A 288,358-nucleotide genomic window follows, 5' to 3' on the forward strand; every position below is an offset into this window, starting at 1 on the left:
CAGGAAGTGCACTAAAACATCAGTCAGTAAGGTTTTTAGAGCTTTATAAATGAAAACCTTTTTTACGGTCACCATTAAATGGGTTAGTGTAAATAGAATCCATCGCTATTTGCACTTAGTGTAAATAGTAGCCTATCTATCGTTAAGAAAATATGCTATTTGCACTTAGTGTAAATGGAATCTAATTGCTAGTTGGGGACACTTAATTTCTAGCGATTATCGCCGATTTGATTGCACAGATACTATTTAAACTAAACTGAGCTGGACAATGACATCTCTGAATTCAATAATGAAAATTGAAAATTGAGTGTTTAATCTTATCATTATACATTACTGACACTCTATCCTCCAATCTGATACTGTTAAGTGCTTTGACACAATCTGTATTGTTAAAAGCGCTATATAAATAAAGGTGACTTGACTATTTACTCTTAGTGCAAATAGCCGCTGCCTAAAAAAAACGTCCTGTTCTAAAGCGTTTTTGGTTCATATGTCATTTGCCCTTCAAAATCATCAAGTACAGTTAATCTATTAGTTAATATTAAATGAATATGCATAGAAATACAAATGTGCCATTGAATGTATAAAAGTGGATTTAGTACATTAATGGCTAAACTGTCCAGAAATGCTTATTACAGCAGTTTCCTAAATAAGAAATCACTAACGACTCATTTGACAATAAACTTATATTTCCATAGATATTATTCAACTACTTTAAATGAATAGTTTTATATTTCTCCACCATTTTTAATTTGCAATGCTTCATGGGATTGTAGTTCCTTCCCCCATTAAAGCCATTCAGTTCTCAGTCTTGCACCTTTATCTTTCGTCTATTTTTAAAATGCCTTTTTGCTTCAAATAGAAGTTTGCAGAGTCGTGGTTTGGTTCATGCCTTATAACTCTTTTTATTTGTGTATTATTTGTGGACCCAAAGGTGCTGAAAAAAGTGGGTAAGAACTAATGCACTTTTAATAACTGCATTACCATGACTTCACAAAAGAGAATAAATAAATAAATAAATAGAGAGAGAGATTGATTACAGCTGTCAGATGAGAGAAAGATGTCAAATTTACAGTGACTCCCCCTGAAGCTGCATTAGAAACACCCTCACGGCAGCGCAGACTTTAATATAACATTAACAGAACGCAGTAAAATGAAAAGATTGATTAACAGAAAGCATTTTTTACGGACTGCAACAATTAAGATGTCCCAGACTGAACTGTTCTTTTCAGTTTCTCATTGCAGTTTTGAAATGTGAAGGCACTGCACTCATCAGAGCCTCATGGACTGCATCATCTGTATCTGCTTCTGATCAACACCGTAAACAAGGAAACCCTCTTTAAACAGTTCTTTGTAATGTAGCCTTTCAGGACAATCTTTCCTGTGAACAGCTTTAATTGTCTGAACTCAGTCGCTTTCCATCTGTCAGTTTCATTCAGTCCCCTGAGGCTTTTGGCAAATTCTGCTTCTGAGATTTTCATGTTTGTTGCTTAAAACAGCTGTGTGTCCTGCAGACATCCTTGTCTCTTTCGGTCCTCGCATCCATATTAGGATCCATAATACCCTAGGAAGCGGTTTATTGATTTGATGAAGGCCTTGGCAGGTTTGGCATCACAGATGATTCCACTAAATTGAACTGGCATGTGTCTTGCTTGGCACCACAGACCCTCTCTCTCCAATTTCATCATTTCCTTAACTATGGCCTATCCACACGTTTTGACAAATACATCTCTAAGTCTCAGATGTTCAGGTTTTCAGACCACAGAACGTTTCAACTGCGAGAGACTACCAAGATCTCAATTCTGACACATGCATTCTCTCATTCCTGACTTCTGCTTAATTTTACATCTTTTTTTTTTTTTTTTTTTGGAGTATCAAACAATCTTCTAGAAGCTGATGGAAGGCCTTTTTGGCCCATTTCCGCAACAATTTCAGAAAGCTGTCTACAGCATTATTTGCAATTCCATTTTCCAGACTGGGATTTGAATTAGCCGTCATCAGGATCTGAAAATGTGAATCTCTTCAGTTTCCAAATTTAGTTTTTCATTATTCTCCATTATGCCATGGTTTCTGTGTTTTCTTTCCATGACCTCTGCCATAAATGTTCCAGCAGTCTTTCATTCTCTGTTCTCTTCATTCCCTTTTTTCTTTTCACAGCGACTCCTCTCTGTCCCATTATTACTCTTCCTGTTTGTGGCTTAGATTTACAGATTCGAGAGAAACTGCAAGAGAAGTATTTGCAGGGTTAGATCACTCACACGTTTGCTGATTTCAATGGAAGTTGATACTGATGCACTTTGAAGCTTAAAAATCACCCAAAAGTGTAAAAGTATGCAACTTTCTCATGCATCATATTCCAAGTCTTCTGATGCCATATGACAACCTTGCATTTTTTTTACTTATTGCCCAATTACAGTTTTTTTCATCTGCTTACACACAAAATCTTTACTTGTCACACAATTTCTGAAAGCTGTCACTCAAACAGCAGAAGCACACACCAAATCTGCAAAACCAGACACTGATTCTCAGCCTTTGACTCAGTTTTCAATTTCATAAAACACTTTTTGCAAAACACAACACACAAAAATCTAACAGGAATTAATATTATGGCAAAGGTGTTTGCAAATGTTTGCTTTTGAGATGTGTTTGTGGTATTTTGAATGCAGTGCTTTATTTTGCAAGAGATGTGAGGCATTTTGCACTTGTGTGTGTGATTCTTGGATTTGTGTGTAAAGTTTTGAAAAAAAAAAAAGAGGCAAAGTTTTGAAAATGTGTGTAAGGAGCTGAAAAAAAAACTGTAGTATCAAAAACAGGACTTCTATTTTGAAACGGCAGAAAAGACACACACACACACAAGCGCACACACACACACACACACACACACAAGCGCGCGCACACACACACACACACACACACACACACACAAGCTCAGGTTGTTTGAATCATAAATAGGCTACTTACTCTTAAATGTTTTAGCTGTTAGTGACATGCACTATTATTATCATGCAGGCAGCAGCAGACCTCATATGCCCCACCCACCCTAACATTACCTCTGTAACATTTTACTTCCAGTTAAAGAAAATTAATATTAAATAGAGTTTAATACACATTTTCATAGTTTACATGGCGGTCAACACCAATACTGTCTGGCAAAACTCTTTCTTGCTGGTGTATCTGATATTTAACATACTCTGATGGTTCCTCTTAATATCATTGCCATGATTGTCGTAGGTCTTCTGCCATACCCTATTTGTGACCCTGCACCACAAAACCAGTCTTAAGTCGCTGGGGTATATTTGTTGCAATAGCCAACAATACATTGTATGGGTCAAAATGATCCATTTTTCTTTTATGCCAAAAATCATTAGGACATTAAGTAAAAATCATGTTCCATGAAGATATTTTGTAAATTTCCTACCGTAAATACACCAAAACTTAATTTTGGTAACACTTTAGAATAGGGAACACTTATTCACTATATAGTAACAACAACTTTTCCCTCAGTAAACTCCTAATTTGCTGCTTATTAATAGTTAGTAATGTAGTTGTTAAGTTTAGGTATTGGGTAGGATTAGGGATGTGGAATAAGGCATTGATATGTGCTTAATTACTACTAATAAATGGCTAATATTCTATTAATATGCATGCTAGTAAGCAACTAGTTAAGAGACCCTAAAATAAAGTGTTACCTTAATTTTTGATTAGTACTATGCATTGCTAAGAACTTAATTTGGACAACTTTAAAGGTGATTTTCTCAATATTTTGATTTTTTTGCACCCTCAGATTCCAGATTTTCTAATAGTTGTATCTCGACCAAATATTGTCCGATCCTAACAAACCATACATCAATGGAAAGATTATTCATTCAGCTTTCAGATGATTTATAAATCTCAATTTATAAATTTATAAATTGACCCTTATGACTGGTTTTGTGGTCCAGGGTACAAATACTTCTGAAGCAACCTAACACTGATCTAGAGCAACTGGTTGTGTTCGCAGAGTTTATTATGGCTACTCACACTAGGACACCTGACCATTACTCAAACAGCGACTTGACACTGTGTTTTAAATACAGAGACATTAATACGGAGTCAGTCCCTCTTTGCAGCTATAACAGCTTCCACTCTTGTGGGAGTATTTCTGTGGGGCTTAGAGCATCAGTTCCAGTTCATCTCTAAGGTGTTGGATGGTGTTGAGTTCAGGGCTCTGTGTTCTTCCACACCAAACTCATCCAACCTTGTTTTTATGGACTTTGCTTTGTACACTGGGACACAGTCACGCTGGACTAGAAAAGGGGCTTCACAGAACAGGTTTCCACCGCTCCAGAGTCCAGTATCTGCGGATGTGAGGCTTGCATGCAGCTGCTCGGCCGTGGAAACCCATTTTATGAAGCTCCCGCTGCACAGTCATCTAATCACAGTCACACACTTGAATTTACTGAGCTCCTCAGAACATCCCTTTTTTCACAAATGTTTGTAATTGTTGACTGCATGGCCAGGTGCTAGATTTTATACACCTGGGATAATGTGTCTGATTGAAACAGCTGAGTTCAGTAATTAACAGGTGTGTCCCAATACTTTTTTCCATATGGTGTATATACACTGTGTTACCTTCGTTTTTGGATCTGTTTGTATCCGTTTAATATCTGTTGTTTCTCTCTCTGGACTACCCCGCTTCATGTTACGACAACACCTTACAGACATGACATAAACATACACAGAAGCAGATTCCTGTGAAATCCATCCAGACCTTTCTAAAATATAAATCATCATTGTAGGCTCCTAGTGCATCTGTCCGGAATACAGATTTATAATCCACTTAACTGCTGAACCAGAAAAAGATTGAATTTGATGTCATGTGTCATGTGTGTAGTGATTACTTGAGTTATTAGTCCCAATTTTAAGGCAGGTTAATTAAGTTTGCCAATATAATGTTTCTTAAAGGTTAGATTTTTTGTGAATATTTTGAGCAAAATATGTTTTGCTCATATTTACCAAGGATGCCAATGTTAGAATTTTTAAGATTATAATAGCTAGGAAACTAATATTTAAAGAAAATAATAATTCATAGGCTATTAGCATGGTAAATAATTTTCATTAAGTATTAAATGCTCCTTGAGAAAAGCAGCAAAGACATCTCAGCCAAAGCAAAATATTTATTCTTCACACAGTGCAATTAAAAGGGCTCTAAATCCCAATAAAATTGAATATTAAATACTATCAAGTCTCCCTTTTTTCTTAACTTGCTCAAAACCATATTTCAACATGTTCACTTTCCTCATTTAGTCCCATGGAAGCTACAATACTTTATTTGGTACACATTTGCCCTACATAAATTAATCTAGTAGACTGCACATTTGAGAGAATTGCACTAATTAAAAGCAAATAAATCACAAGAGAAACACAATTTAGTTGTGTAGATGATAAATGTTATGATTGAGTAAACTGGTTTTCAGTGAGTGCAGGACCTACAGCTTGTCTTTATCAGCATTTTATGAGCACCAGACACACCAAACAACAAAAAAAAAGAGTATTTATTTCATAAACATGAATGTGCAATAGGTCTGCTTTGTGCAAATAAATAAATATTGTTAACAAAGAACATGTTATCTGTTTATATCCTTCTGATCATCCTCTTCTTCCTTCTCTAACATGGTTGCATGATGGCATTTACAAGTTGACATTGCTTAGACATCATACCAGATCATGCACATAAAAGGATATTTCCATTGTAAATAAATAAATACAAATTTAATGTAAGACGATGTTGAGAGAATGTGACTTTCACCCCATTTCTGACATTATTTGCCTATCACTGTGATCGTTGCTGCAACTTTAACATTTATGTTTGTGACCAGCAGAGGGCTCCAAGTATTCGCCTAATGGATACAAATGCTCTATATTCAATAACAGCTCTTCTATAATAATGAGTTGGCTTGAGCAGGAGCTAATGATTGACAGCAGATCACGTGCTAGAGTTTCTCTCTCGTGTCATTCGGCGTGATGATGATGGTGATGGTGATGATGATGATGATGGTGATGTGGAGTCTGAAGCTCACGCGCATGAAACAGTGATAGAAGTGATGGAGTTGTTTCCTGGAGGGATGTGAGATCCTTCTTCACCTTTGCTCTGAACTTTTATTCTCGCTGGAAACGAAGTCAGTCCGGATGTTTAAGGACTTAAGCGCTCTTAGGAACTTCTTCTGCGTCTGGAATATTTCCTTAAATACAACAGAAGGACGCGATTCTGGATTCATGAAGCAGGATTGACTCGCAGCGCAAAATGTGCGAAAAAAGCGACAACCACTTCGGAAAAGGCGTTCTTCAGACAGAACAGACAAAACACACAGATGGAAACTTTGATCACGTTGAAATCTCCGAATGCAGAGACACAAACTCTGTAAGCAACACTCGTTTATACCGGAGGAGATGGCTCATTCTGTTTCTCTTTAGCTCTTATTCGCTGTGCAACGCGTTCCAGTGGATCCAGTACGGAATCATCAACAACATCTTCATGAAATTCTACAACGTCTCTTCATTCGCCATCGACTGGCTGTCAATGATCTATATGCTGACTTATATCCCCTTCATATTTCCAGTGGCATGGCTGTTGGAGAGGAAGGGGCTGCGGGTGATCGCTCTGTTCGCAGCCTCGATCAACTGCGTGGGAACGTGGATCAAAGTGGCCAGCGTTCAGCCCAGCCTGTTCTGGGTCACTATGCTCGGACAGTTCGCCTGTTCCTTTGCGCAGGTGTTCATTTTGGGAATGCCGTCTCAGGTGGCGTCCGTGTGGTTCGGATCTGATCAAGTGTCCACCGCCTGCGCCATCGGCGTGTTTGGAAACCAGGTGCGTAAAAGCGCACGGAGCGCATCGTGCACTGCCACAGAAACACCGAGCTCGTGAAAACTGACCGCCTTCATTTGAGTTAAATTAATCAGCTGGACTAGATTACTCCAAAAGCTCAGGTTTTCCCCGAAACTAGCAAAGGTCGAGGGGTTTTGCTCATAGAAAGGGGAGCGTGAATAAAATTTCAACAAATGGCACATTATCCAGCAAGTTGTCGAAGTGTTAAACGTAACATTGTATATTCATTAGCTAGGCTATAGTACGTTTCAACAGCGTTTTTATTCCAGCAACCAGAAAGTTTGATGACAAGTTTGACACACTAAATAGAAAAAAAAAAAAGAAGAAGAAAAAAAAAAAGAAAAGTCATTAAATAATCATTTGTCTATAGGGCGCAATACATCTATAGCAAACCAGTGAACATCGAAACAGTGTTTCAAGGATATATGAAACTATAACATTATATGATTGCTTGGCAATAAATGACTGTACTTGACAGTTTGACTTTAGATGTAGCCTACAGTGCAGTATGTAAGGGACCATTCACACAGAACGCCTTTTTTGCGTTTAAAGCGGGACAGGCGCGTTTTTAACAGCTGGACTCCGCCTCTAGCGCATGTTTACGCACAAAAAAGCGTTCCATTTTTTGTGTTCTAACAACATATGTGTTTGAATGTGATTGTAAATGAATATCTGTACCCTGTAGTTTACTCTTATTTATTACAAATTATTCAAACCTATTCAGGAACATTTATCAGTCAAATTGTTTTTAAACAGTGAAAAGTGCACTGTAAAAAGTGATAAGTTGACTTAACTTAAAAAAATTTGAGGAAACCCGTTGCCTTAAAATTTTTAAGTAAATGATAATTAAAAAAATATGTTAATTGAATCGTCAAGTTCACTTAACTTTTTTAAATTATTATGTACTAATTTTAAGGCAACGGGTTTCCTCAGTTTTTTTAAGCTAAGTCAATTTATCACTTTTTACAGTGTGTTGGACTTTAAATTTCACTTTAACACTGAAATTTTGCATGTGGATGTTTATTGTTTTCTCTAGCAGCTCCTTGTGGTGCCTTTGATTGGCCTAAATGTCATTAGTATACACCACATGATTCATATAACTAACCCTGATAAAGTCATACTAAATTACTGTAACAATGATATTGGGGAAACGCTATTAGCATCATCGATATATATCATCGATAGACCAGATAAGATGAATATCAGCGCGTGTGATCTCTCCACTCATCTAACCTGAAGAGCTGCAGCACAGAAATACTCTACTCGAAGATATACTTTAAGACAATTTACCTTTCCAAATGAACACAAGGACATTTTAAAATTATAATTATTATTAGATTTGGTTTGCTCTGTTATTGTTTCTCACTTTTTGAACTGCTGTGTGATCACTTTGACTAATACCAAGTACACTAATCATGATCTTCTCTCAGGCTCTGTATTACAGGTCTGTTCTGGTTTTAGAGGGGTTTTGGGTGCTGTCTGAGACCAGCTAAACCAGCCTGGTCATCAAACTAGCTTAGACTGCTGGTTTCTGTGTAATATAGGCCTATATTAATATAATTTAACTTGCATTATGGAAAGTAATGCCGGTGCCATATTTGAATTTTACACACATCACGTGAAAGCTGTTTACTATTGTAGTGTTGCAGTGGTATATCTAAAATTGTTTTTATGGCTGGTTGTTAAAACAAATAGGCTTTTTTTATATAACAAATGTTAATGTGCTAAAAAATTCAAATAATAACAAATTCATAAAACATAAACTAGCAAATTAAATTTCAAAGACTAGGGGGCGGGGCCTGGACGAGAGACTGACAGAAGAGCGCAGGACACACAGAACCAATCAAAAGCCATGTGCTCACACAAACACTGAGCAAGGCAAGGCAAGGCAAGTTTATTTATATAGCACATTTCATACACACTGGTAATTCAAAGTGCTTTACATAAAAGGAAGTGAAATAGTCATTATTAAAAATAATAAAAATCACAACAATAAAAACAAAGTGATTTAAAAATTGATTTTAAAAGAATTTAAAACATTTAAGAATAGAAAGTGATTATACATAGTGCAATCAGTTCGGACGTGGCACAGTGCTCATTCAACAAATGCACAGCTAAACAGATGAGTTTTGAGTCTGGATTTAAAAGAGGCTAATGTTTTAGCACATCTGATCTCTTCTGGAAGCTGGTTCCAACTGCGGGCGGCATAATAGCTAAAAGCAGACTCCCCTTGTTTTGTGTGAACCCTTGGTATTTCTAACTGACTCGATCCTAATGATCTGAGTGGTCTGTTAGGTTTATATTCAGTGAGCATATCTCCAATGTATTTAGGTCCTAGGCCATTGAGTGATTTATAAACGAGTAAAAGTAGTTTAAAATCAATCCTAAATGTAACTGGAAGCCAGTGTAAGGACCTGAGGACTGGTGTAATATGCTCAGATTTTCTGGTTCTAGTCAGAATCCTGGCAGCAGCGTTCTGGATGAGCTGCAGCTGTCTAATGGTCTTCTTTGGAAGGAGACCATTACAATAATCCACCCTGCTGGTGATAAAGGCATGAACCAGTTTCTCCAAGTCTTGACTGGAAACAAAACATCTAATTCTTGCAATGTTTTTGAGATGATAGTATGCTGATTTAGTTACTGCTTTGACATGACTACTAAAACTAAGGTCTGTCTCCAGAAACACCCCAAGATTTTTGACTTGGTTTTTAGTTGATTGACCCCTAGAGTCAAGGTATGCTTTCACCTTGAGAACTTCATCTTTGTTTCCAAATGCAATGACTTCAGTTTTCTCCTTATTTAACTGAAGAAAGTTCTGGGACATCCAACAGTTTATTTCATCAATGCATTGGCAGAGGGAGTCAATGGGGCTGTAGTCATTTGGAGATAAGGCTGGGTAAATCTGGGTATCATCAGCATAGCTATGAGTGGCAATTTGGTTCTTTCTCATTATTTGACTTAGTGGGAGCATATACAGGCTAAACAAGAGCGGTGCAAGTATTGAGCCTTGTGGGACTCCGCATGTCATGGACGTCCACTTAGACTTATGCTCTCCTATACTCACATAATAACCTCTCCCTTCTAAGTATGACCTGAACCATTTGAGTACCATCCCAGAGAGCCCGACCCAGTTTTCCAGTCTCTCTAGAAGTATGTTATGATCAACAGTGTCAAACGCAGCACTAAGATCTAGTAGTACCAGCACTGATATTTTGCCTGAATCAGAATTGAAGCGAATATCATTTATTATCTTAATGAGTGCTGTCTCTGTGCTATGATGTGCTCGGAAACCAGATTGAAAATTGTCCAGGTATCCATTTAAGTTTAAGTGGTTGTTCAGCTGATTAAAAACTACCTTTTCAATAATCTTACCTATGAACGGAAGATTTGATATTGGTCTATAGGACAAAGCAGGACAAAGAATAAATAATTTCTTTAAATAAATCATACTTAAATAATACTTGTATATACTGTTATAAAGTAGATACAGCCACTACATACTAGGTTCTTCATTAATCTAGTTTCATCAAATTGACTTTTTTTTTTACAAACCGTCGTTTTATACATGCCACAAACAATTTCAATTTCAGTCTTACCTGTGTTAAGCATACACAGTAGTACTTTTGGTTCATTCATATATATTTTTTAATGAGTTAACTGTGCTTGTGTTTTGGCTGTGTTTTGTATGATTTTGAAGTCTACAATTTCAACAAGTTTAATGGCAACATCAACCTTTCCTGGTGCTCTGAGTTTGCTTGTAAAGTGCACCAACTTCACTTTTTCACATTTCAAACATGTTTGTAGGAAGAAATCGTGTATATTGAGAAGCATATTCAAAACCATCATGGTCAATTAGGAAATGCATGGACCGATAGAAATATATAGATCTGCTATTGAATGCAACGTAGGTTGCTTCAGATAAACTGCCAAATGCATTAATTCAAATGTAATGCCAACCTTCTCCATTAGAAATTTCATGAATTCTACTTGTTATTGGCTGTGATGTCATTCAGAAAGCAGTCACGTTAGGTCACAATATGATAAACACTGACTGTAAGACATTGAGATGTGAGTATAGAGCACAACACGGGGTGTGTATGATTGTAGTTTTATAGTAGAGCTGATTGGGGATATCATACAAACGACATAATTACAAATCACTCACATGATCAATGGCAGCACAGCACACTCAGCTTATGGATGGGAGTGAAGAAGTGGATATTAGTTTAGCACTGAGATGTTAGACTGGCTCACTATATCCTAAGACAGATTTCTCAATAACCAGCTCTGAAATGAAATATGACTCCCGTGACCCCGTGGCACAATAGTATATAAAAGAAATAGTATTTCTCATCATCACTCTGAGCACTTTCATCAGTGGTTCTGTTTCAGCTGGATTCAACTGAGCTTACAGTAATGTTGATCGTTTAGAAAAATGTGTGCCTGTAGTTACCAGTACAGTTTTCTGCTGAATTTGGACTGTTGTGTTGCATAAAGTCTGGAACACAATTCTAATTAGTCTGCAAATCAGAATATTTAGTTCTGCATGAATTACTTAGTTTACTTGCTAAGTGCCTTGAGTGAAGATTTGATGCTGTTAACCTTGCAAACTTTAGTAAATCCAGTGATCATTTCCTTGTTTTGCATATTCACTTATTTGTACATGAAATCTGCATACAAACGATTTCACCAATAACCTCTGTTCTAAAATGTATTCTAAACTTAAAACAGGAACAAAAATAACATACTCTTTGTGTCAAGATTACATTTTAAACATAGAAGTTCTATCTCAAATATATTTCATCATAAACATTGAATGAGTAAGAAAAGCTGCATAATTACCTTTGCATACATAATTGCTTGTGAGGTATCTCTGTGTAATAACACAGATATACACATATGTACAGCTGGCTATTAAGAGGCTGTAATCTGGGTCTGCATTAAAGGAAATTGAGATGTTTGGGTGTGTTTTATGCAAATGGCTAACCTTGGGCATGCAGTCGCTAATTTAGAATCCTCCAAACTCATTAATGTGAGAACAAGGTTAAGAACGAATTAATGTGAGTATGCATGTGTTGTGACTTGGTTAGAAAAGTTGTGAAAAGTTCTCTTGTGCATGTAAATTCAAAATTATTCAGGCAGACTGTTAAAATGACTGGAAGTTGCACAAAACCACACAATCATTTTTTTTTTCCAGTTTAATGTGAGTTTTAGGTCAGTGAGACTGAAAATATGATGCAGTTGATTCTTTATGTCTTTCCCCTTCAGCTTGGCATTGCTATTGGTTTCTTGATCCCGCCGATTCTTGTGCCCAACGTGGATGACATGAATGAACTGGCTCAACACATCAGCATCATGTTCTACATCACAGCCGCTGTGGCCACCCTCATCTTTCTGCTGGTCGTGTTTGGTAAGAACATCCACTCCAGCAGCTAACAGGACTGATATAGTGACAAATGTTTTTAATCAGCATGTAAAATCTGTTCATAAAACCTCCTCTGCGCTTTAACATAAAAATGTGAGTTCTTTAATTATGAATGCAAAAACTTGCTTAAATACATACATACATACATACATACATAGTAGGTATTTGACTGCTTCATCATTTATTCTTTAATTCTCTTGTTTGTTTGTTGAACTTGTTTGGTTCTCTGTATCGGTTGCTATAATTCTTAGATAATTTAGATCCGTTTTGAGTTTTGCTTTTACAAAGACATTTGTGTCATTACTGAAGTAGTGAAATATATGGCAATGGATTATATGATTTGGTTTTGACTTCTTGGAGGAAACACAAGCAGAACCAATTTCTGTGGAAATCATTCAATAAATCCAATTTTATGTCTGAATGCAATAATTTATATAAGTGGTGTTTACAAGCAATTAACTGCTCATGTTTCATGAACAAGGCTAAATGCTTTGCCCTATGATGATATCCTTGATTGCAATTATTTTGTAAACAGGGTCATGTTGATTGACATAATGTCCATTTCTGGTTTAACCAATTACTGTTTAGAGTTGTGTTTTTCAGTTTCTTTTCTGGTAATCAAGTTTTTGAATGTGCCATTCAGTTTTTCAGGAAAAGCCTGAAATCCCTCCGTCTCTGGCTCAGGTGGCGCTCAGACACATGCCCACCACACAGAACTCGTACCTGGCTTCAATCGTAAGACTTTTCTGCAACAAGCCCTTCATCCTCCTCCTCATTAGCTACGGTACACACCACTAATTCTTATTCATATACTTATTAACTTAAAGCACATTCTACCTTTGCATGTTTAGCACAGTATGTCTGCAGTATTGTACTTTTATTATCTAATAGTAGTATCTTCTATAATCTATAATTTTCTTGTATTCATTTTCTTTGTTATTTAAAGTATGAGTCCAAGGTAGTGATAGTGTACATACAGTGTAACTGACTAAAATAAAAACCATGAACACATGCTCACTTAATGGCTCTGCTCCATTTAAATGAGTTGCCTTTATAGTCAGCATATTTAAACCCCCCATATAGGCTAAAGTGTCCTGTTCATGTATTTTAGCATTTTTAATTAGTCACCTTTATTTATATAGAACTGTATACTATGGAGATTGTATCAAAGCAACTTTACAGTGGTAAACAGGAAAATAATGTTTCAATAATGCAAACAAAATTCAATTCTGCTGTAAAGCAGCTCTAGAAAGAGCACAGTAGTTAACAGTAAATTTTTCAGTTAAAGTGACAGAAATGGAGAAAAAAAACTATTTTAATATATTAACACATTTTTATACTGTTTTAAAAGGTAACTGCCTGTATAGAAGATAGAAAGCACGGCAGCTCACTTTGAACCAGAATACAGAGATAAATAAATAACTGTCGGTCAAACTAAGTTTTTTGTTCCATTTACTTCCACTTACTTGATGTTCACATCTTTTGTATCGAAATAATATGAAATAAATATGATAAATGTGTTGTTCTGGTTCTTCTGGGTCTTAGTGCAGCCTTCACTGTAAAAACAATTTGTTGAGTCAACTTAAAATAATTTGTTACCCCGCTGGCTTAAAATTTTAAGTTCACTCTACTCAAATAAGTTTAGTCAAATGTTAAGGGAAAACTTAAAATTTTAAGCCAGTGGGGATAGCAAATTCTTTTAAGTTGACTCAACATATTGTTTTTTACAGTGTTCAACACAGTCAATCACTCAATTTTACTGCATTGTCTTAAGCTGTATGTTGCTTATACTGTATATGTGGTGTGCTGCAGGGTTCAGTCTTAGGCCCTATTTTGTTATCCCTGTATTCGTATCCATTAGCCATAATTATTTTTCATACTTTTCATAAGTGTCAGATTTTATATCATATCCAGCTTTATCTTTCCATAAAATCAGATGAGAAAATGTCCCCCAGTCTTTGTTTGACTGTTTTAGTGATGGCAGAAAATCCATCCAGCTTGTGTTTAGTTTAGGGTTATTTACTAGTTACCTATTATGCAAACTTTATTGTTTGCTGTTTAAAATAATAAGGACATGTAACATGTAACTCTGTCATGTTACAATAAAGGGCTTATTGGTGCGATGGTAAGACAGAAAGAAGTTCAGATAAATAGTGTGGTGGCAAACCATTCAGTTTGACAGTTTAAACAAACAAAAATACCTTAACTGCACTCAATGGGGAGCCAGTGAATGCTAGCCAAAACAGGTCTAATACTTTCCCTCTTTCTAATCCCCCTTAAAAGTCTGGCTGCAGCATTTTGGACCTGGAACTGGAGATGAGACAGAAAAATTCAGAGATCCCTAAATACAATGAGTTGCAATAGTCCAAGTTCGATCAAATAAATGCATGAATAACGTAGTTTGAGTGGGAGGACAGATTTAATTTTGGCAATCATCCTAAGCTGAAAGAATGCTGATTTGTTTAGCAAATTTCAGTGTTGGGTCAAAAATGACAAAAAAAAAAATTCTTGCTTGTTGGTTATACGACCTAACGTTTTAGAGAGGATATTGACATAGATAGACCAATAACTAAGCCTAACTATAATTATAATATAGTTAATTAATATTATTCAGTACTTATTTGTGTAATTACATTGTATCAACATGGCCTTAAAATAAAGGGTAAAACACAAACAAACAGAAAACCTCTTACAGGTTCTGAATGAGTCCTGTACACATGTTCAGAGTGACTGTCCTACAGGGGAATGTTATTGTCAGATTTGAAAACTGATGCCAAAGTTTATGAGCGTTTAGCTTCTGATTAACCCAGTTTCCATCTGGTTACTGAAATGTTTAGCTGTTTGCTGCATCATATATGTGATATCAGACTCCGTCTCCCAGAAAACTCCACCTGCACCAGTGTCTTTGAGATACTTTTAGAGTTTTCATTAATAGTTTGATTTAGTTTTTGTTTTTATGTTTTCTGTTTTCCCTTTAGTTAAAGTTTTAGTAATTTTGTTGTGTGTATTTGTCATTTTTAATAGTTATGTGTCTATATAGTTTTTATTAATTGTTATTTCAGTTTTAGTTCTTTAAGTACTTAAAATGAAACTAAATGAATGTTTTAAATTGTTTTAGTTTTAGTTAACTAAAATAACCATGACCTGCACAAAAAGTGTGCTAATATTCCTAATATTTGACTCTGGTTGGATGCTGCTTATACTGAATGCAAAATCAGTTTAGACAAAATATATAAGTTGTGCAGGATGTGTGAAACTTTCTGCATGATTGGTGCTCCAATTTTACAGAAATCTGCGTAATTTAAGTTCTTTGATGCATGTAAAATGTGCAGGACTGTCCCAAAAAATGAAATTGAAATTGTGCTTTCTTAACATGGTCCACTTTCACAATTGAAATGTTACTTTGTCTTTAAAACTGAAGTGTCAGTTCTGTGACACTAGAATCGCCAAAATTAAACCTACCCGATAGTGTTAACAAATGCAAAACTGATATAAAAACGTATTAGTTGATGCAACTGTGACATTTTAACTTCTTTTATGCAGATTTTAACTGCTTTGTTGAACCGTAGTTACACAGGATTTGAACCAGAGCTCCTCAGCTCTCAAGTTCAACTCCGTACTCCGTGAGCCACTGAACAAACCTACCGTCTATGAAAACACATAGATATGAAGCTGGATATGTGTGATGCTAACGTTCAAAAGCATCAGTTTTCAAATCTCCCAGCATATTAATATTGTTTTGAAGTCATAACATTATAAGTAATTGTGCGAAAATTACGTTTTATTAATCGAAACTCTGTAAATTTGTGTGAAAAGGAATAAAAGGTGTAGGAGCTTTGCTGCCTCTAGTGTTCATTTCTTTTGGAAACTGCAGTGATATGTACTTATTGGTACGTATTTCATGTCACGCTAAAAAGTGCCCCCAGGTACGTAAATATGCCATGAGACCAGGTAGCTTTTCAAACAGGCCTCCCAGTTGGGCTGCTTAAACAACCAGATTGCAATCTTTTTTCAATTCTGCCCTTAGTAATCTATACCTTCTCTAACTATCAATTTGTCATTTTACCCATTTTGAATCCTTTGATTCATATTTATGTGACAGCACGATTCTCCCTGTGTTTGTGTTTCCCAGGACTGAACGTGGGATGTTTCTATGCTGTTTCCACTCTGTTGAACAGGATGATAATAGAGCATTATCCTGTGAGTCCTGCTGTCAACAACCTCGAGTTCTTATCATCCTCATCCACTCTACAGACACAGGATAGCAGTAGCTGAACCTCGAAATAATGCATGTGCACTAAAAAAAAGTATCACAGTATTATCTTTTTTTTTTTTTTTTTGGAAATGGTACGATTGTAATAGCATGGCATTTTTTGAAGTACCTTGAAGTACCTTGTACATATCATGGTCAATGATTATGATAACTGTTCAGTACTATAGAAACATCAAATTTTTTATTTGTTGAAAACATATGTGTCATGCTATAAGTTCACTGTGAATCTCTGAATCACATTCTTAGCAAATGCTCCATGAAAGTCTGGCAGTAGTACATAATTTCAACTCAGACTCAGTGTATTGGGTTATCTAAACACCGTGGACTGAAGTGCATGAGAACATGGTCTTACAGGGTTATATATTAAAGATATCTCAGATGTCATTATTGTCTGAAGCACAGGGTGAAGAGGTGAATGCTGGGAGAATTGGCTTGACTCTCGTCATCGCTGGCGTGGTCGGCTCTCTGATCTGTGGAATTTGGCTAGACAAGACCAAGACTTATAAGTAAGTCATGCATTTTCTATTGTTCCATTTCCCCCTGAGGTCCTCCGCATATCATGATAGCAAAGCGTTTTATTTTATTATTATTTTAAAGTTTATATTGCGTTCTGGTCATTTTGACCTGGAATATCAGACTAAAACTTACTTTGCTTCCACCCACCACACAAAAATGTATATTTTTGTAACTTTTTGGAATTTATTTTCTCCACATAATGATCGGCCTACAAAAAAATTGCTTATAAATTAATCATGCTTTTTTTAGTCTTTTTAATTTTTGTTTAGTTAGCATAGGATTTGTACTGATTGATAGTTAGCCTCACAGATTGTAGGCCAAACTGACCGTTTTTTCTTTTCCTTTTTTCCTTTTCACAACATTATTTGTGTATGATTTTGGCAATGTTCACTCAAATATTGAGGTGCATAAACTCACATCAATGAGGCCTATGATTAAGGTTTTTTTTTCTTAAGTACAAAATCAAATTGACAGAAGATTTGGTTATAATATAGCATAATGAGAGATTTGACTTCAAGCAGTGGCGAAGCTTTGCCCACCCACTTTTAGCTGTGGCCCACCCAATGAAAAGTTGGTAATTTTCTAAATGGATGTTATTTATTAAACTATAATAATAATAAACGTCTTATTTCACTATAACTTTATATATTTAGTCTAAATATAAGTTAAGTTACAGGTCAATTACAGGCAGTTTCTTAATTTTCCCTCATCCTATAGGTTCATACCATATGCTTGTCAAATCGATGATTCATCAGTTTCTGTTAGTCCCACCCATAATTATGTTTAGATTTAAGGACATGCGCACATTTGAAAATGGTGTTGAATTGGAAATTTTTTATTGAAAATAGTGAAACAAACATCATCCAGTCTTTAAAAAGTATATATTGGATAACCCAAATGAAAGTCTTAGCACTGTATCTGGACCGTCTACAAATGAAGTCAGACCACCTGCGGGTGATGGATTTATTGATTGGAAACTTCTGAGCCAAGCATGTTTGAGGCAACATATTATCCACTAAATAGATGCGTCCTTTGTGGAAAGAAACACACAAACGTTGTGCTAGATACTGTTCTGAATATTTGCAGTTTTCTACTGTCTTCGATGTTTACTCTCATTTGAACTCGAACTGACAAAGACGCTGATTATGAGATCACCTGCGAAGCCTCGTTGTCTCAGACTGAGGTAATGCTTTACAATAAACTTATTTTGTTAACGTTAGTGAATGCATTAACACTGACCAACATTTTTTACAGCATTAATTAATATTTGTTAACGTTAGTTAGCCTAATAAAAATACAACTGTTCAGAGTAATTTTTTTTAGCTCAGGTACGAATTTGAGATAGCCTACTTTTAATTTTAAAAATGTAAACTTGAAATTAAAATTAATGTTATTCAATGGGAAGTATGATCACGCAATAGCCTATTGACTGATGGATCGGCAGAGAATCGTTTTTCTGTGAGAAATTGTGGTTCTGTTCTGTTTAAAGAAATATGAGGTAAACGTGTGAATACATAATGTGCACACTTTTGGAGTAAAAGTTTGCATGTTGTGTAGCTGTTACGTGTTAGTTCCTGTTTTTCCTTATTTGGTATTTCCTGTTCTAGTTTAGTTAATCTTCGTTCATTCGTATCACCTGTGTTAATTAATCATCTTGTTTGTTCCTTTGTTCCCTGCCTTTATAAGTCCTCAGTTTCTTCCCTTGTCTTTGTCCTGGTTCAATGGTTAAGTGTGTTACTTAAATGTGTTTCTTACTTCTACAACCACGTACTGTGACAGAATCCAGGACCAAATACAGAAGACAGAATATGGAGTTCGCTGAACGTTTGTCCGTCCTGGCTCTTAAGGATCTCCCCTGCTATGAGTATGCCAGGGAATTCTGCGGGCTCGCCTCAGGGCGGCGCTGGATGACACAGCCATCAATAATCTGTTCTGGCTTGGGGCCAATTACCATCGCCCCGTGGACCTCCCAGCCCGCCGTTCAGTCCGTCGGCCGTTTCAGTCGCCGCCGCTTGTGGCTCTCTCAAGCCCGCCATCCGTGGGAAATCAGCGCCACCATCCGTGGCTCCCTCAAGCCCACCGTCCGCGGGGGAATCAACACCGCCGTCCGCGGGGAAATCAACACCACCATCCGCGGCTCTCTCAAGCCTGCCGTCCGCGGGCAAATCAACACTGCCGTCCACTGTCTCCCTCGTCTCCTCTGGTCCCGTCCAGCCTTTCTCCGTCTCCTGAGTCTCCTGAGTTTCCCTCGCCTCCGCTGGTCCCGTCCAGCTCCCCATCGTCTCCTGTACCTCCTTCGTCTCCTGTGGCCGTCAGCGCCGACTCTCCAGAGTGACCTCCACAAAAATTTTTTTGAGGGGGGGCGGCATATAGGCCACGGAGCCAAATCCGCCATGGCCCCCCGAGTCTCCTGATCCGCCATGGCCCCCCGAGTCTCCTGATCCGCCATTGGCCCCCCGAGTCTCCTGATCCGCCATTGGCCCCCCGAGTCTCCTGATCCGCCATTGGCCCCCCGAGTCTCCTGATCCGCCATTGGCCCCCCGAGTCTCCTGATCCGCCATGGCCCCCCGAGTCTCCTGATCCGCCATGGCCCCCCGAGTCTCCTGATCCGCCATGGCCCCCCGAGTCTCCTGATCCGCCATGGCCCCCCGAGTCTCCTGATCCGCCATTGGCCCCCCGAGTCTCCTGATCCGCCATTGGCCCCCCGAGTCTCCTGATCCGCCATGGCCTCCGAGTCTCCTGATCTGCCATGGCCTCCCGAGTCTCCTGATCCACCGAGTCTCCTGATCCGCCATGAGCTCCCGAGTCTCCTGATCCGCCATGACCTCCCGAGTCTCCTGATCCGCCATGGCCTCCCGAGTCTCCTGATCCACTGAGTCTCCTCATCCGCCATGGCCTCCTGAGTCTCCTGATCCACCGAGTCTCCTGATCCGCCATGGCCTCCTGAGTCTCCTGATCCGCCATGTGTCGGCCTCCCCAGTGTCCCTGTCCTGCACCGGCCTCCAGGGCGCCCACCCTCCCTCCCTGGTGGAACTGTTACGGCACGGGACGTGCCTTCCGGGCGGGGAGTAACTGTTACGTGTTAGTTCCTGTTTTTCCTTATTTGGTATTTCCTGTTGCAGTTAATCTTCGTTCATTCGTATCACCTGTGTTAATTAATCATCTTGTTTGTTCCTTTGTTCCCTGCCTTTATAAGTCCTCAGTTCTCCCCTTGTCTTTGTCCTGGATTAATGTTATTTTCAATGGTTAAGTGTGTTGATGCTTATTAAAGACTCCTTTGTGTACTCCTGCGTTGGGCGCTTACTTCTACAACCACGTACCGTGACAGTAGCGAAGCACTGGTCAAAAATAAATGGAAGCAAACGCGATTGAATATGTACAGGTTTGTGTCTCTTTATTCTATTCAAAATATCCTTACTCCGGTGAAGTTGTTTCAAATTAAACCCTACACTCTTTTCTTTTTTTTTACAGTGTAGGTCTTTGATAGACTGACTTTTCTCCCCAAGACTTTTCCTACAGTAAATTGTTAAAACTCTTAACTTTGACTCATGTTGAGCAGCAGAATGCCTGTAATGCGCTTTCCTCTATAACAGCGCCTCTGTTTCTCCTAATCTCGTCATGTGTGAGAGGATTTACCAGAACAGATCAGCGGTTTATTACTCACACTGACCTTGATTCAAGAATGGGTTTATGGAGAACACTCTCTGGTCTTTACTCTCAATCCTAAATATCTGCTTTCACCCTTGTAGAGTAGCCTACCAATAATTAATCATTGTAACTAACGTTATTTCAGTCTTTCACAGTAAGCTTGGACTTAATTTACTTGTAATTTGAGTAGCAGCAGAGTAAATTCTGGTTGCAACAGTGTACCGTGTGTACAAATCACACACTGTAATCTAAATAAATATTTTGATAAACTATTTTGTCAACCCCACTAAATTCAAAATGTTTCAAGGTTGATCATGTTGAAGGTTGAAGAGCATTGCAAAAATGTCTAAATGCCTTATTCTAAGTGTCTAAATATCAGTCCACCACACTCATCATTTAGAGTCAATATTTTTGTGCTTTGTGCCAAGAACATTATTTTTCAGTAATCAATTAATCAATGTTTTTTTTTTCTTTCTCCATTACAGAGTAAAACAATTGAGCTCTCTAAGGCCAATAGAAATGCAATATAATGAAACTGCAACATAGGCTCATTGGAAAAACACACTTTATTTGTTAGTACATGTACTTATTTGTACTTACAGTGTACCTACAGTGTACTTACCTAAGAAAGCTCTGGTAAGGTAACTACATGGGTTAAGGTTAGGTTTAGGGTTAGTACCTATTACCTAGTTATTGTAATTACTATAATAAGTACATAGTATGTACATGAGAAACAGGACTGTAAAATAAAGTGCTACCAACATGCCTCTACCAAGATTTTTGCAAAACTCCAAAAACATACCAATAAATACAATACACTTCAGTTTCCAGCTGAAATGAACACTACAGGCAGTAAAACACCTACAATTTTTATTCCTTTTCACACAAATTATGATTACGAAAGCAGATTATCAGTTAATAAAGACTTATTTTTGCACAGCTCCTTGCACATTACTATGCTATGACCTCAAAACCACATATTGCATGATTTTTAAACTTGCTCGGTAGCTCACCTGGTACAGCATTGCACTTGTGATTGTGCTCGGGAACTCGAGTCCCGTGAAACTTGAGACGTGATAGAAGAGCTCAAAGACTTGTAGAAACAAACTAAAATGGCAAGGCTGATTTGTTAACACTATTAGGTTTAGTTGGTATGTTATTTTAATATGTGATAGGGAAGTAACCTTTTGGCATCACTCACTGGACATTTCACTTTCATCTTGCAGAAATGTGCCACAGTCACGTTTTTTTCAATGAGCTTGGGTTAATACTGAAGGCTTCAAGAGAAACTTGCATCAGTTTGTATTATACGCACTAAACTGAACTCAGGCTCAGATTCATGCCAAGACCCTTACTGCATACACATATTGAGTTGACTAAACTTAAAAAAAAACAAAAAAACAAATGGGATTAGTTTGAACTTGAAGCATGTAACATTTTAAGTCAAAATGGCCATTTACATATTGCTGTTTATTACCTCTCTCTCTCTCTCTATATATATATATATATATATTTTTTAACTTGTTGTAAATAATATGTTTGTTCAGTGATGTCATTTTTTTCAGAGTAGGAAGAAAATGTACCTTTAAAATGAAAAGGGCCCGAGACCTCTAATTACCATCACTGCATGAACAAAACACATGTATTTAATTAACTAAACAACATAAACAAGATTAAATGGAGCTAAAACCTCTATTAATTCTAAATGACAGCTATTTACACAGTCCCATACATATTTAATGTATTCAGGAGCAAGGGATTATGGGTTTCCCTCAGCCACAATGCTTGGTAGAAGATTTATGAAGGTCTTTTCAACTCAACTGTACGTTACACCAATCAGTGCACTATAGAAATCAGTGCTGCGTTTGTCTTATTGCTGGGCAAATTGGATTGAAGAGTTGGTTTGTTTTTAAAATGTAAACTGTTTCTATCAATGAAAGCACGAGTTTAATTAAAGAAAGCATGAATAACCTGCTTAAACAACACGTGTTTTACACTGTCAGATTATACGGCACTAAAACTGAACAAGTGAAGGCAATTTGAATATCATTTGAGACACGAGCAGCATTGGCTTCATGTAGAAACTTTCCTGTTTGTAGAATATTGATTAGCAAATGTGTTCTCTGTTTCCAGAGTTATCATCCACCTCCTGATATTAATAGATGGTGATTGTTATGTAACACAGTTGCTCATATATTTGTCTGTGAATGCATTATTTCCGTATCCATCACGAAGGCTCTTCATTGTAGTGGTCTCTCTTATCTCTTGTGAAGCGCTGGTTTGAAAACTGCCTGTTCAATGAGCACACATCATCCTGGTGCTTATAATCGGCTCAGAGTCGTTTGAGTCAGAATTGCCCCCGGCGGATCCCAACAGCAGCGGTGAAGTGGGGCATTTTCTTACGCGTGGTTGTACTGAACGGCTTTATAATACACTGTTTATTTAGAGGGAGCTAAAGACACAAAAGACCTACTTACATGTACAGGAATTTTGTTTTTCTACTGAGGCTGGTTATGATTAAGAAATACATGCTTTTCCTAGCAATATGTATGGATGTGTGCCACAGCGGTCTGTCGGATTCTTCAGACATGAGACAAATCGTGTCCCATAACTTAACATTTCCACTTCAATATTCATCACAGATGATCACTACAATGTTCTCAACACAAATCTACCATTTAGTTTGATTTTCTCTTTATTTGATAAAAATTGACATTACGTCATCATGCATTCCTGCAGAACGAGGCTGTTCTCAATAACTCAATACCTATAGTCAATTTAGATGAAAATCCATATTTAACTAAGTGATATACTATGTGTGTATTTTAAAAGTAATATAGCTACCATACTCTGACAGAAATAAAAGGTTCATTTTGAAAATTACCTTTTTTACTGTAAGGTTTTACATCTGTGACTGTGTCCCTACGTCTTGTAAACACTGTCAAATTTTATTCAATTCATTTCTGAAATCAGGCAATATCAAAACCACTCTTCATCTTGCCTTGATATTGGCTATTTTGTTTTTTTTCTCGGATTTCACCTCAATTGTGCTACAAAGGACAGACAAGGATGATGAGATGCAGATCTAGTTGTAGCTTAAAACTTTATTAACAAAATAAAAGGGAATACAAAAATGGCAAGAAACAAACACAACAGCTTTACACATGACATGCAAAGACAATACCGGACAAGGAACTAAGGAAACTGAGGGCATGTAAATGCACAGAAATATAAGAAACTTAACAAGACACTAGGGATGTAACAGTATGAAAATTTCCTATATCATGATTATAGTGACCAAAATTATCACGGTTATCAGTATTATCACAGTATTGTTAAAACGTGATGGAAATGTCCAAAAAGTACTGACACATAAATCACTTCAAGTGTTATATTTAAAATCAACAAACAACAAATAAAATGACTTTTTGTTTGCATAATCACTAAAACAATAACATTACAAATGATGTCCGCATTTTAAATGACAACATGTCTGACAATAGTTTATCTAGTAGCATGTTCAAATATCTAATGTAAATGTTCAAATAAAGCTTTGAAAAATTTCATAAAAAAGTAAACCTCACATTTCAGCCTTTAAATAAAGAAAAGGGTTAAGTCAAAATGATAATTGATTAATAAATGATTATATGTATTTTATCTGCTCCTTAAATAATTCTAGATAACTTATCTTAACTGTTTAATTGTGTAAAATCCACATAAGCTTGTTTTTCATCAACCGGTCAAAATTTACAGCAGGGCAAACAAATTCAGTCCGTTTTTTGGCCAGCCAGAAACTACTGCACACAAGCTGAATGTGAATGTAAGTCTCTGTAAATCCACTCTCTGACACTAGGTGGTGCTGATGGAACAGCAGAATTACAGCTGTTTCCCGTAATCTCCATGGACTAAGCAGCATTGCGATTAAAACACTACTTTATTAGGTATTACATGGAGCGAAGTGGAAATCAAAATGACATGGAATCTTTTCTGAAGACAGTCAGAATCTTCAGAGGTACATTCATATAATTAATTCATTCATGTATTCATTTGTATAATTCCCTCAGCACTCTTTTAAAACCCTCCCAGCTTTTCCACTGTGTTTTCACTCAAAACGAAACTACTCTGCATGCTGTGCGCACGTGAGACTGTTACTTAAAACTGCTTTATGCTGGAGAGCATTTATTTATCCTCAGTTGTTCAAATCGTGGTCAGGGGCAGACTTAACCAATTAGTGAGGTAAGTGGCCGCTTAGGGCCCCGGGGAATCAGGGGGCCCCATAATTTTATTTGTCTTGATGTTTCAAAATGACTCTCTTGTGTGCTCTTCCTTGGCACGCCGGCACAAACTGCAGCACACTCTTTATACGTTTATGCACGAATGCGATGACTGGAGATTTTTGCTTAATAATACATTAAATATTCGATTTGTTTCTCGGCAAACCCTAAAGTATGCCTTCAGAACACTTGGACTATGGAATGAGTTGCATGGGATAATTTCATGTTTGTAAAAAGATTGAAGAAGTTTACAATTTATTAAATGGACAAGTGCAAGCCCTTTTTATCTTTTGTGATCCGAAAAAAAGGTAGCCTAATATTTAGAACAGCATCAGGTTGACTAATTACTGGTTGTGAAGGGTTAAATAAACTATGAGATTGAGAGAGCAAAATCAGGGTTAGGCGTAAAAGAGCACATAGTTATTGTGTTGGTGTCACGATGCACACAGCAGTGAGGAACGAGGACCACCGAGACAAGGATAAACTCAAATATACAGTCTTGAAATCCAACAGTGCAAGACAAGGCAGGGCTGAGACACACAGGAACACAAGGAACGTAATGAGTAGACCAGACGAAAACTAACTGAACAGGCAGGAACTAATATACACAGGATAATTAACTATACACAGCTGGAACATAATCTAAACAATAAAACTAAACTAGGACAAGAACAGGAAGGACCAAATAAGGGCATAGAGGGGGAAACACACAAGACACGACTGACAGTTGGGGCCCCATACCTGGAATTTACTTAGGGCCCCCAAATCACTAAGTCTGCCCCTGATTGCAGTAATAGAATATGGTTATAATGATAATTAAAATTCGAAGCGGTAATACTAACCGTGGGGAATTTTATCAGGATTCATCGTCAAACCAGTAATCGTTACATCCCTACAAGACACAGATGAACATAATCAATCAACCAGCGAGGACAACAGGGCTTTGGATGACCTCCATGGTGGGAATGAACTAACTTAGGGAGGCTTCCATGGCCGGGATGCTGCATCTTGGAACCTGGACTGGCAGAAATTACAGACCTTGGAAGCTGGACGAGACCAGTGGGGGAGGAAAGATTCTTGAAGGCACCAGGATCTTACACTAGCCAGACGGGCCTGACAGAGTAAGAGCTTTGAGGCTGGGGAAACAGGTGGGACTCCACTCCAGGATGTTGAACTGGATTAGTGCTCCTTCTGGAACTGACATGGTGGCTGCCTCTAGCTTTGGAATAGACATGGTAACAGGCTCAGGCTCCAGGACGAACATGGCTTCTGGCTGTAGCTGAATGATGAATATCTCTACTGGCAGAAGGTCCGTGGCAAGCATGGGCTCAGGCTCTGGGTATGTGGTGGGTGCATGGTGGTCAATGTCGTTCTCCACCTCATCCATGGTGAAATAGGAGCTGTTTGTTGCAAGCATCAGCTCAAAGTCAATACATTTCCCTTGAGGATCACATACTGAAATAGGAAATTGGTGTTTTAAATTGTCATTAGTCTAAACAAATGGAGAACCAAAAAAGTCTAAACAAACTGATAACGTTTAACAGAGCCCTCAACTTAAGAAGCAGGGGAAGGGATGGAGGGCCAGGCCTGTGTGGTGGAAGAGTGACTGGTGACTGAAGCCAAGCCAGCAGAACAAGAAGCCATGGCAAAGCAGGGAGCCAGCAGAGCAGGAGGCCACAGCGGAGCAGACGGGACTGAAGATCCCCATGGTGGAGATGGAGTTAAAAGACCACCACAGCAGAGGAGGTGGAGTTGATGACCACCAATGCAGAGCAGGCAGAACTGGAGACCACCATAGCAGTGCAGATGGAGCTGAGAACCTCCAAAGACCAAAGACCATCAAGCTGATGGAACAGGAGACAACTAAAACGGAGCAGATGGAGCTAAGGACCACCAAGGCAGAGCAGATGAAGCAGGAGTCCACCAAGGTGGAGTTGATGGAGCTGAAGACCACCAAGGCAGAGAAGATGAAGCAGAAGACTACCACGGTGGATCAGCCAGAGCTAGAGATGACCAATAGAAGACCATCAAAGAGGAACAGGTTGGACTAAAACTGACAGCACAAAGGGGTTAGGAATGGACTCTGTGGTCGTGACAGTACAGGCACAGAGTTCGAGAACACCCTCCTTGGCTGTGACAGGACAGGCAACGGGTCCAAGGTTGGCCTTCATGGCTGTGACAGGACAGGCAGGGAGTTCTGGGTCCCTCACACTGGAATTCAGCCTCCCAACAACAGCTTATCAACAACCAAAGACAATGGCTGACAAAGACTGACTGAAACACTGGGCTATATATATACACACGGCAGCTAACAAGGAAACTAGACACACCTGGTAATACAATCATGGGGACCTATGAAACAAGAGGGCTACAAAGGAACTACAAAAACAGGACACTGGAAGTACAGTTTAAAAGTCAAAACAAACTGAGAACGCATAATAAGCACGCATACGAAACGCAATAAACTCTGTCATGTTTTCTTGCGCTCGGATGCCTGAAGTTTCACAAGCTCATCTGCCCAATCAGTCCTGCTTGATAATGGTAACGAACTTAGATAGTTGTACTTGAGGGAACCTCAAACCCGAGGCTCGATTCAAGGTCTGAGTAAGAACCCCCCTCTATGGATGTACGCTGTGGAGGAGGAAAAATAAAAGAGAAAGAAAAGAAATGGAGGAAGAGAAGGGGAGGTGGAGGGATGTCGGAAGTATATTGTCGCTGGGACGGAGCAGCGACTGCTGCTTATATACGCTCGCAGCGATCACTGACAGGACTGAAAGACTAGGCTCCTCGAACCTACATTTGGAACTTCATTTAGTAACATTATCATGTGAGACAGTTCTGAGAAATAATTATACAAAATCAATTTGTTCAGGTAAAGTCAGCAAACTGTCATCCTGTGTGAGAAGGAAGAGATGTTAGGTCCATTGTATTTCTTGGTCTACTATTCTGTCATGGTGCAATCAGGCAAAGATAAGTAGATGTGGATCTAGTTAAAACTTAACACTTAGTTAACAAAATACAACAAAGAAAGAGAACCCACAAATGGTGAGAAACCACGAACTTAAAAGATTTACACACAACATGCAAAGACAATATCAGACAAATAACTAAGGAAACTGAGGGCATGTAAATACACAGGAAAACAAGGAGCTTGATAAGACACAGGTGAACATAATTAACCAACTGATGAGCAACTATAGAAACCAAGAGGAAATGGACGTAGGGACTACACATAGGACCAGAAACCAAAACAGAACACAACAGATTGTATATGCATATATTCTGATATACTGATAGAGCTGACACCTGTTGAGTGCAATCAGAAACATACATTTTTTGAGAAAATGCCAAATGGAAAAAGCAGAAGATGTAGGCCTACCCAAACCTAAATTGTTGATTAATGATTCCTTGACACATGCTTTTATTTCTGCACTTCTGTACCTTGTCCCATTGAATGTATGAAGATGTTTAAAGATTAAACCATCCAGTGAACATGTTCTGTGAATTACACTATTACTATTAGAGTGAATGACATATATTTTGGCAGTTTAACTTGTTAATTTTTGTCTTGCCAGGCAGACGACGCTCTCAGTGTATCTGCTGTCGTTTGTGGGGATGGTGATCTATGCTTTCACCCTGAACTTGGGTCATCTGTGGGTTGTGTTCCTCACATCAGGAGTGCTCGGGTAAGAGCTGCTGTGACAAAAAACCTGCAGTGGACACAGAAGTGTTGTGACATTTAAGACACACTGATAAAAAGAAAAGAAAAAAAGATTGTCTTAGTTTTTGTCTTGTTTTCCACTACAAATATCTAAACATTTTTAAATCTGGTTACATTTATACATTTATACATAAGATACATTTACACGAGAAGCAAAATTACATACAGTCTTGTTTTCTGGAAAATGTATCAATATTTAGTGAGTTTATGTTTAAAACAAAAACAAATATCTCACGGTCAGACAAATAAACTTAATTCAAAAGGAAAACATTTATTTTTCTTAAACTACTTTTAGTTTTACTTTAGTTGTTTTAAGCGTAAACACTACATTTTGACTTTTGACATGTTTTCAGAAAACAAGACTTAATATTGTAAGGTCTGTTTTGGGTTTTGTTTCATGTTCTTGTTTTCATGTCTTTTATTTTGTAATTTGATTTATGCTGTTAAGTGTCATGCTTCCCTTGCCCTCTTGTATTTCTGCCTTGTGTATGTATGTGTCAGGTTGTGATTGGTAATTGTCCTGTCATGTGGTTCTCAGGTCTGTTTGCTCATTGGTTGGTTTGTGTCATATGACACTTATTGTTTGCTATAAGTAGCCCTCTTATTGCCTTTGTCTCTTGTTGTGTATTGAATGTATTTAACCCTGCCGTTGGTGAGTGTTAAGGTCAAGTCTGTTCGTGTCAAGTCAAGTCTTCGTTTGTTCGTATTTAGGATATCACTTTTGTTTAATAAAATCTGAACTTGGATTCTTCAACTTGTCGTTCAGTGGACTGATCATGACAAATATTTTACTTCTCAAGTAAATAAGTACTGAGTATTGTTAATTAACATGTACTTACTATAAGGTTATGGTTAGTTGCTTGTAATTCTGCATAGTTTACAGTTTTCACTCTAGCAAGGACATGTAACAAGTGTAACTATGTCACATTAAAATAATATGTTACCAAAATGTAACATTCTGGAAGGGAAAGAGTTTATGTCTGTTTAGAGAAAAGTTAAAACTTTTCTCAGCTTTGTCACAGTATACGCTTGCATCGCATTTCTTCTACTCTATGGTAGTTACAGCGTCAACTAACTGAACCATGCTAGCAAACCAAATCTTTACCTCAGGATTTCTACACAGACTGACCATAAATACATTTTGTGGATCAACATCTAATTGTAGTTCAATCACTACAACTTTTGGAATAGTTTCACCATGTTAACTGATATGACAATGTTGTTAATGTATGCTGCAGAGCCAGTATGGACTTGCTACTGCCAATAGATACACAGACATGCTGCTGTTAGCATGTAAGATATGCTGCTGCATGGATATGCATACATAAATCCCGTTGCAGATCTAGACAGGTGGTACTGGGGGAGGTGGAGGGTTTCAGAGGAACTCTAGTGTCCTAAAGGTCCAGCATACAGCCAACACTGAACTTAACTATTGAAATATTGAGAATCAGCAGAGGCCAAGCAACTTGTGTTATTTAGTGAACAATGTGATTATTTATATAGCATATAGCAGATTGCATGTAAAAGACCTATTAGCTTGCAACATCTAGAGTTTCATGAATGAACTAGATGTCGGTTTTTTATGTTTATGCATGCTAATAGCTGACCGATGAACTATTTCCACTATCGATGCATACAGTGCATTAGTTTGGACCGGCTGATTCTTCAGTCTCTTCTGTCTTTGACCACAGGTTCTTTATGACGGGTTATCTGCCGCTGGGCTTTGAGTTTGCAGTGGAGCTCACGTACCCAGAGTCAGAGGGAACATCTTCAGGACTGCTCAACTGCTCAGCACAGGTCATGCACCTGCTCTACACTTTAAGATACGAGGATGAGTCAAATCTAAAAAGACATTCAGGGGACCTGTTTCCATAACTTACTGTAAATAAATGCATGGTTGCAAGTTTACATTTCTAACATATTGATTTAATTCAAATGTCTATTGACAAAATGCGTGTTGATCAATACATCAACTTAATATTTTCACTTATTCATTAAATATACATGCTAAATAAGTTATATTTAGCATGTGCTATACTTGCTGTTAATTTGAACTAAAATTCAAATTCCCTAATCTAAAGTGATACCTAAAAATGTGTTTATACTACAAATTATTATGTTTCTCCAACTCAGTGTAGTTTGTTGGTTGAACATAATTTCATTAGCGCTTAAGATGCGGAGGTGTACAAAGATAACAGCATGTTTATGGTACATGACATACATGCTCAGGATCTTTCTGTTGTATGCAGATGTTTGGAATTGCATTCACCATCATTCAAGGCAAAATCATCGATCACTTCAGCACACTGGCCGGAAACATCTTCCTCTGTGTGTTCCTCTTCATCGGCTCCATCATGACAGGTAGAAGCTCATCACATGACACTCATCATGTGACCACTAGACAACCGCTCCACTCATCTTCTGCACATGTGATGAAAAGAGCATAACTTCAGCATATTGTGTCACAGTGGCACATGCACACACGCAGGGTTTTATATGAACGTACCATGACAGTTCAGACAGTAGAGCAGTGGTGCTTGCAACATCAAGGTCATGGGTTCGATTCCCAGGGAATGCATGAACTGATGAAGTGTATACCTTGAATTAAAGCATGTATCAAATGTATAAATGTAAATGAAATTTAAAAAGTATGTTGCACTTAACAACTTCAGACTATCAGTTTATGTCTCTCTGCCTCACAGCGCTTATAAAATCTGACCTGCGGCGACAGAAGGCCAACAGTCAATCTCAGACAGAGGTGATCGCTGTAAGTATGTTTTAGTTTGACCTCTCTCTCCTCACCAGGTCTGGATCACACGGGTCTAGAGTATTTTGCTGGACAGTCCTGAAATTAGAAGCTTTGTCCCATGTTAAGCAAGTCATGAGAAGCGTCCTGCATATCAATTTTGTCTGTACTGTTTTATTTTCCCCTGAAATTACAATTCCTCCAAAAATGAACAACAAATTTAGGGCTGTTGATTTGCATGTTAGTTGCATATTAATTTGGTGTGATTAATTACACGATGAAGGACAACAACTGTCATGTAACCTAAGGCCAATTCACATCACTCCGACAGACACAGACAAACAGCAACAGACACGTTCATCAGGTTTGGTCTGATCAGTGTGTTACCCCTGTCTAATTCTGTTGGTGTTGTTTGGCACGTTTTCACAGATTAAATATGTTGAATTGGCGTTTACTGGATCTTGGAACGTCTGAGAAGTGAATAATTCAGTCAGTGCATCATTTTGGAAATGTTCACTCAAAAACTGATCTGTGAGGCCAGTGACCAATCAGTACAAAACCTGTGCCAACTGAAAGAAAACAAGCTGATAAATTGAATCCAATATTTGGTAACTAATATATACCATAACAAGAAAAGCAAAAAATCAAAGTCAGTAAGTTTCAATCCAATGAGATAGCGTTAACTAGAAAATCTTCTCTGGGTCAAAATGACCGATGAACATAAGATGAGGATCTGCTGGTTTTCTTCTATTGAGAGATTTAAATGTTGGTTGGTTTTGTTCTGAAAAAGGTTCAGTTAGCAGTCATTTAAGCAATGATGTTAAGAAATGGCTTTTATTTCATTTCATAGCATTTCTGATTTCTGGCAGAATTACTATATCATGATATGCTGTTCCTTACTGTGGTTGAAAAGGACTCATGTTGTGGTAAAGAATAGCACACGGTTAAATCATTCTGTCCGGCCAAAGCTAGCCAATTGCTTTAAAGGTGACACACAGGTCACTGGGTCTGGAATAGAGTGTCAAATACAGAAAACTGGGTAGAAATTCAAGAAGAAAAGAGAAGAACAAGAACTGATGAGTGCAAACAGCAAACAAAAAGTGCCCCTATTGTGGGTTATGAAAGGTAATTTTGGTTTTGGGAGTCCCCAACAACAGGCTGGCATGCATGCAATGTCAAAAAACACTTTAATTGTCTTATAATATGGATTTATGTTTTACCTTACTTGCTCAACGACTCCCAAATGATTCGCCCAACGATGCATTTTTCCAAACCCCTCCTTTGCGTGACGCTAATCTGCGGTGATTGGTCGATTGGTCTCATATTAATTTCATCTGGTGATGCCTGATAAAGCAGTATTTGTTAGCACACTGCTGCTTTGTGTTACCAGGGAAACCGCTATGTTTAATGCTCCAAAAGCAGCACCTAGTGGCAAAGAATGAATTTGCATTTTCATTCAGACCAAGGCCAAAATCAAGTTTTCCCAGGTCTGTGCGCGCAACAAGTGGGCGGCAATATGCTAATGTTTCATGTTGACGTCAGCATGAAACGGCTCGGGATTCATTTTAAAAACGACTCGTTTCAATGATTCAGAGTCAACTCTTTCTTTCGAGAGACAATGACTTTATACACGGAGCACTTTCAGATTTAAATCTTTGCAGGATGTTTTCATTCACTTAGATCTGTGTTACACACTGCATGAAAGCTCATTTTCAAAAATCCATACTAGGGGCACTTTAACAAAAACAAAAACAAACAAACAAACAAAAAAAAATCAATGGGGCCATCTAGTGGTAAGAGCTCAAGGCTGGTGACAAGAATACGAATGTCCCATGATCATTTGTGTAAATGTTTCAGTCGCCCAGTTATTGTAGTTGTCCTTCAGCCCAGTGAAGTTGTGGTCAGGCTGAGCGTTATGACGGGACAATTAGGTCTGACAGCGGAGCAGAAAGAGCTGGAGGCCACAGGCGAGAGGCACTTCATAGAACAGGGAGACCTTAACCAGTGCAGGATAAACTCAGGATCAAACTACATGAGAGAGCTTCAGGTGTGAGAGTCTGACAGCTAATGCACTCAAAGAAAAGAGCCTGTTGTGTCTGGGGAGAAATAGTAAAAACATCCATAAACCTCAGGTTTTTGTCATCTTAATAGACATATGTGCAGTTATTACTATTTTATATGCATCTATTTTTATATTTCATTTAAAAAAAAGCATTACCTGATTTACACTGGCTACACAGCTTTGTTGGTGTGTTTGTAACTTATATTCACATCTAGATTCTAGACAGATATGAACATTATTCACATGCATACAGTAGAGTTGCATAAAATGATAAACAATACTCGTCTGCCTGTTTTTTTGTTTTGTTTTTTTTGTCACGAAATGTGGTTATGTACATTGATTGTATATACGCACAGTATATCAAATCTCAAAATATAAACTATATTATTTCCCAGGTCTAAAATGCTAACTGTGACTATAAGGCATAAAGATATTAAGATATTATGAACATTAACATCATGATTTTCTGTAAAGAAAAAAAAAAAAAAAGTATTGTGACAAGCACTTTACAAATAAATTTGACTTGACTATTTCTATCTATTACTTTTCTTGGTTCATTTGTACAGTTTTAGATTTCTACAGTCAATTTCTCTCTGCATTAGGTGCATTTTTTATGTTAGTTTATGTCGAAATTATTATAGTTCCTTATACTGAGATACCTACCGTACCTCAGTAAGGAACTATAATAATTTTGATTGTGAACGGATGCTTAATTTACCCTGTTTGTTTCTTCTGTTCAGGACTCATCTGTATATTCCCAAGATGGAAAATCGTTACCGGTAAAAGAGGTGAAGATGTAAAGACGGAAACCATCGGAATCATTACAACTCCATATGAACCATCATACGCATAAATCCTCCTGAACTTTACACAGCCAATATCCTGAACTATGACAGCTCAGTTTACATACTCAAGTTTTCTAACTTTACATTGTAATATCCTGTTGTTGTTCCTTCAGTATTTAAACTAACCAATAGTTAGTGCTCATAACAAAGCATCCACGTCACAACATTCAGTGGGAATCATTCATGAAACACGCACAAAAAAATTGCAGGCCGTTGCATTCAGTTCCCACAAGTATGGATTTATGAACAATTCACATGAACTGCTCGTGTTTCATGTTGTAATGTGTAATTTCTTATGCCTTATTATGTGTATCATGATGTTTGCATGATGGTTCGTTAGAGCTGACCTAAACTTTAGTTATGAGAAGCAAATGTTTTTATTACTAGAAGTCTAGTCTACTAGTATAAAGTGTCTCTGTAACAGACGCATCTAGATCTGATTCAGGAGATCTCGCTCTGTGTTCAGGCGAGGTGGATGTTGATGCTGGACATCATCACTCTCTTATTATGGAAGGTCAAAGTCCTTCAATGAAACCATCAACTCACAGCTTTACGTTTGCAACAATATATAGCGCTTTAAATGTGTGAGCGCCTTGTGAAAGAGCATCAGTGATCAACGGAGATGTGTGATGATACTCACGTCTTATTTAACACAACAACAGTGCACAACACAGGGAATTAGAGAACATCTGCAATGGTTTATGTGTGTTGTAGTGCGTGATTGATTACACCGCCCTGCAGCATATTTGCTGAATGAAATCCAAGATGTTCTCTTACTCATTTTGAACGGCTGATTCCAAAAATAGTATCTGTTTTGCTGAAGAAAAGAAGTTGAAGAAGTCTCGCATTATTTGTTAATTGCAAGAGAAACTGCAACAAACACATAATTCCTGTCTTCATCTGAGCCGCATTGCAACTTTTTGTTCATTTCTCAGCCCATTTTCATGTGTATTTGATGCCTAATCCTGAGTTAGGGACAGAAGAAAATGCAATGTTTTTTTTTTGCTTTTACTGCATCCACAGAGCATTACGGATTTTGAAGTGACTCAAATGATAAAAAGGAACATTTACCATTTAAATTACACAAAAAGAGAAAAACAAAGATGCCCAACACTAACTACTAATACCCCGCTTAAAACTGTAACGGTTCAGAATGTGTAGTTTTACTTGTTTACTAGCTGATAAAAAACCTTAAATTGTAATCGTTCAAAAATGCGTACGTTTTCAAAAATGTAATGTATTTAAAAAGTTATTTACATTTTAATACTATATTATGCGTTTATATTATTTTACGAACAAATCTAAATGAACATATATGAAATGTATTTTTTGCTGAGATTTGATGCAGTGACACAATTTTGCATCGTGATTACGTAATGATGTCATTTAGCAACAAATCAACCTTCCTTTAGCAACTTCCCCTGAAAAATAATTGCCAACACTGTTTTTGGGCAAATCAGCAGTATTTATTTTTGAGATGCCATGGGTTCTGTGTAATCAATCAGAACACAGTCACATATGGAATCCAGTCCAATATCTGTACAGAAAAGTGGCTTTTGACACTGATTTTGAGCATAATATAGATGATCAGTCACAACTCAGACTTCTGTGTGTAGAGATGTATTTAGTTTCTATGTACAGCCGTGTTCTGATCAGATTATTGTTCATGTTAGAAAAGTGTGTGGATGTAGTTTGTATATAATCTAAGAATTCTTGGTGTTGTAAATTAAATCTGACATCCAGTAATAAAGAGTGATAACTAGTGGCTTAACTGCAAATTGTGCACATCTTGTATGTCAGCGAGTTATTATTTAACATGCAAATGAGTCATGTAAACTATTCCACATGCATTCTAGAGAAACCACTGTGACATGACCAGAAATAAACATTCACGAACAGCTCCTACTAAAACCCTTTCATTTAAAGGCTTTTGCTTGAATGCTTGACATTCATTATGTAAACAAATATAAATGTAAATACAAAATTTTCCTCAGGAGCCCAGAGCTATAATCCAGACAAAGAAGCAGCTCAAATGTGTCAGGTTTTCAGACTTACAATTGTGTTATTTCACAGTTTCCATCACTGCACTATCATTCAAAAACAGTAGTGCCCAGACTTTTTAATACAAAGGGCCAAAAATCAACATTGATTGATATTCTTTTTAAAATGTAAATACACAAAAATCTAAACATCAATATATATTTTTAGATTAAGAAAAAAATAACAATATTTCCATTTAGAAACAAAACAAGAAGTTAAAACAAAAATATCAAGTAGAAATGAAGATATTCTTCAATGGCAGGTTTCAGTGGACCTGCAGGCTCTGGTTTGTGCATCTCAGCTAAAAATAACACAAAAGTACCGGTACTGTAATTGCTTTTGGACAACAAAACCATATAAAATTATTATTATTTTAATATTACACTGATTCTAAAGCGGTAAAAAGGTCGTTTGGACCTCATATGTTCTGCCAAGCAGTTGATATGAGGACAGACATGTAAAGCAGTGAGCCATCAGAAAACACTGTGACGGTGCTCTTCCCATCGACTTCCGTCCCGCGCCGAAGGCATCAGCCGTGATGCTGTGAGTATCACTCAGTTCCTCTTCTTCTGACGAGCTCCCACAACTTCCTGAGGCTCAACGATACACTGGAAGCCAATTAACATGCCCACGATAGAGAAACCTACAAACACAAACACTGTTATAGGCCAGTATGAAGATGATACAGACTCTTCAAATGCTGATCAACCAACAACAGAATTGATGATAAATATTTTTTTTCACATTACATTTCTTTCAAATATGGAGTATGTATTTGAAATCAGTGTTTGTACAGACACAAAGTACTTCAAGGTTTCGGATAAAATCTGCCTCCATGCTGTATATTTTTGTATGCAGGTGTACACTACTGTTCAAAAAGTTTGCAATAACTGATTCTTTACATTTTTCAAAGAAGTCTCTTCTGCTCACTGAGGCTGCATTTATTTGATCAAAAAGACAGAATTATTTTTGAAATATTATAATTTAAAATAAATGTCTGATTATCTGTTAAACTGTAATTTATTTCTGTGATGCAGCGCTGTATTTTCAGCATCATTACTCCAGTCTTCAGTGTCACATGATCTTCAGAAATTATTCTAATATGTTGATTTACTGCTCAAGAAACATTTCTGATTATTATCAATGTTGAAAACAGTTGTGCTGCACAATATTTTTGTGGAAACCGTGATATATTTTATTTTTATGAATAGAATGTTCAAAAGAACAGCATTTATTTGAAATCTCTTGCAACATTATAAATGTCTTTACTGTCACTTTGGATCATTTTAATGCGTCTTTGCTGGATAAAAGTATTATTTTCTTTCTTACCCCAAAAGTTTGAATGGTAGTGTATCATGGTTTCCAAAACATATGACATGGAACGACAGTTTTTAACTGATAATAAGAAATATTTCTTGAGCAGCAAATCATTTCACAATATTACTGTTTTTACAATATTGTTAGTGTAATTTTATGTTCACTTGTCACCCAATAGATGTTACAAAAATAGGAGTAGATCACTCACTGGCTACAATCAGAGGTGCCATGACTCCAATGGTCAGAGGAGCGGTTTTATAGATAAATGCTTCAGACAGGAAGTGGCCAAGCGCCAGAACAAATGTCCACAGGGTGATATGATAAAGCCTGGAATGAGGGCAAGAAAGAGACGTCTGCTTCATTCCAGCAGAGTTCAGTCCACACACACACACACACACACACACACACTTGTTTCACTATCCTTGTGGGGACATTCATAGGCGTAATGGTTTTTATACTGTACTTACTGTATGTGCTATTGCCCTACACCAACCCTACACCTAAACCTACCCCTTACAGGAGACTACAGGCATTTTTAGATTTTTTAAAAAACTTAATTCTGTGTGATTTATTAGCTTGTTTGCCCATGGGGACCTCAATTTAGGTCCCCACCGTGACACGAGTCCCCACGAGTCTGTGTGTATTCAGGTTTAAGTCCCCACCTGAATAGAAAAACAAGTACACTCACACACACACACGCCACTCTCTCACTCACACACACACACACACGCCACTCTCTCACTCACACACACACACACACACACACACACACACACACACACACACACACTCTCTCACTCACACACACACACACACACACACACGCCACTCTCTCACACACACACACACACACACGCCACTCTCACTCACTCACACACACACACACACACTCTCACTCACACACACACACACACACACACACACGCCACTCTCTCACTCACACACACACACACACACACACACGCCACTCTCTCACTCACACACACACACACACACACACACACACACACGCCACTCTCTCACTCACACACACACACACACACACACACACACACACGCAGGAGGATCCTTACGTTCTGTTCTGAATGTCTATGGCACAGGCGCAGCGGATGATGGAGGACAGGAGGGTCCATATGCCAAAAGTTCTCGCCTGAAGACCGTTTACTAAAGAATAACACATCAGGGCGTTTAGCACATACAATGACTTAACTCTGCTGAAAATGTGTACAATTTCTAATGTTTATATATCTGCTTATATTCTTGTTTGTTACACTATTAAAGAAATGTCAAAATGATGGCGTTGAAATATAATTGTCTCTAAATGCTTTCTGTGTTCATGGACAGTACACGCAATAATTGAAATAACGGTAATGCTTATCTGTTAAGTGATAATGTTAGTTAATGAGTCAGTAATGAATAAAGGTGATGATTATGAAGGGCAGGTCTCGACCATAATCAGGTGTTCCTGTGTAGAGCTTCTCGGACAGGAAGCTGTGATCTCTGAAGCTCTGCACCGTGTTTCCCACCGCGATCACTGACACCATGAGCAGCCAGCTCCTCAACACATTCAGAAAGCGACTCATCCTTCAGCGCACACCTGCTGGAGATCAACACCAGGGTTAGAAGATCAGCGCAATGGTCAGCTGATGGCAGAACATGCTATTACCGTGGTACTCTGAGATATACCATACTGAATGACTGCTATGCTCGTGTAGCATGGTATTACTCTATGGTACTACCATATGCAAAGAACATGGTACTATGGTACTTCTCTGTCTGGGTTGTTAGGCTATCATAAACTCGTCTGGATCATCATTACACATACGTGTGTGACCCTGGACCACAAAACCAGTCCCCCCCCCCCCATTGATGTATGGTTTGTTAGGATAGAACAATATTTGGCTGAGATACAACCATTTAAAAATCTGGAATCTGAGGGTGCAAAAAAAAATATATATTAATAATAAAAAAAAAATTATATATATTTAGAAAATCGCCTTTAAAGTTATCCAAATTAAGTCCTTAGCAATGCATATTACTAATCAATAAATTAAGCTTGGATATATTTACGGCAGGGAATTTAAAAAAATATCTTCATGGAACATGAGCTTTACTTAATATCCTAATTATATTTGGCATAAAAGTAAAATCGATCATTTTGACCCATACAATGTATTGTTGCCTTTTTCTACAAATATAACGTTACCCGTGCTACTAGATAAGACTGGTTTTGTGCTCCAGGGTCACATGTGATAATATACGACACTGTTTATTAGTAACTTTATTCTTACCTTATGTATGTGTTCCAATACGTACATGTACTGTATATCTATGTACTCACAAACATCAGCCGCGTGATTGATTTCTGTTTATCAAACCGCTTCAAGTTCACAACATTGAGCAGTCATGGACATGAATGCGGTCCAATCAGAAACTGCAGAAGACTGCTGCGTCACGTCGTACCACCACCCCATTGGGTAGTTTGGGACCGGTCTTTTAAAAGACCGCCCACTTCTAGGAGTTCGGACCAATCACTGGCCGCTAAGCATCTGACGATTTCTAAAGGAGTGCCAGGATTGCAATGAACAATATATTATGCATTTCTTTATTTTAATATACATAAGAAGAAGTGGGCTCAGTGTAAACCAGATTTTTTTCACATTTTATAAATGACTTTAAATGAAATGTAAATCTCTTGGAACAAACCAAAAACAAAATCATGTAATGCCCTGAAAGCATTGAAATGTATGTAATTTTCTTCCTTTCTTTTCCTCTTCTTCTTTTTTTTTTTTTCTCTGACAGCTTAAACTGACAGCTAATATGATAATGTGAATATGTAATATGTTCTTGTGGCATTGGATTAATAAAGAATTTAAAAAATAATTTTAACGTGATAATTATTTATTAAGCACCGTACATGTTTATAATAAAACATTCGTTATTTTTATGGTTAGCATTGTCATATATTATTAGGCAAAATCAAATAAACAAACAAATAAAAACCCTTAAACTCTAAGGTCTGAGCTCTATAGATTTAACGTTAGTTGCTAGAGATCGAAAACGTTTTTCAGTCTTTCAGAGCTTTACAAGTAAAAATCATTGTATTTTATTATGAGTGAGTGAAATAATTAAGCGGGTGGATGAAAGGGAATACACATAGCGCTGTTTTTACACTAAAACATTTCGCCTCTTTGGTAATATATTGCTCGTTACCACTCTATTATCTACATATATATGTTCTCTATCGGTGCTCGTTACTCAAAATGTTCAAACGCTAAACAAACGCGACGCATGCGCACTCGGCGGCCGCCCGTTGGTTGTTGTAATTTTGCACGCATGCGCACATCGGTAGCTGTCAGCTGGTTGTTATAGTAACAGGCGTCCGGAGTGGGTTATGGAGCTAACAGTTAATAATTGCACGTAAGAGCACTCACTCAACACAAACAGGTATGTTACTAATTACATTTAGCAGCAAACTAACTGTCTAATGTGGTGTGTTAGACATTCAAACGTTTACTTCTTATATCACAGTCTGGTTAGCTCGGTTAGCTAACAGCTAGTGAACTCTCTTCAGTCACACAACTAGTAAGAATCCTCTTTGCGATATTATATTTATATTACTAACATTGTTAGAAGGCATTTTCAGTCGTAGTAGACTGTAGTAATTGACAAATAGTAGACGAAGTAGTAATTCATAAAAAAAGACTAATAAACGTCTCAGAAATATGAAATTATAAACCAAATATTATTCAGACACCTTCAAGATTTCATTACAGTTTACTCGCTATAGTTTAGAAAATGGTAATAAAATATGAGGAACTCAGAGTTAAACTGCGTCAGAACAAATTAATCTTGATAATGTCAGATAAGTTTGATAGAAAGGTATGTAATGAATTCGGCTGAATAGCTGTCAGCTCTTAAATTTAAGTACACAGTTAGATAATACCAATTTAGCTCAACCAATTACCAAGCAATGCTTCATTTTGTTCAGTCTGTGTGTAAAAAGGTCGCATTAGCAATTAAAGAAAAAACACTTGAGCAAAACATGCTCAGGTCAAAGTGTCTGAATCATTTTTGGTCTCAGTTTTACTGGTAGTCCACTGTATGAAGAATTTTTGGGATTAATATGTCACAGTTTACTTTATTTGCTGTCCTCACTTACATTTATGAACTATAGTGTCCTGCACCCACTAGTAAAACAAATATCAAAAATTATATCTGGTGTCTGAGTAATTTTTGGTTTGACAGTATATGTTATTGTATTATAAAAGTTTTATGGTTTAACCTTTTTAATTACATATTTAGGTAACTTATTATTTGTTACATTCATTGATTAATATCTTTGTAAACTACCATCCTTTTAATTCACTTAATTTTGTTATTTTCATTCTATTTTGCACTACTGATAATTTTTGCATAAATGTTGTTTTACTTTATTTTTACTGATTCTGCATGATTCCTCATCCCACACAGAGCAATGTAAAATGTATATTGTTTGATATTCATAAATCACAGTAAAGCTGTAATTGTATGACAGCTCTTCTCATGAAGATCTCATTGTTTTCCAGATGAGTTAAGTAGATTGGAGATGAGCGCTGTCACACACACATTGAGCTGACACACACACACACACACACACACACACAGACGGAGATGCCAGCCGTGAGAGGACAGAAGGACGAATCCGAGTCATCGTCTGAAGATGAGCTGGAGTAAGTGTCTTTACTAAAGCAGAATGCTTAAGAGTATTGATCATGGAGATTACATTCAGTTAATCAGTGAGCAGGACTAGTCACGTTACCATCATTACACACAAAACTACAGCAAACATCAGGCACTGCTTACAGACTGATTTCATGATTTCACAGAGCTTATCGTGACTAAATATAGACGAGTTAGTTCTTAAATAGTAGCAGCCGCTCCTCAAATAGTCTAGATGTTCTGTACGTCTGTTTTCAGCAGCACAGCTAAATTCAGCCTCCCTGTGAAGTTTTTAAGAGACAACCATGACTATTTTACAGAGTGACAAAAATGACAAAGGTCAGTGGTCTGTTGCGATCTAAACCCAAAACTTGTTTAATTATTTTGGAGGTTAAAATGCTTTTTTCTATCCCAGCTGCTGGGTGTCAATCTAATGACCCACATTCTCAAGACATTATAGTGCCATTAAGAAGATTGCAAAGATGATCATTTGATCACATTAGAATTATGGGCTGTTTTTCAAAAGCTGCTAAATCGCTGTAGATCTACAAGTGCTCTGGAGTATTTGTATAGTGACCAGTGCATTGTAAAGAGACAGTCACTTGCAGGACAAAATTAGTATAAACTTAATAAAACCTACTATACTTAATACTATGCAGTTTATATTATGACTTTAATATCAGGAATCAGGATAATTTTTGTAATAGTTTTAAATTGAGCAAAAACTCACAGATGTCATGAGTGAACTTGAATGAACAAAATAATAATATCAAATTGTACAGTTACTGTAAATACGGTATATCCAACCTTACTTGAATGTACTAAATAGCGAATTTCAATTGCTTGGTTGCTTGTATTGTTGCAAAATGTAACTATATTATTGCACAGTTCTACTCTGTTTTAATCTCTTTGTCAGAGCTGTGTAATGCAGTTAGTTGTGCATGTGCATTGTTTTACTAACTACCACTTGCCTTCAGGGTTGTATGATACCAAAGACTGCCAAAGATTACCAAGATGGTTCACTCACAGTATTATGAACGGGAGAAAATGCAAAAGCAAAATATATTAAATTGTGCAATATAGCGGCTCTAGTAAAAGGAAGTCCTGCCTTCTAAATTAAAGCCACTCACCAATTGGCAAAGTCATTGTGTCACCACAGCTGCCATTAGAACTGAAATAAATTTGAGTGTTAGAAACTGGATAATGAGATGCTGTTTAAATGCGAGTTTGGCATGCAGATTTTTTTTTTTGAGATTTTGCCAGTATTGCCGACGAGTGAACTGACTTTCCTTGAAAGGGACTTTGGTAATCTCTCAAATTCATCTGACAGAGGAAATAGCAGATCTCTCTTTGCGTTAACACTTGTTGTGATAGGAAACTTCCGTGCATTGCCTGGAGTGGTGTCAGCAAACGGATTCCCGTGCTGCTCTTCTGTGCAGAAGCCATTGTGTCCAAAGATGTGGCCATCCACTCTGTTGGAGGTACAGACACAGATAAATCTTGTGTGCTTGATACAGAATTTTAAATTGCAAATCAAACAAATTCTGCACAGGTACACAAAAGAGAAATCTAATCAGTAATTACATCAGTACTTTCATTACTGTGTTTTCTGTATGTAGAATACATTATTTCAGTACTGTCAAAATCATAAAACACACATACACACACACACGTACATTTTATTTCATAAATATATTGTTTATATGGACGAGATTATAATTTTTTTTACATTATTCTTGTATAGTAATTCCTATGTTGTTGTACTCACAACATATATTAAAATATTTACTTCTTTCTAGTAACAAATAATTATATATATATACAGTATATAAAAATAGCATGTCTTGTATTTAATATCTAGAGTCTGCTTTTATAAATTTGCTGTTAGCTATGTGGCATTGTAGTGTGACCTCAATTCTTGAAGTGGTAATTCTGATGGAAATTTCTTACTTTTTTTTTTAATAGAAAAATATAACTTGGCCTTCAAGATTGTGCGTACGGAGAGCCGTCTTGTTCGTGGCATACTGGTCAATCACGGATTCCACGAGGTAGAGCATAGACATTGTTTGAAATGACATGCAAGCACACACCGTTTGCTGCCAAAATTAATGCAATGAAGGAGTTTCATCTTGTGTATAGAAATTATTAGTTCGCATTTAATATAGTTTTATAATAGTTAAATAAATAAAAAAATCATGAAAAGATGTTTAAAATAACATCTTATATGACTTATGGTTTATTTGGCCCACTGGAAATTGAAGTCGAGTGCATTGCATTATGGGATTCCACACACTTGTACATTGGCACAGTTCAGTTCATTTTAGAAACACAAATATTAAGCCTTCAAGCTACAGTTCAGCTGCTTCAGAAGCTGTAATACAATGGTTAGTGTTTATGAACGGGGCTCAATACAATAATGTAATAGCATTGAAAATGACTGTAGAACAGCTTTGGGACTCTACAGTATCTTTTTCATTTCTGACATTGCCCTGGCCTAAAATAAGATTTTTTCTATGTTTAGGTGCACCCAAATAGCAACGATTTTAACCTGATGTGGACCGGCTCGCACCTGAAGCCCTACCTTCTGCGCTCTCTGCAGGATTTCCAGAAAGTCAACCACTTTCCCAGGTGAGTCTGTCATTAGAGAGCTGTCTTAGTGTCTGCATATGCAGCTTCCTTCTGAGGCTGGATCCTACATGAAACGGGCAAGTCTGCATGTTATATGATTCACAGTTTATTTCAATGAGACAGACAATAGCATGTTAATAAGCTTTATGCTGATAAGCATAAAAATAATCAGCACTAGGGCTGGTTAGCTGTTAAATTGGACATAAGGTGGTTTTTTAATATCAACATTCTTTGTTGAAATATTTTAAATTATGGCTGTAATAAAAACCTTTTTCCATGGATTTATTCAAACATGCATTAAATGAGACATCTTTAACAGGTTAAAGACCAATATAATATAGAACATCTATTTAGTTGACAGACAAGTTTATGGTCACTGAATGCTTTCCTGAGGTAAATGTAACATTAGATTACATTGTTTACAATTGTTTTATTGACGTCTTTCTGCGTTTGAAGGACTGATTGATGATTACATAAAACGTGATACATTTCAGTAAGTCGTACTGTTTCTTTCAACACCTTCTGATGTTTATTCATGTTTATTTGGTGCTGTAACTAGTAGTAGAGGAAGAGATGAGCAGTTCACGCGCTGCTAAAACTGATGCCACTCCGATCTGTGACACCAATTTAAAGAGCCACAAAAACATTTGTTGTTTGGATTTTTTGATAAGAAAAAAAGACAATTTGAAAGTTATTGGATGGTTGACATACTTAAAATAATGTTCAGTGACATCTCACACATCGGTAGAACACACCATAGACTGAAAGGTCAGTTCTTGGGATTTAAGAATCTGTGTGTCATTGTTCATCAAAATGAAGATAGATTAAAATTGATTAATCATTTTTGTCAGCCCAGTCCTAGACAGCACACACAAATGTTGGATATATCAGCATTTTCTTTCTCACGTTGTCACCCATCTTGGATGGACTTTCAAGGAGCAGTGCATTCTGGGATCGCCTCAGTGTTGGGCGCACATGTGATTTATGGAACATTTCTTTCACCTGAATGTTGTTGGTTCAACCAAACACTAGTTTGTGGTGTGCCGGGTTTATCCCACAATGATAATAAGTTACCAAAGTCACACACATTCTCACTCAGCAACAACAACGTCCACACATCCAGCCTTCCAAGTGGGCAGACAGCATGTGTTCATTGGCAGTTTGAGCCGAGTACATTTCGTTTGGACGCCTGCCTCTCTGAAACGGCGCAATAGATCAAACTGACCATGTGCTGTCGCTGCGGTGTTATTTCAAGGGTTTATGTTCCCCTCGCTATCTCAGATGCTAACCTCATCCTAGGCACTTACGGTCAACACTCCCGTCGCTTTCCAGGTCGTACGAGCTCACGCGGAAAGACCGGCTCTACAAAAACATCCAGAGGATGCAGCAAACCCATGGCTTTCAAAACTTCCACATCGTACCCCAGACCTTTGTGCTTCCTGCCGAGTACCAGGAATTCAGCAGTGAGTGGGCACCCCTGTCCAATCAGCACTCGGGCGTGTGTTTGGCTATTAACATAAACAACATCAATTAGAAAAATGTGTCTGCTTCTCTGCTGGGCTTTAATAACACTCTCTCTGTACTCACGCAAACCTCAGGCTCCTTCAGCAAAGACAAGGGCGCGTGGATCATCAAACCAGTGGCGTCCTCCAGGGGCAGAGGCATCTACCTGGTCAGCAGTGTAAGTGATCAAGGGAACGTGACGTGATAAAGCTCATCTGGAGCATGCACAAGTGCCTCTGTTTCAAAGATTGCCTATGTAGGCAGCATAACATATCATTCACAGGCAAGACGTGAGCCGATGACATGAACTTGACAGCGTCTTAAGGCCCGTTCTGACCAGATATTGAGTCTGTGACCATGAATATATAGACCAGAAATGATTAAAATGCCACAGATGGAATATATGAATGTGAACATTTTTCTTCTCTTGTTTCTCTGGTTTACTTAGAAACAATTTTTATTTAGAAATTGCTGGTACATTTTGTAAAAAATGGAAAAGAAACTGAAAGTAACATCGAAATAAATGTGAAAGTAGAAAGACTTGTAAAACATAATCCATAAATCTTTGTTCCTATCCACAAACTTTACTACACAGTGATAACCACAAAAACTAAATATCCAACATAACTGAACATTAAACACTAACAAGTATTTTCCTTTACTCAGAAGTACATAAAATAACACTTAATTTCAATATTTGCTCTCCTGCTTCAGTCCTTTGCGAATCTTGCAGGGAGCTACAAATTTAATGCAAAAATGTAGTCCCAATACAAATGAATTACATAAACTTTGATTTTCATATGCAGCGGACAGGGAGCATTTTTAAGCATGCTTTTCCGATGTTCACGTCAATGTGCCTCTGATGCCCAAAAATGCTGTCTGGATAGACACCTGACCTAAATATGAGTCTATATTGACTATGAGTGTTTATCATGTTTCTGTAATCTGACAGTTTTTGTTGGTGCTGCTTGATAACACATGTTTGGTCTTTCAGCCGAGTCAGATCCCACTGGAGGAGAATATTCTGGCATCGCGCTACATCAGCAATCCTCTACTAATTGACGGTGAGTCTACAACACTAACACCAGCAGATTTAACACAGTCTGCATAGCGCATGTTTTTAAATTGAGTTTCTTTTGCATATCTGCAGGTTTTAAGTTTGACGTGCGTCTGTACGTGCTGGTGACCTCATACGACCCTCTCCTGATCTATCTCTATGAGGAAGGGCTGGCCAGGTAATTCATTCATCATCCAGAGTATGAAATGAACGCCCGCTATCTAAAAGTAACCGTCACACATCTAAAACGTGATGAGAAATGCCGTTGCTTACATAGAAAGATGCATGCTTGAACAGACAGAAGGATTGAAGGCTTTCATATGAACCGCTGTTTGTTCTGATGCTCTGCATCTCATGCACTGAGAGATTCAAGTTTACTATATATTTGAATTCTATAATATAAAAAAGTCTGGTAAAATTGGGCATCACCTGCAGCTGTTGCTGTTAGTGATGTCTGATTATTGAACAGAATGTTCTTTTAAGCAAGTGACTGGTTGAGACAATTCTCAAAATCAAGCTGTATGTGGCTCTTACAAGTTACTACACCATTTTTAGCCAAAGAACGGGTTCGAAATAAACAAATCATGTCAAACTCAAAAAGAACCACATTTTAACAGATTGAAGTCTTCTGAGGAGACTTCTGTCAAGAGATGTGAATGAATTTAACTACAGTTTATTATGCATGTACATTATATTTTATGTGTAAAGCTTAATCATGGAGTTTATTAGACTATTTTATTGTTTTTATATACTTCCGAAAGGTAGAACGCCGAATGCAAAACTTTAATGTAGGAAACTTGTCCAAGATGTAGACTACTATTTGTCAGTCATATGCTATTCCACAGAATGAAACTGTGAAAACAAATGCCATTGACTGAAGTGAATTAAAGGTAATGATATGGCCTTATTCAAAGGAATCATTCTATAGACCCTTTTTGTGCCGACGTCACGATTACGTCACTGCGCTAGCTGGAGGCAAAACAAAAGGAAAACTGGAGGCGGCTAATTCAAACCAGCACAGATACAGCTACATAAGGAGCTTAAAATATCATCTTGTTGTGATGTTGGATGCAAGAATTGATGTTGTACAGGCTCCAATTTGAAATTTTAACGCATACCTGCTGCCACTCCCAGACAAAAAGCTTGACAGCTGTGGTTAAACGCGATAAAACGAGCGGACTGGACAGAAACGATCGTCAAAAATTTGCGTTTGCAGCTCACACTTCTTATCAGAAAAGGTTAAATAAAGTGTTGTCTTTTGTTGTTATGGATTATGGTTTGTGTTACGCGTCTAAAGATTTCTTATGCATCTCACAACTATGAAATAATGTCTGTGTGCATGTGTGTAAAACAACAAACTGACGATGTATATGCTTAATCACCTGTAATTGTTGTGATTGATAGTGGCTGGACTTTCTAAGAACTTAGTAAGAAAGAATAATCAAACAGAAAGTTCAAAATTCATTTCTGGAATTTTTATTTCTAGAAACTATTCACATCTTCCTTTAAATGTACTGTATGTAAAGTATTGTAAACTTAACTTACATAATTTACAGGATGTATATGCTTTAAAATAACTATTTGGCCATGATACATACATCTTCAAATAATATCACATTGAATGTTTAACTTACTTTTTTTTGTATTTTGGCCCAGTTCACTCTCACGTCTCAACATTAGCTGTAAAAATTGAAATATATGTACATCTTCATGACTAGATAGACACTGGTGAGTTTCTCTTTACTACTCGTTAGGTTTCTCTATATGCGACTTGAGTCACTCAGTCGGAGGTAACGTTAATCCCGTCAGATTGTCCATCCATGAGCACAGGGTCGGCCAATCTGACTTTGTCCATTAAAGTTAACTTATTTAAATAACAATCTTGGTCCTGCACAGTGAGTTACTTATGCAGGTAAAATTGGATTTTCTCCAGCCATTGTTAAAAAAACAAGGTAACAAACTTGCTTTATCTTTCTGCCTCCACCTAAGCCCCGCCCACAGAAAAACGTCACAATGTTTACTATCAGAAAAAGGATCTATAAGAACCCTCCTCTAAATGATCAATATGATTCAAACTTTGCTGTTAAATCTGTTTCACACACAATCTACCACATGCCTTCCATCACCTGATTGACAGTTTAGACTTTTCTTTCGCAAGTAAAAGGCCTTGTAGAATAATTTGGTTCAGTGTCTTTTTGCTGTGAAATGATATGTGAATTTTATTATTATTTGTAAGTATGTGTAAGAACTACTTTCACACGGTTAGGAATATTTAAAGATGAATACTTTCTGGACTGAAGCAACGTAGGCTAGTGGTCAAAAGTTTCTTTTGCTCACCAAGGCTGCATGTATTTAATCAAATATACAGTAGTACTGTACAGTAATAATGTGAATTATCAATTTAAAATATATAGTATATTTATAGATTTAAAATATATAGAGAAAATATAGTAAAATGTAATTTATTCCTGTGATGGCAAAGCTGTATTTTCAGCATCATTACTCCAGTCTTCAGTGTCACATGATCTTCAGAAATCATTCTAATATGCATTATCCAGGCACCTGTATTTTTTTAGAAAAATCAAATGTATCAAATGTGATCATCAGTTTTTTAAAGAGTGTTTATTTCTTCATCTCTCAATCATAATTAGATTGCATTGCATTATATGTAAATTTCATCTTACGAAGACTTATTATTGGCGTTATAGAGTGACAACTGATATTTACATCATTTTATGTCTGTATCTTATAAAGATCTCGTTTATTTACATCACAAGCATCAGAATTTCATCATTTAAATATCAGCAACTGCAACTTCTACATAACCAGAAATATTTCTTTCAGACACTGAAATAGCACAGACACTAGATGGCAGCAGAAATGTTTCCAGTAAAGTTGGACTGGCTCAACTAGGCCTCAAACAAAGCTTTCCATTGTCTCATTGCTGGAAGGACATTGACAAGAGTTTTTTTTTTTTTGAATAGTGTGTTTTTTTTAAAGATTTAAAGCACCAAGAAAATGTGATCGTTTTAAAAACATTTTTAAGGCAGGTTCTCAGGCTCACATAATTGTGTTTTTAAATGTCTTCTACCTGAAGAGAATCCTTTTTATGATATTTTTACATAAGCCACAAATAGCAGTGGGAAAGATTTCTGACTGCTCAGCAGCCGGGGAAAGTCTCACACTCGCTCCGACAGTCGTAACCCTCCGTTGAGCGCCTGTGAAACGCATTCAATCTAGATATACACACTGTGTCCTGCTTTTGGCACAGCGAGGAGAGTGTTTTCTCAGACAAGCGAGTGAGAAGCTCAAACAAATCCTCTGATTTTTTGGATGCCGTGCGGAGTGAAACTGTGTGAAGTGGATGTGCGATGTATTGTGGGCCGCTGTGGTCTGGTGTGTGTAAAACACTTGGCCTACCTCTATTAGGCTTGGCGCTGACGCCGCCTTTACAGAGTGACACTCGGGTTTGTTTTCTGCACACTCTCTTATGAACTGCTGGCGGTACATCCTGGCGTTTTTCCTGACTCAACTTTTATCTAGGAGATCCCAGAAGCTTTGGAGGCATTCAGGTGCTCTCTGTGTGCCAGGAAATTCTTCCTCCACATGTGGCGTCCACTCCTCTCAAGCCCAGCGGCGGTGTATTCTGGGAATACCCGTGAGCTTTAGGACAAATCACTCCGATTACGGTTATAAAACTGTTTGTGATTATGCAGTATTGTCACTGTACCATCATGTGCAGTTGATGAGGAGAATAAACAGATTAGTTATTGGACTTCATGATGGAAACATTATATGCAGCATCAGTATAGAGCGCTGCAGTGATGATGTGTTCTGTAGGCCAAGCTTTTCAACAAAACTTTTTGTTGGTTCTGTCAACATAAACCCAATATTGGCTTTTGGATTACTGCAGAAAATGACTAGCAGAAGTGTGATTCTTAAACATTTTGTTCATCATATGACTAGCGATTAAATGAGTTTGCCTTTTGTGTGAGGACATTTATAATCCCGACAACCTCTGTACTCTCATTAAGACACTTGTTAGCAATGCTTTCTTCAAGACAAGAAAAAGCTTTAAAGCAAAAGTTCACCCAAAAATGAAAATTAGCTTAAAATATGCTCACCCTCAGGCCATCCGAGTGCACCATTGCATCACTTCCTCTGCAGTGAATGGGTGCCGTCAGAATGAGAGTCCAAACAGCTGATAAAAACATCACAATAATCCACAGCACTCCAGTCCATCAGTTAACATATGGAGAAGACAAAAGCTGAAACAAATCATCCTTTTTAACTAAAATACGAGTCCATAATCCATAATATTATATTCTTCTGTTGTCTTGTCTGAATCAGGAGAGAAATCTACACTGATCAAGCTCCGTTTACAAGCCAAGACAGTTCAAAACAGCTCTTAACAAATCTGTGGGTGGATTTTGACATGAGAGGAAGCATTATTATTAATTATGAACTTGTATTTTAGCCGGAAGCAACAGTTTAAAGTTAAAAACATCTTACTGATAGATTTGTTTCTTACAAACATGCAGCTTTTGCCTTCACAAGACTGCTCCTTTATAAAATATCACAAGGGGGTATAATGTAGTTGTTGTAAAGTAAAACATAAAAATATCTTGAGCTTGTTTTCAGTCTTATTTCAGCCATTTAACCAAAAAACCCACTGACTTCAGGACGATGCAACTGGTAAAGGTGGTAAAATGTTTGTTTCCAGGTTTTGGCCTACAAAATACGTCATCCCATTACAGCGCTGCTGTTGTAGTTGTGTGATTTGCTAGTTTTAGTTGGATGGCTGTTGCAAAACCTCTCTGTTTATGTGTCACATTAATATTAAAAGATTTGTGGCTGGAGTTTAAGGTCGTCCTGTGTTTGCACAAGGCTGCTTGCTTTGGTACTGTACCTATTTATTCTTTTCAGCAGGTCAGTTCAATGTCATGCTCCCTATTAAGCTCATTTATTCCTTCTTGCTTGTGTGTGTTGTAGGTTTGCCACAGTGAAGTATGAACACGCCACGGCAAACATCAAGAACCAGTTCATGCATCTGACCAACTACAGTGTCAACAAGAAGAGCAGTGACTACGTCAGGTGAGCTCTCTCGGGGTCTTCCAGTGTGGATACGAGTATAAATACTGAGGATATTGTCTTAGTATTAAGCAGAACATTTATGTGGCAATAGGTCTGCTGGTATTTTAATGACATAATTTGAACAGCACACCCTGTCTGCATATAAGCACTGATGGATTATAAGGCGATACGAAGAATAGTGGCTGTGCTTTGAAAATGTATAGTAAAGGGTGATTTCTCTTGCCACTGTATTACACAGTAGCTGTTTTGCCTTACAGTATATTAGTGCTGTCAAAATTATTGCGTTAAAACAGGCGATTCATTTTTCTAGTTTAACGCGTTAAAATATTGAGTTTAATATATTTACATGGAATTAATATAGAAACCTTTTTCCGCATACACGGCAGGCGCAAATGCTCGTATCCGATTCACATCTGATTTATTTCCACATATGAATGAGGCCTGAAACCGATCTGAGAATATTGGAATCCATGTGATTTTGTTCCTGCTTACATGGTTGTGGGCCATTTCTGATCTGTGCCACATGGGAGGAAAAAATCGGAATTGGGTCACTTGAACCATGCAGTGTAAATGCAGCCTTAAAGGGGTCATCGGATGCCCTTTTTCCACAAGTTGATATGATTCTTTAGGGTCTTATTGAAAAGTCTGTAACATACTTTGGTTAAAATTTCTCAATGGTAGTGTAAAACGACACCCTTTTTACCCTGTCTACCCAGAAACAATGGCGGAATGATGACAGCTCACTCAGGGCGGAGCTGTGATAAAACACACATCATCATTATTATTATTAGTTTGTTTATGTTAAACTGTGTAATCCAAGTGGATGACAATTGTTTATGCAATTCAAATACATAAATTGACAATTTAGGCATGACAGTGCCTTTTAAATTTCAGTTCAATTGTTGAATTTGAATTGAGGTAGCAAAAAGAATGCAGAATTTAATTTAAGTAGAATTAAACTGAGAATGAAGATTAATTCAAATTCAAAGGAAATCCATTTGACTTTTTAACCAGAAAAGCAAAGTTCGTCAAGACTTTAAATGTTGACTTTATGAAGCCTTGTTTAAAAGTTTTGAAATGAGAAAAAAAAGCATTTTAAAGTGTAAAAGATACAATGTCTCAAATTTCAAAATTAAATTTAAACACAATTTCCACCAATACTAACACAGGAAATGTGAGAAAAGTCTTTCCATCTGAATCTGTACAAGGTTATGTAGCAATAATCCTTAATAGCTCTTTATAAATGCCTGATGATATTAGAGTAGCTTGTGTTTGTCTTGTGGAAGCCCATGCCATAAAGCATCATGCGTGTTACAGTAATGAGAACAGATCTAAGCTGTCAGAAATAATAGTTAAATAATCACTTCTCATTGTTCATCACTCCTAAACGGGAATGTGTTTTCAAATACGAGCTAATCCTTGTGTTTGCTAATCATGTCAACATTGTTACGTTGTGCCCATTTCTCTGCATTGTTTTGGCAGTGCTGACAGTCAGGGTTTCTCTTGTTTTCAGCTGCGATGACCCTGAAGTAGAGGATTATGGGAACAAATGGAGCATGAGCGCAATGCTGAGATATTTGAGGCAAGAAGGCAAAGACACCACATGTGAGTAGAGCTAAGATATGCCTTATGCAATCATATACACTGAACAAAATTATAAACGCAACACTTTTGTTTTTGCCCCCATTTTTCATGAGCTGAACTCAAAGATCCAAGACTTTTTCTATGTACACAAAAGGCCTATTTCTCTCAAATATCGCTCACAAATCTGTCTAAATCTGTGTTAGAGAGCACTTCTCCTTTGCCGAGATACTCCGTCCACCTCACAGGTGTGGCATATCAAGATGCTGATTAGACAGCATGATTATTGCACAGGTGTGCCTTAAGCTGGCCACAATAAAAGGCCACTCTAAAATGTGCAGTTTTACTGTATTGGGGGGGTCCGAAAACCAGTCAGTATCCGGTGTGACCACCATTTGCCTCACGCAGTGCAACACATCTCCTTCGCATAGAGTTGATCAGGTTGTTGATTGTGGCCTGTGGAATGTTGGTCCACTCCTCTTCACGCTGTAGTATACGCCGATCCAGAGCATCCCAAACATGCTCAATGGGTAACATGTCTGGTGAGTATGCTGGCCATGCAAGAACTGGGATGTTTTCAGCTTCCAGGAATTGTGTACAGATCCTTGCAACATGGGGCCGTGCATTATCATGCTGCAACATGAGGTGATGGTCGTGGATGAATGGCACAACAATGGGCCTCAGGATCTCGTCACGGTATCTCTGTGCATTCAAAATGCCATCAATAAAATGCACCTGTGTTCGTTGTCCATAACATACGCCTGCCCATACCATAACCCCACCGCCACCATGGGCCACTTGATCCACAACGTTGACATCAGCAAACCGCTCACCCACACGACGCCATACACGCTGTCTGCCATCTGCCCTGTACAGGGAAAACCGGGATTCATCCGTGAAGAGAACACCTCTCCAAAGTGCCAGACGCCATCGAATGTGAGCATTTGCCCACTCAAGTCGGTTACGACGACGAACCGCAGTCAGGTCGAGACCCCGATGAGGACGACGAGCATGCAGATGAGCTTCCCTGAGGCGGTTTCTGACAGTTTGTGCAGAAATTCTTTGGTTATGCAAACCGATTGTTGCAGCAGCTGTCCGGGTGGCTGGTCTCAGACGATCTTGGAGGTGAAGATGCTGGATGTGGAGGTCCTGGGCTGGTGTGGTTACACGTGGTCTGCGGTCGTGAGGCCGGTTGGATGTACTGCCAAATTCTCTGAAACGCCTTTGGAGACGACTTATGGTAGAGAAATGAACATTCAATTGACGGGCAACAGCTCTGGTGGACATTCCTGCAGTCAGCATGCCAATTGCACGCTCCCTCAAAACTTGTGACATCTGTGGCATTGTGCTGTGTGATAAAACTGCACATTTTAGAGTGGCCTTTTATTGTGGCCAGCTGAAGGCACACCTGTGCAATAATCATGCTGTCTAATCAGCATCTTGATATGCCACACCTGTGAGGTGGACAGAGTATCTCGGCAAAGGAGAAGTGCTCACTAACACAGATTTAGACAGATTTGTGAGCGATATTTGAGAGAAGTGGGTGTTTTGTGTACATAGAAAAAGTCTTAGATCTTTGAGTTCAGCTCATGAAAAATGGTGGCAAAAAAAAAAAAATTTTGCGTTTATAATTTTGTTCAGTGTACTTTCATGTTTAACACTCCGTGATGTTTGACATTCATAACCACTAATCTGCAGATACTCTCAAGCACAAAGCACTGCAGAGTCATTTGTATATTGACACGCTTGTTACTCCTGATGAACAGCAGCTGCTAGATTGTTGTCTCACATTATGACCCCCTAGGTGGGGTTCATTTTGAGGATATTTGAAACATTTTATGATGAGTTATGTTTGAATGATGTATTGTTGTAAAGAAAATGTATTTCATTTAACTAATTTCCTATGAAATTGTACTATATATCTACCGTTGGCCATTGTCCTTTTCCATTTACTGATCATAGCCAATGATCTGTGTTCTCCAAAAGAAAAAAAAACATACAGCTTGAACACTTGGTCCTCTGTGTGAATTCTGCTAAGGGCACACGGTTGAGATATGAGATGGGAGGAAAAATTATATCGTGCATTGGCTGGCAAAACTTTTATTTCACTCAGACAAGTTTTGTGTTCCCCTGAGAAACTTTGCATTTGCTTTCAAAAGATTTTGCTCACGTTCTCTCACGATATATAAACTTTTCCTACAAACCTTTTTGTTCTTTTTTGCCAGCCCTCAACAAGCACTGTGTTTGCTAGCAAACCTTTACATTCTCTTGAAAAAGCTTTTTGTTTGCTTGCATAATATTGGTAATAATATTAGCTGTAAAGAAAATGGTATTTAATTGCTTATGTTTTCACTCACAAAGCTTTTTTTTTCTCTCAAAAATGTTTTGTTCCACCTGGAAACTTTTGTGTTCTTTTATGAAAGTTTTGCGTTCCTCTGAAAAACTTCACATTTGAGTGCAAAACATTTTGCGGTTGTATGCAAAACTGGTGATGGAAATAATATAAGATAGGAGGAACAACTATATTTCAGTGCTTTTGCAAGTGGTTGTGTTGCATGATAAAAACACTATTGCTGTTCCAAAAAAATGTATATACATTTCTCTGTGTTTGTCAGTGCTCATGGGCCAGATCGAGGATCTGATCATTAAAGCTCTTCTAAGCGCTGAGATCCACATCGCCACAGCTTGCAAGATGTTTGTCCCTCATCGCTGCAACTGCTTCGGTAAGACAGAATACATGGTCTATGATGTTGATGTCTATGATGTATCTGTGCTGTTTTTCATACTTCTTTAAAAAAAGCAGGTGAAATTAGGCATCAAAATATTACTGTATGTGATAGTAAAGAAAAACTGCTTGGTACTTTTGAAACATGGTAAAAAAAAAAGCATGTTGTTTCAATTGGTAAGCAATCGCTCTGAAATGATGTGCTAAATCGACATGCTCGCTGATATACTGAGCATCCCTCAACAAACAGTACATTATTTTATTATGGGATTATTGTAACCCAAGGTAAGGGTTTACAATATATAAAGTCTATTTTCTCTGTGTTGCGTCCTGTAACGACCTCAGCAGTGTGTTTAACCAGAAGAATGCAGACTTTACTGTATGATAGACTGTTTATGGAGGTGAAAACAGAACAATATCTGCTGCCAGACCAGAACTGCAGAGATGCCCGTTTACAGTCCAACTGTTTCTCATTCTGAGCTGTTATGGGGTGTTAACTACCTGCATAAGGTCAAACACATTATCCTCCAGAGTAATCATCGACATATTCGCTTCATCAGCGCTCTGATTTATGTTCTTTAAGTTGATTAGTTAATTAGTGTATTAGTTTATTGAATTTGGAAAATAAATAAATCAAATAAAACAGACATGTTCAGTAGTTCTCCTTGTGTGCCAAATCACCCTCCCAAAGCTGAACACAAATGTGTGTCATGTGAAGTAACAAAGCAAGAATTTTACTTCTGTCAAAACTTTGAATTCCGGTCCAAAATAAACACTTGCCAAGAGGGCAAAAATAAGGCATGGTTTATGTTCTTTGTTCTTATTGAGCAAAACATTTTGAGCGTTTTTATCAGTCGGACCCTTTGGCCACTATACAAAGAGATGATTTAACAATATGGGCAATTTAAACATAAATAAATAAATGTAATATCTATTAAATCCAATTAAATGAATAGTTAAGAAAATTTGTGAAAATGTACTCACCATCAGGCCATCCAAGATTAGGATGAGTTTGTTTCTTCATCAGATTTGGAGAAATGTATCATTGCATCAGTGTCTCAGCAATGGATGCTCTGCAGTGAATGGGTGCCGTCAGAATGAGAGTCCAAACAGCTGATAAAAACATCACAATAATCCACAGCACTCCAGTCCATCAGTTAACGTCTTGAGAGGACAAAATAAATAAATCCACCATTAAGATGTTTTTAACAAAGAGTTGCTTCCAGCCGAAATAAAAATAACATTTGTTATGGAGTCCAAAATCCATAACAAAACACTTCCTCCAGTGAAGTATTTAAAACGTTTTAATGATTGACGGCACCCATTCACTGCAGAGGATCCACTGGTGAGCAAGTAATGGAATACTACGTTTCTTCAAATGTATCCTTTCATTTTTAACAAATTATATAATCAGCATAGCAGTTTTAAATATTATTGTGAATTTAACAAAGTTTATTTATGTTCTGAAGATCATCCTGAGCTTCAGTGGAAGCAAGAGTACAAAGGGTCTCATGATCAGTGACTCATATGTATAGGACATTTGATTAGTCATCTAGAAACAAGAGATTTGTGTTTGTCTGTTTTTCTATTTTGTTCAGTTTGAACAGTGGCAGACAGGCTAATGTTTAGGTAACTTTAGCGATCATTGTTTTTGCAGTTCCATTTGGTAAAGCTGGTGGCACAGATTGTATGGTCTTGATTACATGACATGACGTGATGTATAGAGGTAGGGGTGCTCCGATCGGGATTTTTGAGGCCGATCACAGAAAGCAGTATCTGCCGATTCGATCACCGATACCGATCTTTTTAAAGCCTTCTTTTTATCATGTAGAATTATTTATAGTGATGATCCGATCAAGATTTTTAGACATTTATTCAGGGCCTGAATTTCATTTTTGAAAATTAATTCCCCTCCTAGGTGACTTTTGTGAGAGGGGATTTTTTTTATTTGAAGGGTGGAGGGGGGCATTTTTAGACATTTTTCAAAAATATATGTTTATCTTACCTAAATGTTTGATCATGCACTGCATTTTTGTTTTGACAATCGTGCAATTGTTGCACAATAGCTTACACACAGCACAAGCCTGATTTCATGAGCTGTATGTGAGGCGGCCTTTTACACCTGATTCACACATACTCTGTTTGCAGTGCGTATGCAGTCCATGTGCAGTACGTAAGCGGTGCAGAAGCAGCACTGACTGTGCTTTCACACAGAAGTCGGCAACTGATCCATGGCTGTTTACTACAAATACCATTTATCCATTATTTTGATTTCAAATCCAAACTTTGTTAATTTAGGCTTTTATTGACTCATAAACATTGATTAATGCACATACATAGAGCACATTAAATATGGCAAATGGAAGATCAGACATGCTCGCTTGATGCTCAAGAGTGGAGCTCACTGGTTCTGGAACATCAAGCACGCATGTCTGATCTTCTGTTTACCGAAAATTGATGAGATAATAACAGAAATACATTTCTGTTCCGAAGATGAACACATTTCCAAAGAAGGCAGTGACTGAAATGTTGTCTATGCTGAGGCCTGTGAAGATTCGAACACGTTTATCCTCATTTGTCATCCTTTTCTTTCTCCGCTCCAGTGTTCTGTCATCTCCACTGTAACGTGTTTGGAGACATAATATTTTCTCCAGGAGGTGTTGCTTGTTTAGGCTGTGATAACACAGTCCCTGTGGACTGCTCTGTTATCGGACAATCACCTGCATGAAAAGGATATCTTTACCCTGCACCCAGTCTATGCCCTCATCTCGCGGTGAATGATGGGATTCTGGAAGCAGGCAGGGCCAGGCCAGGTTCACTTCACTGTGTCACGTGACTGAATATGAGCCACCCATGCAGGTGCATCAGTGGAATGTGATGGATACAATGTGATACGGATAAAGTGCTCGTACTGTGAATACACAGGGCCTGTTTAATATGGTAAAATCAGTCTGTACACCAGGGGTGTCCAGTCCTGCTCTTGCAGGCCATTTTAAACCCATATTCTGCTTTAACTAGTTACTATACCTTACTAAAATATATTGGATGTTAGTCATGCACCAAAATGATTTTTTAACCAAAATTCAGAGTGATATTTTTTTTTTACGAAAATAGTTTATTTAGCTGAAAACCGAAACTGAAAATGAAGCTTATTTAATAACCAGCACTTAAATTAAAACTGACTTGAATATAAGCATTTAAATGGCTTTTTTTTTTTTTTTTTTAAGTCTGATTTTAATGATATATAGTTATGTTTTTACTCCAATTCATTTTTGAAATTGTCATTTAAAAAGTGGCTGTGATAACTTGTTTTCATGGATTTTTTCAAACATGCATTAAATGAGACATCACTAACAGGTTAATTACAAATAAAATGAATATGTAATATATTGCATGTATTTATCAAAAATGCTCTCTGGAGTTATTTTTCTCGCTGCGTTTCTAACGAGTTTATGAACATTGAATGTCTCTCCTGAGGTAAATGTGATGTTTTGTGACATTATTGATCACAAGCTGATTTACTGATGTCTTCTGGTGGTTGAAACACTGACTGATCGATTACATGAGACATGAATATTTTAGTAAGTTGTTTTGTTTCTTCTGATGTTCATTCATGTTTATTTTGTGCTATAACTAGTAGTAAAGAGGAAGGGATGATGATTGGTTTATGTGCCACTTGAACTGAGGCTACAGCAATCTGTCACGACACATTAAAAAAGCCACATTTAGCTATTGTTAGAACTTTGTTAACAGAATTTGAAAGCTGAGACTTTTTCATATCACATTGCAATTATTGGATGGGAGTCACACTACAAAAATGTTTAGTTATTTTGTTCACGCATCAACTGAAAACAGTTGTTCTTCAAAACAGAAGATCTCGGTTCATCAAAATTAAGATGGACTGAAATCCAAAAGTCTAAATTATCAACCCACCTGTGCCTCTGGGATTACTTGTGGAGTATGATGGGATGTCTTGGAGCCCAGTGTCGGCTCCAGCCCCTGAGTCCGCTCCAGGATGCTCTCAGGTCACAGAGCTCAACAGAGAGCCCCGTTCTTCTTGGTCTCCGCTGGTTCTGTCTAGCCCTCCTTCGTCTCCTGAGTCTCCTCCACTATATATCCATGGCCAAAGTGGCCTGGCCGATGACCAAGACCAAGGCCACGGAGAACTCATGGTAACGTGAACTCCCTGATCCGCCCCGGTGGAACTGTAACGGCGCGGGACGCGCCTTCCGGGAGGGTGGAGTACTGTCACATGTATGTTCCCGTTTAGTTCCTGTTTGTCCTTATTTGGTTTAGTTCCTGTTCCCATTAGTTAATCATTGTTCATTCTGTTCGCCTTTTATGTTTCATTATCCCTTGTGTCTCCACTACATTTTTAGGCCCTGTTTTCTCCTGGTTTCCTTTGTCTTGGATTAATGTTATTTAGAATGGTCTAAGTGTGTTGATGTTCATTAAAGTCTCTCTACGTTTACTCCTTCGTTGTGCGCCTTTACTACAACCACGACCGGGTGACAATGTGACTTTGCCTCAGCAGATGATGTGATTGGATAACTGGACTAACCTGAGTACTAGTGTTATTTTAATCATTTTGAAATGCCTGAACATCGTCTCACATGACTGCGTTCCCAAACATCAGGCATTCAAATGACAACACGACAGTGTTATTGTGTTTCGTCTGGTGCAAGTCATTTTTTATGAAGGAAAATAGAGCCACAGACTTCCCTGGTAGCGACAACTTAAATTTTTTATTATTAATACTTTGCACCAGTTTCCCAGGAAATTACGATTTTATTCTCTTGAACACACAGGATAGAAAATGGTGCTATATTCGCGTATGTTTTGTGCAATGTTCTAATTTTATGCAGAAGTTAAATTTGTATCTTTGGATGGAAAAACAACTAATGACACAATCAAAACGTGTCATCATAGAAACACTATAATTAAATGTCACAGTTTCGTCAGTGATTACATTCCTCCAAATCTGGGTCGGTTGAAAATGAATTTGGATGAACAATGAATGTTCAGTTGCTGAAAACTATATGATTTATCTATTTTTTTTTCCCTCAAATAATCCTTTCTTCATATCTACACCCGCTCTGCATGTCTCGTCTTTATTGTCTTACCACAATGAGAAATCTCCATGTCATACCAATAAATAAAGCAATAAAACAAGGAAGCAGAAGCAGGAAGTGATGCGGAGGCTAATAAATGAGAAAGTGTTGAAAAAGCTCTTTAGCATTGTCTCCAGGAGAACAGCCCCATTGTTTTCCAAGTTTACATCTCATCTCACTTAAATCTGGATCAGAGCCACACGGCTGATTCGCTCTTTAATATACTCCTGATTGTTCGCATGTGAATTAGCGTCGGGTTTGTCTTTGTCCAGCTGCTGTCTAAATGAACTCCTGTAACATGATGCTTCATTGGTCACTCTTCACCTCTGACATGGAAAGCAGAAACGTTCCCTTACTAGTGCATAAATGAGCCTCTTTGTGTGTGATTCGCGCAATGGCAGTTCATGTCTTTATGTCCAGTTGAATGCTTCTTTATATGAGTGCATGCTCAGTTTTGTGGACTGAGACAAATTTCATAAATTGTAAAAGATTTCTTTTGTCTTTTTTTGATGGCTTAGTACACTCTCAAGAAAAAAGAAGTGCAAAAAGTTGTCACTGGGACATTTTCAAAAGGTACTAAAATGTACCATTTAGACACTAGTATGTTTACTTTAGGCACTGATATGTACTTTTAAGATACTAATATGCACTCTTTAAGGGCAAATAAGGCAAAACTGTACTGCTTCAGCGACAGCTTTTGTGATGCATCGCAATTATTTCTTCAGTGATACTGAATTGATTCTTACGAATTGAGTTTTTTCTGTGTTTAATTTTTAACTGCAGGGAGGGTACTTATGTGTGTGTTTGAGCTATTTTCTGTTTGATGCCAATTCCACACAAACAAAACTAAAATTATTAAACTTCTCTAAAGTTCAAAGTGAATTACCATGGCATTCACAGGCTTTAATGTGCATGATATGCACTGTGAGTATCCCAGGGTTTTGCTTGCTGTTGCAGCGCTTACAATGTGTGGACAGATTGCAGTATTGATGCCATTACTATTTACAAAATAAATTATTTTAAAAAAGTACGATCTTATGATCATGTTGTTTAAAAAGTACCTTTTTATGAGTAAATTGTACAATAAAGATTTAATGTGGTTTACCAGTTAGAAATAAGTGTTTAATTTCCATTTTTTCATCTTTGCTTTTGTAATTGGTACCGAGAATTATTGCATTTTATTGCTATTGAAAATGGCTTTTGGTAATTTCAAAATTTTGGTATCGACAACACTTAACACTTAACTTGTCCTTAGTGTGGACAAGATGCATTGAGGATCATTTTATAATTGAATTGTTATCATTTGAATCACATTTGAATCAAATCGTGAGGACTGTGAAGATTCACACCCCATTGTGATGAACCTTCAAGGGAGAATTCATTAATTAGATATTTATGTTGTGTGTCATATAGACATAAACCAATATCCAGTCACGAGTCACGACAGACTTCAGACAATGCAATTTCTTTTCTTTTCCAAGCAAAACATTGCTAACTGTTGATCAAAGACTCATAATACTCGAGTTTGTGTAGATGCCTGTTTATGCAGGCTGGCCGCTGTGTGAAGGAGTTTGCTGTTTCTTCTGTTCGTCGTCACACTGCTTCTGTGAGTGATTAACAGCATGCATTGCTGTTGAAGGATGTTAATTTTTTTTATTTTTGATTAGCCGAGCCAAAATGCTTCACCAGCTATGTCACATAATTTCAGAGTTTAGACAAACATTGTTTTAAAATAGAGCTGTGAGCAGTGGTTTCACACTAGTGGCACATGCTTTCTAGAGCTGCATAGATTTGTGTGGTCGCAAGTCTCAGTGCAGTGTTTTTAATAAACACAATTGGTTTAAATGCTAGAAGAGCATTGGTCGGTCTGCATGCAGTTCACTAGAGTAGTGGCTAAATATAAAGGCCGGTCTGTGCTTACCCTGCATCAACAGAACAATGCAAATGGTCAAGAGCCATTAGCAGAAGTGGACGTCTAGAAAATCATTCGGTTCCTGTAGTTTTGGAACTCTGTCAATTCATAACCATATTCTGCTTATTTTCCTTGAATTTTGAGACCTGAATTTTTATATCCTGAATTTATCCATGTGACCGCAGAACCACTGAAATGTTTTTTTTCCCCCTGCAATTATTGTAATAACCAAAGATATTTGTTTTCTAAGACTTTGTTCCAAAACTTAGTGAGCTGCCTAAGTAGACAGTAAGTCGAGGTGTGCTCGAAACACAGTTGTTTCCACCCTGTTTTGGTCAAAATGCAGAAGGATCTCACGTATTCTTCATGCATAAGTCAATCCTATATTGCACTGCAACAAGCTCAAAAGAAGAGAAAAATCCACCAAGTCACATACATTGCTTTTATGATATTATTATATATATATTTAAAGGGGTCATCGTGCCCATTTCCCACAAGTTGACGTGATTCTTTAGGGTCTTAATGAAAAGTCTATAACATTCTTTAGTTACAATTTCTCAATGGTAGTTTAAAAGGAGGTGAAGCTGGATCACGGATGATTCGCCCGGACATAAACACATTTAGGCAGATCGGAGGATGCATTCCCTTCAAAAACAAAAGTAATCCACTGCGTCTTCAGCAGCTCAGATGTTGGCAGTAAATGACGACTTCTTTGTTCATTATTACATCAACAACAAAACACCTCAATCACTTAGGAGCCATTCTTGTCTACATCTGCTCCGGCGTCGAAACAATGGGGGACTGATGACAGCTCACTGAGGGCGGAGCTGTGATAAAACACCAGTGTCGATCAACAATCGTGGGAGGGGCCTGGGTCTGTGTGACGTCACACAACCAAGAATCTGAGAATGGCTTGATATGAGAAAGGGTGAATGGATGGATCTTTATCATTATAGGGTGGTTGTGTACACACACTGCCAACACACATTTCAGTTCAAACTACTTGTAAAAGTGCATGTCACACCCTTTAAGGAATCCCTACGAACTCTCGTCACATGGAAAAGAGCTGCATGAAGATCCTTCAAATTATTTTTTTGTGAAAAAAAAACAGCATGTATGGATTTGCAGTGTGATTTTCATATTTTTATTCCTTTAATATTGGAACATTAACTGAGATAAAAATATGGTGAAAATCTTCCAGTTTCCATGGCTGAAGTGACGTGTGGTTCTCTGCTGTGATCATGTGTAAATTGTCTCTAACTTGAGCTTAGGAGTGAAGTTCTATTTCATCAGTGAGTTCGTGCGAACCGCTCCACCCTCTGTTATATTGTTTATGAAAAGACACCCAAAACCAGCAGGAATACGATTCATTTCTGCAGTGATGCAACGCTGTCAAGTGACACAGCAGACGCAGGAGACACCCAGTGAGATGATACGTTACGGCCTTGTTATTGTTGTTGTGGTGAGTTTGGTTTGGGCTTGTTTTCTTGATTCCAGAGCCCAACAGCTCATAATAAGGCCCGGCTTTGATCTTCCCTTGTTGGTGCTTATTTATTCTCCTCACAGTGAATATTTTGCGGTGATGTTAATGGGCCCTCCCAGCACACATTAAAGAGCCACAAACACCGTGAGCAGAGAGACCGAGAGAGCGGGCGGCCTGTGAGGGCTGAGGTGCGGGCAGGACCGGTGTCTGCTCCTAATTGGGGTAAAATGCGTTGCACATGGGCTGTTGGCTGCTCGCTGTGTGAAGCACGGTGTAAAAGCGTATGGAGCGTGCTGTTTGTGTTTGTATGTGTGTTCACGATGCAAAAGGGTGCTTTTGCACATCTTGAGTAATTAGTATGGGCCGCTCGCCCTGTCTTTCAGCTCTTGTTGTATGTTTAGAGCTGATTAAAAAAGATGTACTCGTCTGTAGCTCAGTTCAAGCACTTCTGCTGCTTACACAGACAGTTGCTGGAATTATTAGTCAGCCTCTTAGGCAGGGGCAAAAACTAATGGGTGCTTGGGGCAAAAATGCCACCAAAGTGAACAAAACGCCCTGCAAATTCAAGATACAAAAAATGAAACTAAAATTATGAATGTTGCAATTAGGACTGCCCACTAATAGTTAACTAAACATTTAGTTTTGTTTTGTTTTTTTTGTGAATGTTACTCTGACTTAGACAAATGCATTTATTATGCAGCAATTCTCACTGCAAGGAACCTGTAATTTTTTTGTTATCAACATTTTTTTATTTTCCATACATAACATCCAAAATAAAATTAAATAAAAAAACAAAAACAAACAACAGACACATACTCAATATCTCAAAGTCCAGTCAAAGGGAGGGAGAGAGGGAAGGACAAGAAAAACACAAAAGTCACTCCTTTATACAGTCACGTATATCAAAGAGAAAGCACTGCCAAGCATCGATGGTACAAGGCTTGGCCCCATTGATTCGTGCTGTTGTACAACATTAGTCACTTTATTCGTTTTATCAGTTGGTTAGTCGCAGAAAATAAAAAAAAGGTTGTGAAGGACAGATTATTTAGGGCCCTAGGAGATCCGTTTTGTTTTTTTCCAATTTAATTTGGTAACACTTTATTTCGATAGTCCATTTTAGACATTCTACTAACAGTAAGTAACTTTGCAACTACATGTCAACTAGCAGTCATTAGAGTATTAGTAGACCGTCTGCTTAATATCTTCTAACACTTTATTTTGACGGGTCCACAACATACAACATACTGACTATCAGAAACTTTACAAGTATGTCAACTTATTCTACTAACCCTAAACCTACCCTACTGAGAGTTAGTAGACATGTTGTTGCTAATTAATGAGAATTAGTTGACATGTAGTTGACACTTAGTTACAAAGTTACTTATAGTTAGTAGAATGTCTAAACTGGACTATCAAAATAAAGTGTAACCTTTAATTTTTCTGGATTCCTTTTTATTTTTTTCTGGACTTTTTTTAATGGTTAAATTAAATTGTGTTAACCAAAAGCATGTCTAATTAATTAAAATCATGAAACTTGTACAATTCAACTTTCATTTATCAAAAAGTTTAACACAAATTACATGTTTAGGGCCCTATGAAATGTTCTATTTTTTTCTTTCTCACCTTATGTTTTATTGTTACCAAATTCTGGGTTTGAGCATGTCTAATTGTCTAAATGCATAATAACAACTTTTATTTATTTATTATTAATAGCCTTATTATTTTTTTCTTTAGAAATTCTGTGAAAGTCAGGCATACTACATTAATTTATCTTTTAATTAATGAAAATTAAACATTTTATTTTTTTGGTAAACATGAAAGAATTATTGTGTAGTTATTCCTTAAAAAAATAAAGTTGTAATAATTTTAGTGTAGTAGTATTAGTACTATTACATACATTCTACAGAACAATAGTAATGTATTTCTGGCACAAAGTCTTCAAGTTTAACTTTTATTTTGACGGGTTGCCGCCATGAATATCTTTAAATTTCTGTGTGTATATGATATGACGCTAGCTGTTAGTTTTACTCAAATAAAACAGTAAACTGCTCATGAAGTACTCTCAGAGCAGTTCTTGGGATGTTGTTCGTGTATTTATGTCCTCATTTAGTGAGACACCAGATGCTGAAATCATCGCGAGTGTCACTCACGCTTCAGTATGTGTGTAGTAAACAAATCCACGTGTCTGCACCATTTATTAACACAGAGACACACAGAACATGCAGGATTCATATTTAAATAGTAATTTTGCGGCTTAATATTTCAGTCCAATATTCTAAACTAATATTTAAGTCCATTCGTCTAAACGTTGACAAATTCCGTGACATTACACGTTATACAGTAAATTCCGACCGTTTCTATGACTGGATTTTGCGATTCCGTCCACGTTTTCCGCATCACTGAAATCATAGGGCCCTAATTATTACTGGCTGGTGCTTGAGGTAATTCAAATGTTTGCCAATCATTCATCAACCTCATATATGGCTTATCATTGCAATATGTAAGTAATAGCACCTTTGCACGGCTGTTTGCTCTAATGTTAACCTAAACAAATTTGCATCATTGGCTGCATATCTGAGTGTTTGTGTGGAGTGTGGAAGCTGTTAGTGTGGGACTGTCTACTGCATGACATGGAGGCATCAGTGTCATCACTGTCTCTTTTTTACCTGATAAAACTGGAAACAAAATACCATCATTTTTGCTCATACAGATGGATTAATCCATCATTCAAAACTGTTAAGGGTCTTCTTTTCTTTGTGCACACTCACAATATCAACAAAACATTGTGCTTTTGTAAAATAAATAAAAAACAAACTGGACACACTTTCTGCCATCTCTGTCTCTGTGAACTGGAGTGCATCACAAAAATGAAGCAGAACTGTGTAGAGGATATTTGACTCGCAGACATGAGAAATATATCCACAGAGAGCTTGAAGCCAACACTGACACAAGCTTGTCTGACACGTGCCTATGATCCAGGTCATTTTCACATTTTAATGTAGAAGCAGATAAAATCTTATTCTAGATCATCTGGACGTGGTTATTCTGAATCCAGTCAGCTGATAAATGAGTGAATAAGTGACTTCTAAAGTGATTGGATAACCAGGTCCAGATGTTCTTAGTTGCAAATTCTACCTGTTTACAAATAAATGGATTGCAGTATACCATGCATAACAGGTTTACAAAATACTCATACAGAACGTGACACAATCTGGTCTGGAATCTGTCTTAAATAATTACACAGGATCAGTGGTGAACTGGCAGATGGTTTATGAAGGGAAAAAAAAAACATTAATAAAGCAAATGCTTAGAATCAGTGGTTGTCTGAAAATGGTTGTTAGAGTAAAGAAGTATGTCACAGTTAAGATGGTTGGAAACGACCCAACACAACCTTCAGTAGAGCACAACAGTAGATTTTTAAAACTTTAAAGACTCAAAGTGCTCTTAAACGGATAGTTCACGCAAAAACAGCAAAAATAGTGTTATCATTAATCGGGGCAAAATAAAGATATGCCATAATTGGATACAGGTGACATTGAATAGTAGGATCAATTGTTGATCCCTTTGGGAACCAGATCAGTGATGCTGTGAAGTTTAGTATAAAGGCAGACACAGGCTTATAGTCCTGATGTCAGCACAGCGTGGCCTCGCTCTCTAAAACAGCTCTGTTTACTCAAGAGCACACAGCAAAAACATTCAGACACTCTCTCTCTTGTGTCAGGGTTTGGAGGTGGTGAGGTAAGCGTAGAATGGCCACAAGAAACCGCTTGATAAAGACCCGCTTTAAGCCAGAGGGCATTTAGAGCCACATGTAGGCTGTCTTCCAAAACACAGTGAACTGCCTACGTAGGCAACCTTTAAAGCATGTTCCCAAATAGAAAGCTGGGCTGGGCAAAACACTGAATATTAGCTATGTAGTTGTAATATGTGTATATGTGTGACGACGATATACAATTAGGGAATGTTGTGTATATTATGGAGATGTATTACTCATAAAGACAGTAAGCCAATTTCACTCCCCTTTTTCATTTCATGCCAGCTGGTAGGCGTTGCTTTCAAACGTCTCCATGTGTGTTTATGTGACTGCTCTCTGAAGAGTATCAAACGTTTCTATTTACAACATGCAAACCAGTGTCAAACATTGTTAGTTTGTGTGTGTGTGTGTGTGTGTGTGTGTGTGTGTGTGTGTGAATCCATTCATTATAACCAACAAAGTATAATCAAAAAAGAGTTTGATTGCACAGTAAAGACAACTTTATTGATAACAGGTGTTTTTGCAAGAGTGAAAAAATACTGTCCCAGTGACAGTTTTTGTACCCTTTTTTTCGAGAGTGTAGAACACTGCAAATTTTTTGAATCGATAACCATATTTAAATACAGGTTTGAATCCAAAAATACAGTGATTGACAGTGATGACCATGGAAATGGATGGGATTAAAAAAAAAGAAAGAAAATAAAGGGATACTGTATGTGAGAATAGATCTGTGCATTAAGTGGAGTTTAAATGCAAACTAATAAACCTGCCACTTGTTTAATGTGTTTATGTTTTCTTTAAACAACTCGCTTCGTTGTTGCAATACCCACTTTTTTGTCTAGAGCAAATATATGCACAGCCCTACCACATTCTTTTGGCCATAAGAAAAAAGTAAGATGTCAATTTGGGAGCATTGTTTATTACAAGTACACTTAAATTCTATTCAGTACAAAAAAAAGAAAACAGTCTAGTCTAATTAAATTTTGTCTTCTTTTTGTGTGTGCTATGCATTTATTTATTTATTTATTTTTTTCGTATTGAAAACAATTATATGTCAAGCCAGTGCATTTGAGGAGCACTATGTGTCTATGTGTAGTGTTATAAATCAGTCCCTTATTTGGGTTACATCTGAGTTGAGGATGCTTATGTAGACTGTAGATAGGAACGCAGCTCACTGAGTTTTGGAACAGAACTAATAATTGAGGTAGAAATGTCCTTTTTAATAATTCATAAAACAGATGTGCCTCTCGGAATCATATGATGGTGTGCTTCTTCCTAGTATTCAACTTCATCTGTTTCTTAAATCACAGAACTACAATATAGTTAAATGTGGCTGTAAAAATCTCTCATATTCTGAGTGTTTATGCTTACAGAGCTCAGTTATTTGCAGAAGTCACAACCACATTATATCAGGTAGTGACCACTAGCTGCTAATGCAGTGACAGATAATGTATATCTCATGATTTAATACTGTACATTGCTATAGATCACAGTATCCATAATTGGATACGGTAATATTTGGAAATATCCGGTCAGGTTCAGGAGAGTGAAGGATAGGGCAGCTCGGCATCCACTCCTTCCTTCTGTATTTTGAGGAGGTTGTCACTCCCAAAAACTGTCAGTGTGTTTGCAGCCTGTTTCTTCTTCCATTACTGCTGTAATCTGTTCATTTACATTCACAGACAGCCCTCAGTAACGCTGGCCATCTCTGTGTGGTGTGTGTCCTCCCGTTCACCCGTCTCACTCTGTGTGTGTGTCTCAATTCGCAGAACTGTATGGTTTCGACGTTCTCATTGATTCCAACCTCAAACCGTGGCTCTTGGAAGTGAACCTCTCTCCTTCATTGGCATGGTGAGCGACGCACACACACTAATCCATTGATTTTTCCTTTTTTTTTGTGTTTATGGTGATGTGTACAAAAACAACTTTTTACCAGGTTTTGGGTGTTTGTGTTGTGCCCGTCTTATACCGACAAATTGCACACTTTATATTCCCATCACATACTGCCATCCATACATGGAATTTTAGGCAAATAATACAGTGTAGAAATGCAATTAAATGTGCAATTTTAAGTCTCTCTTTTGGCAGAGTGAAAGGAGTTGATATGGAGTTTTACATCAGGCCTGAAAATTGCTAAATGAACAAGTATGACCTGTTAATATGGCCCTAGTCAAGATCTGACTCTGCGCCACTTTTAGTTTTGACAGGAATAAAAATGGTGCTATGAGGGTTCAAAGTACAGACTTTTCAATGAATTGTACAGTTGTTTAACAACATGCCAATTGTTCAGCCGATAAAACACCTTTCCTAAAAACTTTTACTTGACGACACATTCCATAAACCAGTACTGAAACTTGTGAGTTTTGAAAGTTACATGCGATCCAGGACTTTCACACAGTGCATGCCATTGTAAAGACTGTAAGTCTATCCCTCAAGGCCTCTATTTTTATCCACGTAAAATTCAATACGGTGTGCTGAACATCTCTTTTCTCTAGTATGAGTAGAGCTGAAGTGGCTGATCTACACCATGGCATCTGAAAAGCCTATTTCAAAGCGTAACACCAGATGAGTGAAAGGATTTCCCGTTACAGGTGATTTGGAGGATCTAATCAACTGGAAGTTGTCAGGTCTGGACTTGTCCAAACTACTGGATCTGAAGCTTTGATGCACTGCGTTAAGATCTTGCAAGGGCTCTAAGTGAGGCAACCAGTGATTAGAGTATGTTCCCAGACTGGTTTACGCAGGAATTGCATACAAAAGATGTGTGCTACTATCTGAAATGTGCAAAATTAAACACACCTGGGCCCGTATTCACAAAACATTTTATCTTACCACTCAGAGTTCTCCTTAATGGGAGTAAATGTTTTTAGCTAAGAGTTTTCTCTTAAAACCTATTCACAAAGCTGCTGAGACAAATCTTACTGAGGAATAGAGAGAAGTCTTAAGCTCAGAGTAAGGGGGCGGGGTTTACCTCGTTGCTATGGATGATGCCAGCATGCTTATTAACTACCCACACAGTGATTGGCTGATGGTCTCAGTCAGAGATTTATTCATAGAAATATTGTAGATTAAAGATAAAGGTTCAAAAATAAAAATGTTGCCACATTCAAATAAAGATTTTAAAATGCAGGCTAAGTGTCACTAATTAAACAAGTATATGTTCAGCTAATTGTCAGCCTCTTACATGTGTGCTTCTCGTGAACAATTAGCGGATATGCATATAAACAGCCTTATTATTAACAGAGTAGAATAATCACGGCTAATAGTAAGACATGCAAACGTAAAAGAACACCAAACTGGATGCAAGAACAGCTGTGACTTCTTGCCCAACTTGTTAATGACAAGGATATAATCTAAGGAAAATTCGGAGTTAGGATATCCTCCAAAACCAAAAAAGATGCATGGGAAAACATATGTGTGCAAATAAATGCAGCGTGTTGCTAAAATGTTGACGTTCCGAGGCAGATTGACGACAACAGCCATTTCGGGAATAGTTTGTGATTTATTCTTGGTGACTTAGGAGTCCTCTTCACTACTCCTAATGTTTCACAGATTTAGGAGCTAGTCTTAGTGCTAAAACGCTTTGTGAAATACTACTCTTAGAGCAAAAATGTAAGAGTCTTACATTTAGGATTGACACGCCCATTATTTTTAAGATTTCCTCCTAAATCGGCAAGTTATGAGCTACTTTTAGCCTTAATATGTTTTGTGAATACGGGCCCTGATCTCAGGGGTAGGAAAGTAGGGCTGTAGGAGGAAAAAGAGGAGGATGCAAAGACCAGCTTCTCATGGACAAGGCAATCATCTTAAACGACATAAAGAAGAAGAAGAACATTCAGTATGGCATACATCAACAAAGCATTTGACAGCATTTCCCTCAGTCTGTGAACATACCGAACAGACCCAGTCATCATCGGCTTCTTGGAAGGTGAAGCATTGGAAAACCAACCTGCGGTTCCATGCCAGTGGTTGCATAAAGGCTGGTAAAAGCCATTAAGTGAAGAGTTTTCCAAGGCAACTCTTTCTCACAACTGACAAACTACTAATGAACATCCTAAATAGTGGGAGCCCATGTTATAAGATAAAGAACAGCATCCATCTTGTCAAGTTGCTCAGAAGTGACGTTCAGAAGCTCCAAAAGTGATAAACTGAAGATCTTAATAGCCAGTGGCCCAACAAGAAGTTCAACAAGATGATAAAGGAATTTAAAAAAGCCAAATACCCTCTATTCTAGATCAGAGATAAAGTGCAGAAATAAAAATAAATGCTTCCTTTAAAAAAATAAATAAATAAAATTTACTCCCCAAATGTTTTTCAATACAAGACAACAAACAATACTCACAAAAATGGACAATTCAGATTCAATTGTTTTTGTGTCAAACAATCCTAGAGGGAAGTTCTTAAGGAATACTTGAGTCAAACTCAAGCCTGCCATTAAGTGTAATTGTCAGCATGCTCATAAACATTTGTGTGGTGTGGTGCTTCTAAAAACAGCACATACTGCACTGGTTTGGGTTCAAGAATGGAAAAGCTGAAATATCTTCACATTTGTGTTCACTATCAAGTGGAAGTGTCATTTAATGCTTTCGGCAGAGGTGAATCATCTAGTTGTGAAGATCCTTTGACCCCATTGATTTTCACTGTGTGGACAAAACATTTTTCAGAGTATCAGAATTTTAATTTATGGGTGAACTAGCCCTTTAAAAAGAGATGCATTTTGTAGGCAGTGACCGTGTTCACTGTATAGGATGTAGGTTGCATTGTATTGAAAACTTCAATGTGCTCCAAAATATGACTCTTGAATGACTTGAAATGTAGTGCATTAGTGAAGTTGTTATGATGGTTTTTGCAGCTTGACAGTATAAATCACCTTTAATTAGGTGGAAATGAGCAGCTTGGACATTCTGCCCAATTTATGTTTCATGGAAGAAAGAAAATAATCATGTTACAGTGCACGGTACACTGTATTGTGTTTCTTTTAAAGGCTTATAAATCAGAAGAATGTATTGGTCCACAACGTTAATATAACAGTGCACTAATGCTTTTTTGTCTTTTTATATTTCTAGTGATGCTCCTCTTGATTTAAAGATAAAGGCCAGCATGATCTCCGATATGTTTTCTCTTGTGGGTAAGTTTCCTTTTTCCCAGGCTCAGAGTCTCAGTCGTAACCCTGACCAGTCCTTAACCACTTCACCTCAGTCTCATGTTGTGGATGTGCATGTATGGTCATATTCTCAAACCACAGAACAGCCATAACTGCAGGTTACTGTGGCCGTGGCTTTTGTCATGTGGGTCACATTTGTTTGGTCTGCAGTAATGACCGGTTAAGAAGATGGAGTGTTGTGCTTTCCTGCCATACATGAGGGTTTGTGGAAAACGCAGACGAAATCATGAAATATGTCAAAATTTAGATGAACAAATACAAAGTAGGGCTTTACACTTAATGCAATGGCAATATGGACTAGTATCTGTGAATAGTCATGTGCAAGAAGACTACTGTTGAAATATAAGGTCTGCATGTTCTGCATGACTCTACTGCACATGCTGAGGCTCATCTGTGTCTCACTGTATAAACTCATCAACTTCATCTCCAGCGCTGCTCTGAGAGTCACTTCACCAGCATTTCACCATTTCTTTTGAGGAAATGAACATCAAATACACAGAAACTTCACAACAACCTGCCAAAAGCTTGGTTAGTTAATAAAGCTCAATATGGCGAATGGGGCAAACATCTCAAGCATTTATTATGAAATTCTGAGTAAAACATGAAGAAATTATGACAGAAATATGTTACTGTTGTACAATAGAATGTATTTATGTAAGTAAGTAATAATGACAATAATAATAGTACAGTTGTTAAAAGATAAAAATGGGTATTTCATAGGGATGTAACAATCAAAATCTCATGATACGATATTATTGAGATATTTAAAAAGACAATGAAGAATTGGGGAAAAATGAAAATTTAACATTTTAAAGTTAAATTATTCTATCTAATGCAGTTTGAGAGTTCAAAATTAAGAGCTCCAACCCATGTTTCTTAAAGGGGTCATCGGATGCAAAATTCACTTTTAAAGTTGTTTGAACAAAAATCCACCCAGTGTTTTTTTTTTTTTTAATCCCTATTTTAAAATCCCCTTTCTCAAATCAGGCTGTTCTGAGATTCCTGTCAGAATGACGTAGTTCTGTACAGGCCCCTCCCACGATAGTTGATTGACAAGACCTTAGACCCGCCCTGAGTGAGCTGAGAGCTGTCCGCCACTGTGTCGACTCCGGTGCAGGGGAAGACAAGAATGTCTCCGATTAAGCGATTGAGGTGCTTTGTTGTTGGATGTGATAGGGTTGCACGATATACCGGTACTAGGGTAGTATCGTGATACTAAAACTTAAAAATACCTGCAGTGCCATTGCATTTTTTAAATGGTAGTATCGTCCATGTGGTAGTACCGTAAGATATGTTGTATGCACGGAAGGAACACCATTTAAAACATTCATTTGAACATGCATGCCAGCAGAAGCATTACAAGTTTATTGCCAAATGTCTTGATCAAAATTTATATTAGGTGGCCTTAACTACTATGTACTTGCATCAAAAAATAAGTACAGTGTACTTATTGTGTTCATATTGTATTTCAAAACACTTTTGCTGCTATTAAGGTTAGGGACAGGTTAAGTGGTATGGGTAGGTTTAAGGGTGGTGTAAGGGATGGGTCAACAGTGTAATTATAAATATAATTACAGAAATTAAAAGGTATTATTAACAATATAAGTACAATGTAAGAACATGTATGTACACAATAAGTGCATTGTACCAAATGATTAATTTAAATGTAAGTACATAGTAGTTAAGGCCACCTAATATAAAGTGGGAACGTCTTTCTGCTGTGCTCTGTGTAGTACAGGCTGTGTATACGCTTTGTATGGTATTGAGAGTTTCCCGATGCTTCAGTTCAGTTTGCAATGAGAAGTACTTCGTACTACGCCGTTGTTCATGCTGCAGTTTATCAGAAGAAAGGGTCTGATTCAGACCGTCTAAATGTTATTTAAAAAAATAGCAGCTCAAGCATCACTTATTCAACATCATAATATCTTACAAGAAAGTATTCTCTCAGTTTTATTCATTTGACCACTTCTAGAAAAGGTGTAATAGTTAGTTTCTGCAAGCATCTTTGCGATCATGAATGCAATTCCATTCATCAGCATAGTGGCTTTGCACTTGGTTCTTATCAATCATATCAATCATCGTTATATATATATATATATATATATATATATATATATATATACAGTGAGGAAAATAAGTATTTGAACACCCTGCTATTCAGAAAATCAATGTTAATATTTGGTACAGTAGCCTTTGTTTGCAATTACAGAGGTCAAACGTTTCCTGTAGTTTTTCACCAGGTTTGCACACACTGCAGGAGGGATTTTGGCCCACTCCTCCACACAGATCTTCTCTAGATCAGTCAGGTTTCTGGCCTGTCGCTGAGAAACACGGAGTTTGAGCTCCTCCAAAGATTCTCTATTGGGTTTAGGTCTGAGACTGGCTAGGCCACGCCAGAACCTTGATATGCTTCTTACAGAGCCACTCCTTGGTTATCCTGGCTGTGTGCTTCGGTCATTGTCATGTTGGAAGACCCAGCCTCGACCCATCTTCAATGCTCTAACTGAGGGAAGGAGGTTGTTCCCCAAAATCTCGCAATACATGGCCCCGGTCATCCTCTCCTTAATACAGTGCAGTCGCCTGTCCCATGTGCAGAAAAACACCCCAAAGATGATGCTACCACCCCATGCTTCACAGTAGGGATGGTGTTCTTGGGATGGTACTCATCATTCTTCTTCCTCCAAACACGTTTAGTGGAATTATGACCAAAAGTTCTATTTTGGTCTCATCTGACCACATGACTTTCTCCCATGACTCCTCTGGATCATCCAAATGGTCATTGGCAAACTTAAGTCGGGCCTGGACATGTGCTGGTTTAAGCAGGGGAACCTTCCGTGCCATGCATGATTTCAAACCATGACGCCTTAGTGTATTACCAACAGTAACCTTGGAAACGGTGGTCCCAGCTCTTTTCAGGTCATTGACCAGCTCCTCCCGTGTAGTTCTGGGCTGATTTCTCACCTTTCTTAGGATCATTGAGACCCCACGAGGTGAGATCTTGCATGGAGCCCCAGTCCGAGGGAGATTGACAGTCATGTTTAGCTTCTTCCATTTTCTAATGATTGCTCCAACAGTGGACCTTTTTCACCAAGCTGCTTGGCAATTTCCGTAGCCCTTTCCAGCCTTGTGGAGGTGTACAATTTTGTCTCTAGTGTCTTTGGACAGCTCTTGGTCTTGGCCATGTTAGTAGTTGGATTCTTACTGATTGTATGGGGTGGACAGGTGTCTTTATGCAGCTAACGACCTCAAACAGGTGCATCTAATTTAGGATAATAAATGGAGTGGAGGTGGACATTTTAAAGGCAGACTAACAGGTCTTTGAGGGTCAGAATTCTAGCTGATAGACAGGTGTTCAAATACTTATTTGCAGCTGTATCATACAAATAAATAGTTAAAAATCATACATTGTGATTTCTGGATTTTTTTTTAGATTATGTCTCTCACAGTGGACATGCACCCACGATGACAATTTCAGACCCTCCATGATTTCTAAGTGGGAGAACTTGCAAAATAGCAGGGTGTTCAAATACTTATTTTCCTCACTGTATATATATCTATCTATCTATCTATCTATCTATCTATATATATATATATATATATATATATATATATATATATATATATATATAATATATATTTAACATTTTAAATGCATGTTTTTTAATATACATGCTGCTAAAGAAGAAGTGAGTATAAGGGTTTTTAATGAATCTTTGCAAATCACCTTTCCTAATAATGTGCTAGTTAGCCAGTTTCGCGGCTGAAGTTCACAGTCTGCTCGTCACCGCACGGAAGAGAGGGGCGGGGTCAGCAGAGCTCATTAGCATTTAAAGCGAAATGGACTAAAATGGCTTGATAAAAACAGAGCTGGTTTTGACAGGTTTAAAAAGGTGTTTTTTTACACTACCATTGAGAAATTTTTACCAAAGTATGTTATAGACTTTTAATTAAGACCCTAAAGAATCATATCAACTCGTGCAAAATGGGCATCCGATGACCCCTTTAGCTAAGAAAATTTAAGTCAGAAAAAAGTCAGTGAATTGACTTATACCTGAACTTTAAAGGGGACTCAACCCTCTTTTTTTATTTGTGATATACTGTCTCAGTCTAAATTACATTCACACTGGTGTTTTAGGAAGCCAAACAAATTAGAATATAATAATAATAACAACAACAATGACAGTAGTAGCCATATGTTGTTAATATTTTAATATTTTAATAGGTATATTTACATTTACACTACAGTAGGGAAATTACAATACTTCTTTCCTAATTATTACACTTGAAAGAGAGATTTTGAATTTGGACAGCATTTAAACCGCTAGCTGTCAGCAATTCATACTGCACTTTAAGCTTTTATTGTGACGTAAACGGCAGTAGAGCTTTTATTTTGAAGGAAAACTCTAGCTTCAGTGAAAACATGGTTACAAAAACACGTCTCACTACAAATCTAGTGAAACGCTGTGAAAATAAAGCCTAACTGGTGACCGTTGCATTCCCAAACGCACGCTAAACTCACAGCACGAGCAATAAACGAGTTCACTGCATTCCTTCACTGTGAAAGGAGTTGTTCTGAGACGCGGAAAACACCGGATCACGAGCTGATTGTGTGAACGAAGTGTGCGCTTCGCTTTGAAACGCGCAGTGAAAACAGACTTGATGAAGGGATTTAGCCATATCGTGCTTTTGGTTTTATTTTGTTTGACAGATAAGTTACTGTGCCAAAGCATAATGGCCCAAAACAAATGTATTTTAAAAACGACACTTTTTGCCCAGAAGACCTATCGTTTCATATCGTCATATGACCACGATAATATTGAGACAGTATTGCTATCGCAATATTGATAATATCGTTACATCCCTAGGAGGTCACGCTGCGTCTCCTGTCTCTCACTAAATCCATATTGCTCACAGACCACTAATAGGGCATTGTTGCCTGCTGGTGGTTTTGCGTCACATTCTTCCAACCCTTCAAACTGTGTGATGATCAAATGTGATGTGTGTGAAAAGAAATGAATTACCCTGCATCAGAAGCACAGTGTTAAAGAGTTACCCGCAGGCGCTGTTCATTAGCATAAGATGACTTACATGAAGGAACTGTCAGCAGAACGTTAGACGCTTGCATGAGTCATTGAACTGTCACAGTTTGGCTGAAGAAAATACCTCTGCAGCGCTCATGAAAATAATGATTGCTCAAGGCAAAGTTTTGTTCTGCTTACGCAATGGGCTGTCCCCACTCCAAAAGCTCGCAAATCTGACACCAGAGAAAGGAACGCTCACTGTAATGATTGATCTCTGTACAATGACGGTTGTTGATCGCATGCAGTATTTTATCTTGTTCGTTTTTATGGCAGCGTCTGTAATCCACATTTCTGATGATTACTTGACATCATTTTTGGATGTCTTGCCTCAGTAGAACTGAGCAACTCAAGACTATTGGTTCATTATTTGTAAAAGTTGAGGATTTTGATTCTGGCGACAGATTCTTTTGCTATACTTTTGTCTATGAATGTTTAAACATTTGTGTGGTGAATTTGTTTATTTAAAATTGTGGTGTTGTTTTTGCATATGGTGTTTTTTAATGGCTTTAATATGATGTTCTGAGTAATAAATCAAGTAATAAAAAGCAGCTAAACAATTATTTAGGCGGTATTTATGCAAGGCAGCTCAAAAAGTTTCGGAACAGAGGTGTCGTGACAAATTGTGAATATTAATTGACGCTCATGACCACATACACTACTGTTCAAAAGTTTGGGGTTGGTAAGATTTTAAAAATATTTTAGAAAGAAGTCTCTTCTGCTCACCAAGGGCAAAAAAAAAAAAAAAACAGTAATATTGTGAAATATTTTTTACAATATAAATAGCTGTTTTCTGTGTGAATATATTGAAAAATGTAATTTATAGCATTACATGATGTTACATGATCCTTCAGAAATCATTCTAATATGCTGATTTGCTGCTCAAAAACATTTGTTATCAGAGTTTAAATGTTTGCGCTGCTGAATGAAAGTGTGGGAACCATAATACAGTGTCTTTATTCTGAATTCTTTGATAAAAGGAAAATTTAAAGAGCAGCATTTATTTGAAATATAAATCTTTTGTAACATTATAAATGTTTTTATTGCTATTTTTGTTCAATTTAATGCATCCTTGCTGAAGAGATGTATTTAAAAAAACGAACACATTTTTGAACAGTAATATATAACATGTATTATTGCAGAAATTCTAACATCAAACAGAACATATGATTTGATTTGTTATCAACTTTTTCTGATTGTCTGATCAGTATTGGTCTGCTGTTATTTACACACATTCCATTACACATCTGAATGGATAGAACTAAGCTAATTATGAATAGATTGTATTAATCTTCATCAAAGGACACTTTTGTCTGAACAGCAGCTGTTTCTTGTGCTTAGGTTTTGTGTGTCAGGATCCATTATTACGACAGCCGCGTCCCGACAGAGCTGCGATTGATTCAAGAATGAAGAATTCTACGCAGAAACTTCAGGTAAAAACACCCACACTTTGACCTTATTTACATAGTTTTTCCGTGTGTAGATACACAGGATAAACAATTGAGTTGTTAGGACAATCTTAATGATCATTAGACAACCTTATAGTGTTTTTTTAATAAGAATAATGAGAGGAAAACTCTTGATGTTTCATCTTGCAGGTGTGTCAGTGTCAGGGGTATAACTTAATTAGGACAGGATGTGCTAATGTAATTAGAATATTCTCTATCACTGTGTGCTTTATGATTATTACTGTCTAAAGATGCTGAAAACTTGATGGCACTCTGAGCCCAGACAGACTTAATCGATTATAGAGAACAGTTTTTTCTCTTGGACCCAGATGAATGTGTTTTGCACCTATTTGATAAAATCTTTAACCAACTTACTTACATTTGTTAAGTGATTTGTTAAAAGATTTGGTAAAAGAAAAATATAATTTTTCATCATAAAAATATAATTTTTAACATCATAATCACTTTCAGGATGATTTTTTATTATTTGTTTCTAGCTGATGAACGATAAAACCATTGACAGCCAATCAGAATCCACCCTGCTTTAAAGAGCTTGAGCATTTAAAGCGGCGAACGACAAAACTGTGGACACTAGTTATTGTTACAATTATATTTATAAAGATTAAAAAGATTATTTTATGATTTATTCAGTCTTCATTTGAACATAACCTTTATAGTCGATATGGTGTTCAGGAACATAAATTCCAGTTGACGGCTATTTAATCTCAGTATTGGATACAGTAGATGACTGGAAATAACCATAGCACATTAAACCAATCATCACGTTTGGTCCACGGAGGTCATTCATACTCTGTTCTCTACTTTTATATTCTAGCGCATTGATTATGTGTTTTAAAGACACACGTGAGCCAAATAACTAAAATATTTAGATCTTGAGTTACATGTGCTAAGTGATTTAACGTGTTGAGAAGAACTGCTTCTAAAATAATAACCAAAACATAAGCAGAAAAGGAAAATGGTCAAAAGTCAAGAAAGTTCAACAAAGACAGACGGCTGTTCCACAGGACAGCCATTTAACCACAGAAATGAGTGTTCATTTGAATACCAGTGGATCTGATGATTGCTGAACTCCATGCACATCCAACACATTCAGGACTTCTTTAGTGATGTTTCTAGCTGATCTTTGAAGCACTTTGAGCAACCAAGTGGCATTTATCAAATCTCTTGATTTCATTTGTTGTGTGGTGATCAAGCATGTGCGAAGTTGGCCCAGAAGAATAAGACTGAGACTCAGAGCAACCAGCAACCGGTGCACAACCAACCAGCTGAGGCACATGAGTTTCACGCTGGTCACTAGATCATGTTATTGGTTCCAAATGCTTATAATGGACTAAATGGAATTTTTGGCCCACAGTCGGTTCTCAAGAGGGTGGGACTCCTCAGCAACCCATCAAACTGGCTGGCAGAGTCTGGAGCAGCTGTTTCATATCAATCTGATGAAAAGGATTTAGGGAATTCCATGGTGGATTTGGGACACAGCTCTCCTCAGTTAACAAACTAGATGTTAAGGAGCTGATTTCCCTGTCGATTTGCTGAGGTTTTTTTAGACCCAGGGTAGACCGATGTGATCCAGCTTGATACCTTAAACTCTGTGTTTCGAGTGCTACTGAGCGGTAGAGGCTTACGTGGCAATAATGAGAATGCTGCTGATTGAAATCTTTGAGTGCTGTTGTTTGATACCCTGTTTTTATAGTATGACATCATTTTCTAGTTGTAATAATTTAGTGAATCTGACTGAAGAGTCCAGCTGTGAGATCTGCCCCATGGCCAACAGAGTTTAATCTACAAACTAGTCTCCATTTCTTCTGACTTCAGAATTGAATAATGTTAATACACGGCATAGAAGAAAGTCTTATTCCTAGTTATGTGAACATATTTTAACATCCAAAATGATTAGTCAGGTATTCTTACTACTAATGATGCTGAAAATTCAGCTCTGATCATAGAAATACTGTAAATTTACATTTTAAAATATTACAATACAAACCATTATTTTAATTGCAATAATATTCACAATATTTATGTTTTTATTAAATTTTTGAGCACATAAATGCAGCCTTGATGAACAGACAACAACATTTAATGAACATTCGACAAGTATTGTAGCCCTTACAGAATATGCAAGATGTTAATCATTTTGACAAAATAAGAGAGATTATAAAAATGTCATGCTATTTTTAGTATTGTCCTGAATTAATTTACTAATAATAACTAAATTTACATAAATTACCTTTTAAAATGTTTGCATACCCTTGTGTGACGGGTGTCTGAGGCTGGAATTGAACTCGGGTCTTCTAGTTCAGTGGTTCCCAATCCTGTTTTTCATGGGCCCCTCCTACGTACACATATGGTAATCTGAGCCCCAACCCTCCATATTATGTTTATATACATATATATATATATATATATATATATATATATATATATATATATATATATATATATATATATATATATATGCAATAATAATAATATTAATTTTTGTCTCTTAGAAATGCACATTTGACATCGAGTTGACAGTAGTAGTTTGAGTTAGGATGCAGATGTAAATTTATGTTCATTATCAAAATCAGTAACATCTGTAAAAAATGGCAACAACCTCCTTTTTTATATGGTGAAATTTTATCGTGAGCTTAAGTTGATCGTAGCTCCATTGGTTTCAATCGGTCTACGATGTACTGTATGTACTTAAGCTTATGATGCTTTTGGGAAACGCAGCCCTGAACAGTTAAACTGCCTGCTGTTCTTCAGAAAAATCCTCCACATCCTTCACTTTTCCAGCATCTTCTGCATATTTGAACCTTTTGCAAAAGTGACTGTATGAACTCTATGAGCTGTAATAACACTGATGATGCCACTACAGTATTTTTGTAATAATTCACTCTTTTCCTCAGCGCCAGAGACCGCCATCCGCCAACAGTGCTGACCCAGAAGCTCAGAGAGAGAAACCCAGCACTAAGCTAGCGGAGAGTACACTGAGTCTGACGACAGAAGAGGTCAGTGATTTGGAGTCCACGGCCGATGGGGTTTCCATGACTTTAGCCAAACGCTAAGGAATTTATTTGAAGATAGCAGGCTGATGTATGCTCGTTCTTCTTGGCTGCTCCTGACATATTTGATATTGAACAGCATGTTTTATTGTCTCCCCTGGACAGATGAAAGTGCTGAGGAGGGTACAGGAGGAGTATGACAGGAGGGGTGGGTTTGTTCGGATCTTTCCTACTCCAGACACCTGGGAACTGTACAGGTGAGAGAATGAAAGGACAGAATGATGATTTGTAGATCAGAAAATGTTGAATTGATTTATATTTTTTGAAAGAAGTCTCTTCTGTTAACCCATGGCTGCTATTATATAATACAGATAATAAATTACTTCAGTCTTCAGTATCACATGATGTTTGAGGGAAGAAAGATAAAATAAAGATTAATACTTTTATTCAGCAAGGGTGCATTAAATTGATCAAAAGTGACAGTAAAGACATTTATAATGTTTCTATTCATCTGTCAATCCTGGAAAATAAAATGTATCACAGCTTCCACAAAAATATTGGGCAGCACAACTGTTTTCAACATTGCTAATAATCAGAAATGTTTGACAGAAATATTGACAGAAAAACACAGAATTGTTGACATTTTTGCAGATTTATTAAAAAAGACAAACGGAAATATCACATGGTCCTAAATATTCAGACCCTTTGCTGTGACACTCCTATATTTAACTCAGGTGCTGTCCATTTCTTCTGATCATCCTTGAGATGGTTCTACACCTTCATTTGAGTCCAGCTGTGTTTGATTATACTGATTGGACTTGATTAGGAAAGCCACACACCTGTCTATATAAGACCTTACAGCTCACAGTCACAGTGCATGTCAGAGCAAATGAGAATCATGAGGTTAAAGGAACTGCCTGAAGAGCTCAGAGACAGAATTGTGGCAAGGCACAGATCTGGCCAAGGTTACAAAAAATTTCTGCTGCACTTAAGGTTCCTAAGAGCACAGTGGCCTCCATAATCCTTAAATGGAAGACGTTTGGGACGACCAGAACCCTTCCTAGAGCTGGCCGTCTGGCCAAACTGAGCTATCGGGGGAGAAGAGCCTTGGTGAGAGAGGTAAAGAAGAACCCAAAGATCACTGTGGCTGAGCTCCAGAGATGCAGTCGGGAGATGGGAGAAAGTTGTAGAAAGTCAACCATCACTGCAGCCCTCCACCAGTCGGGGCTTTATGGCAGAGTGGCCCGACGGAAGCCTCTCCTCAGTGCAAGACACATGAAAGCCCGCATGGAGGACTCCAAGATGGTGAGAAATAAGATTCTCTGGTCTGATGAGACCAAGATAGAACATATTGGCCTTAATTCTAAGCGGTATGTGTGGAGAAAACCAGGCACTGCTCATCACCTGTCCAATACAGTCCCAACAGTGAAGCATGGTGGTGGCAGCATCATGCTGTGGGGGTGTTTTTCAGCTGCAGGGACAGGACGACTGGTTACAATCGAGGGAAAGATGAATGCGGCCAAGTACAGGGATATCCTGGACGAAAACCTTCTCCAGAGTGCTCAGGACCTCAGACTGGGCCGAAGGTTTACCTTCCAACAAGACAATGACCCTAAGCACACAGCTAAAATAACGAAGGAGTGACTTCACAACAACTCCGTGACTGTTCTTGAATGGCCCAGCCAGAGCCCTGACTTAAACCCAATTGAGCATCTCTGGAGAGACCTAAAAATGGCTGTCCACCAACGTTTACCATCCAACCTGACAGAACTGGAGAGGATCTGCAAGGAGGAATGGCAGAGGATCCCCAAATCCAGGTGTGAACAACTTGTTGTATCTTTCCCAAAAAGACTCATGGCTGTATTAGATCAAAAGGGTGCTTCTACTAAATACTGAGCAAAGGGTCTGAATACTTAGGACCATGTGATATTTCAGTTTTTCTTTTTTAATAAATCTGCAAAAATGTCAACAATTCTGTGTTTTTCTGTCAATATGGGGTGCTGTGTGTACATTAATGAGGAAAAAAAATTAACTTAAATGATTTTAGCAAATGGCTGCAATATAACAAAGAGTGAAAAATTTAAGGGGGTCTGAATACTTTCCGTACCCACTGTATGTTCTCGTACTGTATGTGTAATATTATTTACAGCTATATAATTGTTGCAGCAATTTGCAAATTTGCTGATTTAATTCTGCAGTCCACACTGCAGCTCAATACAGTCGTCTCTCATTTACTTTTGTATACTGACAGATTGTTTGAGAAATGTGCTTTGACTCATGCTCAGACTCTGATACGGTCTTTCTCCGCTTCAGTTTCTCCCATCAGTCCTTGCTTTAGCAGCAGTTGAGAGAGCATGCGGTTTAATGAGCAGAAATAAAACAGTGCTTCTGCTGACGGTGGTTTACCAAAACATTTGTGCATGTAAATGTCTCTGATTGGTAATGTTATTTTTGTGAAAAAATCGCTAACAGGTTTAAACTTAATTAGATGGTTTAACCAGAGTATAACAATGTCAGCCATCTGTACACACATTGAGTTGTAATTTAGGACATTGGACTTCTGTGTTTAAATGATGGCCAAAATTGTGGTGTGTGCATCTTGCCAGAGTCAGTTTAAGATTGGACTCTTGTGTTTTTCTAAAACCCTGAGATCATACTGACTTCACCTATAAGGCCAAATCACCTGGAACTCAACATGAGCTGCAAAACTCTGCTGCACTGTAAAATAAAAAAATTGAGCCAACTTAAAATTTTAAGGCAAAAATTTGAGAATTTCCCACAAAAATAAATTGAGCAAACTCAAAAATCTGCTGAAGCTGGTTGCCTGAAAATTTTAAGTCGGCTCAACTTTTTTTTTTTATTACAGTGTGGTTGCCAAGCTTGAGCTGCCGGCCACTAAATCATACACTGCAATCATGCCTAACTAGTGAAAGCAAACAGTGGTGTGTGAAGATGACCAGCTGCTGTCTGCACAGATCTCCTCAACGGGAATGAGCTCAGAAAGGGTCGCTTTCTGATCACCACACTCAGGGTTATTATAGTAAACTAAAACTAAACCATAAATCACCTTTCATTACTTGAAGTAAACTAAACTTTAACTGAAATAAATGAAATATCTGAAAATATATACAGTGGTGTGAAAAAGTGTTGGCCCCCTTCCTGATTTTTAAATCTTTTACATATTTGTCACACTTAAAAGATTCAGATCATCAAACAAATTTTAATATTACACAAAGATAATGCAAGTAAATACAAAATGCCGTTTTTAAATGATGATTTCATTTATTAAGGGAAAAAAGCTGTCCAAACCTACCTGGCCCTACGTGAAAAATGAATTGCCCCCTCCTATTAAATCATGAAAGAACTGTGATTAACCACATTATTTTAGAAAGCTGAGTTAAATTTCAGTAGCCAAACCCAGGCCTGATTACTGCCAGACCTGTTGAATCAAGAAATCACTTAAATAGAACAAGAAATCACTTAAATAGAACCTGTCTGACAAAGTGAAGCATGTTTAAAGAGCAACACATCACGCTGCAATCTTAAGAAATTCATAAACAGATGAGAAACAAAATAGTTTACATGTATCAGTCTGGAAAGGGTTATAAAGCCATTTCTAAGGCTTTGGGACTCCAGCAAACCATGGTCAGAGCCATTATCTACAAATGGAAAAAACTTGGAACAGTGGTGAACCTTCCCAGGAGTGGCCGGCCTACCAAAATTACTCCAAGAGAACAAAGACGACTCATCCAGGAGGTCATAAAAGAACCCAGAACAACATCTAAAGAACTGCAGGCCTCACTTGCCTCAATTAAGGTCAGTGTTCATGATTCAACAATAAGAAAGAGACTGGGCAAAAACAGCATCCATGGGAGAGTTCCAAGGCAAAAGCCATTGCTGACCAAAAAGAACACAAAGGCTTATCTCACATTTGCCAAAAAATATCTTGATTATCCCCAAGACTTTTGGGCAAATATTCTGTGGACTGATGCGACAAAAGTTGAACATTTTGGAGGCTGCTTTACAGCTTCAGAACCTGGATGATTTGCCATAATTGATGGAACCATGAATTCTGCACTCTATCAGAAAATCCTGAAGGAGAATGTCCGGCCATCAGTTTGTGACCTCAAGCTCAAGTGCACTTGGGTTCTGCAGCAGGACAATGATCCCAAACACAGTAGCAAGTCCACCTCTGAATGTCTCAAGAAAAGCTAAATTAAGGTTTTGGAGTGGCCAAATCAAAGTCTGGACTTAAATCCTATTGAAATGCTGTGGCATGACCTTAAACAGTCCATTCATGCTCGAAAACCCTCCAATGTGGCTGAATTAAAACAATTCTGCAAAGAAGAGTGGGCCAAAATTCCTCCACAGCGATGTGAAAGACTCATTGCCAGTTATCACAAATGCTTGATTGCAGTTGTTGCTGTAAAGGGCGGCACAACCAGTTATTAGATTTAGGGGGCAAAAAAATTTAAAATCAGGAAGGGGGCCAACACTTTTTCACACCACTGTGTATATATATATATATATTAGGGGTGTCAATGTTAACACATGCGATTAATCAAAAAATTTTAACCCGTTAATATTTTTTTAACGCAGATTAATCGTTTGATAAGGTTTGACCCCAACTTCTTCCCGTCATCGCAGCCCGGAAGGTGATCTATCATTGTGTGATGAGGGTACAGCACAGTGTTGCCAGGGTAACGGCACAAGTGGGCTATTTTGAAAATACAGTCACGGGAAAAATTACAGAGCCGTGGCGGGTTGCGGTATTTTGGGCTACTTTTATAATGTACCGCGGCTGCCCAAAGTGTATATAGACAAATAAAAATTAAAATAGATCCTTTTACTAATGTGTATTATACTTGGAATGTATCCCTGACAGCTTAAGAACAGAGAGGCGGTTAATATCACAAACAACGTGAGTTTCAGCAGAGCACATGTTAAAGCTTTTACACAGCAGAAATAAACATGACAACAGCCACTATAGATTATATAAGATAATAAGCACACGATTACGATAGATATGGTCTGTATGTGATTTTCTTGAGAATGTGTACGTCTGAAATGCTAATTTGTGCAGCGATATAGAAGGCTATAAATAGCATATTTTAACAACAGTAAACGATCAAATTCCACATGTGATCGCAAAAGGAAGTTATTACAAACAGTCGATGGTGGTTTGAAGTGAGTTCTGAGTAAAAGTGCACTATTAATCTCATAAATTGTCTTATGAAGCATGATGCTAATATTAGCTCTAATGCAGCTGCAGAACAGGTCCAATTCTTCTTCATAATGCATTTTGTCATAATACTTCATGTAAGGTCGCAAGAAATGTTTTGTTGTATTTATTTAGAAATACTTTTTGATAATAGTTGGGTAAATGTATACTGGGATTGAAGCGATGTGGCTTGGTAAACGTTTTATCGCCAGTTTAAAGGTTGATTTATGGCTGAATAAAAACAAAAGAATAATGATAAAAGAATAATAAGGATTATGTCTCATACCTGGCGGAAGTGTGAAAGGTTCTGTTTCCTTAAACTAGTTTGTCATGCATTTCTTTTTCAACAGATTTACAGGTAAATCCTAGTATTTAAAATTTGCGATTTAATCATGATTAATCACAGTCCATGACTGTGATTAACGCGATTACATTTTTTAATCGATTGACAGCACTAATGTGTATATATATATATATATATATTTCCGCAACATTTATCATTTCCATTGCTAAACGTGATGTACTAAAATAGCTAGAACCAAAACTGGAATAAAAATGTATTAAAAACTATAGAAACAAAAAGAGAAACTTACTATTACTAAAAAAATTACAAAAAATTACTAAAACTTTAACTAATATTAAAATGATAACAAAATATAAAAATAAAATCTAATTCAAAATATTAATAAAAGCTAAAAATCTCTCAATGATTGTGTAATAACACTGATCACTCTTCACAAGTTCATCTAAGCAAATAATCGAGTGCTGGCATCATCTGAAGTCTTTATTTTGTCCATGTTACAGCACAAGGCAGAAGTTTGACCTCGGTGAGACTGTGTTGAGGTAGAAAAATAAAAATAAAATGCTCAAATTTAGTGTTAGACCCTAGTGGTAAACCCAATGGTTTAGCTAAAGAGGTCATGAACTGCGTTTTTTAAAATGATTTTATAATGTTCTTTGAGGTCCACTTATAAAGTAAGCAAGTGTTTCTCCTGCAGAGGCGGTCTTTTGTCGCACTATGACATCATAATGTGACAACAAAATTACAAAACGAGTCGTTTTCTTAGCTTGGATTCAATCAAATGAGAACTAATGAGAAAGTTTAGAGTTCTGAAATGTACTTGAGGTTTTTATAGTACATTGACCTGTTATGAAGATCAGTTGAATTTGATTTCTCAGTTCATGACTCCTTTAAGAGACAAAGATGATCTAATATGGTTTGTTCAGCATCGTTCACTGATTTATTTGAGAAATAAACTTAAAGGCTAAAATAACCATTGACTCATAATGCTCTACTCTGTTTTTTGGGAGTTTATTGGAGTATGTTTGACAAGAGAATACTAGTTCAGTCTTTCTAATTCAAAATGTAATGTTGCTGTTTCCTTATAAGTGGTACAAATTCTTTGTAAAATGCTATTATTGAGGGAAGATTGTTTCAAAGTAAATCCTGCACCATTTTTCAGTGTAGTAAGGATGTTAACATAAACACAATTGAAGCCTAGAATGAAATAATGTTCAGGTGCAGTATTACACCACTTACTTGTGATAGGAAACATCTGTGAGCAGGTTACAGGGATCACCCTCCGTTAGATCAAATACCTCCAAAAACCAGATGTGCTTAGACCAGGGCAATCAGTGCCAGCCTCAGTCTTTCTTCTTTCTGCTTTATACATGAGTATGTTTGATGGGCAATAAAAAATGAGATTCCAGCAATGCCAAGTCACGCGGATATCATTTCCATCACTCATGCATGTGCTCTCAATCCTGATTGGGACAGTGTGCTCTGCCTCTGAATACAGACGGGTTACCCTCCACAAGCACGAGTGGGTATCATTACCGAACATGATGAATTTCAGAAAATATGTGCAGGCCAGGCTAAGAAGTTTGTGCATGTAAAATATGGATAAAAACAGGTCAGTGGAGTCACACTTTTTTGGCATCCAGATCTACAGCAGGGTTATTATTGCTAGATAAAACTAGGACTATTAAAATAAAATAAAATATTAATATTAGATGAAAACTTTAAAGGAAAAAGAGAAAAGTTGCCTTGGCAACTAACTAAAGCCTTAAAATTGGAAATATAAAAAGAACTAAAACTGAATAAATAAAAATAAATTAAATCTGAATATAATATATATTAGGAAAATACATAAAAAAATAAACTGCAATTTTAAATTAAAACTGAAAATATTAAAATAAAACTTAGAGGCCCATTCACACCAAGGATGATAACAATAACAATGAAGATATAGTTATAAGAATCTTTCTAAATTAAAAATAAAATAAAAATATCAGAGTCACACCATATAAGTATAAGATTATAAGCACAAAGACAGACTTTAATGAGCTCGAGCATTTAAAGTGGCAGACGTCAACACTGCAGCGTGTGCTTATAATAAACAGAATATTAGTGTGCGAGGGAGTGGACGCTAATATAGTTATCGTTACAGTTACTGTATCATTCTTGTTGTGAACAAGCCAAAATATTCAAAATATTACTTAAAAGTGTAATAGTAAAAGTAATACTAAAATAACCCTGATCTATAGATTTTATTTAATTACAAAAAATAAATAAATAAATACATACATACATACATAAATCAAACTCCTTTGTTGTTTATATATGTATCTATTTGTATCTATTCTAGTTACAGGAAATGATTGTTTTCAAATAATTCAAATAATACTTGAAGCAGTAATGTTTGAAGCAGACCGTTCTTTACTCACTTTATTAATGAATTGGTCCCACATTATATGTCTTTTTTTATATCTTTACTATTTACTTATATGAAAACAAAATGCTAATAGTAATAATAATATATAATAATTGCTGCTACCGGAGTGGGATATAGGTAAGGTTGGTGCTGTGGTTAGGTTTAAGGGTGGGTTAAGGGGTAGAGGTAGCAACAACAGTCTAATTGTGGATGTAACTACATAAATGAATTACAGATGTAATGCAAATATAAGTACAATGCAAAACATATGTACACAATATGCATTGCATTAAATGATTCATTTAATTGTAAGTTGTTAAATTAAATGCAGTAGTTAAATACACTTAATAGTGGGTCCACATAATTAAAAAGCATGAATGCACTTCAAAATAATAATGATTTGCATGAAACACTTGCATGTATTCAAGGGAAAACATTTTCATATTATTCTGCTGAAAATGATTGAAGCAAACATGAATGCAGAAATTACTAGCGCAGGTTTAAGATTACTAGCGCTGTAAGTTGTAAACCAGGTTTTTGAATGTTTTTATTTTTATTTTTACATTTTTTAAATGATCTTTATTTAGCATTGGCCCAAGTGCTTGCTTAATTACTACCCCATCCCTGTGTGAACATTTCATTCTCATTGCCTAAAGACGTGTTGACTATGTGCTCAGATGCAGGCGTTGTCCCATAACGGGATAGTGTTGAAACAGCTTGACTGAAAGAGACATTCATGTCTTAAATAAACATTTACTTAACTTAAAATATATTGTTATTGACACAGGAAAATAGCTAAAGCTTTTCAAATGCTTGTTTAAGCTCGGTCTGGAAAAAAATCGTGCAGTCATTTAATGTTCAGCACCTCATAATTTTGTAATTCACACCGCGGTCGCACCATTAGACAGTTAGTGATGTAGCAGCTAATTCTAGCTGCTTGAAGGCAGAGCAAAGTAATATTGCTCAAGCATGACCGATGCAGTCTTGTGGAGAGCCAAACGGTCAACCAAACCACCATAAAGCATCTAACCCATCGTTACGTGTGTTTTGTCATAAACATGCAGGGCAGTTGTTGAGGAAAGCTAACGGACATTGTTTTCTCATTTCAGCAGTACGCAGTTTTTACACAATTGAAAAGTGCAAGAAACATCATGTTCTCATTCAGCTTGTGTCTTTCTCGTTTGCATAAGAGTCACTGCTGAAACCAACAGGACTGATTGTTTACCACATAATTTCTTTGGAATTGTTATGTAATTAATCTGTCTGTAATTATTTCTCTCTCTCTCTGTATTTCAGTGGTTATCTGGAATACAAGACGTCTATGAACGCCATGTTGGCTAATAAACTTTTCCATGGAAGGTAAGTCTTTCCACCGTGGTTGGAAAGATCTTAATCTATTTAAGGAATCTTCAGCCTGAGGGCTTTTTGTTGATATTTAGTGCGAGTATGTCATACAAAGGCTTATGTGCACTGATAAAATGACTGTTATTCTTGGAGCCCTTAACGGAATAGTTCGCCCAAAAATCAAAATGAGCTAAAAATGTACTCACGCTCAGGCCATCCAAGATGTAGATGAGTTTGTTTCTTCATCAGGTTTGTAGAAATGTAGCATTGCATCAGTGTCTCAGCAATGGATGCTCTGCAGTGAATGGGTGCCGTCAGAATGAGAGTCCAAACAGCTGATAAAAAACATCACAATAATCCACACCACTCCAGTCCATCAGTTAACATCTGGAGAAGACAAAAGCTGCGTGTTTGTAATAAATCCATCATTAAGGCATTTTTAATCATTGTTCCCTATCAGTCAGTCACGTTCGATGTAACGTCAGTGTGATGGACTAATGGTATCTCGCCCGAGAGCCCAATCAACTTCGAGTGTTAACAAAACAAGCCGATGACAGTTGGCGTGCGTGTGCAAACGCACATCAGCTTTTCGCTTCGGAGCCGAGCCATTCAGCGCGAATCTCCGAGAGTGTCTGTAAGACAGCTACGAAGCAGTTGGTGTTACGGCGCGTCAGCGAAGGTTGCTGTTTCCAGTGCTGCTGCTTCTGACGGCGTGCTGCAGCTCGTCATTCTGCGGTCGCGCCGCAACCTCCCCTGGGCGCTTCAGCGTTTCTCTAAAAGAGTGTTTTCTTTTTTTTCTAAAAGAGCAAAATATCTAAAAGAGCTCCACGAGCGACGGGCGTCTTTTTAAAGATGGCTTCCCGCTCGTGTGTTTCTGGATGTGGTCGTTTCCTGGCTTCATCTGACGGTCACGATCGCTGTGTCTCGTGCTTGGGCTTTCAGCACGCTGAAGCAGCGCTCGTGGATGAGTCATGTTCTCATTGTGGGAACATGACCATCGCGATGCTGCGCTCCAGATACCTCCTAGTCAAACGGGGGGGGTATCCCCCTTGCCATGCCCCGTTCTAGCTCCTCCGGTTCTCGGAGGGCTACTTCGGCTCATGGTCAGGGTGACCTGAGGATTACAGTGAGAGCTTCCCCGTCGAGTGCATCTCCGCGGGCCTCTCACTCCTCCAGCGCATCGCGCCATCTGGTGTTCCCGGACGAGCCCTCGGGATCCCAGGTCAGGACGGGGCCCAGCATCTCGTTCGGAGCACCGGCGGATGACAGGATGTCGATCGCTGCATCGGAGGGCGAGCTAGGCTCTGGAGATGATGATTCGGCTGCGCTTCCTGTCAGGAAGAGTGGCGTTGTCTGAGTCAGATCCAGAGCTGACTGCTATGCTTTCCAGGGCCGCTGAGAGCGTCGGGCTGCACTGGAGGCCGCCTCCTTCTCCCGAACGCTCGAGGCTGGACGATTGGTTCCTGGGGGCGCAGGCCGGGCGCTGGCAGCCGCCTCCGGTTCCATTCTTCCCGGAGGTGCATCAGGAGGTGACTAGGTCTTGGAGGGCACCTTTTTCTGCCCGAAACAGACCTGGCCCCTCCTCCGCCCACACCACTCTCAACGGTGGGGCGGCCCAAGGGTATGTGGAGATCCCCCCAGTCGAGCACGCTATTGCCATGCAGCTCTGCCCGTCTGACAAGTATCGTTTCTTGGACTCCCCGTTCTCCCAGGCCGGCCTATTCGGCGAAGCGGTGGAGGGCTTCGCCCAACAGTTCTCCGCCGCACAGAAGCAGACGGAGGCGTTTCGTCATATCCTGCCCCGGCGGTCTGCTGCTGTCTCCACCCAGCCGCTGGCTGCAGCCCCTCCGTCTGCTCGTCGCCGAGGGCGCCCTCCTGCGGCCTCCACCTCTGCTCCAGCTCGGTCCCAGCAGCAGCCTTCACAATGGCCGCAGCGTGGAGCTGGCCGTGGGAAAGCCAGGGCAAGCGGCGTCCCTGAGACGGGCGACCCGGAGTCTCTGGATCCTGCTCTTCAGGAGATGGTGACCGCACCACTCCTTCCCCCGGAGGAGGGCCGGGTGGAGAATCTTTTGTTCCCTTTTTATTTTGTTCCCAAAGCCTCAAAAAAAGAGCAGTTTCCTTTTTCTCTGGGTCCCAAGAGGGCCAGGTTGGCGGTGCATGAGACACAGTCTCTAAACCCCCGTCCCCCTCTCCTTTCGCCAGTGGGCAGCAGGGTCCGGTCCGAGGACGCAATGCCTTCTCCCGCGCCCCCTGCCCATCCATGGAGCCAGGTAAATGTTGCACCGCGCACTCAGACCCCACTCTGGGACGCACTGCCTTCCGAATCGGGTCCCTGTGCTCCACTTCGCTGCCCCACTGCGGGTACGTCGGTGGCTCCCCTGGTCCTACTTGTACGGTCTCTGGGGGCCTGGTTAGCGCTCCCCAGGCCGTCTCGCTGGCTCCTGAGAACCATCAGACTCGGCTACGCGATTCAGTTCGCCCGGAGTCCTCCCAAGTTCAGAGGCGTTCGGTTCACCTCTGTGTTGAACAAAGATGCTCCTGTCTTGCGTGCAGAAGTCGCGGTCCTGCTGGCGAAGGACGCGATAGAGCCGGTCCCTCCAGCCGAGATGAAGTCAGGGTTCTACAGCCCCTACTTCATCGTACCCAAGAAAGGCGGTGGGTTACGACCAATCTTGGACCTGCGTGTTCTGAACCGGGCCCTTCACAAGCTTCCGTTCAGGATGTTGACGCAGAAACGCATTTTTCAGTGCATCCGTCCGCTCGATTGGTTTGCAGCGATCGACCTGAAGGACGCGTACTTTCATGTCTCGATCCTCCCTCGACACAGACCGTTTCTCCGTTTTGCGTTCGAAGGGCGAGCATATCAGTCCTCCCCTTTGGGCTATCCCTGTCGCCTCGTGTCTTTACCAAGGTCGTGGAGGCAGCCCTTGTTCCATTAAGGGAAGCAGGCATTCGCGTTCTCAACTACCTCGACGACTGGCTCATACTGGCCCAGTCTCGAGCGCTGTTGTGCGAACACAGGGACAAGGTGCTCAGTCACCTCAGCCGGTTGGGGCTTCGGGTCAACTGGGAAAAGAGCAAACTCTCCCCTGTGCAGAGGATCTCTTTTCTCGGCATGGAGTTGGACTCGGTCAACCTCATAGCACGTCTCTCAGTAGAGCGTGCTCAGTCGATGCTTAATTGCCTGGAGTCTTTCCAGCGCAAGAGGGCGGTTCGGGGACGCTCAGGTAGACCTGTTTGCCTCCCCAGACACGTACCATTGCCAGCTGTTTTACTCCCTGTCCGAGGGGACCCTCGGCACGGTTGCGCTGGCATACAGCTGGCCTCGGGGCCTACGCAAATATGCGTTTCCCCCAGTGAGCCTTCTCACACAGACACTGTGCAAGGTCAGGGAGGACGAGGAGCAGGTCCTCTTAGTGGCACCTTACTGGCCCAATCGGACTTGGTTCCCCGAACTGATGCTCCTCGCGACAGCCCCTCCTTGGCAAATTCCTCTGAGGAGGGATCTCCTTTCTCAGAGAGGGGGCACCCTCTGGCACCCGCATCCAGACTTGTGGAATCTCCACGTGTGGTCCCTGGACGGGACGCGGAGGTTCTAGGTGAGTTACCTCCAGCGGTAGTAAACACCATCACTTCAGCTAGAGCCCTGTCTACAAGACACGCTTACAGGCTGAAGTGGAACCTGTTCATCGATTGGTGCTCTTCCCACCGGGAAGACCCCCGGAGATGCCCAATCAGGGTTGTGCTATCCTTCCTGCAAGATGGGTTGGAACGAAGGCTGTCTCCCTCCACCCTCAAAGTGTATGTTGCCGCTATTGCCGCACATCACGATGCAGTAGACGGTAAGTCTGTCGGGAAGCACGACTTGGTCATCAGGTTCCTCAGAGGGGCAAGGAGGTTAAATCCTCCGCGCCCTCATCTGGTACCCTCTTGGGATCTCCCCTCGGTCCTGACGGCCTTGAAGGAGGAGCCCTTCGAGCCTCTGCAGTCAGTAGAGCTTAAGTTTCTGTCATTGAAGACAGTGCTCCTCACAGCATTGGCCTCGGTCAAGAGGGTAGGGGACCTGCAGGCATTTTCAGTCGGCGATTCGTGCCTAGAATTCGGGCCGGGTAACTCTCGTGTTGTCCTGAGACCCCGGCCTGGATATGTGCCCAAAGTTCCTACCATGCCCTTTAGGGATCAGGTGGTGAACTTGCAAGCGCTGCATCAGGAGGAGGAAGACCCAGCAATTGCTCTGCTCTGTCCCGTCCGCGCCTTGCGCGTTTACGTGGACCGCACGCAGAGCTTCAGGACCTCAGACCAGCTCTTTGTCTGCTTCGGAGGACAGCAGAAGGGAAAGGCTGTCTCCAAACAAAGACTCGCCCACTGGATAGTGGAGGCTATAGTCTTAGCTTACCAGGCCCGACGCTTGCCGTGCCCCTTCGGAGTAAGAGCACACTCTACGAGAGGTGTTGCTTCTTCCTGGGCATTGGCGCGGGGCGCCTCGATAGCAGACATCTGTAGAGCTGCTGGCTGGGCGACACCTAACACGTTTGCGAGGTTCTATAATCTCTGTGTAGAGCCCGTGTCCTCCTGTACTCACCTCAGGTGGCCAGTAACACAGGACCCGCTCGGTGTCGATTACGCTTGCTGCGCCATTCCCCTCTACGGACCGGATACGTGCGCTTTTACTGCTTCCCAGTTCAGTTCCCCTTGGCGAACCCTGTTGAAGTTCCTCCTGCACCCTCGGCAGTCAGGCGTGGCGGAGCGCCAGACGCCAGGTCCAGCACTCGTGTGTTTGCCCAAGGTCAGCCCTTGTGCTGGGCTAGGTGCCCATGTGTAGTGATTCCCCTTTGGGTGATCCCACATGTGTATTTTCCACGGTACCGTGTCTTCCCTGGCAGAGACCTTCTGCCGTCTCTGCTGTGTATTGATCTCACCCCAGGCTGGCTGAGTCTACCTCAGAGACTTCCATATGTAGTACTGCCTAGCCCAGTCCATATGTGTAATCTCCACATGGCACCTCCTTTACGCAGGATGTGGCTTCCGTAGCGTTCCCCTACTTGGAGTACGCTTTCCCAGTGTTATCCATATCCACTGTAGGGAACAGCAGTGGCTGTCATCCCTGCCTAAGCCCTATCCTATCTTCCATCCCAACTGGTGTGGGGGGACTTGCCGGCTTCTGCAGGGCACTGGAAGGGGTCAGCAAAAGTGGCGTTTTCCAAGGGATCCCATTAGTCAGTCACACTGACGTTACGTCGAACGTGACTGACTGATAGGGAACGTCTCGGTTACGTATGTAACCCTCGTTCCCTGAAGGAGGGAACGGAGACGTAACGTCCCGTCGCCACAGTTGCTGTACCACCGCTGTACGGCCGGGGCACACAGTCTCGGCTCCTCAGCGAAAAACTGATGTGCGTTTGCACGCGCTCTACCTTTATACCCGCACTGCGGGGCGGGGTGCGCGTGGCGAAACACGCACGCCAACTGTCATTGGCTTGTTTTGTTAACACTCGAAGGTGATTGGGCTCTCGGGCGAGATCCCATTAGTCAGTCACACTGACGTTACGTCTCCGTTCCCTCCTTCAGGGAACGAGGGTTACATACGTAACCGAGACGTTTCTGGCCAAAATGAATCCATAATAACACTTCCTCCAGTAAAAAAGTGTTCTGGTCTGAATCAGGAGAGAAATCTGCACAGATCAAGCAGCGTTTACAAGCCAAAACAGCTCTAAACAAATATGTGGCTGGATTTTGATTTGAGAGACAACAGGAGATGCACTTTTTCACTGGAGGAAGCGTTAATGTGGATTAAAAACTGATTTTTTAAATATTTTTTACAAACACAACTTTTGTCATCTCAAGATGTTAACTGATGGACTGGAGTGGTGTGGATTATTGTGATGTTTTTATCAGCTGTTTGGACTCTCATTCTGACGGCACCCATTCACTGCAGAGCATCCATTGCTGAGACACTGATGCAGCGACACATTTCTACAAACCTGATGAAGAAACAAACTCATCCTAATCTTTAATGGCCTGAGGGTGAGCAAATTTTCAGCAAATTTCAATTTTTTGGATCAACTGTTCCTTTAAAGTTTATGTGAGCTTTTCTTTAAAATGTTTCAGAATAGCTTTCCCAGAATTACATTTGTTTAAAATAGTCTGTTGCTCTTTGTTTCTCAGATCTGTGATCTCCCGATCGAGGTTAGTGCCTGTAATTTCAACCTCTGAATGCAAACAAACACAAAAGGTTATAAATGTCTGTTTTGCCATGTTTTATTCCCCAGGAGCAGGGTGAATGATAATATATCTCTGGTTGTGGGGTCCTTCTACACGCACCATGTGGTCCAATATGAAAGGAAGCTTCTTAGTCTGGAGGTGCGCAAACAGAGGCGCAGACCCGGACGAGCCTCCGCCGGAAGAAGACGAGCAGGTGCGTTTGCATGATATGTGTGCTGGGGCGTGATTCGTTGAGAGACAGCTCATATCCGGTAACAAGCATTTACTAAAAATCGTCTGCAATGTTTGACACTGTCCAGTTAATAAATTGAAATTTTATTTATTTGTTTACACTAATGTCCTGCGGTTGATACACATAGATCACAGGAGAGTTTATAGTTTTTTTTTTCTTTTTCTTTTTTTCTAACTTGTCATGCAGAAAGTGCATCCACAACATCTCAAATCTATTCATTATGTAGCAGAAATTGTCCAGTTCTATAGCTAGCATTTTACTTATCCTAAATACACACAATTAAATCATATTTTCTCACTTTTTGCATAAATTGACAAATTATAGCTCAGAAATGATGTTCAGTAAAATATTAATCTCAAGCTCTGACACTAATGTAACAAACTTTTCTGAAATTTGAAATTTTGCTCTTGAAGGTAATGATTCCACAATTAGTTTGAGTGAAAACTGATATAAATAATTTTCACTTAATAAATATTGAAATAGTTTAAAGTTATTTTGCTCTTTATTTAGATTATATTAGCTTTATTTTATGATTGAAAGTCTGTATTTGAGACAAAGGTGAACTTTTAAAAAAGTTTGGAATAATTAAGATTGTTTTAAATATTATTGAAATAAGTCTCTTCTGCTCACCAAGGCTGCATTTATTTGATCAAAAATACAGGAAAAACTAATATTGTGAAATATTACAATTTAAAATACCTGTTTCTATGCAAATATATATTTTAATGTAATTTATTCCTTTGATGCAAAGCAGAATCTTGAGTCTTCAGTGTCACATGATCCTTCAGAAATCATTCTAATATGCTGATTTTATGCTCAAGAAACATTTCTGATTATTATCACTGTTGGAAACAATTTGAAACAGTTTAAAAACATATTTTGTGGAAACAGTGATATACTACCATTCAGAAGTTTGAGGTAAGTAAGAGTAAATTAAATTAAATGAATGACATTATTTAATTTGGATGCATTACATTTATCAATAGTAACCATGGAAGAGAAAAGAAAAAGGAAAAAGTTTTATTATGACTTTGAAATAAAAACGTACTTTTATAAACCCCTTATTACATAAAAGTGATTGAATTGTGAAGATCTTACCTGATGCTGTTTTTACATGCCCCATACATTTCCACGATTAGACTCTTCTTGTTGATTGAGATGCTATTGAATGAGATGCCAACCAGCAGCACTTGAACACTTCTTACACAAAGTTTAAATCCATAATGAAGGTGCATCATACAGCACAACTGGAAAAGCTTTAGTTGTGGTATATGACAGAAGTTAAATGACACATCACCTCCTCAAAACTAAAAACTAGTCCTGTAGTATTTTAAAATGATACATTCTGATGTGTGTTTTTAGGTCTGAAAGCGTCTCAGTCCCCTCACATGAGTGAGAATGAGGACGGGGTGGAGGGAGAGATGGAGCTGAAATCACCTCGCCTCCACACAAACACTGCGCTGGAACAAACCTCACAACCCAAAGTCAACCTGCTCCACATTCTTCAGCAAGGATGGGACCTCAGGTCAGTGTGGACACTCAGAATCATGGGTAACGAGCTGGCCCTTACACTTCCCTGCGGGGGAGATTAGTGGTTTCTGTAGAGAGGATAAGAGTTTGATCAGATATCTGAGTCAGCTCGCACCATCTTACCATCTTGACTGCATATCTGCAACCTGTTTTTGACTTTTACTGCATTTCTCAGTGCTTTTCTGACGTTAAAGAGATCAAGTTCGCCTAAAAGTGAACATCATGTCATCATTTATTCACGCTCATGTCATTCTGTCATTTCTTCATTATTTCTTTAGTGGAAAACAAAAGAAGATATTTTGAAGAATGTTAGTAACCACACAATTTTGGTGATTAATGCATGGGGAAAAAAACAGATACTTCTCAAAATATCTTCTTTTAGGTTCCAGAGTATAAAAAAAGTCATGCAGGTTTTACAGATGTGTTTATTTACATAGACTGAACGGCACAAAATAACACTTTCTCATCGCATTTCTGCCTGCGCTGCGGATTCAGTAGCCATGCAGGAGTATTTCCTTTCAGTATCATTCAGTGTGTTTACATGCACCCTCTTAATTCCATTATAATGAGATTTTGGCAATATTAAACTTTACCTCATGTAAACGCAATACTTCGATCTAAATAATGCAATTAAGCTCATAAATGCAGCAAGCATAATCATATTAACATAAGTGGCGTATGCCGATTTTAATTGAAATATACAGACATGTAAACACCTTAATCGCAGTATTGCCACTCTGACCAAAGTGCACTTGAGCTTGTGACGTACATGAATGACGTGACACGCACCTGTAATAATACGCAGATTAGAAACGATGGCGAGGAGGAAAGCATCGCATTTCTGGGGAGCCGAGGAAACAGAGTTCATGTTGTCGACGCTGCGTCACACGGTGTTCACGAAAACACCGAATCAAAAATGTCAGCGCATGGAATACAACCATACAAAAGTGTTTTTCATCAGACGTAAATAAACAGCGGCCAGTAACACCTACTCTTTCTGAGTCCATCATTTGTGCTGTGCAGTGGGGTATGTCAATAGTAAAAAAATAAATAAATAACCACAATTCTTAGCGAATAATACTAATAATGGAAATTGCATGTAAACAGGAGTGAAGAGCTTTACTGTTGACATGTAAGCATCATAATGTGATTAAGTCCTTACTCTGATTATTGGAAATAATCGTAGTATTCGTGCGCGTGCAAACGTAGTCATTGATGAGATGGAAGCAGTTCTGACAAGAATCAGTTCTTGATTCCCAACCACACACACACACACACACACACACACACTTGGATCTGCTTAAAGAAGCTTGGGGATTGAGAGAGTCTGAGACTCTTGCTGCGCCATGGTGTCCTTTTCATCCAGCGCCTTCACATGTTTTCATTGCTACTTTCACAGTCTCATTCACACAGGAAGTGGATTCCTCCCGCACTGGCCAATCGGCTCATCAGCCCTGACCTCGATGTAGAACGGCTCGCTCTTATTGGCCGCCTAATTGCTGGAGTCAGACTGTCTTTCCTTTGTTTAACATTTTGCAGGAGTCCTGGAAGCAGTTGAAACATATTCCCTCCCCCTGCACGTTATGCAATAGCCCTACAAAAATATTTAGACCTGCTCTTTTATACGCTGACATTAATGAATATTACATACTCCTGTCCAAAGTGCAATAAAGATTCCAGTTTCCTCTGGACTCGCAGTCCAAGAGGCTGAATTGTAATTTGAGCGAGGAATTATAATGACATGTCTGAGTTTGTAGAAATTCCTTTGCGCCTGCCAGGGCCGAGAAGGGACCGGGGCCGTTACAGTACAGTATATCTTTGTTTTTGTGTGACGGCTTTTTCCGAAACATTTCTTTTCCGTTTCGTCGTACTTTCCTTGCTTATCTTCTCATCATTCAGTGCATGTAAATAGCTCACGGTTGTTGGAGCAGCGTGGAGGGCATTTCTTACTCTCAGATCTACCTCTTGTGTTGTTATGTTTGCAGTAACACGTACGGCATGGCGGTAGTGGTGAGGTGCACATGTGCGTCATCCGTCCGCCAAAACAACCTGCCATGAGTGTATATGCGCAATTTGTGTTCATAAAAAGCCTTTCTGTGTGTGTTTGCCATGGTGCCAGTGTTTATCTGGGCTGTGCATCACTCAGAGCGATTGGGAATGCCTTTGAATTCACATCCAGTTTGAATTGAAGCAGCAAACAGGATGCAGAATTTAATTCGAATTTTAAGTTTTTAAGGATTTTAAGAAATTTAAGGAAGTAGATTTAAAATGGAATGAAACGGTGATGCACCAAAATTAAAATGCCCACTGCCTGAAAGATGAACCCTTGATTAGATTAGATTAGATTCAACTTTATTGTCATTGTGCAGAATACAAGTACAGAGCCAATGAAACACAGGATTACTTTGTTTGGATTACTGATTTGAATTATGATGCATATTTCTGATAACACCAAAATGACATATAAGCTTCAACAATATTTTGTCAGGTGTGTTATGAATATGACAGTGTTGATCAGTGTAATACTTGTTTTTGGCACATGCTTACACTACCGTTCAAAAGTTAGGGATCAGTAAGTTTTTCATTTTTCTTTTTACTTTTTTTCTTTTTATTTTTTTTTAAGAAGTATGTTATGCTCATCAAGGCCACATTTTTTAAATAAAAAATACAGTAAAACAGTTATATTGTGAAATATTATTACCATTTAAAATAGCATTTTTCTTTTTTAATATACTTTGAAATACATTATACTTTAAAAAACTTTAAAAATCTTACTGATCCAAAACCTTTGAACTGTAGTATATATACAGATTATGATTACATAACAAATTGTCATACAAACACAATCTTTACAGAGCAAAAGTGTTTTATTGTGTATAATATAAAATGGTGTTTTGTGTTTTCAACCAAAAATCCTTGGAGGATGAAATTTCACTGCAATTAATTCCTACAAATAGATTTATTGAACTGCTTTAAGTGTAGTTCTAAGAATTTTTTTTTTTTTTTTTTTCCATTTATGACTGACCTATAAACATGTTGGCATACATTTATGCACATAAACATGCACGTCATTAAACTTAATCAATTCAACTGTAAGTGAATAAACACTTAATTTCCCAGAATGCTGTAGTTTATATAAACATCTTCAAAGTGGAGCCAAACAACATGAAGCAGGTTTACAAGATGGAGACATTAAAGCTTAAGTATGTAATTTCAGCTTTGTAACAGAAATAACTAAAAATAATGAAACGTTTCCTGAACACTCCCCTCATCTGATACTGGTCAAACAGCATCACAGTGTTTATATTATCAATGTAATCAACCTACAAAGGGCTGAATTCTAGTTGATTCTGCATATTAAACTGGAAATAGGTTGTATTTTGCATCCTCTTAGTTTCTTCTGCTCTTTTCTGCTGTCTTATTTCATGGCTTTTTGTTCTCATGCTTCCCTCCTGCAGTAAAGTTCAAGCACGCATGGCCTTCTCCTCTTACCTGCACCGTGTGCAGCTGCGCCTGCTGGCCGAGAGCAGAGCCAACATGGGCCCGGCCTGGACACAGAAGGAGTATGATCAGATGGTAAACAGTGTCTGCTTTTATTGAAATATCTGCTTCACGTAGGATCTGACGAATATAAGTCTCTAAAAATTTAAAAAAAAAAAGTTAGTTCACCCCATAAATGCCATCATTTTATGTTGTGGGTCAATTTGACCCGCATTGATTGTTGGGTTTTTGGAAATGCTGGTTTACCCCATGATGTTTTTTTGTTTTTTTATATATTTTGTGACTCTTTCTCATTTAGAGTCATGGATATGCATGCAAAGTGTCAATACTTTGATATGTTGTGGAATATGCATATGAATTTTGTCTCAGTTTTATGATTATGACATTTCATGGACATTTCACAAAATAGTTTCTCAAGTATCCTCCGAGGGAATTTACACTCATTTACATTTTATGCATTTTACAGATGACCCCCCCCCCCCCAAAAAAATGCATTCAACGCGCACATTTTTATTGGTTCATGTTTATTCACTAAACATGCATGTTTGGTCTTGGCTACTGCTTGAGTTTCAGAAAACGTGCTTTTCCACACTTCTTTCACTCAAAATTATAAAATGGTCTAAATTTTACAAATAATTAAAATAAACAGTAATGTTTGTAAAAAAAACAAAAGTAGTTTTATGGCATTTTTAAAATATATTCTAAATTTTTTTATTTATGTTTTAATGTGTGCAAAGTATTGATATTACATTAATGTTTACTACTATTTGTTAGGTTTTTTCCATAGTGTGTTTTATTTTATTTATTTATTTTTTGTGTGTGTGATTTTTGGCATATACAGGTGCATCTCAATAAATTAGAATGTCGTGTATTAAATAAATTCAGTGCACACAGACTGAAGTAGTTTAAGTCTTTGGTTCTTTTAATTGTGATGATTTAGGCTCACATTTAACAAAAACCCACCAATTCACTATCTCAACAAATTAGAATACTTCATAAGACCAATAAAAAAAAACATTTTTAGTGAATTGTTGGCCTTCTGGAAAGTATGTTCATTTACTGTATATGTACTCAATACTTGGTAGGGGCTCCTTTTGCTTTAATTACTGCCTCAATTCGACGTGGCATGGAGGTGATCAGTTTGTGGCACTGCTGAGGTGGTATGGAAGCCCAGGTTTCTTTGACAGTGGTCTTCAGCTCATCTGCATTGTTGGGTCTGGTGTCTCTCATCTTCCTCTTGACAATAATCACAAAAGAGAATCTATGGGGTTCAGGTCAGGCGAGTTTGCTGGCCAATCAAGCACAGTAACACTATGGTCATTAAACCAGCTTTTGGTACTTTTGGCAGTGTGGGCAGGTGCCAAGTCCTGCTGGAAAATGAAATCAGCATCTCCATAAAGCTTGTCAGCAGAAGGAAGCATGAAGTGCTCTAAAATCTCCTGGTAGATGGCTGCGTTGACTGTGGACTTCAGAAAACACAGTGAACCAACACCAGCAGATGACATGGCAGCCCAAATCATCACATACTGTGTAAACTTCACACTGGACTTCAAGCAACATGGATTCTGTGCCTCTCCACTCTTCCTTCAGACTCTGGGACCTTGATTTCCAAATGAAATGCAAAATTTACTTTCATCTGAAAAGAGGACTTTGGACCACTGAGCAACAGTCCAGTTCTTTTTCTCCACAGCCCAGGTAAGACGCTTCTGACGTTGTCTCTGCTTCAGAAGTGGCTTGGTTGCTCTTTTCCTGAAGACGTCTGAGCGTGGTGACTCTTGATGCACTGACTCCAGCTTCAGTTCACTCCTTGTGAAGCTTTCACAAGTGTTTGAATCAGCTTTGCTTGACAGTATTCTCAAGCTTGCGGCCATCCCTGTTGCTTGTGCACCTTTTCCTACCCAAATTCTTCCTTCCAGTCAACTTTGCATTTAATATGCTTTGATACAGCACTCTGTAAACAGCCACACCTTTCAGAAATGACCTTCTGTGACTTACCCTCTTTGTGGAGGGTGTCAATGTTCGTCTTCTGGATCATTGCCAAGTCAGCAGTCTTCCCCATTATTGTGGTTTCAAAGAACAAGAGATACCCAGAATTTATACTGTAGGGATGGTCATTAATTGAAACTCAAATGTAAATATTCTAATATTTTGAGATACTGATTTTTGACTTTCATGAGCTGTAAGCTCTAATCATCAAAATTAAAACAAAAAACTTTTGAAATGTTTTACTTTACATGCAATGAATCTAAAATATATGAAAGTTTCACTTTTTGAAATAACTTACAAGAAAAAATGAACTTTTTCATGACATTCTAATTTATTGAGATGCACCTGTATACATTATCTGGCACATATGTACAACCAACAATTAAGAAACAGCACAAGCACCTCGTGAAGGTGTCTTGTTCAGAGGAACAGTGGTGATGGGGAACCTTCATGTTTACTAGCCCATATCTTTACCAGCTTATCTAAAACAACCCCATGATGCACATTTGTCTTTTACAAGTCTTTTGTAAGTCGATTTGGACTAAATGCAATGTAAATGTGCACTTCATAATAGCACCACACAGTTGTATATCAAAGCAAGCTTTTCATCTGTAGCAAACATGATTTATTTGATGTTTGTTGTGGGGTTACAGAAACGCTGAACGTCTGTGCGCCTTTGATGGTGGTCTAATATGTCTATTTTATAGCTACGTTATTAATGTGAGTGCTAAAGACTGTATGGGACGGTGCTGTTGACCGTGTGATTCTGCAGGAGCTGGTGGTTCGCTTTCTGAAGAGAGCCAGCAGTAACCTGCATCAGGACATGTGTCTGGAGGAGCCCAGCCGTCAGCTGTGTCTGTCAGACCGCCAGCGCATCCTCTCCCATCAGCTCGGAAACTTCATACAGCTCTATAACCAGGTTTGTGGATCAGCAGGCCGATAATCAATAGCATCAGCAAACAGCAGTTCGTCAATACAGACTTTGAGTGTGCTGGCATGACCAAAGCTGAAATAGTTTGAATGTTCGTTTGAAGCTTTTATAGGCCCTGTGCAGTTTGCTCTGGCATTTTGGCAGAGGCTTGATGGTTATATAAGCCTTGAGTAGTTTGAAAACCGTTAGAAATGCCTTGCTGTCTGGTTGCTACGGTGTTTTGGACGGTTGCTAGGGTGCTGCTAAATGATTGCTAAGGTGTTCTAAGTCATCGGTGAGTTAGTCTTTTCTAATTCACTGTTTGCTACATTTTGCTGTGGATTCTTTTGTAATGCAGATACAGTTCGACACAGGCTTTGTAAAGAGACTTTTATTTAATCATGATGCAGTGCCAACAACTCTATCAGACCCGAGACTAATGCCGCAACACACAAGCACGAGTTAACATGTTAATTCTAATGCCTCACCTGTTACAGATTTATATGTATTGAGTATTTCATTTTTCACCAAAATGATCAGGCCTTATATTGGAAGTGTTCAGGAAAACTGTTTTATTGTCTGTTGTTAAGTTTTCTGTTGAGGTGATTTTATTCTGCTGATTTCATTTCAACCTGTGAAGTGGCTTTAACGCAGTGTTTTGTCTCATTCAGCTTGCTGTGATAAGTGCCCGATAATCTCTTGTGTTTTCATAGAAACATGACTCGTAATTGATACAGGGACTGGAGAAAATAATGTGAACACCATAAATAATAGGAGTTAATATCATTTGCTACAGTGAAAAAACAAACACTTTTATTTATCTTTTCTTTGTCTGTAAGGTTTTATATAAGTATAGGATAGGTTTTCAGTACAAGCTGTGGGTGAAATCAGTGACTTCCAGGAGAAAGTCTGTAAACGTAATTGTAATCTTTACGATTAGGACTGCATTCACAAAGAATGTGTCCAAAAAACACAGAACTGCTGCAGCAAAGTGACAGCAAACCTCAGTATTCACCTTGAAGACCCTGTTTCTACTAAAATGACCTCAGAGAACTTCACAAAACCAACACCCATGAAAAGCTGCAATTGTTAACACTTTAATCACAGACACTGCACAATGCTAAAATGTGAAAAAGATGGGCCGCTGGAGCATCAAGATGAACTTCAACATCTGCCTTGATCAGACAAATCACATGACCTGAATATTAACAGATCAATGTGGGCAGTTTTGCGTTGTTCACATTGATTTGTCCAGCCCCTGCATGCATTTGATACTATACTGCAAAACTATACATTGCATTGTTTACTTTGATAGTTATAACTGTGCAAGCATTTGTAATTAAAACATCAAGAAAACATGACCCTAAAACTGAGTGTTGAAATCAGAGGGCCAAAAACAGGATAGAAAATGACCAGCTATTTCCAAATTATGACAGTGTTTGTAACATTATAAGTGGACCTCAGGGATCATTATAAAAGAACACAAATGCAATGCATGACCTCTTTAAGTCAACTTTGTTTAATAACCCTCAGGAAACCAAGCAAATGGTGGAGAGTTTGGACAAGATTCCAGACGAGGATCACTGCATCAACTCCAGTGTTTTCCAGGAGTTTATTCTGGAGGCGAGGTTGGTGTGATGCATCTAGAGTACATCGCTTTACTAGGACAGATGCAATAGGCATGTTTTTCAGCGGTCATTTTGCTTGTTCTTCCAGTGAAAATGACTTGGAGGAAGTCCTTACATTCTACACACAGAAGAATAAGTCTGCCAGCGTGTTTCTGGGCACAAAGTGTGACAGCAGCAGAGTCAAGAGGAACAGCGATGAAAACAGAGAGAGTGAGTGACATTTCCTCATGTTTTATATGGCACATGCCATCTCATCAGCCACGCATGGAATATGACACAGTACACGTCATAAAAGTGTGTTTCAATAACAGATGGTGGTCTGAATGGAATAGTTCACCCAAAAATCAAAAGTCTGTTATCATTTACTCTCCTCCATGCCATTCCAAACCCATAAAACGAAACACAAATTAAGATATTTTTATGACTTTTTGGATCTTTTAAGTTCTGGTTACATGGACTTTCATTGGAGGGACAGAAATTTAATTTAATTTACTCTCCCTCATGTTGTTCCAAACCTGGATTACTTACTTGCTTCTGTGTAACATAAAAGAAGAAATTTTGATTTGAAAAATGTTTTTCGTCCATATAGTTAAAGTCACTGGGCTCCAATGCTCTTTGGACCCCAAGGTTCTTTAAAATACCTTCTTTTGTGTTCTGCAGAAGAATCAAGTGCATATGTACTACTGTTACATGGTTCTTTTATGGCGTTTTTTTTTTTTTTTTGTGCCTTGACAGCCCATGTCGCTGGATGTGGAAAGACTTTCATATCAATTTAGAAGAGTTTGTAACATTTAGACCCTCTTTTGGTGAGGTGCACTAGTGCTGTGTAAATTTGCTGGTCAGATTTCTCCAAACTTGATTGTTGATACACAGCAGATGAAACATGTTTGCTTAAACTTGCATCTCCAGTTTCCAGCATTCACACTTGGGAAAGAAAGAAAAAAAAATTGTTTGTATATATATATATATATATATATATATATACATACAGGGTTCCTACGGGGTTTGGAAAAGTATGGAATTTGATTTAAGTATTTTCCAGGTCTAGAAATGTATGGAAAAAAGAAAGCAGAGTATGGAAAAATATTTGTTTTTCCAGACTTTTGCTCCTATTTAGTTTTTCTCTTTTTATATAATAGAAAATTAAGAATTTAATGAAAATAAATTTATCGTACAATAAGTGAGGTTTCATGGCAACTGTTTAGTGATTGCCAAATATAACTGAATGAATTTAAGGTGCACTTTTTCATTATGCAAAATGCAAGTTATATAAGAGTGTTGGATTTCTTCACTTAGCACCATATTACATAACCTCAAGGACCTTTGCAAAAAAAAAAAAATAATATACAGACTTTTATGTGCGCACAAGAAACCATTAAATTTAGCATATAGGATAATGCACACTATGCCACCTGTTGTGCCATTAGACCATTTTGCAGTGTGGTTTCTTGCCCGCCACAGAATATGCATTAAAGAGACCTAAGTCCATGAAATATGGCATACTGCCCCAATGAAAGCCAAATCTTAAACACTTTTTTACAGTACCGGTCTTTTTTATAAACCCTTGAACTTGGCAAATTTTATGCCATTTCGTGTCATGGTTTCTCCACACACCACAGAGGATGTGTTAAATTGGACATTAGGCCTTGATATTAGAGGTACTACCGTAAGAAAAGCTAAATTTTGAAGATAGATCTCTGTTAATTTATGTGCATCCATGCTGTCATTTTATTCATAGTAAGATGGCAGTGATGCACAAAGGAAATAGGTTAAAACTAGAAATTGTAATGTGTTAGCATGCAAAACATTCCCATGCACATGTGAATAGTTTCTCAAGGGCACAAAAAAGTTTATTGTGTGCATGTAGAAGTCTGTATTTATTTATTTATTTTAAGGAGTCTATGTTGTCATTTTGAGAAAATCAATGAAAAAAACCCCTGAGAAAATAACAATATTTACAGATGACTGTACTATATAGGCGGAGTTTGCAGGGAGGGCTCATATTTATATTTTGTCTATATACCAAATATAAAGCTGAAAATAATACTCTATGAACCATTTATGTTAAATATGGTCTGAAAATCTACCGAGAGATTTGGAAATTTGAGTCTGGAAAAGTATGGAATTTTGAAATGGAATAGGTGTAGGAACCCTGTATGTATATGTGTGTGTGTGTGTGTATATATATATATATATATATATATAAATAAATATATATATATATATATATATATATATATATATATATATATATATATATATATATATATATATATATATATATATATATATATATATATATATATATATATATATATATACACATTCACACTTGAAAAAAAATATATTATATGTGTGTGTACTCTGTATATTTATTATGTATATATAAATACACACACATGCATATATATATAAGAAAAAATGTTATCTTTATATATTAAATATATTTATAATATATATAATAATATGAATATAAATATATAGGGATGGGTATCGTTTACATTTTATCAATACCGATACTGATACTGCTTATTGATACCGGTACTTATCGATACTATTTGGTGCGAAATTTCAAGTTATTTTATTACTGCTGAACTGTAGCAACTGTATTAAAGTTCTTCAGTCAGGAGCAGCGAGTTATTTTTCTCTTTGTGTTTTATTTTATTAACATTAAAGGAATAGTTCACCCATAAATGAAAATTGTGTCATCATTTACTCACTTCTTAAGTTGTTTTAAACCTGAATGAGTTTCTTTCTTCTGTTAAGCATAAAGGTTATTTTGAATAATGTGGGAAACAGTTGCTGGTCCCCAGTGACTTCCATATATATATATATATATATATATATATATATATATATATATATATATATATATATATATATATATATATATATATATATATATATATATAATTTTATTTTATTTTATTATTTTATTTTATTTTTCCCTACTATCAAAGTCAGTGGGGACCAGCAACTGTTTGGTTACCCACATTCTTCAAAATATCTTCTTTTGTGTTCAGCACAAGAATAAAAATTAATACAGGTTTGGTACAACACGACTTTTTGGGTGAACTATCCCTTTAATGACAATCGGCACAGCAGCATGTTTAGTTCTGTCCCTTTAAGACCTGCACACGTCTGTTTCTCTCTCAACTGTTTACTTTCACTTTAGAAATAGCTGTGTCTATATGTGTTTTTGACAATATTAGCGCAATCAGACGATAACTAAGTAATCTGCTGTTTGACCGGCCTTTTAGTGTACACACGCTTCAGTGTAGGCGCTCTGAATAAGAGCACGTCAGAACAGCACACGAATGAAATGTTTAACCGGCAGGGCTTTAAAGCATGCACAAATAATTTACTTTTGTGATTGCGAATAAGTGCTATGTCTCGTGAATGTAACTCCACCGCTGAATTAACATTTGATGTGAATCTCTCGCGAGTTGCAGTTGGAGCTGGAGCCGGGAGACATAGTAAATACAGCGCATTGCTTGAGGTAGATGTGTTTTGTTAGTAAATGTTTCATTATATTACTAGTGTTGCCTCCTTTGTTCACTATTACACTACTGCATATATTGCATCTGACAATGGTGTGGCTTAATTTTGTAACGTGAGCCCACACTTTCGAACGTTTCACTCTTGCCGCGATGACTGATTGCACGCAAACACACACCGCACATGCGCATGGATATCACACGCTCGTCTAAGCAAACGTCAACCACATCATTCAGTGAAGAAGCAGCAGCTTCTAATTCATCATTAACATTGAAGTATACGGAGATCAAACAACACAAGTATCGATAACAGTATCGTTTGTCCTGAGGCTAACCAGTAGTCCGGTATTGACCCAATCACGTACAAAAAATACTGGTTCTTGGTACACATCCCTAGAAATATATACATCTAAATACATGTATTTTCAAAATATATACTGTGTGTGTCTCTTTATATATACACACGTGGTCAGAATTGTTGATACCCTTGGTAAATATGATTAAAGAAGGCTGTGAAAATAAATCTGCATTGTTAATCCTTTTGATCTTTTATTTAAAAAAATCACAAAAATCTAACCTTTCATTGGAGCATAAGAATTTAAAATGGGGGGGAAGTATCATTATGAAATAAATGTTTTTGTCTAATACACGTTGGCCACAATTAACGGCACCCTTTATTCAATACTTTTTGAAACCTCCAATTGCCAGTTTAACAGCTCTGAGTTTTCTCCTATAATGCCTGATGAGGTTAGAAAACACCTGATGAGATCAGAGACCATTCCTTCATCCAGAATCACTCCAGACCCTTTAGATTCCCAGCTCCATGTTGGTGCTTCTTCTCTTCAGTTCACCCCACTCATTTTCTATAGGGTTCATGTCAGAGGACTGGAATGGCCAGCAGAAGCTTGGTTTTGTGCTCAGTGACCCATTTTTGTGTTGTTTTTGAGGTTTGGATTATTGTTCGGTTGGAAGATCCAAACATGGCCCATTATAAGATCTGTTGGTATTTGATAGAATCCATGATACCATGTGTCTAAACAAGATGTCCAGGACCTCCTGCAGAAATATATTTTGCTAGAGTTTGTTTTTGGATGACAGCATTTTCTTTTCTTGAAACCCTCCCAAACAACATGTGGTGTAGATGCTGTTTGATATATATTTTTAAGGTTTTCTGACCCTGAGACTATAAACTATTTTCTGCAATTCTCCAGCAGTGATCCTTGGAGAGTCTTTAGCCACTCAAACTCTCCTTATGACTGTGTATTAGAACGATATAGACACACTTTCTCTTCCAGGCAGTTTTGTAAAATTTTCTGTTGATTGGAAATTCTTAACTATTGCTCTGATGGTGGAAATGGGAATTTTCACAGCTCTAGCTCTTTTCTTAAAGTGACTTTCTAATTTGTGAAGCTCAATTATCTTTTGCTGCACATCAGAAAAATATTAGTTTTTTCTCATTGTGATGGATGATTAAGGGAATTTGGCCTTTGTTTTCCCTCCTATTTATAATCCTGTGAAACAGGAAGCCATGGCTGGATAATTTCATGTTCATAATCACCCTGGAGTGCTCAAAATTGTGAATATGAATGGGAATATACCCAACAGATATTTTACTCATAAGAATTTCTAGGGTTACCAATAATTGTGCCCAACGTGTATTTGAGAAAAACATTTATTTAAAAATGAGATTTTCCCCCATTTTCAATTGCTTTAGTTCAATGAAAGGTTAGTTCCCTGTCGATACTCCACTCGTACTGCGTCTTGATAAAGACACATATGGGAAAAAGCCTTTTTTTCTCCTGAACTGAAGCCTTATTCAATCACGCAGTGAAACTGCACGACTATTGGTTCGTGCAGTGTGTAAAAAACGAACCAATGGGTCGGCAGCGGAGCTGCACGAGCCTATGGCAACGAAGCCCGGCAGAATGGGTGGAGCCATCTGGCTATATAAGCGGCTGTTTCGCCATAGGATTCTCAGATTTCTTCTCCTTCAGCGACGACGACTTCGTCTCTACTTATCTCAGAAGCCTTACTTGCTGTTGACACACCTCGCAGCTGGACCCAGCGACCTCGATCTGCTCTGCTGATCCGCCACCTTTTCCTCGCGCCATCCGGCGATCTACACTCTATCTAAAAGAGCCGGCGTTGTTCCAATTGCCGCGGCATTACTGCCATAGCGAGTGCGTTTCCTGCTTGGGGAAATCCCATGCGGAAACCGCGCTCACGGGAACTGATTGTTCTCGTTGCGAGAACATCAGTCTCACTTCTCTGCGCTCGCGGATAGCTTTCTTTTCAGAGAGTGACTCTGCCCCTCGCGCCCTCTCGTTTTCTTCCTCCCAGGGACCTGTGAGGAAAAAACAGCAGGGTAGAGGATCTCAGCGCCCGGTTGAGAGCGAACTCACTTCGGCACAGACCCCGTGTGCCTCGCTCTCGCCACACAGAGAGGTTTCTCCCATCCTCTTTTCCCAGCCTAACCAGCGTCCCTCTGCCAGCGCAAGTGATCTGGTCTTGTTCGGTGGGAGCGACGAAGAGCTGGCCGATGACAGCATTTCTTTGGCAGCTTCGGACGCAGAGGAGCTCTCGGGCTCGGTAACTGACCCCGCCCTCTGGCCTTCGTCCGCACCCAGCACCGCCAAAGCCGGGATGGATGCCAAACTTCTCCGTGTCCTCTCAAAAGCGGTTGAAGAGCTGGGATTGGAGTGGTCTCCACCAGAGGAGCCCTCTCGCAGCCGTCTGTACGAGTGGTTCCTGCCGGGGTGCCATCAGGTCCCTCGCCAGCGATCCTCGCCGTTCTTCCCCAAAGTTCACGACGAGCTCACGAGATCATGGCGCTCCCTCTACTCCACTCGCCTCCGTACTTCTGCTTCGTCCGCCCTCACTACGGTTGACGCCGCTGAAGAAAAGGGGTAAGAGAAGATGCCTCCTCTGGATGAATCACTGCTATCGGCTGGAAGGTGCTCGCTGGATGCTCCTATGCTTCAGCTGGACAGGCGTCTTCGGCGCTCCACGCTATGGCGGTCCTCCAGGTGTATCAGGCCAAACTCCTCTCTGCCATGGACGAGTCAGAGCCTGATCCTGCGACTCTCAAGGAGCTGAGAAATGCAGACAAGGTCCCCTTCCTTGATGCCCCCGATTTTCCCCAACGGCCTCTTTGGACCTGCGGTCGAAGGGTTTGCTGAACACTTCATGGAGGCACAGAAGTCATCACAGGCCATGCGACACTTCCTGCCAAAGTGTGGGAGTGGTCTCAGTTTAACCTGCACTCGCTGAGAGCAGCACATTTACCGGGCAAATTGAACCAGGGAGTGGATATGTTATCTCGGAGCAATGTCCCCTCAGAGGAGTGGATGCTCCATCTGCAGACTGTTCAGATGATTTGAAAGATCTTTGGCAAAGCCAAAGTAGATCTCTTCGCCTCGAAAGACAACTCTCACTGTCCAACCTATTATTCGAAGGTCAGAGACACGTTGGCCCACGACTGGCCCAACCTTCTCCTTTATGCATTCCCCCCGATCACCCTGATCCCACAGGTCATCAGGCGAATCAGGGAACAAGGTTTTCTCCACCTGGTGCCTAGACCGCGGTGAAAACCCGTCTACCTCTGAGTTATCAGTGGTTCTGTCCTTCCTGCAGGAGCTGCTGAATAAGGGATGTTCACCATCCACACTCAAGGTGTTCGTAGCAGCTATAGCGGCCTCCCATACCCCTATAGCAGGCCAGTCGGTGGGCAGGAACAACTCAGTTGTCCGCTTTCTGAGGGGAGCCAAGAGGCTGAATCTGCCTCGGCCCCTCACCGTCCCTACATGGGATTTGCCCACTGTGTTGAGGGCACTGAAGAGCCCTCCCTTTGAGCCGCTACAGTCTACGAACCTTCGGCCACTGTCGGTAAAGACTGTAGAGACATACAGGTGCTCTCCATTAGCCCTGCCTGCCTGGAATTTGAGCCCAATGACTCCAAGATCGTCCTGAAACCAAGGCATGGCAACATGCCCAAGGTGCTTTCCACTCCATTCAGAGCACAGGTCATCACGCTCTCTCTTCTTCTTTCTGAAGAGGACCGGGAGTTATCCTTGCTCTTCCCTGTCAGAGCTTTGAGGATTTACTTTGAGCGTTCTGCCTCTTTTAGGCAGACGGAACAGCTCTTTGTTAGCTTTGGTAACTGCGCCAAAGGGCAATGCAATGCCCCAGTGGAGTACGAGCCCATTCCACTAGAGGCATCGCCTCATCGTGGGTGTGGTCTGGCGGTGTGTCTATTGCAGAGATCTGTGTGGCGGCCGGCTGGGCCTCGCTGTCCACATTTGCTAGGTTTTATAACCTGGACGACAGGGAACGTACTCGGTAGGGCTGGGCGATATATCTCATGCGATGTGCATGCGCATCTTGTCAGTAAAGCCGGTTCCTTGATTGGTGGTAAATCTCCATCACCTGTTTTCAAATGGAGCGGCATTTAATACACGGAGCCGTAGATCACTGACAAGCTACGCAATATCACATTCATTATCGCCTTCGATAATGAACGCGATATTGCCTAGCTTGTGTATTAAATGCCGCTCCATTTGAAAACAGGTGATGGAGATTTACCGCTAATCAAGGAACCGGCTTTACCGACGAGATGCGCATGCATATGGCATGTGATATATCGCCCAGCCCTAGTACTCGGTTACTGTCGTAACCTCAGTTCCCTGAGATATGGAACGAGTACTGTGTACTTTCCCATGCTAGGTAGCTGCACGACTTAGTCGTCGCTTCAGTCGAAGTAACTTGAGGATCCTATGGCGAAATGGCCTCTTATATAGCCAGATGGCTCCGCCCATTCTGGCGGGCTTCGTCGCCATAGGCTCGACGCATTGGTTCGTTTTTTACACACTGCATGAACCAATAGTCGTGCAGTTTCACTGCGTGATTGAATAAGGCTTCAGAAAAAAGGCTTTTTCCCATATGCGTCTTTACGACAGTAACCTAGTACGATTTTTGTGATTCGTTTTAAGTAAAAGATCAAAAGGATTAATAATGCAGGTTTATTTTCACAGCCTTCTTTGATCATATTTACCATGGGTACCAAAAATTCTGACCACGTGTGTACATAATAAATATACAGAGTACACACACACATATTCTGTAAACAAAAACTTTTATTTTAGATGCAATTAATCGTTTGACAGCACTTAAATATATATTAGGGGTGGAACGGTTCAACTTTTTCACGGTTCGGTTTGTATCACGGTTTTAGAGTCACGGTTTCGGTATGGTTCGGTATGTTTAGGGAAAAACTATACTGTCAAATAAAAATAAAGAAAATAAGAATAATCTATCTAACCACAAGCAACAGCACAAATAAATACAATAGAGTAAAGATACAAATAAAATAAACAGTGATTTTCAGGGTTTTTTTAGGTAGGTCTATAGCATTAGTTTTTAGGTACAGAAATTGAATAAAGTAGTGCAGTGAGTGATTTCTTTGTTGTTGCTGTTTGATTAAGATTAAGAAAGTGCTGTCACTTTAAGAGAATGCACTGATCCAGTACATTGATACTGTACATTCAGCCGGCTATGTCTGCTATAGGATACTTACCAAGACGGGCATTTTGACTATTTTTGTGTGAATTTGTCCATTCAAACACAATACTTCAGAGAGATCTTAATATTTGCGCGATCTTAATATATATATATATATATACAGTGCTGCTTGAAAGTTTGTGAACCCTTTAGAATTTTCTATTTTTCTGCATAAGTATTTTTTCGCAAGTCCTGAAAGTAGACAAAGAGAACCCAAATGAACATCAAACAAATGAGACAAAAATATTTTGTTTGTCATTTATTTATTCAGGAAAATGATCCAATATCTGTGAGTGGCAAAAGTATGTGAATCTCTAGGATTAGTAGTTAATTTAAAGGTGAAATTAGAGTCCATCTGTGCAGAGGTGTTTTCAATCACTGAGATGACTATCAGGTGTCATTGCCTGCCCTGTTTAATTTAAAGAACCGGGATCTATCAAAGTCTGATCATGTTTGTGGAAGTGAATCATGCCATGAACAAGGGAGATTACTGAGGACCTCGGAAAAAGAGTTGATGTTGCTCATCAGGATGGAAAAGGTTACAAAGCCATCTCTCGGAAATTCAAGACCACGGTTACCTTCCCGAGAAGTGGTCGACCAACAAAGATCACTCTAAAAGCAAGACTTGTAATAGTCCACGAGGTTGCAAAGGACCCCAGGGTAACTTCTAAGCAAAAAAAGGCCTTGGCTAATGTTAATGTTCATGAGCCCACCATCAAGAGAACACTGAGCAACCACAGTTGCAAGAAGAAAGCCACTGCTCTCAAAAAAAATTGCTGCCCGTCTGCAGTTTGCTAAAGATCATGTGGACATTTATGAGACCAAAATAGAACTTTTTAGTTTAAATCAGAAGTGTTATGTTTGGAGAAAAGAACACACTGCATTCCAGCTTAAGAATCTCATCCCATCTGTGAAACATGGTGGTGGTAGTATCATGGCTTGGGCCTGTTTTGCTGCATCTTGGCCAGGACAGCCTGCCATCATTGATGGAACAATGAATTCTGAATTATACCAGCAATTTCTAAAGGAAAATGTCACTGAGTCTCAAGAAAAGTGGATCATGCAGCAAGACAACAACCCCAAGCACAAGTCATTCTACCAAAGAATGGTTAAAGAAGAACAAAGTTAATGTTTTGGAATGGCTGAGTCAAAGTCCAGAAGGACTTGTGGAAGGACTTAAGCAAGCAGTTCATAGGAAACCCACCAACATCACAGAGTTTAAGTGGTTCTGCACTAAGGAATGGGCTAAAACTCCTACATGTTATTGTGCAGGACTGATCAGCATTTGAAATGTTTACCTGCAGTTATTGCTGCAAAAGGGGGTCACAGCAGATACTGAAAGCAAAGATTCACATACTTTTATTTAAATAAATGATAAAGTATATATTTTTGTCTCATTAGTTTGATTGGGTTCTCTTTGTCTACTTTCAGGACTTGTGTGAAAATCTGATGATGTTTTGGGTCATATTTATGCAGAAATATAGAAAATTCTAAAGGGTTCACAAACTTTCAAGCAGCACTGTATATAAATATGTGTTGTGGAAGGACTATTTGTGTGTGTGCGTATGTATATTACTGGAGTATGTTTTACGAGAAAGTACTGGGTTTTTTTACCATTACTTGCTGCTTCTTTGTAATTGTTTGTGAAATTTACTAACCATTTCTATGTGAAAATTATTTCTACAATTTTTTTTCTGAGCATCAAATATAAATGAAAGTGAACAGAGCCCAAAGTTAATTTTACCTTAATACCAACATAATTTAGTTGTCAAGTCAAGTACTGTAAACATATACTAACTTTGTGAGTGTTAGATTTTTATGATTACTTAAATGATAATTAATATTACTAATAATTAATACTAATTACTGATAATAAAATACTATTACTGATAATTAATATACTCATATAATAAGCTAGTAATTGTAAACATGCATGTTAAAATCTAATAAGAAGAAGCCAGTGTGCAGTTAGTCATGATTGTGAAATATATCCAAACAGGGTGATCAGGATCATTTCCATCTATTTATTTAACAGGATCACTAATATGTTTATTTTGATTCTGTAAATGTTATTTAATGTTGTTGATAGAGTTCACTATGGCAATGTGCAAGATTTGTCTTTGTGTCCTACACAGAAAGATGTTCGTCTTTCAGGATGTAATAATTGACTGGTAATTATAACATGCTCATGTGCTTTCTCTTTCATGAAGCAGCTGTGTGTTTCAACACAGACGCCTCTGATGGTTCAGACAATGCAAATGCAATCCGCAAGACCCAAAACACAGACAGTACTGCAGCTCAAACCGGAAACCAGGGCCAAAGTAAATTAACCCAAAGCACAGAAAACTGTAGTGCAACTAATAAAACCAAATGCAACTCACTGCAAAATGGACACATCCAAAGGAAAAGCCAAAGTGGAGACTGTACAGTTATTGAAGTGCTACCCAATCCTTCGACTGCTGCAGAGACTGAATCAAGAGCGTCACAAGATGGAGCAAGCAAGACTCAAACTTCTGCTGTCAGAAACAAGAGAACTCAGTCAAAAACGGGCAGCGATCAGCCAAACGCTGCTGCTCTGGAGTGTGAACACATCATCTTACAGCACTGCCTCCCGCCGCCTTACGTCCAGCCGCCGCCGCATCCACTGGCCAACAGCTCGTCTGTGTGTGTCAAATGGGCCTCTGCACGCAGCGAGTCTACTGTACCAACAGCTGCCCAAGAAACGTCTCGCCCGGTCCATCCTACCTGTGTGAACAGCTTCGTTCCCAGAGCCAAGCACCTCTCCATCCAGAGATCAGCACGGCCGTCCTCTGCAGAACACGGTAATCTGAAAACCTTCCCCTTCACCCAGTGTGTGCCTGTGGAGGATTTCAAAAGATTATGTTTCTCATACTTTATTTCCAGTAGGGCTGGGCGTTATGAGCAAAAATTCATATCTCGGTATTTTTTGGCTGATTATACGGTATATATCTCTGTATTTTGTATTTGGGTTAAACAAATAAACAAATAAAGTGAATGTAAGCATGTAGGCATTTATTACTGTATGTGCAAAAAAGGGTTAAAATCACATTACATTCTAACATTGTAACATTGCAGTCTAAAAACAAAAATAATGCTTTTAAAGCAGACTAATTGAGTAAAAAGGCTATTTTGATTACCCCATTACACTTTTCAATTAGTGCTATCATACAAATACACTTACTTGTAGGTTTAAAGTTCTACATGTGTCACAGTTATTGTCCAACTACAAATATTTCAGCAAAATGTATATTTTAGTCAGTTATTGCGCTCTTATTTCATTGCGCTCTGTCTGTTTGGCGCTCGTTCTAAATTAAGTCTGTGAAGTTTAGCGGAGCATCGCAAAGCAGAAGCTCATGCACTTCTGACAGCATATTGGAAATATTTCCATGACTTTCTAACATTTACAGATGGAGAATATACCTGTGAAATATAAGTTATGCATTTAGGAAAACAGCACAACTCAAACACATTAAACAGCGCTTATTTCTGTCAGAGCCGCTTTAAACTCAAACAAGTTTTTTAAAGACCTTCATATAAAGCTTGTCACATGTTCAGAACAAATTGTATTATGCACTTTCTCCGCAGCAGTTTAGTCTGTGCGCTCGTATCAAACTACTGTATATCGATATAGACGGTATTGCTTCATACCATATTGCTTATAAAAATATATCGATATATCGCCCAGCCCTAATTTCCAGTTTATCTCTGTACTGTTTCACAGTCAGCCACACACCCAGTCTGAGCAAGTCCAGACCTGGTTCTGCTGGTTTTCTGAAAGAGACGGACTCACTGTCGGCCCAGGCTCAGTCCAACCAGCTGGCCATCGTATCTGCTCTGCGCAAACTAGTGGAGAAACAGGCGGCTCGTCAGTACAGCACTTCCAGTCACATCAGCCTCCTCACACAGCATGTGAGTCATGATTTACACGTTTCTCCATGTGGTCCTACTTTATATTAGGTGGCCTTAACTACTATGTACTTTCATTTAAATTAATGATTTGATACAATGCATTTATTGTGTACATACATGTTTTACTTCTACTTAAAATTTAAAAAAATACCTGTATGTAATTACATCTGTAATTAATTTCAGTTATTACATTTATAAATCCACTGTTGGCCCATCCCTTTCACCTTAACCCACCCTTAAACCTACCCATACTACCAAACCTGTCCCTAACCTTACCCATATCCCACCTCAAAGCAGCAAAAGTGTTTTGCAATGCAATATGAACACAATAAGTACATTTTACTTATTTTTTGATGAAAGTACATAGTAGTTAAGGCCACCTAATATAAAGTGGGACCCTCCATGTCATGTTTTCAAATATTACAGCATGAACACTTTTCATTTGGAGCATCTGAGCTATACATTTCACCGTTAAATTTAACCATTCAGTTGGGGTCAGTAAGATTTAAAAAAAAAAAAAGGATTTTTTTTATTTTTAATTAGTAAGGACAAATTCAAATCATTATTTCTATTTCAAATAAACACTGTTCTTTTGAACTTTCTATTCATCTGTGAATCCTGAAAAATAAAATGTATCACAGTTTCCACTTTCCACAAAAACATTGTGCAGCACAACTGTTTTCAACACTGATAATAATCAGAAATGTTTCTTGAGCAGCAAATCAGCATATTAGAATGATTTCTGGAGGATCATGTGACACTGAAGACTGGAGTAATTATGCTGAAAATTCAGCTTTGAGCACAGCAATAAATGACATTTTCACACATTCACATAGAAAACAGCAATTTTAAACTGTAATACTATTTCACAATATTAGTGTTTTTACTGTATTTTTGTTCAAATAGATGCAGCCTTGGTGAGCAAAAGAGACTTCGTACAAAAATATTTAAAAAATCTTAATGAACACAGGATCAGGGAATCATCTTTAGAGATTTATTTGGCTAACTGGCATTTAGAGAGTTTTTGGTTTATTTTTAAATTTCATGAGTAATTGCATTTGACTTGAGAAAGTTATTGAGTTATATATATTATATATATATTATGGGTGTCAACGTTAACGCGTTAATGCATGCGATTAATCAAAAAAATTTAACGCGTTAATATTTTTTAACCGCAGATTAATCGTTTGATAAGGTTTGACCCCAACTTCTTCCCGTCATCGCAGCACGGAAGGTTATCTATCATTGTGTGATGAGGGTACAGCGGACCAGTGTTGCCAGGGTAATGGCACAAGTGGGCTATTTTGAAAATACAGTTGCGGGAAAAAATTACAGAGCCATGGGCTGCAGTTTTTTGGGCTACTTTTTTAATGTACTGCGGCCGCTCAGTGTATATAGACAAATAAAAATTAAAATAGATGCTTTTACTAATGTGTATTATACTTGGAATGTATCCCTGGCAACTTAAGAACAGAGAGGCGGTTGTAACATCACAAACAACGTGAGTTTCAGCAGAGCACATGTTAAAGCTTTTACACAGCAGAAATAAACATGACAACAGCCACTATAGATTATACAAGATAACTAGATAAAAAAGTTTGTCGAGACAAACTTTAAGTTGGCTTGAGAAAGCCGGACCAGAAAGTTAGAAAAGTTTAAAAAGTTTGAAAAGTTTTTAAAAAGTTTAAGAAGTTTAAAAAGTTTAAGTTTTAAAAATGTTAAACGTTTTAAGTTTGATGGATTTCAGTCTGAAATAGTTTGAAGTTTAAAGTAGTTTTAAAAGCTTAAAGTTTGATACATAAATAGATAGATAGATAGAGTCAGATTATAGATAGATAGATAGATAGATAGATAGATAGATAGACAGAAAGACAGATAGACTTTAGATAGATAGATAGATTAGATAGATAGATAGATAGATAGATAGATAGATAGATAGATAGACAGATTCTAAGGACCTCAGAGTGGTTGCTAGGGTACTTAGAGTGATTGCTATGATGGTTGCTAGGCTAACTCTGGTGGTTTATAGGGTGTTACTATGTGGTTGCTAAGGTGTTGCTATGCAGTTGCTATGGTACTTGGGGTGGTTGCTAGGGTGTTGCTATGCAGTTGCTAGGGTACCCGGAGTGGTTGTTAGGGTTTTGCTATGCGGGGTGGTTGCTAGGGTAATGCTATGTGGTTGCTAAGGTACCCGGGGTGGTTGCTATGGTGTTGCTATGTGGTTGCTAGGGTACCTGGGGTGGTTGCTAAGGTGTTTCTACCTGGTTGCTAAGGTACCCGGGGTGGTTGTTAGGGTGTTGCTAGGGTACCCGGGGTGGTTGCTAAGGTGTTGCTATGCGGTTGCTAGGGAACCTGTGGTGGCTGCTATGCGATAGCTGTGGTACCCGGGGTGGTTGCTAGGGTGTTACTAGCATGTTTCTAGCATGATTAGCAAGTGACTAGCATGTCGCTAGCATGTTTAGCATGCTACTAGCATGTCGATAGTATGATTAGCAAGTGACTAGCATGTTGCTAGCATTATTAGCAAGTTACAAGCATGTCGATAGCATGTTTCTAACATGATTAGCATGCTTTCTAGCATGTTGCTAGCATGATTAGCAAGTTACTAGCATGTCGCTAGCATGTTTATAGCATGATTAGCAAGTCACTAGCATGATTAGCAAGTGACTAGCATGTTTATAGCATGATTAGTAAAAGTGTACTATTAATCTCATAAATTGTCTTATGAAGCATGATGCTTATGTTATCTCTAATGCAGCTGCAGAACAGGTCCAATTCTTCTTCATAATGCATTTTGTCATAATACTTCATGTAAGGTCGCAAGAAAATGTTTTTTTGTATTTATTTAGAAATACTTTTGATAATAGTTGGTGATAAATGTATACTGGGATTGAAGCGATGTGGCTTGGTAAATGTGTTATTTACAGTATAAAGGCTGATAATGGCTGAATAAAAACAAAATAATAATGATAAAAGAATAATAAGGATTATGTCTCATACCTGGCGGAAGTGTGAAAGGTTCTGTTTCCTTAAACTAGTTTGTCATGCATTTCTTTTTCAACAGATTTACAGGTAAATCCTAGTATTTTAAATCTGCGATTAATCATGATTAATCACAGTCCATGACTGTGATTAACGCGATTACATTTTTTAATCGGTTGACAGCACTAATATATATATAATTTTTTTTATTTTTAAAGGGGTCATATGATGCGATTTCATGTTTTCCATTGTCTTTGGAGTGTTACAAGCTGTTTGTGCATATATAAGATCTGTAAATTTGCAAAAATTAAAGTCTCAAACCCAAAGAGATATTCTTTATAAAAGTTAAGACTCTGCCACGCCCCCCTAAAACGGCTCATTTAAACGCCCCCACATGTCTACGTCACAGTATGGGGAGATTTGCATAACACCACCCAAACGTATACGCAAAGAAAGAGGGTGGGACTATTATTCTCGCTGTAGTATTCTTGCTGCCGCCGGCGCCATGTCCTGGAGACGCTGTGTTTCATTGTGAAAGCGAAAGTACTTTGTTCGGGCTTCCAAAAGAGGACACAACTAGAAATCAGTGGTTAAGTTGTATTTACAACACTGTTCCAGAACAGTTCAACCCAAATATTCAAGTGTGTGCAGCGCATTTTACGGAGGACTGTTTTCTAATCCTGAGAGAGAGTAGCCTACAATGTGAACACTATAAAGTGGCGCAATTCCAACTTTGCAAGGACAGTCTGGTGCTTCTGACTCACAGCCTGTAAGTACGTTTCGATATTTAAAGAATTTGCTACTGACTATTCAAACGCGAGCAGTGAGCAGTGTAGAGTAGTGCTTGTTGTTTGTCGTTTCTCCGATCACAAATGCAGACATGGTAATGTTTACACGGAGCGGCACAACGCGTAAAAAGACAGTATAACTCATTATAATCAGTAATTATGTCCACACTGGATGCAGCAAATGCCTCGTTTGTAATGTGTTTTATTGTGTTTGTGTCATTGCGCCGGGACACAGCATCACAACACGGTAAGGGGCACAACATTTCCATCTCAGGCTTGAGGTATTCGGCCAATCACAACGCACTGGATAGCTGGCCAATCAGAGCACACCTCGCTTCTCAGAACGATGAGCTTTGTAAAAATTGGCGCATTTCAGTAAGGCAGGGCATAGAGGAGCAATAAAAATTAGGGCTGCAACTAACGATTATTTTAATAATCGATTAATCTGTCGATTATATATATATATATATATATATATATATATATATATATATATATATATATATATATATATATATATATATATATATTTCGATTAATCGATGAATCGGATTTACAAAAAAAAAAGGAAAAGCATTCATTTCCAACCCTTTATTCAAAAACAGAACTAAAATCTTTAGAAAGTGCACAAACATGTTGCTCCTTGAACATCCCTGAGCTGTTATAATAATAATAAAATAAAATAAAATGGACTAACACAAAAACATACACATGTATGCTTTACATCTGCAAAAATTAAATAATTTAACAACACTGCGTCGTTAGCGTTGGTATTGTATCAGACACTTGCACTTAACATTATATGAAAATCAAGCTCAAATGGAGTTAATAATGTTTTTGACCAGAGAATGACGGAGATGGAGTGTTTTGTCTGTCATTAGAACGGCTGTAACTGTTATCTGAAGCAGCAAGTGCATTATGCTTTCATCAACTTTTACAGGTTATATAACTTTGATTGTAGCTATATGGGCGCTTAGTTTTTCTTGTTGTTTAATACACTTGGCCAAAATCTCAAATTAAGCGCTTATGCACATAATGCACAGGATATTTAAAACATATATAGAGAGCAAATAACTAATTGTTCTCCACTCTTCAAACACACAAAAACATTATCCTTTACTGACATAGTGTTTGAGTAAAGAAAACGCTGTACTATTCAAACACCAATTATTTATTCACCCTTGCATTGCGAAAAAGCAGAGATCTCATCTTCTCCAGGCTGTGCGCGCACGTCAATCTGAACGGAGGCGGGTGAAGTTACGAGGTCTCGCTGAGAGCTCGATGATCCAATGGCGTTACGAAGTTTTACTGACGAGTTATTTTAATGCTTATCATTGGTTTACTATTTTTAAAACTCTGATTTAAAATAATAAAACGAATTATAAGCGACTCAAGTTTGGATAATTTTTCACAGCACCTGACTGGGCTAGGGTATGGCAACTGCCATACTCTGCCATACATAACGCCGCCCCTGCTCCCACACCTTGGATGACTTGGGTCGCACGGATTTTTCTGCCTCCGCTATGTATCTTTCCTCTACCTCCGCTCGTTTTTTTTTTTTTTTTTTACTTTTTTTAATTTATGAGGCGCCAAACTCTGCTACCATCCGTGCGAGAGGTCACTCCGCTCCGAGTGTGTTCACTCCGCTCCAGCTCAACTAAAGTTTTTTTTTTTTTTTAATAATCAAACATCTCCGCGTCGCGCGACACAACAAATCGATTATGAAATTCGTTGCCAACGCTTTTAGTAATCGATTTTTATCGATTTAATCGATTCGTTGTTGCAACCCTAATAAAAATGTACAGTATGTGGAAAATAATGTGTTTTTTGAACCTTAAACCACATCAACACATTACACCAAATACACAAAATAATGTTATTTTTAGCAACATCATATGACCCCTTTAATGTCTCTGTTTATAAGCCATGAACCAAAACAAACCAGGAGAAACATAACATTACAGAGTTTGATTTGAAGCAAAAAAGTATTTGAAAATCAGACAAAAAGACAAAGGTACAAGATGGCTTAACAGTTTTAGTTTTGCGAATCAATGACATGAATAAATGTGATGGCAAAATCTAAAACTATTCATTTAAAGATACTGGGCCTTATTTTAACGATCTAAGCACATGGTCTAAAGCGCACGGCGCAGGTGCACTTAGGGCGTTTCCGAATCCACTTTTGCTAGTATAACGATAGGAAAAACGGCCGGTGCTCCCGGCGCGTGGTCTAAAAGGGTGATCCCTATTCTCTTAATGAGTAATGGGTGTGTTTTTGGGCATAACGCGCAATAAACCAATCAGAGTCTCATCTACCATTCCCTTTAAGAGCGAGTTGCGCTCGCGCCATGGTGGATTAGCTATTTAAATGGCGAAATTTTAAAGCAAACGGATCTGCTCATGCGCGAGCAAATAGGTAGGCTAATTCTGATACACGCAATGACTATCCATTATGATATTTATGACATTTTTATATTTATGTAGCCTACACAATCATATTCTTTCACACTGTAATTTTTTATATTTGGCATGTTTGTGTGGTGCTGCGCGTCCCTGTGTGTAATAAGCATTGCGCCGGGTATATGATAGGGCCCATTTTATATATATATATACAGTGGGGCAAAAAAGTATTTAGTCAGCCACCAATTGTGCAAGTTCTCCCACTTAAAAAGATGAGAGAGGCCTGTAATTTTCATCATAGGTATACCTCAACTACGAGAGACAAAATGAGAAAAAAAACCCCAGAAAATCACATTGTATGATTTTTAAAGAATTAATTGGTAAATTCCTCGGTAAAATAAGTATTTGGTCACCTACAAACAAGCAAGATTTCTGGCTCTCACAGACCTGTAACTTCTTCTTTAAGAGGCTCCTCTGTCCTTCACTCGTTACCTGTATTAATAGCATCTGTTTGAACTCGTGATCAGTATAAAAGACACCTGTCCACAACCTCAAACAGTCCAACTCCAAACTCCACCATGGCCAAGACCAAAGAGCTGTCAAAGGGGACCTAGTGAATGACCTGCAGAGAGCTACCATCAGTAACACACTGCGCCGCCAGGGACTCAAATCCTGCAGTGCCAGACGTGTGCCCCTGCTTAAGCCAGTACATGTCCGGCCCGTCTGAACTTTGCTAGAGAGCATTTGGGTGATCCAGAAGAGGATTGGGAGAATGTCATATGGTCAGATGAAACCAAATAGAACTTTTTGGTAAAAACTCAACTTGTCATGTTTGGAGGAGAAAGAATGCTGAGTTGCATCCAAAGAACACCATACCTACTGTGAAGCATGGGGGTGGAAACATCATGCTTTGGGGCTGTTTTTCTGCAAAGGGACCAGGACGACTGATCCGTGTAAACGAAAGAATGAATGGGGCCATGTATCGTGAGATTTTGAGTGAAAACCTCCTTCCATCAGCAAGGGCATTGAAGATGAAACGTGGCTGGGTCTTTCAGCATGACAATGATCCCAAACACACCGCCCGGGCAACGAAGGAGTGGCTTCGTAAGAAGCATTTCAAGGTCCTGGAGTGACCTAGCCAGTCTCCAGATCTCAACCCCATCGAAAATCTTTGGAGTCCGTGTTGCGCAGCGACAGCCCCAAAACATTACTGCTCTAGAGGAGATCTGCATGGAGGAATGGGCCAAAATACCAGCAACAGTGTGTGAAAACCTTGTGAAGACTTACAGAAAACGTTTGACCTCTGTCATTGCCAACAAAGGGTATATAACAAAGTATTGAGATGAAATTTTGTTATTGACCAAATACTTATTTTCCACCATAATCTGCAAATAAATTCTTTAAAAATCCTACAATGTGATTTTCTGGATTTTTTTTTTTTCTCATTTTGTCTCTCATAGTTGATGTATACATATGATGAAAATTACAGGCCTCTCTCATCTTTTTAAGTGGGAGAACTTGCACAATTGGTGGCTGACTAAATACTTTTTGCCCCACTGTATATATATATATATATATATATATATATATATATATATATATATATATATATATATACATATACAGTAAGTAGTTTGAGAGTGAGTTTGTTCATGTCATTGGGCTTCAAAGAGGCTGTTGCACTATATTATTGTCATAGGTTTGCCATAACTGTTTACTGTAGTCGCAGATATTTGCCAAAGGTTGACTGAAGAGCTCTCAGTAGCGTCATAGATATTTTCAGTAGCTGGATATCTGACACGGTCTCATACGTTTCTCATGCAAATCTCATGCATCCGCCGGAGCACATAGCATGAAGCTGGAGTGTGTCTGATCCAGAGTCTGTCAGGAGCAGGATACGCTCTCTGTGTGGTCTCATTATCAGACACTCCACAGGGGAGGCACTTTCTGTTGAGATTTAACAAGCAGCCCGTTTTCCCTCCAATTAATTGATTCTTATAAATAAAAGAATGTTACGAATTGGCACCAAGTGGAGGGGTGAGATCAGTTCATGCCCCCTTTCTTTGCTAAATACCTGAAGCGTTTGAGATGAGACCGGACCACACAGATTCCCCAACGCTCATGTTACTGAATGCTGTAACTCTAGAAGGTGTTTACTTTAGTTTACTGTGAGTTCACTCGTGTCACGACTTTCCCTCTCTTCCTACACTTTAATCGCTTGAACAAATACACCAGCAAACTGAAATTGTGTTTTCTGGCAAAATCAAATGTCTGGAACTACATGACGCTTCATAAAAATAGATTACAGTATGCATTCAATGTGTAGATGGTAACCACCTCCTTTCTGTATAAAAGACAGTCCCATTCACTGACTATGGTTATATTGTTTGCATTATAATTTTAAAGGCAGTGGAACATTCTGTTAATTGGCAATAACATTTCCTGATTTTGATGTAATTTTGTGGGAATAGTTTAATGAACCGCCAGAAGTGGTTGGCATTTTCAGCCTTGCATTCTTTGCCTTGGAAATCTGGCTTTACCAGCAGTCATTTTAAACACCTCATTCAAGTAATTACTGCTTAAATGAGTGAAAATCTAGCAATTGTAGCCTTCTGACTGTTTTGTTCTTTTGTTTGTTTTTTTCTTTAGAAAAGAGCAGGTTGAAAATTGCGTTGCTCTCACTTTATAATGAATACTTTCAATGCGGGGTATGGAAAAGGCAAGAAATTTGACAGTAGTAATAATTATAGAAGGAAATGCATGAAATTATAGAGGTAATATATAGTCTGAGAAGTCTCAGGTGGTTTAGTCTCTCGTGACCTCTGCCAGTCGCTCACGTGTAGGCTTTCATAAAGAACTTTTCAGCCTCAGCACGGATCATTAGCACAAACCCTCATCATAACCTAACATAACATTTTTGTTCACCTCGCACCATTTAGCTCCAAATATAGATTCAGTTCAACACTGCAATATTCACATTGGTTTGAGCTTTTTCAGCCCTTTCTGCTGCTGTTCCTTTTGTCTGGGAGAGTGAGGGAATAAAATAATTCATTCACCATCCGTAATAATCATTATTAATGAAACAACGTCACAGTTTTACCGGAATTTCATTTAAATTAGAATTCTTTTTAGCCAATTTTAGACCACTAAAATTAGGTAAGGAGGCATGAATATGCCAAAATATGCCTTGAAAATAGGGCTGCATGATTTGGGGGAAAATCTAAATGCAATTTTTCTGATAAAACTGTGATTTTAAAAATGCATGTTTTTTTTGTTTTTTTTTGTATAATTATTTATAAATATGATAATATAAAGAAGATAATATTTTTTATAATTTGTATTATGAATATTATCACTAAATGAAAATAGTAAACAAAAGTAAAAAATAGTATTATTGCAGTATTTCACTGTAAAATGAAAAAATAGTATTTATGAAAAGTAATATAAATGTATTACAAACGCACAGAAAAGCTTTTGCATTTTCAGAAAAACCGCATGGAGTCCTGAAAGCTTTTCTTTTGAAAAGTGCATGTTTCATTCCCAAATGCATGCTAAAGCGACTTAAACTCAGCGCAAATGTAGAGATGGAGCTCCCGTGGATCATTTATTGTGAATTGAGTCACTCTGAGATGCTAAAAAACACAGGCAGATCATGAGCTGCTCACGTGTAAACGAACACAATGCTGCGCTTCACTTTGTGCATATATTTGTTTCAATAAATCACAGCCTTTGTGATTTCATAATCGCACTAAACCATGTCACGGTTTCAGTTTTACTTCAATTAATTATGCCCCCTACTTGAAATGCTGACAAAAACATGTAAAATTTGTTCTGTTTCAACAAAGAGTGAATAATAATAATTAGGGTTAGGTACCAAACTCATTACTTTTAAGGGTACCGACCGATTCACATTAAATCAATCCAAAATTTGCCAAATTTCGGTACCCGAAATAAGAGAGAGGGAAAGAGAGAGAGACCATGTGACGTCAACTCATTCAAATACAACACACAGTGCAAACCGAAATGTTCTGAAGTGTTCTTACATTTCTAGGGTCATATGGTTTCCACAAAAGTGCGGACGGGATTGCAGAGTCCATTCATGAAAACTAGCATCATATCATACTGTATACACACAGAAACTTCACGGCAACCTGTCAAAATAAAAGTACGGTTTAACATGTAACAGAAATAATGTCCGTCTTTATATATTCCATTTTATGTCAAATTTAAATAAAACAGGAGATCACGTGACCCTTCAACAGCGATGCACGCGTAGTCCTTCTCTCTGCTCACTCTGTCAAATATTGTATAATCCTGTCAGTAAATTTGAATCACTCTGCATTTGACCCATCATGAGTACTTCAACAGTCAAAGACGATCGGAAAAGACAGATTGAGCAATCGCCAATAAAGAAAAAATTAAAAGATTCCACCATCTCCAGAAAGGATCTCGACAGTGCTATCGCTAACGGCATCAAGCTAGCAAAGTACTTTGGTTTCGGTTGTGGCCTCGACAGTAAGAGATGCGGTAGACTGTGTACTGACCCCAGCATTGCGTGACCTGCGTGTGGACATACAAGCGACCAACAATTCTGTTAAAGTGCTAAGAGCGGAGCTTGAGCTTTATTTATTTTACCTAATTTCTAAAAGGATTTTTCATCTAGGTGGTTTGGTATCTACGTAGAATACACACCAGTGTTTACATGTTATTTACAGAATGGGAGTGCTTTTGCTTTTCTTCATTTACTGAATACAATTTTGGGATTATGAATATTCAATGCATACTCTAAATATTTTATCATTGAATGTGAATGGCCTAAATTCTGCTGTGAAACGTACTCATGTATTAGAATGTTTACACCGTAAATTGATTTCCTGTGCGCTGATACAAGAGACACATTTAAAGCAATCTGACGTGGCACGTTTCCAGAATAAGTATTATAAATTGGCAGCCTTCTCTTGCGCTCTTAATAAAACTAAGGGGGTGCTTATCCTTGTTAACAGGAAGTTACATTTAACAATTGAACATACCGTAAGTGATGAGGAGGGTAGATTTGTTTTTATCCGTTGCAAGATACATAATAATAGGTTAGCATTGGTCTCTATTTACGGTCCGAATGACACAGACAGTGCATTCTTTACAAATATTTCCAAAACACTACTTGAGCATACTTATTGTCCATTAGTGGTGGGTGGTGATTTTAATGCTGTCGTAAATCCTGCTTTGGATAAATCTCCATCTTCTAGTCAATCCATCTTCTAAATTACTGAATACATTTATCACTGAGCTCAACTTAATCGATCTTTGGAGAATTCAGAATACTAATTCTAAGGAATTCACTTTTTTATTTCTAATAGACATAGGACTTTCTCTAGGATAGACTACATATTTCTCAGCCCATCTTTAAATTTGTCTAATTCCTCCATCTCTATATTACCAATTTTATTATCTGATCATTCTGCTGTGTTATGCAATATTCCTCTTTCCGATATTAAAGCCAAATCCCCTTGATGGCGCTTTAACATGTCATTATTAAAGGGGTGGTTTACTGCTTTTTTTCTTTGCTTGATTGTGTTTATGGGGTGCAATGTAACATGTCTTCGTGTTTCGTTTGTTAAAAAACGCCTTATTTTTTATATATTTCACCTTTATTGTAAGCCGCTTTCTCCTCTGTCATTTGAACGACCGGTTGACTTCCTGATTCTCTGAAACCACTCCCTCAGAAACAGGCGACGGGCTCAGATTGGTCAGTTGGGCCGGTGTGTTGTGATTCGCTAAACTGCATACTGCACATTGTCAGGAAACTTCACGCCCATTACCTTCACGGGGCGACAGTCGCATGTGCTCCGGTCAAATGTAAATAATGGTGTCAATATTGCCGTATCAGTTTGAGCCAGAATCAGACCCAGAAAGCGGTAATGAAGAGAGTCAAGCAGAACTTCTGCAAGCACGGCTCTTACAAAACGTCTGAATGGAAGTTTGCTGTTGTGATTACATATAATTTTTTGAAGTTTGTACACGTTTGTCTTATACACACAAAATAGCATCGAACTAACTGGCTACTAAAACCAAACAGCGTTGGCTTGTGTTTACGTTCTTGATCAAATCGAAAAATTACATCATAAAGTATACATGGAAAATACATTTACAAAATTAGTAAATAATTACAAATTCGGGTCCAAAATGTTTGTACGCGTTTGTCATAGACACATGAAATAGCATTTAACTAACTGGCTACTAAAGCCAGCGTTGGCATTTGTTTACGTCCTTGATAAAACTAAAACATTACGTCTGAAATTATACATGCAAATACATTTAAAATGATGAAATCTTACTTACAGGTTGTGGCCCAACAACTGCTGCCTGTGGTTTTAAAGTTGGAACTGCTCCATGTTTTAGTAACAGTTTCTGTGTGAATCCGGCATTGAACTCTGGAAGCTGTCTTCCGTAAAATGTGCAGCACAGAGAGCTAAATTAGGATTGTAATTGTCAGGAACATAATCAAACATAAATTTTAACCATTGTTGACGAACTACAACGTCCGTAGGAAGCCCGAACACAGAAGACCTGACAGCTGGGTGAAAATAACACCGTTTCGACGGCATGGCTACAACTCTCCACTATAACTCTTCCTCTTCGACAAAGCTGCAGAACATGGCCTTGCCCCCTCTTTGGCATGTTCCGGAGGGAGGGGCTGATGCAAATTTATGGGTTTGTTACGTATGCAACCCGGGAAGTATTTCGTTGTAGTCGCATATGAGTCGTTTTTGTAGGCATTAAACTTCCTGATTTTTAAAAGATGATATCTCCGCTTACTTTGAACTTTCAGCGCAGCAACTTTGCATATACTGTTCATGCACCAACAGCAACATTACACACTATTTAAAATGAAAAAAGTGAAATCGCAGTAAACCACCCCTTTAAGTAATAATACTTTCATTACTTCTCTAAAAGACTATATAAAGGAATTTCTTGAAATGAATATGCCCTCTGATGTGGATCCTCAAATACTGTGGGAAACGACCAAGTGTACTATACAAGGATTCTGTATATCTTTCTCTTCTATTCTTGCCAAAGCGAAAACTCACCAGTTTACACAATTAGAAAATAAAATCCAATCATTACAAAACCTACAGAAACAACATTTTACTGAGCAACAGGCTACACAGCTGTCCTCTTTAAAAGAAGAATATGATTTACTTTCACACCCAAAGGCGGAATTTATCTTACATAGGACTAAGCAAAAATATTATTTCGAATCAGAGAGACCTAGTCACCTATTGGCCCTTAGGCTGAAAGAATGTGACTCTAAGGCATATATTAGCGCAATAAAATCATTGGATGGTCAGGTCACCACGAATCCTGCGGCGATTAACGACATATTTAAAGGTTTTTACACAAATCTGTATAAAGCTGAAACATATTTTGATGATCCAATTTGTAAGCAGTATTTAGATAAATTGGAATTACCTCAGATCTCACAGGTGAATAAAGAATCTTTGGAGGCCCCACTAAGTTTGGAGGAGCTCCACATCGCTCTAAAAAGCCTTCAAAAGGGCAAATCACCGGGTCTAGATGATCTCCCCTGAATTATATTTGGAAATTTGGGATTTGGTAGGGACACTTATGCTTAATTCATTTAATTTTGCTACAGACCGATATCACTTATCCCATGTGATCTAAAAGTCTATGCTAAAGTTTTTGCTTCTCGTATGGAGAAGGTAATTCATAGTCTGATCAAGGAGGACCAAACTGGTTTCATCAAGGGGCGCAATGCGTCTGACAATATGTGTCGACTCTTTCATATTCTTGACTTTGCAGACTCTCATCCGAGCCCTTGTGCGGTTTTTTCACTTGATGCAGAAAAAGCCTTTGACAGGCTAGAGTGGAATTATATGTGAGCAGTTCTGCAATGTTTCAGCTTCGGTGAACGTTTCATTTCTATGGTTAAGACATTATACCACTCAGCATCAGTCTTGACTGTTAATATTATTTCCCCCCGTTTCCCTTTACGGTGAGGAAAGAGGCAGGGATGTCCGCTTTCCCCCTTATTGTTTTGCTTATCTCTTGAACCCTTAGCACAAGCCATCAGGAAAGTATCAATTAAGATTCATGATCATAATCATAGTATTTCATTGTACGCTGATGATATTATTCTATATTTAGACCACTTTGATGTTTCAGTCTCTAGTATAATTAAGGAATTTGATCATTTTAGTAGCTTATCAGGATACAAAATAAATTGGAGCAAATCTGCTTTAATGCCAATTAACAATGTTAAAGTTAATTATTATATTCCCTCATTTATCCCTATTAAGGAATCTTTTATCTGTTTGGGCATTAACATACATAAAAACATCCATAAGATTGCCAGAGACAATTTTAATAGTATTCTAGTTAAGGTCAAAAATGACATTCAAAGATGGAAGAATCTTAAAGTCTCTCTTCAAGGAAGAATCTCCACAGTTTAGATGAATTTGTTACCTCGATTTAACTTTCTCTTCTCTATGCTACCACTTTCTCCCCCTCCAGGGTACTTTAAGGAGATCAACTCCATAATTTCTCATTTTATCTGGAATGATAAATGCCCCAGAATCAAACTTACCACATTACAACATCCTATACGCGCAGGAGGAAATGGCTGTACCAAATTTTGAATTATATTATTGGTTGTTCCAGCTTAAGGCTCTTCATAATTAGATTGATCCTCAATCGAAAGTTTCATGGAGAGTGATTGAAGCTGACAAAGTTAAACCAAATAGACTTATATAAAATATAAAAAATATATTTTGTTTACTGGCACAGGAAAAAAAGGTGATAATTTTAAATTTGGTCCGGTTGTGGCTAATTCTATTAAAATCTGGAAAACGGTTGAGCGTCTGATAGGAGGACCCTTTAGATTTTGTAACAGTACACCTTTATGGCACAATTTTAATTTTGTATGCGGAAATCGTCCATTTGTCCAACCCTCTTGGTCTTCTTTAGACGTAAACACGTGCGGTGATATATATGATAACCAGGGCCTCTTTTCATTTCAGACATTAAGAACCAAATTTAGTTTATCAGCATCCGCATATTTTGTCTTTCTTCAATTACGTTCTGCTCTCAAAGCGTATGGAGTTCCTTGGGCATCTCCCATCTCCTCTCATTCTATGCGGGATTGGATTGCACCATTGTTTCCTTAATATATAATATAATTATTGATTGCATTACAAAACCTCTTTCTATTCAATCTATTTGGAATAGGGAATTATCTGACCTTAATTTATCTGTCGACTGGGAGAGAGTGTGGTCTAACCTCAGCTTAACATCTAAAAACTTGGCTCATCGTTTTATTCACTTCAAAGTCATTCATAGAGCATACATAACTCCTTACAAAAGATTCAAAATAGAACTACAACCAAATTTGAACTGCCATATATGTAATACTGCATCATCAGGTACTTTTCTTCATATGTTTTGGGAGTGTCCTATCGTCATTAATCTATGGACACATGTAAACCTGGTTTTATCCTCCTTACTACAAACTGATTGCTTTGCTCACCCAAGTTTGTGTCTTCTTGATGATGATTCTGGTCTCTGTATAAGCTTTATACTAAAGAGAATGTTGTTTGCTGGTTTTACAGCTGCGAAGAAGACAATAATACAGAACTGGTTTACACCGCACATGTGTGGAAAAACATATTGGATCCATAGCCTCCTGAAAATAGTGACTTGTGAATGTACAACAGCGCAAATTAATGGGGCCAAGCCCTCTACTATTGATGCTTGGCAGTGTTTTTCCTTTAACATACTCTATTATATAAAGGAATGACTTGTTTTGTTTTTTCTTTTTTCCCTCCCTCTCTCTCTTCCTTTTGACTAGACTCTTTAAAGTATTGATTATGTGGCTGTTTTTTGTTTTTTTGTTGTTGTTTTGAATGGATGTTGTGATGTTGTGTGTAAAAAAAAAAAAAATAAATAAAAAGTTGATACATTTTTTTTTTAAAATAAAACAATTAAATGATCAAAAATAAATATTACAACCAGATTAACCACTTAATTGTAGAAAAAAGTACAATTATTATTAAAACTTTTTAAAGAAATATTCACACAATATTTCTTCCAAGTATGAATTTTAACAGTAAATCTTTGTTTGTTTGCCAAAAAATAAAAGGGTTTAATTGTAATTTGATTAAAAATAAATAAATGTTTAATGCCTTCATTTGATTATCAGAAAAATTAAATCACACAAAAGAAAGAAAGAAAAAGATTTTAGGGCCCTATTTTTCAAAATGTAAAAAATATATATATATATATATATATATATATATATATTTCGGTACCATACCGGTTGAAATGTGAACTATACCCAACCCTAATAATAATAATAGGAAAATGCATTTATTTTGCCTTTTTTTTAAACAGTTATTTGACTATCAGTTAAACAAAATAAACAAAACAAGCAATATAACAACAAACACAATAAACATAAACACACAACATGACTACAGAGTCACAGGCCAGAGAGACAGAATAATCCAAACAAAATGAGTACAAGTGGAAAAATATAATGTCTAAATACCAGCATCCACACTAATATGTGTGAGTGTAGTCCAAACATAGAAACTTTAATCATCCTCTCTCCAGAGGAACATGGTGTTTTTTCCCTTTACTGGAATGTATGCAATACAAAAACATATTGCAACACCATTCGAAATCTATTCACGAGAATGCCAGGTGGAAAATTAAGGATTGGGTTACAGTGAGAATTCCCAAAAACCACAAGCTCAGTAGTTTTCTTCTGCACTGCAGGCACAGAGGGATAAATGAAACACTGCACAATCAGTCTTCATTCGGATCTTCACTACTGGAAGAACCATCTGAGAGCTCAAGAAACATGTACAGATAATGTAGCTTTTAGCATTGAGGGATTCACATCTGCTGACAGGAGGGCAGATCATAAGCTAATATCTGCCATGTTTCAAAGTGAACTTCTTCACTGAGGTCTTGCATTAATTTAAACACCTGCCTCTCAGGAATGCTTGACATTTCCCGTTCACCCGGCCTGACCAGAGCACGGCACACCATCCACCTGCCACTTGAGCACAGAAATGCCTTTCATGTGCATGTCAAGCTTTTTCTAGGGCAGTCGGGTTTTAGGTCAGTCTGGATCTGCACTTAATTTTGCTGGTGTCATGGCAGCAGTGATTTTAATAGACAACATTATGACAACTGCATAAAGTCTGGCCCACTTTGCAGCTTATTCTGCTCAAGAACGATCCACGGGAAGACATGTAGCTGACATGTAAAGAAATAATGTATAGATCTACATGTAAAATGAATTGTAGTCCATTCATTTGCCTAAAAAAATAACAATATCTAGCCAGTTAATTTCTGGCCAGTTTAGAACTGATCAATACAAAAAAATGTGCATTGTTTTGTATTGTTTTATTTTATTTTATTTTAAATTACTGGAAATTTTAAATGTATAAAAAAGCATTTTTAACTGTAGATAGCAAAATTAATTGAAATATATAGACTTAAATGTAAAATTAATTTTAGTCCATTTGTATACATTAAAAAATTGAACAATTTCTAACCATACATTCAGAATTAGAATTTTTATGCAATTATTATGTTTTTCAGGCCTGGAAATTACAAATGTAAAATTTTTTACATCTCTAAAATGAAAGAAAGACAGAACAGCACTTTTAACTTTAGATAGAAAATCTAACTGAATTATACAGACATACATGTTATATTACTCATATGCCTAAAAAAAAGTATAATTTCTAGTCCGTTATATATGTTAGAGCATGACCTGAAAAAAGTACATTAATGGAAGATGTATTATTATTATTATTGTTGTTGTTGTGTTTTCCAGGTCTGGAAATTACAAATGTACAATATTCACGTTTTTCCATTTCCATGGGAAGTACATCTACCAAAATTGTACAGCATTTTTAACCACAACCAACATATACAATACACAGACCTACTTCCATTCATACACCTAAAGATTTAACAAAGACAATCCCAAAACGTTCATGCAGCTCAATCTTATTATTGTTCCAATTAAATCCTTGTACGATCACTATGTGAATTGTGTGAATATTGGCCACTGTTGACCCACCATTGACCCTCAGAAGAGCCCTGGAGCGAATCAGTTGCACTCTGGAACTGCTGATAATAGCCAGATCAGTACAGTTACCTGAACTTATAATCATAAAATTAACATAAATTACCAAGTAATAGCAATATATTGAATAACAGCAAAAAAATATGTACAGTGGCATGCGAAAGTTTAGGAACCCCTTGCAGAATCTGTGAAAATGTGAGTAATTTTAACAAAATAAGAGAGATCATACAAAATGCATGTTATTGTTTATTTAGTACTGTCCTGAGTAAGATATTTTACATAAAAGATGTTTACATTTAGTCCACAAGAAAAAAAAATAGCTGAAATGATTGAAATTAATAATCATTTATTAATACTGTGTGTGGTTACCTGGATGATTTTTTGTGTTGTGATGGTTGTTCATGAGTCCCTTGTTTGTTCTGAACAGTTAAACTGAGCACTGTTCTTCAGAAAAATCCTCCAGGTCCTGCAGATTCTTCAGTTTTCCAGCATCTTCTGCATATTTGAACCCTTTCCAGCAGTGACTGTATGATTTTGAGATCCATCTTTTCACACAGAGGATAATTGAGGGACTCAAACACAACTATTAAAAAAAGGTTGAAAATAATTAATATTATTTTGTACGAATAGATGATCGTTCTCTCCCCACAGCTGACGAATCTGAATCTGGCAAATGGGCTCTTCAGCAGAGGAGGTCTCACGTTGAGTCCAGAGGTCCGGCACGGGCCTGTGAGAGCGGTGCATACAGACGCGACCGCTGGGAACTCTGGGTAAGTGTTCATGCACTCACACCCACATACACTGTGATCAGTCTGGACTTTTGGGCCTGTTTCTATTGTGTTGCTCACATCTCGGTGAATTCAGGTATGATGATTTGTTTCAGTGCAGCCTTGTCTCACAATAGTGTCATTATTCAGCTCAGCTCAGCTCAGTGTTGTTTTAATTTAGTTGAGTAACTGTCAATTTTGCAAAGTTTATCAATTATAAAATGAGTTCAGTTCAGCAAAAAACGGCTCTACAGAAGGCAGTAGTGTTATTAATACTATAATACATTATGAAAGGTAAGTTGCATATAATTCGAACCACTACACTTCCAGAAACCAGCACTCTGTCTCTCGTCTGTCACTTCACTCATGCATCTAATAATCCTACTGCTGTCTGTTACTGCAGAGTTTCATGCAGTGTTCTTGATAAAATTGTTTTGGTTCATCTTTTGAGGCTGCTTATTTGTCATATTTGTTATTGTTTTTATTATTGACATTAGGTATTAAATTCTGATAATGTACCAAGGCCAAAATTGTGGTATCAAGCCAACCCTACAATGGTGTGGCTGAAGGTTTGCTGCACATTCTGTCTTTTCAGTGTGCAAAGTAATTTTAATTTCAATTAAACTCTTATCTGACTACATTTTATAACAAACTCCATTTTAGGTTAGGATGCCAATTGATTATTGGTCAATTTCTAATTTTTTTTTTTTATTATTATTTATTTCGACGCTTGATTTATTATTTTATATTTCAAATTGTGCTCATTATTCAGATTTCAACGTCTTAGAAGCTTTATGACTAATACTATTTAGTATTAATTTAGTATTTAGTATTAGTCCATGCTTGAAATAATTTGAATAGTAGTTCTGTTAAAACAAACCATCCTCCTAATGGAGGCTTGAGCTAACAAATTGGAATTTGCATTAATTGAGATCCTAGACCTGGAGTTTGTGGAGACCTGGGCAATAAAACCACTGTACCAGTCACACTGAGACTTCTCAAATGATACCAAACATGTATAGTAACTTATTATTCACATTAAACATCATATACATTTTGAGAGAGAAGACATTTTGGCACCAGGTTTACAAAACTTAATGGACTCTTTATGCCATTTATATCCCTAATTCACACTGATTAGTTGTTACAAGTGAACTAAAGCGTTAACAATGAGAAATTGAACGATGTGTGAGGGATGGAATCAAAGAATGTGCATTTGATTGATTTGTGTTATTAAACAAAAAAAAAAAAAAGAGTCAAGCGATCCATCCACACCAGTAGGTGTCAGTATAATGTCTAAGACCCCTGGGATGAAGAAGAGCCAACTGAACATAACTGAACATAAATTCATTTTTAATGCTTCATATGTTTATACAATATCGACAGTGCAAGACAAAAATGGTGTAGTTAGAAAAGGCCAATGTATTCCTCCAGTATTCAGTCTGATTTATTTTTTCTCCCAAAGATGCAGAAGACCCTCAGTTTAAAGTGCTTTGTTAAAGGATGAATTAGCATTCTGTGAACTTTTTCGGTGTGATCAACTTTTAGACAATTTTATAGGTGCTCAGCTGATGTTTGGCCAAATCGGTCACGGGCGATAAAACTTACAGGCCAGTTTAACGGCCACTGAAGAACCTTTTAAGAGAGCAGAGAGTCTAAAATTTGGTGTAAAAGCCATTTTTATACAAGCATTTCCAAACTATCTCTGTGACCTATGACCTATGACCTGAAATCCATCCGCTGTTTTGCTTGCCCTCTGTCTGCGAGCACATACGTGTTAAGCTTGGCGGAGTTTGATCCTGCGGTAGACCAAGTCATGGGGGTAAAAACAGAAGAGCGTCTCCCAGATTCCCCTCCGTGGCCCAAGTTCAAGTGTTATATTATGCGAGTTTCTGACTTCTGCTCTCACAGCAGGATGAACGTCACGAGACTGCCGTTTCTCCAGGCCTCGCAGTGGAAGGGTTAAGTACACGCGGTTTCTCCTGTATTTTTACAGTGATATGCGAGTGACAATGTCTCAGACACTTTGGCCCTGATCTCCCCCCTCTGTTTTTCCAGTCCAACCCTTCCTTATGTATGGAACTGTCAGGGAATTCCTGGAATGTCTGGCTTTTTCCCTTTTTAAAATGTTTTTATTTCCACAAAAGAAAGAGCGGCTGTTATATAGAATCTGTAAGACCCGCCGACGTGTGGTTTTATGGTGATATCTAAAGCAGACGGTCACTTTTACCAGCGTTCTCCTCCTGATGGCTGCGTTTGTTTTATCACTGCTCTGCTTCAGTATGTCAGGGCTCATATTTAAGAGTGGAGCTCATCTCTAATATTAGGACTTTTTCCATTACATTGACTGTAAAGCAGTGGAGGGTGGAAAAGACGTTAAACAAGGATTCATCTGTCCCGCTGCAGTCCTTTCCACTGAGATTAATTGCCAATTAATCATAATAGCGTTGGGGAAGAACGGTTAGAAAATGCTGTTTTTTCCCCAGAAGATTCTGCCCGACTGCCTTTTGTTTGCAGCGGAAGATTTCATTCCTGGTCAAAACGTGGCATCCCATTTGTTAGGCATCTGGCTGGAACTTTCCGCCGGCTACCGTGTGCTAAACTACACTCAAACCGAAGCGAATTCCTCTGCCGTTATCCTTCACCTCGTACTTGGCCTACACATTGTGGAGAATCTCAAATGAACGTTTGTTTAATAGTGCACCTTAATATCTCTTGATATACTGCTCAGCCCTTTCTTGCTGTCTTTAATGTTTTGGGGGCTTTTTTGAGCACCTCCTCCACATCCAAGATTTTGGGGCCAGTGGTCTGTGCCAAACATGCTGAAGCCGTTAAGTGCGCTGTTGTCGAAGCCAAGGGGGTTAGGCGTAATGGCTTTCAAAGAGAAGCAGGGACCTTTGAAGTTGCGCTAGCCAGGAACTGCCAGGTATGCTGGATCAGCACTTCCAAGCCATTGTCCTCCTCCACCAGCTTTTCCCTCACTGCACGGCAGCGTTTAGTCTGATGCTAATGAAGAATGGCCATTCGCTAACCGAATCCTGCAGATGAGCGCTTGAGTGTTGGGCTGTTATTTTTCACATTAGGTATGTGGCAGCGTTGTCGTAAGCCTGAAATATTTGGGTGATTTTAGTTCCACTTGGACGACTGTTTCAGCTGCCTCTTTTCTTGGCGTTGGTCGAAATTCATTTCCAGTAAGCTATTGGTACCACTTGCAGATGATGATGATAATAATAGACGTGGTTAAGAGTGGTAATGGAATGTCACAATTATTGAATATTTAGGTTTTGGATTGTGTCATTGGCTGGAAGAATGTGGCGTCCCACCGAGCGGATAGTGCTGAATTGACTCTCAGCTCCTCATCCCGACCGTAGTATTTCAGGATTACTCCTGCTGACGGCCTTTACACTTTTACACACATTGTATATATTGACAGCTGCAGAAGTTTATGAGGATCAGAGGTGACGGGTTCATGCACTGACTTTAGTGAGGATGATAAAGTGGTTTTGCAAAGATGGTTTTTTGAAATTAATATTTTTATTTTAAAGAAATTTGATTGTGATTTAAGATGGCAATAATAGAGCGCTGAAGGGATGGCTTATTTTTGTAGGCCAAAACCCGGAAACAAGTTCTCTTTTTTTGTCCTGAAGTCATTGGGTTTTAGGTTAAATGCCTGAAATAAGGTCTGTGGTGAACACAAACTCAAGCTATGTTCAAGATTTATTCTAAAACATAAAATATGTCAGTAATACCCCCTTGTGATTTTTAAAGCTTTTACATGTCTTGAAAAATGTGGTTGATGACAAGTGTCTAAATGGGACTACAGAAGTTGATGGGGACATTAAACATTATGACACTGAACAGCATTGTTGTGTTTTTAATTATACTCTTGCAAACTATTTTAAATTAAACTTTCAGGAAATATTTGTTTTAAAATAAAGACTGACAGAGTTGTTGAAGTTTAATGGTGATGATGTTGAAGTCACGACCATGGTGTAGCTCATTTATATTTCCGTTTAGCTCTTTTTAGCCCAGTGATCTGTTGTAGAAGTTCTTCTGCCCATGTGTGCAAATAAGGCGCAAGTGGGCGGAGCTAAAGAGTCTTATGCAGATGTATTCATCTCTATAATGATTTTATTGCCAATTTTATTTAGGCTTCAAATTCATAAAGGTTGTGTTTATTTGTTATTGTCATGATGAACAATTTATGTAAGAATCATAAACTTTTGTTGGTCACAAAGCTTATTTTCTGCCAATGGAAAAATCCTAGTGGGTTTTTGTCGAGGAATCCAGGGTGATGCAAACTTACGGGTTGGCCTACAAAAACACACCATCACTGAAGTGCTCAGTGCAGCGCTGTTATCTTCTGTGCGATTCATCACATGCTACCATTAGTGTTCTGTTGTCCTCCTCCTGCCCACCTGCCCCTAACGTGAGCCTGGATCTGGGAAATAATGATTTAAGGGATCCTGTATCCAGCACCCCTCCTCACGTCTGGAGCCAGTGATGTCCTCCTTAGACACTCCTGAGGGATTCTGTCTACTGACTCAGCATCTCTCAGCCTCGCTCTCCTCCCTTACACTAGTCAAAACATAGAGACACTGTTCAATTTAGAGTTGAGAAATCTAATTTTCCCTGATCTTTTGACATGTAAATGGTCCTTGTGCTAAAACACACTTTACATTTTAGATCTAAAAACTTCCATGTTAGTCCAAAAACAGCTTTTTTTAAAAGCAAGCTTTCACTTCCTGATCTTTATTTTATTGCATTATAGAGATGAATACATCTGCATAAGACTCTTTAGCTCCGCCCACTTGCACCTTATTTGCACACACGCGCAGAAGAACTTCTACAACAGATCGCTAAAATTGCCGTTACCTTCCAAAGGATCCTAATGTAAGGAAAGTGCCTGTTAATTTTCAACTGTCTGAATGTGTCCATAGAGTATTATTTGTTTGTTTGGTACATTTTTCTGTGGATTCTTTGGTAAATCAGTCACTATTTGACAGTCTTTGTTAACATTTAAGGAAAGATATGGACTGTTACTATACGTAACCAGGGTTGGAAATTAACGGGGGCTTGTAGAAAAAAAATAAAATAAAATAAAAAAACACCAAAATAAACAGAAATGCCCCCACATTCAAGAGAAGGGGGCAGAAATGCCCCTGCACAATTAAACTATATCTATAATGGCTGTCACGATTGAAGTGAAATGTGAAAAGTGTAAACTCCGGCTTTACATTTACAGTAGATTTGCTTAGGTTTCATCAGATTTCTTTTAATGCTCGGTTTGCAGCATTTGGCATTATAGCCAATCACACATTTCTGTTGAGCTTATGAATTCAATGACCAATTCATAACCACAGAGAATGTCTGGAGTTGTTCAGTGCGATGTAAGAGATCGATTATGCGACGTTGACAGCTTTAGTAATATAACAGTTTTTGGACAAGTGCATAACTCACTTTTATTACTATTTATAAAATAGTAATTATAAAAATTGCCCTTACAAAGATAAAACAAATATATACAGTATATTAGTGCTGGGCAACGATTAATCACAATTAATCACATCCAAAATAAAAGTTTTTGTTCATGTTCGTGTGTGTACTGTGTATATTTATCATGTATATATAAAGACACACACATACAGTATATATTTTGAAAATATTTACATTTATTTACATGTATATATTTATATTCATCTATTTAATATATAAACATATTTTTCTTAAATATATACATGCATGTGTGTATTTATATACAGTACACACACGTATATTATGTACACAAAAACTTTTATTTTGGATGCGATTAATCGCGATTAATCGTTGCCCAGCACTAATATATATATATATATATATATATATATATATATATATAAAATAAAATCAATTCCAGGGGGCAAATATTTGCTTTGAATGACTTGCCTTGCCTTGATTCTTTTAGTAAGGACTCATTTACAGTCAGATGCTGTTACAGTCTCTAAAGCCAAAATTGTTTCAAATTGGATTATATTATTTTGTCATGTATTGCAATTGCAGGAAGCTTGACGTTTTTCTTTACTTGACAACTGTTTTATACAAGCTTCTCATAACAAATTCACAAACAATGTTGGAAATTATGCAAATGTGAAAATAAAGTGAACCTGGTACATGTCGCATTCATTCCAAAAAGCGCTTTATAAGTGACTAAAACTCAGCAGCGCATGCAGAGATGGAGTCATCATTCAGAGTGCTTACTGAACATTTAAACTGACCAGCAAACTCTTACCCTCATATTTTATTTTATTTTTCTTATTTTCTAATTCTTTCATATCCTTTAAAGCTGTACATCATAATGGATTCAGCAGGATTCAGCCGTACATCGTAATTTCGAGGAATGTGAATAAACTTGATACCTTCAAGGAGTCTTATGTTACTGCTGAAGCAAAGGTTTCTTGCACACATGCCTAATTTAAGAGGTTGTGGGACTAAAAATAGTTGTAAAGGATACATTGATGCCCTCATTTTAATAAAAGCTTTTCATTCACCTTAATTGGACCCAGATGGCTTGGGGTTCACAGGACTTTCCTCTGGTTGGAGAGTGAGAAATTCCACCCCGGGATAACAGTGTTGTGTTAATGAGTCAACGCGGACGCCGGGGGCACGGCACACTGGAGCCGAGCTCAAACTGCAGTCATGCATCATCAACAACATAAAGCTCAATGCATTTATTGCTCTGTTCCCTGGAATGCTGCATTATGGTGGTAATTACATTCTGTGGCAGTCTTTTCTTGCTTATGAGGTTCATTTATGTGTGACCTCATGTTTTAATATGCTGCAATGGTGAATAAAAGTCAAGAAATTGCAACAAAATTTCACTGCTAGCATTTATTATTAGTAGTAGATGATCTCAATAGATCTGAACTGTCTTACAGGCAATGGCTCACATTGTTTTTCATATCAGCATGTCAGAAAGTTAACAGTGAAGACCCCACATCCTCCGCTTCCCCACCGCCGTTATTCTGGCTGCTCTCTCTCATTGTTTATTGTGGGAAGCATGTTTGCTCTACTGGTAAACATCTGCAGTACCTGCGGTTCTGCGATTAAACTGAGGCTGTGAGGCTGTTATTGAAGCAGATGATGAAATGTCAAAGGTCTGTTTCGAAGTAGCTGCGCTGATGTTCGGGTTCACGTGGAGGTTTGGGCTCTAGATGTGGTGAGGTGGCGGTCTTTGAGGTTGTGTCATGGGTCACCAATTGTTTTTCCAACACACAAACCGTTATGAGAAATGAGAATTGCATGGGTGGATGGTTCTTTTCACATGACTCTGTGATCCCAAGTGTCTTTGGCTCTGCTGTTCTCATGTAGCCTCTTGCACAAGCACTGCTTTTACTGATGTTTACGCAGTTTTTCCAGAATAATTCACTTCTGTATTTACATTCAGGTTGATTCCTTTAGCAGATGCTTTCATTCAAGGTGATTATGAATGAGGAATACAGCCACATAGGTAATTCATACTCTAGAGAATTGCTTAGGAAAGTACAAAAGTATGTTTTATTTGAGTCTGATGATGTTTTTCTAGTGTATATTCCTTTATGAAGTTTTCTCAAAGTATTTTTCATGTCAAACCTTGTCCTGCATCAACACATACGGCAAATTGAAAAACTCTTTGGTGCATGTGGGTCGAGCCAAAAATTTAACTACAGATATCTAAAGATAACAGATATACAGCATGATAACGTATGATATTTGCTCACTAAATCAATCTGTTTTGGTTTCGTGTTTTTATTTAATTAAGAAATTTGTTTGCGTTCTTTACATAATAAACACATTGGATGAGAACTGGGTTTGTTTAGTAGCATATTATTTTCTAGGGCCAGATTCATGAAAATATTCTTAGAAAACAAGTTGAGAAATTTCTTAACCATATTCTTTAGAACATTTTTCTTCACTTTTTTAAGAAGAAAATGACAGACTTTGGTATTTTGCATTACGTTTGTTGCTGATCAGCTCTGCTGAATTCTGCCAAAATTATGTTGTAATTAAATTACAATTAAAAAAAACTCATTATCCCTATTCAAATTGTTACTGAATTTCAAATTTAGCAAAAAGTCATGTCATGCATAATCATGAACAATGGTTGGTGTCACTGCAGAGTACTCATACACTACATGAACAGAAGTATTGGGACACACCTAATTATTACATTCAGACCCATTGCCACAGGTGCATAAATTCAAACATGCCGCCAAGCAGTCTGCATTTACAAACATGGGTCACTCTGAAGAGCTCAGTGAATTCAAGTGTGGTACTGTGATTGGATGCCACCTTTGCAGCAAGTCAGTTTGTGAAATTTCATCCCTGCTAGATATTCAACTGTAAGTGGTATTATTGGAAGTGTTTAGAAACAGCAGAAACTCCGTCATGAAGCGGAAGACCAAGTGAAGTCATGGAGTGCTGAGGAGCATGGTGTGTAAAAGCCACCGACACTCTGCTGATTCCACAGCTGAAGATTTACAGACTTCCACTGACATTAATATCAGCACAAAAACTGCAGCAGGAGTTTCATGAATGGGTTTCCATGGCCAGCAACTGCATGCAAGCCTCACATCAGCAAATACAATGGCAAGCGTTGGATGGAGTGGAGTAAAGCATGGCACCACTGGACTCTGGAGCAGTGGAAACCTGTTCTGTGGAGTGACCATTCACACTTCTCTGTTTGGCGGTCTGATGGGTGAGTCTGGGTTTGCTGGATGTCGGGAGAACATTAGCTGCCTGACTGCTTAGTGACGACTGTAAAGTTTGGTGTAGGGATAATGTTATGGGGCTGTTTTTCAGGAGTTGGGCTTGGTCTCGGTGGAAAGCCTTCCCAGAGTGGAAGCTGTTTTAGCTGCAAAGTGGGACCAACTCCATATTAATGTATATGTATTTAAAATGCAGTGTCAAGTCGCTGTTGGAGTTATGGACAGCTGTCCCAATACTTTTGTCCATATAGTGTATTGCTGGTCTCTGAGAATCCATGTGACTGCAGTGATAACAATATGAAAAATAATGCTTGGAGGAACATTTCATTCACCATGACTCAAGCTAAACACTGCACCTTCAAAGTGCCCACAGATTGGGTAAAAAAAACTAGCACACTAGTTCACTAGAGAAATTATAGAGAATATTAGCCTATATATTCATTATATATTACCTTGTTAATGATGTCTTGATTATTTAATATATGTTTAAATAAATCTGTCATGAAAACAAGTTATGTCAGCCACTGTGTAAATGATTATATTTCAACAATTACATAAATTAGAAACATAATTTCATAAGTAGATTTAGAAGTGAATGTAAAAACTGCCTTATGTGCAATTTACTTGTTTTTTGCTGTGTTGATTATTATATCTATACAGGTGCTGGTCATATAATTAGAATATCATCAAAAAGTTGATTTATTTCACTAATTCCATTCAAAAAGTGAAACTTGTATATTATATTCATTCATTACACACAGACTGATATATTTCAAATGTTTATTTCTTTTAATTTTGATGATTAGAGTTTACAGCTCATGAAAGTCAAAAATCAGTATCTCAAAATATTAGAATATTACTTAAGACCAATACAAAGAAAGGATTTTTAGAAATCTTGACCAACTGAAAAGTATGAAAATGAAAAGTATGAGCATGTACAGCACTCAATACTTAGTTGGGGCTCTGCGGCTTGGCATGGAGTCGATCAGTCTGTGGCACTGCTCAGGTGTTATGAGAGCCCAGGTTGCTCTGATAGTGGCCTTCAGCTCATCTGCATTGTTGGGTCTGGTGTCTCTCATCTTCCTCTTGACAATACCCCATAGATTCTCTCTGGGGTTCAGGTCAGGCGAGTTTGCTGGCCAATCAAGCACAGTAACACTATGGTCATTGAACCAGCTTTTGGTACCTTTGGCAGTGTGGGCAGGTGCCAAGTCCTGCTGGTAAATGAAATCAGCCTCTCCATAAAGCTTGTCAACAGAAGGAAGCATGAAGTGCTCTAAAATTTCCTGGTAGATGGCTGCGTTGACTGTGGACATCAGAAAACACAGTGGACCAACACCAGCAGATGACATGGCAGCCCAAATCATCACTGACTGTGGAAACTTCACACTGGACCTCAAGCAACATGGATTCTGTGCCTCTCCACTCTTCCTTCAGACTCTGGGACCTTGATTTTCAACTGAAATGTAAAATTTACTTTCATCTGAAAAGAGGACTTTGGACCACTGAGCAACAGTCCAGTTCTTTTTCTCCACAGCCCAGGTAAGATGCTTCTGACGTTGTCTCTGGTTCAGAAGTGGCTTGGTTGCTCTTTTCCTGAAGACGTCTGAGCGTGGTGACTCTTGATGCACTGACTGCAGTTCTCTCCTTGTGAAGCTCTCACAAGTGTTTGAATCGGCTTTGCTTGACTGTATTCTCAAGCTTGCGGTCATCCCTGTTGCTTGTGCACCTTTTCCTACCCAAATTCTTCCTTCCAGTCAACTTTTCATTTAATATGCTTTGATACAGCACTCTGTAAACAGCCACACCTTTCAGTAATGACCTTCTGTGACTTACCCTCTTTGTGGAGGGTGTCAATGTTCGTCTTCTGGATCATTGCCAAGTCAGCAGTCTTCCCCATTATTGTGGTTTCAAAGAACAAGAGATACCCAGAATTTATACTGTAGGGATGGTCATTTATTCAAACTCAAATGTAAATATTCTAATATTTTGAGATACTGATTTTTGACTTTCATGAGCTGTAAGCTCTAATCATCAAAATTAAAAGAAATAAACATTTGAAATATATCAGTCTGTGTGTAATGAATGAATAGAATATACAAGTTTCACTTTTTGAATGGAATTAGTGAAATAAATCAACTTTTTGATGATATTCTAATTACATGACCAGCACCTGTATATCTATATTATGTGCAAGTGATAGGGTTCCCTATAGTTTACAGCATTAGATGAGGTAGATTTTTATTCTAAAGAAAATGTAAATTATATAAATAAGGAAAGCAGCCCTTTGGAGAGGGAGAAACTGAGAGAGATAAGAGAAGTGTCTAATGCTGTGAGCGCAAGGCAGCAATTAGGCTTTTTTGAGACGCATAAACATGAACTTGCATCCTACTCTCATCTCCAAGGTGCTTGACATCTCAAATGATGCTATTGGCATCAGCTAACAGCATTTTTCAGTAACAGGTTTGCTCTTGTCCTGCTGGGACACTGAAATGCTTCTCGACTAGTGTTTTGATGCTGTTGTTTGTCTTCAGTCTCAGGGCTGCGTGTGAAGCCGAGTCGGTGTGTGACGTGGATCTGCTCAGCGCTCAGAAGCCGCCGCCGGCTGCAGGAAACTACCAGCTGCAGTTCGCCATCCAGCAGCTGCAGCAGCAGAAGCAGCGATCCAGACAGCTGCTCAACCAGAGCCGCACACGTCACCAGGTAACCCCACAGTCACCGCACTTCATTTCACCTCCACGCAATGAGGGAGACCACACAGGGCTCAATAATAACCGCACAGGCTAGTAGATGTATTTGACTTGTGCATGTTTTAATATTTTCACAGACAGATACCACATGTATACATTGTATTTTCTGGAAAATAAGTTCCACATGAATATACGTTGCGCTGGATTAAAATGTGATTGTTGAGAGAAAAAACACAGACAAGTTGCATTGGTGTTCAAGTCGCATTTTATTATTACAGTCTGAAATAATGTAAAATACTGAAATGAAACATTTACAAACATTATAGTGAAAGTGCTATAACAATACACATATAAACATAATAAATGTGTATTTTAGTTCCCATCATTCCACAACAAATCCTTTACATTTTAAAGTGTTCAGAATGGAATAAATTTTAATTAATTCATAATTTTTTTACATAATATATGTATGTGTACTGTGTATATTTATTATGCATGTATAAATACACACACAGTATATATTTTGTATGTACTTACATGTATATACATTTATATATTTATATTATATATATAAATATATTTAATATATAAACATCACATATTTTTCTTAAATATATACATGCATGTGTGTATTTATATATATACACATGATAAATATACACAGTACACACATATATTATGCAAACAAAAACTTATTTTGGATGCAATTAATCGCGATTAATCGTTTGACAGCACTAGTATAAAACAACCATAAATTGTGGCATTCATTAAAAAAAAAAAATATATATTTTTTAATGCAATACAAACTACCAGCATGTCAACAATTCAGTTATTGATGTTTGTTACGTTCCTGTATCAAGTCTAGGGGAGGGTAAGTCACGTAACAGAATAAAAATGGTGTTGTGTGTAGTGAGGACCAGTAGTCAAACTCAAAAGAGTAATTTACAAAAAGAAAACCCCACTTCGCAACGTAACTGAAGAAAAATATAACATTTTTATTGTACATATACAGGAGGGTATGCTTTAATGACTTCGAGAGGGAGCTCAGGCCAAAACACCAAACATAATACCTCTACCTAATAATGAGAAACTGACTAACCTACCAAAAGAAAACAGAAATACATCAAAATACCCTAACTCCCTTATTAACATAAACAGGAGAAAACAAGTCCAAAAAGGAAATGGCACCCCCTCTCTACTTAACCCCGTCCCAAATTAACAATGCAAACTAAAGTTAAAGATCCAATAGAGTACAAACAAATATAAACTTACAATAACAGGTTTTCTGGTTGTAAAGATGGAAGTTACAACAGGAGGTGGATAAACTCAAAATCACTAAGAGAATCCAATCAACAAAACATAATTGTTAACCACAAAGTAACCCTTGGAAAGCAAGGAGGGAGAAACCTCACCCCACACCCCCCACACACACACAAACACACACACACAAACAAACAAACAAACAAACAACCCGTTCTGAGGTGGAAATGCTGCTTAAATCTCCAATGCTCCTTCTCATCCATGGGTGGCGGCCATTACCTCCTACTTGCGAGTAGAGGGAGAGGGAGAGAGAGAGAGAGAGCGCAAAAAAAGGGAGAGTGCGAGAGAACAACATCAAAACATACGTTCTAGGACGTAACATGTTCATAGCAGATGGTAAGCACTCTACTTGAATGCTTTCAGGAGATATGGAAAGTGCCCAGCACATTTTTGTGAGGTAACAAAATACAAGTGCAATTAAACATTATGCAATTATTTTACCCTTGTAATAAATGTTAAATAAATTAAACCCAAACATTTCACCACTATGCTACTTTTGCCAAGAAGAGGATGATTCTCTCTTACTTTTTCTCTTCTTACACCAAACATTTCTGGCTTCAAATTTCAGCATTCTTATTACTTTTTTTCAGATGTGTGATATTTCTGTCATAGCTAGATGTTGTCTTACATTTTATTTTCAAATGCCAGATTCACAAAGCAAGAAACCATAACTCTCAACAAAACTGTAAAGTATTTGCTTCAGATTTATGTTTATTATTATTATTACTTCAAAAAGTAATCTCATCCAATAAAACAAAGTATAAAAAAAAAAAACACTTTATAGAACAGTTTTAAAATTTGTTTATTTTCTCTGTATTGCCTCTTTTATTTTTGTTCTACAATGTAATGTTTATTATTTAAGTGTTAATAGAATAAAATAATACAATATAATATAATAAAATACTGCTGTAAACTTGGGCTTGCGTACCTCTGCCTCAGCACCAAATGTGTGCGCTTGTTAGGGGTGTGAGTTATCACTGGTGTCACGATTCAATTCAGTTACGATTATCAAGTCAACGATTCGATTTGATATCACGATGCATCACGGTGCGTTTCATCCTCAATTTTCAATATTACGCCACATGGCTCAATTTTCATATTCATTTTACATTAAATTTAATTTTTATTAAATTATATAAGCAGGCTACTTTTTTAAATAATTACAAATTAATTATAAATTAACAATTGTTAAGAATTTAACCAATTAAATATAGCTTCAAAGCATACAAGCAAATATAAATTAAAAAAGGGGGAAAAGGACAATTCCAAGTGATAAAATGTACTTTCAGTGTCTGATAGTGGTTTAAGTATCTGAAAGTTTACACACAATCATAGTTATGGATTTTTCTTTTTTCCTCAGCATTATTGCCGTTTGATTATTATTATTATTATTATTATTACTAATGACATCATAAACAGTAGCAACCTTAATAGGCTACATTCACACTAATGCACAGATCTATTTCGACATATCAGATGTTTTGTCCTGTTCTGAAAACATAACTCACTGTGTTTACATTATTTCCGTGCATTTAGTGCATTTAACCGCAGCCGTGATCGAGCTTCAGGACAAAAACAAACACAAAACGCATGTTAAAGTCTGTCAATACGTGAGTTTTGTGAATCTAAGACTTACTGCATTCCAAACGGCAGAAATTAAAGCGTATCTAAAGTAAAACACTGAAATAACACACTGTCAAGCAATGCACACGTGTCTCACAGAGCATATTCTGTGCAATGAAGCTCATCGCGATTCTCTCTAGCACACTCACGTTCCATATGTGAGCCAAAACCAAGCTCAGAATCTAAAATTTAAAGGTGCCATAGAATGCATTAATACAATATTTTAAATTGTTCTCTGATATCTACATAGAAGGTATGTGGCTTAGGTAAGGGCAAAAATGCTGTGTGCATTTACATCCCTAGGATTTCTCCCTAGAATTAAATGGTCTGTTATTGGCTTATTTGGAAGGGTCATGAATAATAATGTTGAGCTCTGCTCTGATTGGCTGCTTCACAGTGCGGCTCATTTCATCAGCTCACAGCAGGAAGAAACACAGGGAGGAAAATATATATTTCAATACTTTCTCTCGCAGTTATATCGTCGGGTAATTATACTGTATATAAAATGCGGGCATCAGGGAGCTGATAATATACGGGCACTGAAACTGCTTTCAAATGCACAATCGCTTTTTACTTTCATTTTAAAGATTCGCGATCGCACAAACTCTGTTTATATTATGGAGCGGCAGTACTTACCACACATTTTACTAGATCAGATGCTGTAAATCATTCGCCATCATCCTCAGTCATCTCTCCTTACTCTGTTTATGTGGTAAGTCAAATTGTATGTACTGCTACCGCTAGCAAGGAGCTAACCATGTCCCTTTAGTGGCTCGCGTTATTTTATTAGAACTCGTTATTTGCTTTCCGTGCCTTTCTGAATACAGACACCAACCCATCCCTGCACTTCACATCCCCTGCACAGCCTGAAACATAACATTTATTTCCATGATCTGCCATTTTCGCTGTTGTCCTCGCTTGTTTCTTCACAATACCTGCATAGCTTCTGATGATTCGGCTGGCGTCTGGCATAGAACATGGGCGGGTATATGCAAATACTGGGGACGTAACTATTAGTGATCCCGACTGTTACATCACAGTCGGTGTTATGTTCTTTTTTATTTACGAGATTTACATAAGGAGGAGGAAACAATGGTGTTTGAGGCTCACGGTATGTCATTTCCATGTACAGAACTCTTATTATTCAACTATGCCAAGGTAAATACAGTTTTCCATTCTATGGCACCTTTAAAAATAGTGCATCCATTTTTTAATACTCACTTTGGTGTTTAGCCTCCCTCCACCATTTTAAGCTAGCATAACAAGCGCGAATGCAAATTATGTCAGTAGGCTATAATCGATTATGGTCTGCATCAATTAATTTAAACACCCCTAGCGCCTGTGCATGTTTTGTGTGCTTAATGTTACTTGTATCAAATAAGTTGCTTTGGAATATAAGCAAAGCATGTTTTATATTGATAAAAAGTGACTTGCAACAGCAATGTTTAAAACATCACAGAAAACCAAATGTGTATGTTTGCAAAGCATAAAATCTCACATGCATTTATAAACATGAGACCGCTGACCCTCATGTTGAACCCGGTCCCATTGAAGTGTGCCTATCTGTGCGATATGCTAGTGTAAACCTAAAATGGACTTTCTTTTGAAGGAAAAAGGAGCCAGAATATTGGATGACTCTTATGGCTCTCAGTATAATGTTCTAGTTCCTCCAGTGGAGTTTAGTCTGTATGAAACGTGATCATCTTGTGTGTTTCACTCTCAGCTGTGCATGTCACACTTACATCAGATCCTGTAAACATTGCGTCCTCAGCGCCGCCCGCTAACATGACTGCATGCACATTTATAATAGTGTCGCAATTGAACTACACTGATGTCACTGTTCCGCGTTGAAGTTCGTTGCTAATTAATGCAATTGGAGATTTGTTTTTCTTGGCACGAGTCAATTGTGTTCAGCAAGGAAAATGATCCTCACCCCCACAGACTTTTCTGGATGGAGATCTCCTCCCTGGTACTGTGAAGCAATCAGTCCACTGTCTCCAGAGGACTTCATTAAGCCACGGGGCCCTCGGAGGAGGCGTCCATCATAGGCCCTCAACTCACACTGCATTACAGTAAATGTGAATGAAATGGCCGGTCAGAAGTGTGTGTGTGTGGTCATCTGTGTGTATGTTTGTACTGCTTATGAGTCAGCGCTGTATCAGTGGATACTCCCTAAACCTCCCCATGAAGCACTGCTCATCTTTTGAGACTTGACCAAGCTCACATTCATTACTACAGCCACATACAAACATGTTTTCATCCGAAGAGTACAGTTCGTCCATTAGCATTGCTCTCATAGCACAAATAAATTGCAGGTTGCAATCTCCATGATTACTGTTTAAAAGAAATGAAGGCTTTTATGAAGCAAGGATGCAATAAATTGGTCAAAAGTGACAGTAAAGACATTTTATAATGTTACAGTAGATTTTTCTTTGTAATAAATGCTGTTCTTTTGAACTTTCTATTCATCTGTGAATCCTGAAATATAAAATGTATCAGTTTCCGCAAAAATATTGGGCAGTACAACTGTTTTCAACATTGATAATAATCAGCAATGTTTCTTGAGCAGCAAATCAGCATATTAGAATGATTTCTGAAGGATCATGTGACACTGAAGACTGGAGTAATGATGCTGAAAATACAGCTTTACATCACATGAATAAATTACATTTTAACATATATTCTCATAGAAAACATCTGTTTTAAATTGCGGTAATATTTTACTGTTTTTACAGTATTTTGATCAAATAAATGCAACCTTGGGGAGAAGAAGAGACTTCATTTAAAAGCATTAAAAAAGCTTGACTCCAAACTTTTGTATTTTTAAAAATGTATTTATATTAAGCATTATTCTAATTGCCAGTAGGTAAATGTAATACACAGAAAAGCTAATAAATTTAATGACAGAACAAAGATCTAGCTTTTATAATGTCTCCTTTTTGCCAGCTTTGGTTTGGGTCATCATGTTTTTAGATGACTATCACCCTGATCTGTTTTGATCGCTTGTTTACACCCTCAAATGCAAGCTCTCTAAACCTTCATATCTGTCTGGAAGAAGGTTTTAACACAAACTCTCAGCTGCCTCTGTTTGTTGAGTTGCTTTGCTGAGGGAATCCGTTCATAGACGTTAAACCGGTGAGAGCAGAGATGGAAAGCGTTGTGATTGCGGTGCTGTGTTCAGTGCTGGTACAGACTCTACGGCTCCTCTGCTGTCTTGGCCCGTGGCCACCTGGCAGCATTAGAAAGGTGCCCTTTCCTGGCCCGCAACTCCGAACCACCAGCCGGTGAGTCTCGTCCACTCATTCATCAAACGCCAGGGGCCTCACAACTCCCTCATGGCAGCGGCTACGAGAGAGGGGCGAGACGGAAAAGAATGCTTTCTCGTCCCCATTCGAATCAATGAATGGTAGCCATTAAATCGCATGTCAGTGTGGAAAATATGTTTACCGAGTCCAAGCTCTCGCTCAGATGAAAACTTGTCTAAACAAGAATGAAATGTGAAGAATTCCTGTGTTTTGGTATGTCCGATTATAAAGTATTTAGTGGCTGTTATGATAAGCCGTGTCATTTCTTTCTTCCATGTGAGTGAATGAACTGGCTTTTGGAGGCTGTTGTGCTTGACCTCGATTGACTCGAAGGAAAAATGCTGCTTTTAATAAAGACTGAGATAAGGTCGTTCCTTCACAGGACCGTTCAACACAGTCGTTTTATTCTGCTGGAAGAGAATCCTGAAATAGACAAGCAGTTTTAGCACTTCAGATTCAAACAAACATTACAGTGGTAAACAAAAAAATTAATTTATCTGTGAGACTATTTAGATGTAAACTAATATATCAGTATTACATATTAAAGGAATAGTTCACCAAAAAAAGAAAATTTGCTGAAAATGTCCTCATACTCAGGCCATCCAAGATTAGGATGAGTTTGTTTCTTCATCAGATTTGAAGAAATGTGTCTCTGCATCAGTGTCTCAGCAATGGATGCTCTGCAGTGAATGGATGCCGTCAAAAAGAGAGTCTAAACAGCTGATAAAAACATCACAATAATCCACAAGTAATCCACACCACTCCAGACCATCAATTAATGTCTCACAAATCAATTAACGTAGACACAAATTCATCATTAAGACATTTAACTGCTGTTTCTGGCCAAAATAATCCATAATAACGCTTCCTTCAGTGGAAAAGTCATCTGGTCTGAATCAGAAGAGAAATCTGCACATATTAAGTACTGTTTACAAGCCAAAACAGCTCTAAACAAATATGTGGCTGGATTTTGATGTGAGTGACAACAGGAGATGCACTTTTTCACTGGAGGAAGCGTTATTATAGATTATTATGGATGTTTTGGCCAGAAGCAACGGTTTAAAGTTAAAGCATCTTAATGGTAGCATCTGATTTGTTTCTTACAAACACACAAATTTTGTCTTCTCCAGATGTTAACTGATGGACTGGAGTGGTGTGGATTATTGTGATGTTTTTATCAGCTGTTTGGACTCTCATTCTGACGGCACCCATTCACTGCAGAGCATCCACTGCTGAGACACTGATGCAGAGACACATTTCTACAAACCTGATGAAGAAACAAACTCATCTACATTGTGGATGTCCTCAGAGGATATTTTTTAAGCAAACTTTCATTTTTGGGTGAACTATTCTTTTAAACTGGTGTACTAGAAAGTATTTTAATCTCAAAATATTATTTTTTTCTTCTTCAATTTCAATTATATCACACACAGCATTTTATTTTCAGTATACTACAGAAAACCGTTTGAATGAATGGTCACTCTCATCTCTCATCTTTAGGCCATTCTGTCGGCACACACCCTCACACCTGCTGCTTCAGCACGACCTCACGCTCCCAGCAGCCCTCTGACCCAGTCGTTCAGACGCACCTTCAATCAGACGGGTCGCGCCGGGCTCCTCACGCTCACCCCCAAACCTCCTAGCAGCGCGCCGAGAGACGGACGCGTGCGCAAGACCGTCGCACACGCTCTCCACAAGTAAGATTCAGTGTGTGTGCATGCTGCAGTCCGTTTGACTTTCTGAAGTTGGGTGTGCATCATTAGCAGGTAAAAAATCGAAAGCTTCAGGAGTTTTTTTTGTTTTGTCAACTTTTTGTTGTATAAATTGAATACAAGAAGTTGAGAAAACTCAAAAATGTCCTGAAGCTGGTTGCCTTCAACTTTTAAGTTTTCTCAACTTTAGATTTTTTTTACAGTGTGTAAGTGTGGATTGAAGTGTTTATATTTGCAATACTGGCTATAAATAGAGAGGATCCATCCTCACATAAAAATGTCAATATCAATTTGTAATTTTATGATAAAAATGTATGCATAAAATAAGCTTTGAGGTTAAAAAATAAATAAATAATAAATGACCCCAAACTTTTGAAAGATATTGTAGTTAAAAAAATTTAATAAAATAAAATAAATATATATATAGCTGCGGTGGCATCAGGAGAACGGTGCACAGCGGGCACAAGGATTTACAGTAACCCTCTGGCAGGTTGGTTTTTAGAGATACGCCAATGAATGGGTTAATCCAAACCATCAAGGCTGTAAAACACACACACACAGAGAACAATATATAAAAGTTTGGTAGCGCTTTACAATAAGGTTTCAGTTATTAAGATTAACTATATGAATTAACATGAACAATAATTATATAGCATTTATTAATGTTAGTTAATATTAAGTTTAAATCAAAAACATTATTAAAATTTAAAGTTGTATATGGTAACATTAGTTAATGCACTGTGAATTAACTAACATAAACAAACATTAATATTAATAATTCTTAGTTCATGTAAGTTAATGCATTTACTAATATTAACAAATGAGGCATTATTGTAAAGTGTTACCAAAACCTTTAATTATTTATAAGCACTTTTTAACGATTTGATTGACCTATAAGCATTTGTGAAATAGTTTTGCCTGCATTACAGTTTAGTCTTCATCTGTGAGCTGAACTGTTTTACTTTTACATGCATGAAATGATGTAAATTCAGACGAATGTCATGTCACAGGATGTCATAGGTCAGTATCAAATTAGTGTCAAATTATTATTTGCAGCACAAAAATGTATAAGACCACGTGTATATATCGTTAGATCTTTTTATGTTGTAATTAACATAATTATTAACCCAATTATATAAAATTATGTACAAATTAACTGGTTCGAGGATTTTTTTTTTGTCCCTAAAACTGACAGAAAAGGATAAGGCCTAAGAGATTTCTTAAGCTGTAATGCAAAAATAAATAAATAACTAATTGTTTTTTTTTTTTCTAGTGATTTAAAGAGATGTTTAAAAGTCTTTCTCTCACACCCACACTCAACCCGGCGTTGTCCGGCTTGATGAGAACAATATATGTACTGAGTTTGGTGTCTGTAACTAAAACTAACCCCACAACTTTTGTCAAAAGGTGGCGCTATAGAGTGCCTCTTCCACACCCATTTACGAGCCTTTGTCAGTGTCTAACTATAATTAATGCTGATGTGTGTGTAGAGTTTCATGAAATTCTAATCATGTTAAGTGCCTCAAAAACACCAGAAAAGAATATTAAAGTTTGACGTGTTCCCATAGCAACAGTCTTTAATTTATCAGAATTCCCTTCGCAGTTTTACATCAGCCATGTCTTGACATTATTCCGGTGAAGTTTGAAGAAAATCGAGTAAAAATAAAATGCTGAATTCAAAGCATTTTTAAAATGACACATTTCCTTCTGCCAGTTGGTGGCGCTGTAACTACACAGCTATGCGATCGGCATCATACAGCGAACAAACCACTGAAGTTTGATCAAAATCAGACAATGTATGTGGATGTTATTAGACACTTCCTGTTTCTCTTTTCTCGCCATAACTTCATCGCCTCGCCATGGGCAAACCGTTCAAGATATCAAAAATCCCTTTGCAATTTAGCATCTCCAATGTCTTGAGATCATGTTCACCAAGTTTGGTGGGAATCTGTTGGAAATCCTCAGAGGCGTATATCAAATTCCAGAGCATGCGCTTTTTAAACAGCCCTGAAGAGCAAATAGAAAACTTGTAATAGAAAATCTGTTGGGCGAAACACTGACTGTCAGCACGAAAGTTGTTCGGCTCAATGAGATCAATATGTGTACCGAGTTTCATATGAATACGTGCCAGTATGTGTGAGCTATACATCAAGATTTCAGACTGTGTTTCAGGGGGTGCCGTAGAGCCCCTGTGCCACGCCCGTGTCCCAGCCTCTGCGGCGTCCTAATGACCGCAGATTCCAACCCGTGTGCCAATTTTCAAGAGTTTTTGAGCATGTTAAGGCCTCCAAAAAGCCCCGGATAGTCAAAAAAATTAAAAATAAATAAATAAATACTCCTTAGGAAAACAATAGGGCCCTGCGCCTTAGTGGCTTGGGCCCTAAAAAGTTAATCAATGCATAGTCCAATAGTAAAAGACATATTTTTGCTTACCTTTACTATCATAAACAAACACTTTCATTATTGTTGATACTTCAAGGTTTATTCTGAGCAGTTGTCTGGCCATCTGTGAAATCTCACTCATGGTAACAGAAATGTTTGACTGGACTCTGATATCCAAAATCTAGTTAGTGCACCGCTCAACCACTGCTGTTTTGAATTTAAAGACCAAATAGAAACTATTCAGGTATGTTTAGAGTTCAGAAACTAACAAAAGCAAAAATGTAGTATTTGTTTCCAGAGTGCGTCAGGTTTTCAGTGCCTGACGCTATCGATGTGTTCAGTCCTCAGCTGAGGTTTGCATCAGAGTTGGTTGTGTAGAAGAACATATTAAGAATGTTAATTCCATTTGCATTAATTGTCGGCATCCACACACACACACACGCATGCATACGCACGCCACAGGCCTTTGCTTATTAAGTAAACAGTGTGACGGGGCGGCTGGGTCGTGTTTATGCGTGCTGTGGAAACCTGATTCTGTTTTGAGATTTGTAGACAGAATGGTGGGAGGTGAGCTGCGGCTCTCGGACCACAGGCTGCTCTTATGTTTCCCACGCTGCACTGCACATTTGGCCCTATTACACAACATTAGCAGAGCTCTGAGATATCAGCGGACGCTTTACTAACAGCATGTGGCCCACCATGGTGGGGTCGTCTCCATTGTGAAGGCCTGATTGATGTGGTGGAGGGATGCAAATAGTTTTTCTCCTAGAACAATTACACATGATTTTGTAAAAGATTACCTTAATGTTTCCGATCATTAAAAGGAATTAGGTTAAAAATATAGCCCAAAGGAGCAAATGCAGATAAACCACAGAAAAATGACTCAGTGTGCCCAGATTGCACTAGGACTGGGCAATATAGCTCAGGACTCCAGACAAAAAAAAAAAAAAAAAAAAATTAATTAAGGAGCAATTGGCTCTCATAAGAAACAAAATTAGGTACCAAATTATTTTTTTAGGTCCCACAGAATAAACGTGTTTTATTTGATTTATTTTTTCAACACCTTAACATTTCAGTCATACTACTGTCATGTGTATGTGTCTCATCTTTTCTTGTCTTTATCAGCATTTTAATCTTGTAGATGTCCTGAGAACTAAGGTTCACTTAGGTCACATATGTCAACATAACAAAAGATGTGATCGCAAAATAATCAGAAAAAAAGGCATTACATGCAAATTTTTAAATCATAACACGTAAATTTATATATTCGCCAGTGGTGACCTCAGCAAAAACTCGCAAATTAATATTTTTGGTTGCAAATGTGACCGTTTTAGTCGCAGTCTGGAGCCCTGTAGCTGAAAGACGGAAATGAAGTTTGTTAGGTTTTAAAATGTAAAGCTATGGATGTGTTGTTCAGAATGAAGACAAGCTGTGTCGTTAAACATTATGGTGTTAATGTAATGATCCACACCAGCAGTTTTTTTCCTGTTGGACGTCATACATCCACTCAAAACCACAACCAGACCAGATTGTTAAAATGATTGAAAAGTTTCTGAAAAGCTCCAGCATTATTTAAATTGATATTTTCTATCTAAAGCAATTCAGACATTTTTAAGTGTTTTGGGGCCACTGTAAATACATATAAGGGAAGAAAAAATATTTTAAGTTTTTACTAAATGAATACAAAGAAGAATGAGGTTTAATCTTTTAATTAATAATCACCAAAAGAACTATAAATAATGACCGATGTAGATTTTAACTATAGAATTGCATGTGCTGTGTCAACATTTATGAGTAATGACACAAATGAATCATTGAGTCAGAGTTTTGAATCTTACATTTTAAATGAATCCGATTCACAGAAATGAATCAAACTTAGCAAAACATCTCAGTTTAAACTCTTTCATGCTCAGGAGACATGAAAAGATCATTAAAAAAATCCACAATATTGCCAGTAAAATAGAAAGTTCAAAATACAACTCACTGATCTGTTTAACTTAATCAGCTGTGCTATGAAGAAGCGTTTGTTTGTGATTGTAAGCATTTAAAGGTCTAGTTAACCCAAAAATCAACATTTTGTAACCAGAAATTCAGTCATTTGGTATTAATTTCTTCAAATGCTAGGCAGCGTGTTTGAGCTGCTTTTCCACACAATGAAAGCGTAAAACTGATTTGTGTCAGAGCTCATGGTGGTCAGACACACATTTCAAATCAAATAAACAAAGTTTGATTCAGTGTAGCAATCAAAAAAATGAGCACCATTCAAACATTGCAACTAAAGTGGATGGTGACTCTCCAAAAATGACACAAACTTTCCCTTTTAGAGCACTCGGACACTGATGGTGAGGAAATGAGGACAACTTCTTAATCTTTGTAACTGATTTAAAGGTCTTTCCTATGCAAAGATTGCTCTGTGTCCAGAGAGGATGGTCATGAGATACAGCTGAGCAGGATTGTGTGAGGATCAGGAAGATTTCATCACTCTTCTCAGGATATACAGAGAGAGAGAGAGAACGTCTTGAGTAAATGATACGGCTTGGAAAGGCAGACGAGGGAGAGGCAGGAAATGGAGGTAATTCCTGAGCGGCTGAATTAAGAGAGAGCTGAAAGAGTGGTGGAGAGACATTAGAGAGCGATCGGAGACGGCTAGAGACAGAGGAGGGTTATGCAGAGTTAAAGCAGTGTTTGCTCGCGGCCCGTGCCGTGTTTACCCTCTCCGTGTGGAATTCCTGAGCCCCTCGCTCTCTCCGCCGCGCTGCATTCTTGTGGTTGGCCTGTGTGACATGGGAAAGTGTGGGAAAAACGGAAGCCCGAAAAGCAAAAATTCACGGGGTGGAAACACTGAACCGACAAAAGAATGGAAGAGGAACGGAGGATAAGAGACAGGTGAAGAAGCAGAGCAAATCCAGGAGAAGCCGGGGAGGAGTTTGACTGGAAGATTAAAGTTCTCTGTAGTTAACAGTGTTCATTTAGTACCACTGAGATACTATGATGTTTTTATTAATAGGTTAAATTATTTTCTTTCTTTTTTTAATGTTGTGTTTTCATTTTAAAGTTTTTTTTTAATGTTTATATTAGTGTGGTCAAACGATTAATCGCGATTAATCGCATTCAAAATAAAAGTTTTTGTTTACATAATATATGTGTGTGTGCTGTGTACATTTATTATGCATATATAAATACACACACATGCATGTATATATCTCAGAAAAATATGCTATGTTCATATATTAAATATATTTATATATAATATAAATTATATTAATATAAATATATACATGTAAATACATGTAAGTATTTTCAAAATATATACTGTATGTGTGTGTATTTTTATATCCATAATAAATATACACAGCACACACATATATTATGTAAACAAAAACTTTATTTTGAATGTGATTAATCGCGATTAATCGTGTAACAGCACTAGTCTATATGTATCAGTTTTATTTCATAGAGTAAAAATGGCTTTGATATTACTCAAACTGGCGATAGAAAAGCTTTTCTAAAACATCTATATTTAAAATGCTATTACTCTCGAGTATTTAATTAAAGCAAGAGTTAAAGGAATATGATGTAGCCTGAAAAAAGTTTTAAGGCCAGCAGATGAAAGAAAAAGATGAAACCGACGAATGCTGAACAAAGAGGGACAGACTGGAGATGATTGTTAACAGAATTAGGGCCGTTTGCTTTGGTTTTCACAGGACTGCACTGTTTGATTACCCAGCAGACTTCAGGAGGTGCGCGTGCGTGTGCGTGCGTGTGTTTCACACTAGACTTAAAGGAAAAGATCACCCAAAAATGAAAATCTACTCATTATTTGTTGTTTTAAAGCCATGTGATTTCTTCTTCTTTTTTTTTTTGAAACACAAAAGTAAAAAATCCAGCTTGTCCATATAATGGCAGTTAATTTATCAAGCTTTAAGAAAGAATGCACAAAATATATTTAGCTGTGTATATCCCTAGTGCTCTGAAGGCCTAATGTACTGTACCATACTGTATGTCCATGAGGTGAACATCTCTCATGTTCTGGTTTTTGCCAACTGACGTACGAGTATGATGTCATGTTCCACGGCTTCTGTTTTGAAGAAATTATAACAAATAATAATCGTTTTGAAATGTCAAAATAAACATCTACTCCACTTTCCCACATCATAGCTAAACTGCAGATGTGAAATGGCTAATAGATGTGAATGAGCAACTGTCTGATGCTGTAAATGAGTCACATGCTCATTATTAGTAATCAGGAACACAAATATACTGTAGTTATCATAAAACCAGTCATAATTCAAGCATGTCAAGCTGAATAGAGCTTATAGAACTGGAAAGACTATAAATACGAATTGTAATTACACACACAAAAAAAAAAATATATATATATATATATATATTTATTTATTTAGATATTTTAGGATTATAATAAAACAAAAATTAGTACATTTGACAAGAAAATATTATTTCAGTCTTTCTATTTCAGAATTTCACATTTAATTCAACATGTTACTAGCCTGTCTTATTTCTTTCCTGATTTTATTTTTATTGTATTGATTCTGTCCTATAAACTAAATTTATCCTCTAGTTATTGGTACTGGCATCATCCATTGAAAAACCCATAACTATCAACCACTTGGTTTTACACACAACTGATTTGCGGAAGAGGACAAATGTTTTCATAGCCATTAATGCCAAGTGTACGATATTTTTGCTATTACAAAAGGATTAAAAAGTTCAAGACTTACCTAACTAGGAATATTGCTAATCTTAATCAAGTCATGTATAATTTTCTTTCTTCTTTTAGAAATGTAAAAATCTAAAAAACATTGATTCAATTTATGAGTGCGGATCCTGCTATTTTTCATAGAACCATAACATTATAATAATATTATCAATATTTTACAACAGAAGCCCAGCTGTGAGATCCTGGAGCACAAAAGCAGCCATAAGCAGCACAGGTATATTTGAAGCAATAGCCAACAATACATTGTATGGGTCAAAATTATCAATTTTTCATGTTCCATGAAGATATTTTGTAAATTTCCTACAGTAAATATATCAAAACTTAATTTTTGATTAGTAATATGCATTGCTAAGAACTTCATTTGGACAACTTTAAAGGTGATTTTCTCAATATTTAGATTTTTTTGCACCCTCAGATTCCAGATTTTCAAATAGTTGTATCTCAGCCAAATATTGTCCAATCCTAACAAACCATACATCAATGGAAAGATTATTTATTCAGACTTCAGATGATGTATAAATCTCTATTTCAAAAAATGTACCCTTATGACTGGTTTTGTGGTCCAGGGTCACATATGATATGTGTGCTATTTAAGTCTTCTGAATATTATTAGTGAATAGCATCTTAAATGTCAGTCTGTTCCCGACACAAGTAGAATTGATGTACTGTAGGATTTACTTCACTCAGTGTATAGTGCATGAGTCATGTGATCTATTATGGTACTCTTATGATGCTTTTTTGTAGAGCTTGGTGGTATAAATCTCCACTTCCAGGAGCACAGATATGCTGCTTAAGATCTTCTTTTGTGTTTCACACGAGAAGAAAATAATAAGGCTTTCTATAAGTTCTATATGGATTTGGCTTTTTAAAGACAAGCAGAATCTGAATTTATAGGCTATTGAGCGTTGAGTTAACAAGCCCCACACCTACAGCTGCATGCTAGCGCTGGCAAGCAGCCCGTCGACATCTGACCAACCAACACTAATGCTCCTAAACTCCAATCGCCAATAAAGCACTGAAGTGTCCTTTCCTGTGCAGAGAGGTCTGACGTATAATTTAGAGCGTCTCTATCTGTGCTGCTGGCCCGGGCTCGAGCCACCAAATGAAAGGACAACTTTGTGGACCCTACAAGGCAGCACTGTGCACCCTCATTAGTGCGCTAATGCGGCTCTGGCGAGCTCCCGTCCTGCTTCTGGAGCTTAATACCAGCTGAGCTTTATTTATTGTTCCCAAAAAATGCTTAGCGGATTTAACGTGCAAAGTTACAGGCATGTCGGGCCCTGTTTCTGCCTCAGATAATTGCACTGGCTCTCAGTGGCCAAGCCTTCTGTGAGAGAGGCCACATTATTCTGCTTGTTAATTGTCAGGGAGCGGTGTGATGACGGAGGTCATTAGGACTATTGAACTCACGGCTTAGGACTCAAAAGCCCAAGAAACGATGGCATTATGTGCAGCACTTCTGGTATAATCACTGTCTGATGTCATGTACTATGGTTAAATCAATGTCTAGTTCATTTAGTCTGCTGTATTGGTGTAGATACTCTGCAGGGGGTTGTTTTTATGGGTCATTTACAAAGGACGTGTTCCAAACAACACAAGGCTCTCAAACATGTTTTTATTTTCACTTTTAAACTTCTTTTGAACCGCTTACATGCTATCTTAACTGTGTAAAGCCTGCTGTATCATATTTGATACAGTTCTAAGGCCTCAAAATGATCAAAACTTTGCTGTTAAATGTGTCGCACTCAATCTATTCCATGTCTTCTGTTGTCTGATTGATAGTTTAGAGGTTTTGATTAGTAAAAGCTCTTTTAACGTATTAAAAAGCCATAAATTTGATTTAAAAATCCTGAGTAGAAGCTCATGAAATTACACAGATGAGGCATGGATGGTTTGTGTGGCATGGTTTGTTGCATATTGTTAAACTAATGCAGTTTGTGGTAAGATTAATGCATTTTAATGTTGGAATTTTTTGCCCCTTAATTTTGTACAATAACTGATATGTGCATTGTTTTAGTTCATCAACACCAGTATCCTGAAGCAAAGGCTTCAAACTAAATGTGACACTTTAGAGTCCCATTGGCAACACTGGGATAGTTCACCCAAAAATAATTATTCTGTCAGCAGTTCAAACGTGTAGGACTTTCTTTCTTCTGCGCAAAACAAATGTTTTGAAGAACGTTGACCGTAGACTTTGCACAGAAACACTGAGATGATGAGGAAATGAACTGGCGCTTTAATCAGGAGGGGTGAGATGTGATGTGATGCTAATGATCGCTCTGTCTGTCCACAGGAAAGCATTATCTGAGGCTCCAGCCGGTCAGAGCAGCACCAGTGGACAGCATGTGGTGTATGAGACTGTGTGTGCAAAGACAGGTGAGGAAACACACACACACACACTTCTTGTGATTGACCGTGTATGTACTGACTGGCAGGTTCAGTATTGTGTGTCAGGTTGATCTTCAGACTTGTGTAGGTTGAATGCTGCAGTTCAGCCTCTGGTATTTTAATGAGGAACCTTGGCAGCGGGACATAGTGACCATTCCAGTGTTTGGTTTGATGTGTGTGAGCTGCTTTTTCTGTCTGGTGTTGGTGAGTAGACCTGTGTGAACATGAGCCGAGTGTCTGATCCACTGACAGCTGCTGTGAGCTTCATCCTGAAAAACAAATTGCTATAAATGCTAACTCCAACAGTGCCATGACTGCTGTCATATGAAGCTCCGTCATACACCGTGCGTTATTCATGCACAGGTGAGATTTGGTGCATAGAAGCTTTTTGTTTCATTATGCTGATTTCAGGGATTTGATTGGCTGGGTGTGAATATTTAAAGCTTAAACACACATTCTGAGTTGTACTGTAGTATCATTCTGAAGAGCTGTTTTTGAAGGAAGCGTCTTCTGCTCACCATGGCTGCATTTATTTCAGCAAAAATAACTACAGTAAAAACAGTTTTAAATTTTAAAGTGTCTTCTATTCAAGTCTGTTTCCGCCACTGAATAAAAATTTCAAACGGTTATTGTGACTTATGTCACAATTCTGACTTTTCTCTCGTAATTCTGACAATTTTTATTTTTTTTCTCAGAATTGCATAAGTCAGAATTTCAAGATATAAACTTGCAATTGTGACTCTTTTATATCTCACAATTCTGACTTTATAACTTGTAGTTCTGATTAAAAAAAAAAGAATTGAGATAAAAAGTCAGTTACCTTTTTTTATTCAGTGGTGGAAACAGGCTTGTATAGTTTTCTATTTTAATGTATTGTAAACTGTAATTTATTTCTGTGATGCAGCGCTGTATTTTCAGCATCATTACTGCAGTCTTCAGTGTCACATGATCTTCAGAAATCATTCTAATATGCTGATTTACTGCTCAACAAACATTTCTGATTATTATCAATGTTGAAAACAGTTGTGCTGCCGAATAGTTTTGTGATGCATTTTATTTTTCAGGATTCACAGATTAATTGAAAGTTCAAAGGAACAGCATTTATTTGAAATAAAAAATCTTTTGTAATATTATAAATTTCACTTTTGATCAATTTAATGCTTCTTTATCGGGCTGCTTTACATTAATTGCACCTGAGAGCAGCAAAGAAGCATGAAGTAACTTGAAACAGATACAGAGTAGGAGTCTTTTATCAGATGTTACTATTCAAAGCCTGTAAAACACTTTTGCATGTCCTTTGGCGCAGTTAAACAGACGTCCTCTGTCCATCAATAACTGCAGGGAAGCGCGTGTGAATTTGACAGATGCAGTTTTCCAGTTTTCACTGGACAGGAGGAGAGCAGTAGAGGACTGAGAGCCGCTGTTGTTTTAGCTGGGCTCTGATGGACTCTGACAGGGAGTTAGCGCTGATCCATACGGCCGCATTCTCTGAGATCAGCCGTCAATACACATCAGCGTAACTCCCCTCATCTCGCTCAGCCGCTCGCCTATTAGCTGTAAACAGCCCTCTATTGTTGTGATGTTTTTCCTCGTCTTTTTCACTTGACCTCATCTCACACAGATTCCTGCCAAACGCTCTGCCTGGATATTCACTCTTCATTTTCAACCTTTGGCTCAGATATCTGAAGAAGAAGTTTGCTGTAGAAGCTGAAGTTTGTTTTGAGATTAGTCTGATGTGTGCTGCTGACATTACATGCATCTGCATACGAGTCCGAGGCACATTCCACCACAAAATCATGAATGTAATACAGTTTTTACTGCTAACAGCTAAAACAATAATGTAACAATTAAAGTCTTTGTCATCATTTTTTATCAATTTAACACATTCTTTGCTGAATTAAAGTATTCATTGCTTTCAAAAAAAAAAATAATAACATACTGACCCCAAACTAGTGTATATTGTTACAAAAGATTTCTATTTTGTATATATTCCATGTTTTATTAATTAGTGTATCACTGTTTCCACAAAAATATTGTGCAGCACAACTGTGTTCAACATTGATAATAATCAGAAATGTTTCTTGAGCAGCAAATCAGCATATTAGAATGATTTCTGAAGATCATGTGACACTGAAGACTGGAGTAATGATGCTGAAAATACAGCTGCGCATCACAGAAATAAATTACAGTTTGACAGATATATTCACATAGAAAACAGCTATTTTAAATTGTAATAAGATTTCACACTATTACTGCTTTTGCTTTATTTTTCAATGGAGCCTCTGTGAGTAGAAGGCACTTTTTAAAAAACATTTGAAAAAATTATATATATATATATATATATATATATATATATATATATATATATATATATATATATACACAAACACACACACAAATAGTTTTATAACATTTAAAATAATTCTTATGGTTCTAAAAATATTTCTTCTCTCTCTGTTTTGATTTTGTGGTTAGCTGTGACCCACTCGTGTATTCGCTCACATGTATTTGACTTTGAATACATCAGTCAGAGACACTCAGAGGACAGCAGCATGTTTTCTTCATCCAGCCGCTCTTCACTCCGTCATCTCTCTGAGCGGGAACAGCAGCTTCCAGCAGTCGAGTCACAGGATTGGAAGCCGGGCGCGATGTTTTCCTTCTCCTGTGCCGTAAGGCCTCATGGTGTAAAAGAGCACCAAAATAAACAGTGTGTGGAGAGGGAATGAAAGGGAATAGTGTTCAGCGGCTCTGGGAACGTCTTTGCTGCTGTGGGATCGTCCCGACAGAGAACGCTGCTCTTATCAAACACTCCAATGTGATCCGCACATCTGCTGCTATTCACAGTTTTACTTGGATCTTGATGAGATCTTATTTGAGGATTTTAGAGTTTCATACTCAAACAACTCAAAGAATCAGTGACCTTGTTCTTCTCATGCATCGTTTTGCATCCAATACAGATCATCGGTGCATGTTGTTCCAAAATAAATATTAGTCTTAATAATCCTTCATCAGAATGTGATTACTCTCTCCAGCTCTGATATGACCTTCTTTGTCATCTGAAGTCATCAAGTCAAGACACCTTTATTTCTATAGTGCTTATTACAATAGAGATTGTCAAAGCAGCTTCACAGTGATAAACAGAAACACGTCAGAACTAATAGTGGAAATCTGCTATGGAGATTCTGATGTAAAGCAGCTCTAAAAAGACAATAGTGTCATTATTTAACTAAGTCACTACAGAAGGCAGTTGTTATTCAGCTTGAGTCAGTTTCATGTTAATTCGGTTCAGTTCAGTCATGAGTGCCTTCATATAGAGACACGATAAAGTCTAAGTTCTAGATTATTTCTTCATCGAATGTCCATTTTTATGTCACATTATGTGTGTAGAATGGCTTGTGAACAGCACTGACTTTAAGGCTCATTGATTAAGTGTTTTTTTTAGTTTTTTTTCACAGTACAGTACACGCTGATCAGGGTTGGAAATGAACAGACTTGGGGGGAAAATGCCACCAAAATAAACAAAAATGCCTCCCAAATTCAAGATATGTGGCAAGAAAATTCCCCTGCACAGTGAAACTAAATTGATTGCGACTGTCGTGAAATGTAAAAATGAATGAAAAGTGTCAATTGCGGCATTACATTACATCTGCTGATAAAGATGCATTTTTACACGTTGTTTTTCGCAGTGTTGATCGTTATAACCAGTCGTACGTTTCTGTTGAGTGTTTGAATGCGGTGTTTAGATTGGTGCACTCTCACAGATTCTCTCATCATGAACACTTCAGAAAGTTCAGTTTCAGTGCAAGTAAGAGATGCATTTGACAGTGTGGACAGCTTCAGTGATGATAACAGCAGTTTTTGTGAGCGTGCAGAACTCGTGCTAAACTGAAGTCATTGACCGCTTCAGTGATGGGAATGAATTTTGCTCACTTTATTCACAGTTTGAATACATATTTTGTTTTTCATGCTGATAGGATAACCAATGTAAAGTCTTTATCAATGGTTAATAATCATCATAGCATTATCAATGGAAATAACCGACAATAATGATTGAAATCGGTATCAGGTGTAGCCAAGCTTCAGCCAAAAAGCAGAAAAAGCACTCTAGAGACTTTTTTCGTTTTTGTTTTTGTTCTTTAAGTGTTACTTAAAACATTTAGTTTAGGGACCAATTCTCACTATTAACTAGCTGCTTATGAGCATCCATATTACTAGTGTATTGGCTGTTTATTAGTACTTATAAAGCACATATTATTCCCTTAATCCTACCCCCTTAACGACTAGCTTAACTATTAATAAGCAGCAAATGAGGAGTTTATTGAAGCAAAAGTCATAGTTAATAGCTAGTTAACAGTGAGAGTTAGTTCCCAAACTGAAGTGTGACTGAAAACCATGCAGTGTAAAGTTGTGATGGTTGATTATTTGTATGACTAAAAAGTGTCAAGCATTGCAAAAAGTATAATTTTTATATCATAGATTGAAAGCACATTTGAAATGATTGTGTATTTAAATCAAAAGAAAACCCATGGAATATACAGCGGCTAAAATATTGAACACGTTACAATTTTTCTCAGTAAATGTATTTCTAAAGGTGCTTTTGACTTGAAATTTTCACCAGATGTCGGTAACAACCCAAGCAATCCATTACATACAAATAAAACAAAACAAATAAGAAATTAAGTTATGTGTAGTAAAGTGTAATGACACAGGGAAAAAGTATTGAACATATGAAGAAAGGGAAGTGCAAAAATGCATGGAGAGCCAAGACTCCAGCTGAAATCTCTCAGTAATTAGAAAGCAATCCTGCCCCTCGTTAGTGGAAATTAATATTATCTGCTTCAGTCCCAACACCTGCAGTACCAGGATGATGAAGATGAAACAAGGCAAGACGATGATCCCAAACACAGCCAAGCAAACTCTCGATTGGTTTCAGAGAAATAAAATAAAGCTGCTAGAACGGCCAGCCAATCACCTGACTTCAACCCAATAGAAAATAAGAACTAAAGGTCAGAGTTCATAGAAGAGACCACGGATCCTTCAAGATTTGAAGACAAAATCACACCTGAGCAACACATGTGACTAGTTTCTCCGGCAGGAGCGTCTTGAAGCTCTCATTACCAACAAAGGCTTTTGTACAAAGTATTAAATAAATTTCAGTAGGTCAATACTTTTCCCTGTGTCATTCCATTTTAATACACATAACTTAATTTCTGAACTTATTTGTTTTGTTTTATTTTTATGCATGGATTACTTGAGCTGTTACCGACATCTAGTGAAAATTTCATGCCAACAACACTTTTAGAAATATATTTACTGGGAAAAATGTTGACGTGTTCAATACTTATTTTACCTGCTGTATGTAAAGATCATCATTTAGTTTCCAGATCAGATCAATTACAACTCATACATGTGTGTTTGTGTGTTGATTCGTTGTGTGTTTGTGTGTTCACAGGTCTGTCAGTGTACAGTAAACTCTTCCACACTCAGGGCTCCAGGAACAGATGAATGAGGCCAGAGATCAGCTGCTCTGTGGGATCACTTTACATACTGAGATCTCGAGATCCACGTCCTCTACACCTGCTCAAAACACAGACATCACTCTCAATATGCTGTCTTCTGATAATCATTATTTCCCTCCCAACCGGCCTTATGTGTCTTTTTTTGAGTGTGTGTGATTATACGTGAAATCCTTAGCTTTGATTGGATCTGTTCCTGCCTCTCACTGTCTCGTATGTGCAGTTGTCCAGGCTTCATTTTCACCCCACATCTGATGCCATGTGAAGAGCGCGGACTGACGGCTCGCAACAGCTGCGTTTCAACAGCAGACCCCGAGCTCACGAGAGTGCCCATCACATTTATCCATGTTTACATGTACAGATAGAAGATTTAGACTCCTGAGTAAAGAGCTTTCAGCACCGCTTGCTAATGATCTCTAACAATGTCTGTTCAAGTGCCTGGGTTCAGGTGTGAGGAACCGCTGGAGCAGCTCTGATCTGCAATCCAGAAACATCAACGTCCAGGTAAAGCTGACACCTGTGATGAGTTTCTGTGCAACTAAAGACTTGACCATTTTTGACCAATGTCCTGGTAATACTTGATGCACCGTGATCAACACTGCTGTGCTGAAGGGATGACGTTGTATTTTCAGTTTGATTTTAGTTTAACGCTTCACTTTAAGTACCTGGCCAAAAATGAATAAATGACAGGGCCTCATTCATGCAGCAGAAACGGAACAAATTTCTTACGTAAATTGTTGCATTGAATTGAGAGCATCGGTTGATGAAAGAAAACTTTACAAGAACTCATATTGCGTTTCATGAATGAGGCCGATTATGCAAGATTGAACTTAGGCAACATAGTTTTATTCTCAGGATTTTAATGTGTTTTAGTTTGTACAGTCATTGTATTGCATTTTCTCTCCTGAATTTACTTGAATATTCTCTGAATTTACGCATGACCAGATTAAACTTGACAAATTATTTGTGCATTTATGCTACTGTACCTTTTTCGCATCCATAAACTGGAGGAAATTTCAACGACTTTTTGTGATTACTTTTGTTTAAGAAAAAAATTTGTGCTGTCAAACGATTAATCGCATCCAAAATAAAAGTTTTTGTTTACATAATAAATGTGTGTGTACTGTATATATTTATTTATTATGCATATATAAATACAAACACATGCATGTATTTTAAAAAAAAATTATATATTAAATATATTTATATATAATATACAATATAAGTATATAAATGTATATACATGTAAATATTTTCAAAATGTATACAGCATGTGTGTGTATTTATATATACATAATAAATATACACAGTACACACACATGCATCGTTTGACAGCACTAAAAAAAATATACTGTTAAAGCAAGCGATGCAATCTGCGTGCGTTCACCCTTTTTAACGGTCAAGATGATGTGGTTTCTCTGAAACTCATGACAAACTCTTTATGTCCAAGACTGTTTAATTAAAAAAGTGTTTTCAGGAGTAATAGCAGTAAAAACATTAGCAGTTTGTGATCTAAAAGTTCATGTGTCGGCATACGTCGTTTCGAAACGTCAGCTTCATTGAAGAACTATAAAAACCCCTAAAACTTCTGCCGAGCGACAGAGGTAAACATAAGTCAAAACACATTGTTTTCTCAAAAGAATTCTTTCCAGCATGTTTGTATTACCATTAACACCGTCGCGTTAGACGAACGGCGTTGATTACACACTACAACGTTCAGTCTGGGAAATGCCGTGCTCAAATGAGTTATACAAAAACACAAGGGTCGGCGCTCTCGGTGTATGTCGATCCAGCACGCGTGGGCGGTGTCCTCAGTAAAGATGCTTCTGTGGATCTTACGAAGGTCAGAGTTCATAAATGGCCGCGAGGTTCGCCGTTAAAAGAGCTGACCAAAAAATACACATTAAAAGTGGACAAGTCATTTCAAACGTCAAACTAGAAGTCCGAGGGATCGTAGGGCAGCGTAGTCGTCTTGGAACGCAACTTTCTAGTGCTTAGAGAAGCCTCTGGCTCCTGGGTTGGATGTGGGTGAGAAGGATGTACGGAGGTATTCATTTAGAGTCCAGTTCCTGGCACGCACCCTTCCTTTTGGCCCTCGAGCGCTGGAACCTGCGTCGGGCTCAGTGCCGGGGTCTCGGGCCCCTCAGCTGCACTTGCAGGATTTGACGATCATGTTGGAGAGCTGCTCCACTTTAGGCGTTCGGCCCACGTAGTAGAGGATGGTGAGCGGCTCGAGGTCTTGAGGAACGCAGCAGGGGGAAGCGGACGCCTCGGGGTTCAGCGTGTTGTACAGGCTCAGCAGCTGCCGAGAAACCAGGAGACACATTGTAATGCTTTGTCCAAATAGAGACAGAGCGCATTTAGGCCACGCGCCAAACCCGGGGGGTGGGGGACAATCCAACACTCTCCATTGACTTTGTATTTCGCGGGAAGCTGCCTCCTTGTCATTTCTGACTTATAACAAAAAACAGAACAATGCCTAAAAGCTGCTGTGTGACGAGGTGTACAGTACAGCGTTTAAGGACACAAATAGTTGTAGATTTCATGTTGGGCCATTCATTTTAGATCATTTCTCCAACAAAAGGAAGGTAAGGAAAAGGGGCACTGACATACGTAGACCAGTAAAATTTAGTTTCTCAATACATCTCCTCCTCTCAGGTTTACATCGGGTGGTGAAATAATCCTTTGACATGGTTAAAATTAATAAATGGTTCCTGTCGCCGTTTATGTTTCCCTCCGGTGGGTGTAGTTCTCAGAGTAATATTACATGTTGCGCTCTACTTTTGTGTCCTTAAACTCTTATTTTTTTGGGTCGACAGCTTATAAAAACATAGTTCTAGATTGTTTAGCTGTACACCTCGTCACACAGCAGCTTTTAGACATTGTTCTGTTTTGTTGTTAAAAGTCAGAAATGACAAGAAGGCAGCTTCCCGCAATACAAAGTCAGTGGAGAGCGTTGGATTGCTTTCCCCCCCGGTGGGCGTGGTTTTCAGATTATGCCGCGTGTCGCTCTGTCTCTATACCCACACTTGCAGTCTTTGCACTTGACCACTTGACTACTTATATGATGTATTTCCTGCATTTGGCCCAAGTGTCCAAGTGAGGATGAAGACCACAAGTGTGTTGAACTTTTCAGTACCTGATGAGACACACTTATAGTGTTGTAAAAATGTAAGTGTTTACATAGCTTTATTTTTATTTTAAATACTTTGCATTATAAAATCAACTTCTAAAGGTCTGTTCAGTATTCCCTATAACTTGGCACAATTCAATTTTGGTGCTTCTAATCAAGTGATGGAAAGCAGTTGCAAATGTTGTACAAAATAAATATCACCACTACTCATCTTTGCACCAGTAAAATGTGCAACACTTTGTGTTTCTACGAAATTATATAATATCTAATTAGCCTATTATATTAATATTTAACTTACATTGGAAAAGTTTCCGTGACCTCTCGTGAGATCTCGGCCAAAAGTCTCATGATTTATTTCCAGAACATGATGCATGATGGGATACGCTAAGCCTCGGACAGCGCTCCGGAGTGGTATTCGAGATAGTGTGGATTTAGTGTGCTTTAGTAAAGTTTTGAAGACTTGGGACAGTCTTGCGCACTTACTCAAGTGGCCAAGACCGCAAGTGTGGGTTTTTGGACAAGGGGTTAGTCAAGTCCCATTTGCTTCCATAGCGCTTTATACAATACAGATTGTTTCAAAGCAGCTTCACAGTAATAAACAGTAATTAATAACTTAATGCAGTGTAAAATTCATCAATAATGAAATATTCAAGTAAAGCAGCCCAACAGAAGACAGTAGTGTCATTATTGAGCTCAATTTAGACCAAATTTTGTTCACATTCTGATGCCACCAAATCAGCTATATTACTGAATAATAATAGTCATCAATTAATATTCAAATGAATCATTTACTCACCCTCATGTCGTTCTAAACCTGTATGACTTTCTTACATGGAACACAAAAGATTAATCATGCACATTAGTGAGTTTGTTGTTTTCAGTTTTTACTGAAACAACAAAATCGAAATTCAAGTTTGTATTTAGCTGAAAGCCGAAAGTGGAAAAAATGTTTTGGTAATTCGGTTTGGGTAATTGGGTGATTGAACTCTTTATGCTTTCATGTCCACATGTAATATACCAGTCATAGTAAAGTTCTTTGGCAACAATCCGCCACTTGATATTTCAGCCAAACCAATTCTACACATTGCTAGTCTAGAATCATTTTTGTTAAGTTGAAGTGCATGAAATGTGTCATCAGAGAGGCTGTTTTCAGACTTCTAGAACTATTTTTAAACTTGAAGCTACTAATTCATCTTTTTGTTGCCGTTTCAGCCAATTATTTTTAGTTTTTGGTTGCTGAAAATTTGGTGCATCACATGTTCATGCCTCCACTTTCAATACAATGAGTGTAAATAGAGACAGACAGAGTCAAGAATCTGAAAAGGACCATAAAAATAGTCCATATGATTTTTAATTCATTTGAAGTCTTCTTAAGTCCTGTGATGATGCTTGTGAGGGACAGACTAAAATTTAAGGTCTAAAATGACCAGTGACACAATGGTAATGGCATTGTATATAATGTAGCTCTCAAATCTCATTTGAAATTCTTAAATCTTAGGATGGCTGTCATCAGATACGAGTTGCACTTGGCATCATTGACCTCTCGTCTGATGTGATGTCTCTTGAAGCACCACATTTGTAAGTATGCGAACAGAAAGTGGAAGATTTTCAATGAATAATGGCTGTTTCTCACACAAAGCATCATGTGAATTAAGAAGACAGTGTCTCGATCTGGTGGTCCTGGTCTCAAGATATCTTGGTTTTTTTATGGGGCATTTTTGGATATTTCTTTCCACTTCATTTATTGTATTGCAAAGAGCAGCTTGGACATTCTTCAGACAGTCTCCTTTTTCCATAAAAGAAAGTCACACGGGTTAAAGCAATATGAAGGTTAGTAAAGGTGTGAAGGAGACTCTCACCGAGCTGTGCGTGGTGTCAGCGCTGCGGAGGTATGGGCACGGCCCGGAGCAGAAGTTGGCGTGATACCCTTTCGGCTCGTGGATCCACCTCCAGCCCAGATCCTGCCGGAAGTCAATGTACAGCGGCCGAACGCAGCAGTTCTCTTCGTAGTTTCTGAAAGCAGAAGGAAAGCCATCACTTTCTCCACCTGCCCGTTCACATCCTCACGCTCTTCGGTTCTTGGCGTGGATTCTGCATTCATTCAGAGATGTTTCCATGCACTTTTCACTTGGATGTTTCTGAGACTTGTATTTCGGTTCTGTATGGCCTTATAAACATGTCAGACAGTCTTTTGAGGCTCAGAAATTCCACTGTAAGGTGTGTCATTTTTTCCCTCCTGGATTCGACCCAGGTGTGGAGTGCTAACAGAGAGCCACACACTAAGGAGCCAGTGCACTACATAGCATACTGGGACAAATCTGAACTTGCAAGCTCTTGCAGAACCTCCCAGACGCTTCGAGCCGTCAGGTGCCAATTAAAAAGTTCATTCTTAAGGGGAAAATCTCTCTAAACACATAAGGTACGCTGCTGCTTAATGCAACGTGAAGCAGGGACGAGAATACGGATTTTAAAGGTCCTGCCATCTTTGAGAAGAAAGCAGATCAAATTCACCTTGCATTCCTACCTACAGATTAACATTTACGTTAATGCATTTGGCAGATGCTTTTATCCAAATGATGCTCTTCATAGTTTATCAATGCATGCATTCCCTGGGAATCAAACCAACAACCAGAGCTTCAGATTTGCAATGACTGGATCAGTACAGACATTTCTCCATAAATTATGTTTTGATTTTTTTCACAATGTACAAAGTGCTGCAGTGATTCATTTAGTGAGTATTTTTGCAGGCCAACCCATAAATTGGCATCAACCTGGTTCCCTCCACAAAAACCCAAGAGGATTTTTCCATTGGCTTTTGGATTATTGCAGAAAATAAGCTCTGAGACTAACCACTTTTAAGAATTTGAAAATTTGAATTAGAATTTTGAAGCCTCGATAATACCAGAAGTGAAAAGCTAAACATAGGCTATAAATAAACTACTCCATGGGTCAGTCACATGACATCACGTCACCACCATTACTCTTCAGTCTTTATTTAAAAACAATTTTTCCTGAAAGTTTGAGTTAGAATGGTTTGCAAGAGCGAGATTATATACATATTGAGGCTGTGAAAGTGACTACAAATTAGATGAGATTACTTGTTCAAGTGACACCACCAGCATCCCACTGTAGTCTCATTTAGACACTTATTAGCATCTGCCTTTTTCAAGACAAGTAAAATCTTTCAAAATATTTTGGGAATATCTTTAGCTTGTGTTCATCACTTTTTTCAGACATTTAACCAAAAGCCCATTGACTTCAAGAATATGGAACCAAAAGTGCTAAAATGTTTCTAGTTTGTCTTACAAAAATGCATCATCCCTGCAGCACTCTATTCTGTGTGAAATTGATCCAAAATGAGGTCTGAAGGCATCATAAGTAAGTTATCTAGCTTTTGTAACAACCTTCATGTCAGGGTAGCTAAGCTTCTGACTAATCTTCTAAATCCTACATTTACTCCAACCTTGATCAAACTCACCTGCCTGTAACTTTCTAGGAATCCTGAAGGCCTTGTTTAGCTTGTTCAGGTGTGTTTGATCAGGGTTGGAGCTAAACTCTGCAGAAAAGTGGACTTTGTGGGCCAGAGTTGAGAACCCCTGATGAAAATAATGGTTTCGCTTATGTACATCCAATGCAGTTTTGCCTTTAAAGAAATTATTTCACAAAATCAGCTTACTAGTCTTACTACTAGTGCGTATGTTGGTGTCAAGCGGCAACCTTCTGGTCTCTCTCTTGAAACCAACATGGAAATTACTTAAACTGCAATTCATCGACTGGCCGCTAGAGACTGGCTCCAAAAGGGAGTCAGACCCATAGAGACCCCCATGGTAAAATGCCCAACTTTGCAGCAGAAAAAAATGTTTACAGCCTGGTACAAACAGTGGTTTTGCTCTGTAAGCTAATTTTACCCTTCATGACAACTGTGAGGGGGTGATTTTATTTTTTTATAACTCATCCGTTTAAATTATATTAAGCCGTAAATTTCTACATAATTAAGGGCGTGGCCACTTGAGTGACAGGTGGATTGCCGCTGCTTTCACTTCCGTCGAGCTAGGCAGGCGTGGTTTGAGCAACCAGGCACGTCAGCTCCACCCACGTCCCGCCTCATTGCTAATTTTCGATTACCCGGGAGTGATGCACAGTGACACGCTGCCAAGTTGGCGACGGCCGGCTCCGTCCACATTGGGCTTTAAAAAATGCTCTTCAGAATCCTACTGGTGAAGTCTCAGACACTACATCCATGTTTTGTCTATGGTTGGTGCTGTCTTCTTAGATCTATAGAAGGTATTTGACACAGTTGACCACCAGGTCCTTTTAGCTAAATTAACAATAGTTTGGATAAAATCATATCTTTCAAATAGTCATCAATGTGTGTATATTGATGGTACGAAATTATCTTACATTGATTGTTCCAAGGGGGTTCCACAAGGCTCTATCTCGGGACCAATTATATTTTCACTTTATATTAATGATTTACCTGGAGTATGTAAAAATGTAAATCTTCAGATGTATGCAGATGATGTAGTCATTTTTACCCATGCGAATAATTGTGAGGAAGTGTTGATTACCTTGACTTCTGCTATGACAAATGTTTAGCATTGGCTTACCAAATCAGGTTTACTACTGAACACAAAAAAAACTGTTTGCATGATGTTTGCAAAACAAACCTTAGAGATGACACATTCAAATGTATTCCTGAGAGGGAGAAGCTTTAATTTGATAAAGAGTTAACGTATTAAGACAATTTTCCACTTATCTTACTTTTAAAAATCACTGTAGAAAGTGGCTTATGACAACTGAATTGTGTAACCATTTTACTTCGAAATGTTAAATAATGTGTTTGGAGCATTTTGTTTTCTATGTGATGTTTGCATGTATATTTGAGTACATGTTTTTGTGTGCACCTGCCTAGGGACTGTGGATGTAAATTAGCAACGTTGCTATAATCCGGCTTGTTTACATTCTGCATTTTACACAAATGTTCCTTTACATGCATTGTCCCCATCAAATAAATACGCAAACAAACAATAAGCCCCTGTGATGCATTTAATTGTCTAGGTAGGCAGCTGAGTAAGTTTTGGAATAGGGCTACAGTTGCAGTTTCAGTCAGCTTAATTTTTATTAGTATGTTGAAGAAATGCTTACGAGAAGCAGTAGTTAGTGTCCAGCGCGCGTTTGCGTCGTCTAGAGGTGGGCAGCACGTCCAGCCGGTGTGGCGGCAGCATCATCAGGATCAGATGAGGGAGAAGCTGCTCCTTCTGCTTCTTAAGTCGACCCAAATCCCAGCGGTTCTGCTCCTCGTACTCGCTGTCCATCCCTGAGGACACAGCAGAAGCACAGTCAAACTAAAACTGACAGACAGGCTCACATTAGAAACCTTAAAGCTGACTCAGGAATAATAATTAGGAGACAGTATTCACCCTAATACAATCTGATGTTCATCAGACTGTTGAACACTGTTGGAAAGACTTTGACGTCCAATTCAGTTCTGCTCAATTCCAACGTGACAGCTGCCAGATGAGGAATACAAAACTATACCCTTATTTTTATTTTAATGAAGACAAACAGTGAGATTTACTGACTATGACCCACGCATGAGGATCTACAGGTGTCTTCTTTGTGATGTAATTTCAAGTTCCATGTTTTCTTGTTGCACGACTTGCACAAAATGCCTTGCACATTGGTGAAGCCACACTGACTTTTGATTTGGACTTAAGTTTGTTGCCTGTTTGAGGTACAGAAGTCTTTTAATGAGACTTTATATCTTTACAATCTCAGGACAATCTCAAATTGAATTTTAACATCCGTTTGTATGCAAAGCACTTTTATTTATGCAGAATGCACATTTATAAACAGATTGGCCTGGCTGCAAAATTAGATTATTGAAACAATATAATCTCTAATAAATAAATGAGGTGGCATCAACATGCTTACTTCAAAGCACTCAAGCACATCATTTCACAGAGCGTCTGATTTGTACTGCACACATGAAACAGAAAGAGCTTTCGCAAAACAAAACCAATCTTTACGCAATTCCTCAGTGCGCTCAGGTTTCTAGTCGTGATACTGCGAGCTCTTTTGAGAAACAACCAGTCACTGGAGTTGACAAATTTCCCACAACCATACAGTCTGATTTGCCTGAAAAGTATTGCTTGCAAAATAATAGATGGAAATTCTGACATCTACACACGTTTTCCACTCAGCTGTTTTCTGAGATTCTGCAGCATTAGTTTACCACTTTGTTATGTGCTATTATTGAAGTATCATTGGTTTCAAATAAAACCACCCTGAAACAAACTGCATTTGGTCGTTTTATGTGTTAGAAGCTGTGTCTCACAGCAAAGTGGACCAAATTTCACGCTGACAGTCTGGATTCAGCTTCAGCAGTACTTATTCCTGTAGAGAAGTGGAAGCGTTCCTGAAGCCCGGCACAGACGGCAGCTCTCTGTCTCCTCGAGCATCTGCGTATTCAATCTGTTTGTGATAGCAAAAGCAGCTCGGGTCCCAGGAGAGGCGTTGCCCATAGATACGGACACCCCTCTTTCAATGAGGGCCAAGAGTCTGAGTGCCCGCAGTGGCGGCGCATTCCAGCCAGCGCATTCCCAAAACCCCAGACACCCCCGAGGCCCCCAGAACTAAGTGAGATTCCATACGCCAGAGCATTCCCATGATTGCAGCGTCCGACCGCTGCTGGACGGAGCGCTGAGGCCTTTATCTCAGCAGAACGCGTGTGCGGTGAGGCTGACGGCACATCACAAGAGCTCAGGGAAGAAACCTGAGAAACTGAGCAATCATCATACTGCACGCTGTAAAAAGATTATTGGAATATGTTTTACAAGATAATACTATTTCAGTCTTTCTACTTCAAAATTTCATGTTTAATTCAGTGTGTTACTTGCCGTTTCTTTGGAATTATTTGTTTACAATTTCTAAGTGAAATATGTTTCAAACACAAACTGATCCTGCTCCAGTTTTTTCAGTGTATTACATCTTAGGGTAACACTTTAGAATACTGTTCCGTCGTTAATGAATAACTACACAGGAACAAATGGCTAATGCACTATTAACATTGTAGTACTATTAACTAACAAGAAACTCTGATTAACGATTTATTAAGTAATAGCGCTAAGTTGAAACTGGTAGTTCACTATTAGCTAACCAATAACTACTGTTTTTTTTTTCATATATCCTGAGAACTCCTAAGAACTACTGTATACAGGATCATAATTAATGTGAATTATGCATAATGAATAATTAATTCTAAAATGAAGATCATGGTAACCCACTAGTAATGACTCAAGTATTACCAAATCCTTCTAAATGAGCTACTAATTACTCGGATCAGTATTCTAAAGTGAAAATCATCATAACTTCCTAATATTGACCGATGTCATTGTGAGCTTTTGAGATATGTGTAAGGTTTTGGATAGTAATGACTCAAGTGTTACTACATCCTTCTGAAGAAACTTCAGAAACTTGGATCAGTATTCTAAAGTGAAGATCACGGTAACCCACTAGTAATGATTTAAGTGTTACCAAATCTAGCTAAATGAATTACTAACCAGGACCTTACACAAACCTCAAAAGTTTACAATGACTTCAGTAATTACTAGATAATTATCATGATCTTCACTTTAGAATACTGATCCAAATAATTAGTAATTCCTTCTGAAGAATCTGGTAATACTTGAGTCATTACTAGTGGGTTACCATGACCTTTACTTTAGAACGAATTATACATTACGTATTATTCATATTAATTATCAACCTGTATACAGTAGTTAGTAGTTCTTGGGGAGGTATGAAAAAAATAATAGTTACTGATTAGCTAATAGTGAACTACCACATTCAACTAAGCACTATTACTTACTAATTCATTAATCAGAGTTGCTTGTCAGTTACTAGTAGAGTGCTAATATTGCATTACGCATGTGTTCTTGTGTAGTTATTCATTAATGATGGAACAGTATTCTAAAGTGTTACCCATCTTAGTAATAAACAGTAAGGAGACTCCGCAGTACCACAATCAGCTCTAACTGTCACCTTAATTTATTCCTCATCCAGTTGTTATAATTATAGCAGATGACCATTTTTACTTTTTAGACTTTAGTTAGCATGTAATGTTACTGTTTGAGCATAAAAAAAAAAGATCTGCAAGGTTACAAAGCTCAAAGTCTACTCTCTATATATTCTATAACCAGTGTTGAGGAAAGTTACTTTTAAAAGTAATGCATTACAATATTGCGTTACTCCCTATAAATGTAACTAATTGCGTTGCTTAGTTACTTTTTATGGAAAGTAATGTGTTACATTACTTTTGCGTTACTTTTTCTCACCTGGGCTGGGCTTGCTCTTTGTTTTTAATATAAAAAAGTTATATTTTTGGCAAATGTAAAAGACCTTTTACACCAAAAGTAAAATGAATATGCCTCAGGCTAAAGGAAATGTACATTCACGTCTGTACAGTAGAGAGCGCAGCTCAAACAAACCTTTCAGCTGTGCTGCCGTTCTGGATCGCATGAAGAACAGGACGCAAGAGAAGCAAGTTCAACACTCTTCAGCAATACAAATTAAAAATGTTATGTTTACCTTAAGTAATGTTTGCTTATTAGTATGGCTGAATGGGATCACTTAAGGTCAGAAGCAAAGACGCTATTTAATGAAATAGGATTAAATACTTAAAGGATATTTGTGTTATTTAACATATTTAATTATTGCAGGTTGGTGTCATATTCTGAGTTTGACTGCTTTTATTCATTTTGAGGAATACTGAATTTGTTTTTGTGTGAGTGAGATGAGTAAATATTGACATTAGAATACAGTAAGTACATTACAGTAAGATCATGTTCACAAACAACGCTCTGCACTTACTCCTGATTTCTCTCAACATGGCAATACCAGAGCCGTCAGTCAATAAACAGGAAAACAAACTGGCATTACTTATTTGAAAAAGTAGCTCAGATATTTTCTTGTATATTAAAAAGTGATGCATTACTTTACTAGTTACTTGAACAAAAAGTAATATGATAACACACCTTTACACAGAAAACACTTTTCAAGAACTACAACAAATCGCTTGTTTAGACTACAACTGCTTCTTCCAGATCTTGTGAAGTCACAAAGTCACTCTGGCTCACTAATTTAAATATCTCCACCCACAGAATATGCAAAAAAGGGGACGAGGCCTGGTTGAGCTGCGCGAGAGATCTTAGGGAAAAAAACCTCTGAAACATCCTATAAAACCTGTGCTTGAAAGGGTTCTCTACAGTCCTCTCGTTCATAAACATTCTCAGGTTCTGAATCGGACTCAAATTCATATGGCAAAATTGATTTATTTACAGATGATAGTGAGCAGATGTAACTCGCGGTTATTGTAAGGGGTGACATTTCCGGAACACGCTCTAAGCGCTTCACCAATCACAACACACTGGGCCAGCTAACCAATCAGAACATATTTTGTATTTCATCGATACAGGAATTAACAATTAGCTGTTGCATGTTGGATATGTTTGGTTTCAGCATTGGTTTTCTTCACTCACCTTTGAATTTGACCTCCAACACCTCGTTGACGTTCTCAACGATGTCTCCGTTGGGGCTGAACGTGTGGCACGGGCAGTGAACGCTGACCTCCAGGCCGAGGTTGGTCTCTGAGCAGTGGAACAGCACAGATTTGGGATACGGTTTCTCCACAAACATCTCATTCCAGTTTCTGTGTTTGGATATTCACAGCCTAAACGGCATCTTTGAGCAAATGCTACTCACAGTATTTTAGCCCACACGAGACACTGGCCAAATTATTTGAATAAAAACTGCTTCTGCATTACTAAACACTGTTAAAGTAACGGTAATCTGCCAGATTTGTGCTCTTCATAGGGAGCTGGAACTGTGCAATCCCCAGGCCAATTACTTTTCTGTGGGTTTCTGAAATTTTTCAACGTGGGTTTTCAAATTGTCATTAATTTAATAATACATGCAAACTCATATTTGGTCATTCATTGCATACATTTTCCAGGTAACTACAGCGATTCCTACACAGACTGAATCTTTAGTGACTCTAGTGATTCAGTACATTGATACGATTTTCAAATGATTCTTCCTTTTTTATATGGCAGTACAGTAGCAAATACAGAGTGTTTATTTCATTACAACACATGAAGCTGTCTGTGTGTGGTCAGAATCACTCATCGCAACTCAACTCTCACATTTGTACTTGCACTGCCAATATTCTCACTAATTATAGGGACAGCTGTAAATTCATACACACACTTTTGCTGGAAGACCACAGCATACAGTGAAAAACACTGATATGTTTATCATTTTAATGGATGATTTAATGGACATGTATATGTGTATGTCATTCAGATGTTCCTCAATGTTGAAAAAAGTATTACTGGGCTAAGTTTTTACAAGTATTATTTCAGTCTTTCTACTTTTTTTTGTACCTATTTGTGAAATCTACTCATTTCTGAGTGAAAACTGTTTCTAAGTAAAGCCTACACCAAGGATTGTTGTTGTTGTTTGTTTGTTTTCTTAGCACAGCTGGCATAGGCCTATTAACAACGCAATTTCCAACAACAATCTAAAGTACCTGATGCAAACCAAAATGTGTTACGTTTACATGACATAAAGCACCTGATTCAATGTTCATATATTAATAGTACCTTCACGTAATGGTGTAATAGCGTTTGATAAAGGTTTACTTACCTCTGTACATGAGCCACTCCCGTACGGTCTCAGTGACGTCAAAGGAAACCCACTCCGGCGTTCCTTTAGTCAGAACGTTCTTGCCGCCGATGTAGCGCTGCTTAGCGATGTGCTCATCGGGACGAAGAATCTACCAACAGACACGCAGTGCGTGAGTTTAAAACTGACATTATATGCCATCAGCATTAGCAAACAACTTTAAAGGGATAGTTCACCCAAAAATGAAAATTCTGTCATTAATGACTCACCCTCACCTCGTTCCAAACCCGTAAGACCTTCGTTCATCTTCAGAACACAAATGAAGATATTTCTGATGCACTCCGAGAGCTCTCTGACCCTCCATAGACAGCAATGCAACTGAAATATTCCCAGACCCAGAAACGTAGTAAGGACATCGATAAAACGTAATCAGCCTTGTAATGAAACCTCGTAGCTTCACAAAATTGAAATTGAGCCACTGATGTCACGTGGACTGTTTTATCGATGTCCTTACTACGTTTCTGGGTCTGGGAATATTTCAGTTGCATTGCTGTCTATGGAGGGTCAGAGAGCTCTCAGACTTCATCAGCAATATCTTCATTTGTGTTCTGAAGATGAACGAAGGTCTTACGGGTTTGGAACGAGGTGAGGGTGAGTCATTAATGACAGAATTTTCATTTTTGGGTGAACTATCCCTTTAAAGATCATAACGGATTTAACAGGTTTGCTGAATGCTCAAAAAGACAGCCCCGTCCCAAACTCACTAATTGTTTGAGTCAGAAGTTGACATGTTGGGCCGCGCAAACAAACAAACAAACATTCTGCTTTCAAATATTGGCGGAACACTCGTATTAACCAGTTGAACGCATATGAATGCCACCATAAAATGGTATCCTATTTGTAAGTGTGAAACTTAGGATAGTCTTTAAGCCCAGAATTTCCGAATTTCATCTGTTAAAATGAATTCGTTTTTTTCTTGTTTTCATTTACAATGAAACTAAGGCTACGTCTACAGCGGTGGCTAAAATGATTAGAACACTAGTATTTTCAGCAGCTAAAAAATGGTTTTAAGTCAGTTATTTCTGTCTTTTGCTGTAGGAAATATCAGTTTACATTTCCAAACATTCATTTTTGCCATTAATTGTAATAACCCAGTGAGATTTTTGTGCTCCACACAGAGATCTGATCATCATCAGTCTGTCTGGAATGACATGAAGGAACAAACTGAGAGACAGACTAAATCCAGAAGAACTGTGTCTCAAGACGCTTCAAGAAACCTCCTGCAAAGCTACAGTGCTGTTAAAAGTTTTAGGCACTTGTGCAAAAATGCTGTAAAATGAGGATGCTGTCAAAAATAATGTCATGAATAGATTTTCTTTATCAATTAACTTATATTAACTAAATGAAATCAGCATTTGTGAGCATCCTTTGCGTTTAAAGCAGCTTTGCCCTCGCTGCACTTGAGCAGAGTTTTCACTGATGATTGTGTGTCTGATGTAAAACGCACCTGCCCTCATGTTTTGCCATGAACAGCAATCGCGAGTACATTTTTGCAGGACTGTGACATGAAGAGTGTACAAAGTAACACATCTGTATCACTAGTGTTAAAGTGAATAGCGCATAACAGGCACAACACCAGTATAAACATAGAAATCTATTGGTACATTATGCGTCGCGTGACTAAACATGCGTCATCATTTTCACAGTCCACACTACAACGTGAAAACAGCGTTTTCACATTTATCCACTTTGGAAAATGTTTTTTTTTTTTTTTTTTAATAAAGCTCAGTTTTCCTTGGCAAAAACGCTGTCTCAGTGTGGACGGAAGGCCAAAACGGAGAGAAAAAGATACGTTTTCAAACAAAAACATGTTAGTGTGTACAAGGCCTAAACTGCATGTTATAAATAGCATAGTATTGTACAATTACTATAGAATAGCCTATATAACGATTCAGTTTACAGCATAAAACACATCCAATGCACATTCTTTATTCATCATTTTGTGCTTGCAGAGTTGAAAAACTCTTTGAATTTCATGTAGAAAATCACCATCTTTCTCCGACCGAAGTGATTTGAACGCACCTGACGTCGTAATTTCGATTTCCCAACTCAACTACGTTCAACTTTCCAAGGGGACTCGAACGCACCGGTTTGTAAAAGCTCTTCTGAACATTGAACTGAGATACGAGCAAAGTATTTTAACATGGAAAATATTGACACACGTGAGCTTAAGGAGAACACAAACTCTCTCCTGCACACTTACAGACAGACAGCGATTAATCCAGACACCGGAGCTGCCCGAGGCCAAACGCTTCTGCTCTCTCACTCATGGAAAAAGTGAGTCGTGGAGTCTGATAGCCCATAATACAGCACGTCAACGCCTGCGAACGAACGGCCCGAACTCAGTCAACACACGCTGAGCTCCTCGTTCACGCCTCTGACTGACAGCTACATTTGAATGCAGGTGAAGATTCTTATTCAGAACCAGTTCCATTATTTTTAAATACTGGAACTGAATCATTTCCATGATGTTGTTGACGGTTCTGAGCTAAAATACTCTGGCAGACATTTACATAGACAGCATCCCAGACAGAAACTCATGAGGGAACCATTTAGAAAGTATTTGTATCAACTCATCAATACATAACTTTGTATTGATACTTTTCAATACTGAATTAATTCAATTTATTACAAGGCGCTCTGCTCGATTCTGATTGGTGATTTGCGACATTAACACCATTATTTAATTATTTCTGACAGGAATGAAAGCGAGGCTGTGAGGGACTGAAGTACAGCGTATACCAGGTTGTTTAACAACATAACGATTGTTCTGGCGAAACGTCTTTCCATAAAACAGATTTGAAAGTAGTGAGTCGTGAAAATTACGTGATATAGGACAACTATACTCTAGTCATAAACAGATCTATCAATTTTAATTTGTGTTCAATTCAGTTTGGTGTCTAACCTGACTAAAATAACATTCATCCAGATATCTGAAGCGAAGGCATTACAATCTTGTGTCTGTCTTATAGACTATTTATTGATTAGAAAATGAAATCTGAGGATTTAAGTGTTATTAACAGTGCATTTTTATTGCAGTGTTCGTTTTCTTGCCAGAATGATTATACACTGACGGATTATAGGATAATAAACAGGTAAGATTTTAAAACAGCTTCATCTCAAATCAATATTTCATGTCCCCATAATTATTTATGAGGTTTATTTACTATAATAAGTAGTATGACTGTATCTTATCCCTTAAATTTCTGTCTTGTTTGAACTTGTTTGTTCATCTTGGCTAAAAGCCACTTTCTAAGAACAGTTTTTCTTCACAGATGCTTTGTATTCAGTGAGCTAATGAAACATTTAAACTCGTATCAATATTTTGTGTCCAATTATTTAGTTATGTGGAGAGCAGCCGTGTAATAAGCAGGATAAACCCCTTCACGGTGATCACCCTGTCGAGGTCGAGGTTTATTTTGCAACAACAACCATCCGGATGTACATTATCCCTCACTTATAATTGACATTTCTCTCCCTTTGGATATATATTTTTTTCACTAATCTCTTCACAATGCATTCTGGGATTGCCTTCTCCGCGATGAATACTATACGCTATGCACTATTTCCTCCAGTGTTTAGTGGATGAACTTTGTGTTCAACAGTGCATGTTCAACACTCCACACTTGTTTTTTTCAGTTAAATAAGTGCATCCCAAGGTATTTAAAGTGCACTTCTTGTTGGAGTTTTCAGTGTGAACACACTACTTGCACTAGACTATTTATACCACAAAATGGCATAGAATAGTGCAAAATTGTGACGCAGCTAATGTTTCCTGCATTGTGCTGCACTGCTATTGAATATACAGCACCACGGCATGAAAAATGATGTTTTAGCTGAGAGTTTGCAGTCTGAATCAAATATGCACAAAATAATACAAAGGTAATATTCACACAGGATGTGTGATTCACAGATGAATGAGTCATATGGTTGTTTTTAATGAATCAGTCAAAAACACTCATCAGTCAGTCTCAGTCTCAAATGCATGAACTATCGGTTTGATCAGTTTAATGACTGAATCACTGACTGAAGTCATTACTTTTGTCATGTCCAACTCAAAATGAACCAAGAGCTGTTACTGTGTGGCTCCAGAGACTTAAAGCAGTGTAATCACCGATGTGTTCAAACGCCAACATGAGCTCAAAGAATCATTAATGTGATTATTGAGGAAGCAGATTCATTTTTAACTGTGAAGATCACAAATGTGACTAAGACCATTTAGCCTTTTCTAATCATGTCCGAGATTTTTTTCTGTGTTCATATGGCACATGCCACAAAAGTCACCAAGTTCAGTACCGTTCTGAAGAAGTAAAAAATTCAAAACATAAAACTGGCTACAAAGAGTGGGGCTCTACACTGCAACCGTTTCAGTCGCATTTGAAACCAAAAATTAGTATGTGCGACTGAAAATATATTTATAGGCAATGAAAATATTTTCAAACAAATCACTGTTTGCACATCTCAGAGCAACACACAGATGTGTTTCACTGCTGAATGAATCAGCATTTTTTGAACGAATCGGTCAATGATTCAATTAATTATTCATAAAGTCACTTGCTTCACTTATGAATGAATCAGCCATTCTGAGCGAATCGACTGAATCGGTTAATGACTCTATGACTTGCTGCCAACTACTTTAAAAGTAGAGTTTAATTTTTTTCCATCATTTTGTAGTTCTATATTCAAAAGTTAAAGGTGCTGTATGTAATATTGACAGCTAGTGGTTGAAACTGTGGTCCAAATTCAAAATATTTTTTGTCCCACCCCTCCTGCTCAGACTCGATGCTCACATGGGTTGCCAGATTGAGGACACACAACAGGAACAAGTGCAATTGACAATGGAAACAACAAGCCTTACACTGTAAATTGATGAGTTGATTTATTCGTGTTTAATATGCCTCTGTTCATAGAGTTTTTTTCAATGGGTTTTTAGGTCGGGTAGAATCTGTGATCTCTGACCCAGTGCGTTTGCTGGCTTCCATGGCTGCAATACTTGTTTCCCACCAGCTGGCAACCCGGGGTGTCGGAATCCTATTGGGTAAACTGGCAGTGGGCGGAGTCACACAGACCAAAACAAAAACAGACATTCCGACACAGAATGCTCATTTTAAAGCAGAACAACTGCTGTAGCTTTATTTTTCAGAGATGTATGAAGTATGTGAACTTAGTGTGTTTCCTAAATATCTGCGAAAATGGTATTTTATATGCTTTAGTGCACATTTTTAGTGCAAAAATGCATGCGGCACCTTTAATTTTTAAAACACTACATTAATGTCAGCTGCATTAAGCAGAGTAAATGCATATAAATGCCACTTCAGATGCAGCTTCTGTGCCGCTTCTGCAGTTCAAAGTTGGATTCTGTTGATACTGATTGTATTTGATTGGTAACAACCTGGTGTGTCTTATTGATTGATTGTTTTTTTGTTTTTTATAAATTCTGAATAAAACAAACATTAATGGACAAAATTATACAAGAAAGTACAGTTTTGTTTTTTCTACTTTCATGTTTAATTCAGTGTGTTACTTGCCACTTCTTGTAATTGTTTGTGAAATTTACTTGAAATTGTGTTTTTTTTTGTGTGTGTGTGTACATTTTATAAGGTTAGAGAAAACTGCCATAGGAAATTAATTTAAGGGGTCATGTATGATGAACGGCGCTTTATTGTTCATCCCAAAGAGGCACTAAATCACTTTCACAGACTTTTTCATTAACTGTTCCCTCCTGCTCAACTCAATCCCAGCAGCTGAGTCCTTAACCATCTTCATCTCTTCCATCTTTTTTTGACCCTCTGACTCTAGCACTCTCTATTCTAATTCTGTTCTTAAAAAAATAACACTAACTTCTCTATTCTTTTTGTTTTCTATTTATTTATTATATAATTAAAATAAAATAAAAAAAACCTTGCCACGTGTACTGCATTAAGCTAACCGATTTTGATTGTAATTGTAAAGTTATTGTCTGTCATTGATCAGAAGGTGCAAATTACCAAATTTGTCATTTCATTTCTTACAAAGCTATCCCAACCATCAACTGCACAGAAATTGCAGTAGAATTCAGAAGACCCTTGAAAGTATCTGTAAGAATGCGGCCCCTCGCTGTCTGACGCTTTAGTCTGCCAGATAAAATCAGCATCCGCCGCTGCTCCGGAGCACGGAGGTCCCAACACTGCTTGGCTCATGAAAAGCAGGCTGGGATAAGTAGATTCTGGAGCGCTGCGAGGAGCTAATCTAACATCCTGAGAGCGCGGCTGGGGGCGGAGGTCCGTGGAGAGCACTCGAGCGGCCCACGCCAGAGCCACGGAGCTCTCTCCTGCGGGGCGAAGCGGCTCCTTTACAGGATATGCTGGAACCCCATCAGGGCTCTCAGGCTCTCACGGGAGATCAGTCAGGAAACGGAGCGAAAATCCACACTGAAAATACAACACCTATAGAACATATACTCGCGGAATGAATCTGTTATATAACGGCTCTCAGGCCTGCAAGCCGCAGGGTTTTATTTTGTGGTCAGAAGCATCGGCGTGTGAAAGTAAAGCTCTGAGTTTCTCAGAATGCTTCCTTTGTTCGCTTGCAATTGTGCAAATGTTCTTCTGTATAATCCATCAGCACCTGGAATACAGATCAGGCCTGTAAAAGACTCGCGCTCCATCTCACTTCAGTACAGTGCCATCGTCTTTCTCTCGTGTCTGTGTTTGTTCTGTGTGTGGAAACTCTAGTATTTGAGGCTTAGATGTGAAGGATGTGTTGTACGGTGTATTGTATTTAAAAGCCTGCAAAAAAATGACAAAAAATGACGGACAGTGTCTGTATGAACTAAAGCATCGCCTATAACGGTAGGAAATAACTAATGTGTAGGCATTTTAACTGATATGTAAAAAGCTATTAAGATTTGGTTAATTGTCAAAAATATTAATTTACACTACAATTGGGGATTTTTAAAAATGTTTTGAAAAAAAAAAAGTATCTTCTGCTTACCAAGACTGCATTTATTTGATCTAAAATACACAAATAATAAGTGAAATGTTATTACAGTTTTAAACAGCTGTTTTCTATGTGGATATATTTTAAAATGTAATTTATTTCTGAGATCAAATCTGTATTTTCAGCATCATTACTGCAGTCTTCAGAGTCACATGATCCTTCAGAAATCATTCTAATATGCTGATTAAAACATTAACATTTCTGATTTTTATTAATGCTGAAAACAGTTGTGCTGCCCAATATTTTTGTGGAAAGCGTAATAGATTTTATTTTTTATAGTTCAAAAGAACAGCATTTATTTGAAATAGAAACCTTTTGTGACATTATGCATGTCTTTACTGTCACTTTTGATCAGTTTAATGCATGCTTGATAAATAAAAGTATTAACTGCTTTCAAAAGCATCCAACACTTTTGAATTGTAACGTATACAAATATATAAGCAGTTTAAGAGTGTTAGGAGATAATTGATTGTCATTCACTGTTCTTTGTTTTCTGTTTTCATAATAACAGCACCTTCTCTTATTCATTTACTTTTTATTACTACTTTTTTAACTGAAGTTGAAATCTATATGGTCACAGAACAACCTCAAGAGCTCATGATCAGTCAGTTTCGAAAGATCTATACTAAAAATGTATTCCAGGATGATAACTTTCATGTCTGTTTGTGTACCTGTGTTTCGGAGATCTTGTGCATTATTATGAACACAAAATGCTTCAAGTTCACTGTATTTACACATTTGTGTCATACATTATACCCCAGTGAAAAAGAAATATACTAAAATGTATTTGAAATACATTTATTTCATGCTAAGTATACTACAAATACATTTACATATTTATGTGCTTAATAAAAATGTACCATGCAACTCTACTTTTAGTATATTAAACTTGTATACTTAAAGTCTGCTAAACTAATTTTGTACTTACTTGCACTTTAATTGTGCTGAAGTAGTGCTGAATCAAACTAAATATATACTGAAGTATATTGGACTGTGCTAAAGTGGAACTATTGCAAGTATACTTCAGGTACACGTTAAACGCATTTAAAGACTGATATTATTCAAAGATCATACAATCCTCATCAATAAAACACATTTTAGGCTTAATATTAAGAAATGTGCATTGTGCACAAATAGTACTCGAAATAAAGTTTAATTATAATTTTTAGCAAGTCTTAAGCGATATGTCAGTAAATATGTTAATAGATTTGAACTATACTAAGTATGAAATAAATGTATTTTAAATATATTACTTTTTTACTCGGGTAGTTTAGCAAATGAATACAGTGCAAACACAAAGGAGATGGCAGCACCTCTCATATGAAGAGCTACACACACAAACACAAAGACATCAGGGTTTACACACAACAAATGAACCATATGTTTGGCATAAAATATTCATTTTGGAATGAGCTATATGTGTAGGGAGGGTAATAGGAAAAGCATGCCATTTAGGCATATTTTTATGTCTGAATGCTCTTTATATTGTTTTACTTTTGCATTAAAATGTAAAGAATATTGATATAAAGAATAATATTTGAATATAATGCAATGCAACATTTACTCTTGGCCAATGGTCCTCAGTCAGGTTTGGTTGTTTGGAGTTTCTCTGCTCAGTGGTGAATGACTGTTGTAAACTTCATTATATGATTGACCTACAAGCTGCATGTGATCGTGTTGAGAACTTTTTTTCCAGTGAAACACAGAGATCTCCAACATCTCTTCTCCTAAAGATCCTTTATTTTAAAGCATGATAAATGCATTTACTCCTGTGTGGAGTCACGGCTTTGCTTACGGGGATCTGCAGAAAGCACTGTAACTCAGCCTTTGTGGTAGTTTATGAAATAGTTTTGGCTTCATAATGCTTTCAGCTACCAGTAAGACTGTCATACGCTCAGCTCGGTTTCACATTCTGTTCATTTACATCCCTTCCACAGAATTCTGCAGATTTTCCCTTTAAAAATAGAAGAGAAAATGCAAAAACATCCAGAGATCCCACCTGGGCCTGATCATAAATCCTCTAAATCTTCTTGGAAAAATAAAGTATTAACCCTATAAAGCCTACTGTATCATATGTGAAGGCCTCTAAATGACGAAAATGATCAAACTTTGCTGTTAAACCTGTTTCTCTCTCAATCTGCTGCATGTCTTCTGTCTCTGGTTGATAGTTTAGAGTTGTTTATCCAGTAAAAGCTCTTTTAGTGTAATTGTAGAAGCGTCCAGCTTCAGCTGCTGCTTCTCGTGTGTTTTTTCTGTCAAATCTTGACTGATTTTGATCAAGTAAACGTCAGAATAACTGCAGTCATGTTTCCAGATGAACACTTACTGGACTGAAGCAGCTCAGCTTTACTTGATTCTCCATCAATCATTTTCTAGAAAAATCAGTGCGTCTCAAATCTGATCATCAGGATCTTTCCAGAAGCTTTACTTTCACTGTTCCTCAGCGGAGGAATGATCTTCATCTCACATCTTCTGAGGATCTCTCAACCAGCATTGCATTATATGTTTGGATCATTTCAGTCTCATCTAAGACATATTATTGGAGATATAGAGCGACCGCTGATATTTACATCATTTTATATCAGTATCTGCTGCACTGTTATAAAGATCTCATCAGAATTTCATCATATACTGTAAATATCAGCATCTGAAGCATATCGCATAATTAAAATTTGAGTAGTTTTTCCTCCATATTCTCACCACTGTATGAGCCATGGATGAAATATGATTATCAACAAAAACCAACCACATATGTAAATGTGTAATATTTTGTCTATAATTGAGTTTTTCTGACTGTGATTTGATATGTCAGGCTGTACAGGTTGAATGTGAGTAAATGAAAGCAGCTGGCAGGCACCTGGTAGAGCTCGATGCGCTGCTCGTTTCTCTTGGCGCTGGAGTTTGGCACCCGCAGCGCACGGAATTCTGCCCGGAACAGGTTGGTCGCGTTCTTCTCCATGCTGGAGACGTTGAAGCGGAAAACTTTGGACGTTATTCCCTTGGGGCAGTAGGGAAGGTCATCTGCAATGGGAGAGGTCAGAGAACAGCTATCAGTTTCCTCTGATCTGATCACACATTATTTATGCTTTGTGCCACAAGAGCTCAGAAATGCTGAAATGAAAGCCAAATGTGTGAAAGACTGAACTCACTGTTACTGCAGAACAGGTGCAACAAAGCCCTCAGTTTACATGAATAAATGTCATATCATATTTCATTTCACAGTAACTGCTCTGAAGAACACTAATTAAACATTATTAAAGATTACTGGAGTGCGTTTTTCAAGAAAATACTATTACACTCTTTCTACTTTAAAATGGCATATTTAATTCAATGTGCAACTCGCCGTTTCTTTGTAATTATTTTGAAAGTTAACTAGCAGTTTCTGAGAGAAAAAATAGTTTCTACACCAAATTCTTTTCAGTGACGGATTCATTCACACAAAAATAAAAAGTTTGTCATTATTTACTCATCTCATTTTATGTCTTAGAGTTGTTTTTACTGTCTGCTTTCTGCAGGAGTGAAGTTTGCCATTAAACACACCAATCAAAAAGTGGACGTCATTCACTAACAACAGAAAACATTATCTTTCAAAAAGGTGTGTAAAACACTTCCAACTCTTCTGTCCCTCCTTCTAATGTTGATGAATCTAGATTATTAAAAGTTCTCAAAGTTGGTCAGTAGCATAAAATACTTTCAAACACCATGCAAAACCATCTCTATTCAAGGTGTTTCCACACAAACTCCTGCACAGCAAACCCTACACTGTCTGAAGTCTCTCCTTCTTGATCAAAAATACAGTAAAAATAGTGAAATATTAATAGAAGTTAAAACAGCTCTTTTCTATGTGAATATGTGTCAAACTGTAATTTATTTCTGTGATGCGCAGCTGTATTTTCAGCATCATTACTGCAGTCTTCAGTGTCACATGATCTTCAGAAATCATTCTAATATGCTGATTTGCTGCTCAACAAACATTTCTGATTATTATCAATGCTGAAAACAGTTGTGCTGCACAATATTTTTGTGGAAACCTTGATTCATTTTATTTTTCAGGATTCACAGATGAATAGAAAGTTCAAAAGAACAGTGTTTATTTGAAATAGAAATCTTTTATAATACTATAAATGTCTTCTCTGTCACTTCTGATCAATTGAATGCATCCTTGATAAATGAAAGCATGAATGACTAAAACCTCCAAACCTTTTAATGGTAGTTTACACATGATCCACTACTTTATAATGACACATCCCATGTTGAGAACGGTTTCTGGTTACCAAATACATAACATTTACTGGAGAGTCAATTGGTAATTTGAATTCCACTGATAATATTATATAAATAAACATTTCGGTGCATTTCATGTTCATTTCATGTAGTTTCACCCAAACTTTGAATGCATTTAAGCAAGAACTTGTTGTAATTTCACAAACAGGTTGTGTGCATTAATGTGCATTCATACAAATATGTTACATAGCGATTAACACAGTGCTCATCCGGCTTACCTTCCCAATTCTGTCCCAGTTGACTAAACCTTTTAATTTAGTATTTTATTCAACTCTTTTAAAAAGCTCCTAAGAATAAACAGAATAATAACTGTAAAGCGTTTCTTCTGCTTTGTCTAAGGTCTAACGCTAGAGCCTGTGCTCACTGATGACAGACCACAATCCATTAGCGATCCACTAAATTTCTGACTGGCTGGCTGGCGAGTCAGATGTGGAATATTTATGTAATATGAACAGATTATGCCAGCTGGGCTGCTGCAGTCCAGATTTGGCAAGACGCGCTGCGCATACTGTACCTCATGCAAACCACACGCTTATGCAAGCCTCCTTCTTGATTTTGGTGCACAAAATGCAAAAGTGTACAGAGTCACACCATCTTTCCATATGCTGCACAAAATGCTCTTTTGCACTGCTTTCTTTTTTGATTTTGGTGCATTTTGTGCACCATATGGAAAGATGGTGTGATTTTGTATATTTGTGGTTAACTGGTTTTATATATATACACATATAGGTTGATCTAATCGTCTCTCCGTAAGCTTCTCACGCTGCTCTCCTTCTTTAAGGTGGAAAGCCCCACTATGAGATTTGAAATTCTAATCAACTCTTTGGTTTCCTTCTAGATGATCTCATTTTTCCTACTGCGGTGTTTTAGGTGGATTTCACATTATGGCTGATTTTCGCCAGGGCTCCAGTGCTCATTTGTTCCATGAATGGAAGTGCAGGGATTGTTGCTATAAATGAAGTCGAATACAAAGATTAGTTTGCAGTCATCAGATATGGGTCAAACGGCCAGAGAGTGACGTCACAGCGATCGCACGTTTGCCCAAACACCTCCAGGATTTACAAACTGGAACGAAAACAGACTGCTTTTATCAGCAATACTAATTAGTTATTGCAAACCACACTGTAAAAAGTTGAGCCAACTTAAAATTTTAAGGCAACCAGCTTCAGCAGATTTTTGAGTTTTCTCAACTTGTCGTTTTAAGTTTATTCAACAAAAATTTGAGAATCTCCCACAAAAATAAGTTGAGAGAACTCAAAAATCTGCTGAAGTTGGTTGCCTTAAAATTTTAAGTTGGCTCAACTTTTTTTTTGTTTTTTGTTTTTTTACAGTGCAGTGTTATTTTAGTATTGTGGTAGCAGTGTACAGTAAGGTTCTGTTTTTTAATACTAGTTAACTGCAGTAGTTAAGTTCAGTATGAAATAAGAATGAAAATTACTTTTGAAATATTTACGAGTTAATTTAAACTTTTACTAATACACTATTAAAGTTAAAAGCTGTATCTGTTATTAAATATTATTTAATGGACCTGAGATAACATGAACTAACTACAAACAGTATTTTTATTAACTAACTTTAAATACTGTAACAAATATAATGCTTATTTTAGTTAATGCCTTAGTTAACCGTAACTAATTTCATCTTATCTGAAAGTGTTACAGTATTATTTATATACTTTTGTAAATTCTTTTTAATATACTTTCAGATTTTAATAATTTTGTTATTTGATTTTTGTCATTTTTATTATTTTTAGATTTTTTAAGTTTTTTTTTTTAAATTTATTTATTTAACTCATTTCCACTATAGTAATTTTAGTATTTCAAATTTAAATAAACGGAAATTGAAAATGTTGCCAATGTATGTTTTTCCTCTAATTTCAAATTTTTTTTTTTTTTTTTAGCTTTATTTCAATTAATAATAATGTTTTCATAGGTTTCATTAATGATAATAACCCTGTTAAACTGCAACATGTTTGCAAAAATGAGTGCATTGTTTCACCGATATGCTTTCACCAATCCATCTTATTCAATTTCACTTTCTAACATGCTCTCAGAAACGGGCCTTTGGCCGGTTAACTCTGATTTCTGAGGTCCTCTCCACGGACCCTACAGAGAGACTCGGAGGCGTCTCCAGGCATCCCGGCTCAGATATAAGCATCCTGTGTCTGGGATGTTCTTCCTCTCCTGCCAGGTGACATGATCCAGAGCTCCTGAGAAAGCGGCGTGTGTAATCAGGCCAGCGCTGAGGTCAGAGGAGAGGAGGGCAGGAGCTGCACAAATGTGCTCCCAAATCAGGGACGAGAGCACAAGGTGCCGACTTTCTGCTGTCAGGACTAGATTTGAACGTTGCCACACTTAATAAGTTTTATACAATCAAATAATCTCAGCCTCTTGTATAACTTATACCTGTATGGTTAATTATATTACAGACAATTATAAACTTTAATAGTTTTAAACGTTTGTGCCTCTTAAATTACTTTCATCATTTTTAAGTGCTGAAACGCACTTTATAATGATTTTTAAGGGGTACACTCTTAAAAATAAAGGTGCTTAAAAGGTTCTTCACAGCGATGCCATAGAAGAACCATTCAGTCAAAGGTTCTTTAAAGAACCATCTCTTGCTTACTTTTTATAATCTAAAGAACCTTCTTTCGTCACAAAGAAGCTTTTGTGAAACAGAAAGGTTCTTCAGATGTAAAGGTTCTTTATGGAACCATTTAGACAAAAAGGTTCTTCTGTGGCATCGTGAAGCACCTTTACTTTTAAGAGTGTGGTGGTATTTATGATTTGTAATTTTATACAAAAAGAACTGCTGTAACCAATATTGATGTCTTTATCATCACAGCAAACATTTTAGAACACAACTTTCAATAAAAATTCTAGAAGCCAAATTAAACATCTTTATGCCACAGAGAAAAAAAAAAATATCTACCAAAAAGATGCATGTATAAACGACCAGAATTTTCTCAAAAATAATGCAAACAGGTTCATCCATAATACTACAAAAAGAGCACAGTGGATAGTTTCGAGGAAAACGTTTTAAAACAAAACCCGAAAGAGTTGTTGCTTAATGTTGGTGACGCTGAACGATGAACAAACCGTGTAAGAATCATAAACTTCTGTTAGTCACAGAGCTTATTTTCTGCAATAATCCAAAATGCAGTGGAAAAATCCTATTGGCTTTTTGTGGCAGGTGATATGAACTTATGAGCATCACTGCAGTGCTCTATGCCAGTCTGAAGATCAGAAAGTTAATAAACTGCTAGCTAACTACTTGTATTAGGAACTCCAAATGGTTTCCAGTACGTTTTCTCCAAAGGCAGAGAAATATCATTACCATCACACCTCCCTACAATATACCAAAATCCACTGGAAAGCTGATTACATATCTAATCCAGGAAGCAGTTCATTTTTCAAAAGTTTCCCCTCACTGAAGAATCAGCCTATTATACTCAACAGTCTTTAAAGTCCAGAACTGCAAGGGTTAAATCATGTCCAACCACCAAAGCCTACAGCCATCACAGCAGATTGAACGCAAATCAAAGCAACTTGTAAAGGCCGATCAAGACACACTATCTTTGAAGAACATCGTGTGTTTTCTATCAGGTCCTGTGCAGTCTTTTTTCTGCTTCCAAATGGCAAGTCCGAAGTGAAATGAGGTCATGCGGTAAATATTCTGAGTGCATTTATCAAGCGCTGTATAATAGGCTGTGACCCATGTGACTGTTTGACTCGGTTATTTGAAGTATCTTTGAGCGAACGTGGAATCCCTCAAATAAACGACACGACGGCTGGAAGGCCGCAGACTGCGAGATGAGATAATGTGCAAAAGCCTGCTGCTGACTCCAGCGCTCACGTGACGAGAAACGAGAGAAGAAGAGAAGGAAAAACTTGCGTGTTTGTGTGTTTTGGCCTGCAAATGCGATCTCTGTTTTGCTTGGAAATTACATCACCTTCTTACTATTAAACATATCAGAAGGGCCGCTTTCTGCAGCTCTGATCTTCTCTGGCGGCCGTGATTTTACTGTTAACCAGGAGACTGTCACCATCTGCTAACTGGGTGTTCCTCCGTCAACAGAGAACATTTTCTGGAAAGTTGACTGGGATGCTGGCAGCTCAAGGGTTTTTGAGTGCTGGAACGCAGGTGCGTGGCTTTATCTCGCTTCTGGTTAATGGATAAACAGGTCTGGAATGGCAAAAATGCTTTCCAATGATGGCATGCAGTCATTTTTGGATGCGCCGATAAGAAAGCGTAACCTGTTGATGCACTCAGAGCCATGAATGCTGGGACGCTTGGAAAAGCACGACGCGTAAATGATTCCACACGGTGCGAGCTTCCAAAACACAGCGCATGAAAAAGCCATTAGTTTAGCTGATGTGAATGGAACGTGAATATACATTACTCCATCCCTGCCACGTTCTCCCATACCGCGCTTGCTGAAACTGAACACTGCTTAATGGAAAGAAAAGAGATCCTGTCGCCAGTCCAGTGTGGATGCGCTTGAGTCTTCCCGCTTGAGTGCTAAAATTCTTTTGTTTGTGCTGGACTTTATCTAAAAATAGCACGCGGAGCGTTTGCCAAGGTGGTGTGGGGAGATAATCATCTAATATGAAGCTCTTGAAATATACATTTGTATGTTGCAATCACATGCTGCCACCTTATTTCCGAAAATATAAAGAAGGGTGTTCAAAAAGGACAAATGAAATCAAAATGGGCATTACAATCCTAAAAGTTGACTAAACTAACTTTTTTTTCCCCCCAAAACTTACTAATCACAAATAATATATTTTTTTTTTCTAAATTATGCAAACATGTACATCCATCTTGCTCACATATTATCGTAACACAGTTTGTGCTGAATACAAAAAAAATTACATGTTGGTCAATAGTATGTTATAAGTAGCTGAAATAAGCACAAATATCAGGGCATGTCAAAACATCTCAAGGGCCCCAAAATTGCCTCAGACCCCAGAGGGTTAATGTGAGTGTATAAACTTTAAAAATTCTTCAAGTGTTCCTTTCCGAGAAAAAAAAAAAAAAAAAAAAGGTTGACTCCTTGTCTTGCACTCACAAGCACAAGTCATATTTTGTCCAATCAGATGCTCTCTAGACTAAGAAAGCCCCTCCTCCTAATACCACCTGCCACCAACAACAAGCAGCAAAGCACAGTTCACAAAGAAGACTACGCATGTCAAGTGGGGCTTTTAAAAGCGTTACACTCTAGAAATATAGAGATATTTGAGACCGTTCAGATCGGAAACCTCTGGAGAAACTCTTTCTCTGAGGAGCGTTCCTGCGAGAACTTCGGTTAGTGGCTCCTCCAGTACACTCTTAACAGTAAAGGTTCTTCATTGGCATTGCAAAAGGAATCTTTCCATTCCATAAAAGGTTCTTTATAGTGGAAAAAGGGTTGTTCAGATCATTGAAATGCTCTTCACACTAAGAAAAATTGTTCTTTAAGGAAATGTTTTTTTTTTGGGGCAGAATGGTTCTTTTATGGCATCACTGCGAAAACCCCTTTAGAAACCTTTAATTTATAAGTGTAACCACACCACAAGAGAAGATCTTGAAACATTTATTTAGTTCATTAAGTTGTACTACAGGACGAAAGGTAAACAGCAGTAAAACGCTGATAGGACCGTCCGGTTCTGATCTCACTGAATCCCATCAGTTCTCCAGAATCTCTTGTGTTACCTTTGAACAGCTTCACCGTGCAATCAACAGTGCTAAACTAGGAAGACCTTCCCACCACCGACTGTGTCCTCAAATAATCTGGGGCCCGTCTGGACTTGGACAGGACCCAGAGACGCATGGAAAATCGGTGGGGATCGTTTTGCACTGACCCTCCGATGAACGAGCAGACCAGACAAACCATGCGAATGCTTTTCAGATGTCAAGTTTTTCCATTTATGAACAAACTGATTAAAACCTGTTTGGTAAATCTCGTCATGTGAACAGCGCAACGTGAGTCACAGCTGCACTATTATCACCTGCCTGTAGCAATTTAGAAGAACTTTAACAAACAGAATTACATTATATAACTCTTGACAAATGGAACTGCTTGTTGATTTTCAGTACTCAAATATTTCTGAGTGAAATAAACAAATGCTCAGAAATTCTTTGAATTGCATTGTTTACATTGCGCCCGTCTCTCTAGATATCAGCACTGGCCATTAGAGAACTAGATTTATTTTTTTATGTTTTTTGCATCTATGTGACCTCCTGATCTATTTCTATGGTTATTTTAAAGTGTTACTATAAATACAGAAGGCTCTGTTCTGTTCGTCTATGGAAAGCCCCGTCTCCGGTGTGAGACCTCCTCGTAGTGGACTTACTGTTTTCGGGGGAGCCCTGGATCATGTTGAATTTGTGTATCTCTTTAGCGTAGTATTCGGTCTCGGTGTTGTCCTGGCCGCAGCTCTGATGTCTGTCTCCCTAACTCCTCCAGCAGTTCCCTAGTGCTGTTATACAGGGCCAGCACTTGATAGGGCACCTGACTAGGGCCCAGGGTCTGCGGCGGGCTGGTCAGCCTCAGCTTGCTGAGGATCTGACCCCGGATGGCCTCCACCCTCTTCTTCTTGATGTGGTCGATGTCCACCGTGGTGCAGGTTGATAGAGAGAAACTCATGGTCACACTGTTTAAGAGAAGGAAAAACAGCAGTCCTCTGCCCAAATGCATGGTTTATTCTGTACACTTGTCACTCTAGTAAACACAGTTCCAGTTCAATTGAATAGGTTTAGAAGGATAATGAGACTGAATTCCAGGTTGTCCTCTCTATGGGCTGGAGTTCAAGTGCTGAGCCTGTTTTCTCCATGAGATTCCATGCTGCAACCTTATTCCATATAAACACTGCACAGTAATCCCATAACATCCTTAAACATCCATCATTGGCACTTTACAAGAAACCAGATTTTCAGCATAGCGTTCCCCAGCCGCATTTTGCCCTAAACCGAGCGCTGTGAAGGACTTTTCTGTGGAGGACCTTGCTGTCAGACGCACTCTCTCTCCGCTCGCGCTGGACTGCCAGGCTTATTTCGCTCGCGCTGCGCTTTTATAGTCCGAGCCGGAGGGACGTGTGCGGTGGGCGGAGCTCTCCGCCACTTTCCCATTCATGCAATCGCTTTATATAATAGCTAACGCATAGAAAATGTAATTGCACATTACGTAACCCAAAGCGATGGAAACGAGTAGAATATTTTAGAAATGACTGTGCAATCCTAATTATCCAAACGCCAAATTTCCTTCTCAGTCGCACACAGACGCTCACTCTGACCGCTGGGTTTGTAACGTTTGTGCGCCTCCTGCTGGAAGTTCAGTCTGATTTCAAAACATCACCATAAGCTTTATACCAACCGCTGATATCACTGTCGTATTAGACACACTGCTCATTGAAATCTTAAGTTTATGTAGGGGTTGAACCAGATTTTTAACTTACTCTGTGTTTAAAGCGTTAAGTCTTAAATTTGTTAAGTCACTTTGGATAAAAGCATCTGCTAAATGACTAACTTAAATATGTAGGCTACATAAATTCCAGGATGTGGTGCATGTTTGGGAATAATCACTTTGGGTGTAAAATAAACTGCTTTCAAAATATGGCTTTCCAAAAAATTTAACTAAAATAAATAAATAAATAAAATTGTGCTTTATTGGCCCAACTCGCCATTTTCACCTCATGCTATGTCAAAGGAAGAGAAATTCAATAAAAAATGGCTCAAGACACTGGGTTAGGATTCCATAGGCCTTTCTCCATCACAGGGTGAGTAAAATGGTTAAAATCTTCAAATATGTGTGTGGTCATATCACCAATTTTGTTTAAGGTTGTCTAGGAAAAAGGTGGCTCAACTTCCCCGCAGCTCTCCCCTGCTGAAGTTATATGCTTACTCGTTGAGATGTGAATGACAGTCAGTGTCGTCATAATAATCATATTTGTACACTGAGTGGCGTTTCTAGAGAAATGCAAGACTTTATTTGAAAATAATTTCAAGTCATTCGTAATTATATTCATGCAATGAGCATAGTTTCAGTATTAAGCAGATCTTTATTTTGAGCGTTGTAAGCATCAGTTTACCATTTCAAATGCAACTGAGCAAAGAAACCTTTTCTCCTTGTAAGATCTGGTGATCTTCATTCATATGTCACTGTCCATGACATACTTCAGTTTGCATGAACCGATGTCAAGTTACAGTGGGAACTTGCATATCAACATTTCTATATATGGCAAGATCCAAGTGGCTTAAATCAACATGCAGGCAATGTCCTAAACAATATAAGACCCCAGATTACTGGCACGCAACCAACTATCCCTTAAAAAACAAAAATAAACAATACACCATGAGTGGATGTTAGAGCCCTCAATGACCGTTACTGTCCCACGGACAAGCACACTACATCACATTCTCTCAGGGACAGAGAATACGTCTGAACTGTGTTTTTGCTTTCCATTTATACATGTATTTATATTGCTATAGACTGCGTATACAACACCTTGAGTTTTAGAAAATGTAGTAAAATAAACTTTGACCACTTGAAATGTTTAAAAAATTTAAAAATAAAGAAAAACAGAAAAAAAGAAAGATAACTCCTCAATCTTCAAACAAAGTTCATATGAAAAAGGGGTATATATATATATATATATATATATATATACGATCTGCAAGTGTGGTATACAGGGTACAAGTCCAAACAGACTAATTCTGATGAATTTAACCACTGAACACCAAGTAAAAGTAAAGAAAAGAGGTATAAAGATGGTTTTGAACATTGTTTCCTATCATTCTAGGTGACAAAAATGCCTAAAATCACTCATATTGCATATATCTCTTGAGCTTTATATACAGAACTGATGGAAGACTGCAGGTAGGCCTATCTTAAAAATCATCATTGTGTCTGTGTATGGATGCTTTCTGTCACTAGATCAGATAAAACCATAGTATCATGCACATTGTACTTTTTACTGTTTATCAGCCTGATTTTATTTTATTTTACGTTATTATTTCTAGTTTTGTAGCCTACATCTATTTTTTATTTTATTTTATTGTAGTCTATAGAATGACCAACATGGACACAGAAAGAAAAGAATCATGGACTTCTCATTTAATTGTATACATATAGTTAATGCTTTGAATGACAGCAATACAAATGTTTGCGTGAAAATCGCACATTTGGGTCACTGATTTGAATTCGCCTTGGATGTGACGAGGTTCGGCGGTGACGTCACTTCCGGAACGCGGTTCCGTTAGAAATGGACGACAGTCTTCAGCTGGCAGACGGTGGACATACTAAAAATGTGAGTTGAATACCTATTAGACTGTTTTCGAGATTCGTGCATCACTGTAAGCGGTCAGACATGTCGTGCAGACACGGAGCAGCTCACAGAGAAGCCTCACGCTTGCGTTTGTTTCGCGCTGCGACTGGAACCGCAGTTCAGGAGTTTTGTGTGTGGGCTAAACAACCGATGTGCTGCCGAATCAACTAGTCCTGCAGGTCACTCAACTATAATAAACAGAAATAACGTGATCTTGTGTTGTTTGTACGCTGAAGGAAACGCGTACTTTGTGTTTGTTCCTCTTCTGTCGCGTGTAAACAGAGGTGGCGCGTCATGTTGCCATAGCAACAGTAATGGCGTCCGTGGACCACGCTGAACGTGCATTAATAAACATTCAAATCCAATACTAAATATTAATATATTCATATGTTTACATCAGAAATAAAGGTAGTACAACAAATACTACCATTATGTGGCAATACTTTGCGTTTAAAATAATAAATCATACTTGTTTTGCGTTACAGTAATGTAAATGTGGGGATAATGTCTTCAGTGCTCGTGAGATTTTGTGATTGTTCTAAAACAAGCTTCATTTTCTTTTAGCAAAATATAATTTCTGATTTATTTCGTGTTTATTTTGGGATGGAGTATGATCAGCTTGTTGTTGCCAGATTTCCACAGTGATGATATGATGATGATGTTGCTTAGGTTGCCAGATCAGGCAGAAGAGCTCGTCAGGCTGCTGAGATGATGAGCGCTGAAGACTCTCGTCAGAGGAAATCATCTTCATCAGTCAGTAACGCAGCAGAGGTCAGTCCTCATTTTACTGATTGTATGCAGCTGAATTGAAGAATATGGGGCGTCACGCTCCTTTCCTTTAAGGGAACCCCTGTATTTTTTCTTCATACAATCTGGTGACCTTAGTTGGGTATGAATGTGGTGAATGATAGAATATGAACAGCTTTGATACACGTCTGGTTTACCTGTCCATGCAGTAAGACCACAAAACCAGTCATAAGGGTCAATTTTTCAAAATTGAGATTTATACATCATTTTTTTGTTATGATAGGACAATATTTGGCCGATATGTAACTATTGAGACTATTAACAAATATTGAGAAAATCGCCTTTAAGTTGTCCAAATGAAGTTCTTAGCAATGCATATTACTAATCAAAAATTAAGTTTTGATATATTTACAGTAGGAAGTATATCTTCATGGAACATGATCTTTAATTAATATCCTAATGATTTTTGGCATAAATGGAATTCCCTTCCCCTTGATATTCGCAATAGCGATTGCCTCCTGACTTTTAAAACGCGTCTTAAACCATATCTTTTTATACAGGCTTTTTTATAATATGTATTGTTGAGTCTCTACTGCACTTTACCTGTATATGCGCGTGTTTGTTGTGTGTTTTTGTCTTGTGCAGTGATTTGTATAATTGTATTTTTTGCTTGTGAGGTGACCTTGGGTGTTTTGAAAGGCACCATGAAATAAAATGAATTATTATTATTATTATTATTATTATAAAAGAACAATCATAATTTTGACCCATACAGTGTATTGTTGGCTATTGCTACAAATATACCTGTGCTGCTTATGACTGCTTTTGTGCTCCAGGGTCACATATATAAACCATGATTAACACACAAACACAAAGAGCACGTTGAATATTGTAAATCCAGAAGCTTGTGTATATTAATTATTAATAAAATGCATTAATAAAATATAACATTTATAACTAGTTAAATGTATGTAGTCAAGGACAGAGTGCAAATGTGTGTCTAACATAATTCTGGCTATTTAGAATAATGAATATTTCTGTTCTGGTTAACGAACTATACATTTGGTAAATGTTTATCACATGCCTTACAAGTAACAATATAAAAAAAAAAACCTTACCATTTAAACTTTTTTTGTTGAGAGTATGGTATTGTAAGATCAGTGTATAAAAGCGAATCATGACATGAGTGTATTGAACACAATGGTCTGTCATTCTATTTTTGTTTATGTTTTGTTACCTTGTAGGGCTGTATTTTTTTAAATGGGGAAATCAGTTTTGTTGTACTGCTCAATAACATGCAAAATAACCTTAAATCCAACATTGAAAAATATCATAATGTGTGCCTGAAAAAAACAAAACAAAACTGTGATATGATATTTTCCATATATATTGTCAATTTTGAAGGTCTTAATACATGGCTAATTAAGCGCGCGTGCAGTGAAAAGCCTGTTCTCAAGGCGAGTGAGGCAGTATTAAGGCCGTGAGCGCTGGTTTATTCTGGTGTGTGCTATTTTAAGGAGCTTTCACTCAGTCAACTTTCTCCCTTACACATTAACTAAGGATTGTTTGAGGCATATTTGCTGAGGTCTTGCAGCGTTACTGCAGGGCATCGGCATCCATGGCATGCCATCTTTGGTTTGTCCCCAAGAGCGCTGAGAGCCGTACATGAATTCTGCTCGGAATTCTAGCTATGTTTTTTTTTTTTCTGTAAACTTTCCAAATTAGGCTGCGTTTTCTGATGTAAGACCAGGATTCTCAAGTCCCCTGTGACCTCAAATCTACATGAAATACATTTTTCTGGCATGAAGAGTGACAGGCCTGTTTTCCATGTCTTGATAGTCAGTGTTTAATTTTGCTCCTTCTTTAAATATACATTTTACGTTCTTAAAGTAGACCCATCTGAGCATCCAGCACTGAGATCGGTGTTGCCTGTAGACATTTTCACAGCATTGTTCCTCATGCTAAATTTTTGATCACCGATCGTAGATTTTAAATAACATCTGAAATATGCAGTTTGTTAATAAAGATAATGTCTATTTGAACATTTGTTTGGAGGTTTTCGGAGATGTGAGCTCCTTCTGGAATTTACCGCTGACTCTGATGTCTCTTTTAGTGGTTTAAGATGAGATATAATTTGTTTTGGGTCTTTGGTCTCATTAATCTATTATTTGTTCCAGAGCAAAGAGTTTTCAAATAGTAAAATCCCATCACGTTATATTTTATATTTATATCTGAGTGCCTTCTTTGTACTTTTCACTGAATTGCCTAGCAACTTTGATAATGGCTATTGTTGTTTATTAATATCATTGTTCAATTAATAATATCTTATATGAATAATACTAGTATTTAATTAATATTTAAAGGGGTCATATTATGCGATTTCAGGTTTTATCAGCATGACTCCGATGACACTTGGCTTGCGGCCTCATGCCTTTTGTGATTCCTAGATCATAATTATACAGTATTTTGTTTTTGTTAAATTTGTAATTAAGGAGCAATATGTACCACCTTAAGCTGAATTTCAGGGGCATTTTTTCCTTTATAAGGACATCTTTTTTCTAACCTTATTAGATGTATCATATGCATCATAGTTTGTGTAATTTTTTTTTACATTTAATCAATGAATTTAATTATAAATATAGCTGCAAGCAGCATTTAAAGGGATAGTTCATCCAAAAATGAAAATTGTCATTAATTACTCAGTCTCTTGTCATTCTAAACCCATAACACCGTGTCCTAACTACACGTGACGTGACGAGATCCCAGCGACAAGAAATTTGTCTGTCCACACCAGACGCGACAACACGACACGACAGAATCAGTCAAATATCACAGCCAATCAAAAGCGTGTGTGGGCGGGCTCTCTCTGGAAGTGCACTGCACTCGCAACGAAATGGATAAGTTTATAAGCTAATTCATCAAGCCTTTTTAACATTATTAATGAATATACTGAGCAGAGGTTGCGTTAGACTTTAACAAGTCAAGTCAAGTCACCTTTATTTATATAGCGCTTTTAACAATACAGATTGTGTCAAAGCACTTAACAGTATCAGATTGGAGGACAGAGTGTCAGTAATGTATAATGATAAGATTAAACACTCAATTTTCAATTAAAGGCATTTCATTATTGAATTCAGAGATGTCATTGTCCAGCTCAGTTTAGTTTAAATAGTATCTGTGCAATCAAATCGGCGATAATCGCTAGAAATTAAGTGTCCCCAACTGAGCAAGCCAGAGGCGACAGCGGCAAGGAACCAAAACTCCCTCTGTGACAGAATGGAGAAAAAAACCTTGGGAGAAACCAGGCTCAGTCGGGGGGCCAGTTCTCCTCTGACCAGACGAAACCCGCAGTTCAAAAGTTTATATTTCTATTTTTAATTTTGTTGCAATTTCTAACAATAGTAGTATTATGTAGTTAGGTATTATGTAGGCAGTAATGTTTTGGGGCTGTCGCTGCGCAACACGGACTCCAAAGATTTTCGATGGGGTTGAGATCTGGAGACTGGCTGGGCCACTCCAGGACCTTGAAATGCTTCTTACGAAGCCACTCCTTCGTTGCCCGGGCGGTGTGTTTGGGATCATTGTCATGCTGAAAGACCCAGCCACGTTTCATCTTCAATGCCCTTGCTGATGGAAGGAGGTTTTCACTCAAAATCTCACGATACATGGCCCCATTCATTCTTTCGTTTACACGGATCAGTCGTCCTGGTCCCTTTGCAGAAAAACAGCCCCAAAGCATGATGTTTCCACCCCCATGCTTCACAGTAGGTATGGTGTTCTTTGGATGCAACTCAGCATTCTTTCTCCTCCAAACACGACAAGTTGAGTTTTTACCAAAAAGTTCTATTTTGGTTTCATCTGACCATATGATCATCCAAATGCTCTCTAGCAAACTTCAGATGGGCCGGACATGTACTGGCTTAAGCAGAGGGACACGTCTGGCACTGCAGGATTTGAGTCCCTGGCGGTGCAGTGTGTTACTGATGGTAGCCTTTGTTACTTTGGTCCCAGCTCTCTGCAGGTCATTCACTAGGTCCCCGTGTGGTTCTGGGATTTTTGCTCACAGTTCTTGTGATCATTTTGACCCCACGGGTGAGATCTTCGTGGAGCCCCAGATCGAGGGAGATTATCAGTGGTCTTGTATGTCTTCCATTTTCTAACAATTGCTCCCACAGTTGATTTCTTCACACCAAGCTGCTTACCTATTGCAGATTCAGTCTTCCCAGCCTGGTGCAGGTCTACAATTTTGTTTCTGGTGTCCTTTGACCGCTCTTTGGTCTTGGCCATGGTGGAGTTTGGAGTTGGACTGTTTGAGGTTGTGGACAGGTGTCTTTTATAATGATAACAAGTTCAAACAGATGCCATTAATACAGGTAAAGAGTGGAGGACAGAGGAGCCTCTTAAAGAAGAAGCTACAGGTCTGTGAGAGCCAGAAATCTTGCTTGTTTGTAGGTGACCAAATACTTATTTTACCGAGGAATTTACCAATTAATTCTTTAAAAATCATACAATGTGATTTTCTGGATTTTTGTTTTCTCATTTTTTTCTCATAGTTGAGGTATACCTATGATGAAAATTACAGGCCTCTCTCATCTTTTTAAGTGGGAGAACTTGCACAATTGGTGGCTGACTAAATACTTTTTTGCCCCACTGTATGCATTTATTTATTTGTGATGAGAACAGATGAACAGAGACTGTGTGTCACTTCTCATGTTCAACACACACACCGCAGTGACATCGTAGGCCACTAAAAACAACAAACTATGCTGGGCTGGGTAAAAAAATCAATAAAAAAATCAATAAATTTCTCTATTTTAATAGATTCTCATTTTTATGAGCCAATATCGATTCTTAAATCCCAATCGATGCTGTTTTCATTTGATGAATGCACAGTACATATAGTGCGCCTTTCATCCAATAAATTGGAATGGGCTAAGCTTTGTGCCTTGTTACTTTTGATATGAAACAAAGTCTCAGATTTTAAATTCTGTCCATTTTATTAGGAAATGCAGGCAATAAATACCGTTTTGGCGCTCTCTAATTTGTCAAAGTGACGGACGGCCTTCAGATTTTTCCGTCACTGCTAAAAAGATTCTGTAAATATCGGAACATTTTCGGTTAATGCAACCTCTGATACTGAGTGACTGATACCATATTTGTCATGGTAAGTGCTTGTTGGTTTGCATTGTGTTCGCAGTTTCAACGTACTTGTTTGCTTTAATTTATTTCAAACTCATTATTTCAAATTTATCATTCAGACTCACTTAAGACATGTTTAACTTTGAATAAAGCACATAATCAGAACCTGAGATTATCGCTGCCATATAGTTTGTATGTTGTTGTTCCAGCTGCGACATCACTGAAATAGAAACGTTTCTAAAATAGAAATTTCATGTGTCGCTGTCACGGCAAATTGGGATAAAAACTCTTATTAACATGGAAAATATAGCTTTTATCGTGTGTCGCGGCGTCACGTCGCATGTTGTTAGGACATGGTGTAAGACCTTCAGAACACAAACTAAGATATTTTTGATGAGATCCGAGAGCTTTCTGATAGAGCCCTGCACGGGCCTCAAATTTAGGCCCCAGCCCATGTCCGACAGCTCATCAGAATTAACGGCCCGAGTCCGACCCGAGCCCCTTTCTTTTTTTTTTTTCTTTTTTTTTTTTCCTTCTCACAAACCGGCTCATGTTTCAGCTATTAAAATAGTTCAGTTTTGTATGTAATAGCAAAGTGATTATATTTCGTTTTGTTTTTTATTTTTTATTATTAAGTTAATTTTGAAAAACGTTTGGAGCATTTTTTGTTCGTTAAACAAGTTCTTTCTTTCTTTCTTTCTTTCTTTCTTTCTTAAAATAACGACCAAGCGGCCAGTGGCAGACCGGCAGGCTGATCATAGCATGTTTGTTCAATCATCAAATCATCGCGACTTGCCTAAAATAAAATCTATAGATATACTAAAACAGTTCAAGCATATAACAATGTTTAAACGTTAAAGATAAATGTGCGCTGCATCCAATAGTTTGTGCAGAGAGTGGAAGCTAAAGCGCAGGACATGGAAGCACCAGTGCAATCAATTGCATTTTTTTCAATGGAAACAACTTAAAATAGGCCGTAATTTTTGGTCATTAAGGTAAGAGTAATACATCATTCGGAACTGTAAAGGGTCTACTTTTATTTGTTTGCACTCACAATATCAACAAAACGTTATTTTTATAAAATAAAGCAAACGATGCGCTTTCTGCCATCTCGTCTTGAACAGGAGAGCTTCACAAAAATGAACCGAAAGTCAGCAAATACATGCCTCACAGACATGATAAATATATCTATAGAAAGCTGTAAATTACTACTTAACGAAATAAATCAAATCCAAAACAAAAACTCTTTCATTATAATCATAATCCGTGAAGATGCACTTCTCTCTAAAGGCGCGTCTAATGCAGAGATGGATCATCATCTTTGCAACACTGACACAGAAAACACTAGTTTGTTAGTAAGTCATTCAAATATCTCCTTACCATTTCCTGCTGACACATTCATGGTAATTACTTTTGCTGGGGCTTTACGGCAAGCTTTATTGCGTGTATTTGAATGCAGAACTCTTCATCTGCGCTGACGGCGCGCTCTGCTGCTGCGGGACTCTAAACACCGTCGAGCCGCTCTTCACAGTTGCGGCACGGTCTCGTGTTGTTTCCACCAGCGCGGCAATTTCTTTTCATCACTAATTGATGGATGTCTAAAATATAAAAATAAGGAGAAAACTAAAACCGGCCCGAGGTTCGGCCCGCGTCTGAACTATGATGTGAAAATTGGCCCGAGGGGCGTAAAAAAGTCGGGGCCCGTTGGGCCCGGGCCGAAATGCAGGGCTCTAGTTTCTGACCCTCGGTAGACAGCAACGGAACTACCACGTTCAAGGCCCAGAAAGGTAGTAAGGACATTGTTAAAAGTAGTCCATGTGAAATCAGTGGTTCAGCCTTAATTATATGAAGCTATGAGAATATTTTTTGTGCGCAAAGAAACCAAAAAGAATGACTTTGTTGATTTAACAATTTATTGATTCAACAATTTCTTCTCTTCCATGTCAGTCTTCGACCTGCGTTCACGATTGTACCACGACGCACCGTTATCGAATTGTTATGGTGTGGTCAGTGTGAGGTGACCGTGACAGTCTCAGTATCAGCCAACAATTTCATTGCTGCGTTATTCGACAATGGTCTGGTCTATCAAAAAGCTTTTGATAACTTTTTGTCAGCGTAGTCTGATATTCTGATATCTCATAGTAAGATGATCGGAGTAAAATTTGGTGAAAATCAGACCAAAGTGTTCAGAAGTTATTAGCAAAAATAGCCATTTTTCATATCTACTAACCACTAGGTGGCACTCTCCTCGTGAGTTCAGGAATCAGAGGAAAAAATAATTTTATATTTAGCCCTTATGGTTCAAAAGTTATTATCATAAACATGAGTGAAACTAATAAATACAATCGGTGCCACTGCACCATCGGTGCTTGGCCCCTAATAACAAGACAGTAAGGGCCAGATTTACTAACAGCTTGCGGCAGCGCAAACCCCTTTTAGCATTAAAAAACAACTGTCAGGTTTTACTAAAGACACAGTGAAACATTAGTGATGAGAAGGTGTGGACACAGTCATATTTGCGGCTTTCTTTATTGCATATGCATTCTTATTTGTATGTCAGAAACACAAAACGTCATGTCTTGCCACAACTCACAAACTCACTGTAGTTCTTACATTAAATTGCATTTTCTTTCTCTTTGCTTTTTTATATCAATATGGTACATTTAATGGTAAGTTTAAAACAAGTTTTATGAAAAGTAATCTAAAAGCAGTCAGAATACATTATCTAAAATGAGTAACCTAGATTACATTACTAACTACAGTTTTCAGCATGTAATCTGTAATCAGTAATGGACTACAATTTGTAAGTGATCTACCCAGAACTGTCTTCAGTACAGGATACTTTTATGTGATTTTATTCAGGTGAAATGATGGGACACTCTTCTGTCATCATTCACTTCCCTCGTTCTCTCTGTGAACCGCTTTCCATGAGTTGCATGAAACGACTTGTTCACTCATAGCATCTTATTTAAGGCGGTATGTGCCGCGTCCCAACCCCCCGCAGCCTTCTCTGAGCCCTGACATCCGGATTTACAAATGACCCTTCTGAAGGAACCCAGGAACGGAAGTTTATTTGCTCTGCTGTGTTTTTTATGTTGAAAGTAACTGAATTCCTGCAGGCCTCTGGCTTATTTTGCAGACCCAATTTGGTAATGAGAAATGTGTCTTTTTTCAAGTGCTTTGCGGGTTGCCCACCCTTGTTGTGCCCCAAGGAATTCTGTCATTTTAAAGCTCACAGAACCACCGCCGTAACCCAATTGACTATTTTCAGAATGAAAGAATGATTGGGAGATGGGTGGGTTTTTTCCCCTGTGAAGCTATTTTGGGTCATGTATGGCCAGAGCGGTTCCCACACTTACATACCACTCAGACCCCTTCAGCGCTCTCCCAGTGTCCTACACTCCTTTTATTTAGTCACAAAATCTAACTACATTATCTATATTAATCATATTGCCTATATTGTATTACAGCTTATTATATAAAGTTGGGCATATATACGTCCAATGTATGTCTATAACTTTATCCACATACATACAGTATATTTGCATGTACTGTAAAGCAAATCTTAACTACTTGATTGTTCAAAATGTATCTTCTCAAAATGTAACTATATTATTGCCCAGCTCAGCTCTAATTTGCTAAATGCTACTAAAACGTGTGAAGATATTAAGATATTACAAGCAATAAAGTATGTAAAATAGGGCACAGTGTACTGTTAATATGAAGGAATTCTTCATATTGATTTTTCATAGGTGTTTTATCTGTATTTCGAATTATGCATTGCAATGTGTTGTGTTTTAGGATTAGAGGAATAACTACATAGTTCACGTCAGTAGAACAGTAAAGACGATTTTTAGCTAATACCGTGGTCCTTGGTAGTTTATAAAATGCAAGTCAGTGGCTAACGGCACTTGAGAGTCAATAAAAGCATGCAGGCAACATATATTGTTGCTCCTGACGATATTGTGGTCTTATGAAGCGAAACGATCAGTCTGTGCAAGAAATTGAACATTATTTACAACATCACTACATGTAAAGCTCAAAAAATACTTCAGGTTTTTGTTGTTGTTGTTTTTTTATGCATATCGAACAGGTAGCCTCTCGAGTATACTCTGATCGCGTGTGCGAACACAGGAGGTTGACACATGCGCTCTAGAAAGTTTCATCTTTATCCAGTGTCTGCGCCGTTTTTCTCCAGAAGTTATGGCTGATAAAAATGTTGTACTCTTTTAAAATAAATTGCAGCTCTGACACAAGTGTTTTGTCAATGCGGCTGTCTGTTGTTGCAGTCTCTGATATTTTTTTGTTCTTCAGTTTCTTAAGTTTAATTAATTAAGTTTAATTTCATACACTACACGCATGCTACTCTGCTTACGAAATCTGCGTCTAATGCACTGTACACAGACCCTCGCGTACGCATAAAAACTGAAGTATGCTTTGGGCTTAACGTATGGAAAGTAGACCTCTGATTGGTAGCACACACTTGCATTTTGTTGATCTTAAAGCGGTTGTTTCAGGACACTTTATTAGAAAACTATGATTTTGGTCATAACTGAACTATGTTAATGATGTGAAGACACACAGCTGTGAATGTGTGTTTGATCTCAGGGACCTCCACCGAAGCCGGCCCGTCGGCAGGGAGGATGGGCGGAGGAGAGCACAGGAACCGGATCTGCCAAGTGAGTCGACGCCTCTAGTTTTCTGTCTCCCTCTCTCTGTCTTAATAAATGTTCAGCCTTTCTAAAAGCCCACGCTGTTCTGTCCCACATACAAACGAACACCGCTCACACACAGGCAATTAAACACACAATGTCGCAAAGCTTTATTAAACAGCTGTGTTTCAGTCCAGCATTTTTAAGTGATACATTCATAAATTCTTATACATTTCATAATATTTTTAGCATGTATCAGACAACTTTTGGACAGCACGCATTATTGTAATCCAGCAGTAATGTTGTAGTATTACCAAGCTGAGTATTTCTCTCATCATGGTTTGCTTCATTTTTGTCGAATGTGTGTTCTTTGCTTTAGTTCTTTTCATCAGTGTTAATATCCTCTTATCTCTGCTCTCATCTGTTTGATCTAATTTTAGGTTTTTCATCTCACTTAACAGCATGAATTACATAAACTGCAGTTATAACTAAATCGAATGCTTTTAAACTGCTTTTGGATTTTTGGAGTAATGTTTTTATATATTTTTTTTTTCTTCATTATTGTGTAAAACAAATGATAGTGAATCCAGCATCAGTGCTGTAGGGTTTGTTGTGGGCTCCTAGAATCCCATTAGCTCTGGCCCCGCTGCAGTGAGGGTCAGTCGCCACATGATGGTGTCATTTCCTGTTAAATGAGTTTTACTGGACCGACCAGAATTATCATGATCACTCCTACTGCCAGCGTTTATATCAGTAATTCACCTGTAAACACTAATGTAAGAACTCAGAAACACCCATATTTCCATATGAAGTTTGGAAGAAATTTCCACCATTTTCACCTACAAATTCTGAATGTATATGTGCCCTGAAGTCAAACAAACATTCATATATTCAGAACACAATTTCTGTGCATGTGGAGAACAGCGTTTACCATAACACTGAAAAGTCCTGTTAATCCTATCAGAGAAAACCACAGAATCAGCTGTATTAAGAAGAGCGCTAACTTTATTTAACAAAACCGAAAGAAGCAGTGTCACATGATCCATCAGAAATCATTCTAATATGCTAAATGGTGCTCAAGAAACATTTCTGATTATGATCAATGTTGAAAACAATTGTGCTGACCAATATTTTTGTGGAAACCGTCATACTTTTTTTTTTTTTTTTTTTTTTTTCAGGATTCACAGATGAATAGATTTATTTGAAATCTTTTATAACATTATACATTATACATGCATTAATTTCTTAAAATACAACTAATAAAAAATAAATAGTAAAGTACATAAATAAATACAATTTTGACCCCAAACTTTTGAACGCTAGTCAATTTAAAGTTAAAATAAATAAATAAATAAAATAAATACAAAAACATTTTTCGTTTTAAAGATTGATCTTTTTAAATTTAGGGTAAATAAAAACCTTTGTATGTCATTAACTGATGCAATGTTAATATACCAAAATTTATTGTACATGAAAGCCACCATGAAAACACGGGTGGTAAATTAAAAGACGCATGAAGAATCAAAGTTCATCACAAGTAGCATTCCCATAATCTGACTATACTAATCACATGACCTCAAGGTTGTCCCGCTATTAACTTAGAAATTGTTATTTTGCATTTTTAAATCAGTTTTGTGTAAACGTGTCGACTGATCAAATAAACGAGATGTTAAAGATCATGGCCAATGTTACATCAGTTTTATTTGTCGCACTGGAAATGGACCTGGCGAATGCAGCAGTTCAGTCTTGTGCATACTGTACACCATAAACATACTGTACACCGGAGAAATGCTAGTATGTTAACACGGCCTTTGGCTCAGTTAGTGGGGAATGAAGCAAACTCTACACGTCTCTCAGGAAAGGTCAAAGTGTCTCTTCTGCGCGTCTGCCAAACTTATCTTGATTCTCTCGGCTGGGAGGTGTTAAAGGGCTTCTCGACGCATTGATTCTCCTTCTGAAACAAAGTAATCGTCCCCTCTGAAGAAGACAAGGACTTTTTCTTCATCTCAATGTCACCCCTCGTGCTCAATCACCGGCGCTCTGTTCCCGCTAATCCCACAGCAGAAATCCCGGGATTTGCAGATCTATCACTCCTAATTGACACTAAATGATCTGTCAGTTTATTGATGAAGCTTTGAAGCCAAGTTGTCACAATATATTTTATCCTGAACAACTTTTTCCAGACAGTTTTACCGTGTTTACGGCGCTGCGTTACACGGGTCTTAATGGAGAGCGGTGTAATGGGTCTTAAACAGCGCGAGAGAGGACGGGCCGCGTGTCAAGAGCCAGACACGCTAACACCCGTGATTATCAGCATCTGCATTACTGTGTACACATTACTTTATTACCCTGCAGAGCTCCTAAGGTTACAAAAGCTCGGTTTGACACAGAAATGCAGTATCCAAGCTTTTGGGAAGCAGTTGCATCGTATAATGAACACAGTCCAGTCTCTGAATACACAGTAGCTTCAGGATATCGATGCATTATAAAACTAGATTTTATATTTTAATTGTTTATTATCTTAGGGTTAGCATAAAACATTGACTTGAATGCTTTGATTATGTTAAAGACTTTATGAGATGCACATTGTTGTCAGGATCCATTAGGTGGCGCTCAACACCAGCAAAAACCAGCCTGTATGTCACATTAACCCTGTACAGCCTGACATAAGAAAAATGTAATTCTTTGAAATGGAACAATTTATTGAACCTTTAGACTAAAAATCTAAAACAAAATGTTTGCATATGTGTTTTTTGTTGTTCCATCAGGCTTTTATGGCTCATATAGTCTGATGTAGTGAGAATATGAAGGGGAAAAAAAAGCAATTTGGTGCAGATGCTGATATTTATATGATGAAATTCTGCTGCTTGTAATGTAAATCAATGAGATCTTTATGACATAAAATGATTGAAATATCAGCGGTCGCTCTATATCTCCAATAATATGTCTTAGATGAGACTGAAATGATCCAAACATATAATGCAATGCTGGTTGAGAGATCCTCAGAAGATGCGAGATGAAGATCATTCCTCCGCTGAGGAACAGTGAAAGTAAAGCTTCTGGAAAGATCCTGATGATCAGATTTGAGACGCACTGATTTTTCTAGAAAATGATTGATGGAGAATCAAGTAAAGCTGAGCTGCTTCAGTCCAGTAAGTGTTCATCTGGAAACATGACTGCAGTTATTCTGACGTTTACTTGATCAAAATCAGAAAAAACACACGAGAAGCAGCAGCTGAAGCTGGACGCTTCTACAATTACACTAAAAGAGCTTTTACTGGATAAACAACTCTAAACTATCAACCAGAGACAGAAGACATGCAGCAGATTGAGAGAGAAACAGGCTTAACAGCAAAGTTTGATCATGTTGATCATTTCAAGACTTTAAAAATGTGTGTATCAAATATGGTACAGTAGGCTTTATAGGGTTAATGCTGTATACCTGCAATAAAGGGGCTCATTTATTTTTATTTCAATGTTCCTCTCTGTTTAAACAGTGTGCAAATGATTTTTCACCACGTTAAAGAGTAAAAATGATTATTTTAAAATCAAAGGTATGAATTAATGCTGTTATTCCAGCTGGTTAAATTATGCAGTGTGTTCTATATGAGAGACGTTAGAGAGCATGTTACAGTAGACATGCAGACTGAGCAGACGAGCTGTGATTGTTGATTTGTGATGTCCTCCACAGGTCTGGACAACGGCCGGCCGTCGAAGAGCTGGAGGAGTGAGTTTCCACCTTTACTGTTTCAGTTTGACACGCAGTGATTAGGAACAGAAATCTCAAGAAACGGGGTTGTTTGTTTATGCTCTTGATTTAAGGAGGAAATTACCATCGTACTGAAATTGTCCTTGGTTAATGCGAGAACAATCACTCTGATTAAAAGACGTGATGGTGGAGTTTACATATATGACCTGCGGTTAGGCACTAGATCACTAGGACTGGACCGTGTATCACAATATTCACATTATATTCATACTGATTTGCTGAACATTATTTTATTTGTCCGTTAATTTTCCTAAAGATTGTTGTTAAACTAGTTACACCTTGTCTTGTGATTGGCAAGTATGAAAATGTTGGTAACACTTTCCATTTATTAACAAGAGTTAATGCTTTTGTGAAAATGTCATGAACTATCAATGATTAATCCATTATTATCAATTATTAATCTTTGTTAATGCTAGTTAATAAAAATAGTATTCTTCATTATTTGTTACGGTAGCTTGTTTTTGCCATGGAATTAACTAAAAAAATAAAGATAATTGCAACTTTTTATCTCAAAATTCTGACTGTTATTCTTGCATTTCTAATTTTATATTTCGCAATTCTACGTTTTTTTTTTTTTTTTCCTCAGAATTGCAGCAAAAAAGTCAGAATTGTGAGAAGTTATCCATCAGTTTTTTTTCATCCCATGGTGGAAACAAGCTTCCATAATTTGTTCATGTTTGCTCTCAGTGCATTAACTAATGTTAACAAATGAAAACTTATTGTAAAATGTAACCAAAGTGTTAAATGTCAAGTATTTAATTTCTGCACCACTATCAGGAGCAAACGCTGCAAACCAAATACAAAATAATAATTATTCTCGCACAGGTTTCCTCAACACTCCCATCTGCTGTTACATATTATTTTCTAAACACTTACTTTTACTCTTGAAATGAATCTTTTTGGCTGCAATGGTTGTTTGGTAATATGATGGATCTTCTGATTGAAAAATAAGCCATTAGTAAATGCATAAATTTCAAGGTATGTTTTTTGATCTCAGAAGCTGGACCGAAGTGTGTTACTCTTGGATGGAGTATTTGTCCCTGATCTCTTGTGTTTAACATGTTGTCTGTCCCCCGTCTGAAGCCGGCGACTGAGGCCACAAACCCCCGAGGGCTCCGACAATGAAAGCGGTGAGTAGATGATTCCCGTGAGCTCTGTTTCACTTCAAACACTTTTACTCTGTTTAACCAGACAGCAGCTCCACAGCTTATGAAAATCTGACAGAATTCAAGCTAATGCCTGACCATTTATTGTATGACATTCCAGAAGGGTGCTGGATAAAGCAGCTCATTCAGTGAGAGTCCAGCTGCTGTGATTTATAAAGTCTACACATTCATAAACGTTATTTCATGAGATACAAACACACTTACAGTACACTAGGCTTAAAAGACCTGATAGTGTGAGGCTCAGAAACAGGTGATCTTCAGACCATATGCTGCTCTCACTTACAGTCTCAAATAATAACATAAAGTATTAAAAATACAAGCATTTTTAAAAATCAAGAGATTTGCCAGAATATTCATTAAGTGACATTCAAAAACATCCGTATACATATACAAGCTATTATATTTATACTGATTAAGCATCCAAAAAACAACAACAACCTAGGACTATTAGATAACAGAAATTGTTTGATTTGTTAATTTTAGTAATTAAAGTAGGAATTAAAGTCCAAATATCAATGTTAGTAGTATAATTAAATAAACAGTGTGTACTATTTTCTGTGTTACCTGCTCAAAGATATTCCTGTTTAACTGTCAGTAAAAGTCCAGCAGATGATGCATTTCACTTTTGACAGCTTCAGGGCTTTTGTGAAAACTACAGATTGTGCTTCTGCATTTTTGTATTCCCAAACCCATTGCATTGTGGGTGTTGAAGTTCTTCTACCTTTTTTCACCACAGCCCATCTCTGTTTTCTCTAGTCGTTTAACACTGATTAAAACAATTATATGTCTACTGCATAGACAGAAAAGTTTGATTAAAACTCCATCTTGTGAATTACTACTTTATCTATTCAGAAAAGGGAAATACTTCTGAAAAACCTTCCGAAAAATTGTGGGAACTGTGATGTGAAATGGCCCCTGTGCACTTTCACCATCTGTGTTTCTGAGGACTCCTTGATATTTACACTCTGAAAGAGAAATGTGACAACAGCAAACATAGGGAGTTAGTGTCAGAAATATTACGACGCTGAACCAGTTTGGATGGTCGGCACTGACATGTCAAGACATACTTTACCTCCTTTAGTGTCGTCATCACACAAACACGCTTCACACATCACAGCTCTCATCTGTTTCCAGGGTTATTAATGACTAAAACTAAAACCATACAAAAAAAAATCAATTGCTTGAAATAAAATAAACAGTAACTGAAATAAAATAAAGTATAAACAACTTATCTCAGCTAGATGCCAAGGCAACATTTATCATTTTTGATTTAAGTACTAAAATCACTAAAACCTAAAAAAAAAAAAAAAAAATTTAAATGCCGATAAAAAATGTAAAAACACAACATTACTAAAACTTTATTTACTCAAGCTTTTGAAATTAAAATGAAAACATGGCATATCATAACTAGTTGGTGCCAAATTTTGCCAAATTCACCGCCGCAGTGCTTGCGATTGTTTTGTGATGCAGTTGCTAGGGTGATCTAGCTGGTTGCTAGGTGGTTTCTTACTGCTCAAAAACGCTTCCTTTGGTCTTGGGTCCTTCCTTTAATATAACTCTGTGGAATTTGATCATCCACCATGTGAAAACATCAGGAGGGACAAACAGAAATGTGATTATTATGGTCGTTATTATCATCAATGTCAGTAATATGTTCATACTGTGTATACTGTGTACTCTAGTGTGGTCCAGTGATTATTTAGGTTCTGTTTTACCAAGTATTAATATAACTGTTATTGGTTGTCAGAATCTCTGAACTTGACATCATGAGCTCATATTCTCAGTATGAACCTCTTTCACGGAAAAGCTGCTCAAACTCATGAATAAATAAGAAAATAACATCATCTTGTAGAGCCGTGACACATGACTTTTTGATAGAATCAGTATCAAAAAGCGGTTTCTGGTGCACATCATTGTCGGTTCCCCCTCGACCTGGTGTCACAGGTGGCATCGCGACCTCATTTGAAAACCGTTGTTTTCTCTCGCCGCTTAATCATGGCGTTTGCATACCCAGAGCTTTACCTCGCCGCGCTTCACATTGAACTCTGGCCCATTTGTGTCGATGGTGCATTATTCGGAAAAGTTGAGATCCAGTAGAGCGTTTGCGAAGGCTGGACGTAGAGGCTTTTTGATGTCATTGCACTAAGACCATTAAATTTGACTTGGGGTCCGCGGGGGCCCGAATCTGCTGAACGCACTGCTTTAGAAATGAGGAGACGGTGTCACCTCGCGCTCATGAATATGAAGCAGTGCTCGTGCGCGCCTGCATTTATTTGGATATCAGGAACACAGATGAATCTTGTCAGTGACTAAACGAGGCTGGCATTTTTAATTAGCTTTAATTAAAAATGAGAGAAAAGGAAGAAGTTATCAATGTAGGATAACGGGGCTTGTTACGAGGGTCAGGGAGATGGAACTGAACCTGGCTTTTGTGACAGCATTCAGAAAGTCTGAGAGAAAATTAAAAATTACTTCAGGATGATCACGTTTATCTCCTTGAGACTTTAAGGAGGAGCATTTTAAGGCATCCGGGCTGCTTCATAAGATACTAAGGCAGCTTTGTGTGTATTTTTTGTGGAGTAGAATTATTTGAGCAGTCCAAGAATGCATGACGCCAAGCTCAGTGAAATAATACCATATTCAATACCAATAACTATTTATAAAAAATTGTTCAGTGTAATGAAAAGATACTGTTTTGCCCAATATACGCTACTGTTCAAAAGTTTTATTTTTATTTATTTATTTATTTTTTAAAGTCTTCTGTGCACCAAGGCTGCATTTATTTGATTAAAAATACAGTAAAAACTGTAATATTGTGAAATATTATTTCAATTTCAAATAACTGTTTTCTATGTTAACATTTGTTAAAATGTAATTTATTTCTGTGATCAAAGCTGTATTTTCAGCATAATTACTCCAGTCTTCAGTGTCACATGATCTTCAGAAATCATTCTAATATGCTGATTTGCTGCTCGAGAAACATTTCTGATTATTATCAATGTTGAAAACAATTGTGCTGCCGAAATTTTTGGAAACTGATGCATTTTGTTTTTGTAACATTATAAATGTCTTTACTGTCACTTTTGATCAATTTAATGCATCCTTGTTGAATAAAAGTATGAATTTATTTTTAAAAAGTCTTACTTTATATTACGTGATAGTGCCAAATGTTTTTTCAAATTGTCACCAAATATGAAAGCATTTAGACATACAGTACATGAATCAACGTTTCATGCATTCCTAATTATTTGAATGTACAGTGATCTTTCAAAGACTGGTTCACGCCATACTGACAGGCCCTGGCCAGTACCGACAATCACCAGATTTTGTCACTGCTCAGACATTCTGCGCTCCATAAACAGATCGAACATGTTCAGTCAGTGCAGTGTGAACTAGCCTGAGTTATATAAGTTATATAACTAGATTTTTACATTTAAGAAAAATGTGAATGTGGTTTGCTCATGCATGCAAAACGTTGTGCTGTGGTTGCCAGAGTTTTGGTTTACAGTTGCTAGCATGTTGCTTTGTTGTCACTAGGGTACTCAGAGCGGTTGCTAGGTGCTTCGTTTTTGGCCTCATGTTTCTGTGATGTTCTGGTCTGAATTTGTCTTGGGTTCCTCTTTCAATTTGCATCTGTGAATGTAAAGGGAATGTTTTAAGCACTTTTATAACTTTTAACCCTTTACAGCCTACTATATATCATATTTGCTATGCAAGTTTCTAAAGCTCCAAATAATCAACATGATCAAAACTTTGCTGTTAAGCCTGTTTCACACTCAATCTCCGCCATGTCTTCTGTCTCTGATTGATAGTTTAGAGTTTATTATCCAGTAAAACTCTTTTAGTGTAATTGTAGAAGCGTCCAGCTTCAGCTGCTGCTTCTCGTGTGTTTTTTCTGATTTTGATCAAGTAAACGTCAGAATAACTGCAGTCATGTTTCCAGATGAACACTTACTGGACTGAAGCAGCTCAGCTTTACTTGATTCTCCATCAATCATTTTCTAGAAAAATCAGTGCGTCTCAAATCTGATCATCAGGATCTTTCCAGAAGCTTTACTTTCACTGTTCCTCAGCGGAATTTATTATATATTATAACTAATATATAATATATATTAAATAAACATTTAGCAGAATGTCCGAGCTGCTCTTTTCTATACAATTAAAAGTGAACTCTTCCTTTACATAATGTAATAATGTTTGTTAATGACTTTGTATTCTTGAAAAGTCATGAAGTTATTATTTAAAAAGTGTTTCCCGTACAGAATGTAAAGTGAATGCAAGTTTGTTTTTATAGTTATTGTTCTAGTTGTGTCGGTTTTGAACTGATCAGCTTTGAGTGGTCAGTGTGACAAAAGTTTTGTTCATGTTTTATTTATCAGCCTGGTTTAATTAACAAAGCTTTTCTTTTACTTTCTTCGCACTGTCAGACTGTGTTTGACGGTGATTGTGTAAACGTGCGCTCTCGTGGCACACCTGAACGCACTCCAGCAAAAGTCTGTCCAAAAAGAGGAGAAGGGCTGTGAAAGTTTGTCCTTCTTTGGGAGCGCTGCCACGCTCTGTCCTGTCGAGTTTTGCCAATTAAAGCGGGTTCCCACTGTTCCGGGCAGCGGGCATGCGGCTCTTGGCACCGCGGCTCCTGCCAGGGCGCGCCGTGACTTCCGACCCCACACAGATGGGCTCGCAGGCAGGCCTGCGCGCCTGGAGCCCGGCCCGGCCCGAATGGACACGGAGGTCGCCGCTCTGGCCTGAAGGGTCCTGAGGGTGGCCGCCGCTGACAGGGCCCAAATGCTCGGCGCCGGGACGAGTGCGAGTGTGTGTCGGGGTGGGGGGGGGTGCTTTCTGGGGAGCCCCTGGCCGGAGCGCCGCCTCACAGCGGGAAGAGATACTGTCTTGATCACTGAATATTCATGGCCGCCTGGTCGCCGTGACAGGGGGCAGCGCGGAAGAGGATGTCAGCGCGAGAGTGAGAGAAACGCAGAGAGGGAGGAAATCAAACGCCAGTTCACACACAATATAAACAGAGCCGCGCTGAGGAGACAGACAGCATCTGTGATGATTGCGGGGATTGTGGGAAATGCTGCAACTTGCTGTAACACCCGGCAGTAGCTGCAGCATATGGCCTAATGCGTCTCGAGAAAAACTTTATGCTGCTCGCGTGGCCGGTTTAAATCCATAATGATGCTCCAAGATCAACAAAACCAGCTTTGGCGAGTAAATAAATCTGACTGTAATAAACATGTAATTCAATTATATGTAAGTCAGTTATAACAAGTCAGTATTTGTAAACTAACTGTTACATAAACTAGTGTAAATCATCAAATGAATGATTGACACCTGAAGCTTAACATTAGTGTGCTGTGCATGAAAATTTTTATGTGGAAACAGTTTTCACTCAAAAATTGCTACTAATTTTCTCAAATAATTTCAGAGAAACTGCAAGTAACACATTGAATTAAACATAAAATTTTGACGTAGAAAGACAATTTTTTTTTTTGTAAAATGTACTTCAGTAATCTTTGTTTTATTTACAACTTCAAAAAATATTTTTATAGTGTAGAGCTATTGTTAACTAGCTACATGTTGCACAAAAGAACCTTTGATTCCACGCAGAACCATTGTGAATCATTTAAAGGGATACTCCACCTAAAACTGAAAATTCACTCAATCTCATGTCGTCCCAGATGTTTAAAATAATGTGTGACTTTATTTCTTCATATGAACAATATGGAGATGTTAAAGAGAGAGTTCACCCAAAAATGAAAATGCTGTCATTAATTACTCGCCCTCATGTTGTTCCAGACCCGTAAGACATTTTTGATGCACTCCGAGAGCTCTCTGACCCTCCCATAGACAGCGAGGATCCTAACACGATCAAGGCTCAAAAACGTAGCAAGGAGATCGTTAAAATAGTCCGTGTGACATAAGTGGTTTAATCGTAATTTTACGAAGCCACGAGAATACTTTTTGTGCACAAAGAAAACAAAAATAATTACTTTATTTAACAATTCGTCTCCTCCGCGCCACCCTATAGCGTTATTTTGGGGAGTATCACATACGTAAACAACGTATGCTGTTCTGTGTCAGTAGCACCGTACGCGGATATGTTGTTTACGTTTAGATCAAAGCGTAAACAAAGTACCCACGTACATGCGTTGCATACGTTGTTTGCGTATGTGATGCTCTCCAAAATGGGACCAGGGTGGTGCAGAGGAGACGAATTGTTGAATAAAGTCGTTATTTTTGTTTTCTTTGCGCACAAAAAGTATTCTCGTAGCTTTGTAAAATTACGGTTGAACCCCTGATGTCACATGGATTATTTTAACGATCTCCTTGCTACGTTTCTGAGCCTTGATCGTGTTCGGATCCTTTCTGTCTATGGAGGGTCAGAGAGCTCTCGGGAGTGCATCAAAAATATCTTAATTTGTGTTCTGAAGATGAACAAAGGTCTTACAGGTTTGGAACGACGTGAGTCGTTAATGACAGAATTTTCATGGCTTCTGAGTTCATTTAAAATATTAGTTGTATTTATTTTTTTAAGACATTGCTTAAGACATTTATTCATCAGCTGGGATCTTATGGATTACTGTCGTGTTCGTTCGCATGGTTTTTGAAGCATTAACTTTGAACATCCCATCCACTTGCATTATTTGGAATCATATAGATGGATTACTTTTAAAGACTGTGGGCCTCATTCATGAAACACGAGCAGAACAAATTTGTGTGTAAATCTTTTGTAAAGCTGTTCTGACGTAAACTTTCAAATTCATGAAAATGTTCGTATTTTCAAAATGTTAGTTGGTATGAAAGAAATGTACACCTGCTCCCTAAAAGGTGTAAATGGTGCATAAAATATTCTGTGTTCTTTTTGGCAAACTGATGACACTGAATTTTGATGCACTGCCATAATAATTACAAGTTCATTTGCCCTTGCTTTCTTAGGAATTTTTTTATTTTTTTTTGCAGCTGAGTTTTTCGCAGCGCTCGTCACTGTCACTATTTACCCAGCCGTAAATAGAGGATGAGTGGGACAAATAGCAACCAACCATCCTACTGCCTACAACAATGGAGAAGTCAATATTACTGCTTACTGCTTTCTTTATATTTGGTAAAATTCTTAAAAATGAGAATACATTGCCGCTGTGGATATTCCAAATCATAGCAACCAAAGTGTCTCAGCTAGAAAAACTCTGTGCTACCAAAGTGTTCTCAAGCGCCACCATCTGGTCGTTTTAAGAAGAGCGCCTGACATTTTTTCAGCTGGCTAAAAACTCTTTGGTGGACACACTTTATTGAATATTTATTGTTAGGCATATGGCCTATTAGTCTTTTTTGCATTTATGCAATATACTGGAGCCAAACCTGAGAAAATAGACCAGAATATTCCACTACATTCCTGGACACGCTGTAATTTATAGGCGGGTATTATGGTAATTGTGAATGAGCATGCACGAGTGCCCTATTTATGAATGATTGGATTAACTATCAAATCGGAAGTTTACGAAGCATTGTGAATCTGGAGGAGACTTTTCGGGAAGGTCTGTTTTTTTACACGCAAATTTCTCAGAATTTACTCGTATATACGCAAGTTTCATTAATGAGGCCCTTTGTGTTTACCTGAAGAAAGAAAATCATAAACAGCTAAACAACCAAATATTGAAACATGCTGCAAATACTCACAACTAGAGGTCGACCGATAGTGTATTTTACCGATACCGATAGCTAGGTTGGACCACACTGGCCGATACCGATTAATCAACCGATAGTTTTCAAAATGGATAATGAAAGAAAGCTAGTGCTTTACTATTTAAAAAAAAAAAAAAAGCAGTAACAGTACTGAACCATACTTTGTAAATGAATAAAAATATTAATATTATTTACTGATCATTAAAGTTATTTCATAGTTTGCTAATGTTAAAAGAAGAAACTTTAAAATTTAAAAATGTAGCCTATTAGTAGCTAATAGTGAATGTTGAAATGAACACACTCTAACAAGGAACAATACTTCTACAGTTTTCATTAATGCTACGAATAGACTCTTATTGTTAAGTGTTACCATTTAATTTCAACAGTCATGCTTAAAGATGGCCATCTTTAAATATCTGCACAAGGCCATAGCATTAAAATTACATACATATGTATATTGTATGTGTACTCACACACTTTATATGCTTCTATTTTTTAACACTTGATAACTATCTAAAAAAAAAAAAGGTTAGTCACAAAAAAAGTTAGGCAAAAGCAGCGCTGTGTCTAGGGGAACTCAGAGGTATCACACACACACACACACACACACACACCAGACACTTTGCGTTCAAATCAAGTGGCGGTCTAAAACTATTTATTTAATCCCCAAACGGACATAAGTTTGCTTCAGGAATGAACAATGTGGCATAAATGAGTTTGAAGTTCGGTGTTTAAAAAAACAGAGCAAGCGGAAAGAGAAAGCGCAATCTATTACAGCTTTCTATGAAGCATACAGACTTTATTAGAGCCACAGAAAGACAAATGTTTTGCTGAAAAATGCACAATACATAATTTATAGCCTATGGTGAAGTCATTATACAGTCACAACGATTTGGGACAAATATAATGTAATTTAATAGTAAAACTATGTGAATGGCCCTCTGTTCCGCGGCAGGCTTTTCTGTCGGATGTATTTAAATGCGTGTCTGGAGTTTCCCGCTCTGTGCAGCGCGCAGTGTCACGTGTCAAAATAAACAACACGTGCTGTCAGTGATTTCCGCCTCTAGAGGCCGCTCTCGTACTGTATAATGCCAGCGGACCCTTCTCAGCCACTCCAGCAACGGTTGCAAACCGGAAAACTATCGGCATGGATTTTTGCCGATAACCGATAGTTGCGGCAATCAACTATCGGTGCCGATTAATCGGCAAAACCAATGAATCGGTCGACCGCTACTCACAACGCAACCAAATACAGAAAACGCTGCAAATATTCACAACGCAACCAAATACAGAAAACGCTGCAAATATTCACAGCGCAACCAAATACAGAAACAGGCTGCAAATACTCACAACGCAACCAAATACAGAAAACGCTGCAAATACTCACAACGCAACCAAATACATTTGCAGCATGTGTTTTAAAAGTGATGGTTTTCTAAATTTGCTGGTGGTTTTTCAATTTGCATGTGTTTCCTTTAGTTGCAGCGCGTCAAGCTCTCTTAGCCACCATAGTATTATAGGTAGTTATATGAAATGTCTTGTATTTTCCACTAAACTATTAAAAGGATTAACACATTTTACCTGCATTTTCTAGACATCCCAGTGATTCCAGACCTGGAGGAGGTTCAAGAGGAAGACCTCACCATGCAGATCGCTGCACCACCCAGGTATCCTTCAGTCCAAACAATAATCATCATCAAGAAAACAAACTCTAATATGCTTCAAGATCTGCTGGATCTTGCTGAGAAACTTAAGTTACTGAGAAAGTTAAGTTAGTTAAACTGTCACTGTACTGATGCCAAAACAAATGACTAAAATACTTTGTATTAAGTTAACAGAAGAGAAACATTTTTTCAATTACATTCAGATTTATTTGTTTATATTGTTCCAGTGCAGCTTTACAGATAATATTGTTTCACAAAATGTCTACACACATACAACACTAATGAAACAACTGGTCTTCAATAGTTATTGCTTTATATTTGCACTAAACTTGTTTAATTAATGTCTTAATACAAGCCTGTGCACACATATCTGCCAAAAACACTTGGATATGTGCAAAGTGTTGAAGTGTCTCGTGAATAATGGGTTTAACAATAAGTGTTCATGTCTATGGTTTGTCCTAATATTTTGTCAAAGTTTGAATTCATTCTTAATTGGATTGATGGAGCTGAAGTGTCTTAGAATTTCATCTGGTTGTCTATCAGCAATTTAAAAGGAGGATAAAATAGTCTTTAGATGCCTTTGAGATGCTAAAAACAGACACGTGTTTATGATCTCTCTTGTCTGCAGTATCCAGGTGAACAGAGTTATGACCTACAGAGACCTGGACAACGACCTCATGAAGTACTCGGCTTTTCAGACCCTGGTGAGACACTCACCCATCATTACCCATCATTCCTTAACAACAAACACTGCTGCTTTGCGTAAATCAAGGATGTTGTGAGGAGCATAAAGTTACCGCCTAATTCATCCTTCACGTCCTGCAACGTCTGTTTGTTTGTTTGTTTTTGACTGACCTGGCATTATGGTGCAATGCTTCAGTATTTTCAGTAATGGCTTTGGCTAATGTTTTATCTGTATTGAATGTTTCTCAGGATGGAGAGATTGACCTGAAGCTGCTCACGAAGGTTTTAGCCCCGGAGCAGGAGGTGAGAGAGGTGAGCTCTGCCAGTAAATATAGCGTCTGTCCGGCTCTTTCTAGGCCGTGTAAGAGGGTCAGTACAACAGATTTATGAAATCACCAGCAGCATTCTTCATCTCATACTGTCCCACAATATGTTACAGGACAGTTCACCCAGAAATGAGCGTTCTGTCTTCATTTACTCACCCTCATGTCGTTCCAAACTTGTATGACTTTATTCTGTGGAGCACAAAAGAAGATATTTTGAAGAACCTTCACTCTTCTATATAGAATGACAGTCCATTATGACAAGGACCAAAAACATCAAAACAATAATAATAATAATAATAATAATAAAAGAACCATAAAAGTGCATATGATTCATGTAAACATGATTCATTTTTAAAAAAAAGTACATTTCTTGTGAAATTATCCATATCCAGTTATTAAATAATGAATAAGTAATTCATTATTTAATACCTGTCTGTATGGTGTTTTAATTGTCATGTCTAGAGCTAAAGAATCTCAATATATTTTTCAGCCTTTTGATGATATTTTGTGTATGTCTTGTATCTTATGTATTTATTTTAAATGGATTTTAAATGGTTAAAAGAGAAATCATAATTTTAACCAATAGACTCAAAATAAAAACAGTGAAAACAGCATGTTTGACAGTATTGTAAAACATTTTTAACTAAAACTGCAGCTATTAAAAGCCATTTTCCATTATTTAAATAGTTGAAATAGAACAAAATATAAATATTAGATGAAAAACTTGAATTATTGTTACAGAAAAAATGATAGATTTTTTAAAATAATAGTAAATAATTAACAGCAATGACAAAAGCACATTACAAAAATACTAAAACTTTAACTACAATTAAAATAGCGTTTATAAAAAAAAATTTATATATAGTAAAAATAAAAGCAGTAATAAAAGCTATATTCAAAATTCAAAAAACTATAATAGTGTGTGTTTGTGTGTGTGTATATATATATATAACACAATAACACTGCTTTTCACAGTTTTTCACTGTAAATCAATACAGTTAACATTTTTAAGTGATGACAAATTAATAGTTTTGAATCAAATTAATTGAAATCACAGTTTTAATGTCAAAGATATTTTGAAGAATCCTCTCTCTTTTATATACAATGACATTATTTAAGACCAAAATCATATGCACCATAGAAGTACATATGATTTGCGTACTATATTCTAAGTGTGAGGAAGTGGAATATGGCACACGAGTCATAAAATCTACTTTATTTCTACATTTTCAATCATTTTGGAGCTTGACAGACATGCTGATTATGAACTGTCCTATATATCACATTGTATGGAAATAAGATGCATAAAGATTTCTCAGAAAATCTCCCTTTGTGTTCCTCGACAGGGGTGTAAGTAAATGAGGACAGAAGCTTCATGTTGAGGTGAACTGTTGCTTTAAATGCACTGTATTTCTCCTGCTCCTCTCTGTGAAGCTGATGTGATGGTTTGCAGGAGGACGTGGGCTGGGATTGGGATCATCTGTTCACTGAGGTCTCCTCTGAACTCCAGACGGAATGGGATCAAGGAGAGCGGGAAGATCAGTCTCCTCTTCCTGTGGCCTGAGGATGGATTTACACGTCATGTGTTCAAATATTGTTCATATTGAATGTGTTTCTTGACGATGGCGTCGTGTCATTGCTTGCGCTGTGTGTGTTTCTCATTAAGGTTAACCTTGCAAACCCAGAAACACTGCTTTTCTTAACTGGATCAATCTGGAGACATTTGTCATTGTTTGTAGTATCTGGAAAAAAGCGTAAATCCAAGGTTAATGAGTGGAGAAACTAAAATCCAGTTGATTGAGTTAAAATGAACTTTGCACATCTGAACAAGCCGGCCTTATCATTATTGACCACACCATCGACCATTTGAGCTCGTCCTGTTCTCATGAGCTTCATTCCTGCGTTTCTATCACACCGTGTGGATTAACGTGATAAGCCAGAATATCAAATATATGCATTTAATGTCACTATTTGAAAAATGTACGTCTCATGAAATCATTCATAATCAGTAGTTAAAACTGAAATGTTTTTTGTTTTTGATGATAATCAGTATATATCTTGCATATTATGTATTTGTTTTTAAATGGCTTAAAAGAGGATCCATCATTTTGTCCAGTAGATTGAAAATAAAAACTGTAAAAAATAGCATGTTTTACACAGTGTCGTTATTGATAAATAAAACTAATAAAATTGTTTTCAATAACTTAAATATAGCTGAAATAGAATAAAATAAAAACAGAAATAACTGAAGTACTAAAATTGCTAAAACTAAAACTGAGATAAATATAAATTAAAGCAAAATAGAAATATTAAGAAAACCAATGCAAAAGCACATACAATTGCTAAAACAAACTATGTAAAAAAAATTAATAATACTAAAATAACACATTTTTCACTTTTAATGTTTTTTAAAAGTTTTTTTATGTTTTAATAATGGCAAATGAATAGTTTAATCATAAATCATTATGGGGGAAAAAACACAAACTTATTTGAGCGAGTTGCCAACATCTCTCATTATTGTTTAAAGTTGAAATACTAAAACAAGTAAACCTAAATATAGAAAAAAATACTTGCATGACAAAAACACAACAAAATTGCTAAAACTTTAATTAAAATGTAAACAAAGTATAAAATTCAACAGTTTTTCCAAATATACTATAATAATATATCAAAGGGTAACACTTTATTTTGATGGGTCCACAACATACAACATACTGACTATCAGAAACTCTGCAAGTATATGTCAACTTATTCTACTAACCCTAAACCTACCCTACTGAGAGTTAGTAGACATGTAGCTGCAAATAAAGTGTAAAATAGAAATAAAGTGTAACCCATCAAAGATACTAAACTAACACTGGCTCAAGGTCTAGCACAACTTTCAAGCGTGATGCAAGACGCTTCTCGAGAACCTGGGATGTACATGAATACAGAAACACACTCTTGCTGTACTTTGTTTCTCTGTCTCTCTCTCTCTCTCCTCACATGAGCTTTTTTGGGCTCTTTTAATGAATTCTGCCCATATGCCCCGAGCAGCTGCCGCGATGCCCCTTCCTCCCCCCCCGCCGAGCTGTGAAGTGCCCATCCATGTACAGACAACCTCTAGCTGTCTCTCTCAGGGATGCCAGCGCCTGGCACCGCGCTCACAGCCAGTTTAGGAGGCGGCCGCTCAGATTAAAGCCCTGTGATAGCGGGTAACTGACCCGCCTCAACCAAACGCTCCCATAACCGACCCGTCGGACTGAGGATTAGGTGACAGCGAGAGAGAGAGAGAGAGACGCTTGGCATGAGACTGAGTCCAGCTCCTCAAAGTCACCTCTCTCTCTCTCTCTCTCTCTCAGTCGTTTTATCTCTCTCCATCTTGCTTTCTGTGCAGCTCCACTGTACTGCGTCTCTCCTCAAGATTATGGCTTATTATAGAGATACAGCACCAAAATATGATCATTCTGTCATCAGTTACTACCCTCATGTTGTTCAAAACCTGTGTGACTTTTAACCCTATGAAAGCTTACTGAATCCTATTTAATACTCAAATTTCTAAGGCCTCAACGTAATCAAAACTTTGCTGTTAAACCTGTTTCTCTCTCAATCTGCTGCATGTCTTCTGTCTCTGGTTGATAGTTTAGAGTTGTTTATCCAGTAAAAGCTCTTTTAGTGTAATTGTAGAAGCGTCCAGCTTCAGCTGCTGCTTCTCGTGTGTTTTTTCTGTCAAATCTTGACTGATTTTGATCAAGTAAACGTCAGAATAACTGCAGTCATGTTTCCAGATGAACACTTACTGGACTGAAGCAGCTCAGCTTTACTTGATTCTCCATCAATCATTTTCTAGAAAAATCAGTGCGTCTCAAATCTGATCATCAGGATCTTTCCAGAAGCTTTACTTTCACTGTTCCTCAGCGGAGGAATGATCTTCATCTCACATCTTCTGAGGATCTCTCAACCAGCATTGCATTATATGTTTGGATCATTTCAGTCTCATCTGACTGAGACATATTATTGGAGATATAGAGCGACCGCTGATATTTACATCATTTTACGTCAGAATCTGCTGCACTGTTATAAAGATCTCATTGATTTACATTACAAGCAGCAGAATTTCATCATATAAATATCAACATCTGCAGCAAATTGCATATTTTTGCTCAGTTTGAGTGTCTGAATAAAATTGAGCTGTTTTTTTCTTCATATTCTCGCTATATCAAACTATATGAGCCATAAAAGCCTGATGGATCAAATACGATGCTCAACAAAAGCTTGCAACTTTGTAAAAACACATGATTGAGATTTGAGAGCAATGCCAGGGAAGACAATTGACAGTGAGGATAAACATACATTTTAGTCTGTTTCTCTAATTTAATGCATACTTGATGAAAAAAAGAAAAGAAAAGAAAACTCTTGACCTATTAATCGGAAGAAGGTCTTTTCCTCCTGTCTCTCATTCTCATAGCTAGTAAAACAAACCAGGGGGAAGTCATACATTTTTATTAAAAATGCCCTCTGGCCCTAAAAGTGAAGCTGCCGGAGCTCCACGGGTCTGCATTCATGTATTTGGATAGAGTCGGATGCTTAATTGTCATTCAGAATGGAGATAATTGGCTTTGGTGCCGTTCTAATATGTTTGGGTGGTGACAGAAGCTCCTCCATCTTATCTGCTCTCAGTATCGCCCATCCATACGGCCCAGGGCAATATACGGCCGTGTAATTAAAGTGTAAGAAAATGTGCAGATTGAGAGATACGGGAGAGTGAGGGGTGCGGACAGACGTGACCAAGCGTGGAAGTCACGGGATGTTATGAGCACACGCTTATACCTGCCGGACCGCGTGCCGGGCCCTGGGTCCCGACCTCTTATCAGGGGCCGTATTGTTTGATTCCTCACTGGCTTTGGCTACAAGAGAGCACATGACTTCATATGTGTGCAGATACATCAGGGGCATTAATGCACTGAGACTCATATCATGAGGAATCAAACTGTCCTTGATCTTTAGAGATAACACAGACATTCATTATGGAAGCATACTGTAACTTTCAGAACTCAAGAAGAGCATTCATAGAAACTAAACTGTAAAAACAGCTCATTCTGAACTGCTCCAACTTTGTCACACAGATGAACATTTACACATCAATGCAAACTGAGTAGTTACTTTTACTCCTGTAGTTGAATGTGGTAAAGTGTGTGAAAGCTTTAGCTTTTCTTGTATGCTTGAACCCAGCAGCTCAAGTTTAAAGTGATTGTTCACCTAAGACTGAAAATTCTGTCATTGTTTGCTTATCTTCATGTCCTTTATGGTTTTCTTTCTCATGCAAAACACAAAAGGTGGTTGAAGAATATTCAGTTGTTTTTTACATGAAATAATAATAATAATCAACAGGTTCCAAAAGTTTCCACCTCCAGAAATGACGACAGACAAACTAAAGCAACTCATGGTCCTCTGAAGCAGAGCAGAGACCAAATCAAATTAAAATAAATAAATAAAAATCACCAGTCAGCTTCCAGGACCATCTGTTCATATTCAAAATGATGAAATTAAAAGTTGAAAACAATGAGATACAAAGCCATAATTAAGATATAAAACGTCATCAGTATAATAATGTTGAAATGATAACACAAGTCACAATTACGAGAAAAAGTTAAAATTTTAACAGACATAAAATATGAGATAAGTCATAATTATGACAACATTGACGTTATGACATATAAATCACAGTTCTGAAATAAAAAAGTTGAAATTGTAACAAAAATTGAGATAATTTGTCATAATAATACGATCATTATTAAGACAGAAATCCACAATTATACGATTATCTGACAAAAAAGTCATAATTGTGAAAAAGTTCTCCAAATGGCTCGTGCTCTGTAGGGTTATTATATAGGAGATTATGAAATAAAATTATGAAATAAAAAGTCATAAATATGAGATAAAAAGACAGTCCAAGATAACCGTTGTACTGAACAGCGTGATGTAAACCAAACGTTACCGGGAACAAGCATCTTTAGGCTCATAGTGACACGTCTGTCAGGCTCCAAATAAACACCAATCAGCTTCTAGGAGCACAAACTGTCTGTTTCGTCATTTGTCTTTTGATCTTGATTGTATTCATGAGTTTTTGTTGTATGTGAATTTGGTGCGCGTGTGTTTGTGTGTGCATTTCGCATTGAACATGAAATACCGCCGGTGCATTTGTCATGTATTTTATTATTTGACCCTCACTCCTCTCTCTGCCGGACATGTGGCTCCTTTCATTTTTCACATGACTGCTTTTCTTATCACGCCGGCGCTCGCTGCCGCTCCTGCCTCTGATTCTCAGGCAATAAAACACAAAACATTCTGTAAAACATGGAGCCATGAGAAATTATGATAATAACTCAAGAGCTGAGGTGAGCTGGGGTCTGCGGAGGGACGGGTCAAGGTGGTCTCCAGCGCGCTGCCCTCCTATAAACCCTCTCCATCACTGGAGTCGTTCGGCCGCGACCGAGCGCGCAGGGCCGACCGTCTGTCCCGCCGCTGGTGGCAATAAAGCGGGATGAATAGGAGACGGCGTTTGCATGTGAGAGCATGTGGAGGTCAGGGCTGCGCGTGGCCGTGTGCTTGACGTGGACGCATAAAAACTTGCAAAACTATGCGAGTCGAGATCAGAGCGCCATCATCTGCAAGTCATATCGGATGAGACCCTGATATACAGTGAAGCTACACCGTATCTGGACGCACTGGGCCAGAAACACACTTCATGCAAAAAGTAAGGCTGTCAAGCAATCGAAATTTGTAAATCTAATTAATTACATAATGTGCCAGTTAATTAATCACACATTTTTTCCCAAAAGATCATTTTAAATCATTATTGTGTTAAATGAGAACAGCACTGAATAGACATGGCAAAAAAAAGTAGCTTTAAAAATATTTTGATTCAACAGAATTTGTTACACAAACATTTAAGGCTACAATGTGGCTGTAACGTTGTTTTCAGAAGCTGCATTTGAAGTGGAATTTAGGTTGGTATTTACACAGACTGTTCAGAGGTGACATGAATGCATTTATACTGCAATTGCATAAATAATGCTATGTCATTAATGGTCTAAATAAGAAAATAAATCCATTCGGTCATTCATTCAACCGATTCAAATTCAAACGGCGAATTCATTCAGAAACAAAGCAAGCGACTGTCCTTATGAATGAGTCACTAGATCATTGACTCACTTGATTCACTCAAAAAACAAGGATTCAGTCAGTAACGAATCACTGCTGGGTTGATCAGAATCACACAACAGTTCTGCTGTGGCTTTGATTGGTGCGATTTTCATTTGTGAAACTGAGCAAAAATCATGCCGATATTCAGGAAAACAGCACTCTTGCTGGTATGATATTGCTAAATATTATATGATATAAAACCATACAATGTCATTTCATGCCCTGATACCTTGAATTTTAGGGATATATCGCTGCATTCTAATAGGCAACTGCATCAGTGTATGATGACGTACAGGTCTGGGATAGGCGACTGCATTAAACGCGTTAATCATTTTAACACATTATTATTATTATTTTGTGCTTGTGGCGTTGTTTCTACAAAACTGATATTACATACCTTATTGCATGTTTCACGGCAAAGTGAGAGGTGCTAAAAAGCGTGTTCAATTTGTGACCATGGCCACATTTTTATTACATTGGTTCAGAATTCAGATGTCCGAGGAGTGGCGTTACAAGGTAATGTCCGATAGTGTTAACGAACACACTCGCTGATGCAAGATGTTTTGTTCAGTAGTATCAGTTTTCAAATCTCACAGCATGTTAAAATTGTGCAAGGAATTGTGTGAAAATTAGGCTTTCTTAATCAAAACTCTTCCACTGTAAATCGAACTGTGTGTGAACAGGAGCAAACGTTGTCAGAGTGTTACTGCCTCTAGTGTTCATTTCAGCTGGAAACTGCAGTGATTTTTACGTAGAGGTATGTTTTTTCGATTTAGGTGAAATGTAGGTAGAGGCACATATTTCCAATGAGCCCGAGTAGCATTATACACACTTCACACCTGTTTTTGCATTACTTTCCATTTCATCACTAAGCCCTCTTATTTTTCAACCACCTGTTTTTTACCCTCCAATCAATTCCTGATGAATGCAATCAAGTTCTGTCTTGGATTCAGGTTGACTTTAAAATAAATGACACCTGCTTTGATTTCCTTAATGTAATGCAATGACATACTGAGGATTCGAAGCGTGACAAATACTTTCTCGTGGCTGCAGTATAATAAAGACTCGTGTAACAGTGCAGTGCCCCAGCGTCCGGCGGGGTCTGAGAGCTGTGACTGGCGTTCTGTCCGATATCAGAAAGCAGGCCGGTATGAAGCGAAGCGTGAGGTTGATCACACACCTGCTGCAGTTCAGCTTCCTTTGGCATCTGCGGCCGCTGCCATTCTCCTTCCTGTGTGTCAAGCCTCTCCTCCTTCCTGGCTTCCGGGGTCGGCCGCTCCATCTGTCCAGAGCCGGCGGGGGTCCGGGCAGCCCTACAGAGGCGTGCTGAGAGGGTCCCGGACCCTTGTGGTGCGTCTGCCGGGGTCTCTCTGTGTTCCTCTAAATCCAAACACTTCCATCGCGAGATTCCGGTGCCAGCTGGCCGGACTCGCCTCCTAAAACCAGCGAGGTAACGTCCACCTCCACGTCTGCTGCTGTCGCTCTCCTTTCCTGACTATCCTTCAAAACTCACCAATAACTAACCAAGCACTTCCCTTTGTTTGAGTGACTTCATCAGGGTAATAGATGAAGTGCCAAGGCATTGTAATTTTATTGAATTATTTTAATTGTGTGGGAGAATGCCGTTGACGATAGTAGTTCTCCTCCTGCAATAAGCCATAATCCCTCAGAGAACCACATGTTTTTATGACACATGATGGAAATATTGTTCATTTTCTTCACATTAACATTGAGTTAATGTATAGAAGCCAATTTCCATCACATAAGAAAAAAAAAATGCTTTGGTGAATCATGAGTGAATCATAAAATTCAAAATTTTGATAAAAAATGTAGTTATGACAAAAAGTCGAAATATATTTCAAAAACCATTTCCACCAAAAACCATGGGATTAAATCATAAAATTTGAAATTATGAGATAAAATGGCATAATTATGACATAGAAGTCCAAATTATAACAAAGTTGAAATTATGAAATGAAAAGTCATGATTATGAGATAAAAAGTAAACAAGTATAAAAAAAAAAAAAAATCGAAATTATGAGATTAAAAAGTCATAATTTTGACAAGTTTGAAATCATGGAAAATAAAATGAAAATTATGACAAAAAATAAAAATTATGTGATAAAACGTCAGTAATGAGAGTTTGAATTATGACATACTAAGTCAGAATTCTGAGATAAATTGAAATGATGACAGTCAAAATAATTAGATAAAACTGACGTCAAAATTATGAGATTGCCACAAAAAAGTCATAATAGAAAGTCACAATTAATACTAAATCATAATTGAAATAATGAGATCATAAATGGACAAAAAAACAAGTGAAAAATTAGTAATGAAAAATAGAAATAATGAGCTAAAATGTCATAATAATCACATTATTATGTAGTAATATGTAATGTATGTAATAATTATTATATTACAATTAAACATTTTAAATATTAATGTCATTATTTTGACTTTTTACACTTTTTTTTTTCAATATTCCTGTCATGTTCTGCCTGTCTGTCTCGTCTTGTGGACTTTTAGTTTGTAGTTTTGTCTAGTTCCTCTTTCTTGTTCCCTCGTTATAAATTACTCCTGGCACTTTGTAAAGCACACACATTAACATTTGTGGATAATAGTTTTAGGATCTGCCATTTAAAACCCGTGTTTGGACTCGTCCTCTATGCTGCAGCTAGGCCCAGAGGCAGGACAATATCATTTCTAGAAAGCTCAACAGTTCTTTAAACAGAAATTGAGACAGACTGTTCTACTGTATTGTGACGTATTCCTGAACAAGAAAAACAAAGAACAAAACTTTTTTTTATCCATCGGTTGCTGGTTGCACTTGCTGTACGGTATCTGTGTGAATTCAGACACAGTCGGTCAGAAGTAGAGCAGTATTAACGGCTGAGCTCTGGTTTTTGAATAGGTGTGCTGGCAGACGCTCGTCTGCTTCTGACTGTGTTTGGGAGGTCATTCCATTATTGGACAGCAATGACAGAAGCTCTTGGATCTGGACTGGTGAGACGCTTTCATTTGGACAGTAAACTGAGCTGGACGGAGGCTCCAAGCCACCCGCAGCAACTGGGCTCCGCTTCTCCACTGCACTTCCACTTATATTAGCAATATTTACATTATTACAACATGGACATTAAGAATACTGGATAGAAGCTTTGTAATATATATTTCAATACACACATAATATTGGATCCAGAGCCTGGTGGGCAGCACTCTGACATATCTGCCCAGGATGTTCTCTCCCCTCCCATTGTTAACAGTATCGTTCTATATAAAGGCATACAACTAACAAAATACCATAAACATCTAATATAATTAATATAATGTAATACAACTGTATAAATATAAATACACACTATAGGATTATAAACATTCATTTATTACATTATTTTCACTACTATTTCATTTTTTTAACTGAAACCTTCTGAATAAATAAATATTATATCAATATTAATATAAAGTTTTTTTGTTTTTTCTTACCAAAACCTTCCAGGTATTCAACATATTTATTTTGGAATTAGTGAAGTTCAAAACTAGGGCTGGACAATATTTACAATGATTTAGTTTATTTTAATATTTAATATTATGACATTAAAATATGAATAAATATGAATTGAATTGAATTTTTTAACTGTTTTTATTTCATTTTATTAGATTTTTTCCTCTCATTGTAAGAATCACCCTTTCAAGGCATATCAGAGCAAATATGTAATGATTGAGGTACAATATTTAATCACAACAAAAGGCAAAATTTCCCCCCTAATCCCATCCTGCTGACAGTCTTCCTCACGAGTCGCTCTCTGAGAGCGGCTTCATCTCTGTCTGTCGGTGGTCTCACGCTGCGTTCGGACAGCAGGGCTCCGTCCAGTGAGTTAACATGAAGACGGCCTCCTCCTCAGAGCACAAAGACGGACGCTCTTCCCTCAAATCAGATGAAGCTCTACGTGTGTAGATTGTATTGAGCTGTCTGTGACACTGTGCCCTGTATCTGCCCCCTCCGCCCATCCGCCCAACGCAGCTCTGATTACTCTTATCACCCGCCTCTCCGGGGATGTTCATCGCAGGCTCTGTTCCAAAACCTCGTGTGCTGCCTACAGACAGCATTCTACGGCATCGTGTGCACACTTCCAGAGCTGCTCCAAAACATTATCCTGTCTTATAAGATGCCTTCATTTGACTAAATTTGAAAGTAATACTACATTCATGATTCACTCTTAAAAATAAAGCTTCTTTATTGGCTTTGATGGTTCCATGAAGAACCGAAACATTCACGCAATCTTTCTAAGGTTCTTTAGATTTGAACAAAAAAAATGTTCATTTAAGAACTGTTCACTGAAAGGTTCTTTCAGCGGGGAACCCAAAATGATTCCTCAATGGGATCACTGTCAAAAAAAAAAAAAAAATTACAAAAACGTACCTTTATTTTTAGGAGTGTTTGTGGAAAAGTCACAAACTCCATAAAAAACTCCACAAAGTTTATTTTAAACATGTTTAAAATCAGTCAATCAAAACGTATCAAAATAGTTCAATGTTTAAAGAAAGCACAATTTTACCCGATATAGTGTATGTTATGCCTATTACAGTAATGCATTGAATAGCAACATGCAACAACTCATCAATTGTGAATAACCTCAGTACTGGAACAGAATGAGCAGCATTCAGACTAATTAATAAATATGTGACCCTGGAACACAAAATCAGTCATAAGGGTCAATTTTTTTTTTTATTGAGATTTATACATCATCTGAAAGCTGAAATAAATAAGCTTTCCACTGATGTATGGTTTGTTAGGATACAACTATTTGAAAATCTGGAATCTGAGGGTGCAAAAAAATCTAAATATTGAGAAAATCACCTTTGAAGTTGTCCAAATCAAGTTACTAATCAAAAATGAAGTTTTGATATATTTACGGTAGGGAATTTACAAAATATCTTCATGGAACATAATCTTTACTTAATATCCTAATGATTTTTGGCACAAAAGAAAAATGTATAATTTTGACCCATACAGTGTATTGTTGGCTATTGCTACAAATATACCTGTGCTGCTTATGACTGCTTTTGTGCTGCAGGGTCACATATGTGTGTCTTTAAAGCGTCACCTCCAACTATTAGTCTATATAAGCTATATATTTATTTAATTATGCAGGTATTTGCTCATGGACAGACACACAAAGGTCACAGTTTCCTGAGATTGACCCTTATATCAGAATTGTATTTTAACTTCCTTTTTTTTTTTTTTTTTAAACGGTAAAATACATTTGTCAGGAGAACAATATACATGAGAGCATATTTATAGCCTACGTTTATTTATTTTGACTTGGACTCATCTTATTGACATTACCAAGGACGAATGTGTGAGAGATTTATTCCGGCATTCATGTCTGATCTCCTCTCATGTCCGTCAACATCATCTGCTCGTCCAATCAAATTACTCCGATTTCTAGTTTCCTCGCTGTCTCTCTGCTTCGTCCTGAAAGTCAATCTGCCTACAAAAACCTGCATTTGTATCAATGCAGAAATGAAGAGGATTGTAAATGATGGAGACGTCCGACGTGACATTGAGTCCGTGCAGGTGAGACTTCGGCCGACATCACTTATTATAATTCACTCTTTCTTTTGGCTCAAACTGAATGGATTCTTAACCTTGAAAAGACAAGGACAGCCGCTGAATCATCCTGCAATGTCCACCAAACTGGATGTCTCATTCAAAATGCTTCACACTTGAAGTTTGCAAAGATGTCACTGGGCCTGTGCGTTTTCAAAAGGGTTTTTATTTTTATTTTTTATTTTTTTTATTACCCCCAAAAGATGCATATTAGAACCTCTAAGGTACCTAAAGTGAACACATTAGCGCCTAAATGGTACATATTAGTACGCTTTGAAAAGTGACAGCTTTTCTATCTAATGTGGGAGACCCTAAAAAAATAAAAAAGGCTTTTAAATAAAAAGGAAGCCGTTTACCAAAGATGCAAAAATAATAGGTATGAAATATAAAAAGTTATCGAAGAAAGTTACGCAAGAGAGAAAGTTGTGAGGAAAAGGCGAGCCGCAGGAAGGCGCGCGCCTCTGGAGTGATTTATTTGGCAAATCAGGACACAATGAGCGGATTATGACGCTCTAATAGGAGAGAGTGTTTGGGGAGCCGCTAATTGGCTGTGATTGAGTTGCAGGCTGGGAGAGAGAGACCTGGGATCCGCGAGCGTCTGTCAGACAATCATCCGCTAATCAGAGAGCTCAAATTAAAAGCGCGTGTTTGGAGTCGAGGACGGGATAATGGCGCAGAGCCGGAGTGATTGTGAACTTCACCAGTGAGCACCAACGAGTCCTGCATGGACACACTTTAATCATTCTGACACTCGGACGCTGCACTGCAGCCTCATATATGTGTCTACTGATTCATTTAAACTGATTGCAAAAAATAGCCCAAAACAGGCGCAGAAGCATGGTATAACAACAACAACATATACCTGTATGACAAGAGTGAGACGTGTGATACTCCTGCTGCATCAGTGTGGATGTGTTTGTCAGATGCTGTCCAGTGCAGTGAATGCTGTGCAGTAGGGGTCAGTGTTTCACTGCACTGCTACACACACACACACACACACACACAAATACCACAGTATTACCTTTCAAATCAAATCTGGCTAATCTCTACTCAACGAAGTAATTCATAACGACTGGCATAGCTACTTAAAACAATTATATCTTTACTTTTATTTTCCCCCCCTAAATATCAAATTGTAATGCACTCTAAACATTCAAAACCCCACAAAAGAACTCAAATTAAATTTGAAACGAACTGTATATTCACTTATTCCTTAATGATTTTAAATTCTGTTTACATGCATAAAAACCATGTATGCATGTGATATTTGATTCTATACGAAATTTTCATATTAATCTTTCAGTTACAAATATCTGATGTTCCATATTTAAATATGTAATAAACAGGAATATTTAAATATACACACATAAATCAATAATGTAAATAAAAAAAATAATACAAATATTCAGCATTGAAAATGATTAGATCTTGATTAAAGCATTAAAGGAAATGTACAATACAAATGAAACATGGGCTGACAAGATAACGAATATAGGTGTGTATGTGTATTTATTTAAACATTTGTATTATAATTATAATAAATGATACGTTCATTTTATGCATTCTCTATTCTTAATACAAGAAAAGCTGATTCAGTTGCATGTACAGAAATGAAAATCTAAATGTGTGTTTCTCCGTCTCACGCTGATTGTTTTAATTGTAAAGGCTTCTTTCGTAAAGCTGGAGTGTTCAGTGTAAGAGTCTGAAGTGGCCTGGGCTCTAAATGGGATTAATTCTCAGAGAACGTCCTTTAGTCTTCCTCGTGTAATTTCATTTGCGGCTCCACGCGGTGAATAACAAAACAGGGGCTCGCAGACCTTCAGCTCCATTACAAACACACACCAGCCGTCATTTCATCACCACAATGCAGTCATATCCAAATCAAAGATGTCTCTTTTTTTTTCTCTCTAAGACATTATTTACTCATTGTTATCAATATTTTATGGTAATGTCTTGTTTTCAAGTTTGTAACAAAATGACCTGGGATGCACTATATTGTAACATAAAGACTGTATTTCATTTAAAAGCTTCATTCGTTTCATGTGTTTATTTGTTTCTGTTTTATGCCACGCAACAAAATAAACTTGTATGTTGATCTCTCGCGCAGTTTTGCCTCCCATGTTCTTGTTTTTGAGATGTTTACTGGAAAAGGAAAGAGAAATAAGATATTTTACACTACAGACGGAAAAGGCTCCTGCACCGACTGAACTGTTGAATCAGAAAAACGAACGGCGGAGCCGAGAAAACATGAAGAAAGCGACTGGTGAAGCGCAGCTCTTTCTGAAGGTGTCACAGATGGGACGGGTTCTGCTGGGCGCTTGACGGGCCCCGGGCCCCTTCCCCCTCGTCCGACCCCCGCGGAGCCAAGCCCCCTGCCCTCTTTTTGATTTAATTAAAGGGAAGAGGGCGCATCAATTTCATTGGCGGTGCAGAGAGATGACAGCACACAAATTGAAAGAAAGCGGCTCGGCCGGCGGAGGAGGAGGAGGAGGAGGAGGCCAGTGCTCATCATTAACACTGAACACAATCCTGTGTGCCATGTAACAAGATTAGAAACATTATTATCATTCTCCCATACACACACACACACACACACACGTCCAGACAGACAGACAGAAATCATGTAAAGATAGGTTATGACATAAGTCATAAAAACACGTCAGGATCTGCTTTATTGTTCCCCTGGTGATTTAGCCACACGAAACATCACATACCGAGGCCTCAAAAAGTATTTGAACACCTATAAATATCATTTTAAATTTCTTCATTGTGAAACTTTTCTCAGGACTAACTTGTCAACACTAATTAATTGTTTTAGCATGTGTTTGTGCATCTGCCCCTCAAATAAATGACTGTGTTATCTAATGCAATGACAGATATTTTTATGTGTGTTTTATGTGTTTAAATCCATTTCTGTAACACTTAAAGCTTTTATATAATGCATGGTAACAGTATTTGAATGCATTGTCTGATCTCATGAATAATTGTGACCAGAGTTTTAATACATTAGAATACGTTTCTATTCATTGTTACACCTTTAGAAAGCATAGCACATTAAAACACGACAAACTACTGCTCAGATGATGCTTTCAGATACAACAAGGAATCTGCAAATTATTTAAAAAAAAATATATATATAATGCATTTTAGCTTGGGTTACAATATTTTTTTAGAAAGATATGTTTATGGAAAGATATGATGCTTTACAATGCATTACTCCACTTTCCTCACTGACCATGAAAAAAAAAAAAGAAACACCAGGCTTTTAACTCTTAAAATAAAGCTTCCAAAAGGGTTTTTTCACATGGATGCCATAGAAGAACCAGTTTTGGTTCCTCAAAGAACCTTTCAGTGAACAGTTCTTAAAATAACCTTTATTTTTTCTTAGTGTGAAGAACATTTTAATAATCTAAAGAACCTCTTGTGGAATGAAAAGCTTCCATGGATGGTAAAGGTTCTTTGTGGAACCTTTATATACATAATAGTGTATGTATCAGACATATTTTCTACATATATTGAAAGCATTTTCACTCAGTTACATGATCAATCATGAGCTCTGACTCACTGCTTATATCAATGAAACAACTTAATTATGTATTAAAATAGCTCAAATTAAAACTGACATAAAAAAAAGTAATAAAACAATATATGCATGCATTACTAAAACTTTAACTACAATGAAAATGAAACTGTTACAAAATATGAATAAAACTATGATCTCAATTGTACTAAAATAATTTATGCTAACTGATCACATTGTTAGCTTAGCAACGTGCTAATGTCAAACCATATTGAATTCAATTGAAGTCGAGACTCCTGTCTTATTTATGATATTCTTTCAGAGTTCAGTGTTGTCAGTCATTTCCAGCGTGGTGCTGCTTTAGATGTAACTGATGTCCAGGCCAGTCGAAAATGTCTGATTGACCGTGAGAAATATGGTCAAATCTCATTTAAGTCTGGCAAACATTATAACATTTAGAGAAGTGAGGCTATATTTTATTTGTTCTTCCTTTGAATTTAATACAGAATCTCATAAAACTTCAATGAAGTGTCTAAACAGCAGTCTGAGTCTGAATCATATAATTTCCTAAAAGTCTCCTCATAAACCTGCCAATTTCCAAAATGAATGATGTTTTTATGGCACAACGTTTTTATGAAACAAACACGCGTTTTACTTCTTCCAAACAAAGTCACATGCTTTCTTTGAGTAACTGCTGACAGCTTTATTTAAGTGCTGTGGCAGAATAACTAGATCAAAACTAAGGAGGAAATAAACGTGTTTACGCTCATCGGGTGTCACTGAAACACACACTGGGTTTGTGGGTATTTTCCTGAAGTGACGCAGGTGAAACTCAGTAGCGCTGCTGTGAAGGTGAGATTCATGTGAAATGAGATATCTGAGCAAACAGACATCGATATTAACAGACCCATACATTTTACCCTGCTGAGGCTAAGCAGGTCAGGTCATATACCGGAGCTGGACAATACAAAGGTAAAAATAAATAAATACAATAAAACAAAATAATAAAAAAACAAACAAATAAATATAGCATTTAAAATGCAATTTAAAATCATTTACAATAATAATAAAAAACAAAAAAACATCTATTTTCACATAGTGGAAAATGTTGAAAAACCTTTATTTTAAATAAAAGGTAAAAATCTGAGCTCACAGAGACGGGAATGATAACAGAATCAAAGCGCTTCATCACTTGTTTACCAATAAAGCTTCATGAAATAACATTTTGTACATTCACTGACTCGATTAACATGACTGTTTGCTGACGCTGCTGACACACATTCATATTAAAAGAAGACTCTTCTGCTCAACAAGGATGCATTTATTTGACATTTGATCAGTACAAACAGTAATATGGTTGGTAATATTGTGAAATATTAATAAATAATTTAAAGTAGCTGTTTTCTATGTGAATATATTGTAATTTATTTGTAATTACTGCTGTATTTGTAATGATGCTGTATTTCCAGCATCATTACTCCAGTCTTCAGTGTCACATGATCTTCAGAAATCATTCTAATATACTGATTTGCTGCTCAACAAACATTTCTGATTATTATCAATGTTGAACACAGTTGTGCTGCACAATATTTCTGTTGAAACTGTGATACGTTTTATTTTTCAGGATTCACAGATGAATAGAAAATTCTAAAGAACAGCATTTATTTGAAATATAAATCTTTTGTAACTTTACAAATGTCTTTACTGTCAATTTAATGCACCCTCGATTAATTAAATAAGAAGAAGAAGCAGAAAAACTTTCCTTACCTTTTACTGAAATTTTAAGTTTATAGTGTGTATAAAATAAGGAAACAGTGCACTTATTTTTTTATTTGTTAGTTTAGTTTATCAACATGTTAACAGCAAAACACTCCTGTAATAAATCAAGTGTGCTTCAGGAGCACTATGTGTAAGAGCAGATCTTTCTGTCTTTGTAGTGAATATTCTTAAGCTCAAGTCAGCTCTGCTAGCACTTCCAAAAAAGGCAAGCTATAACCAAAAATGAGTTGAATATTTAGCACAAAGGCACTGTATGTCTGGATCCAACCCTTATGAAGATCTGAGAAGAGATGATGCCAACCCCCAGAAGACCTCAGATGATGCTGACCCTGGAACAACATACAAAACTACCATATTTTGCTTAATCACAATTGCAAAGTTGAATTGCAACATATAATCATTGCAGTTAATAGTGTTCACCGTCTGTTTGATTACGTGTAATTTGTAACTAACTGCATGATTCTTACTGTACATTTCTGCCACAGTCACCACTAATAACCTACTCCTAAATATAATGTAGAAACTTAACATTTTCTGTAAAGCTGCTTTGCAACGATTCGTATCGTGCAAACAAATAATATACACAAAATACGCTATACAAATAAACTTGAATTGAACTGAATTATGGCTCTCCAGCATTGGGCAGATCAGCTGTTGTGCGGTAGACAGTGAATCTGAACCCCGGTGGGCGAGTGTGGGGCTGAATGGAGCGTGCCGCTTGGCTTTGATTTGTTGTGAAGACAGCAGCAGCGAGACGCGCTCGACTCCAGGCTTTTCCCAGCATGCCCGTGGAGAGTGACACTTCCTCTGCCGTCTGAAGACGTGCGCTGAAGCGCTGCCAGCAGATCTCAGCGCCGGCCTGACATCCATCAGCAGCGCTCAGCGGGAACACACTCCACCTGCGGCTCGCTCAGTGAGAGTCACACGCTGCTGCTGCCACGCCGTCGAGGCAGTGATGTAACTGAGACCTCATATACATCCAGTACTTCCCATACATCAGCGCTTGACTCGTCGCCTCCCATCGTCCACAACAACATTCAAAGGCCCCATGACTTTTTCAGTTCATGATTCATTGCATATCAGGGAATATATTTAATGTTGTAAAACACTAGGAACAGCATGCATAGAGCTTATGAGTGATGGCTATTTGAATTCTGTGGAAATCTTCAGAGTTTGTTTAAAGCACAAACTGATTTTGTGTGGCTCTGGCTATTAGTCAATAAGACGACACCGAAAACCCACACAAAAAAGTCTCCTTCTGATTGTATTGATGTTTGCAAACAAACGGATCCTCAGCTCTGAACAGAGTGAACACATCTGATCTAACTGCCGCAGAGAGACTGAGATGTGCCCTAAACACAAGTGATTGGAAAATTACAGGGACTTTGTGAAGCCTCTCTCTCCAGTGTTTGCTCTCGCTGAGGCTTCTGGGTAATCTGGCAGATGTGGGAAAGCACTGTGATTGTCTTCCAATCACTTCAAGAGAACTGTGGTCATCACACTATGAGCAAAACTTACGGGCTGAATTTAGCACAAGGGATGGTTAAAGGGATAGTTCGCCCCAAAATGAAAGGATTTGCTCACTCATGATGTTCCAAACCTGTACGACTTTCTTTCTTCTTTGGAGCACAACGTGAGAATTTCAGCTGAACATCTGACTGGCTTTTTTCATGCAATCTTAAATTTGTAAGAAGCACAAATGCACCTTAAAATGCATTGTATGATCTCGTGAATAATTGTAACCACAGTTATAATACTTATAATGTTACACCTTTAGAAAGCATACTGCATTAAAACACAGGACAAAACAAACCTTCAATATAGAGATATAAAGATATAATTCATTGCAATGCACTTTATGAGTACTTTTATAATGCATTATACATAAGTAAAGTGTTACCAAAAACTCTTCATTAAAGCATTATAAGACATGAATCAGACCAAGCTGCGACGAGGAAAATGACATCACAAGCTTTAATTTGAAGCAAAAAAGTATTTGAAAGTACAAGACTGTGACCTTAAGAGCAAGAGTAATATATACAGAGAGAGAAATATAAAACTGCTCATTTAGAGTTATTGATTATATCTATTCACTATTAACTAGCTGTTTATTAGCATGCCTATTACTAGCATATTAGTACTTATAAAGCACATATTAATGCCTTATTCTGCATGACCATATTTTAGATCTCTTAACCCAATATATAATATATATCTACTACAACTATACTACTTTGCTATCGATAAGCAGCAAATTAGGAGTTTATTGAGGAAAAAACTCTTAATTAATTGTAAACATATTTTTGACTTATGCATTGCTTCATGGGAATGGGTGGAGCTTAACAACTCCGCTGTCAAGATTTGACTCTGATTGGTGGAATTTTCTGTTCAGCATCATGGGTAATGTAGTTTGTATCCACAAATTAAGCTGTTAAACATGATTATTAAGAAATAATACAAACAAAAGCATATACTGTTCCATTGAATGACAACCTCAGAGTATGTCTGTCTTTATATAAGTTATGAAATATAAGGTGTATATATACTGTATGGCATATACTGTATGTTTTAAGTTATGTAAGTTATCCCTGAAAACCAATTTCTCTATGCAGAAAATGAATGGAGTGTTTACTTATTAACACCAAAAGAGGGTTTGCGCTGGTGCAAGCTGTTAGTAAATCTGGCCTGAAGTCTTCAGCAGTCACATGAGGATCTGACATCCACAGAAGAAGAACATCACACAGGTCTGGAACATTAGAGAGATGTGTTTATCACAGCTGATACTGATACACTGGTAACGGTCAGTTACTCCATTAGTTTGTAAACACAAGTGTAATTGCTGGAGTTCATGTGGGCTGGCTTCAGTAATTGCCGGTTGTCCCTTTAAACGTCAGCACAGTAATTTCAGATTTGTACTGGGTCTTGATCAGGGATAGAGCTGTGAGGCACTAGAGCTGCTCCGGGGATAAAAATACCTGTTGCGTGCTGTTGATGGTAATTACGGCCGTCTCTCATAGACGACTCTTAGAGAGCCTGAGAGCCGCGGCTTCTGTCTCTGATTGCTGCTCTGGATCCTTCAGCTCTGCTGTCCATTAAATCTTGATTGGTCTTCTTTGTGTGTGTGTGTGTGTGTGTGTGTGTGTGAGTACCGGTTTATCCTAATGTCCACACAAGGATAGTAAAACCTGAAATTTTTGACCAGGCTGGTCCCCACGAGGAAAAAAAAAAAAAAAATATATATATATATATATATATATATATAAATTACTAAAGGATGTTTATCTAAAAGTGTAAAAATGCAACCATATGTTCAGTGAGGGGTAGGTTTGGGTTAGGGAGAGACAATATTGTTTGGTCAGTATAAAAACAATAGCAGTCTATGGAAAACGTGTGTGATGGGGAACCAGGGACCTGATGCACAAAACTAACTGAACAAACTCTGATTTTTAGAGTAGGTTTAGACTTAACAAAACCAAACAAATCAAACCTGGTTTTGGTAAACATTGTTTACATTGTTTCTAGGTTAAAGGCAATTGAAGTAACATTCTGTTCAACTAATGAAAAAACAAAAATATTGTATTTGTACATTGCTATTGTAAATACTATTCATTTAAACCAAATCTCATCAAAGTCTGTTCAAGTGCATGTACAGTAATTATTTACCTATAGCTACAAAAATAATAATACAATAATCAGTGTTGGGGAGTAACTAGTTACATGTAACGGCATTACTTAAATTAATTACAAAATGAACGTGATTGTAATCTTTAACAGTTACTGAGAAAAAATGTGTAATTAAATTACAGTTACTTCTGAAAATGTTAACGATTACAAAGGGGATTATATCTGAATATTTTCACACACACACAGATTTGATTGATCTCTTTCATTAATTGCATCGACTGGTCTAAAATATGAGACACCGATGTTTCAGGAGTTTAGTACACAGGATAGGACACATGCTTATTTGATATTTTCATTATTTGATGCTTATTTGGTTTGGATTTATGCATATACTTTGTTTTTTCCAAAGCATTGTTAGATGCCAGTATTTCCTGTCAAAGCTATGCAAAGATTTGGTTTCAAAAACAGTATCTTTGCTATTAAACTATTTCTTGTTATGATTTTAAATCAGTATTTAACCCCAGAATGATCTCAAAATAAGAAGAGCTGCTAAAGTCTGATTTTGAGGTGGCTGTGCTTTAAAATTAATTTATTATCATTTTAATTTGTCACGGATCGGCCAGGCCCTCTTCTCCACCAATCACAACGATGCACATCACCCGAGTACTATTCACGCTCACCTGCACCTCATCACCACAGTCATTGCCCTCACTTCAGCCACTCTAACTGTCCGATCTCGTAAACACAACGTGGACTCGAACCCCTAGAGAACTTCTCTGCAAGAATATCCTTTAATAGTGATACTTACCCTTTGTGCCTTACCTCCTGTCTCTGCTCCTTGTGTTCTCCTCTCCTCCCAGATCGTCAGTCTTCTTATTCTGTGTGCCTCTGTGGATTCCCTCGTCTCGTCCTTCCCGCATCTCTGTGGAAGAGAAAGTGGTCACTAGCCATCTCACCCGTTCAGTGGTACCCCAAGATTTCCATACTCACCTCCAGTCGTCAGTTCATTTCTCTGTCTGCCTCATCCTGTTCAATAAAACCCCAACTGGTTATCACTTACCTCAGCGTCTGGCCCTTTATGTTACAGAAGATCGGACCGCTTGTACCGACAAAACAGGATGAGTTCTTCGGATCCCTTTCAAGAGTTGGTGGATTCCTTGAAGAAAGTATTACTTCAATCACCCTCACCATCAGCACCTCCACCTCAGCCTACCCGCACGACAACCGGCACTTCTTCACCGATCGTATTCGCCAGTCCCATGGCCAGACCAGCGCCCTTCTCTGGTTCGGCGGAGGAGTGCAATGGCTTTCTCATGCAGTGTACCCTCACCATAGATCTTCACCCACATATGTTTCCCACGGACCAGTCGAAGATCGCCTTTGTGGTTACCTCCCTCACTGGTCCTGCACTCCGATGGGCTGAAACCATATTAAACCAGGCCGGACCCGTTACTCATACGTTCGCCAATTTTCTCCACCACTTTAGGGAAGTGTTCAGCAGCTCGCCAGGAGACTCATCCGTGGGTGAAAAACTCTATCAACTTCATCAAGGTACGATGACCATTCACCAATATGCGCTCCAATTCCGAACCCTCGCTGCAGCCAGCGGCTGGAATGAGCCTTCTCTGATTACAGCTTTCCGACAAGGACTTAACCCTCACCTACACCTTCATCTCAGTGCTTACGATGACACGTATGGCTTAGAAAAATTCATCCAGCTAGCCATCCGGTGTTCCAACCGTATCCAATCCTGCTCCACCGACTCCTCTACAACCATTGCCACTCCTCCTCCACGCCGACCAGAGACCAGTGACCCTCCAGAACCAATGCAAACAGACTCAACCCGCCTTTCACTACAAGAAAGACAAAGACGGATCACCCAGGGGTTATGTTTGTACTGTGGCGCTAGCGGACATAGAATCCTGGAATGCCCTCTTCGTCCTCCTCGGGCCCTGGTGAGTTCCGTTCTTCCCCCCTTCAACAAACTAAAACCTCTCTCAACATGTGCTCAGCTTACTGCCGACTCCTGCGTCATTACAGTTACCGTCCTCCTCGACTCTGGCTCTCGAGTCCAGCAGCTCCGGCTCCCGACCTCGGTCACGGAGACCGCCTACGAGGTCCAATCAATAACTGGTAGACCCCTAACAAGACGTTCCGTCCGCCACAGTGCAGGACCCGTACGACTATGGATTGGGCAATTACATCAGGAGGAACTCCACTTACTGGTTCTGGAGGGTTCTACTGTGGACATCATCCTGGGCCGTCCATGGCTGGTGCAGCATGATCCCCACCTATCCTGGAGGACAGGAGAAGTCCTAAAGTGGGGCGAGGGCTGTTTTGCTCACTGTTTTCCCAAGTTACCACGACTTTCCCTCATGGACCCCGTACCACTTCCAGTTCATACGACCTCCATAGAGAGCCCGGTAGAGAAATTATCCATTGACATTCCATCCTGTTATGCCCACTTTAGTGACTTCTTCTGTCCCAAGAAAGCTGCCCAGCTACCACCGCATCGGCCGTGGGACTGCGCGATCGACCTCATACTGGGTGAGCCAGTACCTCATGGGAGAATTTATCCACTATAACCCCACGAACAGAAGGCCATGGAGGAGTACATTGAGGAGGCATTACACCAAGGTTACATAGCTCCATCTACCTCCCCTGCTGCTTCCAGTTTCTTCTTTGTGGCTAAGGACGGTGGCCTAAGACCTTGCATTGATTACCGGAAGCTAAATGAGATTACGGTCAAGTTCCGATATCCTCTTCCCCTTGTCCCAACTGCTCTGAAACAACTCCGCGGTGCCACCATATTCACCAAGCTGGACCTCCGCAGCGCCTATAACTTCATTCGCATTCGTAAAGGGGATGAGTGGAAGACCGCCTTTGTGACCCCCACCGGCCACTACGAGTACCGGGTAATGCCCTATGGGTTAGTCAATGCTCCTTCTGTCTTCCAAGGATTCATGCATGAGGTGCTCCGGGAGTTCCTTCACCACCACTTCGTAATCGTTTACATAGACGACATCCTCATCTACTCCCAGAGCCTGGCCGAACATCGCCAACACGTTGCGGAGGTCCTCCAATGGTTACGACAATACCATCTATATCTCAAGGCAGAGAAATGCACCTTCCACCAATCCACAGTCCATTTCCTCAGTTATGTCATCAACAGTGGTGGCATCCGCATGGACAAGGGGAAGGTGGAAGCAATTACTTCCTGGCCCCTTCCTGCAAGCATCAAGGAACTCCAGAGATTCTTAGGTTTTTCCAATTTCTACCGACGATTCATATCAAACTACAGCACCATCACCAGCCCGCTCACTGACCTACTCAAAGGTAAATCTAAATCACTCACCTGGAATCCTAGTGCCCTAGAAGCCCTCAAACTCAAACAAGCCTTCACCAGCGCACCACTCCTTGTGCACCCCAATCCCAAGTTACCCTTTATAGTGGAGGTAGATGCGTCTACTACAGGAGTCGGAGCCTTTCTTTCTCAGCAGCAGGGGAAGCCTCCCAAACTCCATCCATGCGCCTACTTCTCCCGGAAACTCAGCCCGGTGGAGAGGAATTATGACATCGGCAACCGTGAACTACTAGCCATCAAACTCGCCTTGGAAGAATGGAGGCACTGGTTGGAGGGGGCTGTTCATCCGTTCCTAGTCTTAACAGATCACAAGAATCTACAATACCTCCGCGATGCTAAATGGCTAAATCCTCGACAAGCTAGAAGGGAAGGGATTTTACCCTCCGAAATCATCTCCAGCCCCATTCAATGGACCTCTCCGCCAGTCGCCTCTACCACTCCACCTGCCAATCCGCCGGGCTGTCCTCCTGATCACCAATATGTCCCGAGAACTCAACGCATTCCTCTGACCCAAACCACTCATGCCTTCCTTGGTACTGGCCACCCAGGGGCCAATGCTACTCTCTCGCTGCTACAAGATCGCTTCTGGTGGCCCAATATGGCCAGGGATGTGAGAAGGTTTGTACAAGACTGCCCGGACTGCGCCATCTCCAAAAGCCCCCGGCATCTTCCCACAGGAAAGCTTCTTCCACTACCCATACCTCACCGCCCTTGGTCACACCTAGGAGTGGATTTCATCACGGATTTGCCTGCTTCTGATGGAAATACATGCATCTTCGTCATCATTGACCGATTTTCCAAGTTTTGCCATCTCATACCCCTTGTAGGCCTTCCCACGGCACTTCAAACAGCAGAACTCTTATTTAACCATATATTCTGTTACTACGGTATCCCCGAGGATATCGTATCAGACAGAGGACCCCAATTCATTTCCCGAGTCTGGAAGGCATTCTTCTCCCTCCTAGGTGTGGTCGTAAGTCTCTCTTCCAGCTACCATCCGCAGTCGAACGGGCAGACCGAACGTAAAATCCAGGAAGTGGGGCGCTTCCTGAGAACCTTCTGCCATGGTCGCCAGGACTCTTGGAACCAGTTCCTAGGCTGGGCCGAGTACGCCCAGAATTCCTTGCGTCAAAGCTCTACTGGACGCACTCCCTTCCAGTGCGTACTCGGTTTCCAGCCTCCCCTGTTTCCCTGGTCAGGAGAACCATCAGACGTCCCCGCCATTGACTACTGGTTCCGAGAGAGCGAGAGAGTCTGGGACACAGCACACAACCAGCTCCAGCAGGCAGTGCGCAGACAACGAATGGCAGCAGACGTCCTGTTAGAGACGACATCTTGGACCCAACACTCCTCGAAGAATTCCACTCGGCACACCCCAATCGCCCGGCACACCCCAATCGCCCAGCACCCCGAGGCCGGGGCAGACCACCTCGACGCCGAGGGCGGCCCTCAGGAGCGGGCCGTGGAGAGGGGTACTGTCACGGATCGGCCAGGCCCTGTTCTCCACCAATCACAACGATCCACATCACCCGAGTACTAATCACACTCACCTGAACCTCATCACCACAGTCATTCACTCCAGCTTATAAGCCCTCACTTCAGCCACTCTAACTGTCCGATCTCGTAAACACAACGTGGACTCGAACCCCTAGAGAACTTCTCTGCAAGAATATCCTTTAATAGTGATACTTACCCTTTGTGCCTTACCTCCTGTCTCTGCTCCTTGTGTTCTCCTCTCCTCCCAGATCGTCAGTCTTCTTATTCTGTGTGCCTCTGTGGATTCCCTCGTCTCGTCCTTCCCGCATCTCTGTGGAAGAGAAAGTGGTCACTAGCCATCTCACCCGTTCAGTGGTACCCCAAGATTTCCATACTCACCTCCAGTCGTCAGTTCATTTCTCTGTCTGCCTCATCCTGTTCAATAAAACCCCAACTGGTTATCACTTACCTCAGCGTCCGGCCCTTTATGTTACATAATTCAAGTGATGAAGGATTTCGAAAGTCTGACAGTAATCAGTGTTGAGCGCTACTGCATGGTTAAACCTGCCAGCTTTAAAGGATTGAAAATGATTAACAGTTGAAAATATTCGCTAGAAATTTAGAAAAGTAATCAAATGTAATCAGTTACATTACCTTAATAAAGTAACTGAAATAGTTACACTACTTATTACATTTTAAATAGGTTACAGATTACAAGTTACCCTATTACATTTCCAAAGTAACCTTCCCAAAACTGACAATAATAATAATTTAGGGCCATTAGTCATCAGACCCTCAGTGAATAAGTGTTCTGATGGTCACAGGTGTGAAGGTGCAGCTTTATTTCACTGAAAATCACAGAGTGAAAGTGAGGATGTCTCAGTGGTCAGTTGTTTACTCTGTAATTGGTCAGTCCATTTCCACCATTTGACCCATTCAGGATGATGTGCGAAGCGGGCTTTATCTCACCGACAGGGTAATCGTCCAGTCACAGTGATATGGAGGCACTGCTTCCTGTCATGTGACTTTTCACTATATCTCGCCCTTCCTCCCTCACATTCACACTACACTACAGCAGCTCAAGTAGGGCTAAAGGCTGTGTTACATTATAAAAATTTGTATTTTGAAAAGTACTTGACCTCATATTTCATCATATTTATTTCATTTATGTATCAGCATTCATGTCTACAACATCTGATGTTGCGCTAAACAAAAATGTGAAATCTGAAAGATTTTTGCAACCTGAAATATCTAAAATTAATACATTTAATATATTATAATAATATATTAAACACTTTTAAAACTACACAGCCTCAGCATGATTATGGTCACTATTTTGTTTTAGTAAGTGCTTCATATTGAATCTAATGTAAGGGTGTAATCTGGCTGTCAAATGTGGATTTACCGATCTTGCTACCGAAAACGCTATTGGCTATTTTAAAAAGGGGGCGGGGCTGCTCGATATGTCCCACCCTGTCTTCCTGTTTCAGTTGAAATTACGTCACCACATAGAATAACACTGCGTGTGTCAATGCACTTCAGTGGACCTTTAATAATAGATGATTGTTTTAATACTCATAATGTGTTCCGATCAATTTGACCCAATTTGAATTTTCTAAATTGGGATAATTTTCATACTTTTTTGGGGACTTGTTTCCCACTTTTTCCCACTTACACTTGTGTTGTTCCTGGTCAGAAATGACCAGCCTACAAAAAATTGCTTACAAATGTCTTGTTATGCTATAATATTACCAAATATTGCATTTAATCTTTTTCTTAACTTTTTTTCTTTCAATTGATCGTTGACCTCATTGATCTGAGCTTATGTTCCTTAGTTTTTAAGTGAATATTACCAAAATTACAAAATACAAATACAAAACCTGTGCTAATTCAAAGAAAACAAGTTGTCAGAAAGACTGAATCCAACATTTGGTAATATAGCATAATGAGATATTTACAAATAATTGTGACCTGTGCTGGCAAAATGAGTCACAATGAGCAACATTTTCAAAAATGAGTAATTTTCCCATTAAAATACCTTCAAAATGATGTATGATTTATTGGAATTGGACAAAAAATGACTGAGCTACAGCCATTTGAAGTCGATGGAGTCAGCAAAGTCAATTTTGAGAAAAATTGAGTAAAAGATTTCTGAAGCTTCAAATAACCTGAATAAGAAAAACAAATATTCAAATGAAAAAAATCCATTTAATGTGTTCATTACAAATAAATTTATTATTAAAACTACAAAAGCAGTTCAGTCACGAGCAGCAAGTGATTCCCTCTTGTCTTTTATTGTTATATTAACATTAATGAGACAGACGGACTGTATACCTACAGTAATGCATGGATCTAATATAATATTACACATCAGATGTTCTTCCCCAACAGTTCCCCAAATGTTCACTTAAGACATAACAGATTATGTTTGCGTGAATACCGTAATTCTGTGTATATTTATCTGGATTTTGCGCCATCTGTGTCATCTTTATAATGCGGAGAAAGGGCACTCCTCTCAGAAAACGTACAAAGAAAGATAATTTTAGATGTTTAATTACTATTTGGAGCACTGAGATCGCTAGACGAGGGCTTAATGAACTCGCCCGAGCACATTCTGATTTATTTTGCCAGCACGGGTCACTATTTTTTGTACGCCGGACATTTTTGACCAGGAACACCATCAACCACCAACACCAAAACATGACAAAGTGTGTATTTGTTTTGCCATTCACTCTAAATCACATTTATATAAAGAAAGCATTCATTTCACTTAAAACAGGGTGATTTATCTGGCATTATTCATCTGACAGGATGCTTAAAAGCCTCCAAAATCGCTTTTCCTAAAGGGCACAAGTCATACCTGGCTGTTTGTGTACTGCTAACTTAGCACATGTGTGTGTGTGTGTGGGACCCTCATCAGAGCTGTGATCACACACACAGGACACCCCCCACCCGCCCCGTCTCTTTGCTCCCTATCTTTATCGCCTCGGCCCGTCTTCCTCTTCCTGGCCCTCTGCCCGCTCCACCGCTAACCCCCGTGTTCGCAAATCACCGCTTCCCGTGTCAGCAGGTAAATTGTTTTGTCCTCCCGTTCCCTGCTTTCATTACCTTGTGTAAATTAAGCGATACGTCGTCCACCGGCGCGAGTCGCGGCACCTCGTGCCGCCACGCCAAAATCACGAGATTTGGCATAATAAATGAAGACAAACTGGCGCAGGCACTGCTCCTTCTCCTCGCCGACTCGCTTTCATTATTCGCTTAACTCGCCGGAGAAAATGACTTAACCCTGACCCGAGCATTACGTCCCATATTCACTCCAGATAAAAGCCTTTTTACGGCGGGCCCCCCACAATTTATATTCCACCAAGGAGGCCGCTTCTCCCTGTCACTTTTCCAATCTCGGGACCCCTCAACACACGTCATTAAACTTGTCGTTCCTTCCTGTATTTGTCCATCAGTCCTTTCCTTTTACATAAAAGGTGGCAGCATTATTCTGGGCTTTGATGGCGCCCACTCATTTTTTTCCCCGCCGCGGGATGTTTGATTGGAAGAAATATAGCCCGAGCGCCGGCTCTATCTCCTCTCCGCTCTGCTGCCGGAATCGGACGCTTGATGAAATAGTGTTCCTTTAGCAAGAATAATAAAAACAGACTTCTGCATTACAGGCCCGGAGCCCACAGGAGCGAGAAAGCCCCAATCTCTGCTCGGCCCTGACGGATTTTTATAGTCATACGGGTAGATAAATGGAAAGTGGCGAGCCACGTAGGCGGTGAGCACGGAGGAGACGCGAAACAGTTGCGCTCCTGCAGATGGTTGGGATTCCACGCCGTTCATCTGTGCTTTTAAATAACATAAGAGCATCAGTTACAGAGCGTTGAGAGAGCAGTGTTTTTCAACCCAGGCTCATTGGAAAAATGTGCCTGTGGCAACATTTCTGTAAACTGATGTTACTTTGCTGTTTGCATGTTTTGCAACGCTTTCAGAGTGAAATGTCCAGTGACCGGCGCTAAATGTGTGTTCAGTTTTATCTGAAACTGTTAAACGTAAATCTGGCAATGTTGTGATTATGTTGGTCATTGAAATTCAATATACGCTGAAAGGTTAATGTTAAAAATAACGTAGCACCTACACTAAACCTGACCCTAATGAAAGCAAAATCAATTTTAGCTTGCTTTATGTTTAGCTTTATTGTGCATTGTGTTTTACGGGACTCGTACTTGAGCGCTTCATATCACAAGTGCACTGCTGTACCGGGTGCACTACCGAGCAAGTTTACATTGGAAAAGCTACACATATAAAGCTGTTTATGTGATGTAAACATCAAAATGTGTGTGTGTGTGTGTGTATATAAATATATATATATATATATATATAGTGCGTTGATATTCTGATCATATTTTTTTTCAAGCACCTTTTACCAATTTCAAACCACATCAATCTTAAAGGTGCACTAAGCGATTTTTGCCAAACAATGTTGATATTTGAAAGCACCAAAACAAACACGCCGGTACCCCAAAAGGACCTCGCCTCTATTTTGATATCTCTGCCCCACACATATGTACACAACCCTGGCATTACGACGATTGCAGAAACAAGAAAAGATGACACACAAGCATATTCACACAAAAGCCAACACAGATAAGTTATGTGAAACAATGCAAAATCAACGTTACTCACCTCAAGAAAAAGAAACAACGCAACCTCGGCGTCCGCTTCTAGGCCTTCCCGCTCCTTGAGTTCTCTCCACCGCTGGAAAGCTGCTCTGATATTTACGTGGGTCCTACCTCTTGCCTGGCCTTAACCCTTATTTTTAATGTTTTGTTCATCTGATATTTTCCCCTTTGTTTTATCTGCCATCTCTCTCTATAGTTGATCTGCTAATATCCATCCTGTGCACTCAAATTGAGTGCTCTCTTCTCTCCATCATTACAAGACACGCCCCCTTACTGCTGATTGGCTACAAGTGTGTTTTGGGACTTGGTCTGATACTGTGGTTAAAAGCATTTTTCAAATATTGCTTAGTGCACCTTTAATAACTACTATTAATGTTGTATTTAATCATTTATAAGTGATATAAAATTGTCCATGAAGGCTGGAAGTGAAAAATAATTAATTATTGCATTTATATAGCGCTTTTCTAAGCACTCAAAGTGCTTTACATTGTGAGGGGGTATCTCCTCAACCACCACCACCAAAAACTCCTTATATTCAGGTGTGCATAGTTATTAAGCAGCTTTTCTTTTACAGATAAAATGAGCCAAAAAAAGAGATTTAGCTCAGAATGAAAAGTCAAAAATTATTAAGTGCCCATGAGAAAAATTCAAAACTAATGCAATACACAAATTGCAAAATTAACACATGACCATCGGACAGCAAAATGCTGATTGGATCAGCACAGACAGAAAAAAAAATAATAATAACCTTGGTGAAGAAAAGACACATGTTAACTGCTAAAGAATTAAGAATTAATGTGAAGAATTAGGTGTGAAACCATCAGGAACCATTTAGTCTCCAGTGCCATCATTTTCCAGAACTGCAACCTACCTGGAGTCTCCAGAAGTACAATGTGTCCGGTTCTCAGAGACTTTGCTTGGGTAAAAAATCCTAAAAAAATGACCCACACTTAATAAGAATAACATGCTGAAGTGTAGTAAAATACATGCAGACTGATTTTTAAAGGCTTTATAGGCATATAAGTCGAGAGGTACACTTGAGGGACCAGCATCTTCCAGAATCTGGCAGTAAGTTTTGGGAGCTCATTTTTAGTCAATCTCTGCAAGACAGACTTTTCAGGATAGGAGATGTATAAATTATAAAATACAAAATTAATGGTAGTTATTAAGAATTGATAAAAGGTGCTTGGTAGTTGAAAGGTGAGTATCAACTTGCCTAATAATTATGCATACACTGTGTGTGTGTGTGTGTGTGTGTGTGTATTAGGGCTGGTAATTTAATGTGTTAATTAGATTAATTCATTACTGTGAAAAATAACATGTTAAAATTATTAACGCATTTAACGCACTTGCCCAGACCTATGTGGGTCATTTGATATTTCATACAGCTGATTGATAACAAATATGAGGCAGGGCAACAACTCACTGCGTGATGGAGCCTATAGAGAACGTAGTTAGAATGTCCCTAAAATTCAGTTTTTGTTTCATATTTACATCATATAGTTAAGCAATATCACACAAGCAATAGGCTAAGTGCAACATCACACATTCAATGGGCCATTCATAAACAACCATTTACTTCACTCCTGAATGAATCAGCTATTTGAACGAATCAAATAAATAAATAAATGACTCGATGACTTAATCATTAAAACATTTACCACCACCTACTGGCAGTTTTAGTTTATTATTTAGAGTATCATTTCATTAAATAAATCCATAGTAATAATAATAATTTCCATAGTAATAATAATAAAATTAATAAAATAGCCTAAATTATTAAACTTATAGTTCACCCACCCAAAAATGACAATTGTGTCATCATTTACTCACTCTCACGGTCCAAAAGAGTATATGTAATAAATTTTATCAAACAAAATATTTCTTGCTGAAGCTACTTTTTGTAATGTCTGTTTGATGCTTTACACAACAATGACTTTAAATGATCTTTTGGGTGTAATTTCTCAGACAAATTTGATGTGCGATTAATTTGCGATTAATTAGATTAATTAATCGCCACAACATGTAATTAATTAGATAAAAAAATGTAATCGTTTACCAGCCCTAATATATATACTGTATATAAGGTTAAGGAAATGCAGCTCTTTAATACGTACCTTCCCCTTTTTCAAGGGACCATAAGTAATTGGACAATTGACTCAAAAGCAGTTTCTATTCCTTCGTTATTTCTACATCAATTAAGCAGGTAAAAGGTCTGAAGTTGATTCTAAGTGTGTCATTTATATTTGGAAGCTGTTGCTGTGAACCACATCATGCGGTCAAAGGATCTCTCCGTAGAAGTGAAAGAGACGATTGTTAGGCTTCAAAAACAAAACAGATCCATCAGAGAGAGAGAGCAGGAACATTAGGAGCGGACAAATCAACAGTTTGGGACATTCTGAGAAAACAAGAACGCACTGGTGAGATCAGCAACATAAAAAGGCCTGGACGTCCACAGAGGACAACAGTGGTGGATGATCAGAGAATCCTTTCTCATATATAAGATAGAATTCTTCAAATGTTGTCAACAAACAAATGGCTCACGTGATTTAAATTGACACATAATTTAGTATATTATTTACTGTATGTTTCACAAACAACACATTCTCACCTGTGAAAGGTTATCTTATTTGATCAGGAATTTATAACCCAGCGATTCTTAGACCCACAGAGTTGAGAGAGATTTTCAAAAATGAATATGACTGATGAGCAGCGTCTGAAATGCTGACTATTTAAATGCGTTGACGTGTCTGGAGCAGTCAAATGTGATTTCTACTTAAGACATATTACTAAACTTAATTACTAATCAGAATGGATATTCAAATGACAGAATGTTGAATGTTGCTTATAGTGTTGTTTTATTTTATTTGTGCTGGGTTGTTTTATTTAAGTCAACTATTGTTTAAAAATTATTATATTGCTGCCTTGGACTGGAAATTAAAAATCAGACACAGAATTACTAGAGGCAACAGCAATTATCAAAAGATGAACATTTATTATTGAGCAAGAACACATGGACAAAATACAAGACAAATTGAATTTATTTGGGTGAATACAGCATAGTTTACAATATTACACACATTTAAACTCGTTTAACAAGCATTTTAAACATAAAAATGTAACATTTAAACATAGCATTTTAATTTAAGTGTATTCAACCGTTCTCTGTAATTGCTTTTTACCGAAATAGTGCTAATTCTCGTGCCGGTGTGTCGCTGAAATCTGAGCCGGTGAAGGGCTGCTGTTCGCCGGGGGACTGTGAACTTTCTGCCGTGACTGACTCCAAAACCTGCCCATAAACAAACAGTACTGAGATTAGAGAACATATTTTAACATCAAATTAAATTAAACTCAGTATTATAATGAACAAAATCAGTTTATGTTATGCAAGGCAAAAGGCGTTTCCATCGTGTGAAGTGACTGCTGCTGACGCACTGACATCTCGTCCTTATGTTGCGTTGCGTAAAATAATACAATTTACATGTTTTACAATGGTTACAATGTTTTTAAGACGTTTCTCAGTCTTTATTTGGTTGCATTTATTTGGTAAAAAGACCCCCACCCCCGGATTTTTTGATGAATAAAAAGTTAAAAAGAACAGCATTTTTTCAAAATATAAATATTTTCTAACAATATAAGTTTTACCATCTCTCTTTATCGATTTAAAACATCCTTGCTGAAAAACGTATTATTTTCTATTTTCTATTTCCCAAACTTTTCAAATGTAGTGCCGTATACTGTTATATTATTGCTTGAAATAAATGCTGATCCCAAATACATATACCTAATTAATTTGTATTTGTATGATTACAATAGCAACGTAAGCACACACATCCAACAGGTTTACATATATACTGTATATTGTTCTTCCCCCTTTTAACTTTATTAACTAAAACTTCAGCTGAAAAGTAAAAAAATAAATACATAAAATAACAGTTTTCATTAGGATCATGAGAAACAAATTTAGTCAAGGGTGATGAAACTTCTCATTGCTAGTGTACGTCTGGTTGCAATATACACAGAGAAGAAGAAGAAAATATCAGCTCATTCTTTACATATGAAAGTTTCACAAGGTCGTTGAAAAAGTCAGGCGGCCACACAACACCTGCATACAAATCCGCTTTCTTGTTCCACGAGTCGCAGCACGGCGGCTCTTAAAGCGATCATTATTACCATACAAATAGACAGATCTATTTAACAACTACCTTTTTATCACAGAGCACTTATTCTTTAGTGTTGCTCTCTGAAAGGCATTGAAATGCAGCCACCGAGCGTCTTGTGCTTGATAAAGGCCGGGAGCAATAGATGGAGCATGGCTGACATCTTCTTAAGAGATGATAGGAGAGCCAAATCAAATAGGATGGAGCAGTCACTCTCGCAGTAGATAGGTGTTTCATTTCTGCCGGGCTGTGCTGGCATCCCCAGTGACTTCCTGCCCGGGGAAGATATCTCCCTTGGACTTCATCCATTATTCCAGCCGCTACGCTCTCTAGCGCTGCACGCTGCTCCTGTTTTTGTTCCGGCCCGAGTAGTATTTCCCTGCTTTGATGTCAATCTTGGAATTTGCTCCGGCTTTCATTATCGATAGCCTCTTTCCCGTCTGTGTGGAAGTCAATTATGCTTTTTTTATTAAACATAATTGATTGTGAATGAATGAGCAGAGTCGTGGATTGTGAAACAATGGATCTCTGGTTCTGGTTTAAACTCTTTCCCATGTGCGAACTTTTCCAAAAACTGCAAAAAGCCTCTTACGGTATCATATTTAATTTGCACAATTTAAAATGATCAACATGATTTTGCTGTTAAACCCGTTTCTCTCTCAGTCTGCTGCATGTCTTCTGTCTCTGGTTGATAGTTTAGAGTTGTTTATCCAGTAAAAGCTCTTTTAGTGTAATTGTAGAAGCGTCCAGCTTCAGCTGCTGCTTCTCGTGTGTTTTTTCTGTCAAATCTTGACTGATTTTGATCAAGTAAACGTCAGAATAACTGCAGTCATGTTTCCAGATGAACACTTACTGGACTGAAGCAGCTCAGCTTTACTTGATTCTCCATCAATCATTTTCTAGAAAAATCAGTGCGTCTCAAATCTGATCATCAGGATCTTTCCAGAAGCTTTACTTTCACTGTTCCTCAGCGGAGGAATGATCTTCATCTCACATCTTCTGAGGATCTCTCAACCAGCATTGCATTATATGTTTGGATCACTTACATCTCATCTAAGACATATTACTGGAGATATAGAGCGACCGCTGATATTTACATCATTTTATGTCATAAAGATCTCATTGATTTACATTACAAGCAGCAGAATTTCATCATATAAATATCAACATATGCAGAAAATTCATATTTTTGCTCAGTTTGAGTCTCTGAATAAAATTGAGCTGTTTTTCCCTCCATATTCTCACTATATGAGCCATAAAAGCCTGATGGGTCAAATATGATACTTAAAAACATGTATGCAAACTTCTACAGGGTTGAAGTCGACATTAGAGCAAAAGTGACTCCATGTAATTTTATTTTGAGAGCACCCCCTTAAACATGGTAAAATCAGTGTACCAGCCTTTCCAGTGGGCAATTGATGTTGAAAAGACATTAAATTGACATCAAAATTGACATAAAAAAAAAAACAGGTCAAATATGCAAATCAAACTGACATCAAAAGCTTGACATGAAGTTGGTTTGATGTACACTGAACGTCAAACATATTGGCCCACGTAAACCTTAAACCAATTTCAGTGTGGGATTAACTTCCTATTTTCACCCAATTACCCCTGGAAGAAATTACCGTCCAAACTGAATTTAAAATGATGTTACAGCATCTTGATCAAGTCTTTAATAATATTTGACTATATATTATATTTAATATATTAATCTATATGTCTACTGAGGAAAATATAATTGCTTAGAGCTTGTTTTTTTCAAAGCTCAGGATACTTAGTTATGGCACAATTACATATTAAGCCAATCTTCATTTCTTAGAGCAAATACAAATGACACAAATGAGTCAATAGTTGTCATACGAAAAGAGTACAGAGCTATAAAATGAATGTTGAGCAACACAGTTCATTTGATCCTAGGAGAATTTGATGAGAAATGTTTGAATTTATACTGAGATCCCTGACTTCTACTATCCTGATAGATCTGAGCACAGTTTGAGACATTGTTGAGATCTCTTCTGAGACTCCAGCAGATATACATGTGAGAAGCAGATATAAGCAGAAGCTTATGTGCACAACAATATTTGATTTTATGTAAAAATATGTAATATTAATAGCTGTACATATTTCTAGCATCTCATCTTCATCCAACGCAGATTCTCCGTCTGCTAGAACCACAGACGAATGCTGATAACTCCAGAAATGAACCCTTCGAAGCAAACGTCCCCATGAGAGGTGTTATGAATAGCAGAATAAATGAAACTGAATCAGAATCCAGACAATGCGATGCAGGGAAATCTGCAGGATAGAACAAAGAGTGAATTTTAAGTGTCTTAAGACACATTTCCTGAAACTGTATGTCCTGAGGGGGGCCGGTTTCTAAACTGTTAATTGTTGGCGCTGAAAGAGACACTTCTCAGATACGTTTGGTTATGAATCGCTTGTTTCGAGTGCTCGTCCCTGAGTATTTTAAGTCAGGCATGTCCCTTGATGCTCCAGCTCTCTTGAACAATGAGGGCCCCGGACCCTGTGTCCCGCAGGCTTTGGTGAGCGCAGGCCTGAGGGCCGGGTACTGAGGGAGCCGTGGCGCGCTGCTAAATGTGGAGGGGACAGATAAGGGCTCAGCTGTGCTGTGAGGCCTTTTCCCAGGAGCCCGAAGGGAAATTTGCAAATATTAAGAAGAAGATGAGGCCGATTAAATGTGCTTTGTGCTCTTGTTCTTGTTAACTATTCTGCTTTTCTTAATTTTTTTTTTCTCTGCTTTCAGTTGCTGTATTTTTTGTCTTTCATTTTTTTTTTTTTTAAACAGTGCAGAGGGGGAATAGTTATTATTTAATATTAAATATTTCATTTTTTAAGTTAGATTTTATTTTTTATATTTTCTGGTTTTATTTTAATTTTAGTTAAGGTTTTAGTCATTTTTATTACATTTTTAAAAACATGTCTATATTATTTTTATTAAGTTTTAGTTATTTTAGTATTTTAACTTAAACAAAAATGTTAAATGTTGTCTTGTCCATTAGTTTAATTTTATTATTATTATTATTATTATTATTTTATTTCATTGAAGTTAATGTTTAATTTATAAGTAATGATAAGAAGTATTTTTATGTTTTTGGGTTTTAGTTTTAGTTAGGATAATAACCCTGTGGGAGCTTCTGATTTCACTCTATATTACTCAAGTTATAATGGTAAAAGGATAACATAAGAATAAAACATAAAAACACACTAAGGTTGGACACTTTCAGTTAATCTCTGAGGTTTATAATTGTATTCAAATATTACAGTTTATCCCAGTATATATAAATATACAAATTTACGTATATATATATATATATATATATATATATATATATATATATATATACATTTTGTGCATTGCAGTGTCGTTTTAAAGTGTTTAAATGTGAAGTGTTTCACCATTAGTCAGGCAAACAGATAATCCTGCTCCAAACTCATGTCATTTATTGAGTCAGAAGTTGACATATCGGATATTCAAAATAATCTCGAGCTGCTGATTTCTAATGTTGAGATCTTCAGAAGGATCTGCAGACTGGCAGCTGCTAAACAAAGAAAGGATCAGCACAATTTCACACATTTTACTACTGATCACTCAGTAGATGGTGTTGATGTATAAATGTGGGCATTCGTATGTAAATGTGTTCATTACATCGCCACCATTAGGATTTATAAATGAGCTGTTTTTTTTTCAGGTTAGTGACAATAAATGGTCTGACTATGAATAGGGTTGTAGTAGAAAATTGAGTATGTCTAGATAGAACATCAAAGTTTTTTCAATCTGTTCCATGATATGAGTCCTTTAACAACAAACCAGTATAATCAGTAAAGTTCTTCTGAATAAGCAGTGATGTTGTTGCTTCTGTGTTTTTGATTGGAACATTTGCTGCTGCATTTAAAAAGAGCTGTAGAGGATTTAGTTGCATATTACAATAATAAATTCTACTACAGGTGTATGGACAAATGCAATGGCTTCACCTTGAGATGAAAAGGCTGAACTTTCACAATGTTTCTGTCAAGAAAGTGCATGAATTTTGTTGCCAGCTTCTCAATATTTCTTTTCTTTCTTTCATTTTCTTTTTTTTTTCAACTGTAAATCATTTTTCATTACAAATATCTAAAATTATTTGCATCATTATGAAAAAGGATAAATTATATTTAAATTAAGGGAACACTATTTACTATTTGCTTATTAGCATGCATATTTCTAGCATATTGGCAGTTTATTAGTACTTACAAAGTACATATGAATACTTGACCATATTCTAGATCCCTTAAACCCTACACAATACCTAAATATAACTACTACAACTACCTTACTTAATATTAATAAGCAGCAAATTAGGAGTTTATTGAGGGAATTAATATTGTTAATATTGAATTTGTGCTCCCCAATCTAAGGTGTTACCCATTACCCATACTTAATGTAAAGAGCAGAGGACCTACAACAGAACCCTGTGGAACACCAGTAGAAATGCCAACATTTTGTGATGTCTGATCGGTACAATCCCCAGGGAATTAATTAAATATATAACAATAATAATAATAATTGAAAAAAGCTGCTGAAATGTATACAATCAAAGTCACTTTTTGAGGAAAATGCGTGCCATATGCCGTTGTTTTGATATATTTTTTATGGAATTTTCATTATAATTATTTAAATCCTATTTTAAACATTTTAATCACAGGCTTGTGCTTTATAGTCAAATTTTTTTAATGCATGTCACTGTATGAAAGACAACATAATATCTACATTCGTTAAGTCTATTTCGAGAGCCGCATCATTGGAGTTTTGCAGCTTAAATATTACATATCCTTTTGGAAATGGGAAATGATTTAGAACGGGTTTAAATCTGTGTCCTCAGATGAGCACAAAAGCTACTGACATACTATCGAGGGGTGAGAACCAGAAGGGCGCAAGTGACATTTTTATTGAAATGGAGATATATATATAAAATGAAAGCCCTTAATGAGCTCTTTCTACTGACAAAAGTACTGTCATCCATGAGTGTACAGATTTTTATTATAAACAGTTTCAATCAGTAAACAAAGTCAGATCAAACTATGGTAAATTTTTTGTTTTGGCTCTCCTGTAAAGTTGGTGAAATGTCACTTACGCCTTTCTGGTTCTCACCCCTCGCTATGTACTATGTATGTAGTACAAATACTCCAAACAAGAACTTCTGTATCATGCAATTTCACTTTGTAGGCAAAGCATAATGATGCATCTCTGTAGCTTTATTCATTTCAAAATATCCCCATCAATATTAATACCAAGCTACAAATTTAACCTTAAACTACTAACAGCAGAAAGGTTAAAAAATAAGCTGATGCTCTGAAAAGAAGCTCTACTTCTGATGCTTTGGAAACACAAAAAGCTGAAATCACGAAAAATAGACATGGTTTTTGGTTATACAGTAAGAAGAAAATAAATTTCTCCGTAATATTCTCTTGACTTGTCACCTAAAGTAACCAGTCCTGCAATATAAGTTTGGCAGCCGCTGTTAAATAGGGTGACATTTAAAATGATCTAGCTGCTAGCCTTAATCTTGTCGTAAGTATTCAGCATGGCCTTATCATAAAGTGATTCATATAGGCCATAATTCACTTATTAACTTGGTATTAAACATGAATGATTATGCTGTTGCTGTGCAGATCAGCAGGGGAAATTCATTGTTACTTGTTGCCTTTAGGCAACAATCAACTCACATCAAAATTTACAAAAAAAAGTCATCTGATGTTGCATCAATTATGAGGATAGGAAGTTTGGTTCAATCATAATTAAAAATAATGAAATTCTTTAGTATTGTTGTGTGTGTGTGTGTGTGTGTCGGACCATGACCTAGTTGTTTGTATATGTGTACCCTGTACCCTGTACTCACATTATTCATTGATCTCTCTGTGCTACAACTAAAAGTGGGCAAAAATCAAATTAAAAAGATTTTTTTTACAGAATTTTGCATTTCTCACTTGTACTATAGTAGTTGAATCACTGCATGGTATTATGTCCACCTCATCAATTGCAGCATTTAGTTAACATGTAGAAACATGAAATCAAAATGACTCTTTATTAAAATATTCCTCACCTTGTTGCAAATGGTGGTCAGTGCATGTTATTCCTTATAAAAAAAATCTTTCATCAAAATGTAATAACTTACTTTTGTAATAACAAACAACTTTCCTGTTCAGCTGACATCACCTCCCTCTTATTTTACAACATTATTTCCCACAATAAAAACAAACAATTATTCAATCTGCTTATGATTATTTTAGAAACAAAATAAATAATATATATATAAATAAAAGCATACATGCATGCATACCTGCCTAAATAAATTAAAAAAATATTGTCAGCTGCATTATGTTCATAACTGTATACTGAGGGTTATATTGGTTTACTCATGCATTTACTCATTTATACGGGATTAGGTTTTGTTAACTAGATGCAATGTAATAAATGTACGTTTTTAGAAACTAAATCAATGTTACATAGGATATATTCCATTTTCAACTGTAAAATATTTTTCCCTCACAAAATGTCTAAAAATTATTATAAACTATCAACAATTTTTGATGTTTGATTTTTTTTTTTTTTTTGAGGTTCAGTCCCCTTAAAAAGCCTAATAATAATAATAATAATAATAACAATAAATCAAACTGATAAAATGCATACTTGCAACATGTGCTTTAAATAAAAGTGCCTGTCACATGCATAAATGTAAATATTGTGGTGTTCTTTTTGGTCTTTTTTTGGAGTTTGAAAATGCCGCCCCATCCGTCTCCTCAAACCGCCTGTAATCTGCTCAGCTCAGTGTCTTTCTGTCTCCTTTAGCTTTATGATGATCAAATGATGTGCTGTTTTAAAGCGAGCAAGGCCTCGTCAGCTGTAGCCAATGATGGGCCGACAGGGGGCTTTACATCTTCAGCTTTAATTTGTGCTGACCTGGCACGGCCCCTCAACCGCGCTTGTTTTCTTACTTTATGGAAAAATCAATACGCTCTCTGACAGAAAACAGCTCCAGAGAAGAAATAAATGGGAACACTGTGGCGCTCTGTCAATCATTTCTCACTCGCGGCCCATATGCCTGATTGTTGCATGCTGGGATTGGAGAGTGACTCAATCAATTGTTGGCTTTATTATTTAAGATTTAGACCGGTTTAAATGCGCTGCTGAGGAGAAAGCGCTCAGCAATAAATCCTCAGTGCTAGCCGAGGACAAAGATGTGTGTCATATGGCGGGATAGTCAGTGAGTTTTAAAAACACGGGGACCGGCTCCACCCTCGGGCCGTAACACACACACACATGCGGAGAGTCCAGATGTTATTTTGAACGGACCGGCGGCTGTAAGGCACACCCATCAGACCTTCTTTAGCCAACCGGCGTGTGTGTGAAGCAGCTGTTGGCAGCTCCAGCTGGGCCGCACATCCTTGATTAGACCTGCTCTTGGCCTGACGGCGGCCACACCACCTGGCTCTCAGTCTGCTCTCGCTGAGAGTCCTCACCTGTGGGTTCATGCGCTGTCCTGCGCCGGGAACAACCTTGCCCCTTACTGGCAGTATCTGGGCATCTTCACCCTCAGAAAACTGACTGCGGATCATCTTTGGGACAGTATACTATATGCACAGAAGTTTGGTGAAAAAATTAGCAGCATTAGCTTTATGAAGTCAGTCGACCTGTTGTGAAATCTAGTGAGCTGCCTATGAAGACAACATTCTCCCGAAGAAAAGTTAGGTATATTCAAATATTAGCTATATTACATAATGATAATACCTAAACATAACTACTACAACAACTACCATACTTAATATTAATAAGCAGCAAATTGGGAGTTTATTGAGGGAAAACTCTTAGTTAATAGTGAATATGTGTTCCCTAATATAGAGTGTTACACATTACCTATTCTTAATGTAAACAGCAGAGGACCTACAACAGAACCCTGTGGAACACCATTAGAAATGCCAACATTTTTTGATGTCTGATAGGTACAATCCCCAGGGAATTAATTAAATATATAACAATAATAATAATAATTGAAAAAAGCTGCTGAAATGTATACAAGCAAAGTCAGTTTTTGAGGAAAATACGTGCCATATGCCGTTGCTTTGATATATTTTTTGCCCTTTTTGGTGTTTAGCAGACATAGTCACTGCAGTAATTATGGAATTTTCATTATAATTATTTAAATCGTATTTTAAACATTTTAATCACAGGCTTGTGCTTTTTAGTCAAATTTGTTTTCATGCATATCGAAGCGCTGTATGAAAGACAACATGATAATACCTATATTCATAAGTTTAGTTAATATTAGTGCAGTAATTTTGTTGAGAATACGAATTTAGGGAATATTGTGAATGTCACAATATTCAATGTTATTTTAGTATCATTGAGATACCATTCGTTTCCAATCATATTTAGATTTATTTTGTATTTTTGTATTTTCTGTTTTCATTTGAATTTTTGTTGTTTTAGTAATTTTATTGTTTAGTAATTTTTGTTCATTTAATTGATTTTTTAAAATTAATTTTATTGTAGTTTTAGTTTTAGTTATCAAGATAAACTAAATGAAAATGGGAAATGTTGGCTAGGCAACTATGAAAATCAAACTTTTAAAAATATTTATGTATTTTTTCAGTTAAAGATGTATGTATTTCAAGTATCAAAAGTTTATATTTTAACGTTTCTGTTTAATTTTATTCAAAGTTCTCGTAATTTTATTGTACTTTTTTCATTTGTATTCATTTTTAAATGTCTTTTTTTAAATTAATTTATATTTCAGTTTTAGTTATTTTTGTAGATCAAGTTAAACTAAATGAAAATGAAAAATGTTGCCTCGTTGTTTTTTCTTTAATATCTTATCTCATTTCAAGTAATAAAAATGTTAATTTATTTGTTTATTTATTTATTTATATTTATTTATTTATTTAAATGTGCTTAGTTTTCTGAAGATAGTAGGCAAATATCACTCCGTCTTATTTCCACATTGCTTTGTATATGTATACTTACAATAAAAAATATTGTAACATGCTAATGTTACTCTTTTTAGATCAATTCAGTTGATTTCAGCTAAATGAAAACTTTAACAGCACAAATAAACTGCCTGGACATCATGACATCAAAAAACAACCAACAGCAGACAAAATGCTGAAAAGGTGTTTACATGCAAATCGAAATCAGTGTAATGGGTAAAAAACTGAATGTACTGAGAATTTAAAGAGTTAATGTCCTGCCTATAAACACACTCAAATGAACACGTTCAAGTAACCACTGCTGTGTGTTTAACTCCAGCCTCTCAATTTAGTAATCTTCATTTGAAGAAGCAGGCGAAGAGTTTGGGAAGCCGCTCGCCTAAATTCGTTTCCCTAAATCCCTGCAAATAATCCAATTAGGCGAGATGAGGGAGGCTGGAATAACCTTTTAATCAGAGCCATTGAAGAGGGCTGGCCTTTGGCTGTTATCAGCCTCAATCCCCTCCTTCATTTCTCTGCCCTCAGCCACCGCCTTTGTTCTGGAATCGGGAATAATCCAGCGCTCGCTAGCTCTCCGCTGGCCAGTAATCTAGACACAAACTTGCTGCTGGTCTCAAGACGGCAGGATTATATCCTAATGGGTAGATCCTGTTTAAGAAGTGGGTTTTACCTCTCCAAACGCATGTAAACAATAGACTGAGTGAGAGAGATTAGCTCACACACACACTCACGCTGAAGGAAAGTCATCTACACAAAGCTCTTCTGATTTCAGTTGTTAATACCGACTTAATTAATTAAAGCAGGAGTATTTTAACTTAACCAGGAATTTGGCATAAACATAATTTAACCAGGAATTTAAACATAAATGACTCTTTGAAGCCAAACGCAAATGTTTTTTTTTTTTTGACATCTCTAGAATAAGTTGCCACCACAAAATGTGCAGCTGTCTTCTGCAGATGAGCATAACATGACCTGTTCTAAAACCTGATCAAATATAACACTGCCCTGCATCATATCCGCTGAATGAAATCCAGTACTTGTTTCTTACTAATTTTGGCCTGCTGATTGCAAAAAAAGTATCTGTTTTACACGAGCACAGCACACTTTTTCACATAATATGATGCATTTTGTAGTATTTTTGCTTTCAAGAATATTTGTAAGGTGAATACATTTTGTATTAACCCTTAATCCACAGAAAAACTGCCACAAACTGTCTTCATCTGAGCCAGATTACAACTATTTGATCAATTCTCACTCAATTTTCACATGCATGACATTATTTGATGCTTAAAGTCAGAATTATGGCAGGTGACATAAGAAAATGCAAACATGAGCAGATGTTTCTGCTTTTACTGCTTCCAAACAACCATATATTTGCTTATTTATTTATAGATGTATGTTTATTGAAAGTTTTTTGACACTAAATATAGTTTTTGAACATATTTTTCCATTCCTTTGCAGACTGTAAGTTAAACTATATATTTTGAGTACATATTTTTGTCATTGAAACTGAAGCGTTTGACTATTTTGGTAACAAAACCAACGCACACACACACACACACACACACACACATAATTTATTAATTTAAATATTAAAATGTATTTAAGTTATTTAAATAATAAATGTATTATTTAAATATTAATTTAATTTAAATGTATTAATTTAGATATTAATTTATCATTTTTTTGTGGGAAAAAAAAAACATGAAAAAAGGAATGTTTTTACTGATATTTTTTAACTCAACGTCATCAAATTAGATAATATTAGGCCTTTTTTTTCTCACATCAGCAGAATTCTATTTCATTTCTTTTTAAGATGCAGGGCTCTGTAATTAATGTAATACCAAAAATACACATATTTAAAAATAGCCTTTTTGTCTAATATTGTGTGTGTTTTTTACAGTATGTTTATTAGAGGATGGTATCATCTAAAGGAATCAATTGTGAGTCGAATCTCCCAGGTGTATGTTTTACTCGGGTCAATCCTGGTCAAAGGCATGTAAAGCAGCAGCAGACTGAAGGTTTCTTGAAGGTCAGGGCAAAAACACAATGGTGACTCCTGCAAGTTGAACGAAAAATCTTGCTGTCAATAATGCATGGCATTAATTAGATGGTACTTAATGGAAACGGTTTCATATTGGCTCTGCGTCTCTCTAGGCACATTGCACCTTTAATACAGATGAATACTTAATGTGTGCTTCTAATGAATTGTTTATACAATACCATCATCCCTTTTCAAACTTAACACGACTCCTCCAGTCCCTGGACTCTCAAACACAATAAAGATTCAATTTCAGCTGATTTCTCTAGATACAGATGTCACTCTAATGTAGTTTGATACAATTCGACTCCTTTTGATTATTGCTCTGTTCCAGGGTGTTTGCAGAAGAAAATGTTCTAGCATCCTAAACAAGCAAACAGTCCTGCTGCACACTTGATGTGCATTCATGTTTGACTGTGGCCATAACAAAGCTCACTATTCATGGTGTGAGATTTAATTCTGTTTTTCTGTTTTCTGGTGGCATGCCAGCAATACTGGAATATCAACTGTTATTGGCGGTCAAAAATTTGGATTTTTAAATGTTTTGAAAGAAGTCTCCAAGGCTACATTTATTTGATTACAAATACAGTACAAATAGTATTATTTTGAAATATTATTACAATTTAAAATAGCTGTACATCTGTACGCCAATTACAAAATGTAATTTATTTTTGTGATGCAGCGCTGAATTTTCAACATCATTACTCCAGTCTTCAGTGTCACATGATCTTCAGAAATCATTCTAATATACTGATTTGCTGCTCATTAATGATCCGTTATTATTGGTGCTCAGTTATCAATAATGTTTCTTATTATTAATGCTAAAATTAGTTTTTGCTACTTCATGTTTTTGTGCAAAAACTGTGATACATTTAATTTTTCAGGATTTCAGAATAAGTTGACATATACTTGCAAAGTTTCTCATATATGACTATAGTCAGTATGTTGTTTGTTGTGGACCCATCAAAATAAAGTGTTAGAAGACAGACAGACAGTCTACTAATACTCTGCTAGTTGACATGTAGTTGCAAAGTACTGTTAGTAGAATGTCTAAAGTGGTCTAAAGTGGAGAAGCCTAAATCTGTGGTTGTTCAGTCTATTCAGAAATCTTGAATGTATAGTTATGATTAGTGCAGATGATTGTGAAGACGTCACTGCGTGAGGATTCATAAGCGCTCAGCGTTTGCTGCAGTGTGTGTGAGTTTGTGCAGAAGTGCTGTCTTAAGCTGCTGTATTCCCTCCGGCGTCGCCTGCATCTGTCCGAGGGTGTGTGCTGCCCATCTGCTGCAGCGCTGCATTGTGGGCCGGCCGATGTCTGACCCCACACATCCTCACGTTCAAGGTCATCTGTGATCAGAGCAAACTGCAGCGCAGGCCAGACCTGTCAATCACTCTTGCTGAATCCAGCCCGTTTGCTGGGGTTAGTTCTCTGAAGGGGTGTTTAGAGACCCTAGAAAAAGTCAGCGTTTTGTTGGCGATTAGTAGGTCTGGCTGGTATGAACCAGTAGAGAATACGCTATAACACAGAGCTGCAAGATGCGTCAAAATAAAACCAAAATCACTATATGGTTTAGTGTGACTACTTGATTGCAAAGGCTGCATTTTCATAATAGAAATAAATGCGCTGTGTGTTTGAGAGTGAAACGCAGCACTGTGTTCATTTACACACGAGCAGCTCACGATCCGCTTGTGTTTCAGTGTCTCAGAGAGACTTTATTTACAGTAAATGCTGCTGAAATGCTGACATGCGCTCATAAACAAAAGAGATGACATTTGCAGCTGTTCACTAAAATCAAAGCTCAATGTTTGAACATTTTTAATGAAGCAATAGGACAGCTATACATATTAATATTGTAATTTTACAGTGTTACTAGAAATTATTATTATTGAATATTTTATGTTATAATAAAATTATGTTTTAATATATTTTGTATAATTTGATTTTTTTTTGTGAATTTTTGTTTCTTCTTCTTCTTCTTGTTCTCCTCCTCCTTCTCCTCGTCCTCCTCCTTCTTTTCTTTTTTTAAAATAGCATTTCTAATCACATTTTGTTTTTTAAAAACATAAAATCACAATTACATTTCCCCCCCAAATCTTGTGGGCCTGCTATAATCTTTGTCATCTGCAGCAGATATATTCCTGTCCATCTTTACAAATAAAATAAATAATCATTGATAGAGTATTATTTCTTAAAATATACCATATTGGTGTATAATATATAAACCGTTTATTATTATTTTGTGGCATTATTCAGTGTTATTTAAGTTTTCTTTAAAACAAAAAAATAAATAAAAAAATAAATAAAAAACAAACAAAACACTCACATGCTCTATTTGTTTTCTAAATGCTTGTTTTCTTAAAAAAAGCCTCTATAGCTTTCTCTATTCGGTTTTCTTTTTTATGTTTATGTACACGCACACACACATTATATATATATATATATATATATATATATATATATACTGTATATATTAAAAAAACTTGCTACGTGTTCTGTGTTAGGCTAACCGAGACTTGTCATAGCACTTCTATATTATTGCTCTTTTGTTGGTTTTGATTGCTTCTATTGTCCTCAGTTTTATCCAAAGCAACCTCTAAGTTGCTTTGGATAAAAGTGTCTGCTAAATGACTAAATGTAAATTATTATAGCACTTATTAATATTTTGAATTAATGTCACGGTGCACACAGCAGGAAGGAACGAGGAACACGCAGACGAGGAGATATTTCAAAATAATAGTCTTTAATCATGACATCAGGACAGGGCAAGACAAGGCAAGGCTGACACGGACAGGAACACCGGGGAATAACGAGTAGACCTGACGAAAACTAACTGAACAGGCAGGAACTAAATACACATGACAATCACTGATAAATAGACACACCTGAACTAAATAAACTAATAATCACACAGAACAAGGACAGGAACATGACCAAATAAGGAAACAGAGGCGGGAACACATGACACACACGACAGAGCACTGACAATTAACTTTTATTGTTATATTTTCAGTATTTATTTTAATTTAAGTTTTAGTATTTTATTATGTGCTTTTGTCATTTTATTTTTTAATTAATTTAATTTGAAGTATTTAAAAAAATAATTTCAGCTTTAGTCATTTTAGCACTTCAGTTTCAGGTGGTTGACAAGGCAGAATTTCTAATGTTTGTTTACATTTTTTAAGTTTACATTTTTACACCATACATCTAATTTATTTCACCTAATTGCATCTAATTCATTTTTAATTTTTTTACACCATCATATCGTATTTCAGCTTTATTTCAATTAACACAAACCGGTTTAATAGTTTTAGTTTTATTTAACAATAACAACACTGGTGAGGATTTGGTCACATTTCCCAGCCAGTGGTGGAGCTGCAACAGCTTCTTCTGTCCCAAATATCAAACACAAACAGTTGTATTGTGATCATAACTCCATAAACGCTGCAGATGTGTGATGCTGGCGGTCCCTGAGGTGTGTGTGTGTCTGGGCCGGGGTCCGCTGGTGCTGCAGGGACAGCAGGGACAGTCTTCAGAGCAGATGCTGGCGAGATGTTCACATCAACAACATCCCGAGGCCCTCCAGATGAACGGAGCCAGAGGACGGAGGCTCCTCGCTGGACAGACTCCATCCAGCTGGACCTGCCCTCCTGACGTCTCTGTGTTCATAATCTCACAAACCCACACGAGCAGAAAAGGCCGTTGTGTTTGTTGCTTTCATTCAGTCGGTGTGTATCTTGGCACGTTTTGAACAGGATATGTGTATGTTTGTAAATGTGTGATATTTACTACCGCAGTAGCTGATTAACGTGTATTATTTTTTCTTAACCTTTTTCCGATGCTGCTTCATTGTAGTAACACATAACACATTAGGACCAGACCTGTCAAAAACAAATAAAAGCAAATGAATACACTGTCTGAAATCAAAACCACCTCATCGTCGTATAGTGTGTGGATATACAGAAATAAATAAGAAAATAAATAAATGCAAGTCTTTAATAAATAAAGTAAAAATAATGATAATGATAATAATAAATAAAAATAAGTAAATAGAGAGTTAAAATAAAATAAAGGAGTACTATAATAAATATAAAATACAAAAATAAATTCAAATATGTTTGTTTGTTTGTAGGTCTGGTTCTTCCATTTGTTTAATAACATAAACAAACAAACAAACAAACAAACAGTACATTAATACAAATATTCATGACTAAATTTTGTGCAAATTGTTTCATTTATATATTTAATTATATTGTTTGTTTGTAGGTCTGGTTCTTTATCAAATCAAAACAATTTATTTATAAAACATAAAATCCACAGAGTGTACCAAAGTGCTGCACAATTTAAAAAAATAAACAAAATAAACATAAACATAGAATACAGTACTATACAATAAAAAACCCCGAATAAATATCATATTAGGAAAGGAGATAAACAAACACCACAAATACTTCTGCTGAAACCTAATGGTCAGTAGAACAATGAAGGCCTCATCAAACAAAAAAGTCTTGAGATGGTTTAAACCAACATGTTTGAGTCAGCGATGCATGCAGGCCTCCTCTGTTGCTCAAAGACATTTTGTTCTGTTCAGCATTAAAACAATACAAGATTCAATCCATTACAATGCAAATGGCATGGCACTTTAACAATATAAATGCAGTTCAAGGATATTGTTAAAACACGAAAACATCTTATTATAATTCAAATGATGTGGTTTTGTGTGCTGTTGATGACGTAGTGCTGCGGTCCCACACGGCGCTAATGAGAGGTTGTTACGAAGGGCTAATTAGCTCTGAAGGCTTTGCTAATCTCATTAAGCGCAGTAGTGCTAGTCCACGTCCGATTTAACAGTTGTCACTATACCTTGACTGTGAGACGCACGGCCTTCTGGGTGGGAGACTGACAGCTCCGCGGAGAACACGCCATCTGGGAGCATGTGTGTGTGCGTGTGTGCGTGTGCGTGCGTGTGCGTGTGTGTGTGCGTTTGTGTGTGTGGTGATCAGAGCCTCGTCTGACTCCAGAACCAGAGAAATTACACCTCACTTAACACCATTTGACACACGGCCCACATGAAGCACTAATTGAAATATTTCTTGATATCAGTCCTGATGTTACGCTGGTTGCAGGAATGGATTATTCCAGAACATGCAGACCTTTGCTATTCAAGTCTGGAATGTCTAAACTCTGCAGCTCGTTGTTAACGTAGAGTTAATTTGTTAATCTGTGTGTCAATCTAAAGTCTTTCTGGCTGATTACTGTCAGAGATTCCTGTGCTTGTCATTAAATCTGCATGTGATTCACACACGTTCACACCATCGTCCATCAGGCTTTTATGGCTCATATAGTCTGTGAGAATATGGAGAAAAAAACAGATCGATTTTATTCAGAGACTCAAACTAAACAAAAATATGCAAACAGGTGCAGATGGTGATATTTATATGATGAAATTCTGCTGCTTGTAATGTAAATCAATGAGATCTTTATAACAGTGCAGCAGATACTGACATAAAATGATGTAAATATCAGCGGTCGCTCTATATCTCCAGTAATATGTCTTAGATGAGACTGAAATGATCCAAACATATAATGCAATGCTGGTTGAGAGATCCTCAGAAGATGTGAGATGAAGATCATTCCTCCGCTGAGGAACAGTGAAAGTAAAGCTTCTGGAAAGATCCTGATGATCAGATTTGAGACGCACTGATTTTTCTAGAAAATGATTGATGGAGAATCAAGTAAAGCTGAGCTGCTTCAGTCCAGTAAGTGTTCATCTGGAAACATGACTGCAGTTATTCTGACGTTTACTTGATCAAAATCAGTCAAGATTTGACAGAAAAAACACACGAGAAGCAGCAGCTGAAGCTGGACGCTTCTACAATTACACTAAAAGAGCTTTTACTGGATAAACAACTCTAAACTATCAACCAGAGACAGAAGACATGCAGCAGATTGAGAGAGAAACAG

General features: G+C 37.9%; 5 protein-coding genes and 1 long non-coding RNA gene across 19 annotated transcripts; 4 read left to right on the forward strand and 2 right to left on the reverse strand.

The window, feature by feature from the left end:
* Window positions 1-5,996: 5,996 nt before the first annotated feature.
* On the forward strand, window positions 5,997-34,407 carry flvcr2a (FLVCR heme transporter 2a). The gene is made up of 10 exons (XM_058750422.1): window positions 5,997-6,847; window positions 12,134-12,275; window positions 12,934-13,074; window positions 16,423-16,490; window positions 16,966-17,069; window positions 28,577-28,687; window positions 30,414-30,519; window positions 30,972-31,083; window positions 31,425-31,489; window positions 34,271-34,407. Exons 1-10 carry the CDS (start codon window positions 6,284-6,286, stop codon window positions 34,328-34,330), a joined length of 1,473 nt encoding a protein of 490 aa, XP_058606405.1. The 5' UTR covers window positions 5,997-6,283; the 3' UTR covers window positions 34,331-34,407.
* A 1,434-nt stretch (window positions 34,408-35,841) lies between these two features.
* erg28 (ergosterol biosynthesis 28 homolog) lies at window positions 35,842-40,181 on the reverse strand. Of its 4 annotated transcripts, none has more exons than XM_058750425.1 (5): window positions 40,074-40,127; window positions 39,183-39,332; window positions 38,806-38,896; window positions 37,941-38,059; window positions 35,842-37,058 (listed from the first exon to the last, which is right to left on the reverse strand). In XM_058750425.1, the coding sequence occupies exons 2-5, from the start codon at window positions 39,313-39,315 to the stop codon at window positions 36,970-36,972; spliced, it is 432 nt and encodes a 143-aa protein (XP_058606408.1). In that variant the 5' UTR covers window positions 39,316-39,332; window positions 40,074-40,127; the 3' UTR covers window positions 35,842-36,969. The 4 variants fall into 4 exon arrangements, with proteins under 4 accessions (XP_058606408.1, XP_058606409.1, XP_058606406.1 ...); XM_058750426.1 differs by having other exon boundaries at window positions 39,183-39,329; window positions 40,074-40,097; XM_058750423.1 differs by having other exon boundaries at window positions 35,844-37,058; window positions 40,024-40,181.
* A 672-nt stretch (window positions 40,182-40,853) lies between these two features.
* ttll5 (tubulin tyrosine ligase-like family, member 5) lies at window positions 40,854-176,728 on the forward strand. Of its 6 annotated transcripts, none has more exons than XM_058750024.1 (32): window positions 40,862-41,179; window positions 42,301-42,444; window positions 43,808-43,914; window positions 44,399-44,481; window positions 44,955-45,061; window positions 46,394-46,524; window positions 46,660-46,742; window positions 47,559-47,628; window positions 47,715-47,799; window positions 52,614-52,715; window positions 54,229-54,320; window positions 56,912-57,019; window positions 71,051-71,132; window positions 74,348-74,409; window positions 80,865-80,956; window positions 83,887-83,988; window positions 84,148-84,239; window positions 93,214-93,276; window positions 99,427-99,447; window positions 99,531-99,676; window positions 101,078-101,240; window positions 104,704-104,821; window positions 107,505-107,651; window positions 109,176-109,270; window positions 109,359-109,480; window positions 120,534-121,145; window positions 122,066-122,253; window positions 141,196-141,314; window positions 152,569-152,737; window positions 160,473-160,669; window positions 170,098-170,180; window positions 175,645-176,728. In XM_058750024.1, the coding sequence occupies exons 2-32, from the start codon at window positions 42,386-42,388 to the stop codon at window positions 175,695-175,697; spliced, it is 3,753 nt and encodes a 1,250-aa protein (XP_058606007.1). In that variant the 5' UTR covers window positions 40,862-41,179; window positions 42,301-42,385; the 3' UTR covers window positions 175,698-176,728. The 6 variants fall into 6 exon arrangements, 5 of the variants coding, with proteins under 5 accessions (XP_058606010.1, XP_058606009.1, XP_058606011.1 ...); XM_058750025.1 differs by having other exon boundaries at window positions 40,865-41,179; window positions 120,537-121,145; XR_009266805.1 differs by lacking the exon at window positions 160,473-160,669 and having other exon boundaries at window positions 40,854-41,179.
* Window positions 176,729-177,146: 418 nt separating this feature from the next.
* On the reverse strand, window positions 177,147-207,858 carry tgfb3 (transforming growth factor, beta 3). The gene is given in 8 exon segments (XM_058750029.1): window positions 177,147-178,010; window positions 180,701-180,854; window positions 183,987-184,158; window positions 188,381-188,488; window positions 189,546-189,675; window positions 199,420-199,583; window positions 207,182-207,282; window positions 207,284-207,858. Coding segments are annotated over 8 exon segments (1,230 nt in total). The 5' UTR covers window positions 207,526-207,858; the 3' UTR covers window positions 177,147-177,851.
* On the forward strand, window positions 190,111-197,466 carry LOC131523558 (uncharacterized). 2 transcript variants are annotated; one of them, XR_009266806.1, is made up of 3 exons: window positions 190,111-190,175; window positions 190,703-191,673; window positions 191,790-197,466. It is a non-coding gene; the product is annotated as an uncharacterized LOC131523558 (long non-coding RNA). The 2 variants fall into 2 exon arrangements; XR_009266807.1 differs by lacking the exon at window positions 190,111-190,175 and having other exon boundaries at window positions 190,214-191,673; window positions 191,790-194,445; window positions 194,518-197,466.
* A 2,142-nt stretch (window positions 207,859-210,000) lies between the features above and the next one.
* LOC131523557 (intraflagellar transport protein 43 homolog) lies at window positions 210,001-238,127 on the forward strand. Of its 5 annotated transcripts, none has more exons than XM_058750032.1 (9): window positions 210,001-210,133; window positions 210,821-210,922; window positions 220,646-220,716; window positions 224,381-224,416; window positions 225,542-225,588; window positions 234,902-234,974; window positions 235,600-235,675; window positions 235,905-235,958; window positions 237,435-238,127. In XM_058750032.1, exons 1-9 carry the CDS (start codon window positions 210,089-210,091, stop codon window positions 237,543-237,545), a joined length of 615 nt encoding a protein of 204 aa, XP_058606015.1. In that variant the 5' UTR covers window positions 210,001-210,088; the 3' UTR covers window positions 237,546-238,127. The 5 variants fall into 5 exon arrangements, with proteins under 5 accessions (XP_058606015.1, XP_058606017.1, XP_058606016.1 ...); XM_058750034.1 differs by having other exon boundaries at window positions 235,905-235,967; window positions 237,416-237,549; XM_058750033.1 differs by lacking the exon at window positions 237,435-238,127 and adding an exon at window positions 237,328-237,416 and having other exon boundaries at window positions 235,905-235,967.
* The last annotated feature ends 50,231 nt before the right edge of the window (window positions 238,128-288,358 follow it).

Source organism: Onychostoma macrolepis, chromosome 17 (genome assembly GCF_012432095.1).
Source record: "Onychostoma macrolepis isolate SWU-2019 chromosome 17, ASM1243209v1, whole genome shotgun sequence".
Classification (NCBI taxonomy): domain Eukaryota; kingdom Metazoa; phylum Chordata; class Actinopteri; order Cypriniformes; family Cyprinidae; genus Onychostoma; species Onychostoma macrolepis.

Coding starts and splice junctions, on each gene's coding strand:
- LOC131523557 (XM_058750030.1), top strand. CDS start 210,089: ATGGACGACAGTCTTCAGCTGGCAGACGGTGGACATACTAAAAAT. Junction 210,134..210,820: donor ACGGTGGACATACTAAAAAT/GTGAGTTGAATA, acceptor GATGTTGCTTAG/GTTGCCAGATCAGGCAGAAG. Junction 235,968..237,434: donor CGGAGCAGGAGGTGAGAGAG/GTGAGCTCTGCC, acceptor GATGGTTTGCAG/GAGGACGTGGGCTGGGATTG.
- flvcr2a (XM_058750422.1), top strand. CDS start 6,284: ATGTGCGAAAAAAGCGACAACCACTTCGGAAAAGGCGTTCTTCAGACA. Junction 12,276..12,933: donor CTTTCTGCTGGTCGTGTTTG/GTAAGAACATCC, acceptor TGTGCCATTCAG/TTTTTCAGGAAAAGCCTGAA. Junction 30,520..30,971: donor TGCTCAACTGCTCAGCACAG/GTCATGCACCTG, acceptor TGTTGTATGCAG/ATGTTTGGAATTGCATTCAC.
- ttll5 (XM_058750024.1), top strand. CDS start 42,386: ATGCCAGCCGTGAGAGGACAGAAGGACGAATCCGAGTCATCGTCTGAA. Junction 43,915..44,398: donor GGCCATCCACTCTGTTGGAG/GTACAGACACAG, acceptor TTTTTTTAATAG/AAAAATATAACTTGGCCTTC. Junction 107,652..109,175: donor TCATACAGCTCTATAACCAG/GTTTGTGGATCA, acceptor AATAACCCTCAG/GAAACCAAGCAAATGGTGGA.
- erg28 (XM_058750425.1), bottom strand. CDS start 39,315: ATGAGTCGCTTTCTGAATGTGTTGAGGAGCTGGCTGCTCATGGTGTCA. Junction 38,060..38,805: donor ATAGACATTCAGAACAGAAC/GTAAGGATCCTC, acceptor CCCTCATTCCAG/GCTTTATCATATCACCCTGT. Junction 37,059..37,940: donor GGCACCTCTGATTGTAGCCA/GTGAGTGATCTA, acceptor TTGTGTTTGTAG/GTTTCTCTATCGTGGGCATG.